This window comes from Eubalaena glacialis, chromosome 7 (assembly GCF_028564815.1).
Source record: "Eubalaena glacialis isolate mEubGla1 chromosome 7, mEubGla1.1.hap2.+ XY, whole genome shotgun sequence".
NCBI lineage: Eukaryota > Metazoa > Chordata > Mammalia > Artiodactyla > Balaenidae > Eubalaena > Eubalaena glacialis.
In genome coordinates this window covers 58,836,132-59,124,489 of record NC_083722.1, presented here as the reverse complement: position 1 = coordinate 59,124,489, position 288,358 = coordinate 58,836,132, and the positions used below count along the sequence as shown (strand labels likewise).

Here is a 288,358-nt window from a genome sequence, read left to right as displayed (position 1 = left end):
CGGAGACTAGGTTGATTCTACCAAATAGAGGTGGTCCCTAGGGATAAAGATGGATAACTGGCTGCAGGTACATCTGTTCCAGGGTCCAAGGTTAGTCAGTTTGCTATAGTGCTGAGTGCCTGGGGAGATGCTAACTTCTCAGATCAGAGGGAAGTTTCTTATTACTGGATCCTGAAAAGAAATCATTTAGTTTGGAGATTTAGAGATATTTAGGGGGACTTCCCTGGCAGTCAAGCGGTTGAGACTTTGCCTTCCAAGGCAGGGGGTGCGGGTTCAATCCCTGGTCGGGGAGCTAAGATCCCACATGCCTCGTGGCCAAAAAACCAAAACATAAAACAGAAGCAATATTGTAACAAATTCAATAAAGACTTAAAAAAATGGTCCACATCAAAAAAAATAAAATAGAAATATTTAAACAAAGTCATTTTGGTTTTGAGATTCTCACACAGACTATGAATCAGAAATGCTCAAATTCAATATGCCAGAGTTCTTTGGTTATTAAATCTCACTTGGGGATATTTTCCAACATGTTCTGGGGAATGAGATGCGTGTCTCTCATTCATGGTAACAGGGAGAGTAGGAACCATGTCCAAAGAGATTCCATGTGTGTCCGGACAGCAGGCCTGCCTTAGTACCACATATGTTTTCCATGGATTGGAGGGTATCTTAGGTGTGGCTCCCTGGAAACAGAGACCAAGACAGGAATTTGGCTGCATGTTAGGGGTGCACTTTCAGGAGAGAAAGAGTGAAGTGAGGGAAGCAGGATAAAGAAGGAAAAGATGCTACGCAAGGATGTGGTCTCATCTGGAATCTGGCTTCTGCCTGATCCCACGGGGAGCTCTGGAGCATGGTGTCTACCCCTGAGTAGATCTCATCTTGAGGCAAGAGGACTGGCCTCTTGAACCCCCAAGTCAGCAAGTCAATGGCTGTGGGGTGTCCCCAGGTGGGAGGGGAAGGTATAATCTCTCACATGTGCTCCCTTCTGTCTGAGGGCACTTCTCCAGAGAAGGGGGCACCTCTGAGCCATTAGCAGCATCATTCCCAGCAGCTGGTTAGGGGATCTGAGAGAGACCCCAGCATAGTCTCCCACAGACAGTGTCTCATTTGAAGTCAGCTATGTACCTCTTCCTGCTGCTTTGACTGAGGATTTATTTGGAACAGGGGGGTTAACACCTCTAAAGAGGATGTTCATTCTCAAGCTTGACTAATACATGGATGCTCTCCTAAGAGGGGAACATTTTCTGAGCTTCCAACATTGACTTTAATTGCTTTTATTACAACTTTACTTAAATATATATAAACCTAATGGTTTCAGTGAGCTTCCTATGCTTACATTTCTTAAAAAGGCATGAAATAAGAAGAAATTACAAATTAATTTTTTAAAGTATATGACCATTAAAAATCAAGTTGACAATATAAATCCAATGAGATGGATGATGCTGTTTTGCTGAAACTAAATTGCTGTTTCAAGATAAATTTGTGACTGTGCAATGGCACAGATGGTCTCACGTTTCACACGGCCTCTGTTACAGGACACTGGGTGAAGGGCCCACTTTCCAACACTCTTTTGTAGCAGAATTTCTGCAAAACCTGCAGTTGCGGAGATGGTGAAGCTCTCTGACCTTTCCTTGGAGAGAAGGCATTATTCAGCATTGCCATGTAGTTGGTCTCTACTCTTGTCCTCAGCCCATGGTCATTAAAGGCATACATCTTGGCACAACTGTGATCACAAACCCAAAGGCAAACACAGGCATTTAAATGCCGTGGCCATCCTCAGTCAGTCAATCATCCACAACGTACTTACACAACTTTATCAAAATGAAAGTATAATATTTTAAAAGTCATTTAAAGAACTCTTTTAGAGCACTTAGGGCCCCCAGAGACTGTTTGCACATCATTTGATATGAAACAGCAGCTCTTTCCCATGACAAGGGAACACGTATATGGTGAGATCGCCCCTGTGATGCCACTTGGGATACCCAAGAAAGCACCATTCTGGCTCCTGCTGGTTGGGACAAGAGGATGGAGATGAGGAAGGTCAGCAGTGGAGAGTGAACCACTGACAGTCTGCAAGGCCACTGGATGTGCCCTGGGCCCCATATCTCATTAAAACATTGATGATGCCCCTTGTGCTACACAAACCACCGGAAGAACATAGTGAAAACCCAGAGAGCCATGAGCTCCTGCCCAGAGCGTCCAGCAAGCGGGTTGGGAGACTGGGGTTCCTGGTGCATCCTGGGCGATGATGAACATCTTCATGTTGCCTGCAGGCTGTTCCAAGTGGGAAAGCTCAGGGACCGGAGTGCTTGTGCCACTTGCCGAGGAAGATTCCTGACTTCCTCGTCTCACTGTGCTTCCTTACAACAAACTCTGTTCCCTGAGGCAATCTGAGCACCACCTGAGCTAGTAGATTAATGAAGACAGATAGAAAAGGTAGAAGTTCTCTGCTGTCATTGCTTGGGTGAAGTCTCCCAAATTCAGGAACAAGACCTGCATTGAGTTGGAGAGCCCAGTGTGAGCCACAGGGGTTAAGAAGAGCCTTGGGGTAGAGGGCAGGCATTAAAACACACTCTTTCACCACAGAGGTCAAAGCACAAAGGAAACCAGGTGGGCAGCTGCAGGTTCACCCTCTTCCAAAGCACAAAGGAAACCAGGTGGGCAGCTGCAGGTTCACCCTCTTCCAGATCATCCTCTAATTTAATACTGGAAAAAGAGGATTCAGAGAGGGTGACTTGTTCAAGGTCTCACACATTTACTGAATAAATATTTAGGGATCAGTGTCCACTAAAGTCTGGGGACTCTGCTGTGTACCAGATACACAACAGTCATGAGCCCTCAGGGAGCTCAGGGTTTAAGAGGTAGATAGAAGCCAGCAAACAGATGGTGATGATGCAGTGACATCAGTGTCCTGGGAGGAGGGGCACACGGGAGGGTCTCCTTACATAGCCGGGCAGTCAGAGGGAGCTCCCTAGAGGACGGGCTGGCAAATTCCGCAGTGAATGCAGGGGTCTTGTTCTGTTTCTGTGCTGGCCTCACTGCTCAAAGCTTGGGAGGAAGTTTGGGGCCAGGGGCTCACTGCTCCGTAGCAGTGAATGAGCAGCAAGAGAACCAAGGAGAAACTCCACGTTCTTTCAGAGGCATTGATTGAAAACTAAAAGAATTGTGGGCTCACTCACATGACAGCTTCTTTTTGAAAGGGCTATTTTATCTTGAAGATGATGAGTTTGGAGGAACTAAGGTGATTGGCAGTGGAAAGAATCAGAACATGTGAAATTCCTTAAAAATTTATTGACTTAAATAACTTTGTCTATGTTACACATAATTTAAAAAAAACCCTTAAAAAAAAGAAAGACGGAAGCTGCTGGAAACATTCTCAGCCAGTTTCTTCTAATATTTCAATTCCACACCATGACCAGAAGGCTTCCTAACTCTCCCTTCACAAGAATCTGTAACTCTCAGTTTTCTTCCATATAAATCCAACCCTCTGCTGACTTTTAAGGCCAAGGTCATCCCAGCTCTGTCACCTCTCAGCTCCCAGCAGGCCCCTTCCATTCATTCACATCGTAGGTGTTAAAACGATCCTACCTGGTACCTATCTCTAACATTCATCTGGAGATGACTGAATCCATGAGGTGGGATGTGAAGTTCATGAAAAGAGGCTTCTATTTAAAGTGTGGTCCCTGGACCAGTAGCATCAGTATCACCAGGGAGTTTGTTAAAAATTGCAAAATCCTAGTCCCCAGCCCAGACCTACTGAATGAGACTTGAAGTCCAACAAGATCCTCAGGTGATTCTTGTGCAAATTAAACTTTTAAAAATGTTCTAAAGAGATAGTGTAAGTAGAATTAAATTCTAAATGTCATACAGGTAGTTTATATTAGATTTGTTTGTAAGATAGCATCACATTGCTCAGTTTTCTTATGTTAAATTTAAAAAACCCGGGGCTTCCCTGGTGGCGCAGTGGTCGAGAATCTGCCTGCCAATGCAGGGGACGTGGGTTCAAGCCCTGGTCTGGGAAGATCCCACATGCCACGGAGCAGCTGGGCCCGTGAGCCACAACTACTGAGCCTGCGAGTCTGGAGCCTGTGCTCCGCAACAAGAGAGGCCGCGATAGTGAGAGGCCCGCGCACCGCGATGAAGAGTGGCCCCCGCTCGCCGCAACTAGAGAAAGCCCTCGCACAGAAACGAAGACCCAACACAGCCAAGAATAAATAAATAAATAAGTTTAAAAAAACCCCAAAATTTAAAAAACCCCAAAACTTGTACTAATAAAGTTTTTTGGTTTTTTCTGACTGACAATTACAGCATTTTGGTAGTTCATTTGAGTAATGCTGGCATTATTACTACCTTTTTAAAGCATGCTCAGGATTCATAAAATAAATTTTAAAACCAGCAACTAAATAGAAATACATTTCCAACACAAAAACATTTAAACCCATTATAAAATGTTTAGAAAATTATAAATATATTGAAAATATAAATGCTAAATACACATTAACAGATTAAAATTAATAAACACAGTATTATCCATAGCACATTACATGAGAAAGAAGAAATGATAATTAATCACGAAAAATTTGAAAATGTAATTTGCCCTTTGTAAACAAATTAAAGAGCTAAATCTGAAAATAAAACAAAATAAAGGCCATGTGTGTTGATACCATGATTGGGGAATTGTGAGCACATCTTTGAACAAATTTTTCTAGCTGCTGAAATGGCTCCTGTGTGTTCTTATCAGGGAATGTGAGAAAGAAGACTCTTCATCTTCAAATAACTTTATAATTGTATCTCCTGTTTGAGGGACACTCTTTGGACAACTTTCAGGAACCAAAGTCATATAAATATATATATGTATAAATAAATACATCTATTTATTTATTTATACATATATTTATTTATATTAAAATATATAAATATATATATAGAGAGAGAGAAGAGGGAGAGAGAGAGCTGTATGTTTTGTCTCAAAGAGAGCATTTCAGGTTTATCTATGTCTTCTATGGTTTTATCTTGTACTCCTGATACTCTAAGCAGAGTTACCTGTTCCAATTTCAGAACTGTCAGATTTATACACCACTAGTTGGAAAAGCCTTTGAACTAGATAAGAATTATTCTTGTGGATGAGGCTTTACTTTATCAATTGTCATTTTCTTCCTCTTCTTGAGGATGCTGGGGATTTAGAAAAATGCGTTCTAAACAAGAAAGCTTTGTTCAACACAAAATTTGAATGCAACAGAGAACTCTTTAAATATGCAATCAATATGCAAATCATTTTCAGATTTATTTAAATTTTAAAACAATGGTGTTACATTAGTAATAAATGCATGATTTTTTAGTAGCATATATCAGAACACCCAAATACCAAAACCAGTAATGACTGTAATGATTAGCAATATTGACATCAGGCAGAGGTCATTGTCAACAGACTTACTGAAATAGAAGAGCAAGAGATCATGGGAAAAAAATGACATTGTGGGAACTTTTTCCCCAGCTTTTACTGTGCAAAAATTTTCCATTCATTCACACCGAATGAGAATAAATTTTTTGAGACAAGTAACTCTAATTTTGAATTCAAGGCTAAGATGCCTAGAGCAGTGACATATGCCTGTGCTCGCCACCGGGAAATCTGCTAGGAAAAGTCATTTATCTTCAATCCAAACTTCACTGATTCATATTTTTAGCCAACTTCAACAAGACTAGTACCTGCAGGAACCAAACTTACGTTAAATGTTTTTTAACATAAGAAATGTTTACAAAAGCTTCCATTTGTGTTCCTTTCCTGTATTCTTCTGATTATCTTGGTATTTTTATGGAGTGTAATGGTTTTCCAGAAATGAAACCTTATCGCATTTACCTGTAGGAAATAGGAGTTTAAATTATAATGGTATGACTTGTAGCCTTGTTCCAAGATCAAATTTGGCTGCAAATTGAAAGTCAGGTGAAGGTCGCCTGCGTAATGGGTGCTGATATACACCTTTACTGTTCTCTTCATAAAGTTACGATGAAAACCCTTGGGGTGACTAGGAAAAGTCTGTGCCTTCTGGGTTACCTTTCTTCCAGGCTCTGTTGGTCTCTCTGGTCCCATGTGGGGACCACTGGAGGCTAAAGCCATCAATCCGGTGACCACATTGCCTGGTTCTGAATCCATATCTGCCAGTCATGCTCTGCTTGGCTTTGTAAACCCTCTGAGCCTCTGGTTGCTCATCTGTCAAATGAGAAGGCTGACCACTGCATCTCCCCCCAGGGGTGGGTATGGATTAAATGATAACAGTGCAAACCATATGCTAAGTGCTCTGTGTTTGTTACTATTATAAAAGCCAGGAGATGGTGACTAGGCCCGTCTGTTCCCTTCCGTCTGCCCCCAGGAAGAACTGAGGGAAAAAAGCAACATTTTTCATCCATATCTTTAGAAGCAACATGGTGTGGCTGAAAAGACACCAGTGTTGGAATTACACAGACCGAGGCTGTGTGATTATTAGCTGTTAATCAAGAGTGTATCATTTATGCCCTCTCAACTTCAGTCTCCTCGTTTGGAGGGAATGATAGTATCTACCTCAGAAGGACTTGAGGGATATTACATTTGTTAATAAAGTAATTAGTAAAGTATATAGCACTTATCTGGCTAGTTGGTCGAAATGGTCAACAAAGGTCACTTTTCCTCCTTTTCTGTCCTCACAGTCACATTCTATGATTCGTCTTGGTTTTCTTCTGCGGATAACCTTTCATCACTCTTCAGTTTCCTTTTCCTCTGTAAACTTACTCATCCTTCATCCAGCTCTTTGAATTCCTGCCCTTTTCTGGGCCAGCATCTGTATCAATTCAACCGGGGCATTAGCTAGTCTAGAAGTTAGAACTTCCAGCAGCGATCCCTTAATCCCTCCAAGAGAGCGGGAGAGAGAGGAGGAAACTCTGTGGGGGGTGTGTGTGTGTGTGTGCATGTGTGTAATGTGTGTGTGCGCATGTGTGTGGTGTGTGTGTTTCATCTATCTATGCATTCAACCGAAACTCACCGGGGTCTCACCATTACACTGAAACTGTGCTAGTTTCTGGGAACTAAAACCAAAACCTAGGCCTGGTCCCTAGCTTGGCAAAATTCATAAATTCTAATGGGGGAAAGAGACACATGAACAGGTACTTGGAAGGTAATACGGTGAGTATGAAGGGTGTGCAGGCGGCATTAGGGAGGGACTGCTCATCCATCTGTCAGAGCAGCTGGTCAAATCTTTAGAGGAAGTGGGGCTTCCTGAGACTTGCAGGATATGCTAGAGTTAGCCCAGTGGGGGAGGGGAGAAAGAACAAGGTAAGGTGGAGAGTTGGGGCAGAGGGGTTAGCAGGAGCAAAGCACTGAGGAGAGACACAGCTTCGTGGCAGCATGGTGACCACGGGCTGGAGGTGAGAGAAGAAGACCTGAGCCTGTAGAGAGATCAAGGGACAGGAGCTAAAACTGTACCTATGAAGCCACAATATAGGATTTTTAATCAGAAAGATCTCACCAGATTTGAATTGTAGAATTCTCAGAGGCTCCCTTGATATTAGACTCGATGGGAGGCAAGACTGAAAACCCAGAGACAAGTCAGACAAGCTGGAAGGGTAGGAGAACAGGTGAGTCAAGAGATGATGAACGCATTGATCAGGGCAGGGGTGGGAAGGACAGAGAAGAGGGTGTATTATCAGGGTTCTCCAGGAAACAGAACCAATAGTGTATATGTATATCACATATATACATGAGGAGATTGATTATAGGAATTGGCTCACAGTTCATGCTAACAAAAATGGAATTAGGCAGCCATTGAGGATCTGGTCTCAGACAGGTCTCTGCCCCACTGAGAACCTGAACTTTCTTTGAGCTGTACCAGACCCAAGGACACCACCAGCTGTATTCAGAACAGCACCTGCCAGCTGCAACCTTATGGTCTCAAAGTCTCCTCTTGTAACTATGCAACCATTTCAGACCCCAAATAAGCTTAACTTAATAATCACCCGTACTTCTGGCCAGCTCCAATTTCAATCCTTGATAAACAATTCATGTAAATATAACCTTCAGTTTTTGCCTTTATAACTCCATTTTGTAGTTGGGTGGAACAAAATTCACGTGCTTCTTGAATCTGTGTCTCCCAGGCAGCAGTCCTATCAAACCCCAAATATTTCATTTCAGTCAGGTCTCCATTTATGTAATTTTGGTTAAGAGCACTGTGGGCAGGACATGCAGTACCCATTCGATGTTGTTCTTGGGTAGTCTCTCCTATTTCCTCCTGCTCCATCCCCCCCAGGCAGCTTACATTGACAGTTACCACTCTGCATGGGGAAGGTAAACTTACTGGTTCCCAGTTGGGGTTTCCCCTCAGCACTGGTTTGCCCACCGTCACCGGGAGGTGGATTCACTGATAGAGACTTGTAGCATCTGACCTTGTAAGTTGTCAGTGACCAGTGTGTTCTCTGGTATTGGAGAGATAAAAACCTTGTATTCTTGGGAGGGAGAGTGCCCAATTTACCGTGTCAAGGTGACTTTCCTTGACAGAACCTTCTGTAACCGTTTGCCATCAGTAACCATCGATGGTGCTGAGGGGGGCAGGAAACCCCCTGAGGGTGACCACGTATTAGAGTACGTTCAGCGCTAGTATCCACCAGAGCTGTTACCTTTTGTTTATTTCTGGGGACCAGTGAATAGTGAGCCCAACACAAGGCCTTGGATCACCTCCAGCGGCCTGCATCCCACCTAGAACAGGACTGTATCCCTGAGGCCTCTGCTGGACCCTTTCACTGGACCCTTTACAGGCTTGGGATAGCCTTCTGGCTTTGCCAGCTTCCTCTCTATCTTGGCTCTTTCCCACAGCCTGTACCCATTCCCAGGATTTGTCAGTCTCCCCCAGCTCAGCAACGGACAGTGGACCACCCAACATCATAAATGTCCTGTCCCACGACTGGGCTGAGCGTGGATGTCAGGCCCCATACCAGGTGCTGGGGGCAGACCGATTGCCTTGGCTTATATTCCTGCAGTGAATGTGGCCCAGTCAGGGCCTTCAAAGACAGGGGGTAGATGGCCTGTCTCATTCCCCACTCCCTATGGATTTGTGGCACCTCCTCTGTAGATTCCCAAGGCCCCACATGTCCAGGGAGACCCCTTCATTGGGCCAAGCCTCCCTGCAGCTAGAATAATCCAATTAACAAGGGAGTGAGGCCCTAGAACCCCCGAGCACCACGCAGGTGCTGCCGGAAGGTAGGGTGTGTGCTGATGGGGCTCATTTCCTCTGCCTCCTGCCCGTGAGAGAAATGCCACCCTCCACCCCGTATCCCATATCCCCACTCACCACACCTGGGTACCTTCCCTGGCCTTTTGCTGGAACTTAGCAGCTATATGAGTAAACTTAGCAGGTATGTATTCTCTCGTCACGAGTGTTTCCTGAATTGGAGGCTGCCCCATGGGCTGGGATGCTGTCACTGTGCCTTTGCTTTCTTTCCTCTGCATTAGGGCGTTCTGTCCATTTCACAGTCATTACACAACATCCCTCTCTTCCCCTCCTCACTTTCCCAGGATCCCACCTCTTAGCGTCCCCATCAGGCTTTGCTATGAGGGCTCAGACCTTAATGCACGGTACCCTGCACCTGCCTCACTTTGCAAAACAGGGACTTAACCACCCTGCTCTTCCGCCTTGTCTGCACGTCCTCTAACCTCCGCTCTTCTTCCCACTCTCTGAACTCGAGCTTCAACCTCTAGCTGGACGTCAGTGTCCAGCCACCCTGCCCACCCTAGAGGTCAGCCCACCACAGCAGCCCTCCATCCTCTTCTGTTAGCCAAGAATTCTAAGAACGGAGACCTGGTTGAGGTAAAAAAAAAAAAAAAAAAGAAAAACGATTATTTGGGGTTTGTTAGGACTGCAGCCCAAGAGACACAGATCCAAGAAGCACCTGAATTGTGTTCCACTGGACACAAAAATGGGGGAGGCTTATAAAGGCAAAACCCACAAGGTTACATAAATTGTTTATCAAGAATTAGGACTGGAGCTGGCAAGAAGTAAGGGCTCTTGCTAAGAAAGGATTGGTTGGGGTTTGAAATGATTACATAGTTGCAAAGGGGGAGGATCTTTGAAACTAGTGGATATTGTTTTGAAAACGGCTGATGGTATCTTTTGAGTTTGACACCATTTAGAAGATTCAGGTTCTTAGGGATGCAAGATCCTGTCTGAAACCACTTCCACCAGGGCCACCCATCCATTTTGATTTTTAAATGATCTCAAAGTATGCCATCACTTCTTTTCCTCAGTGTACTCTGTGCAGTTCCTCAAACAAACGCATTAGACCCCCTGACTTCAGAGGCATCCCTGTACTCACACAGTGGTCCAAGAGTATCTACCATATGGGTCACCCCTCCCCACATAGAGGTTGATGACCAACCTGGGACTCCCCACTGGCAGATGGCTCTTTCCCAAGACCCATTTCTTTGGTCTCCTGCCTGGTTTGCCAATTGTTGGTTCCCAAACTGACCCCTGTACACGGAGGGCAAGGAGAGACTGAAGAAAGTGGCAGAACACTCCAGATGGGTAAGAGGCAGGTGTAACATAGGAGGCTTGTCTCGGACGTCGCAAGTGGAGGTGGATGTAGGTGGATCCCTACATCCACCGCCAGAATCTTAAAAGTTTACACAGAGGCTTTAAGTGGGTTTAGTCACATATACTGTCTATCCCGATGGTCTCAACAGCACTATCCTATCTCAAGGCTGCGTCCTTGGGGCAGCTTCCAGTGTGAGCAGGGCAGGTGGAATGTACATTCCAAGGATGCAGGAGGGGCTGCTGATTGCCCAGGTCCAGCTCAGAGTCAACCAGTGGTCATGTCCTCTCGATGGCCTCCCCCAACAGAAGGAAATGATAAATGGGTTGAGAGGTGGAGGAAAGCGAAGATGAAGCCTTGTTTCTGGTTTGGATGCCTAGGTTAGTGATGGGGAAACAGGGTTTCTTAAGGGGATTTTGGACAGAGTTGTTGAAAGGGGGGATAAGCTCATTGCTGACAACCCAATGGGGGCTGTTTACATTATCTTCATTCAGAATAATCCTGGTGCTTGAATTTTGTCCTTAAATGAGTTCACAAACTCAGGTAATAAGCTCAGATATACAAGAAAAGCCAATTATAGAACCTCACAACTGTCTTTTTCATTTTGATCCACCCGTTCTTTCTGCTCAGTCTATTTGGAGCTTCCCTTCCCCTCCCCTAGGGTTTGAAGCTCCGTAACCAGTTGTGATCCCATGGGAGGTTGCTTAGTGGGGTGGGTGGGGCCATGCAGCTGCATCTTGGGCATCAGGCCACACAGGCGTGCTGGGATGTCCTTCTTCCTGACGCCGTTGGCCTCTCGGGTCTGGAGGTCTTTGCTGCACGTGGCCTCAGACGAGGAGCATGGGATTCCCAGGGAAGCCTGGAATCACCTGCCTGGCACCGAGCTCTGCCCAGGAAACAGGTGCAGAGTCTCAGTTTCTTGGGATCCCATCTCACACCTCCCTTTCTTAACTCTCTCAAGATGATCCCTCTCTCTTCTATATTTTCCCTCAGACTCTTTCTCTTGATATATGATCAGCACAGTTTTTAATTGGGTTAGAATTTTGTAAACCAAAGCCTGAAAGCCCATTTTCACCCTTTAAGGGGTTTTCACCCTTGAGGCATTAGACCCCTCCTTTGAGGCAATTCTAGAAAACCCCCTCCCCTTGAACAGGAAGGGAAAGAAGGCACAATACTAAAGGAAAAAAGATCAGTTAATACCTTAAAAAATAAAACTAAAAGAAAACACCATCAAAAATAAAATAAGCAATAGAACAAGAATTTTCATTTCCTATTTTGGGAAAGCCATTGGCCAAAAAAGGAACAGCAAAGGCATAGAAAACAAAACATATTTGGAGTGAATAATTGTAAATATTAATTAAAATTGTAACCTTTGACTTTAATAATTCGTATGTCAGTCTGTTTGAGAGAGGGTAAGTTTTTTGTTTTTGTTTTTATCCAGTCCATGGTTTTATAGTTTCAGGCATGTATCTTGCAATCTTTCTAAAGGTATCTGATGAGTGGGCTCATAGAATTGGGAGAAAATGAGATAATAAAATTAGAGTGAATCAGAGAGTCAACTAAGGTTACGTAAGAGATGTCAAGTGATGCTGCACTTTCTCAAAAAGAAATGAAGGCTGTTTATACTGTTTGAGATATGAAAATAGAGACATTTCTGGCAAGTGATGGGATGTCATGTCACCAAATGTGTGTTTACTGTTTAAGTGTCTGTTTTATATTTTCACTCAACATTGACATTTTGCCAATTAAGACCTTGGGTAAGTGTTAACTTCATTTATGTGGTCTGTTGACCCAAACGCCAGTAGATCAAACATTTGATTCCATCTTGTAAACACTTTGGGCAAATAGAATTCCAAGGCTGAGATTCATGTTTTCTAACTGCAGAGCTTAACACTCGGAGAGTGTCTGTGTCTATGGTCTGATAAGATGAGAAGGTTGGGATTCAGCTCACATGAGGGTGTATATTCACTCTGAGCATCATTGTGAGGTCACACTGCTGTTCCTACTTGAACTGTACCCAAGAGACCCAGGTTGAGGTTTCATATCCACCTCAAATCCCTTCACTTCTCTGGCTTCAATTCCTTCATTTATACAATGATAAGGTTGGCTTGGGTCAGGGGTCAGAAATACAAATACCTACATGGGCAGGACAAGTGACAGAACCGTAAACATGTACATTACTGTGTATCACAACATTGCCACTTGTTTTCTTCACACTCACAAAAACAACTGTGTTGAAATTCCAGTCTCTTTCACAGATCGTTAATCTTTTCATTGGCATCCTTTCCACACACCAGTCATGGCTCTTCTCATGGTCTGTTTTCCTAATGGAAGATTAAGTTGTATTCTTTTGCTGCAGACACACTTTGTTGACGTATTAAACCCAGAAATCTTTATGTTCTAGAAAAGTCTGTCTGGCTCACATTTTTTTTTTTGTTTTTGGAAACACGTAGCTCGTTGTTTCTTTTTTCCATTTTTGTAAATGACATGGATGTGATGGTACATTTTTCTTTTTTTTTTTTATTCTATAATAAAAGCAGTGATGTCACTGGGGTAATACCTGTCAGTTGACCCTCAGCCTCAGGAAGGGGAGTAATGGGGGTGTGTGGGAACTGTGGCCGAAGGAGAGCATGTCCTCTGGGACCTTCCTTACCTCTGTGCAGCAGGCAACTGCCCCTCAGCACCATTCGATTGTCGGCCTCTGAGAATATGAGTCCAGTATGGATTTGTGTGTGTGAAAAGTTTTTCAAGAAGAGCTGTAAATCCTGATTATTTTACATGGAATTCTCCTGAGTTTTAGATGTTGACAACAAAATTTAAATTTAAATAAACATCAGTGGTAGCAATACTTAATAGTCAATGGCTCAGTCCAAGCATGAGAAAACTATGAATCTGATGCCCACAAAGCTTTGAGGCTTTTGGGCCATGTGACCTTTAAGTTCTTTTTCCCCTAGAACTTTTTTTTGAAACAAATATTTATATACCCCTTGCTACACTCTGGGCACACTTAAAGTACTTTACATATCCTAAGTCATTTAATCTCAAAACAACTTTATGAAGTTGGTGCTATTATCTTCATTTTGCAGATGAGGAACTGAGGCACAGAGCAGTTGAGTGACTTGCCTAATGTCACAGAGCAAATAAGTTGTAGAGCCGGAATTCCAACAATGGTCCTCTGCACCAGAGCCCAGAAATCTCTTCCTTTATTCAGGTAAACTTCTATTTTCTATTTTTAAAAATGTCTCCTTAACAAACATTAGTTTATAAAATTTGTTGTGGACAATGAGCATATTTATTTGGATTTGTATGAAGTTAGAAGTTTAGAATATTTTTATTTTGTATGTGATAAAAAGATACATTAGTGTGGGTCAGTTCAATACTCTGCTTACATTAGTAGGATTGATGAGAATGAGATGCTGGTTAGGATCTTCCAATCAGATCTCATATGTAAATAAGTGGCTGCCCTTTGATTGGCTACTGATGATCCTCAGAGGAACTGATTAATGCTTTGCTTTTCTGGCTGCCTGGGTACCTGGAGAATGTTAATACAAATGGAAATTTGACCATATGTTTAAGCAATCTGTCACAGCAAAGAGATTTCCAGCGTTTTTTGGTTAAAGAGGTTTCTGAATGTATGTATGAGCGATATGTGGGCTGACTTTTTATTTCAGCAAATATAAAGATGTATTATCCCTTGAGCTTTGTTATTAACCTCAGCTTCACCTCCGTTAGTATTTACTCCGCAGGTCAATAAATCTTGATATTCACTTCAACAGAAGCCAGTATCTTCAGATTATGAGTTACTAATCTTGGCCAAACTGAAAAATTGTGTGAATATTCTTCTTTTGCTAGAGAAAATGAGGACTTTTTTGGTCTCCTTTTTCTTCAGGCTCTCTTAAATGGGAAAGTTCATTTTTATCTGAATCTTCAAATGCCTTTTCAGATTTAGTGGTTGGAGTTGAGGGTATGAGTCTTAATATGAGAAGACCTTTCGGAAAGGTCTCTTTCCCATTGAAAGCACTGTAAGAAAGCAAGGGTTAAATCTTATTTTAAACCCTCCTGTGAAATACCTTGATTTTAGGGGGAACTAAGAGAGCACTGTAGCCAAATTACTGCTGTCCATCTTTGTGTTATTTACAGACATTGCTTGATTTGGGTCATAACAGTGTAATGCATTTCTAGATCCTGCCAGCAAAATGCTGTGTAGACAGAACAACTGCATGTGGCCCATCTCAGGATACAAAACAGCAAGTGTGAAAAGACATAGGTGAGTGGATTTGCTTTCCAACAGCATAAATGCTGGGCTTGAAGTATGCAATAGAAGCAATTAGTTTGCTGTTTCAAGAGAGTATTTCTAGTCCTATAATCTGCAGAATCATGCCTAAGTGACAGAGAAATTCAAGACAAAAGGAGATGAAAAATCATGGAAGAAGTTAGAGGTCATCTTAGCTGGTGGCTGGTGGTTGCTGCTTAGGGGGATGGGAAAATGTAGCATTTGGAAATATCTGTGTAGAGGGGAAAGGGTCTTTGCAAAGGCTGATTTAATGGAAAAAAATTCCAAGATTTTCCAAGGTGTTTGATTGGGGGATGGGAGGGTAGGGGAACCAGGAAGTAAGGGTGGGGATTTGTTAAATGTGGTGGGAGACTCTGGTTAGGCAAAGCCCCTAGAACCCTGTTTCTCAAAGTATGGTCCTGGGACCAGCAGCAACAGCATCACCCAGGAACTGATTAGAAATGCAAATTATCAGCCCCATCCCAGAGCTATTGAAACTCTGGGGGTGGGGCCCAGGAAAACGTGGTTGGACAGGCTTTCCAGCTGATTGTGAAACACACTCAAGTTTGAGATCTATTGCACTAGGCCCCAGACTTTTCAACCTTATCTGTACACTGCAATTCCTTGAGGAGTTTCCAGAATAATGATGCCTGGGTTTTACCCCAGAGGTTGGATTTAATTGGCCTGGGGTACGGCCTGGACATCAGGATGTTTTACAGCTTTCCAGATGATTTTAATGGGCAGCCAGGAGAATTACTCTAGGGCAAATTCCAATCCTAAATTACTTTTTCAGATTTAATTCTCTCTTTTTCACATCAAATATTTTATAATGCTTCCTTTACTATCCTGAAATGAAATTTATATGAGTATTATTACTTATGCACATATTTTTAACTGAATATAAAGGAGAAATAACAGAAAAGTAATTTGTTATAATATGAATTTCAAACATTTTAATTTGTGAGTCTGACTACACTTACAGTGAAGCAAGCAGATGCTCGCATTGAGTTATTATCAGTGTGACAGTTGCAAATGCAGATTGATCCAGAAGTGTTGAACTGGCAACTCAAAACCAAACCGTGGGTGACATTACTGCTGGGTGTGGGGGGGGCATGGGTTTCTGAACAGAACAGATCTTGATAAAGTTTCTAACAAAGTAACCATCCGTTTTCTATTGCTCTGAGCCCTTGTTCAAAGCTTGTACTTAAAAGGAGCAGTGATTTATGGTATCGGATGCCGTGGTACCTTGCTAGGATGCTCCTCCAGGACTGAAGCACCTATTTCCTCAGCTGTTGGCAGTGCTGTTGGCTGATGGCCTTCAGCTGATGGTCCTCTTTGGGTCTTGCCCTCAGCTGTAGGGGCTGCTTTGCCCAAGATCTCTCCAAGATCATGCCTCCTACTCAGGCATAGACGTCATTTGATGTCTGGTCAATGCTGGGCTGTAAGTGTGGCAGCCCTCCTGCCTTCATTCAGGACACTTCCGAAGGGCCATCTAGGCTACAGTCTCCCCATTGGATTGGCCGAGACCTTTGCTTCAACTGCATCGCCGCTCAGCTTCTCTCCTGCCCAGCCCTGCTCCCCTCAGTTCCCCAGGAGTGTTGATTCTGAGAATAGTCTGCAATAAACTTCCTGCTACAGATCCATCTCAGAGCCTACTCCCATGGGAACTGACAAGTAATACTGTCCTTAGGGAAAACCTGAGTCCTTTACTAGTCACCTGGGTTACAGTTATCTCAAAAGATTCTTGTTTAGTATTTTATCCCATGAGAGCAGCTTCACTGAGACAGACGGGGACAAAACTGGAATTGCCTTTGGCAGAGGGACTGTTGGGAGGACCTAAGCAGGCAGGTAGAGGAAGGCTGAGGTAGTGAGAATAGAATGGACACTGGAGCTGTAAGTGCTCAGAACAAATTCCTGGGAATTGATCTGGTAGAGACACTGCTAAATTCAGAGGCAGGGTAGCCTCTGGCAAAGATGTAAGTGAGGCAACATTTGTTTTACTTTTCTCCAGTGCTTTTTTTCTCTCCTTGGAGTCTGAAGCTCTCAGAACCTACTCCCTGGAAAAGATCTGATAAGCTATTTATCCCCTAGAGTGAATCTAAGTCAACAGTTTTGTTTTTTCTCTTCCAGAGATATTTGCATTTTAAGTATTTTTATAGAATAACAATTGTGGTCCTTGGTTAAAAGGAATTTTAAGAAACTGCCTACATCGAAGGATTGGGGATAGGGAAGAGGGAGTCTTTCCTCTTCTCACCCACTCAAAATCTGTTCTCATTGTAGAGTTTTTTAAGGTCACACAAGAGTGAGAATGGGGTACCCTAGCAGGAATGTCTGTGAACTCTTTGGGACTGAGTCATTCATGAATTTTATTTCCCTATCCCCTTGGAAATTGATGTATAATTACAAAGAAAAGCCCTATAGTTTTGGTTTTAATGATAGAGTAAATCTGAAAATCTTCAGTAGTCTGGACGTATTGTTAGAATCATGAGTGTGGGTTTTTTTTTTTAATATTTATTTATTTATTTGGCTGCACCAGGTCTTAGCATGCGGGAACTTCATTGCCACGTGTGGGATCTTTGTTGCGGCATACGGGATCTTAGTTGTGGCATGTGGGATCTAGTTCCCTGACCAGGGATCTAACCTGGGCCCTCTGCACTGGGAGTGTGTAGTCTTAACCACTGGACCACCAGGGAAGTCCCATGAGTGTGGGTTTTGAAAAACTACTATAAAAATGTGAGAAAACATCTGTAAATTGTATTTATTTGTAAAGTCTTTACCAAAATGTGTGCGGTCTTGGCCCAATAATTTTGTATCTCTGGCCTTTAATTGCTTTGCCATGAAACAGATCATTATTCAGATTCCTTTCATGAGATTATTTCTCATCCTCCTCTTCAATCATCTTAATGAAATACAAGGAGAAATGAAAAAGTGAAAACAATGAGAACAACTTTAAGAAGTCTCTGTAAAGGACTCCGTCCTCCTTAGCAGCCCTGTCATTCATTTGTTCATTCATTCATTCATTCATTCCACAACAGTGACTGTCCACACTGAGCTAGGTCTAGGCCTTGGTCCAGAAGGAGAACAAATAAAGAGGCCCTAGTTTATGACCTTGAGTAATTCCAGTGTAGTGACATCTTTCTTGATCTGCTGACACTCGGGGCACGACTTTATTTACTGCTCACATTAGTTGTGTCCTTGGCCATGAATTAGCTATGACTTTGGGTCTTAAGTGTGGTGTGTGTGAAAAGCCCCCACATGCTGTTGGCCAGGGCGTTGTTTGCATAATGTGTTGACTGTGCGTGTTTAAACAACACGTTGGCGGATCATTAATGCCAGGTACAGTTACTAAAATGAAACCCTCGAGAGTTTCTTCCCTTAGTAATCTGAAGTCTTGCCAACTTTCATGCCTTTCCTGAAAGCAAATAGCTGGTTTTCTTTTTACCTCTCTTTTTCAACCACTCGACTAGTTAGAAGGTATTTGGTTAAGCTTTCTGAGCCATAAACGCAATGTTTTCTAATGAAATGATACAAAATCTGAGGAAAAAATCCCAACAATACGATGCCATGATTTTCTGAGAATGTTCTTTATCCATAAAACAATTTAATATTGTTGTTATTAAATGTAATAGTTCTTTGATAAGTGCAAAGTGACATGGTTAGTAGGTGTAACTTGCAGTTGTACAGAGCAGAGTTCCCTCCTGTGTGCCTATCACTGTTCTGGGCTGGGCTCCTATGTGCCCATCACTGTTCTAGGCTGGGGCCTGCAAGCAATGAACAAGACAGACATGGATCCCTGCCCACGAGGAGATGGCATTCTGAGTGGAGAGAGAGAATTAACACTGCCAAATAAGTAAAGGTATTGAACAATGTGGGAGAAGAAAAAGAAAAAGTAGAGTAGAATCAAGGAGAATCTAGCATGCTGAGGTGGAGAGTAGCTGAGGTATTAAGTAGGGATGAAGGTCAGCTTCACAGAGGAGCAAAGACATAAAGGAGGTGAGGGCTGGAGCCAGGGGATGACTGGCCGAAAGGGCGCTTTAGGCAGGGGACTGACGAGAGCAACGTCCCTCAGGTGGAAATGCCTGTCATGTCCCAGGAGCTTCAGCCAAGTGAGCAGGGAGAGAGGAGTAGGCAGGAAGGTCACAGGGCTTTGGAGACCCCTGTGGCCATTACTATGAGGCACATGCAGGCCTTTGAGCAGAGGAAGAGCATGATCTGAGTCATGTTTTAAAAACATCACCCTGGCTGCTTTGTTGAGTGTTGACTGTAGGGGTACAGGCAGAATGGGGGGATACTGCAATAGCCCAGGAAAAGGAAGATGGTGGCCAGTACTATGATAGCAGAGGTGGACGTGGTGAGAAGTCGTCAGATTATGATGGAACCAAAAGGATCTTCTGACGGATTGGATGTGGTTATGAGAACATGGGAAGCGTCCCAAATTGTTGTCCTGTGGAAGGATTGGATAACTGGAAGGGTTAGGTTTCCAACAACTGAGATAATTAGGCTATGCAGGGTGTAAATATTTTAAGGGTTCAGTTTGGACATTCTGGGATTGCCGTGTCTATTAGACTTCCAGGTGGAGACAATGATATATACAAACCAGCTAGAAGTCTGAACTAGAAATGTAAATTTTGGGTTTACGTTAAAAGGTTTTTTTCTCTCATTCCTCATGATTATTACCGTCATTGTTATTCTACTTAATAATAGGAGCAGAGAGAAGTAGAGGAACAATCTTGGTGTTTTTGACCTCAATTTCCTAAAATTGGCAGTTTGATTTGAAAAGTAACACTATTTTGACAAGAGTTGCTCTGTTATAAAAGAACTGTCTTGTTGGATCATGGAAAGGAAGTTAAAATTATTGGGCGGCCACAGTTTATGTGACAGATGCATTACTGAGAGAATCTGATAATTAAAAACTCATGTCTTTCAAGACTCATCCTGGCCAAGGATGACAGGTATTTTGATATACCAGCTAAATTGGTGGCTCCATATGGCAATAGTGTCAGCATAGTTTACGACCCACATTGTCCCCATCTGTATGGAAGGAACTCTCCTATGTTTCTCCCTTACACACACACTGCTGCCACACTCACACTTCTGACACCAGCTATGTAGGTTTTTCCCCACACCAAGCAGTCCTCTGCAACACCAGCTGGGCATCCTGCAATTCAGTTCAATTCTGACACTAATTGGAGTTAGTGTTGACCCCATAGGTTAAGGGCTCAGTCTCACAGGACTGCTCTCTCACCTCAGATGCCGGTTGTGTGTCCCAGGTTGTAACTTGGGCTTCTGACTGACTAGCTATAAATTGCAGGTTCCCACGACTCCTTCCACAGGTTCTGTCGTTTGCTAGAACAGCTCACAGAATTCTGGGAAACACATACTTATTTTTACTGGTTTACTATATAATAAAGGATGTGATGAAGTATACAGATGATCAGCCAGATGAAGAGATACATGGGGCGAGGTCTGGAGGGGTCCTGAGCACAGGAGCTTTTGTCCCCATGGAGTTGGGGTGCATCAGCCTCCCGGCACATGGATGTGTTCTGCCAACCTGGAAGCGTGCCAAAGTTCATTCTTTTGGGATTTTTATGGGGGCTTCATCAGGTAGTCATGATCATTGACTCAATCTCCAATCCCTCTCCCCTTCCCGGAGGATGGGGGGTGGGGCTGAAAGTTCCAAGCTTCTAATCATGGCTTGGTCTTTCTGGTGATCAGCCCCCATCCCAAAGCCATCCAGGAGTCCCCCAAGAGTCTCCTCCTTTGGACAAAAGACTCCTATCACCCAGGAAATTCCAAGGGATTTAGGAGCTGGGGTCAAAGACCAAATAGTAGAACAAAAGATGCTCCTACTGCCCTTATCACTTAGAAAATTACAAGGTTTTCGGGAGCTCCATGTTAGGAACCAGGCACAAAGACCAATACATATATTTTCTATGATTTCACACCATCCTTTGAAATATTGTTTCCTTGCATTTTATATGAAGGAATTAGCATTTTTAAAAATTCACATACATTGAGATTTTAATGATATTTTAAAATTCAAACCTATATAAAAGGAACTTGGTTCCTAAGCATTCACCTGAAGACATTAAGAAGAAATTTAGTCCAGCTTTTAGAGCAGATCTTGCTATCCTCTGATCCCTATTCTCCCCTTTTCTCTCAAAGTATAATATTAGAAGGCCTTGTTTTTTAGCTTGACATTTGATTGCTGAAAATAAAGGCAATATTTCCCAGCCTGCCTTGCAGCTAGAGGTGGCTTAGGACTAAGTTTTGGCCAATGGGATGTGCACAATTTTCAGATAGGGACCATCATTCTCCCTTCTTCCATCCTGTTGTTTGGATCATGGCCATGGAATTCAGCTATTTTGATCCATTCAGGAAAAGGAAATATCATGGGGATGGTGGAGCAGGAAGATGGGGGCAGCCTGGGTCCCATGATGATGCCTGGAGTACCTACCTCAATCTGTTACAGAAAAGAGAAATAGCTACAATTGTTTTGTTTAAACCACTACTATTTGGGGTCTCTAGAACATGCAGCCTATGTTCTCACTAATGAAATATTCACTTCCTCAAAGAGTGAAAAGATACAAAGGGCACGGGCCTGAGGCAGTATGGCTCAGCAAAAAGAAAGAGCATGGACTTTGACATCAGGCAACCTGGATTTGAATTCCAGCCTCTCCATCTACCAGCTGTATGACCTTGACAATGTCATTTAAATGCTTTGATACTCAACATTTGTATATAAACAGCATAAAACAAAACAGAAGTAAAATATCTAACACGTAGGTTTCTGTGGAATTAAATGAGGTAATGAATATAAGGTCCGGCAACCATGTAGTTACACAAAAAATATCAGGTCTTTCCCCTCTCTCTTCATATATTCACCTGCCTGCTCTAGTCCTATACTTGGAAGTCTAGTGGTTATTTCAAACCCAACACGTCCAAACTGAGCTTCCCTCTCCCTACAAATTCACTCCACTCCTGGGTTTCTTCATCTTACTTTATCATGACTCCATCTTTCATTTGCTCAAAGTGAAAAACCCTGAGTCATTCTCTATGCTTCTCTCTCTCTCTCTCATAACCCACATCAATTTGTCAGAAAATCCTTCAAATAGATCCAGAATTTAACCTCCTCAACAACATTCACTGCTACCACCCTGGTCTGAGTCACCTAGACAGCCTAACTACTAAGAATTTCAGAGATATAGTCCTGGTAACATGGCCAATAGAGATGCTTACCAATTAGATATTAAGGGATTTTTTGCATTAAGAATGGTTTCAGTTCAATTGTCCAGATATATGTATATATCTGAGTATCTGAGAATTATGCACCATAGTTGTGCCTTATAATTTAATTTACAGCACTTTGCAAGTGCTCTGTTTTGCTGAAACACGAGTGGACACTAAATGGGCAGGATTTTTATTGCACTCTTAGCATACCCTACACTTTGTAAATTAATTAGTCTGTTTTTCAGTTTTATTTTTAAGAAGTCGCTGTTTGTGGCTGTCTTCTGCAGCACTTAACTCCCTTCTGGAGGCTTCACTGTGATGCTTTTAAAAACGAAACTGGCTGGGGAGAGGGCAGATTCTGTATTCTGCCATTTATCCAACCTAAAGAGATTCCTAAAACAATCGCTAGGCATTCTTTTGTGATCAGAAGGGAACTTTAGTTACCTCCCTCTCCTTTTATTCATTTCTTTTTACTCCAGAAAGAGGAGCAACTCTGGCTGGGTCATATCACCTCTGGAGCCTTAGCCATGGATCAAGAGAATTTAAACAATCTCTTAAATAAATCACCAAGGTTCTACTTACTTTCTTTGGCAACAGTCAAATCCTAGTGCATTTGGAATATCCTACATAATTCATCTAAGGCTCCCAGCAGTTTGAATCATCACTTTCCAGTTTTGTTCATTTTTGTCTTCTGCTCATCATTGATCAGTTGTTTTCTCACTTAGCTTCCCACTGGGAAGGACAAATGTTTCTGTATCATTGTTGAAGTTAATGTCAAGGATGGAACTTCTCTAAGCATCAGGGCACATAATTATCCAGAAGAGTGAAAGATGATGGAAGAAAGAGAGCAATGCTAAAGTCGATTCTGGGGCACCCTCCAGGGAGGCTAGACCACCACCATCTACTCCAGGCTTCTGAGAGATGAGAGCTTCAACTGCCTTTCCTGATCATGTTCTGTATACAGCTCCAAATAATCCTTTGTTTCCTCTTAAAATAAAAGAAATACCTCTTAAAAGAATGAAATTACCACAATCTGATGCTGTCAAAAGAGCAGGGACCCTGGAGTCAAGTAGATCTGCATGCGTGTCTAGGTCTTGAGCAAGGTTATTTCGCCTTTCTGAGCCTCAGTTGTCTAATCTTTAATTTAGAGCCATGATAACTATTAAAGTGCTACTCTGAGTATAAAGATGATGATATATATAATGTAGCTACAGGACAGTAGGTTTTCAGCAAACATTAATGACCTCCATAGATAGCATTTTTAGGTAGAAGTATTATATTCCAGAAATATTGCAAGAGTAAACCTCAGAATGGTTCAAATTAGGAAACATATCATATCATCCTAGAAGAGTATGTGAATCACACATGTACAGTTTAGAGAACAATGGCAAAATGAATAAATGCAGTATGTACTCTTGTGTCTGGCTTCTTTCACCCAACATTTTTTTTTTTAAAGATTTTTTTTGATGTGGACCATTTTTAAAGTCTTTATTGAATTTGTTACAATATTGCTTCTGTTTTATGTTTTGGTTTTTTTGGCCGCAAGGCATGTGGGATCTTAGCTCCCTGACCAGAGATTGAACCTGCACCCCCTGCATTGGAAGGCGAAGTCTTAACCACTAATCACCAGGGAAGTCCCAACATGACGTTTTCTTATATTGACCCATATTATTGCATGTATTGAGTGGGTCACTCAATTCAGCAATTGAGTGTTTCTTGATGAAATATTTCAGATATTTACATTGATTTAGCTTTATAATTGGTAGAGCTGATTGAATGCATTTTTACTGACTTATGTCTCTCAGTTAATACTTTTTATATTTGTGACGATGAGGAAAGGGCATAGGGACACTCTTGTCTCCTGTGCCTTTTTCTACTCCTATGACACTAAGTTTATTCTTCTTGGCAGAACTTTCATGACGTTAAACGTAGATAATGTCCTCCTCAGTCTTCACCTTCTAACACAGAGGACCTTATTACTAGTCTTGCTTTTTAGAATAATGGGAGGGCCAGCGTCTTGACAGAAGGCGGTCACTTTAGGGTGAAGCAGCTTTACTGCTGGGTTAATACAAATCTCTTCTTGGGTATTTTCCTGCTTTGACACAGCTTTTCTGAGCAGGGAGGACAGAAATGCATGTGGGGGTCTGAGCAGAAGAATGAAGAGCTGTGCTCAAACAGTTTGATATTTCTTTTTTTTCTCCTTTTTTTCCAAATCTTTTCAAGTGCTGCCCAGAAATTGTCATTATAGAACCAGTTTGTTTTGTTTGCTTCTGCATAGATGATTAATTTCTTTCATCATAACAATAGGTGTCATAGTTCTAAAAGTCAAGTGGTGCTTCCATAATGTTTATCATGAAAAACAGCAGTAACTTATGTTACCGCTCTCCAGCCAGGAGTCCCACTCCCCAAAGGCAACTGGTCTTAATTCTTTTTTTACTCTTTCTTCTCCTATTTACCACTAGTTTCCTAAATCATATGCTTAAACTGCTATGTTTAACTTCATTAATTTTATATTCCACATATACTTCCTAAACTTCCCTCCCCCATCTTTCTAATATGGTTACATCATAATTTCTGCTTATATTAACATTTTGCATTATTATAGCTTTGTAAATATTGTTCATAAATGAGCTATGAATTATCCTATATTATATATCCCTTTGATACAAATTTTCAGTTTTTTAATTTTTTTTTTTAATTTTTATTTTTAAAAAATATTTATTTATTTATTTATTTATTTATTGGGCTGCACTGTGTCTTAGTTGCGGCATGTGGGATCTTTAGTTGCGGCATGCGGGATTTAGTTCCCTGACCAGGGATTGAACCTAGGGCCCCTGCATTGGGAACATGGAGTCTTAGCCACTGGACCACCAGGGAAGTCCCTCAGTTTTTTTTTTTTTAAAGGAGATAATAGCCTGTTACAGTTTTGTTACTTGTAAAGCATTATGGATGTGAACCAATTTTCTCTGCTAGAAACATAAAGGCTCTCTCAGGATGGTCATATTCATCAGTTCTAATGCCTTTGCTTACTTCCACCTGTCCTGGACCAGTCTATCCACCTCCTACAATCTTGACTGGTTGTTCCCCAGGCCTGTTGCAAAGCTGACGTCCAGAGAACTTCCTTGTTGTTATCCTGAGAACTTCCTTTACTTACCTTCTGTGTTGGATCTTGTGTTTCTTGGGTCTCACATCTTCCCTTTTCTTTGTTTACTGCATCATTTCAACAGGGAAAATCTTCTAATGGTTTTCCAAGAAAGAATGCATGGGAAATAAACATTTTGAGTCACTTCATGTTTGAAAATGGCTATTCTAACCTCACATTTGATTGATAGTTTGGCTGGGTATAGGATTCTATATTGAATATAATTACCCCTCAGATTGTATAAGACACTTTTCCTTTGAGTTCTATCTTCCATCTTTTATTGTTGCTTTGGGAATCTTTTTTTTTTTTTCTTTCTGGAAATTTTGTCTTGTCTTTCTGGTGTTCTTATATTTCATAATAATGTACCTTTTGTGAATTTTTCTCCTTTATTTTACAGGATATTCAGTGAGCACTTTCAAATGGGAACATATCCTTCAAAAGAGAGAGGACTAATTATTTTTTTAACCTCCTTCAATTTTCTCTAAAATCTCTTTCTCAAACATTATTAGGATATTAAGCTTTCTGGACTAATTTTCTAGTTTCCTGGTCTTTTCTACTGTTCTATCTCTTAGTCTTTTTGCTTTTATTTTATGTGAGATTTCTTCAACTGTATCTTTCAATTCACTCTCCTTTTTTGGTGGCTACCATATTTTAAATTTCAAACAGCTCCTATTTTTTGTTCATTTCTTTTAAATAGAAATATGTTTTTTATTCATGGGGTGAAACATCTTCTAACTTTCTGAAAATATTTTTTGAGGTTTTCTTCTGTTCCCGGCATATCAACCATGTTTCTTTCCAATTGCTTTATTCAGTGTGTGTGTATGTGTGCATGCGCATGTGTGTGTTTATGTGTCTGAGATTGCTGAGTCTATCAGAAATCTATCCCCTCCTTTTTCCTTAAAACAATTTTATTCAGGACAGATATGTACCCTGCTGAAAGACTGCATTTACCAGCCTCCATGGTAGCTAGATAAGGAGGGTGTTCTGGCCAGTGAAATGTAAGTAGAAGTGTTTGGAGGGCTACTAGGGAAGCTGCCTAGAGAGAGATGACTCAACTGGAGGGTTTGCTTTTTTGTCTTTCTGCTCTTTTCCTCCCTACTGTTTGGAATTGGACACGATGGCTGGAGCTCTAATGGCCATCTTGGACCGTGAGGTTAGTTGAGGTCAGAAGCTAGATGCTAGCTTGATGAAACAGCTTTCTGTTATCTTCAAAGAAGCAGCCTGTGTCCCTAATGACTCCGTACCACCATACACATCATGGAATGCCTACTTTCAGGCTTCTTTTACACAAATATGATATTAATTCCTCTTATATTTAAAACATTATTATTTTGGGCCAACTGTTAGATGCAGCCAATCCAGTTTCAGTCTTTGATGGTGAGAGCTTTCACACATATCAGGTGATCCTTGGAGATCTAATCATATTCTATATGAAGTATTAAAAAACTGGTGAAAGCTCTGTATATATGAGTAAGGCTTGTCAAATCTTTGTGTTTCACTAAAGCAAAATCAGGGAGTAAGCTGGCCTTTTCAATGGGGAAATCTTTCTCTTAGGCTTGTTTATTTTTGCAGGAAATATTTCCAGTCACCTGCCTAGTGTTTAGTAAGCAAGTAGAGGAAAGAGGATAGGGACCTGCCTGTTACTTATGTAGCTATTTCCTTAACTGTCTTTGTAACATAGTGCTTCACCATACAGGAAGTGGAGCCACCCTTGTTCAATTTTTTTAGAAAAAAAAATTTTCCATCTCTTTGTTGGGTAGGAGAATAATTGTCATTTAGTGGCTGAGGGTGTAGGAGAGGGGATCTGGGTGTCTAACTACTCCTTATACAGACTTTATACCAACCCTTCTGCTTTCTGCCCCACCCTTCCCCTGATAGCTTCGATTTCTGAGCGTTTCTGGGTTCTGCAGTCTGAATCCCTTTGCATATTACTGGCACCCTCCTCTGTAGGCCTTTAGCATTCTTGTTTCTCTTTTTTACTGAGTCACTTCCCACTTGTCTATCATTTTCCATCTTCTTCTAACATCATCTTTCCTATTTTTTTGTCTTTGTGGGTATACCCCTCTTTCTAATCACCTAAAGTTACTGGCCATACAGACACTACTGATGTTGTTTCATGGAAGAACGCCATTTTCTTGGAACATTTTATCAGACATTTGTCAACACTGAATCTCACCTGCCACCTTTTAGCCATCAGTCTTGTGGGATCTTTCTTGAACTGCCTTGTATGTATTACTCAAAAGACCTTAGTGTTATCACCGGATGCAAAGATTTCCTTGTGCAATACTCGCTCGCCGGACAGTGTCAAATAAGACGGGGACTCGGGAATTTAATGGCTAACACTCTTCAGTCCAGAAAAGATCCCATTTCTTTGCTTAAGCCGTGTTCTCATTGCTTAGCCCGAGCATCTGGTCCTGAGGTCCACATCTCTGTGCACCCCTTTTCCAATCCCCCTGGTCTCTTCTGCTCTTCTTTCTCACTCAGTGCTCCTTTGTGCTGAAGTGCAAGGATTCCCTGGGATGGGGTGCAGAGTCACTTCCTGTTTTACCACCCATCACTGAAGTGGATGGGTTTATGAAGCTCATTTACCTTGATAAATCCCTCAGCCACTGTGAATCTACCATTAAGGGAGTCATACTAGATGCTTGGATTCCCTGTGAGAGTTGTAGACTCTGATTTAAACAAAGGGAAAAAAAACCCCAAATAAATTAATCTTATTTAGGCTTTCTCCTCATCTTTCTTTTTTGGATTCAGCTGGGCCCTTAAATATCTCTTGCATCTAGGTTTTAGTCATCTCCCCTCATATTTTTCCTCCTTCTGTCTATTATCTTGTCTTCTAATGTTTTATCCTATTTAAGCAACTCTGTTCTCTAATATATGTTTCATGGTGTAAAGGCTATATTCTTAGTCTTCCAGGCAGTTACTCCTTAGACACCACAAATGCTTTCCTGTCTCTATAAACTTGACTCTTGCAGATAGGAAGAACTGTTCTGCACTGGATGTGTACATATCCATTCAGCACATGGACTAATCTCTTTATTTTATTTATTTATTTTTTTAATCTCTTTATTCTTGTTGGTGACTTTCTTCATCTCTAAGGGCAGTGCTGAGAGAGAGAGCCATCCCCCTTGACAGTGGGAGAAGGTGATGGGTAAATAATGCTTGACATGGTATGTCAGTTAGCTGTGATACAACTGCAGCACCATACAGCGATAATCACTTCCTCAGCCCAGAAATACACCTATGGGCTAAGAGTTGGCTCTCTAGGTTGAGCTTGGCTGGGGGTGGCTCTCCTCCAGGTGCTTATTCTCCTTCTCCTGAGACCAGGTGCTAATATAAGCATGTTCTTCTCATGGCTGTGATAGAACTATACGGCAAGCCCAATAATGCAAGTGCTTTTCAAGTTATTCTGTGCATCACTTTCCACCAGCAAAGGCATGTTACATGGTCAAGTGCAGAAACAACGTGCAGGAAAGTACAACCTACCTACTGAAATGAGGAGGGAGAGGCAGAGTCTAATTTGAACTTAAGTCTAATTACCGCCAGAACCTGTGCCCTTGCCACTATACCACTCAGGGCAATTCACTTTGAGATTTTAGAAGCAAAATAATGTGAAAGAAAAGACAGCTTAATATACCTCAGCAAAAATTTAACAGCCTTGTCTGAAATCCCTAAACTCATTACTAGTGGCTTAAGTGCTAAGAAAGTTAAAAAGTGACAGGAGAAAAAAAAAGTTCCCACTCTTCCAGCTCCCACCCCAAGTACAAAACAATCTGCAAAGATAGCACTTGCTAAAGTTTCATTTAATTATCCAGGAGTTTGATGGGAGAGAATGTTTCATAATTTATAAGTCAATTCTTGTTTAGCCAAATTAGGTCTTTAATTCTTGCATATTATAGCAACTATAAAATACAATTACATGTTATATAGGAAACAAACCCATAAAGCAAAATGAACCAATCAATATAGCTCATTCCCCACAGAATTCTGTTTGGTATTTTAACGAGCCAAACTCCAAAACTAAGAATCAATATCCATTATGATCCTTTTAGAAAGGAATGGTGGTCACATCTTATCACAATGAGTATTATCAACAGAAAGTTTCCTTTAGTCTGTTTCTCTAAGGCCCAGGCAGCAGCCCATGGCAATAGTGTTTGGCTGATCTCATTACAGCGACATTTGCTACTACAGATAATTTAGTAGGTGCACATTTATCTATGTCAAAGTCTTTCACTTTGATAGAGAGAAAGGACAGAGTTGGTGGAAAGACAGTCTTAGCTCTCTGACTCACAAAGTCTGGGCCTCCCAGAGGTGGTATGAGAGCACTGCGAGCCCTTGGGCACATGCAACAGTGATCCTGGAACAATGAACCCGGATAGCAGAGTATTTTACTAGGAAAACACAACAGCAAAGGTTCAGGTATCAAATTATGATAAAGGACCAGGAAACTCTCTGGTGATACTTCTATTTGGGAGAAAGACAGAGAGGCAGGGAGAAAGGAAAAGAAAGAAGGAAAGGAAAGGAGGGAAGGAAGAGGGAGAAGGAAGGAAGGAGAGAGAAGGAGGGAGAGAGGAAGGAGGGAGGGAGGAAAGGAGGGAAGGAAGGAAGGGAGGGAGGGAGGGAGGGAGGTGGGAGGGAAGTGGAAACAGATAAAGAGAAGAGAGGGCAAAGAGTGACTGAGAACGTACAATTTGTATTTGTCCCCTAGAGGGAGATCTGACTGAAGAGTTAAGGATCTAATCAACCAACCTGACCTATTTTTGGGCCTTGGGAAAATAAAACCTAGCCCTTATTCAGCACTTGCTGGCTGCCAATGGAAATGGCTCTTCTATACTATCCAATATGGTGGCCACCCATCATACATGGCTATTAAGCTCTTGAAATGTGACTAGTGCAACCAAGGAACTGAATTTTAATTTTATTTTTAATTAATTTTAGTGGAAATATCCACATGTGGCCGGTGGCTACCCTATGAGACAGCACAACTCTATATTAAGCCTATATGTGCCTTCATTCCTTTAATCCTCACAACGACTATTATCACCTCCATTTTGTAGATAGGGAAGTAGGCACAAAGAAGTTAGCACCTTGCTTGAGGTCATAGAGCTGGTAAACATCAGAGCCAGGAATCATAGTCCTTATGCTTCATATTGATCTTCAGTCCTAAATGAAGCAGATTCTACAGGAAGAGACAAAATCTTGCTTTATGATGACAAAAGTGGAGCCAACAGATATGTACAAGCTCTTTGGAATTTGAATGGGAAGGACCTTGGAGATCCTAGGGTACCATCCACAGAAGACATCTCAGAGGCCCCACCTGCCACTGGCTTCTTTATGATCAGAACTGGCCATTCTGAATGGATTGGGCACAGCTTTTCCCCAGTGTGTTTCTTGGAATATCAGTCTTGCAAGAATAAAAAGAGGGTGACGGAGGAATGGGGAATAAGTGGTCAAAAGCATTAGAGAAGAACTAACATGTTATATTCCTCTCTTTGAGGCTCATATACATGCAATCATCTTAAAGGTTCTGGTTCCATGTTTTCCCTTTATCTAGTGTTTCTCTCATTTATTTGACCACTAAAACTTATTGGGAGTGGGTGGGTAATATATTGATTGGTTGAACTGATATTGGAAAAGGCTGAATTATAGCAATTCTGAATTTTGCCCTGGACCTGAGGGTAGGCAGATGTTCAGGAATATATATTTTTAGGCCTTAGTACTTGGCCTGGAACTTCTGGACCACTGGCTCTCCTGGGTCTCCAGCTTGCTGACTACAGATCTTGGGATGTCTCAGCCTCTGTAATCATATGAGCCACGGGCTTTATTGTAAAGAATTGGGTCACATGATTATGGAGACTGAGACTCCCAAGATCTGTAGTTAGCAAGCTGAAGACCCAGGAGAACCAGTGGTATAGGTGTAGGTCCAGGTCAAGTCCAAAGACCTGAGAACCGGGAAAACTGATGGTGTAAGTTCCAGTCTCAGGGCAGGAGAAGATTGATGTCACAGCTCAAGCAGTCAGACAGGAGGAGTTCCTGCTTACTGAGCCTTTTTGTTCTATTCAGGTCTTCACCTGATTAAATGAGGCCCACCCACACTGGGAAGGGCAGTCTGCTTTACTCAGTCTGTAGATTCAAATGTTAATCTCATCCAGAAACACCCTCACAGACACACCAAGAATAGCATTTGACCAAATGTCTGGGTGCCACGTAGCCCAGTCAAGTTGACACATAAAATTAACCATCACACACAAGGTAAACTTATTTTTAAGCGGTATGTAAGTTACATTTTCTTCAACCTCCAGATATGTTTACAGATAAAATTCCTGTAAATTTAATGAAATGGGCCAACATGTTAATATGAAAAAGATGTAATGAATAGGTTATTTTCTTTGTGTTTCCGGACTTTCTGGATGCTCTGTAGTACATTCATAATTAGACCCATTCTTTTAAATGCAGGGACACTTTACCTGAAAAGGTGTCTAGAGGTTGAAGGAGAATATATCAATTATATTATTTGACAGTGACGCTAACATATTCTTTAAAGGTAAGTTTATTTTTTTTGTATCCTGACATTTCAGACACCCTTTGGGCTTTTTCTTTTCTCAACTGCCTCAAGGCCTTGATGTAATCACATTCTCTGCCCACTAGTTTTCTGGTTCTCCTTTCTCCTCAATTGTCAACACCTGCTCCTGGGACAATAATCTGATAACTGCATTAATTTGATCATTTGGACTATCAGCAAACACCCATTGGGATTTCACTCAGTGCCTGGTCCTGTGTCCCAGAGAAGAGTCAGACCTCATTAGCCCTAGTGGCCTAGTGGGGACACAACCTATGTAGTCATGGAGAAGGGGTCTCAGGCAAGGCTACCCCGATGGCACAGAGGATGATACATGGAAAAGAGACAATGTTCTCAGTGGAGCGTAGATCAAAACAGCCCAAAGGTTTCTAACAGGTTTCCAGGGAATGGCAGCGTGGGCATCCCTGTGTGAATGCCTTAGGTCAGCTGCAGTCCTGCCTGCCACCGCTGGCCTGGAGCTGCAGGTCTGGGAGGCCAGGGTTGGAGGAGGGGGAGAGTGAGACTCAGGACACTGGACGTACCGGGGCAGACCCAGCCCTGCCCAGCTCACTGGAAAGCTCAAGAGAGCTGCCCGATGGGGAGAGAGCCCTGGTGCTCTCTTGGGAGAAACCCAACCCAATTCTTCCCCTAGCACAAGGCCACCAGATAATTTATCATCCAAACCAGAACTCTTTTGAGAATCAAAGGAGGAACTCTTAGAAATTGTAATGTGAACATAAACAGTGTCCATAAACCACAACTGTCCTGGGGAAATTGGGTATATGGTTAGTCTGCCCTGGGGTGAGTTAGATTTTTATGCCAGTGGCCTTTCACCACCTACTTGGAAAGGAAGCAGGGTATAAAAAGAAGGGGGTTCAAATCTAGAAATAATAAATGCTGGAGAGGGTGTGGAGAAAAGGGAACCCTCTTGCACTGTTGGTGGGAATGTAAATTGATATAGCCACTATGGAGAACAGTATGGAGGTTCCTTAAAAAACTAAAAACAGAATTACCATACGACCCAGCAGTCCCACTACTGGGCATATACCCTGAGAAAACCATAATTCAAAAAGAGTCATGTACCAAAATGTTCATTGCAGCTCTATTTACAATAGCCAGGACATGGAAGCAACCTAAGTGTCCATCAACAGATGAATGGATAAAGAAGATGTGGCACATATATACAATGGAATATCACTCAGCCATAAAAGGAAACGAAATGGAGTTATTTGTAGTGAGGTGGATGGACCTAGAGTATGTCATACAGAGTGAAGTAAGTCAGAAAGAGAAAAACAAATACCGTATGCTAACACATATATATGGAATCTAAGAAAAAAAAAAGGTCATGAAGAACCTAGGGGTAAGATGGGAATAAAGACACAGACCTACTAGAGAATGGACTTGAGGATATGGGGAGGGGGAAGGGTAAGCTGTGACAAAGTGAGAGAGTGGCATGGACATATATACACTACCAAACGTAAAATAGATAGCTAGTGGGAAGCAGCCGCATAGCACAGGGAGATCAGCTCGGTGGTTTGTGACCACCTAGAGGGGTGGGATAGGGAGGGTGGGAGGGAGGGAGATGCAAGAGGGAAGAGATATGGGAACATATGTATATGTATAACTGATTCACTTTGTTATGAAGCAGAAACTAACACACCATTGTAAAGCAATTATACTCCAATAAAGATGTTAAAAATAAAAAATAAAAAAAAAAATAAAACACTGACCAACATTTCAGAGAAAAAAAAAAAAGGGGGGGGGAGTTCAATTCGTTTTTGAATAAAACATGCCCAATTCCCAGGGAAGCTAATAAAATAGAGAGTCTTAATCCCCAACACCAGAGATCTAGATTCAATATGTCTGGGATGCTACCTAGAATATGCATTTTAACAGACTTCCCACGTGGTGGTCTGAGGTTCACTCCTTGAGAAAGGCTGGGCCTCAGGGTCAGGGTTGGGTGTGGACGTGAGCCTTTTCATTCCTGGCTGTGAAACTTTGTGAACGTGCCTTTTCTTGTCCTTAACTTCCTCAACTACAAAATTGACTTAATATTTATCTTATAGAGTGTTCTGCGGATTAGAATAACCATAGTTAAAAGTACTTAACACAAAGCTTGGTGCATTGTGCAGTTGAAATATATGAAATGGCCATTTTTGTAGTTCAAAACCATTGAGTACCAGTGATTTCCTATGGTTCAACCTAATAATTAAGAAGGAAATATTCTGAAGGCTTCTTGAAGTTTGTTTCACTGGGAATTTATCCTTAAGTGTTTAAGAAGGCAGTGCAAATGGCGGGTTTTTTGATAGAGGCAGAGGGAACTATAAACTGCAAAGTGGGTGGCACTTCTCCTAACCATCTCAGCCTGCTGGACTGATCTGTGACAGCACTTCCCTAACTTCAGCTCACACACAAATCACCTGGAGCTCTTGTTAAAATGCAGATTCAAACTCTGGGGTTGGGCTTGAAATTCTGCAAGTCTAACGAGCACCCAGATAATACTGATGCGGCTGCTGCTGGTCCAGAGACCTCGCTTTGAGAAGCAAGGATAAAGGAAGCTTAAAGGGAGATCAATTTTTAAAGCTGTCCCCAGAGGTCTTGATTCTCCAGTGAATAAAAATGAAGTGCTCCTCTTCCTACATTGAATGATATGAATGGACATCTCTGGGGCATCAGGGTGCCCTTAAATTAATTGCTTTTTTTAAAAAGTATTTTTAGCAAAATTACTGTGCATTTATCTTAGCACAAATCCAGGAATTTGAATATATCCACATTCTGATAGATGAAGCCTTCCCTTTTCAAGAGGACTTACTTTTTTTCTTACTACTATGCAGAGAAGCATGGAAGTTTAGAGCTTAAGTGCATTTATTCATTCATCAAACATTTCTTTAGCATCAACCATGTGCTCTGAACTCTGATAGGTTTGGGGATAAAGAAAGAAAATCAGAAAGGGACCTGAGAGAACGTTCCAGAGCTAGTTAAGATGCTGGTGGGACCAGATCACAGAATTCCTGACCCACAGTGTTTCTTCCTTCCCACCAGGTCATGCCCCAGGGGTGGCAAGTGATACAGCAATTATTCTATGGCAGGGTTTCTAAAATAAAATTCTGTAAGCCCAAATTCTGTTTTTCCCATTCTTTTTCACTGTGTGCATTGGCTAAATGCTCTATCAGAAAGAAATGGCCAGGAGATATGTACATTTTCCTTTATGGAATCAGTTTTTCCAACTATAAGATGAGAAATTCGTTTAGATAATTTCTAAGGCCTCTTCCAACTTCAAAATTTTATAATTCAAAGTAGGCATGGGAGTTTTGGTCTCGATCTACATCTCCTCTTTGAATCTTTGGGCCACTTTTCAACTTGGGACTCTGTTCAGTTTTGCACACCCACCTGTATCATGGGAAGGTGAACATCAAGGGGTGAAGGATAACAGATTCCAGTCTAGCTACGTTGCTCCAGAGAGGTTTTAAACTAAAGTCATGAATCATACTCCCCACCGACTGAGCTGTGTCTCAATATGGATTTAAATTCATCTATCTGCTCCTAGATTGATGTACTCTGTAACTGAGAGGTCTGGCTCACTGGCCACTTTATGAACAATGGGGAAGGACCAGCACCTTATGGTTTATGGTGGACGTCCCAGGCGTGATGATTTAGTGCGGCCCATCTCTTTGAGTACGATATGGAACTGCTGGCTTATTAGCCAAACTGGGTCATTCTGGGTCTCTGGAAGATCACTACCGTTCCATCTGTTCCACCCATTTTTTCATCCTCACGTGAGGCCAGTGACTCACTTGACTCATTGACTTACCACAAAAGCCAGCCAATGCCCTTGTCCTTTTGGTGATCCAGGATGAAATTTCCTTTATTGATTCAGACGTGTATTTGCCCATCACTCGTTTTATCTCAACTTCTTGTCTGTATTATTTTATCTTAAGGTACTTAGCTTTCCCAGTAGCCTGTATAGATTGATAGATAGATAGATAGATAGATAGATAGATAGATAGATAGATAGGTAGGTAGGTAGATAAATGTAATACATTGTGATTTCTCTTCTGTGTATCAAACCCAGTTTTACAAAGATCTTTACCAGGACTGCAAGAGACTTGCTATGGCTCCTTGGTGCTGGGTTGTTCATCAGACATGGATTTTAATTATGAAATTAACCTTCTCAAAACCATGCAGTGAGCTGATGTGTAAGGCCATGAAGCTGTGATTCCCTGCCTGAGTGTCATCACAGCCTGAAGCTGGCATGCAGGGATTGTTGTTCATTAGAACTTACCAGAGGGCAGAAAAATCCTTACTCTGTCAAGACTCATATAGCACCCGGAGGAGCATGGTAGCAGTTTTGATTTATAAATGCCTAGAGACTGACCATCATTTACCACCTGATTCTTGACATGAGAATGAACAGTCTTAGCTTCAGAAGGCACCTCATTGTTCACACTAATTCAAGTCCTCCACTTGATGCTTAAGTGTTCCTGGCTACATAGTGTTCAAGGCCAGGCTGACCTCTTTCCAGCATCCCTCCTCCCCCTGCAGCACGCCCGGTACCCCAGCTGGCATGTGAAACACCCTCTCATCACTCCAGGGAGGGAAGAGGCTCAGGCCTCTTCTGCCATCCTTCACCCACTTTCCAAATCTTTAGATCCAGCTCCATGTTGTTTATACTTATTTGCTCTTCTCTGGCTTCAAACTCTTGTTTCCACCCCCCAACTTGAATGTCCCACCACTGGCAGCCTGGGTCTCATGCTCTTTATGTTTTTAAAAAGTTTAAAATGTTAGCTTTGCCCACTACTCTGGCCTTTCTGGTTCTCGTGAAGACTTCTTGCTATAGATACTGGCCCTTAAATTGGTCCCCTTAGCAGATGTCTGGATACACTCAGCCAGAGGGAGCAGGTACCTTACTCTGTCAATCCGTAGAAGGGCTCTGACAGTCCATGCTTAATCCTTCAGTGGCAGAAAATTCATTCCACCTTAAAAGAAACCATCACCTTTAAAACATCTTCCTTTATTGAAGGAAAATCTGTCTCCATTTTACTTTTCTTCCATAACCTGGCCTAAGTTCACTCCTTATAGAACAATTCTAGCCCCTCACCTTCACCCCAAATATTCTTGGGTGGAAGTGGCGGATTTTACAAAAATGGCTGCAACAACATGTCTGGTCCAAGAAGCTCTTCCAGAATCTCTCCCCTGGCTTTTCAAGAGGTGGATTCTGTGTACCCTCCCCTTGAAACTGGGCAGGCCTTTGTGGTGGACTTGATAGTAAGGATGCAGCAGAAGTCACGCCGTGTGGTTTGCTGGCAGTACAGCTACCACTGGACTCTCTTCTCACTCGGGACTTGAATCTTTGAAACACTGAGCCACCTTATAAGGAGGCCAACTACTCAGAAGCAGCCATGCTGGAGAAACCACATGAGAAACCACGTAGAGAGAGGAAGATGCTGAGGAGCCCAGCTCATTGTCTTCCCAACTCAGGCCCCAGACAAGGGAGCAAAGAAGCTTCAGAGATGATGCCAGCCTCTGCCACCACATGACTGCAACCACCTGAGAAGCCCTGAGTGAGAATCCCTCAGCTAAGCCCAGCCGGCTCCCAGAACCATGAGAGAGAACAGTAGTAAATGACTCTTATTGTTCTAAGCCAGTGTTTTGGGACGGTTTGTTATACAGCATTAGACACCAAACAGCAGACAGCATGAAACTTCTTTCCAGCTAAAGTCAGCCGTTCAGCAAACATTCACTAAGCACCTACTGTGACGGGAGAAATCACCTGTTGCTCTAATTGGACCTCTTAGGATCTGCTGGTCCTCTCACTGGCCTGACCAAAAACACCAGGTTTTAGACACAGGCGAAGTTGTGCCAGTGCTCTCCTAAAGTGTGGCAACTAGAACTCAATCCCATACTCAGCACTTTGTTGGACCATCCCAGACAGTTTGTGTTCCTAAGCCACACCCACACAGCGGGGTTTCCTTTGCATCCCAGCTCTGATCCTCGCCAGCTGTGTGACTCCAGCCAAGTCACTGAAGCACTCTGGACCCCAGTTTCCCCATCTAGGAGGTGAGATTATTAGCGCTCACATAGAAAGGGTAGTATGGCTATTAGATAAGATAACGTACGTACAGTACCTGGCATGATGCCTCACATAGTAAACACTTACTAAATGGTAGACGCGGTTACTATTTTCATCCCCAATTCTGGAAAATAATTGTTTTAATGTACATTAAAATCAAATTAGCAGATCAAATTAGCTTTGGCGGCTACTTAGATTGTTGACTCCTGTGGAATTTACGGTAAGAGAAAATCTTTAAGTCAGTGTTTCTCCAGCCAGGAGAGGAGGATGACAACATTGGGAAGGAAGCGTCCCTTCATCTGTATCTTACAAGAGCCCTAAGTGCACCTGGTCCACGGTCAGGCTTTCACTCACATACTTTTGCATCAGCCACAGGCTTTGGGCTTTTCCTCACCTTGACTTTCCCGGTTGGTTGTTTGATAATAAACACTATTACATTTCAGCCTGCTAACGTAGCTTCTGTTGTAGCATGTTGAGATGTCTTTAGATAATAATTCTGTCATCAAACGTATTCAGAGGTAGTCCTTTGGACTTTATGTCCCCTGTCACTTTGACCAACACAGCTTGTATATCTTCATCTGTCATCGACAAAGAACAAGAGCATGTTGAACAGGAGTCCTTCAGCCTCTGCTGAAGAGCTGCCCCCAGCCTCCCGAGGGCTCCTCCTGGGGATGGATGTTCAGCCAGTCATCAATCCACTTCGCCGAGCTCTCACCTGAGCCGTGATCTCTGCCTTCTTTACAAAGATCGCGAGAGACTTTGCCAAATGCTCTGCTGGATCCAGAGGCCTTATGTCTACGGGATCTCTGACAGGCCTGTCAAGAAGCCATAATATAAAGGGAAGGGTCTTCAGCAACCCGCCCTTAGTGGGGCCTGGTGATCTCAGCTTTCTTTTTCTTTTTGTTCTTCTTCTTTTTTTTTTTTCAAATTTAACTTTCACCATTTCAATAATATGTCCTAGACCCTTATTGGTATTGAAATTGGAATCACAAGTTCACCAAATCTACTTATTTTGAAGAGTAATTGAGTGTGAGGTGGCCCTCTCTGAGCATTCCTCTCTCTCCTCCCCTACATCTCCCCCCTCATCCTTTCTTCCTTTTTTTCTCTCTCTTCCTCCCTCCCTCCTCTTGCTCACTTCTTCTCTCTCTCTCTTTCTTTCCTTGCTTATTTATTTACTTACAACCTTGAATTTGGAAATCTTTAAACAAATAGAAAAACAGAGAAACTAGTATAACATCCCCCAACCTTCCCATCACCGGCTTCAAGGCTTAGTTCTCTGCCAACCTGTTTTTTCTGTGCCCTGGTACAATCCTCCCCCAGCCGCCACTGGATTCCTCTGAATAATATCAGATTGTTTCATTGTAAATAATTCAGGATGTGCCCCAAAACAGGTTTTAAAAAAAATTTTTGGAGCTAAAAAAATAATTCCTCTAGATCGTCTTTTAAACTTTTTTTTTACACTTTGTTTGAATCAGTTCTAACAAGGTTCTTACATTACACTGGGCCCATGTGTCTCTTAAGAGACTTCTAAGTCTCTATTCTTGTTTTTATTTTGCATAAATTTTGTTGAAGATATAAGTCCATTTGTTCTGTAAAATTTCACATATTCTGGATTTTTTGGTACCTCATGGGTGTTTAACATGTTCCTCTGTTCCCCCGTATTTCCTCTAAACTGGTAGTTAGAGTAAGGTCTGCTCTAATTCAATGATTTTTGGCGAGAATATTCCATAGACAGTGTTGGGTACTTCCTACTGTGTCACATCACATGGCACATAAAACCTGGCTGTCTTTCTTCATGTAATGTTAGCGATCTCTGAGTGTATTTTCTCCTTTTTGAAAAACTGAACTGTATTTTATATGTGCATATTTGTGTTAATATTTATATGAATATATCTCATGTGCCTAGATCTCTGAATGACCACTGACCAAAATTTAGGGTTTTACTTTCAGGCTGTCTCAGGTCCCTGAGTAGAATTTGTCTGCATCAGGACCTTAGATTGTATTTGAAGAACCCAGCTAAGGGCTGTGTTTCCTTGCTACTCAAAGTGTGGTCCACAAGTGGGCAGCACTGGCATCACCTAGGAGTTTGTTAGAACTGCAGACTCTCCAGCCCTGCCCTGCACTTATTAATCAGAATCTGCATTTTAATCAGATCCCCAGGTGATTTGTAGCGTTTGAGAAGCTCTGTACTAGTCCATCAGACCCCTCCACACACATGCTAAATGAAAACTTGAGTCCTGAAGGCTTCTGGAATCCCCAGTAGATTTCAGTCTGTAAGTGGGACCCATGGTCCATTGTGACATAACTTGGTTATCTAAGGACTGGAGGTTTTGTCACTTGTCTCCTTCATGTTTCCTTTCTCTTCCCTAATACTCATCCTGTTAGTTGTTACTGCTTCTTGGGTTTGAGATTCAGAGTTCAAGATGTCTCAAAATTCTGAACCCTTTCAGAAATAAAGATGCCTGTAAAATAGCTTTTCACATCCTCAGTGTGGTATCAAAGAGAAAATACCAAACTATATGTCAGGAGATGTGTATTCTGGTCCAGCCTCTGCTGGCTCATTAATGGTGGGATTTTGAGATAGTCATGTAAGTCTTGGGCTCATGTGTTTACATCTATAGAAAGAGGGGTTGACCTAAGCACTTTTTAAAGCCTCTGTGTTCATTGTGATGACTTTAGGACCGGCAGCATGAGGAGATGCCAGGAGCAGACTCGAGAGCCAGGGTCCTGGTTCTGCTGCTTGCTGGCTGCATGTCTTTGGGCTGCATGCCTCTGCTTTTCATGGGGGAGATACGGATAAAGTACATGCTACCTCATATGGCTGTTAAGAGAATTAAGTGGATTATTATTTATTAAGTGATTAGAACCCTACCAACCCATAGGAAGGGCTATATAAATACTTCTTAATTTGTTTTAAAGTAGTGGGTTCTCTGATCATTTGGGCATGTTCCCTCTGGGAAGAAAGCCCCATGTTTCCTGTCTACTCAGCCACAGATGCAAAGAGGCAAGTCCCAAGTATGGGCTGTCAGGTCACTTATTCACTCTACAAACATTGATTGAACAGCTCCTGGGTGTGAGGTCCTGGTGAGCATACTGAATAAGGGCTTCTGTGCTTGGGGAGCACACCCAGCACACGACACAACTGCCGAGGAGTTTGCCCCCCTTGTCTTCCACCTTCTGCCTGTTTCCCACTCATGACCCCTGCGTGCCCTCAGGAATATTCACTGGTATCTGGTGTTTAGATACCATGCTTATGACTTACGTTTTGCACCTGCATGTGATCTGGTTTATAGAGCATTCTGAGCTCTGTCCTGTAGAAGCTCCAAGTTTTGCTCCAAAGCACTGATTTTGAGCCCAGGGTCACTCAACTGTCACACAGCCTGGACTCCCCCAGCTCTCAGTGTTGGGCAGGGACAGTTATGAGGCTTCCTACCAATAACAGAATTAATTCTGAGATGGTACGTTAGTTACCTATTGTGCATTAAAAAAAACAAACGAACTTAGAGGCTTGACACAACAATCATTTGTTTAACTCATGATTCTAATGGGTGGACAATTTAGCTGAGGCTCAGCTGGGTAGTTCTGGTCTTGGCAGGGCTCCTTCAGCCCCTGTGATGAATGGCGGCCAGGTGGATGGCTTGCTGATGTTGGTTGGGACAACTGGGCTCATGTGGCTCTGGTCCATGTGGTCTCTGATGCTCCAGCAGGTCAGCTTGGGCGTGTTCACATGGTGGAGTCAGGGGCCATGGAAGTGAGTGGAAGTGTGCAAGTTTCTTGAGGCCCAGACTCAAACCGGCAGAGTATCACTTCTGCCACATTTTATTGGTCAAAGCCAGACACAAAACTCAACAGGAAGTGAAATAAACTATCTTTTGATGGGAGGAGCTGCAAAGCCACAAGCCAAGAAACAATAGAGGGTCGTGGCCACTTTGGCAAACAATGTACCACAAATGGTTTATGTGGATTCCTATCTGAGGACCAGGGGCTGGGAGTAAACTCTTCTTATGATGTCCTACTGCCTTCTGCCTGCATCTAAGTAAATAACCTGTCAACCAACAAGTGACCAATCATTCTGAGAATGAATCACTTGAGAGTGGAAACTAGTCTGAAATTTAGTATATGCAGAACCAAGCTAGCGAGTTTCTGAAGTTGAGGGTTCAAAGCTGAAAATTCTCATCCTTGCCTTTCCAAGAGACCAGATGAGGTTTAGGGGAGAGATGCAAGACCCATCTCTTTGTATTGATCTTTGAATAATTTTAAGCAAGTCACAGGGACTCCATAGGATAGGTCCCCAGGCAGCCCGCCTCCCTTTGTGTGTTATTTCCTCCTAACATAACATGCTTGTCAAAGCAGTGCAGTATTACAGAGGAATGGCTGTGAGAATGCATGCAAAAGAGCATTTTATATTTTGATGTGTCAGGAGTCAAAGTGAACATCATACAAGCCATTTAATTTTGAAACCAACTCTTATGAAGCTTGTTTCATCACTGTGAAAAATTGTCACCCTCCTTTTGAAAGTGTCTTCTGCAGCTAATGTTTTTCCCCACCGAGTGCATGGGGAACTCTCAACATGTGCTATGACCTGAGACAGAATCTTATCAGGCTGTTGGGGAATTGATTCTGCCCAAGAGCCTCACTACTGCAATATTTTCTTTATGATAGTCTATTTGATGCCTCCATTCCTGATTGAGCGCAACGATTGTTTTATTATTTTTTATTTCAGTTTGCTGGGAAATTGTACAAATGATGCTATTCACTTCTTCCTTCTTTCCTGTTACCCTCCCACCCCCACTCAAATAAGCAGGCAGATGCCATTCTGGGGGCGACATTTACTTTGCTTCCATAAGAAAATGTCATCACATGTTGACTCATTTTGTGGATTTTTAAATGCCTTTTATTGATCAAAGTTGATAGGTGTCTCTCTTTAGGATCCAGGCTGCTGTCCTGTGTGCCTTCTGGGCATGAGAATGTACAGACTTTCCTTAGAGACAAAGCCTGTTTTGATAGTTAGGAGTTTGGCTGTTTAAAGGCCTAATTTAGAATCCCTGCCCTGCTATTTACAAGCTGTGTGACCTTGGCAAGGCCCTTCACATCTCTAGGCTTCAGTTTCCTTATATAGGAACGGGGATAGTATCTACTCATTGGCTGACTGTGGTGATGAATAAGATAATGCACAGAAGATGCTCAGCATGGGGCCTGGTGCATTGTTTGATGTCATTTCTGTTGTGGTGGTACTGATGGTGGTGTAGTTATTCCTTCTGTCTTTGAGTGAGGTCACTGGCTGGAACTGAGGCTCAGCCAGGGCCCACCTAAAACAGTGTTTTTAGAGATATCCTAAATATCAGATGATTAACTTTGTTTAATTCAGATGAGAAAATGCCATACAAATGATCAAAAGAGAAACAGAGAATACATTTCTTTCCTCCTTCCATCCCTTCCTTTTCTCTCTTCCCTCTCACTCTCCCTCCCCAAATATTTATTAAGTGCCTACCATATAGCACAGTGCTGGGCCCTGGGGTATATACTAGTTCAACAAGTCCCTGCACTCCAGATACTCCTGATTCCTGTTGGAAAGAATCAGCCACTACAACCCAGTGCTACAGGGTGGCCCATGTTCTTGAGCTGGACAGGGAGGGGTTGTCAGGAAGAATTAATGCTAAAGTGGAAGGTGCAAGGTGAGTAACATCTATCCAGGCAGCTGGTGTGAAGGGTGGCTTTATGTGCAAGAGCAGAAGACACAAGAAAGGAAAAGAAGGGCATTCAGGAAAGACATACAACATGCCCTGTTTAAGGCAATAGGAGGAGGCCAGAGGAGCTGCCTCTGTGAAAGTGTTGCCTGCTCATGACCCCAGGCAGATCAGAACAGCCCCCAAATCTGAGTCCTGGTGAAACAGACTTTCCCCACATAGAGAAAGTGCATGCCACTGCTTGACTGGGGAGGCAAGCCCAGGAGAGGTGGTGACGGGTCATGGAATGTGGACTCTGGGAGAGCCTAGAGATTGGTCTTAGATGCAAAGATGGAGAAGGGGAAGAGGTGAAGGTCAGAGGAGGGATAAGCAGCCGCCAGATAGGTCAACAGCCAACAGAATAGGCTGAGACTGAATTCTGAGGCATAGGGACCCAAAAGGGGGCAGAAAAACTAGGCAAGTCAAATAGAGAGTGTTGCCAAGCAGGAGGTACCCACAGCAACTTTGGAAAAGTGCCACAAGCTTGGATGGGAATTAAGATCCTGTAAAAGGGTCAAGGTACAATGAATGGTCAAGATCACGTAGTTGAGAAAAATGCTTAAAATGAAAACTCCTTCAGGGCAAGGGCTCTGGGTCTTTTAATTTTAACCTAGCATGAGGTATAGTACCTGAAACATAGCAGGTACCCAACTAATGTTGGGGAAAGAATGAAGGAACTAATTAACAAAAATCTGGAAAGTTTTACTCTATGCCTATAGAAGATGCCATGGAAAATAGGGAAAAGGCTTTGGATCCACACATATAGGTTTAAATCTCAGCTAGACCACATATTAGGCGGGTGACACCAGGAAAATAATTTCACACCTCTTAACCTCAGTTTCCTTATCTCTAAGACAAAGATGATGCTGATCTGCAGAGCTCTTCTGAGAATTGTGTCGTGCTTGTTTGTAGAGTGCCGAGCACTATGGAGATAGTCCAAGAGTGACAGCCCGGATTTCTGTATATAGTCATACGGCCATATAGCCATATCGTTAATATAAAAATCAGAGCTCTCACTCTTGGGGGCAGCAACTTCTTTTGCCTCAAATTGAAAACCATTTGCAGACTTCAAGAACAACTTTAGAAAAAGAGATTTAAAGGGCACGACCTATTTAAATATCTTTAGGAAAAATCTTCAAAGAACTCACACATTTAGAGAATTTTCCATTTTTAAGATTTAGGTACTTTGTATTCCTTAGTCTCTCTATTAGCTAGGGTCCTATCAGAAGACAGACAAGGAAAGTTTAATACGAAAAATTATTAATAAAGAAATGGCTAAGAGGAGGGGAATAAAAGAGCTATTAAGGGTACCCTAGGTCTGAGGGAAGGTACCCAAGGAAGGAACAAAATTCTTGGGAGGGGGGTGTTCTTTCCAAGGCTGGGACTCAGACCTCGCTGGCAAGGATGTGGTTGAAGCCCACTGAATGGTGGAGAAGTTCAGTATATTGTCATGTCCAGAGTCAGTGGGCTGAGGCTGGGGCTGAGGCTGGCAGGCAGAGAACCACTGGGGATTCCAAGGAAACTCACCAGGAAGCTTCCAAGGAGGGTGAGGGGTGGGTATCATTGACTTTCTGGAAAGCCAGACAGTGGATTCACTAGAAAAGTTTTGAGAAGCTTCTCAAATTGTGGTGGGATGCTGTTTACTCCTTGGGAAGAAGCTGTCATTGGGAAATGACTGGGAAATGAGCTGGGTGCCCAGGGAACTTATTAGCTGCCCTTGGGAACACTGCTAAACACCCCATGAGCAGGTGACTCTTGCTGCCAGCTATGGGGACATGACCACAGAAAGCCACCCACTTTGCAGGAGCACAACCAGAACAACAAGAGGGGCCCACCAGAATGTGGAAGCAAACACCCCTTCCTTCTCCAGTGTTCTCTCAGTGCACTCTGCTAACTCAGCACCATCCCGGCTAACAGAGTATCCACCAGGTCCACCTCCCTACCACGGAGCAGGAAAAAAGGGTGACCTTGGAGCTAGTTACCTACTGATAACTCGCCCATCCACATGGGTGGGAGAAGAGATAATAGGAGAATTCAGCACCATTAGTTTTCTTCTTCAAAAAAGAAAGGATGAGTCTATACAAAGATAATATATCTGTATCTTCCTATATCTCCAAAAAGATTTCTCAGACACTGCTTATAAAATTTCTATAACTTCAATGAATAATTCTTATGAAACAATAAAATTAAGAATGCTAGAACAGAGTGCAATTCAAACTGTGTAGGCAATATTGTATTAGAATTATTTATATGATTTTACCTATGATTTGTGGATAATATTAGATAAGCTGTGCATTTAAACAAATAATTGCAATTGGATATTTTAGACTTTATGAACTGTAGCAAAATATTACTTTGCAGAAGCAACAGTCTAATTTTTAGAGAGGTGATATGAAAACCTCAAAAGTTATCTTAATGCAGCTACATATCTTGAAAAGCTTGTTTGGTTTCATTCCATTCCAACAGATATTTATTACCTGATTGTCTTAACATTGATTCCCCAGACGTGTGCAAGTGATTTATTGAGGAAGGGCTCTCAGTGAAGACCAGTAAGGGAGTGGGGAAGGAAGAGGGGGAAGAGGAGGCAGCCAAGCAGAGGTGTGAGTTCAGGGGAGTCCAGCAGAGGGTAGCTTTAGCTCTGGGCCATTAGTCACACCTCAAAGTTGTCACTTTCTCAGGCAAGGGAGCCGGGGCTCTTATACCCCTGCACCCATAGGGGGAGGCGAGTTCTTCATTCTTCTGGGACTTCTAGCTCTGTTCACACAGGCAAAGTGGGTTCCAGTGGGTTGAGAGGAGTCCTCAGAAACAAAACTATTGGAGACAAAAGCACATCAATGTCCCAGGGTGGTGGGGGGGTGGTATGTGCACACACATACAAAATACACACATACCTTGGCGGTAGTGCTGGTTTGGTTCCAGACCACTGCAATAAGTTGAATATTGCAATAAAGCGAGACACGAATTTTTTAGTTTCCTAGCGTGTATAGAATTATGTTTACATTATACTGTAGTCTATTAAGTGTGCAGTAAATAGCATTATGTCTAAAAAAATGTACATACCTTAATTAAAAATTATTGCTGAAAAATGCTAACCATCATCTGACAATACAGGGTTGCCACAAACCTTCAATTTGTAAAAAACACAATATCTGTGAAGTGCAACGAAGCTTAGTGCAATAAAGCAAGGTCTGCCTGTAAATAAGTAAATGCTAAAGGGGTATTTGAGGGGATTGGGCAGACTGTGACATACTCTCCACCATTTTATCTTTGCTCTCCATGCCTTCCTAACTAGTTTAGCATAAGACTGTTGACCTTGAAAAGCTGAAGGCTTTGATAAGGACTTTTAATTCAATTCAATATAGGGAAATGGGTACAAATGTGGTAAGTAAAATAGGGGGAGTTGATGAGAAATCAGGGAAGTCAGTAAGAAATGGACTGAAAATTGTCTATTGCGTATCAGAGGTAGGTGGTAATTGTTAACTTAGGAGAGAGATTTTCCATACAGTGGTTAAAGCAGACAATAGCAGTTGAGAAATTATAACTGGTTATATAGACTTTCACAGCAGAGATGGCTGTTTATCTACCCAATATCCCATCTTCCTTTTTATAAGACAACCCCAATATTTTTAGAGGAAACAGAAAGCCCAGATTAAAAAAAATTTTTTTTAGTCTTTGAAGTTAAGTGTGGTCTAAATTCTGGCCAATAAGATGTAAGAAGGGGCTGTTGGATAGTGCTTCTGAAAAAGTTCCTTGATGAAAGGCCTGACTCAGCTGACAGGGACCTTCTGTCTCTTGCCCATCCATTGCCACCTTCCGTCCTCAAACCTGGAGGTGATACTGGAGGAGATTCAGCCATTTGAAGATGATGAGGTGCTTAGGAGATGTGAAGGATGTCTGAGTGGGAAGACAGAAGGACCCTGAGTTCCTCAGGATGTCCTGGGGCTGCTGTATCAGCCCAGGAATTCATAGCTTCAAATTTATTGTTCCATGAGAAAAAGATAACCCTGAATTTGTTTAAGCCATTTTGGGTTCTCTGTACTAGTAGTAAAATGCAATTTCTTCAGGATATGATTATTTTTCAAGAACCTTAGCAGTGAAGGAGTGAAAGGGTATGTGGTCACTAGGTGTAAGCAGAGGGTCAAAGGAGGGTGTCTTGATTTGGGTTTTCCTAGAAACTGACTTTGAAACATAGATTCAAGTGCAAGTAGTTTATTCGGGAGGGAGTCCCAGGAAATAGAGCAGTACATGAGACAGACAGGGAAAGAAGGAAGCATTAAAAAAGAATGTATTTTTAAGCAAGTTACTTTGGGGCAACTGGCACTTAATCCTATCAGGGGACTCTTGGTGAAAATATAGAACATATGCCTTGGAGTCTATCCCACCTGATGAGTTAGGGAGCTGGGATATTTATGCACCAGTTACCATTAATCCCAAGTGGAAGGCTGCTCTGGAGGTAGGGGGCAGTTCATTAATTCCATGGAACTTTTCAGCTTGCTGAATGAAAGGAGAATGGGCTCTGGTGGCCAAAGTAGCCCTCGGACAAGTAGAGGCAGGTGTCAGCAGTTTGAAGTCAGGCTGGTATTCCCTGAAATGGAAGGAATTAAGGATGTATGGGCCTTGTTCTCACAGTATCTGTTACACAAGGGTGTGTTCTGTTTTGGTTTGAGCATGAGAGACCTGACCATGTTTATAAGTCCAGGGGAAGAGGTCCACAGAGAGGGAGAGGTTTAGGATTTAGAAAAGAGAGGAACTAATTCATGTGGCAGAGTGTCAGAGGAGGGGTGCTTTCTTGAACTTCAACGGGAGGATGGAACAGCTGTAGAACAGATGGCCCATGTTTAGAGGGGGGAAGGAAGGAGAGAAGGATGGATGTGGATACAGACAATTCTTTAGGTTGAGGGTGGAGAGACTGAGGTCTACTTTATGTCATGATTTTGAACTATTAATGCACCATGAAGTCATCTTTTTTAATGAGTGAGGGAATTTGAGGCTAGTTCTGAAGGCTTGAAATGACCAGTGAGGGGAACGAGAAGGGATGCTGACCAACAGCACCACTGTGTTGTACAGCCCTGGACACCATTCACAGGTGCTGTGCAGTACAACAATCTGCTGACCAATGAGGAGGAAATGGTTTGAAAAGGACACAGATGGGCCCGTTGATGTTGAACATCCAAAATTTTTAGTGGCACTAAGATTTATATGTGGAGACATTTACTGCAGTGGGGTTTCAGTTTAAAATCAGGCTGGTTAGATTAATTCACAGTAAGACATGTTCAAACAAAGTTTAGTAAAAAGACAAAGGAGGAAAATAGTTTAGCATCTTAGAAGAATAATTGAATTAATGGATTGTGGAGTCAGACAGACTGGTAAGAAAGCAGTCAAGGAATTGAGGATGTTTCTGAGGTGAAAGAACAAAGGTGGGGGATGGAAACTGAGGAAGGTGGAGGAAGAGGAGGTTATAGACACAAATGAAAAAACAGGGGATGTTAGGGATGGTTCAATCCTGAGAAATATGGTCCAGGAAGTGACCATGAGATTAAGTTGATGGGATTGGGTGCCAGTAAAGACTGTGGTCCAAGTGGAGAATAGGGAGCCAGGGCTGGCATGCTGTGCATGTTAACACTCCCTTCTCCTCACCCATGGCAGACATTTCCAACCCATCACAGGCACTGATAGCTTCATGACCCTTCTGAAACACCTCTGTACTTAGTGTGTCATCAGCCCAGAACTTGGGTATTTCATACAGAAGGTGATAAACACTGATTTGGACTCCATGTTGCTGTTTGTACAAAGTGTGTTATAATGAAAGTGCCTGGACTAGGCATCTGGAGGTTTGGGTCCTTCCTGAGTCTATTTATGGCTAAGTGACCCTGCGTAGGCGACTTAACTGATTTGTACACTGATTTGTAAGCGGGGGTAATTACACCTACTGTGTTTACCCCACTGGGAAGTTGTGAAAAGACTGCTCTTAGAAAAAGTCGATTATTATAAGGGTACATTCTATGTTATTTTTTTCTATCATTATCGTTATAACGTTATAATGTCATATCGTTATATCGTTATAATGTTATAATGATATTATTATCATTATAACATTCTATGTTATTTTTTTCTAATCTCTTCTTCCTGGGTATTTTTCAGATCAAACTAAAGCATTCATTCAAAGTGACTGTTTAAAAGTGATTAAAAGAAAAACAAAACAGAAGCTCAATTATTTAAAGAACTGTTTAAAAGAAAGTTGAAGGTTAGAGGGATTACACAATATTGCCCCATCATGCAGAACTGGATCACTCTGATATTTCCTGCTTTTTATTTTTTTCTGTAAGTTTCCTGTCTGCCACAGAGACCCAGGAACTCCTGTCCCATTGCTCATGTGCTCATGGTCAAGTGTAAATCAGACTTGTTGAAGCTTATGGTTTGGCCCTACTTGACCATTCCCACGTCAACTTGACCACTCTCTACTACATTTTTCCAAGAAGAAAGTGAAATGTTGTTATTCATAATATTATTCATTATTATGTCTCTCCTGCCAAAACTCACACATTAGCAGAACTTCTTTCCTGTACACTGTGAAAGGACTCAAATGCCATGCCGATTTTTTCCCCATGGTCAAAACAGAAACTTGTTTGTTTTTTCTCAAATTTATTTGGAAAGGATATTGTTACAGCAATGCTCTTTGAATTATTATAGCTAACCTTCTCCAGTGTACATGTCCAGAGGCATAACCGAATTCCCAAAATTAGCTCCATCGACAACAGCTACAGAAGGATGCTTCAGCTTGTTTATTCTTAAAATTAATGCCGCTTTCTGCTTTCATTCTCTGTCTCTCTCTCTCTCCCCACTAAGTAAGTAAGATTTAGTGAGTGGCATATTCTTTAGTTATTTGCAGAACATAATAACTCAAAGAGTAGAGATGTAGTAACCAAACTGACCCCGGGACCTGCCTCTCTTTCCCCTTCTGCTTTCCCACCGCCTTTACTGGGATAATGTGTTTAATCGGGCAGAAGAGTCCCTGTATTTTTCATTGTACTAGCAATCTCTTGTGACCGCTCAGGTAAAATTTAGTACCATCAAGCTCTAGTAGCCACTTTCGCTCCTGGAGTATCATTATTCTTACAAAGTTTATATCATTATACTTTTATGAGAGGGCCATTATATATTGTAAATAGCACAAGCCCAGCAGCGGTGGCCCCGCGGCCACAATGAGGGCACTGCCAGCTGCGTGCACGGGAGGTTTAAGAAAAAACGAGCTCTTCTCCCTGAAGCACCCACACTTGGCCGCTGAAGGACAGGTGCGGGTCACGTGGGAGGCTGAGTACGGGGTGGAGAAAGCACCGGTTTGGAAGGCAGGCAGGTGTAATTTGGGTCCCAGCATATTCTTGACTTTTTCTGCACTTCAATTTCTTAAGATTTAAAAGGGAGATAATATTCTTGCCTCATGGGGATACGATGTGTTAGAGTTGTTTTGGAAACCAATCTGGAAACATTTATTGAAATAAAAAATATGAGTATCCTTCAAACCAGAAACCCCACTTCTGGAATTTATCCCATAGAAATAAAAGATGTGTGTACTCATATGTTTTTACAGCATTATTTCCAGTGGCCACAAAACTATCAGGGGAACAGATGAATGAGTCGGAACATCTACACCCTGGTATTTTGTGTAGCCTCAGGATGAGTGAGTGAGAGTTTTTCATGGAGATACTGTCATGAGGTTTGCTTGAAGAAGGAAAATAAAATACAGAAAGGGGTGACTAATACATGTCATTTTGTACATTTTAAAAGCCCTCCCAATATGTATGTATGCATGTGTATTAATATGTGTGTGTGTTTATACTTGACATAAGTGTGGAAACACACATGGGAATGGAAATACACATGCATGGACTACCTTGGGAGAGGAAGAGCTCTGTGAGGATGTGGTAAGGAAAAAACAGAGTAGGGAATTAACAAAAAGGGAGAAAGAAAAGACCATACTGAAAAGTGCTTAGATCTGCTGTGTATTTTGTTACATATTCCTGTGAGGTTTTTTTTTCTCTAGGTAGTCTGTTTTTGCTTTAAAATTTTCTTTTTTTCTTTTTGGTATTTAGAAAGGGTTTGTATTTTTGTTGTAGTATTACCTAAGTATTAATACCTTTCCTTGTTATTTTCCATTTTTCTTACTTAGCTTTCTACTATTTGATTTGTCATCTTTAAATGATATCCTTTGTACCTCACCTGTTACCTAAGTGACAATCGATGTGCTTATTCTTTCTTTTTTTCCCTTCTCTAATTTTTTAGTTGTGCTGTTTCAACTTTATCAGAACAAAACATTTACAAACTATCTCCCATCTTTACAACTACCTTTGTTTTTGTCTCAGATCTACAAATATATATGTAATATATGTCTATGTGTGCTTATAGATATAACACACACATATTTACATACGTACATTCAAAATTGTGACATTTTTCCAATCTTCTCTTGGCCATCCTCTAGTAGATTTTTCAAGAATTTAGGAATACAGTATTCCTTAAGTTCCTACGTGTTTAAATTTGTTTTTCAATGGCTTTGATTCTAGAAATTTGCCTGAATTAAAAAAAAAAATCCTTGGTTCACAATTTCTTACTTTCAGTTTTAAGAAAATGTTGGTCCAATTTCTTTGGCTTTTCACGTTGCTGATGCAAACCTGAATTTTTATCCTTTACCAGTGACTCCATCATTTTACTGAGGGGCTCATGTCATTTTTTCTTTATCTCTTAAAGTCTAAACTTTTTCTAAGTTGTGGTTTGGAGTTGACAGCCCTGAGCATGTGGTGGTCCTTTTCAATATGTGCATTCCAGAATGTTTTTCTCCTAGAGTATTTTCTTGGATTAGACTCTTAAACATTAGTTAGATCCCACTGTTCTGTTTCCCTCCTTCATGGATTTCAGTTATCCTTATTCCAAGAATACTTATAGTTTTTCTCAGATCTGTTGTTTCACTTTCTTTATGTTAACTTTTAATTCATTTCCTCAATGTTTCTTAATTTATTTTTAATCGAGTTGATTTTCCCTTGGCGACTTTGCAATTTAGTCTATTTCTGATATAGTTTTTCTTTTTATTCAAATTATTTCCTGAGTTTGGGTGTCTATTTCACATATTCCTATTTTCTGCCCATTCTCTACTGGATTTCTTATTTGAGGTGTCCTCCTGTATCTGCAAATGGTTGTTAATGGCATACGATTTGTGTTGAAATGTTGTGTACAGTTTTATTCTGCTTTTCCTTTCCTTAGAGTATTTATATCAATTATTTCCCATCTTTAGTGTTCTTATATAATAACTTCATATGGATCTTGCCTGTGTTCTGTTTTTAAATGTCTTAGATTTAACTGGATGATCATTAGAAAATGTAGCAGACAGGTTTGGATGGTTCAATAGCTTTCTTAGTTTAAGAGCGCCCTCTACTGTCAGGGCAGGGGGAAGTGCATTTTCTTTAATAGGTGGCATCTCTAGGGGAGGAGGACTGAGGTGTGTCCCGATTCTCTTATACTTATTTTTTTTTCTGTTCATGACTTGCTTTTCTAAGTAGTGAAGGTGCAGGATGCTAGTTGCCACTCTGCTCCCATCCTTGTCATCTTTTTCTAATTATCTTCCCCAAATAGGGAAATAGGGATGCACAGAGAAGATATCAAGTTCACCGCATAACTAAAAGTTAAACCTAGGAAGAAGCTATTGGCCAACCCTACCTAAGGCCAAGTTTTCTTTTTGATGTCATCTTGTTAGTTTATTTACCTACTTATTTGGCTCCTCCCTCACTAGAATATAAGCTTCCTGTCTCATTCTCCTTTCTATCCTCAGCACCTAGGACATTCATTGCCCAGCATGTATTAAGTGGTCAATAGATAGTTGTTAATTGAACGAACCTGCAAAAGAGACTGAACACAGCTAAATAGATGGGGGGAGACACAGAGTTGGGGTGTCTCGTAAGAGGAAACAAGTTTCAATAGCAGATAACAGTCAACACTGTCAACTGTTGTTGAGAGATGAAGTAAAACAAGCACTTAAAAGTAGCCGTTGGGTTTGGTGACAAGGAGGTTGGAAAAGCAATGTTCAGTGAGGTGTTAGGAGGCCGAGGAGTGAATGATAAGTGGGAGAAGTGGTGAGTGTGGACAAGTGTCAAGTTCACTAGTGAAAGGAGAGTGAGAAAGGGTGGCAGCTGGAAAAGGCCCTGAGAGTCTTTACATTCTAATGGGGAATGTAAACAGGGTGGGACAGTTGGAAGATGTAGACAGGATCGGGGGGAGCCAATATAAAAGTTATGAGCAGGTAGAAAAGGCTCTAACCTAGAATACAAGTAGAGAGATTAGCCAGAGCCAGGACCCACATCTCTTCTCCTATAACAGGTGGGAAGGGAGAAGGCTGGGTGGGAAAAGATTTAGGCAAGCTTGGAGGCTGACAGCTGGAAAGTGAGGAGGTTCTGCCTGGTGAGTTAATTTTTCTCTCTTATTTTTTAGCTTAGAGGCTAGTGGGGAGATAGGCCTTAATCAAAGGGTCACATCCCAAACTAAAAATACAACAGCACTGTGATTGCAAAGAGCTGCATTGCTCTGCATGGTTTTGTGATTTTGTGTGATTGTAGACTTAGCAATCAGGGAGAAGCACAGAGAAAAGTCGGGGGGCAGTGCAACAGGAAGATACCTGGGTATGTGCAAAAGACTTTCATAGCTTGGGGAACAGGGGAGAGCTCCTCCTGGTGCATGCGTTTGCCCAACTGGAGCTGAGCCCGAGACAGGCACCGCTCTGATGATACCTGTGGGGCATGTCTAACCCAGCAGGTGAGTGCAGCTCGTGACCTTTCCCACAGCCCTCCATCGCCACCACTATCCTGCCCACAGGAACTGGCTCTAATGCCTAATTACTCTGGGGATATGCTCTTACCTGATGGAGAACCTGATTCTACTAATTTGTATTTATAAGGTACTTGATAACAGCAAAAATTAAAATGGAACTCCAAACTCTATAGCCAAGGATGAGCCTTATTGGGTTTCTAGAGCTTTGTGGTTCTGTAGGTGGAGGCCTGTTCCTGGCGCTTTGTCTGTCTTAATCTGTTAGAGAAAAAAATGTAATCAAGAGTTCAAAGATCTGGATGCTAATTTGTGTGCTGACTCGAATTAACTACGTGACTTTGTCACTTCACCTCCCTAATCTTCAGTTTCCCTTTTACTGGATTAGATATGCTTTCACTTGTATGATCCTACCTGCTCATTTTAAGAGGAATTTACAAAATGTACAACTCGATTTTTAAAAAATTCTGAATATTAGGCACCTTCTATACGTCACAACAATTAGGTAGGTTGACTAAGTGTTGATTTAATTATTAAGCTGTTTCTCAACCATAATTTTCAGAATCTTCCACCCTCCTGTTTGGTTTCTCTCCCCTTGACATGTTTAGTTTCTTAGCATATTATTTGCACTTGCCTCCCCTGCATTTCTGCCTCTTCATTTAATACCATGATGGTTCTTGTCCTTCAGTTAACAATTTTACAGGTTGAAAGCTCCAGCTGACTTTTCTGAAGCAGAGCCATCTATTTATAAAATTAGTTGCCTCAGTACCTGAAAACAGGAGGACTTGGTTCCTTTCACCTAAAGACCTTTGAACAACTTAGTGTCATAGATTACGAAATGTTAGGGTTACAAGAGGCATTCAGCCAGGTGATAAGCTCCTTGGTAATTAACCACCTGGATTAAGCTTAAGCCCTTCTATAAAGTAGTCTTCAAGAGTTTGCAACTTCCCACAGGGCACACCACACGATGAGAATATTGGATGGGAGGACCTTGTTTTACAGTTTTCTCAAGTGGACATTGACCAAACTATAAAAGGAGGTGTCCTGCACAGCGGGACTGAAGTAGTGACTAGTCTGCAGGGAAACCAAGTAGATGTTGCCTGACGTAGTTACCTTTCTAGAAAGAGTGAGAGAGAAGTTGGTCTCTCCCTGTTCTGATCCCTGCCTCACCCTCCCCTCCCTCAACACATGCCCGCACTTACATCACACATTAGAACTGGAAACCATTGGCTTGTGGAGGGCAGAGTAGACAGAAGGTTGGCCTCACCCCCATTGAAGAGGATGATGGAGCTTGGAGAACCAAGTGGTCTATTCACCTGATGGCCTTCTAAATACAAACCACCCTTCTGGGTGGATACCATCCACAGCGAGTATTTCCTTGCCAACTAAAAAGGAGGCAAGACTTTAATTTTTGACAATCGAAAGCCTGTCTACCAACCTTAATCAGAGGGGTAGGTAATAATCAGTCCCCAGAGCAGGAACCTATCACCAAGCTTCAACATTGTAATTTTCTGATATATGTATTTCATTTATCCACATCCCATCTTTTTTTTTTTTTTTAAATGTACTTATTTATTTATTTATTTTTGGCTGTGTTGGGTCTTCGTTTCTGTGCGAGGGCTTTCTCTAGTTGTGGCAAGCGGGGACCACTCTTCATCGCGGTGCGCGGGCCTCTCACTATCGCGGCCTCTCTTGTTGCAGAGCACAAGCTCCAGACACGCAGGCTCAGTAGTTGTGGCTCACGGGCCTAGTTGCTCCGCGGCATGTGGGATCTTCCCAGACCAGGGCTCAAACCCGTGTCCCCTGCATTAGCAGGCAGATTCTCAACCACTGCGCCACCAGGAAAGCCCCCACATCCCATCTTTTTTTCCCGAACTATTTTAAAGTAAATCCCACAGTTATATGATTTTACCTGTAAACATTCATGTATTGTTCAAATTTAAAAACTCTTTCTAAAAGTAACCAGAAAGTCATTATCATACCTAAAAGAAAAAACTGATAATATTTTGTTAATATTACTTAATACTGAGTCCATATTCAGTTTTTCCAAATTGTCTCAAATATTTTTTTCAAAATTGGTTTATTTAGCTCATGATCCAAACAAGGCTCTCATATTGCATTTGGTTGATGTGTCAAAAATTTTAACCAAAATGTAGGAGTTTTATCTCAGATTTCATTATTTAAAGTATATCAAGGTTCCTTTAAGCCTGGATTTCATTGTCAAAATTATTAGCTATTGCTTTTGTTACTGAAACATTGTGAAATCATATATCTTCATCCAAGTTATTGATTGAAAAGTAAATGAAAGGAAAAGGACCAAATATGAATCTGCCTAGGCTGATTCTAATACCTGAATTGTCCAATCACAATAGATCTACCTAATTATACTATTAACCTATCCTTCATCTTGGCTACTAGGATATTTTGGAAATCTTTGTAGAATTTATCACCAGAAGCAAGTAGCCATTTGGAGTCATGCTTCCAATTTCTGTACCTGAAATTTTAGCAGAAAATAATCATGAACACGTCTTAAGAACCATGATGGGTTTTGGTGAGTCCCACTTTCTTTTCTAGGGATGTGTTCAATCATCTGTTTAGATATGAACACATAGACACACACTGAAAATCCAGAAATAGATCTATTTTGGAAATTAACATATAATTCCCCTTTCTCCTTGGGGTAAATGTAAAGCTAGCAAATAATACTTTTCATTCTGTACCCCTGCTACCTCTGAATAAATTATGCCTTTGCTTTACTTCCCACAGTTCCTCACCCATCCCTACTGCCCAGCTGCCCTGAGCCATGTGAGTCTTCTCTCTGTGATCTAAATCCGTTTATCTGTGGCTTTCTCTGTATACATTGCAGTTCTGTATTTCCTCTACCCCCAACCCACCTCCTCCCACCTGGTCAAATCCCACTCATCCTTCAAGACCTTCTCTCTTCTCTTTAGCATTCTTTCACAGGGGATATAGTGCTTGTTTACTTTTCTGTCTCCCAGGCTAAACAGGGACAAACATTCCTTGTTATGTTGGCTGTTTAGCACAGAATGACCCTCAATACATATGTCTTGATTAAAATAAATGAATGAGAATCAGTGAGTGGAAGAATCCTTCCTAAAACCTAGGAAGGATTTCAAGCTCATAGTGTGAAATTTCTGAACTTGAAACCATGTCCCCTCCCCACCACCACCACCACCACACACACAAACACACACACACACACACACACACACTTTGGTATATCAGCTTTATGAAGGGTCATCATTGATTTCCTGGAAATTTGTTGTTCCATGTGGTTTCCCCTACATATATTTTCTTTTTGTGTGTGTGTGTGTTTTCTTAAATTTATTTTTTAATTGAAATATAGTTGATTTATAATGTATTAATTTCTGCTGTACAGCAAAGTGACTCAGTTACACACATATATACATTCTTTTTCATATTCTTTTCCATTATGGTTTATCCCAGGATATTGAATATAGTTCACTGCGCTATACAGTAGAACCTTGTTGTTTATCCATTCTATATATCAATATAATAGTTTGCATCTGCTAACCCCAAACTCCCAGTCCGTCCCTCCCCCAGCTCCCACCTTAGCAACCACAAGTCTGTTCTCTCTGTCTGTGAGCCGTTTCTGTTTCATAGATAGGTTCATTTGTGCCCTTTTTTTTTTTTTTAATTTACTTTTGGGTATATTGGGTCTTCGTTGCTGCGCACGGGCTTGCTCTAGTTGCAGTGAGAGGGGGCTACTCTTCTTTGTGGTGCGTGGGCTTCTCATTGCAGTGGCTTCTCTTGTTGTGGAGTGTGGGCTGTAGGCACATAGGCTTCAGTAGTTGTGGCTCGTGGGCTCTAGAGCACAGGCTCAGTAGTTGTGGCACACGGGCTTAGTTGCTCCACGGCATGTGGAATCTTCCCGGACCAGGGCTCGAACCTGTGTCCCCTGCATTGGCAGGTGGATTCTTAACCACTGCACCACCGGGAAGCCCTGTGCTGTATTTTAGATTCCACAAATAGGTGATATCATATGGTATTTGTCTTTCTCTTTCTGACTTACTTCACTTAGTATGATAATCTCTAGTTGCATCCATGTTGCTACAAATGGCATTATTTCGTTCTTTTTCATGGCTGAGTAGTATTCCATTGTATATATGTACCACATCTTCTTCATCCATTCATTTGTCGATGGACATTTAGGTTATTTCCATGTCTTGGCTATTGTGAATAGTACTGCTATGAATGTAGGGGTGCATGTGTCTTTTTGAATTAGAGTTTTGTGTGGATATATGCCCAGGAATGGGATTGCTGGATCATATGGCAACTCTATCTCTATTTTTAGTTTTCTAAGGAACCTCCATAATGTTTTCCATAGTGGCTGCACCAACTTACATTCCCACCAACATTGTAGGAGGGTTGCCTTTTCTCCACACCCTCTCCAACATTTGTTATTTGTAGACTTTTTTTTTTTTTTTTTTACAAGAGATAAATAAACTGACACCAAGCATTGTAAATTGTAGACTTTTTAATGATGGCCATTCTGACCTGTGTGAGGTGGTACCTCATTGTAGTTTTGAATTGCATTTCTCTGATAATTAGCAATGTTGAGCAAGTAGTGTGTTTTCTTCTGGCTGAAGTGAAGTCTTAAATTTCAAGGACGCCACTAGATTTCTTGGGGGCACATGGGTTTGTGAAGTCAGCAGTAGATTGGTTAAAGCTGATACCGGTGGGCCTGGAGCCCTGTCAGAATGAGGAGAGCACGAGTCTTAGAATCTTACCCTGGGTTTCTGTCTTACTTCTCCTGCTCACTAGTTGTTTAATAGGGGGCAGTTTTTTGTTTTTGTTTTTGTTTTAGTCTTTTTGAGCCTTAGTGTTTTCATTTATTTTTTTAATTCTTATTTTCTTAACATCTTTATTGGAGTATAATTGCTTTACAATGGTGTGTTAGTTTCTGCTTTATAACAAAGTGAATCAGTTATACATATACATATGTCCCCATATCTCTTCCCTCTTGCGTCTGCCTCCCTCCCACCCTCCCTATCCCACCCCTCTGGGTGGTCACAAAGCACTGAGCTGATCTCCCTGTGCTATGTGGCTGCTTCCCACTAGCTATCTATTTTATATTTGGTAGTGTATATATGTCCATGCCACTCTCTCACTTTGTCCCAGCTTACCCTTCCCCCTCCCTGTATTCTCAAGTCCATTCTCTAGTAGGTCTGCCTCTTTATTCCCGTCTTGCCCCTAGGTTCTTCATGACCATTTTTTTTTTTAATTTTGTATTTTAGATTCCATATATATGTGTTAGCATACGGTATTTGTTTTTCTGTTTCTGACTTACTTCACTCTGTATGACAGACTTAGGTCCATCCACCTCACTACAAATAACTCAATTTTGTTTCTTTTTATGGCTGAGTAATATTCCATTGTATATATGTGCCACATCTTCTTTATCCATTCATCTGTTGATGGACACTTAGGTTGCTTCCATGTCCTGGCTATTGTAAATAGAGCAGCAATGAACACTTTGGTACATGACTCTTTTTGAATTATGGTTTTCTCAGGGTATATGCCCAGTAGTGGGATTGCTGGGTCGTATGGTAGTTCTATTTTTAGTTTTTTAAGGAACATCCATATTGTTCTCCATAGTGGCTGTATGAATTTACATTCCCACCAACAGTGCAAGAGGGTTCCCTTTTCTCCACACCCTCTCCAGCATTTATTGTTTGTAGATTTTCTGATGATGGCCATTCTGACCGGTGTGAGGTGATATCTCATTGTAGTTTTGATTTGCATTTCTCTAATGATTAATGATGTTGAGCATTCTTTCATGTGTTTGTTAGCAATCTGTATATCTTCTTTGGAGAAATGTCTATTTAGTTCTTCTGCCCATTTTTGGATTGGGTTTGTTTTTTGTTTTTTTTTGATATTGAGCTGCATGAGCTGCTTGTATATTTTGGAGATTAATCCTTTGTCAGTTGCTTCATTTGCAAATATTTTCTCCCATTCTGAGGGTTGTCTTTTCATCTTGTTTGTGGTTTCCTTTGCTGTGCAAAAGCTTTTAAGATTCATTAGGTCCCATTTGTTTATTTTTGTTTTTATTTCCATTTCTCTAGGAGCTGGGTCAAAAAGGATCTTGCTGTGATTTATGTCATAGAGTGTTCTGCCTATGTTTTCCTCTAAGAGTTTGATGGTGTCTGGTCTTACATTTAGGTCTTTAGTCCATTTTGAGTTTATTTTTGTGTATGGTGTTAGGGTGTGTTCTAATTTCATTCTTTTACATGTAGCTGTCCAGTTTTCCCAGCACCACTTATTGAAGAGGCTGTCTTTTCTCCACTGTATATTCTTGCCTCCTTTATCAAAGATAAGGTGATGATATGTGCGTGGGTTTATCTCTGGGCTTTCTATCCTGTTCCATTGATCTATATTTCTGTTTTTGTGCCAGTACCATAGTGTCTTGATTACTGTAGCTTTGTAGTATAGTCTGAAGTCAGGGAGCCTGATTCCTCCAGCTCCGTTTTTCTTTCTCAAGATTGATTTGGCTGTTCAGGGTCTTTTGTGTTTCCATACAAATTGTGAAATTTTTTGTTCTAGTTCTGTGAAAAATGCCACTTGTAGTTTGATAAGGACTGCATTGACTCTGCAGATTGCTTTGGGTAGTAGAGTCATTTTCACAATGTTGATTCTTCCAATCCAAGAACATGGTATATTTCCCCATATGTTTGTATCATTTTAATTTCTTTCATCAGTGTCTTATAGTTTTCTGCATACAGGTCTTTTGTCTCCTTAGGTAGGTTTATTCCTAGATATTTTATTCTTTTTGTTGCAATGGTAAATGGGAGTGTCTTCTTAATTTCACTTTCAGATTTTTCATCATTAGTGTATAAGAATGCTAGAGATTTCTGTGCATTAATTTTGTATCCTACTACTTTACCAAATTCATTGATTAGCTCTAGTAGTTTTCTGGTAGCATCTTTAGGATTCTCTATGTATAGTATCATGTCATCTACAAACAGTGACAGCTTTACTTCTTCTTTTCCGATTTGGATTCCTTTTATTTCTTTTTCTTCTCTGATTGCTGTGGCTAAAACTTCCAAAACTATGTTGAATTATAGTGGTGAGAGTGGGCAACCTTGTCTTGTTCCTGATCTTAGTGGAAATGGTTTCAGTTTTTCACCATTGAAGGACAATGTTGGCTGTGGGTTTGTCATATATGGCCTTTATTATGTTGAGGAAAGGTCCCTCTATGCCTACTTTCTGCAGGGCTTTTATCGTAAGTGGGTGTTGAATTTTGTCAAAAGCTTTCTCTGCATCTATTGAAATGATCATATGGTTTTTATCCTGCAATTTGTTAATATGGTGTATCACATTGATTGATTTGCGTATATTGAAGAACCCTTGCATTCCTGGGATAAACCCCACTTGATCATGATGTGTGATCTTTTTAATGTGCTGTTGGATTCTGTTTGCTAGTATTTTGTTGAGGATTTTTGCTTCTATGTTCATCAGTGATATTGGCCTGTAGTTTTCTTTCTTTCTGACATCTTTGTCTGGTTTTGGTATCAGGGTGATGGTGGCCTTGTAGAATGAGTTTGGGAGTGTTCCTCCCTCTGCTATATTTTGGAAGAGTTTGAGAAGGATAGGTGTTAGCTCTTCTCTAAATGTTTGATAGAATTCGCTTGTGAAGCCATCTGGTCCTGGGCTTTTGTTTGTTGGAAGATTTTTAATCACAGTTTCAATTTCAGTGCTTGTGATTGGTCTGTTCATATTTTCTATTTCTTCCTGGTTCAGTCTCGGAAGGTTGTGCATTTCTAAGAATCTGTCCATTTCTTCCAGGTTGTCCATTTTATTGGCATATAGTTGCTTGTAGTAATCTCTCATGATTGTATTTCTGCAGTGTCAGTGGTTACTTCTCCTTTTTCATTTCTAATTCTTTTGATTTGAGTCTTCTCCCTTTTTTTCTTGATGAGTCTGGCTAATGGTTTATCAATTTTGTTTATCTTCTCAAAGAACCAGCTTTTAGTTTTATTGATCTTTGCTATTGTTTCCTTCAATTCTTTTTCATTTATTTCTGATCTGATCTTTATGATTTCTTTCCTTCTGCTAACTTTGGGGTTTTTTTGTTCTTCTTTCTCTAATTGCTTTAGGTGCAAGGTTAGGTTGTTTATTCAAGATATTTCCTGTTTCTTGAGGTAGGCTTGTATTGCTATAAACTTCCCTCGTAGAACTGCTTTTGCTGCATTCCATAGGTTTTGGGTTGTCGTGTCTCCATTGTCATTTGTTTCTAGGTATTTTGTGATTTCCCCTTTGATTTCTTCAGTGATCACTTCGTTATTAAATAGTGTATTGTGTAGCCTCCATGTGTTTGTATTTTTTACAAATCTTTTCCTGTAATTGATATCTAGTCTCATAGCATTGTGGTCGGAAAAGATACTTGATACGATTTCAATTTTCTTAAATTTACCAAGGCTTGATTTGTGACCCAAGATATGATCTATCCTGGAGCATGTTCCATGAGCACTTGAGAAAAATGTGTATTCTGTTGTTTTTGGGTGGAAAGTCCTATAAATATCAATTAAGTCCATCTTGTTTAATGTATCATTTAAAGCTTGTGTTTCCTTCTTTATTTTCATTTTGGATGACCTGTCAATTGGTGAAAGTGGGGTGTTAAAGTCCCCTACTATGATTGTGTTGCTGTCGATTTCCCCTTTTATGGCTGTTAGCATTTGCCTTATGTATTGAGGTGCTCCTATGTTGGGTGCATAAATATTTACAATTGTTATATCTTCTTCTTGAATTGATCCCTTGATCATTATATAGTGTCCTTCTTTGTCTCTTGTAATAGTCTTTATTTTAAAGTCTATTTTGTCTGATATGAGAATTGCTACTCCAGCTTTCTTTTGATTTCCATTTGCATGGAATATCTTTTTCCATCCCCTCACTTTCAGTCTGTATGTGTCCCTAGGTCTGAAGTGGGTCTCTTGTAGACAGCATATATATGGGTCTTGTTTTTGTATCCATTCAGCCAGTCTGTGTCTTTTGGTGGGAGCATTTAATCCATTTACATTTAAGGTAATTATCAATATGTATGTTCCTATTCCCATTTTCTTAAATGTTTTGGGTTTGTTATTGTAGGTGTTTTCCTTCTCTTGTGTTTCTTGCCTAGAGAAGTTCCTTTAGCATTTGTTGTAAAGCTGGTTTGGTGGTGCTGAACTCTCTCAGCTTTTGCTTGTCTGTAAAGGTTTTAATTTCTCCATCAAATCTGAATGAGATCCTTGCTGGGTAGAGTAATCTTGGTTGTAGGTTTTTCTCCTTCATCACTTTAAGTATATCCTGCCACTCCCTTCTGGCTTGCAGAGTTTCTGCTGAAAGATCAGCTGTTAACCTTATGGGGATTCCCTTGTGTGTTATTTGTTGTTTTTCCCTTGCTGCTTTTAATATTTTTTCTTTATATTTAATTTTTTATAGTTTGATTAGTATGTGTCTTGGCGTGTTTCTCCTTGTATTTATCCTGTATGGGACTCTCTGTGCTTCCAGGACTTGATTAACTATTTCCTTTCCCATATTAGGGAAGTTTTCAACTATAATTTCTTCAAATATTTTCTCAGTCCCTTTCTTTTTCTCTTTTTCTTCTGGTACCCCTATAATTCTAATGTTGCTGTGTTTAATGTTGTCCCAGAGGTCTCTGAGACTGTCCTCAGTTCTTTTCATTCTTTTTTCTTTATTCTGCTCTGCAGTAGTTATTTCCACTATTTTATCTTCCAGGTCACTTATCTGTTCTTCTGCCTCAGTTATTCTGCTATTGATCCCATCTAGAGTATTTTTAATTTCATTTATTTTGTTTTTCATTGTTGCTTGGTTCCTCTTTAGTTCTTCTAGGTCCTTGTTAAATGTTTCTTGCATTTTGTCTCTTCCATTTCCAAGATTTTGGATCATCTTTACTATCATTATTCTGAATTCTTTTTCAGGTAGACTGCCTATTTCCTCTTCATTTGTTAGGTCTGGTGTGTTTTTACCTTGCTCCTTCATCTGCTGTGTGTTTTTCTGTCTTCTCATTTTGCTTATCTTACTGTGTTTGGGGTCTACTTTTCATAGGCTGCAGGTTCGTAATTCCTGTTGTTTTGGTATCTGTCCCCAGTGGCTAAGGTTGGTTCAGTGGGTTGTGTAGGTTTCCTGATGGAGGGGACTAGTGCCTGTGTTCTGGTGGATGAGGCTGGATCTTGTCATTCTGGTGGGCACGCCCACATCTGGTGGTGTGTTTTGGGGTGTCTGTGGCCTTATTATGATTTTAGGCAGCCTCTCTGCTAATGGATGGGGCTGTGTTCCTGTCTTGCTAGCTGTTTGGCATAGGCTGTCTAGCACTATAGCTTGCTGGTCGTTGAGTGAAGCTGGGTCTTGGTGTTGAGATGGAGATCTCTGGGAGATTTTTGTCATTTGGTATTATGTGGAGCTGGGAGGTCTCTTGTGGACCAGTGTCCTGAAGTTGGCTCTCCCACCTCAGAGGCACAGCCCTGATGCCTGGCTGGAGCATCAAGAGCCTTTCATCCACACGGCTCAGAATAAAAGGGAGAAAAAATAGAAAGAAAAAAAGAAAGAGGATAAAATAAAATAAAGTAAGATAAAATAAAATAAAGTTATTAAAATAAAAAATAATTATTAAGAAAAAAGAGAAAAAATTTTTAAAGTAAAAAAAATAAAAAAAAACAAAAAAAAATGGACGGACAGAACACTAGGACAAATGGTGAAAGCACAGGTATACAGACAAAATCTTACACAGGAGCCTACACATACACACTCACAAAAAGAGGAAAAGGGGAAAAAATAAAATATCTTGCTCTCAAAGTCCACCTCCTCAATTTGGGATGATTCGTTGTCTATTCAGGTATTCCACAGATGCAGGTACATCAAGTTGTTTGTGGAACTTTAATCCTCTGCTTCTGAGGCTGCTGGGAGAAATTTCCCTTTCTCTTCTTTGTTCGCGCAGCTCCTGGTTTTCAGCTTTGGATTTGGACCCGCCTCTGCATGTAGGTCGCCTGAGGGCGTCTGTTCTTCACTCAGACAGGACGGGGTTAAAGGAGCAGCTGCTTCGGGGGCTCTGGATCACTCAGGCCGGGGGGAGGGAGGGGTACGGATGCGGGGCGAGCCTGCAGCGGCAGAGGCCAGCGTGACGTTGCAGCAGACTGAGGCGCGCCATGCGTTCTCCCGGGGAAGTTGTCCCTGGATCACGAGACCCTGGCTGTGGCGGGCTGCACAGGCTCCCGGGAGGGGCGGTGTGGATAGTGATCTGTGCTTGCACACAGGCTTCTTGGTGGTGGCAGCAGCAGCCTTAGCATCTCATGCCCGTCTCTGGGGTCCGCGCTGATAGCCGCGGCTGTCGCCCGTCTCAGGAGCTCATTTAACCGGCGCTGTTAATCTCCTCTCCTCGTGCACCAGGAAACAAAGAGGCAAGAAAAAGTCTCTTGTCTGTTCGGCAGCTGCAGAACTTTTCCTGGACTCCCTCCCGGCTAGCTGTGGCGCACTAGCCCCTTCAGGCTGTGTTCAGGCTGCCAACCCCAGTCCTCTCCCTGCGATCCGACCGAAGCCCGAGCCTCAGCTCCCAGCCCCCGCCCGCCCCGGCGGGTGAGCAGACAAGCATCTCGGGCTGGTGAGTGCTGGTCGGCACCGATCCTCTGTGCGGGAATCTCTCCGCTTTGCCCTCCGCACCCCTGTGGCTGCGCTCTCTTCCGTGGCTCCGAAGCTTCCCCCCTCTGCCACTCGCAGTCTCCGCCCGTGAAGGGGCTTCCTAGTGTGTGGAAACCTTTCCTCCTTCACGGCTCCCTCCCACTGGTGCAGGTCCCGTCCCTATTCTTTTGTCTCTGTTATTTCTTTTTTCTTTTGCCCTACCCAGGTACGTGGGGGGTTTCTTGCCTTTTGGGAGGTCTGACGTCTTCTGCCAGCGTTCAGTGGGTGTTCTGTAGGAGCAGTTCCACGTGTAGATGTATTTCTGATGTATCTGTGGGGAGGAAGGTGATCTCCGCGTCTTACTCTTCCGCAATCTTCTCCTCTCCCCCCCCATTACTTTTATTTAGGAAAATAAATAACCATCCCTTTACTGAGTACTCAAGCTGAAATTGTGGAACCACTACCCAATTGGAAGAAAATGTTTGGTTTGCTGTGCCCATTTACATTCTTACAGTTCTTGTTTTTTTATAATGTCAGGTTTGAAACCAACATACACAGGGACAGCCGTGCTGTAAATACACCAAAAAATGACCTCATGTCCCTGAAACTTTGTTCCTACATAATCACACATATCTCTTTTCAAAGTTTCTTTGCCCCCAAAGAAAACACCAGTAGCAATTAAGGTAGACAAATGACTAATTTGGGTGAAAGTAGTTTGAGAGTCAAGGGTTTTTAAGAGTGAAAGTTGTTTTTAGAATTGTCACAATTAGCTCTAATTGGCAGCCCTTTCTCTTCTCTTTGCGGACTCTTGTGAGGCCCCCTCAAGACCTTGTAGCCATCTTGACCCTCCCATGTGTGGGCAGAGCTGGGAACGAGGCACAGCCAGCCTGATGGCCAATCCTACAGAACAATGATTCTAGAAGTGTGGTCCTTGTGCCCACTTGCACCAGAGTCATCTGGGAAGAGGAGGGACTTGCTTAAAATGCAGATTTTCGGGACTTCCCTGGTGGTCCAGTGGGTAAGACTCCGTGCTCCCAATACAGGGGGCTCGAGTTTGATCCCTGGTCGGGGAACTAGATCCCACCTGCTGCAACTAAAGAGTTCGCATGCTGCAACTAAGAAGCCCGCACGCCGCAACAAAGATCCCGCGTGCTGCAACTAAGACCCAGCACAGCCAAAGTAAAAAAATAAATATTGAAAAAGTAAAAAAACAAAATGAAGAATTTCAAGCTCTGACCTTAGACCAAGACCAACTCCATCATACTCTCTGGAGTCTCAGTAGTGGAATTTGGCATTTTAACAAGCTACCCCAGGTGATTTGTGGGCAAACTGTAAGCAGAATTATTATGACAGAGGGTGTGGAAAAAACAATAAATGTTCACATTCTTGTGCATGTGGACCAAGAATGTCGCCTGCCATATCAGTAAACAGAGGATGTTGGGGCCATCAAGCCAGCAGCCTCTGCAGCTGCCCCGGACTGTGCATCCTGAGGGGACTCAGGGTGGAGAAAAGCAGGATACTGGCCCTGGATAGCTAAGGTGCATATCAGAGGAATGATTTCAGTGAGCCCATATTCTTGCATCTTCCCACACATAGAAAAGCGTTAAATTCCTTAACTTGAGATGTCTGGTTTTCTTTAATTAACAGTAAACTTTTGATGTTCCAACTACCTGGTTTTTGTTGCAAAACCCCTTGTGTATCCTGGCTCCTCCCTTACCTCTTTGGAGCTGTCCCTCAGAGCTGTCTGAGAGGCTGCATCCCGGGATTAAGTCCTCAGCAAGTCCACCAAATGAAATATGTCTCAGCTTTTAGGTTGTGCTTTTTTTTTCAGTCCACATGCATTTCTTATATGTTAGACACGACTGTAAATGTGTTCCATAGGCCAACTCACTCACTCCCCAGCAGTCCTCCTGTGGAGTAGGCGCTATCATTCTCACTAACCAGAAGGGGCGCAGAGACCCTTCATAAGTTTCCCAAGATCACACAGCTGGTTAGAGGCAGAGATGAGAGCTGGATACAGGCATTTTGGTTCAGAGGCCACTCTTTCCACTGTCACTCCATGGCCTTTCTCACACAGTGGCCCCAGGGTGCTGGTTTTAAATGCAGGTTATGGGCCTGTCTCCCAGATATTCTGATTTGGTGGGTCCTGGGGGAGTGCCACCCACCTGCTGGGGCATAACAAGTCTCAGGGGGATGTGAGGTTTTCCAGAGACATTCCCTCAAGTCACCTTCCCTCCCATGACACCTGTGAAACCAGACGGCCTGTGGTTCCTCCCTCAGTCCCAGATGGTAGCCTCACTGGAGCACGATCCAGAGGCCCCTCCCCTGCACTGTCAGCGAGACTCTTTTCACCAGGTCCTTCCCACTCCCTGAAAATATGCTCAAGTCCTGCCCCCCGACTCGACCCCCCACCCTGAAGTCTGAAAAGCAAGACAAAGCTGAAACACCACCACCACAGGCCACATCATGCCTCTGACTCTCTCCTCATCTTTAACATCAAGCTTTTTGAATTAATAGTTCACCTTGGCCATCTCTACTTCCACAAACCCTCGGGTTGTGCCTCAGCCCACTGCATTCTGGCTCTGGCCACCACCACCCCTTGAAGTGGCTCTGAGTGGTGGCCTCTGCATCACTCTGTCCCATGTGCATCTCTTCTGGCCTGGCCTCTGCAAGCACGTCAGGGTGACCATCCCAACACCCCCCTTCATCTTGCTTCTGTTGTCTAGACTTTACTTTCCTGCTTCTCCAACTGTCTTTTCTCTCTCCTGTTGCTGCATCCTCTCCTCTGTTTGCTTCTTACATTTGGGGCTCCCTGAGGTTCTTTCCTGGCCTTTCTATTCTCCTCTTTCTGGCGATGTCAGCCTTGCACGTGGATTCATCCACCATCCATGAACTCTCTGTCCTAGTATCTCCTTCTCATTCTCTTGGACTTGGAAACTCTAGTGCCCTATTTTTTTTTTTTTTAACTTTTGGGTTTATTTATTTATTTATTTATTTATTTATTTATTTTATGGCTGCGTTGGGTCTTCGTTTCTGTGCGAGGGCTTTCTCTAGTTGCGGCAAGCGGGGGCCACTCTTCATCGTGGTGCGCGGGCCTCTCACTATTGCGGCCTCTCTTGCTGTGGAGCACAGGCTCCAGACGCGCAGGCTCAGTAGTTGTGGCTCACGGGCCTAGTTGCTCCGCGGCATGTGGGATCTTCCCAGACCAGGGCTTGAACCTATGTCCCCTGCATTGGCAGGCAGATTCTCAACCACTGCGCCACCAGGGAAACCCTCTAGTGCCCTATTTTAAAGCATCATTTGGAGGCCCCACAGTTGTTTCAAATTTATCCCAAACAATTCATTATTGATGCATCATTCCCAAACACGATTTTAGTTCTTTATTAGTTTTTTACTTTCTGTTGATAGGTTCATCATCCACCCAGTCTCCCAAGTCAGAAAGCTGAGGCAGTTCTCTCTCTCCCACCCCCACTTTTTTTTTTTTAAACATCTTTATTGGAGTGTAACTGTTTTACAATGGTGTGTTAGTTTCTGCTTTATAACAAAGTGAATCAGCTATACATATACATATATCCCCATATCTCATCTCTCTTGCGTCTCCCTCCCACCCTCCCTATCCCACGCCTCTAGGTGGTCACAAAGCACCCAGTTGATCTCCCTGTGCTGTGCGGCTGCTTCCCACTAGCTATCTATTTTACATTTCGTAGTGTATGTATGTTCATGCCACTCTCTCACTTCATCCCAGCTTACCCTTCCCCCTCCCCATGTCCTCAAGTCCATTCTCTACATCTGCATCATTATTCCTGTCCTGCCCCTAGGTTCTTCATAACCTTTTTTTTTTTTTTTTTAGATTCCATATATATGTGTTAGCATACGGTATTTGATTTTCTCTTTCTGACTTACGTTGCTCTGTATGACAGACTCTGGGTCCATCCACCTCACTACAAATAACTCAATTTCGTTTCCTTTCATGGCTGAGTAATATTCCATTGTATATATGTGCCACATCTTCTTTATCCATTCAGCTGTCGATGGACATTTAGGTTGATTCCATGTCATGGCTGCTGTAAATAGAGCTGCAATGAACATTGTGGTACATGAGTCTTTTTGAATTATGGTTTTCTCAGGGTATATGCCCAGTAGTGGGATTGCTGGGTCATATGGTAATTCTATTTTTAGTTTTTTAAGGACCCTCCATACTGTTCTCCATAGTGGCTGTATCAATTTACATTCCCACCAACAGTGCAAGAGGGTTCCCTTTTCTCCACACCCTCTCCAGCATTTATTGTTTGTAGATTTTCTGATGATGGCCATTCTGACCGGTGTGAGGTGATATCTCATTGTAGTTTTGATTTGCATTTCTCTAATGATTAATGATGTTGAGCATTCTTTCATGTGTTTGTTGGCAATCTGTATATCTTCTTTGGAGAAATGTCTATTTAGTTCTTCTGCCCATTTTTGGATTGGGTTGTTTGTTTTTTGATATTGAGCTGCATGAGCTACTTGTAAATTTTGGAGATTAATCCTTTGTCAGTTGCTTCATTTCCAAATATTTTCTCCCATTCTGAGGGTTGTGTTTTCATCTTGCTTATGGTTTCCTTTGTGTGCAAAAGCTTTTAAGTTTCATTAGGCCCCATTTGTTTATTTTTGTTTTTGTTTCCATTTTTCTAGAAGGTGGGTCAAAAAGGATCTTGCTGTGATTTATGTCATAGAGTGTTCTGCCTGTGTTTTCCTCTAAGAGTTTTATAGTGTCTGGCATTACATTTAGGTCTTTAATCCATTTTGAGTTTATTTTTGTGTATGGTGTTAGGAAGTGTTCTAATTTCATACTTCTACATGTTGCTGTCCAGTCTTCCCAGCACCACTTATTGAAAAGGCCGTCTTTTCTCCATTGTATATTCTTGCCTCCTTTGTCAAAAATAAGGTGACCATATGTGTGTGGGTTTATCTCTCGGTTTTCTATCCTGTTCCATTTATCTATATTTCTGTTTTTGTGCCAGTACCATACTGTCTTGATTACTATAGCTTTGTAGTATAGTCTGAAGTCCGGGAGCCTGATTCCTCCAGCTCCATTTTTCTTTCTCAAGATTGCTTTGGCTATTCGGGGTCTTTTGTGTTTCCATACAAATTGTGAAATTTTTTGTTCTAGTTCTGTGAAAAATGCCATTGGTAGTTTGATAGGGATTGCATTGAATCTGTAGTTTGCTTTGGGGAGTATAGTCATTTTCACAATGTTGATTCTTCCAATCCAAGAACATGGTATATCTCTCCATCTGTTTGTATCATATTTAATTTATTCCCTCAGTGTCTTATAGTTTTCTGCATACAGGTCTTTTGTCTCCTTAGGTAGGTTTATTCCTAGATATTTTATTCTTTTTGTTGCAATGGTAAATGGGAGTGTTTCCTTAATTTCTCTTTCAGTTTTTTCATCATTGGTGTATAGGAATGAAAGAGATTTCTGTGCATTAACTTTGTATCCTGCTACTTTACCAAATTCATTGATTAGCTCTAGTAGTTTTCTGGTAACATATTTAGTATTCTCTATGTATAGTATCATGTCATCTGCAAACAGTGACAGTTTTACTTCTTCTTTTCCAATTTGGATTCCTTTTATTTCTTTTTCTTCTCTGATTGCTGTGGCTAAAACTACCAAAACTATGTTGAATAATAGTGGTGAGAGTGGGCAGCCTTGTCTTGTTCCTGATCTTAGTGGAAATGGTTTCAGTTTTTCACCATTGAGAACGATGTTGGCTGTGGGTTTGTCATATATGGCCTTTATTATGTTGAGGTAAGTTCCCTCTATGCCTACTTTCTGGAGGGTTTTTATCATAAATGGGTGTTGAATTTTGTCTAACGCCTTTTCTGCATCTATTGAGACGATCATATGGTTTTTATCCTTCAGTTTGTTAATATGGTGTATCACATTGATTGATTTGTGTATATTGAAGAATCCTTGCATCCCAGGGGTAAATCCCACTTGATCATGGTGTATCATCTTTTTAATGTGTTGTTGGATTCTGTTTGCTAGTATTTTGTTGAGGATTTTTGCATCTATATTCATCAGTGATATTGGTCTGTAATTTTCTTTTTTTGTAGTATCTTTGTCTGTTTTTGGTATGAGGGTGATGGTGACCTCACAGAATGAGCTTGGGAGTGTTCCTTCCTCTGCAAATTTTTGGAAGAGTTTGAAAAGGATGGGTGTTAGCTCTTCTCTAAATGTTTAATAGAATTCACCTGTGAAGCCATCTGGTCCTGGGCTTTTTTTGTTAGAAGATTTTTAATCACAGTTTCAATTTCAGTGCTTGTGACTGGTCTGATTATATTTTCTATTTCTTCCTGGTTCAGTCTCGGAAGGTTGTGCTTTTTTAAGAATGTGTCCGTTTTTTCCAGGTTGTCCAGTTTATTGGCATATAGTTGCTTGTAGTAACCTCTCATGATCCTCTGTATTTCTGCAGTGTCAGTTGTTACTTCTCCTTTTTCATTTCTAATTCTATTGAATTGAGTCTTCTCCCTTTTTTTCTTGATGAGTCTGGCTAATGGTGTATCAATTTTGTTTATTTTCTCAAAGAAGCAGCTTTTAGTTTTATTGATCTTTGCTATTGTTTCCTTCATTTCTTTTTCATTTATTTCTGATCTGATCTTTATGATTTCTTTCTTTCTGCTAACTTTGGGGTTTTTTTGTTCTTCTTTCTCTAATTGCTTTAGGTATATGGTTAGGTTGTTTAGTTGAGGTGTTTCTTTTTTCTCGAGGTAGGATTGTATTGCTATAAACTTCCCTCTTAGAACTGCTTTTGCTGCATCCCATAGGTTTTGGGTCATCATGTTTTCATTGTCATTTTTCTAGGTATTTTTTGATTTCCTCTTTGATTTCTTCAGTGATTTCTTGATTATTAAGTAGTGTATTGTGTAGCCTCCACGTATTTGTATTTTTTACAGATTTTTTTCCTGCAATTGATATCTAGTCTCATAGCGTTGTGATATCTAGTCTCATAGCGTTTTTTTACAGATTTTTTCCTGCAATTGATATCTAGTCTCATAGCGTTGTGATTGGAAAGGATACTTGATATGATTTCAGTTTTCTTAAATTTACCAAGGCTTGATTTGTGACCCAAGATATGATCTATCCTGGAGAATGTTCCATGAGCACTTGAGAAGAAAGTGTATTCTGTTGTTTTGGATGGAATGTCCTATAAATACTAATTAAGTCCATCTTGTTTAATGTGTCATTTAAAGCTTCTGTTTCCTTATTTTTTTTCATTTTGGATGATCTGTCCATTGGTGAAAGTGGGGTGTTAAAATCCCCTACTATGGTTGTGTTACAGCTGATTTCCCCTTTTATGGCTGTTAGCATTTGCCTTATGTATTGAGGTGCTCCTATGTTAGGTGCATAAATGTTTACAATTGTTGTGTCTTCTTCTTGGATTGATCCCTTGATCATTATGTAGTGTCCTTCTTTGTCTCTTGTAATAGTCTTTATTTTAAAGTCTATTTTGTCTGATATGAGAATTGCTACTCCAGCTTTCTTTTGATTCCCATTTGCATGGAATATCATTTTCCATCCCCTTACTTTCAGTCTGTATGTGTCCCTAGGTCTGAAGTGGGTCTCTTGTAGATAGCATATATATGGGTCTTGTTTTTGTATCCATTCAACCAGTCTGTGTCTTTTGGTGGGAGCATTTAATCCATTTACATTTAAGGTAATTATTGATATGTATGTTCCTATTCCCATTTTCTTAATTGTTTTGGGTTTGTTATTGTACATCCTTTTCTTCTCTTGTGTTTCCCACTTAGAGAAGTTCCTTTAGCATTTGTTGTAAAGCTGGTTTGCTGGTGCTGCATTCTCTTAGCTTTTGCTTGTCTGTAAAGGTTTTAATTTCTCTGTCGAATCTGAATGAGATCCTTGCTGGGTAGAGTAATCTTGATGTAGGTTCTTCCCTTTCATCACTTTAAATATGTCCTGCCACTACCTTCTGGCTTGCAGAGTTTCTGCTGAAAGATCAGCTGCTAACCTTATGGGGATTTTGTTATATGTTATTTGTTGTTTTTTCCCTGTTGCTTTTAATATTTTTTCTGTGTATTTAATTTTTGATAGTTTGAGTAATATGTGTCTTGGTGTGTTTCTCCTTGGATTTATCCTGTATGGGACTCTCTGTGGTTCCTGGACTTGATTGACTATGTCCTTTCCCCTATTAGGGAAGTTTTCAACTATAATCTCTTCAAATATTTTCTCAGTCCCTTTCTTTTATTTATTTATTTTTTTAAAAAGAGATTGGAGTTTATTTATTTATTTAGTTTTGGCTGTGTTGGGTCTTCATTTCTGTGTGAGGGCTTTCTCTAGTTGCGGCAGGCGGGGGCCACTCTTCATCGCAGTGCGCGGGCCTCTCACTATTGCGGCCTCTCTTGTTGTGGAGCACAGACTCCAGACGCGCAGGCTCAGTAGTTGTGGCTCACGGGCCTAGTTGCTCCGCGGCATGTGGGATCTTCCCAGACCAGGGCTCGAACCCATGTCCCCTGCATTGGCAGGCAGTTTCTCAACCACTGCACCACCAGGGAAGCCCTCCCTTTCTTTTTCTCTTCTTCTTCTGGGACCCCTATAGTTTGAATGTTGGTGCATTTAATGTTGTCCCAGAGGTCTCTGAGACTGTCTTCAATTCTTTTCATTCTTTTTTCTTCATTCTGCGCTGCGATAGTTATTTCCACTATTCCACTATTTTATCTTCCAGGTCACTTATCTGTTCTTCTGCCTCAGTTATTCTGCTATTGATTCTTTGTAGAGAATTTTTAATTTCATTTCTTGTGTTGTTCATCATTGTTTGCTTGCTCTTTAGTTCTTCTAGGTCCTTGTTAAACATTTTGTGTATTTTGTCCATTCTTTTTCTAAGGTGTTGGATCATTCTTACTATCATTATTCTGAATTCTTTTTCCGGTGGACTGCCTGTTTCCTCTTCATTTGTTTGGTCTGGTGCGTTTTTACCTTGCTCCTTCATCTGCTGTGTGTTTGTCTGTCTTCTCATTTTGCTTAACTTACTGTGTTTGAGGTCTCCATTTTGCAGGCTGCAGGTTCGTAGTTCCCTTTGTTTTTGGTGTCTGCCCCCAGTGGCTAAGGTTGGTTCAGTGGGTTGTGTAGGCTTCCTGGTGGAGGGGACTGGTGCCTGTGTTCTGGTGGATGAGGCTGGATCTTGTCTTCTGGTGTGCAGGACCGCATCCGGTGGTATGTTTGGAGTGTCTGTGACCTTATTATGATTTTAGGCAGCCTCTCTGCTAATGGGGGGGGGCTGTGTTCCCGTCTTGCTAGTTGTTTTGCATAGGGTATCCTGCAGTGTAGCTTGCTGGTTGTTCAGTGGAGCTGGGTCTTAGTGTTGGGATGGAGATCTCTGGGAGAGCTTTTGCCGTTTGATATTACATGGAGCCCGGAGGTCTCTGGTGGACCAATGTCCTGAACTCGGCTCTCCCACCTCGGAGGCACAGGCCTGACACCCGCGCAGAGCACCAAGACCCTGTCAGCCACATGGCTCAGAAGAAAAGGGAGTAAAAAAGAAAGAAAGAAAAAAGTAAAATAAAATAAAGTTCTTAAAATAAAAAATAATATTTAAAAATAAAAAGAATTAAAAGTAATTAAAAAAAGATAGAACAGAGCAGCGAAACTAAAAAACAAATCCACCAATGGTAACAAGTGCTAAAAACTATACTAAAAAAAAACCCAGATGGACAGAGAGAACCCTAGGACAAATGACAAACGGTAAAAGCAAGGCTATACAGGCAAAATTACCCAAAGAAGCATACACATACACACTCACAGAAAGAGGAAAGGAAAAATATATATACTGTTGCTCCCAAAGTCCACCGCCTCAATCTTGGGATGACTCGTTGTCTACTCAGGTATTCCACAGATGCAGGGTACATCAAGTTGATCGTGGAGATTTAATCCGCTGCTCTTGAGGCTTCTGGGAGAAATTTCCCTTTCTCTTCTTTGTTCGCAGAGCTCCTGGGGTTCAACTTTGGATTTGGCCCTGCCTCTGTGTGTAGGTCACCTGAGGGCAGCTGTTCTTCGCTCAGACAGGATGGGGTTAAAGTAGCAGCTGATTGGGGGCTCTGGCTCACTCAGGCCGGGGGGAGGGAGGGGTACAGAATGTGTGGTGAGCCTGTGGTGGCAGAGGGTGGCATGACGTTGCAACAGCCTGAGGCGCACCGTGTGTTCTCCCGGGGAAGTTGTCCCTGGATCATGGGACCCTGGCAGTGGCGGGCAGCACAGTCTCCCAGGAGGGGCGGTGTGGAGAGTGACCTGTGCTTCCACACAGGCTCCTTGGTGGCTGCAGCAGCAGCCTTAGTGTCTCATGCCTGTCTCTGGTGTCCGTGATGGTAACCGCGGCTCGTGCCCATCTCTGGAGCTCGTTTAGGCAGTGCTCTGAATCCCCTCTCCTCGCGCACCCCGAAACGGTGGTCTCTTGACTCTTAGGCAGGTCCAGGCTTTCCCCCAGACTCCCTTCCGTCTAGCTGTGGCGCACTAGCCCCCTTCAGGCTGTGTTCATGCAGCCAACCCCAGTCCTCTCCCTGGGATCTGATCTCCAAGGCCCGAGCCTCAGCTCCCAGTCCCCACCTGCCCTGGCGGGTGAGCAGACAAGTTTCTCAGGCTGGTGAGTGCTGGTCGGCACTGCTCCTCTGTGCGGGAATCTCTCTGCTTTGCTCTCTGCACCCCTGTTGCTGCGCTCTCCTCCGTGGCTCTGAAGCTTCCCCCCCGCTACCCCCATCTCTGCCAGTGAAGGGGCTTCCTAGTGTGTGGAAACTTTTCCTCCTTCACAGCTCCCTCCCACTGGTGCAGGTCCCATCCCTATTCTTTTGTCTCTGTTTTCTCTTTTTCCTTTTGCCCTACCCAGGTACATGGGGAGTTTCTTGCCTTTTGGGAGGTCTGAGGTCTTCTGCCAGCGTTCAGTAGGTGTTCTGTAGGAGTTGTTCCACATGTGGATGTATTTCCGATGTATTTGTGTAGAGGAAGGTGATCTCCATGTCTCCCTCCTCCGCCATCTTGAAGGTCTCCTCACCTCCCCTTTTAATGCAAGTGTTGAGCTTTCTAGAAAATTCCTCCTTACCTCCTTATTCCTTAGTTCAGGTTTACAAATGGCCTCAGAATTGCTCTGTCCATCTCCAGCTCTTCTTGTCTAGTCTATCTTTAATGTGTCACCAGATTTGACTTCCAAAGAAACAAAGTTGATAATATACCCCATTGAGTTGACATTCAGTGTACAAGCTCAGGTCTGAACACCTTGACTTGAAGACACTACTTTACCCCAATCCCCTTCTCAGATCCCCACCACTTTGTTTACTCCCCCCCACCCCACCCCCTGTGCTTGCCACCGTGAACTGCTGCTCATTTCAGCAAACCTGCAAACCTCTGGCTTTGCACAAGCTGATTCCTGTGGCTAATGACTTCTTTTCTTTTCTTCATTTGGTAAACACTCCCTCATTTTCTAAGCCCAGCTGAATGCCATCTCCTCTGGGAAGCCCGTGTTTCTCCAAGCAGAGACCTGTTACTTATGCTCTGGCTGCTGCAGGATTTGATTCACCCAATGTGTCCTAATTATCTTTCTACACATCTGCCTCCACTCCTCAGCTGAGAGCCTCACAGGGCAAATACTACTGTTGGTCTGACCTGTCTTTGTAGCCTCAGAGCCCGTACACGGTAGATACTCACGAAGTATTTCTCTAACAGATGGCAATTGCTCTCTGGCACCCAGAGTGCAATCAATGTCACAGTTACTTATTTTCCTAAGGTCCATTAAGTTTGGCTCAAGCACTCACTTGCTGGGTTGCTTAGGCATTCTCTAGCAGGGGAGTCTTGAGTCTTACAATACCAAGTAATTGGTGATGTGAGAGGGGCCTGCACACCAGCTGGTGGGGGTCATCACCTACCAGGCGGACCAGAATCGTGGCTCAAATTCCAAAGGAACAGTCAGGAAGATCAGGCTGACACCATCTGCCTCCCCCTACAGAGGTGCCTGTATCACCAGCCCCTTCTGAAGCCTGCCTACCTCCAGCCCCCAGGGTCCAGGCCAAGACCTGGGTAACTTACTGCAATTGTTTGAACCTCTGACCTGCCTCCCCCAGGCTTGGGGGTGTTGCCGGCCCCATTTCCTTCCACACCAAAGGTCAAATTCTCTGCCATCTTGGTTTCTCCAAATTTCCAGTTAGTTGTTCTGGAGGCCTAGCCCAGGCTCTGCCAACTCACATGCCCACATGCACCAGGAGGTGGGCTTGTCAGGGGACAGCAGAAGAGCACTAAGGACAGTGGCTGCTTTTCAGTTTCTGCTGACTGACACTATGAGGGAAGCCAAGCCCACTGTGGCCAAAAGGTTCTGATTTTTCAAGAGATGCTGAGAATGAGATTTTCATGAGAAATAGTTTGGCAATTGATTTTTTTAAAAACTCAAGGTAGAAGCCAAAAACAACCTGTTTGTAGGTCAAATTCAGCTGGTGGCTGGGTAGTTTGTGACCTCTGACCTAGGCCTTTCTGTCAGAAGAATTTTAGGGTCTGTCTCTGTCTTGGCCTATACCCTCCCCAGCAAATTTTCGTCTGTCCTGGGAAAGACAAGAGAACTGCTTACTCTCACCAGAAGATGCTTCTTTTTCTGTAGCAGTGGAGGGCTGGAGACTTTCCATGGTGGCTACAGGAGCAAAACCATAAAACATAAAGGCTAGTTAATTTCTTCATAAGTCACCTTGTAACGTTTGGTTATTACGGCAGAGAGACGAAGGATAATCCAGGTGTACCCTTTCCTCTAAGGACCACTTCTGTATTTTAACAGTTACCTTTTGTTTCAGTGTGTTCTAAACTATCTGTGGGAAGGACCATGTTTTTAATCTGCCTTAAATTAATAGTAAAATATGATAATAACAAATTACTAGAAAATGAAATAAAAAGATATACATAATGCAAGTCCCAATTTGATTTTTATATTATTTAATACATCAGACATAAAATTAGTCTGTCAAATTGCTATAAAGCAGTGGCTCTCAACCAGGAACATTTTGTCCCATGGGGACATTTGTTAATGTCTAGAGACGTTGTTGGTTGTCCTCATTGAGAGGAAGGTGCTACTGGCATCTAGTGGGTAGATGCCAGAGATGCTGCCACACAGCCTAGAATGCACAGAGCAGCCCCACAACCACCTCCAGGTCCAAGATGTCGATGGTGCTGAGGTTGTTTCTATTACAGTTTCTAAATGACTCCCTCATTTTCTGTCTGAACTTATTCATGGGCCAGTTATGAGCACTTCCCAGACTGGCACTGTTCTGCAGATCACACTCCAAGAAGGAACATTCTAGAGGTATTGCCATTGCCTTTCTGATCAAACCCAAAGCATGAGCCAATGGGGTGGCAGGATTTCTAGAAAACTTAGTATATTAGCCAGGGGTCCTAATAGTGGGTGGAAGCCACACTGCTTACAACAAAGACATTTATTTTTTAAATGACATAACTAACCATAATGTAACTCCTCTAGAATATAAACATGAGTTCCCAGGACACAAGAAGGAATGCAAAGTCCTACAACACCTAATGGTACCTCACTGACATGCACAGCTCCCTTGTTCTTCTCGGCTAATAATATTTTAATCAGTTTAGCAGGGTTTCTCATGTTGATCATTAGTTTCTCACCTCTAATCAATAGAGCTTGTTAAAAATATAGATTTCAGGTTCCCATCCAAGACATAGGAATGGGAGCGGAGGTGAGTCTAATTGGAAAGCTCTGGAATCTGGAAAACACTGAGAGAAGGGAGACCAGAATCTAGTCAGAGCACAAGTCCTGCCGATGTGTTCACTTAACAGCTCCTTACTCAGGGCCTGGTTCATGCCTGATGATGTGCTGGGTTTGGGGCTTCAGTAGTGAAGGCAGACAGAGGCCCCCACCACATACAGCTTGTACACATTTCTTACTCTTTCCTTCCTGTCTCTCCTCCCCGTTCCTACTGTCCCTCCCTGCTGGCAGCACTTTGCCTTCTCTCACCTGGATTATTAGAATGACTGGTCTCCTCACCTCTGGTTTCACCCTCCATCCATCTTCCTTAATGCCACTGCCTCTCTCCATCTGCCCCAGATTAAAACTCTTCACTGGGTCTCCGTTGCCTCCAGGAGAAAGTCTAAGCTTCTAAACATGGACTACAGGTTCTTTAGGACCTTATCTCCGGGCACCCCCATCTCCCCACTTTAGCCTTTCTGAGAAACACCAACCCAATTATTGATGCCAACACTTTGCCTATGTTGGTCCCTCTGCCTGGAAAACTGGCATTCCACCTCATTTCCTAATATGATAAACTTGTGTTCATTTCTCAAAAGCCAGCTCTTTACACCAACAATTGCTAACATTTATGAAGTACTTACTATGTACTATAATATCCAAGTATTATAGGCACTGTGCTAAATGTTTGTTTTATTTACTCTTTATAGTAACTGTTGAGGGAAAGGAAGATTAGCTAATTTTTGTGACCTTCCGATGGTTATGAAGCAAGTGGTAGATGTGAAATTCAAACCAGGCTGATTCCGGAGTCTATCTTGCTCCCAGTCACTTCTTATTTCTCCTCTCTGGGGAAGCTTTTCCCATTGCTACCCTCTCCCAGGTGGCTATATCCTTGTTTACAAACATTTACTGTCCCTCTCGGAGGGAAGACTGTTATTTTCCTGTACTATTGATGTCAGGCTTGGCCATGTGACTTTCTTTGCCTAATTAACCGTCACCAGAAATAATGGCTGTTGTTCCTGTAACAGAGACAGAGCATGATTTGCCTGTTAATGGTCCAGAGGAAGCAATGGCCCAGCATCCTGTGTCCTGGCTGGGTGATGAAGAAAGCTGCACCAGATGCATGATGGACATTTAGCAGGAATGAGAAATAAATCTTAGTTGTCATCAACCACAGGGATTTGAGGGCTTATTTGTTACCAAGCAAAACCAGGTCATTCTGACACAGTTAGTTGCTGCCTGCTCACCACTACTTTTGTACATACTTTTGTACCTACTTTTATTGTTACATCTAACACAACACATTTTGATTTAACTGTTCACACATCTATTTCCCCTACCAGACAGTGTTCTCTGAGGAACCATGTCTTACTTGTGTACCACATTTAACTCAGTGCCTGTCACATCATCAAAGCTCAAAAAGAGTTATTTACTGATCAGTGGACAAATAACTGTTGTGTCTTCGTCGTCTGTTAGCTGCAAGAATTGTGTTCAATGTCAGGTGACTTTTAATATCCCAATGTCAGCTTCCAAATCCCTTGACCCTAGCCCCAGTGAGGCAGATGTTGTCTTATGATGCCAAATCCAGATAAAACAAAGGATGGAAGTATGTCACAGATTAGAAAAAGGAAGAACTCTTAAAATCCATGAGTTTGAATCCCAGCTCTATTGCTTACTAAGTATGTAGCCTTAGACAAAGGCCTAATAAAATTTATGAAATGGAAGTCATAATAATTATGTTGAGGAGGAAGAAAACTTTACCCTTGTAGGTTCTTCTAGCTGTTCTAAGAATTAAATTGACATGAGACACATGAACAGAAGAATGTCAATTTTAATTTCAAATGTACAGGAACCCTACATACATGAGAATTTCAGAGACAGAAAGGTAAAATGAGGTATATATGCCATTCTGATCTAAGGAGTGGAATAGGGGCCTGGGGCTTCCAAGGACAGGAGGGCAATTCACAGGATGATCAGAAGAAGAACAGATATTTGGTATTTAGATGTTTGTCCTGGCATATAGATGGGGCCACTTAGATAACGTTTATCTTCAGTAGTAACTCTTTTCTGGGAAAAATTCCCAATTTAAGTTCTCCTAAGTAGTTAAGGGAGGGGCAGTAATTTCTCTTGAACCCACAGACTCTTGATTGCCTTTAGCTCAAAACAATCCCCTTGCAAAAGTGGCACATTTGGGGAAGGCTCGCTCTGAACCCCTACAATTGCTTCTCAGGATTCTTGTGAAGATCACATGCCAAGTGCTCACAACGCAGCTTGGCTCACTGGGATATTGTAGTGACATTTGTCTTTTTTGGCTGTCCTGCATCTATCCTTCCTTCCTATGTGTGTGTGGGTCCTCTATATGAGTATGGTAATAGTGGGGGCACTTCAGCACCTGGGGAAGAGATCCAAAGGGAAGAGATCCATCCTGTATCCACCATTGGATCCAGGCTGGCCAATCCGGTGTACTCATCTGATTGATTTGATCAAGTGATCCCAAGATAAGAAGTTGCATTCTTTCTGGGTACTTGAGGTAGGGTCTGAGGGTGGCAATGGGGCTTTCAGGGTTGGGGGGCATCCTTGGCTAGACCTGTCCCTGCAAAAAGATGCCTGCTGTGCCGCCTCCTTACTGAACTTTCAGACCTAGCTTGGTTCTTGCTTGACTTCTAAGTCTGATTTTCTAACCTCCAGTCAAGTCTGATGCCCTTGATATCCTCCTAATAAAGTGCTTGTTAAAAAAATTTTCTTAAGGTAGCCAGATGTCACTTAGGTTGTTTCAAAACAGTAAACGGTAGATAACTTTCTCATTCTTTCTCTCCACTTTTGTTTCTATGAATTTGCTGTAGTCTTTCTTCCTCTTGTCCTGAGTTCTTTGATTTCTCTAAGTTGTGTTCCTTAGGTTTTTAGCACCGAAGTGTGCTGATTATAATCTAAATGATGTTTCCTGGCAGTTTTGAACTCTGCTTGAAGCTGATAAAATGAATGAATGTTCTTTCATGAAAAATACCCATCTGACCCAAACTCCCTGCTGCCCTGCCCAACATGCACACACATTCAGACCAGTCCTGTTATCATCTGTTTGTTTGGGGAACTTCTTGATTCCCTAACACAGCTACTGTCTCTCTTTGTCTCTTTCTGCCTCTGTCTATCTCTCTTTAAACTTATTTTGTGCCAGGCACTGTGTCAAATGGTTTTCCAACTATGGCACAGATTGCTGGCTGCCTTTCCCTGGGTAACAGAATCTGTAAAATGCCCAGGTTAACACACACACACACACACACACACACACACACACTCACTCACACACTTCCGAGCTTCTCTTGCAGAGGAAATATATATTGAATTTTACATAGAAGTTGTTGGATAAGGCTTCCAAGAAAGTTATTTTAAGGGACCCGACTCAGCTGTCAGGTGTTATTTTTGCCCTTTCCCCCTTCCTTCTCCTTGTTTGGACATGAGTCAGTCTGGAGTTCTGGCAGCCATTTTGTGACCATGAGGAAGTCCTGAGGCTGAAGCTTGTATTAAGGATGCTGGAGCAGAAAGTGACAATGCTTCTAGGTCCTTGATGAAGGCATGGAACTTCAGTACCAAGTACAGACCATCTAACTCTACTACCTTCATGTTAAGGGAGAAAAATAATCTAATTTATTTAAATCACTGCTAATTTGGGTCTCTACTACTAGCAACTGAAAATACATCTTTACCAATACAAAGATTATCATGCAAAAATCCTATAGGGTTTATACTATTAATCCCATTTTACAAAATGGAGCCTTAGGCTAGTTGTAAAACTTGCCCAAGTTACTACTCATTCACTGGACAGTATTGGATCGACCATACTGGATCATCATTGACCCAGGATCTGACAGGTCAGCATCTGAATGTAGTGTTTGTCTGACACAAAGGCTGGATTCCTAATCATTACATTTTACTGCCCCTGAGCTGAACATGCCTCCAGAATTTTAGACCAATACAACTTGTGGGCCTCCTTGAGCAGGTGTGACTAAGTTGGAAGTTTTCTCATTGGAATAGATGCTCAGGATCTTCTTTCTTCTCTCTCACTTCCTGTCCAGCAAAAGGGATGTTTTTCAACCTCCAGTAAATTGGCCCAATGGCCAACCAACTCTGAGTCTAAAGATACTTTTTTTTTCCTTTCTCTCAATGTAAATTCCTAATTCCTTGGAGCACTCCTAGGGGGATCTATTGTTGAGATGAAATCAGCTTCCAGCAAAGTGTGTGTAGTAGAGTAAGTGCTCAACAAATGATGAATGGATTTATGAATGAATGAATGGTGTTCTCACAGCAGTGCTGCCTGGGACAACAATTCCCAAGTTCTTTCTTAAGACCAATTTTTGGGTCCCACCCTGTTATGAAATGTGTGCTACTCTGTGAGGGAGCCAAGACTGCCAGGGCGCAGTCCAGTTTCCTGCAACGCCAGCCGGCCTGTCTGTGTACCTTCCAAGGACCCATTTTTCTGAAAGGTTTTGGTGAAAAGCTCTTATCATAGACTGTGGAAAGTATCTTTGCTAATCAATGCAACCCAGTGTAGACACTGGGCACAGGCTTTGTAATTACAGAAAGCTGCCTTCTAATCATGGTTCTGAAGTGCTTCCCCTCTGTGTTTCTGGGCAAATTACTAAAGCTGAGCCTCTGTTTGTCCATCTGTAAAAAGGGGGTAATAATAATTCCCATTCATATAAGGATTATAGAAGGGAATGTATGAAAAGCATTTAGCAGAGTGCCTAGCTCACAGTACATGTTTAAAAATAATAGCTACTATCATTAGTGAAAATGGTCAGTACTGGTTAGAAACATTTCTTAATCCTTCAAGTAGAATTAGCCATCCCCTCAGCTGTGGCTCCTCAGTGCCCCATATCTTTCATAGACCATGAAACAGATGATGAAAAAGTAGCTGGTTCTAAGCCTGTCTCTCTCAACTACACTACAGCATTCTGAGGGCAGGATTTTTCTTGAAATCCCTAGTAACTGGCACAGAGGAAGTGCCATGTAATTGAAGAATGAAAGCAAGAAGGAATGTAACACAATGCCTTTGTCATAGTAAATAGGAGAGCTGAGATAATCCACTAAGAGTTGAGCTTTTAGAGCAGTTTCTGGCTTTCAATCTAAGAAATTTTAAATGGCATATTCCCTGGTTGGCGCAGGAGGGGAGAGGGAACAGGTCTGTAAATTGACATATCTAGAGTCCACTGTGGCCCAGTTGGTCCTGGTTTGCCTCACACAGAGAGGTATTTAATTTAGCAGAGGCTGACACTGGTCACTGTTCTGAGCTGGGGTAGAGAGGGTCCACTTACTACAAAGCTAAAAAAATTAAACGAAAAACTTGCCAGAGTGTATACTCCTTTAAATTTTTTTTAATAGAGTCACCAAAGGTTAACTCCTGAAGTTCTTATTTATGCTTCCATCACTAGATCTCAGTCCTTTATCTGGTGAAACTGCCTACAAAAGAGTAGATGGAGGGAGGGTGGTCTCAGAAACTTAATAAAATTTGTCTGCAGGGTCTTAACTTTAATATTTTTAATAACTCTAGTCTTATGTGTATTAGGAATAATCAATTCTTATTTGAGAAAAAAGAGCTGCACTGTCTTCACTGATATGGACTTTAATTATGCAGCCAGAGGAAATAGTTCACCTGCTAAGAAAGTAAACGAGGATTTTTTTTTTTTTAGCCCCTTGAAGAATGTGGATTACAAATGCAGTTCTATAAGGTAGTTGTCATCAGTGTGCTTTGAAATGGTATTAACCGATTGCTCCTATCATCTCAACAGCCTCAGTTAAAAGCTCGTAGGGAATTTAAACATAAAACTTGTTGGAGGGATGACAAAAAAGCAGCCCTCGCTGACTAAATTTAAATTTATAATAGGAACATGGCTGAAGCCCAACTTGCAGGGGCTTGCTGGAGCAATTACAGTGTTGTGAACATTTGAGTCTAAAGACCAAACAGATAGAGGCACTTTCGAATTCACCGCCTCTTTTTGCTCTTTACCACCGGACAACAAGGTGCCAACCGCCTTCCCTTCTCCAAACTTGTAATGTTGCAGAGGCAAAAGGGTGAAATGGGATCTGGGGCAAGACATTCGCTTGTGGAACTCTTAAATGTCAAGGCAGGCCTGAATGAATGGGTAGCGGATCCTATTCACTGCGGCTGCCCTAAAATAGGTTCCCTGCGCTGGTGGCCTGGAGCGGGCATCAGATTTAGCTTAGGGCTCCTCTGGCCAGATCAGACCCAGCGAGGTGGTGACTACAAAAAACTGGACGCTGGGAAGGTCACAGGCCAAGGCTCATTCACCCAACCTCGTGTCCAGTCTCTACCCTGAAGGGCTGCTGGGGGTGCGCCCTGCCCGTTCCCACCTGGGCAAATGCCCCGCGCCCCCGCACACTGTGCCCCAGCCCTTCGCAGCTCTGGCAGAGGGATCCTGGCCCCGGGTCAAGCGGGCGGCAGGCCGCCAGCAGCTCGCCAAGTATTAATAGAGAGGCGCGGGCCGCAGGAGGCTGGCGCCGGGGCCTCGGGCTGCGGAGCGCAGGCAGCGCGAGCGCGTCCCTATCCGTCCCCACGCGGTAGCGAGCGCCCAGCGGCTGCCGCGCGCACCTGCGGGTCCCCACGGCAGGCGCTGCCTCGGCAACTGCAGCCGCCGCCTGAACTGCGGGAGCCGCGCCCGGGCCGCCCGGAGCCGGAGCAGAGATGAGCTGCCACCCAGACCGCGAGCGCCCGCTGGACGGTAACGACTCGCAGGCGCCGCGGCCTCTTAGTGCTTAACCGGCCCCACGCGGGGTATAACTTCCCGGTGCCGGTGATCTGGGGGACCAGAAGGAGGGTTATTTATTTCCCCGTTAGGCGGCTGGTGGGTAGGAAGTCCTCGTCTTCCTGCAGTTTTGCTCCTTTTCTGCTTTTTTTGGGGTTCTTTTTGAAATGAAACAAGTTAACTTTTCTAAAGCGCAGAGAACCGCTCTTGGAACGCAGTGCCACGCTCTGCGGGTTTGTCAAATCAAATGCAGAGCTGATTTCACTGACCAGTGCGCTGCCGTGGGTTTCTCTAGACACGGTGGGAATTCCTTCCCTTTAAAGAATGATTTTGCTTCTACTTTGGGATGTACCCAGCAACACCCCTCCACCCCCGCCTCCACAAACAGGCATTAAAAGAGGCTACTTCATTTACAGAGTGAGTGATGCCCTCATGTTCTTCGGATTGGAGCCTGGCGGGTGGGGGACCCGGGAGGTTACTCGTTTAAAGAAGGCATCGTGCAGCAGAATTCCCCAAACTGACTTCAGAACTCGGGTGTCATTTAGTTCTACTGGGAAATAATGGTTGTACGATTCTGCGAGGGAAGTGTCTCAGGTTGCTTTGAACGGGTGATGAAATATTCTGAACGTTTTTTTCCCATCAAAATTCACCTATTCACCTATTTGCATGTTTGCTAAAGATTTCAAACTTGACCCCTTAACTGCCTCCGGTTACCTGTGGTTCAAAAGCCCTGCCCTGAAAGGTCATCATTATTGCTATTAGCTACTTAGTTGTTGACCTTTTAGGAGGCTCGCTCCTCCAGGAATAAACTCGTCTTTGCATCAATAACCCTTTCGGATTGTACTGAACACGACTTAATGAAGTTGCTTTTTAAGTTGAAACTCTGGGGGCTTGTGAGGCAGGTGCACAGGCCAGGGTTCCCTGCGGACCAGGAATTTCGCACAGTAATTGGTAAGGCAGGAATCACTGTGCTGCAAAAAACATTTCATTCCTTCCTTTCATAGTCCCAAGCAGAGTTCTCAGCATCACTGCCCTGGATCCTCTTTTGAAAATATTTTTTTAAGTTGCATTGTTATTGTTTTCAATAACATAATAAACTGGCACTTTGCTGGAACTTTTTGTAAAATGATCACTTTTGTGTTTCTAAGGTCAGCACACAGTGTAATAATCTAAGACAAATGGTTATTTGAAAACTGATTGATACATAAGACTAATTTTTTAAAAATTCCTGATAATATGGCAGGCTTCTTTATGTGAGGCAAGGATGGTCAGGATAATTGTATCTGACTATCTTAGCCCTGCACTCTTTTGTTTGGTTTGTTTTGTTTGGAATCTTAATTCCTGTTTTAAAGCCACAAACCCTTCAGAACTCTGATAGAAAGCTTTTTAAAAAAAAGTATCTAGTCTTCGTAAATTAAGCATATGTCCTTGTAACCAGGCATGTCTGTAACTTGTGAGGGCTTCAGTAATTACTATATGTGAATAGCAAAGTGCAGAGTTTAACCTTAAATCTGAATTTCAGAGGATACCAAAAGGCTTAGGCTGCTGTCAGTCTGGTTATCCTTGAGCAGGTGACAAGGTGATAACATGTCCAATAACACCTAATTGTGCCAAATGTTTGCTATGACATCTTAAAAGAGGACTGGATATGTATCTGTCAGACTTAGTAAATTTCCAAGTATGTTTGACAAGATTGTGAAAGTGACATGTGGTGAGTATGTTAAATGACACGCCTGTGTTGAACAAGCTCTCTGGTTGAGTATCTGTTACAGACTATACATTATGGAAGAACGTCATAGGGAATCCTGTTGCAGATAAAGAATTCTTATTCTACTCCTCATGTTTTGATCCAGTTTATAATCTGCCCATAGTACATCCCAGAGAAATTTAGGCAATTAATTATACCAGATTCAAATTTTAATACCGTTAGAAATAAAGAATTATTTGGACTCAAATCATATTTTTCCTTTTGGTTTGAAATCATAACACAAACCTTCCGTATAATTTTGGCCTGCAAAGTCATCGTTTTTATTTTATGCAGCTTTGATTCTTGTTGAAACACTTTTAAAATGGAAGAAAATTTTAAGTTTTAATAACGGGACAGAAACTTTTTCTGTTGAAAATCTGACTTTTATAGCCTGTTGTAAGTCTGGTATGTTGGAATAAAATTGAAACCATGATATTCAGGAACAAAATTTCTGTGTAATTTTTTTGGCCTCCTCTATATTGCTTCGTTTTCTTTCTGTCTGTAAACTTTTCACTTTTTATTTACTCCTTTTGATCATAATTTAAATGAAATCCACTGCAGGTAAAATTTGTCACCCAGTGGCTGATCCCTCATTTAGAATAAGAAGTGCTCACATTTATTGAACACTTACTTACCTGCTGTGCTGAGCTACAAGCACCAGCTTCTCTAACCCTCACTAGCTAGGAGAACTATTACTATCTGCTTTTATTATTATTATTATTAATATTTTTTTTATAAAACCGAGGCTCTGAGAGGGTGACTGTCAGCTTTGAGTGTTCACATGCCCCAAACACCTAACCCAGGGCCTGTGCTGCCTTCTGCTGGACCACAATGTTGAATGTCCACAGGTGGCCCACAGCATCCTCCGCCACCCTATTCAGGGACCACAGGTAGAATGCTGGAGAGGCCCCTGGAAGGTGGCTCTAAGCTCATTGAAGTGAGAGCAGCATTCTTCCCGCTTCCTTTGGGTGGGAAAATGGGAGGAAAGACCATCAGTATTCAAAGGGCTGGAAGTGGAAGCTCCTTCTGCCCCTCTGGCCAGGGTAGGGACCTGTGCTTTGCCCCTGGGGCAGGAACCCTCTGGTTGCTAGGAATAAAGGACAGCTTGGCCTTTCTGAGGGAGAAAGCAGTGCCCCATGGGACACTCTCTAAAGCCCTTCTCTGGAGCAGGTGGACCAGGGGTCCGTTCTTTCTCAGGCTGCAGCAGATGGGTCCACATTAGAAGGCAGTGCCCTGAACTCTGCTCAATATTATTTAACAACCTAAATGGGAAAAGAATTTGAAAAAGAATGGATACATGTATATGGATAACAGAACCACTTTGCTGTACACCTGAAACTAACACAACATTGTCAATCAACTATACCCCAATATAAAATAAAATAAAAAAAGAAGGCTGGGAGCAGGCTGACCCACAGTGGAGCAGAGCTGTTCTCCGTGGCGAACTGTGGGAACAGAAGGAGAAGGATGCACAGCGAATACTCTGGCTTCATCCTGCTCTGATGCGTATCTCTCGATACATGGTTAAAACTCTGTGAGTCTCAGTTTCTTCATCTGTAAAATAGGGATTAAAAAATCCACTATTTAGAATTATTGTGAACATTAGCACTAATATACAGAGTGTCTGGCAAGTAGCAGGCTCCCCATAAACTTATTATATCCAGAAAATTGGATGTAGAGTTTAATGAGGTCATTGGAATGTGTTAGCAACACACAGCTCCCCAGAAAGATAGGGCTAACGTGACGTCCATTCAACTATATGACACTACCGGGCACAATCTACCTACTGATGCAGGAAGCCTGCCAGATGTGTGATCAGCCACAGATGGCTGTGTGCGTGTGTATGTGCTTTGGCTGCTGTGTCTGCAACTGGGGCTTTCATTTTGGGGAAAGACTGAGGAGAAGTTAATTTATATATTAAAACACAAATATGCGTTAGGAGTCCAGGTGAATTGTGGGAGAGTGATTTTCAGAAAGCAGTTTGGTCCATGGCACCGTGGAGTTACCCTCACAATCGACTTTCAAGACTTTGATTCTTGCTCACTGATATTTCTAGTGTAATTTGGTAAACCTCGTTTTGTCCGTATCTTAACACTTTTCAAAGTGTTTTCTAATTGTTTGTTTATATCTCTGTTTCTTACATAAAATCCATAGGGCATGGGCCACACCTTTCTATTTACTGGATCCCCAGCACGTAGCTAAGTGCCTGGCACAGCGTAGGTACATATATTCAACATACACTTGTTGAATAAAGAAATGCATGAATGAATAAGAAAGTGATGGGAGGTAACAATGTGTGATTCCTGAAATACTTTAGTCCTTGTTGTTTTCTGCATTAAGTTTTGAATTCGTATTCACTTTTTCCTTCTACAAGTTGTTTATAATAGTGAAAATTTATAAGTATTTACATGCCAAACAATAGGGTGTTATTTAAAACATATAAATATCCTTTTCTGGATGGCTTAAATAAATTGTGGAAGGCTATCAAATGCTATGTGAAGGCATTCTGCTTTTGGAAAATGATTATATGTTGCAAGAGGATCTAGATGGAGAGATAACAAAGGATTAATAGGTGTTGCCTCTGGGTAGATGGGATGATGGATTTTTTTTTTTTTGCTTGTTTATGTTTCTGATTCTTATGTAATAAACTTGCTTTCTTGTTTAAGGAAGAAACACAATACAAGAACTATGTACTATAAAACAATATCATAGATCACTTACACTGCATCACCTAATCCCCTGTCACTGGACACTTAAGTTGTCTTCTCAACTGATTTTCCAAATTTGTCTGCCTAACTGTTTTGAACATTTAGATAAGTTTCAGCATCTCAGGGTTACAAAGTAGCATAATTGATTTTAAAGAGATGAGCAATTGAAAAAGAAACCCAAAGTAGGAAAAAGAATACCAATGACTCAATGCCAAGGACAAAAGATACTAATTTTCCAACATGTCTTCTTGTTGAATACATTGCTTTGCTGCAAATCATAGTTAACTTTTCATCTCCCCTCTGCCCTAGGCTTTCCTTCCTTTGTTGTATAAAGATGTTAGGACAGTTCATGAATAACTAGTTAGTAAGTGTTCCCTAATTGTTTTGTGTATGTACTTGAGGTGCTTTCATGGTGGCTACCAGTTGTATACTTTCTTTGTTTGCAGAGTTAGTTCCAGGAACAGGAACTTTGTAAAGCAGGGTGGTCTCTTCCCTTTTTTTTTTTTTTTTTTTAAAGTCACCATTCTTTGGGAATAGAGTTGTGAATGAGTAAGTTTTTTTTTTTTTTTTATATATTTATTTATTTATTTATTTTTGGCTGCATTGGGTCTTCGTTGCTGCACGCGGGCTTTCTCTAGTTGCTGCGAGCGGGGGCTACTCTTTGTTGCGGTGCACGAGCTCTAGGCATGTGGGCTTCATTAGTTGTGGCACACAGGCTCAGTAGTTGTGGCTCGCGGGCTCTAGAGCGCAGGCTCAGTAGTTGTGGCGCACGGGCTTAACTGCTCCGCGGCATGTGGGATCTTCCCGGACCGGGGCTCGAACCCGTGTCCCCTGCATTGGCAGGTGGATTCTCAACCACTGTGCCACCAGGGAAGCCCTGAATGAGTAAGTTTTAACCTTACATATTTTTAAATTTTTAAATTGAGATATAGTTGCTGTACAATACTACATAAGTTTCAGGTGTACAAAATAGTGATACACAATTTTTAAAGGTTATATTCCATTTATAGTTATTATAAAACATTGGCTGTACTCCCCATGTTGTACAGTATATCGTTTTAGCTTATTTATTTTATATATAGTAGGTTGTATCTCTTAATCCCCTACCCCCATGTATATATACCCATATATATACGCACATATATCCATATATATATATTACATCTCCTTTATCCATTCATCTGTTGATGGACACTTAGGTTGCTTCCATAATTGGCACTTGTAAATAATGCTGCTATGAACATTGGGGTGCATGTATCTTTCCAAATTAGTGTTTTCATTATTTTTTAATATATACCCAGGAGTGGAATTGCTGGGTCATGTGGTAGTTCTATTTTTAGTTTTTTGAGAAACCTCCATTCTGTTTTCCACAGTGGCTCCACCAATTTACATTCCCACCAACAGTGTAAAAGGGTTCTCTCTTTTTTTTCTTTAATTTCATTTTTTTAATACAGCAGGTTCTTATTAGTTACCTATTTTATACATATTAGTGTATACATGTCAATCCCAATCTCCCAATTCATCCCACCACCACCACCACCACCACCACTCCCTGCTTTCTTGCCTTGGTGCCCATACGTTTGTTCTCTACATCTGTGTCTCTATTTCTGCCTTGCAAACCGGTTCATCTATACCATTTTTCCAGATTCCACATATATGTGTTAATAAACGATATTTGTTTTCCTCTTTCTGACTTACTTCACTCTGTATGACAGTCTCTAGGTCCATCCACGTCTCTACAAATGACCCAATTTCGTTCCTTTTTATGGCTGAGTAATATTCCATTGCATATATGTACCACATCTTCTTTATCCATTTGTCTGTTGATGGACATTTAGGTTGCTTCCATGACCTGGCTATTGTAAATAGTGCTGCAGTGAACATTGGGGTGCATGTGTCTTTTTGAATTATGGTTTTCTCTGAGTATATGCCCAGTAGTGAGATTGCTGGGTCATATGGTAATTCTATTTTTAGTTTTTTAAGGAACCTGCATACTGTTCTCCATTGTGGCTGTCTCAATTCACATTCCCACCAACAGTGTAAGAAGGTTCCCTTTTCTCCACACCCTCTCCAGCATTTGTTGTTTGTAGATTTTCTGATGATGGCCATTCTGACCAGTGTGAGGTGATACCTCATTGTAGTTTTGATTTGAATTTCTCTAATAATTAGTGATGTTGAGCAGCTTTTCATGTGCTTCTTGGCCATCTGTATGTCTTCTTTGGAGAAATGTCTATATAGGTCTTCTGCCCATTTTTTGATTGGGTTGTTTTTTTTTTAATATTGAGCTGTTTATATATTTTGGAGAATAATCCTTTGTCTGTTGATTCACTTGCAAATATTTTCTCCCGTTCTAAGGGTTGTCTTTTCATCTTGTTTATAGTTTCCTTTGCTCTGCAAAAGCTTTTAAGTTTCATTAGGTCCCATTTGTTTATTTTTGTTTTTATTTCCATTACTCTAGGAGGTGGGTTAAAAAAGATCTTGCTGTGATTTATGTCAAAGAGTGTTCTTCTTATGTTTACCTCTAAGAGCTTTATAGTGTCCAGTATTACATTTAGGTCTTTAATCCATTTTGAGTTTACTTCTGTGTATGGTGTTAGGGAGTGTTCTAATTTCATTCTTTTACATGTAGCTGTCCAGTTTTCCTAGCACCTACTGAAGAGACTGTCTTTTCTCCATTGTATATCCTTTCCTCCTTTTTCATAGATTAGTTGACCATAGGTGCGTGGGTTTATTTCTGGGCTTTCTATTCTGTTCCATTGATCTGTATTTCTGTTTTTGTGCCAGTACCATATTGTCTTGATTACTGGAGCTTTGTAGTATAGTCTGAAGTCAGGAAGTCTGATTCCTCCAGCTCTGTTTTTTTCCCTCAAGATTGCTTTGGCTATTCAGGGTCTTTTGTGTCTCCATACAGATTTTAAGATTTTTTTTCTGGTTCTGTAAAAATGGCATTGGTAATTTGATAGGGGTGGCATTGAATCTGTAGATTGCCTTGGGTAGTATAGTCATTTTCACAATATTGATTTTTCCAATCCAAGAACATGGTATATCTCTCCATCTGTTTGTCATCTTTGATTTCTTTCATCAGTGTCTTATAGTTTTCTGAGTACAGGTCTTTTACCTCCTTAGGTAGGTTTATTCCTAGGTATTTTACTCTTTTGTTGCAATGGTGAGTGGGATTGTTTCCTTAATCTCTCTTGCAAATTTTTCATCATTAGTGTATAGGAATGCAAGAGATTTCTGTGCATTAACTTTGTATCCTGCAGCTTTACCAAATTCATTGATTAGCTCTAGTAGTTTTCTGGTGGCATTTTTAGGATTCTCTATGTATAGTATCATGTCATTTGCAAACAGTGACAGTTTTACTTCTTCTTTTCCAATTTGTATTCCTTTTATTTCTTTTTCTTCTCTGATTGCTGTGGCTAGGACTTCCAGAACTATGTTGAATAATAGTGGTGAGAGTGGACATCCTTGTCTTGTTCCTGATCTTAGACGAAATGCTTTCAGTTTTTCACCCTTGAGAATGATATTTGCTTTGGGTTTGTCATATATGGCCTTTATTATGTTGTGGTAGGTTCCCTCTATGCCCACTTCCTGGAGAGTTTTTATCATAAATGGGTGTTGGATTTTGTCAAAAGCTTTTTCTTCATCTATTGAGATGATCATATAGTTTTTATTCTTCAATTTGTTAATATGATGTATCACATTGATTGATTTGCTTATATTGAAGAATCCTTGCATCCCTGGGGTAAATCCCACTTGATCATGGTGTATCATCTTTTTAATGTGTTGTTGGATTCTGTTTGCTAGTATTTTGTTGAGGATTTTTGCATCTATATTCATCAGTGATATTGGTCTGTAATTTTCTTTTGTTGAAGTAACTTTGTCTGGTTTTGGTATCAGGGTGATGGTGGCCTCGTAGAATGAGTTTGGAAGTGTTCCTTCCTCTGCAATTTTTTGGAAGAGTTTGAGAAGGATGGGTGTTAGTTCTTCTCTAAATGTTAAGGTTCTCTTTTCTGCACATCCTTACCAACATTTGTTATTTGTGTTCTTTTTGATGATAGCCATTTTGACAGGTGTGAGGTGATATCTCATTTTGGTTTTAATTTGCATTTCTCTGATGATTAACAAGGTTAAGCATCTTCTCATGTGCCTGTTGGCCATCTGTATGTCTTCTTTGGAAAAAAATGTCTATTCAGGTGCTCTGCCCATTTTTTAATTGGGTTGTTTGGTTTTTTGATGTTGAGTTGTATGAGTTATTTATATATTTTGGATATTAACCTCTTATCATTCATATCATTTGCAAACAATTTTTCCACTCTGTAGATTGTCTTTTCATTTTGTCAATAGTTTCCTTTGCTGTGCAAAAGCTTTTAAGTTTAATTAGGTCCCATTTGTTTATTTTTGCTTTTATTCCTTTGCTTTAGGAGGCAGATCCAAAAAAAATTCCTGTGATTTATGTCAAAGAGTGTTCCTCCCATTTTTTTAAAGTTTTATGGTTTCCAGTCTTACATTTAAGTCTTTAATTCATTTTGAGCTTATTTTTATATATGGTGTTAGAGAATGTTCTAATTTCATTTTTTTACCTGTAGGTGTCCAGTTTTCTCAGCACCACTTATTGAAGAGACTGTCTTTTCCCCATTGGATATTCTTGCCTCCTTTGTCATAGATTAGTTGACCATAGGTGCATGGGTTTATTTCTGGGCTTTCTATTCTGTTTCATTGATCTGTGTCTGTTTTTGTGCCAGGACCATACTCTTTTGATTACTGTAGCTTTTTAGTATAGTCTGAAGTCAGGGAGTGTGGTTCCTTCAGTTCTCAAGATTGTTTTGACTATTCAGAGTCTTTTGTGTTTCTATTTTAAAATTATTTAAAATTATTTGTTCTATTTCTGTGAAAAATGCCTTTGATATTTTGGTAGGGATTGCATTGAATCTGTAGACTACCTTGGGTAGTACTGTCATTTTCACATAGTATTGGAAGTTCTAACCACAGCAAGCAGACATGAAAAAGAAATAAAAGGAATCCAGATTAAAAAGGAAGAGATAAAACTATCACTGTTTGTAGATGACACGACACTATACATAAAAATCCTAAAGATGCCACTAGAAAACTACTAGATCTCATCAGTGAATTCAGTAAAGATGCAGAACACAAAATCAATATGTAGAAATCTGTTACATTTCTATACACTAATAATGAACCATCAGAAAGAGAAATTAAGGAAACAATCCCATTTACAATCACATTAAAATGGATAAAATACCTAGGAATATACCTACCTAAGGAGACAAAACACCTGTACTTGGGAAACTATAAGATGTTGATGAAAGAAATTGAAGATGACACAAACAGATGGAAAGATACACCATGTTCATGGATTGGAAGAATTAGTATTCTTAACCTTTCATGTTTATCAATATGTACTTCACAGAAATCACAATGCCGCTTCTACAGCATCCCTGGTGACATCATGATATTGTTTCCTTTCTAATTCTCATTGCTTCTTCAGGCTTCTGACTGAGAGGTAGGTCCTGGGCCTCCTTTTCCAGGTTCTGTCAGCAGCATCTCTTTTCTCTTCCATGTGGAGAACTCTTTCAGTCTTGAAGGAAATCCCTACCTAATTTTTGAGGTTTTCCCTCCCAAACACTCTTATAACCTTGCTGAGTATGGGGGACCTCATCCCTTCCCTGTTATCCAGCTCTGCTACACTCCTTCTCTAGAGGTCCTGACCTCTTCATTTGAAGATGGTACCCCTATTTCACCCCATTGTGGTAGAAAGGATATGGAAAGGGAAAAACACCTGAAAGGAAATAATGTCTCAGACACAGAATCCCTCCCATTAAATTTGCTCCAACACTCATGGATCCATCTCAGTCCTTCTGGCCCCTCCCACTTTCTTTTCACCTTGAGCTTCTGATGGTCCCTGAGAGACTGGAACTCCACGATGATTGTTCTCCAGACTGTGTTCATTAGACTTCCTTTTGGATTATGAGGGACTGATTATATAGAACACCTAGCTGTCATTTTGTACACTTGGAACCACCACCCAGATGAAGAAGTATAATTTTACCAGTGTCCTGAGGTCACACATACTAAGACATAGCCCTTTCCCTCCCCTGTAAGGAACCGTTACCCTGATTTTTACATTTTTCATAGTTTAACCAACCAAATATGCATTTCTAGACCTAACAATTTAGTCCTACCCATTTAAAAAATTGTGATAGATCTTTTAATTTATAGATGTACTGTCCTTTTCTATTCAAATAATTTATCTGTTGAAGAACGTGGGCCATTTGGTCTATAGAATCCCCCACAATCTGGATTTTGCTGCTTTTGTGCTTATGGTTTAACATTTTCCTTGAAGATTGCCTTCTTTGGAACTCTGGTTTATACCACCCTAGCCCTTCCTCTTTCTCAGTCCTTTTGGCTAAATTACATTTATTAGTCTGATCCTTAAATTCTAGAAACAACCATGAAATCATTTTATCTCTTAGGCTTTTTATTATTAGGCAATAAAACATTTTATTAAGTTTCTCCTATTCAACTCCTGCATTCTTGTGTTAACTTCATTAGGCATTATAATGAATTGGTTGAAAGTTGATGCTCTCATTTACTAATTATTTCAAATATTAGTAATTTGGGAGCATTATGGGGCAGTTTTTTATAAACTCTTGTACACTGTTGGTTGGATTGTAAAATGGTGTAACTGCTGTGAAAAACAGTAGGGAGGTTTCTCAAAAAATGAAAAATGAAACTACCAGTAATTCCACTTCTGGATAAATATCCCAAATAATTGAAAACAAGGTCTTAAAGAGATGCCCATGTTTATAGCAGCACTATTCACAATAGCCAACAGGTGGAAGCAACCCAAATATCCATCAGTGGATGAATGGATATACAAAATATGCTATATACATTCAAGAGAATATTATTTAGCCTTAAAAATGATAGAAATCGTGTCACATGCTCCAACATGTATGAACCTTAAGGACATTATGCTAAGTGAAAGAAGCCAGGCACGAACAGACAAATACTGTATAATTCCACTTATATGAAATGGAAAGTAGAATGGTGGTTACCAATGGCTGGGGGAATAGAGGGAATGGGAAGTATTTAATGGGCATAGAGTTTCAGTTTTTCAAGATGAAAAATTCTGGAGATCTGTTTCACAAGAATGTAAATATACTTAACATAGTGAGCTGTATAATTAAAAATGATTAGGATGGTAAATTTTATGCTATGTGTTTTGTTACCACAACAAAAAAGGAATACCCAATTTAAAAACAAACAAACAAAAATACTTTTAAGGATAGAAAAATTTATAAAATAATTTAAGAACTCACTTGCCTCCCTGAACAATTTAACCTTCTTTGTGTATTTTGGCATTGCCATTGTGAGCACTGAATAACATTATAACATTCTCAGGAGCTGAGATGTGTCCACCTGTTTCTTTGTCCCTTCATTGAACGATGTCAGATTGCTGTTCTTGAATTCTAGCATCTTCTTTTGTCCTGCTGCTGTCTCCCTCATCACGGTTTCCCATGAGTGTCAGCTATATTTTCTTTCTCCTAATAAATCTTAGTAGCATTTTTAATCACCATTTGCTGCACTTACTCCAGTTTATTGTTTTTAACAAGTTTGGCAATTATTTCATCTTGGATTTTTTAGCTTACAAAAGGTTGGAATTGTCCATGATAGAAAGCAGATTGCCTCTGAATGAGGTGTGAAGAGGTCTATGAGAAGAGTTTATAAGTACCTGTCACGTTGACATTGTTCTATTTATTTATTTTGCATTTCTTGTATTCTTGTGTAGTTCTGGATGTTCGATGTTGCCAGATAAGAAGCTTCCATATAGAGTGTTTGTAGATGAAAACATATTTTTATGTAAACATATGCATGAATAATTACAGTTCATGCTTACAATTTGAAGAAACAGATAACATTTTATTGCTCAAGAGATACACATGTAAACATAGTTGGTAAGTCCCAGTTTAAGGGAAAATTATAGCTTTCTACTCACTGAACTGCACTGGGAGTATGACTGGTCTCTAACCCTTACGAAAAGGTCAATTCCTGCATGTTCTTGCCTTACTTGCTTTATTTACACTACTCCCATCAGCTGCCCTACTGATGCTGAAAACTTGGCCTCTGTGCACTGGTGCTGAATTGAATCTCAGAGACAGAGTTTTGGGTGAAGTAGAAAAGAATAACTTTATTGCTTTGCCAGGCAAAAGGGGACACAGTGGGCAAAGTTTTACCCTTGAAAACTGTGTGTCCCAACCTGGGAGGATTTGGTGAGGAGTTTTATAGCAGTAGTTCAAGGGTATGGGGTTGCTGATAAGATTAGGGTGTGTGCAGTGCCTGCACTCCTTTAATCTGGCCTCAGGTGATCTCTTGATGAGGTTCTCTGGTTCCTTTAATCTGGCCTTAGGTGGTCTTCTCTGGAATGAAGAATGCTACCATCTTCCATTTGTTGGGGGTTTTTGTTCTATAAAGAGCACAAAGATACTGTTCTGTGTACCCCTTGAGGTGGAACCAGGACCCTACCCCAAGGCTGCACTATTGTTTCTTGGCTGTTCCTCTCTTATCTCTCCATCCCCTTCCTTCCCTGATTGACAGCTATTCGAATCTGCCCTTTGGAACTCAGGGAAGGTCAAGGAGGATGGAGTCTCTTCCCTATAAACAAGGAACGGGGGACACAGAAAGGCTTCCATGCCCAGGAGCACCACAGGGTCCTGCTTGGTTTCACTACTAAGAGGTCTGTAGTACAGCTTACAGGAGGCTGGGCAACTGTGCTTCACTCCTCTTTACAATGCACATGATTTTTTAAGAGCTTTATTGAGGTATGATTTACATAGGTCTTTAGGTCTTTACATATATAATTCACCTGTTTGTGCAATTCAATTTTTAGTAAATGTACAGAGTTGTTCAGCCTTCACCAAAATCCAATTTTAGGGCATTTCCATGTGTATGATATTTCAAAAATATATTACTGTGCTTTTCTTCTGCTGTTTCTGAGTACCTGCTCTTCTCTGCAAGTTGATGTCTGCCTGAGAGAGATTGTGACCTTTGCAGGTAGAATGCAAAGAGAAAGATAATTACTATTTAGATTACTATGGTCAAAATAAGAGTTTCAAAGCAAAACAATAGTTTTGCAAGACAGACTATTGCCTTCAGATAGGACTTTCTAAGTTCTTTTAATTTTTTTTGGCCACGCTGCACAGCATGTGGATCTTAGTTCCCCAACCAGGGATGGAAATTGTGCCCCCTGCAGTGGAAGCACGGAGTCTTAACCCCTGGACCGCCAGGGAAGTCCCCTCTAAATTCTTTTATTTCCCCTTGAACATGATCTACTAAACCTAAGAGGCAAAAATCATGGAGTTTTGTCCATAGTACAGAGAAGATCCCCTTGTGCACCTTTAAAGGTTATCCATAAAGCTAGGGTCAAAAAAGAGAATTTTTAATGTAAAAATCTTCGATGAAAAAGTCTCCACTTAAGACCTGAAGAGTTAATGGGTACAGAAAAAGAGATTGAAGCAAGATAGGTCAGTGCTGAAAGACTTGTCTCTATTTCATGTTACTTGAGATCAAAGCCAAGGGACAGTGAGGGGCAGTAGATCATTTACATGGTAATTTAATGGAAACACTGAACAACAGAGATCTTTACCAACTTCTCTTGGAGGAGACCGCCTTGCAACCTCTTCAGAGCAAAAAGTGATGGCTCACTGAGGTGGATAGAGAGAGAGAGGCTGGACTTAGCTCTTCAGGAGGTGGAGGAGGTGGCTCAGAAAGACCCTCTTTTCCTCAGAGGAAGGTAGCTGGATAGAGTACCCTTGATCCTCCCAAGGGTCTCTCTCTGATGAGAATGAAGGTAGGAACAGTAGGATAAATCTGCTCTATCAGGGAGCTGATGAAGAATGTGGCATAAGCCCAGAGGGGTCTGTATCATTACCAACAGCCAAGGTGAGTCTGTCTTAGGCAGGGAGCACTCCCAGTATCTCACCCCCCACGATGAGAGAGAAGAGACCACAAGTATGCCTCAGCCATGACTGCCAGGTGGGAGAGAAGTAAAGATGTAGATAAGTGAGATTGCCAGAGACAAAGGTGCCTGGGGGCCTACACGGATCCAAGGACCCCACCACTCTTCCACCATCCTGAAGTTGAGTAACATAACGCTTTCCTCCCCATGTACCTAGAAGCCACCAGAAAGAATATATGGAGACAGGGGAGTGAAAATCTGAGAGATCAAGCATTTTTATTGAACATTGTAAAACAGCATTGCCTAAAGGGACTGTTTAATTTATCATAGCTGACCACATTTTAACCAGATTGGATTAAATAGAGGAAATTTTGTCAACTCCTTCCATCAATGGAGACTCATGGGGAAGATAAGATCAATTAGAGGACAAAATAAAGATACAAGAAGACCTTGTTTTATTATACTTTGCTTTATTGCACTTCCCACATACTGTGTTTTTTTACAAATTGAAGGTTTGTGGCAACCCTGTGTTGAGCAAGTCTACTGGCGTCATTTTTCCAACAGTATTTTCTCATGTCATGTCTCTATATCACATTTTGGTAACTCTCACAATATTTTAAAATTTTCTATTATTATTATTATATATTTTATGGTGATCTGTGATTAATGGGCCTTGAAGTTACTATTGTAATTGTTTTTCAGCACCAGGAACCATGCCCATATAAAATGGTAAATTTAGTTGATAAATGTGTGAGTTCTGACTGCTCCACTGACTACTCTTGCCCATCTCTCTCCCTCTCCTTGGGCCTCCCTATTCCCTGAGACACAGCAATGCTGAACTTCTGCCATTAATAACCCTGCAATGGCCTCTAAGTGTTAAAGTGAAAGGAAGAGTCCCAAGTCTTTCACTTTATTTTATTTTTTTTAACATCTTTATTGGAGTATAATTGCTTTACAATGGTGTGTCAGTTTCTGCTTTATAACAAAGCAAATCAGCTATACATATACATATATCCCCATATCCCCTCCCTCTTGTGTCTCCTTCCCACCCTCCCTATCCCACCCCTCTAGGTGGTCACAAAGCACCGAGCTGATCTCCCTGTGCTATGCGGCTGCTTCCCACTAGCTATTTATTTTACATTTGGTAGTATATATTAATCCATGCCATTCTCTCACTTCGTCCCAGCTTACCCTTCCCCTGCCCCGTGTCCTCAAGTCCATTCTCTCTGTCTGTGTCTTTATTCCTGTCCTGCCAGGAATAGGTTCTTCATAGGTTCCTAGGTTCTTCATAACCTTTTTTTTTTTTTAGATTCCATATATATGTGTTAGCATACGGTATTTGATTTTCTCTTTCTGACTTACTTCACTCTGTATGACAGACTCTAGGTCCATCCACCTCACTACAAATAACTCAATTTCATTTCTTTTTATGGCTGAGTAATATTCCATTGCATATATGTGCCACATCTTCTTTATCCATTCATCTGTCGATGGACACTTAGGTTGCTTCCATGTCCTGGCTATTGTAAATAGAGGTGCAATGAACATTGTGGTACATGACTCTTTTTGAATTATGGTTTTCTCAGGGTATATGCCCAGTAGTGGGATTGCTGGGTCATATGGTAGTTCTATTTTTAGTTTTTTAAGGACCCTCCATACTGTTCTCCATAGTGGCTGTATCAATTTACATTCCCACCAACAGTGCAAGAGGGTTCCCTTTTCTCCACACCCTCTCCAGCATTTATTGTTTGTAGATTTGTTGTAGAGCTGGTTTGGTGGCGCTGAATTCTCTTAGCTTTTGCTTGTCTGTAAAGCTTTTGATTTCTCCGTCGAATCTGAATGAGATCCTTGCTGGTTAGAGTAATCTTGGTTGTAGGTTCTTCCCTTTCATCACTTTAAGTATATCATGCCACTCCCTTCTGGCTTGTAGAGCTTCTGCTGAGAAATCAGCTGTTAACCATATGGGAGTTCCCTTTTATGTTATTTGTTGTTTTTCCCTTGCTGCTTTCAATAATTTTTCTTTGTCTTTAATTTTTGCCAATTTGATTACTATGTGTCTCAGCATGTTTCTCTTTGGGTTTATCCTGTATGGAACTCTCTGCACTTCCTGGACTTGGTTGGCTATTTCCTTTCCCATGTTAGGGAAATTTTCGACTATAATCTCTTCAAATATTTTCTCAGTCCCTTTCTTTTTCTCTTCTCCTTCTGGGACCCCTATAATTTGGATGTTGGTGTGTTTAATGTTGTCCCAGAGGTCTCTGAGACTGTGCTCAAATCTTTTCATTCTTTTTTCTTTATTCTGCTCTGCAGTAGTTATTTCCGCTATTTTATCTTCCAGGTCACTTATCTGTTCTTCTGCCTCAGTTATTCTGCTATTGACTCCTTCTGGAGTATATTTTAATTTCATTTATTGTGTTGTTCATCATTGTTTGCTTGCTCTTTCGTTCTTCTAGGTCTTTGTTAAACATTTCTTTTATTTTCTCCATTCTATTTCCAAGATGTTGGATCATCTTTACTATCATTACTCTGAATTCTTTTTCAGGTGGACTGCCTATTCTTCATTTGTTTGGTCTGGTGTGTTTTTACTTTGCTCCTTCATCTGCTGTGTGTTTGTCTGTCTTCTCATTTTGCTTAACTTACTGTGTTTGGGTCTCCTTTTTGCAGGCTGCAGGTTCGTAGTTCCCTTTGTTTTTGGTGTCTGCCCCCAGTGGCTAAGGTTGGTTCAGTGGGTTATGTAGGCTTCCTGGTGGAGGGGACTGGTCCCTGTGTTCTGGTGGATGAGGCTGGATCTTGTCTTTCTGGTGTGCAGGACCGCATCTGGTGGTGTGTTTGGAGTGTCTGTGACCTTATTATGATTTTAGGCAGCCTCTCTGCTAATGGGTGGGGTTGTGTTCCTGTCTTGGTAGCTGTTTTGCATAGGGTGTCCTGCAGTGTAGCTTGCTGGTCGTTCAGTGGAGCTGGATCTTAACGTTGAGATGGAGATCTTTGGGAGAGCTTTCGCCGTTTGATATTACGTGGAGCCAGGAGGTCTCTGGTGGACCAATGTCCTGAACTCGGCTCTCCCACCTCGGAGGCACAGGCCTGACACTTGCCCGGAGCACCAAGCACAGCTCAGAAGAAAAGGGAGAAAAAAAGAAAGAAAAAAGTAAAATAAAATAAAGTTCTTAAAATAAAAAATAAGAAATAATTTTTAAAAATAAAAAAAATTTAAAAGTAATAAAAAAAGAAAGAAGAGAGCAACCAAACCAAAAAACAAATCCACCAATAATAACAAGCACTAAAGCTGTGCTAAAAACAAAAAACAAAAAAGACAAGAAAAAAACAAAAACAAAAACAAAACAAAAAAATGGACAGACAGAACCCTAGGACAAATGGTAAAAGCAAAGCTATACAGAGAAAATCACACAAAGAAGCATACACATAAACACTCACAAAAAGAGAAAAAGGAAAAATATATATATTGTTGCTCCCAAAGTCTACCATCTCAATTTTAGGATGATTCATTGTCTACTCAGGTATTGCACAGATGCAGGGTACATCAAGTTGATTGTGGAGATTTAATCCACTGTTCCTGAGGCTGCTGGGAGAGATTTCCCTTTCTCTTCTTTTTTCGCACAGCTCCCGGGGTTCAGCTTTGGATTTGGCCCCGCTGCTGGGTGTAGGTTGCCTGAGGGCATCTGTTCTTTGCTCAGACATGACGGGGTTAAAGTAGCAGCTGATAAGGGGGCTCTGGCTCACTCAGGCCAGGGGGAGGGAGAGGTACGGAATACGGGGCGAGCCTGCGGCGGCAGAGGCCAACATGACATTGCAACAGCCTGAGGCGCACCGTGTGTTCTCCGGGGGAAGTTGTCCCTGGATCACGGGACCCTGGCAGTGGTGGGCTGCACAGGCTCCCGGGAGGGGAGGTGTGGATAGTGACCTGTGCTTGCACACAGGCTTCTTGGTGGCTGCAGCAGCAGCCTTAGCGTTTCATGCCCGTCTCTGGTGTCCGCGCTGATAGCCATGGCTCGCACCCATCTCTGGAGCTCATTTAGGTGGTGCTCTGAATCTCCTTTCCTCGTGCACTCCGAAACAATGGTCTCTTGCCTCTTAGGCAGGTCCAGACTTTTTCCGGCCCCCTCCTGGCTAGCTGTGGTGCACCAACCCCCTTCAGGCTGTGTTCATGCAGCCAACCCCAGTCCTCTCCCTGGGGTCTGACCTCTGAAGCCCAAGCCTCAGCTCCCAGTGCCCACCCGCCCCGGTGGGTGAGCAGACACGCCTCTCAGGCTGGTGAGTGCTGGTAGGCACCAATCCTCTGTGAGGGAATCTCTCTGCTTTGCCCTCTGCACCCCTGTTGCTGCAATCTCCTCCGTGGCTCCGAAGCTTCCCCTCCGCCACGCCCCGTCTCCGCCAGTGCAGGGGCTTCCTAGTGTGTGGAAACTTTTCCTCCTTCACAGCTCCCTCCCAGAGGTGCAGGTCCCGTCCCTATTCTTTTGTCTGTTTTTTCTCTTTTCTTTTGCCCTACCCAGGTACGTGAGGAGTTTCTTGCCTTTTGGGAAGTCTGAGGTCTTCTGCCAGCGTTCAGTAGGTGTTCTATAGGAGCTGTTCCACATGTATATGTATTTCTGATGTATTTGTGGGGAGGAAGTTGATCTCCAGGTCTTACTCTTCCACCATCTTGAAGGTCTCCCCCCAAGTCTTTCACTTTAAATCAAAAGATAGAAATGATTAACCTTAGGAAGGCATGTCAAAAGCCCAGACAGACTAAAAGCTAGGCCTCTTGTGCCAAACAGTTAGCCAAGTTCTGAATGCAAAGGAAAAGTTCTTGAAGGAAATTAAAAGTGCTACTCAGTGAATACATGGATGACCAGAAAGAGAAACAGCCTTTTTGCTGATATGAAGAAAGTGTTAGTGGACTGGATAGAAGATCAAGCCAGACACAACATTCCCTTAAGCCAAAGCCACATCCAGAGCCAGGCCCTAACTCTCCTTAACTCTAGGAAGGCTGAGAGAGGTAAGGAAGCTGCAGAAGAAAAGTTTGAAGCTAGCAGAGGTTGGTTCATGAGGTTTAAGGAAAGAAGTGTCTCCATAACATCAAAGTGCAAAGTGAAGCAACAAGTACTGATGTAGAAGCTGCAGCAAGTTCTCCTGAAAGTCTAGATAAGATAATTAATAAAAGTGGCTACACTAAATAACAGATTTTCAATGTAGATGAAGCAGCCTTCTATTGGAAGGACTTTTATAGCTAGAGACGAAAAGTCAATGCCTGACTTCTGAGCTGCAAAGGACAGGCTGACTCTCTTGTTTGGGGCTAATGCAGCTGGTGACTTTACATTGAAACCAATGCTCATTTACCATTTTGAAATTTACCATTTTGAAAAATGGCCCTTAGGAATTATGCTAAATCTACCCTGCCTGTGCTCTATGAATGGAACAGGAAAGCCTGGATGCAGCACATCTGTTGGCAACATGGTTTACTGAATGTTTTAAGCCCATGATTGAGACCTATTGCTCAGAAAAAAAGATTCCTTTCAAAATATTACTGCTCATTGACAAGGCACCTAGTTACCCAAGAGCTTTGATGGAGATGTACAAAGAGATTAATGATGTTTTCATGCCTGCTAACACGACATCCATTCTGCAGCCCATGGATCAAGGAGTCATTTCAACTTTCAAGTCTTATTATTTAAGAAATCCATTTAGTAAGGCTATAGATAGGAATTCCTCTGATGGATCTGGGCAAAGTCAATTAAAAACCTTATGGAAAGGATTCACCATTCTAGATTCCATGAAGAACATTCATGATTCATGGGAAGAGGTCAAAATATCAACATTAACAGTTTGAAAGAAGTTGATTCTGACCCTCATGTGTGACTTTGAGGGGTTCAAGACCTCAGTGGAGGAAGTCACTGCAGATGTGGTGGAAACAGCAAGAGAACTAGAATTAGAAGTGGAGCCTGAAGATGGAACTGAATTATTGCATCTCATGATAAAACCTGAACAGATGAGGAGTTGCTTCTTATGGTTGAACAAAGAAAGTGGTTTCTTGAGATGGAATCTACTCCTGGTGAAGATTCTTTGAAGCTTGCTGAAATGACAACAAAGGATTTAGAATAACTTTAGTTGAGGGTTTGAGAGGTTTGACTCCAATTTTGAAAGAAGTTCTACTGTGGGTCAAATGCTATCAAACAGCACTGCGTGCTATAGAGAAATCATTCATGAAAGGAAGAGTCAATTGATATGGCAAACTTCACTGCTGTCTTGTTTTAAGAAACTGCCGCAGCCTCCCCAACCTTCAGCAGCCACCGCCCTGATTAGTCAGCAGCATCAACATCCAGGCAAGACCCTCCACCAGCAAAAAGATTAGGACTCACTGAAGGCTCAGGTGATGGTTAGCATTTTTTTAGCAATAAAGTATTTTTAGTTAAGTGGGTTTTTGTTTGTTTGTTTTAGAGATAATGCTATTGCACACTTAACTGTAGCTGTAGCACTGACAGATCTTAAATTTTCACACTTCATTTGTTGCCTCAAATATATTGCTAAATCCTCCCTTTGTTTAGAGTATAGGGTAAACATGACTTTTATACACACTGGGAAACCAAAAAATTCGCATGACTCGCTTTATTTGATATTCGCTTCTTTATGGTTGTCTGGAACTGAACCAGCAATATCTCCGAGGTATGTCAGTACTATATTTTCTCAGTATGCCTGAGGGTCATACATGTAATCGTGCTACAAATAGCCTTGAAACAAATGAAATTGGCTGCTTTAGTCACTGCCCTTGACACTGGCACTGTCTTGGGGGAGTGCAGTTGCCAAAGACAAATGTGTGTAAAGCTGGATCTCAGGTCTGCTGATGAAGTGTCCCATGGCAAGAGGCTTAGTAGATAAGTTCTCCACTTTTTAAAGAAGGGAAAGTAATGGCTGCCAAAAGTCAATCAGTCATATTGTAATTTGAAGCCAAAGTGTTCCTTCATTCATTCATGCCTAGGAACTCTATTTAAGCAAAACAGTATAGAGAGGCTTTTGAGATAAAACAGACTCACCTGCTTATCATCTCCATCAGTTCCTCCCCTGAGCCACTACCATGGAGGTCCTGAAACATTATAGGAATTCACAGTTCTGCAGAACATTGATGAGGATTGCTTTTAGAAATGCTGGAATGTGATTTATGTTAATTACATGAATAGGAATTTAATTGAAAAAAGGGCTTTAGCCATAGAATCACTGACTGTTAGGGTGGCAAGTCATCTTGTAGAGCACCATTTAACTGAGAGCATCATTTAACCAGAGAGGTTAAAGTACTACTTGGCAGCCACAGAACTATATAGAGCCAGACTTGGGGCAAGAACCCCTACCCCATTCCAAATTCCAGAGTGTTCTTTCTGTGCATATTTTCAGAGCAGATAATTAAATGTAAGAAATCAACTCTGCAAAATACTGCTTAAATCAGAGTTGGATTTATATTTGTTTCCACCAGCATCTGCCATGTCTTCATGCAGTGCTAAGAATTTCAGCATCCAGGAGCTTCTCAGTGGGAAATATTGCAGAGCAACTATCTAAATTACTTGAGGTCAGCAAGCTGTTGTTAAATATTAAAATCTGTTTTGGTGATTTAGCTGTAGCATTGACAAATCTTAAATTCCCACACTCAAATTTTTGCCTCTTAAATGTATTGCTAAATCTTCCCTTTGTTTAAGTTTCCTAGCTGATAAGTCTATTCCCAATTCAGCACTCTGGATGCTGTGTTGTTTGATCTTCTAATACTTTGTATTGACTTAAAAAATCAATAGGGACTTAGTTGGTATTTTATGACATATCTGTTCTTTCAGATGCTATGTGGGCCAAAAAATACATCCAGGGAACATATTTTCCTCATATGCATTTTCCTTATGGTATATTCTGCTATGCTATCTGCTCAGTTTTATTTCAGTACCTAATTTGTATGAAGCAGTGATAGAGGAGAAAGAAAATCTATGAAAAATTGAATTTCCTAATATTTGTCCATGGCCTTATTTTTCAAGTTGATGGCACAACAAAAGAGAATTTTAGAAAGTAATTGTGGAACATACATATGATGACACTTTTGCCCAGAAGTGTTCAATACAATATGTCAGCTTAGCAGTTAATTGTTCTTTTATTGTTTCACCTGTGTTAGTCCAACCTCCCTGGCTAGAGTGGCTGCATGGTTTAGTGGAAAGAAAAGAGACATTTGCAATCAATCATAGTTTAAATATCAGCTCTGCTATTTGCCCTGCCAGCTATGTGACCTGCATAAAGTTAATTAAACTCTTGGATCCACATTTCCATATTTGTAGAATTGGGTGTAATACTTGCCTCATAAGGTGCTATGAAGATTCGTATAAAGACATGTAACATAAGTACCTAGTACAGTGTTTGTCTGGTCCACAGGCATTCAAAAAACAGTAGTCATTTGTTTTGATTTGGATTTTCCAGAAGCAGTCAAGGATTGGAGCATAAGTAGTACCTTTGGAAGGTGGTCCCAGGGAGGGCAACAGAGAATACCTTATAAAGCAAGTTATCACTGAGGGTAACTACAGCTTACTTCCACTGGGTAACTAGGAGTGTTAGTGAAGAATACACCTCTCAGAGTTATCCCATATGAAGGACAAGAGAGCTGGATGTTTACACATTAATTTGTATCGCTTGTTGATTGAGGGATGCTGATATGGGTATTAATTTTTCAGAGCTTCTGATTTGCTATGTGAGTGGGCAGAATAGAAAGGCCACAGGCAAAGAGATGAAAGTGCTAGCACTTGGAAATCAGGTAGCTTGCACATGGATGAGACACCCGAAGAACCACCTTACCCAACTTTTGTTAACTATGATTACATTTCCTTATTGAAGACCTTTTTTGTTTTCCTAGATCCCTATACCGTGGTGGGCAGAAGCCATTTCATACCAGCTCATGAGAGTGTCAGATATTCAGAAATGTTGTAAGCCAATTTGTAAACTATTGGTACCTTGAAATTAGCTTGATAGGAATACCATACCATTGAAATAGATCTATCAGGATCTATTTTTCTTCAGAAACAATTTTAGCAGCACACCACTGTTCCCATCCCTTTTCTCCCAGTAGGTGGAGAATAGGAATTACATGCATAGGCTTGGGAATCAGATAAATCTGAGGTCAAATCTGAGGTCTGACATATTTTAGCTGTGAAGTCATGGGAAAGTGTCCTAACTTCTCTGAGCCTCAGTGTCCTTCTCTGTAAAATGGGGATGTCTATAACTTGTACAGCTGTGATGAAGATTAAATGGAGTAACAGGTTGTATGTAAGGTGCATTGTGGAATAAAGACTTTATTATTGGAATTAAACCTTACACAAATGTAGGAGGAGCTGTGAAAGGAAAATTCCACAAGGGGAAGTTGGAAGTCACAGAAAAGTCACTAACCAGCCTTCCTGAAGCACCGTCAAGAATGGACAGGTTAGAGTTTGTGTGGGAATCCATGAATGCTGGCATACACAGTTGCCAAAGTGTAACTGTCAAAGGAGCTGGAGAAAGAAAGTTGTTTCTCTGAGTAGTTGCCATCTTGGGGGAACAAGAACCAAGCGTCCAGGTGAGAGAAGAAGAGAGTGAGGCCAAGCTCACTGCTGCGTGTCTGCAACTACCCATCATTGTATGCGACCTCAAAGAATATCAGAGAGGCTGGGATGTTTCTTCGCTTCTGCCAGAGTGCAGAGCCAAGAGCCACAAAGAATAATGGGTTAGGAAACCATCCCAGAGGGCAGAATCAGAGCACATTCAATATATGCAATATACGCCTTGCTAGATTTCAGAACTGCTATGGGTCAGTGCCTGGCCCTGGGCCTTTCATTCTTTCCTGGGTGTGTCTGTGGCAGTTATCCCGTTCTTCTCACTATTTGTGCGTGGTGTCTGATAACTTGTGTTTTAGTTTATGGGTCCCTGGATCAAGAGCAGCTGCAATTTAACAGCCTTGTCTGTCTGTAGACTTGGTACAACTCATGAGATCCTAGAATTGAAGTCTGTTTCTATAATGAGATAAGATTTGGGTTGGTCTGAGATGGAAATGAGCGTATTTTGTAGATGGGAGGAATATGAATAATTTGTGGTCAGAGGGTAGACTCTGATGGATTGCAAAGATGGCTTCAAATTCCTTTCTTCCTAGAATGCATACACTTGGCAATGTGATGTTGCCTTCTGTCACCAAGAGGTGAGCTTTTTCCTGTATCTTTGAGTACAATTTTCCTCGTGACTTGCTTTCACCAACAGAATGTGTCAAAAGTAACAAAAGAAAAAAAAAGTTGTGTGACATCCAATCTGAGATCTCAAGAAGCTTGTCAGCTTTTTCCTTCACTGTTTTCAGACCTGCCATCACCTTCTGAGGAAGACCCAACAAATCTCTTGGATAATGAAAGCCCACAAGGAGAGAGAGGTCCAGCTAGCTCAGTCTTCTCAGCTCTGAACTCGGCTCCAAGCCAACATACAAGTTGCTGCAGGTGTGTGAGTTAGCACAGGGAAGACCAGAAAAACTACCCAGACCCAGCCAAGCCACAGGATCACAGGAAATAATACATCCTTGTTGACTTAATCCACTAAGTTTTTGGGTCATTTGTTACACAACTATAGATAACTTACACACCCTCCCAATAAATTATTTTTCTGCTTAACTTAACCAGAGTGGGTTTTAGTTGTTTGTATATTCACAGGGTTGTTGTGTAGGATAAATGTGCTACTGTTTGTAAAGGACTTATCAAAACCTGGCACATAGAAGGGCTGAATAAATAGTAGCTATTATTATGTGAAATAAGTTCTAAATACTTATGAGAGGTGTAGTGTGGACAGCCCTTAGAGGATCCAATAGACTTACAGAAGGGGATATGTAAACATCAAACAGTCTGTGTGCCACTGAATCACAGTTCTCTCAAATTCAAAATGAGGACATTTCCCAAATTATCTGTAAGTGCTTTTCAAGCTCTAAGATCCCATGATCCTACACAAAATTGGCCAAAAACCCACCTTGGCACATATTCTAGATGGCTCTAAACTCATGCCTCATTGGGTCTCAGCTGTAGACTAGCCCAGGCCAATGCCTTTATGGTCTTTTATGCAGTGTTCTGTGAGTGCCTCACTTATCAACATAAGAGTAGCAATGAGATGTGTGGGCATCCCCCAGAGCTGCCACGTTTGCCATTTCAGGGGCACCATCTATAATGTAGTTTATGTGACTGTGTTGGCTCCCAGGTAGGTTAAAATTTTGGAATATTTGCTCTGATTTTATATGGAGGTGAGGCTGATTCTGTGTAGCATAAAGGATGAGGAGAAAGATGCTGGTGGTTGCCTCACCCTCTTCTCTACTGAGCAATTCATCTCTGAACCCAAATTTGCATACCCCATTTAGCAATGCATTTGCCCTGCAAGTAAGAGTCCTCCCTCCTTAGAAGGCAGTTTAGACCATCTATTTTCACTTAAAGATGCTTCTTGGAGAGGTCTTATTGCCATCCCAGGCAGCTTCTCAGTATATTCTTTCCAGTCTCATGTAATACACTCCATAAAGAGGTTTTGGTAAGTGATGTTCTCTGCATTTGAGGGTGGCCACGTGTGAATGTCATAGCATGTGTGTTGAAATACTGAGCTGAGAGTAATTGCCCACTACTGACCTAGAAGATGACCTTCCAAAAGCCTAGGCTAGGAGGCAGTACCCCGGTCACAAATGAGCATCACATCAGAGTTAATCAATGGATCATGCAAATGAGGTACCCATTTATAGCATGTATATAAATTTTCACTTAAATTGCAGGTTAAGTGGAATCATTTAAAATCCTGCAGTCAACACTTGAGCAAATTGGTTTTAAAACTATATGTTACATTGCAGCACATTGCAATTTAATACATAGTTCCCAGATAATTGCTTATTGCTTTAGGAGTATAAAATATGTGTCCAAATAGTTTAGAGTGGTTGATAAGACATGAGAAACAATATCTCTTTATTCACCTTTTTTTGGAAAAAGGTAGAATATAGTCATTACAAACATGATGTCCGAACTCAGGCTGCCTGGCTTTGAATTCTGGCTCTGTCACTTATAATTCTCTTCATCTCTCTGGCCTCAGTTTTCCTATCTGTAAAATTGAGTTAATGAAGATAATTATTATCAGAATTAAATGAAGTAACACATATAAGATACCTCAGTACCTGATCCATTGCAAGTATCCAATAAATGTTAGCTATTGTTATTTTCTAAATGCAATTATATTTTTGTTCCCTTTCTGCCATACTACTACTAGAAAAGCTACTAGAAAAGGTAAAATCACACAGGTGGCTGGAATTGTATTTCTTTTTGGCAGGGCTGTTCTAGACTCTTTTTTGCTAAGACAGTGCTCTACCCACTGGCCACAAACATCCTGACTTGTACATAAGTGGAATATTTTTAAAAAGAGAAAAAATGCAATATTTATTTTTTGACAGTAACTGGATGACCGCTAAGTTTTGGAGAACAATAAAAATAGGTGGGAAACTCTGAAGGTACAGAGAATATACTTATTAAGCTGTGTGTAGTTGGCTTTAACTTTCCTTAGTTGGGAATTTCTACAGAAGTCAAGTTATTCAGAATATTAGTTATGGTTCTCTGTTCTCACAGAACACAGAATGACTCTTGCTCACTAGAAGGGGGAGTTGACTGGAAGGACTTGGGAGAACTCACAGAATTGGAGAGAGAGCTAAATAATGAGGCCTTGGAAAAGACAGGAGCCAAGGCAACTCTGGAGATCTGGAATACTTGAGACTTGGAGATACCATGAAAGGGGAACACCTTAACTGACAGTGCTGCCGAGACTGTCCTGGGGGGAAGAGTGGTTCCAGTTGGGATGCCGATTAGGCCAAAAATTCCCCAAGCAAACAAGAAACTCAGAATGGACATTCTCCCTACTCAGCCTCAAATCTCAGAAAACACAGGAGTCACTGATAAAGCAACAAGTCAAATGTAATGTTTCACAACTATATGTAGGCAAGAAACTAGATGAAGAGTCAGAGAGGGTACAGAGCCAAGATGGCAGAGGGGGAAGTGCCAGCAGAAATGGTGACCCTGGGGGGCAGTGGCCAGTGAAGGAGGGGGCAGGCATGGTGAGAGCAACTCCTGGGGAGCACGGTGCTGATAAGCCAGATGAAAGGACATCATCCATAGCCATGTTCTCCAGCCCGGGCTGAAATTTAGTACATGCATATGCCAATCCGGTTTTCTCATAGAGCCTGGCTGCATTCAAGTCCCTGTAAGCTGAAGTAGTACCCATCAGTTCATAAGGTGTAGAGGGGGGATGATGGCTGGGGGTGGTTTCACGGGCTGGCCATCAATATGACAAGCTAAGACTTACAATACCAGCATGTAGGTCCTGTCAAGTAATGTTTACTCAAGCCATAGGAGTAGATGTCTCGGGGAATCCTACTCTCCTGAAAACATCAGAAGGTTACCCAATTTCTGGCCTGGTGCCCAGTGAAAGGAAAACATTTTTGAAATTAAAAATAAATAAATAGGGTATATGGTGACCATGCACTTATTGGCCATTGGCAGGGCACTGACAGCTACAATAAGGAGCTGTTTCAGAGATTCCCTTCTAAGAAGCTTGTCCTCTCAGAGAATGGATGGTGTTGATGGACCCAGCTCTTTTGTTAAAGGGCATGCCTTGGTGTTTCCACAGAATCGGAGTCCTTTGACTGACATCCCAGATGCTAACACAACAGGGTCTCGTAAAATAAAACCCAGGGTAATGGGAACATGTCACCGAAATGTTCTGTGTTCATCCATGCTTTGCAAGAGAGGAGCTGTTGTATGGATACACAAAATTACCTTTTCCTATCTTATTCTGTCACCTTTCATCCAAAGATCATTTTACAACATAGACTTACTGAGGATAGAAAACTATACTATCCATGTACAGTTGTAGGGTTCATTAGAAAGACACGGGATTCCTGACTTCCAAGTTTGCAGTAATAATATTGTAGGCGAAAAGTCAAAATAAATATAACCCCCCATCCTGTCTATTATCTAGTCCATGTCCTCCCTCTCCCTGGCCTGGATTATTGCCATCATGTCTCCCCAACTTGAACTCTTAATTTCCCACCTAAACTCGACACTGGTACCCACTTCATCTTTCTAAAGCACTCTTCTTATCCCATCAGAAGTTCTCAATGGCTCCCTATTGCCTACCAAGTAACATACACATTCCTCAGTCTCCAGTGAGGTTCCTGCAAGATCAGTGCCCATGTCATCTCTCAGCAGTCAGTCACTTCTCCCATTTACAGACCCTGCCCCTTGGACAAACAGAAGTACTTGAGGTTTCCTGGACACAGACACACACACACACACATTTTTTTGCCTAGTTCAGTTTCCTTTTTGGTTATGAATGTCCTTGCCATAATCTTTGTTTCTACCCCATCATAGCCAATTTCTACAAATCAGTCAAAAATCTTGATTCTCCATCCCCACCTTACCACACATTGACCCAACTGCCCTTTTCCAGTGGTCCCTGTATCAGCATAAGACCCTGTCATCTAAGAGTCTTTTGTTGTCTTGACTCCCTGCACCCACTTCATCAACAAGTCCTCTTGGCTTTACCACCAAAATTTCCCAGATTGCAACGCTTTTCCTACCTCTTCTGGATCAAGGCCACCATTCTCTGTTGCCCGGACTTCTATAGTAGCCTCCTAAGTAATCTCCCTGTTTCCACATCTGCCCTCAGACAGTCCATCCTCTACAAGGTACCAGAGAAATCTGTTAGAAATGTAAACCAGATCATGTTACTCCTTTGTTTAAAACCTTTAAGTGGCTTCCTGTTGCTTTTAATTAATTTATTTATTTATATTTATTTTTGGCTGTGTTGGGTCTTCGTTTCTGTGCGAGGGCTTTCTCCAGTTGTGGCAAGCGGGGGCCACTCTTCATCGCGGTGCGCGGGCCTCTCACTATCATGGCCTCTCTTGTTGCGGAGCACAGGCTCCAGACGCGCAGGCTCAGTAGTTGTGGCTCACGGGCCTAGTTGCTCCACGGCATGTGGGATCCTCCCAGACCAGGGCTCGAACCCGTGTCCCCTGCATTAGCAGGCAGACTCTCAACCACTGCGCCACCAGGGAAGCCCCTTCCTGTTGCTTTTAGAATAAAACACCTTACCTAACCTGCTCCCCGTCTGTCTTTCCAAAGCTCACTCTATTCCTACTTCCCCTTGTCCTCACACTGGGCTACACTGATGTCTTTCTATTCCTTTAAAAGGACAATTTATAGATTATTTGCATTTTTTGTTCCTTCTTTCTGGACTATTCTCTTTTCTTGTCTTTTTACATCTGGGACCTTCTCCTCATTTGCATCTCAATTCAAATGTTTCTTCTTCAGAAATACTTTCCCCTGATCAGATCTGAAATACCTCCTTATCTTCATCCTATCAAGTCATTCAGGTAATTTCCTTTAGAGCATTTATTAGAGTCTGCAGTTATTTTAATTATTTATCTGTTTGCCTTTTTATTAACTATCTCTCCCATCCATCCCAAGTAAATGTAAATTTGTGTTTTCTTGTTCATGGCTCGGCTTCCAATGCCTCACACAGTGTTCTGAACATAACAGTCACTAAGTAAGTATTTGCTGAATGGTTGAATGAAGGACCATCTTAAATATCATCTAAGAGGACTTTCTGCTTCTCACAGTCAGAAGCCCTCCTCTAGAATTTCAGTGTGTGCTTTGTCTGACCTCAGGTGTCATGCTTTATACCTTCTGGATGGGATTCTAGGTATTCATAAACATGTTTAATTTTCCTTATTGGACTTTGAGGTCACTATCTGTGTGTCTGATCCATCTTTGAGTCTCCCACGGTGCCTACCCCAGTGTCTTACGCATAACAGGTATTCAGTAAATATTTTGGGAAGTATAAATGAAAGAAATATTAACTCACTGTGTATTTCAACTAAAGAGAGTTTAACCCCAAAATTGAGACTGAGTGATTTAAATTTTCTTTTTTTTTTTTTGCCTTTGGGTGCCCATCTCTAGCTGACTAAAGTTGTGAGCATAGTTTTGTCATTTTCTCCTGTGACTTCATATTTGGGGGCTGTACTGTGGACATCGTTTGGTCTCTAAGTCAGGTCTATGATTCTACCAATCACAGAGCTAGATTCAGACACTCAGTCCCTGTACTTGTTGCTACTACCCACACCTTCAGAGCTTCTGTGGCCACTGCTTTGTATTATTATTTCTTAATATTTGTTTATTTCCTATAGTCTTCTTCCTTATAGACTGCTCGTAGTTACCCTGGTATTGGCATGTTATTTCTAAAAGACAACGAAAATGACTTAAAATGGATGTGAAATTCAAAAGGGATGCAAACAATGTATAAGTCTTACAGGACCAGGTACATTGACTAAATTAGGTGTCTACTTTTTTGAGCTTAGAAGAGACACCTGACTTGGAAAACTCCAGAACAGAGGAATGTCTCTTCAACTTTTGTTCAGCTCTATTTTTCTTCTCCCTGGCCCCCTGGATATTGTCTTTCAAGACTTTTAGCAACTTGAGAGCAGAGATTCTGTGTTTTTTAATTTCTGTATTCCCAGGCACCAGGCTGGTGCTTGGTACACAGTAGGCCCTTATTAATTTATTAATGAATACTATCCTCTTTTCCCAGGTTTTGCTTCTCATTCCTATCTTGGACTGGCCTACTGGGCTCTCCAGGTCCTGACCCTCAGCTCTCCCTGGGGCCCCAATATCTTTGGCACAAGTTTTCTGAAGAGTTCCTTGGCCTCCCCACCAGATGCCTGGATTCACTTTTGATCCATTGTTCCTCTTTCCATCCTTTGGAAGCAAGAGTTATTTTCCTAGTGCTGTTTTGCTCTTAACAATTAAAGAATCTCATATGGGAAGCTTGGCTCTTATTGGCAGACCTTCTGACAAAGACCTAAGGCTATTGATTCTAAACTTTACCTGGGCCAGGAGTGTAACGTGGGTGCTAGAAGAGAGTTCATGTAGACTTAGCCACAGTAAAGGTCCCCATTCACCGTGCCCTGTACTCTACTCCTGGCAGTTGGCTCTGCAGCTTGCACGTACAGCCACATTCAACCCTCCCAATGACTCAGTGCAATAGGCATGGCTATTTTCTCTGTTGGCCAGATAAGAAATCTGGATCACATGGAAGTTAAGTGACATGGGTAAGATCACAGCAACACAGTTAGAATTGGGGCCAGGATCTGCCTGGTTTCAAAGCTTAAGCTTTGGAATCAACTAGGATGCTAATAGAAGCCTTACTAATGGAATCATGACCAGAGAAGAGGAAATACCAATTCACTGTATTTTGAGTTGGTGAGACCACACCTGGGGTATGCCTCATTTTGTAAGATAGAAATAAACTGACCCAGACTAACAACCATGGTCTCTCAGATCCATGGAAGAAACTGGAACAGTTTTAACTGGCAAAATAAGAGATATAGATGAGAGTTGATAAAGGTCTTCACGTGTTTGGATTAGAGTCCCATGGAAGAGAAATTAGACTTGCTTTGTCTACCCATCTAGTGTAAAAGCCTGAAGAAATGACACAAATGCATATTGAGTCACTGTAGGAGAAGCTTTGTGACCACTCCCAGCTGTTTGTCCTGGACTTGCTACTTTAAGATGAGGTTTTAAAATTATAACTTTGTGATGAGGTTTTAAAATTATTATTATTATTTCTTACTGCAGATATTTAAAGAGAAGACAGGTCTTCCAATTCAGAATTCTTCTCTGATACCTCACCTTCTCCTATAACCCTAAGCCTTAACCCTAAATGTCTACATTGCTTACATTCAAAACATTTTATTGGTATCCTTCTCATGGCACTTGACACCCTTTATCTTCTATTGCATTATTCAAACTCTGAGGCTCTCAATTACCGAGGACAGGAACTGAGTCTAATTCATCTTGCTGTCATTACTAACTCCCTAACACTGCCTTGCAAACTGTAGATGCCCATAGGGCAGTATCTCATTGCTCCTTCGTAGAACTTCAATATATTATATTATTTACCCCAGTTTCACTACTTACCAGCTCTGTGACCCTGGGCAAGCCAATTAAACCCTCTGTGTCTCAGCTTCCTCAACTATAAAACTGAGTAACTAACTGGAAATTTTGTGACAATTAAATTTGCTAAATCTATAAAATGTTTAGAACAGAGCCTACCCCACATGTCTTTTATTCTTGTAAATTTTCAGCACCTAACTCCCCAAAGAGACTTTGAGATCCTCAAGGAGATGATCCAATTCCTGTCTTTAGCCCCCACCTGCTGTGTGGCACATGGTAGGTGAATAACACATGTTTGTTGAAATGAAAACATAATTATTAAAGGATAAGAGGGAAGCCAGGCAAACGAAGATGTTAAGATTCTGGAAGCATCTTAGAGGTCAACCAGAACAGTGGTCCCTAAACCCACCTGCAATGTTAGTATATTTCAGTACTGTTAGTGTAAGTGAGAGTGCAGCCAGCCCAGCACTTTCCTCGGGTTATCTCCTATTTTATAGACGAGGAAACTGAAGCACAGAGAGGATGTATTATTCCAGGATCAAAGAACCTGAGAGACTAGAACTCAGCTCTCCTGTTGTATCAGCCACTGGGTTGGGGAGGGGGTTTGGGGGACTGTATGAAAGGGTTAGATAAGATGACCTCCAAGATAACAATACATTCAGCCAGTCAGTCCTCAGAGAGTTGCTGAGTGCCTACGAATGCCAACGGCTGAACGGTTTTCTGGGATGTCCAGAAAATTGAGGCATGGATCCCTTCTGTTGGCGTTTACAATCTGGTGCAAGAAATAAAACCTCTACACAGATAACCATGGTGCAAGGTGGAAAGTGACAAGGTGGGAAGTCTGGACAGCTGCCCACCCCATGTGGGCTGAACTGCTTGGCTGTTGCCAGAAGTTCAACTCTCTTCATAAGGACAATCCCTTCCCACTGAGCCTTCGTCTTCCCATTCTTCCAGGGGGTAACTCACCAGCCACTTTAGAGTTCATTACCCTGGGCATCTGATTACTCTGAGATCTCGCTTTCTACTGTCATTGCTTACTGTCACATGTAATTTACTTCTGTTTGTTTATGTATTTAATAAATAGTCTTGACTGCCTATTACTATTAACTTACACTTACTGAGTTAGCTAATATTTCTAACATTTATTGAGTGCCCACTACACACCAGGCATTGTTTTAGGTCTTCGTCTGTATTAATTCATTTACTCCTATGTCAACGAAAGAGGCCACGACTGAATCTCTGAAACAATATTTGAAGCTGAATTTATTGTTTGTTCAGCAAGGCAGAGCTGTGCATCTCTTTAAACAAAACAGAAGTTGAGCTTATATAGATAGGGGTTTGGAAAGTATGGAGTTGAGGAATTGGTGGAAATTCAGAAGTCGGAGTGTTTCAGGATTGACTGGCTTCCACGTTTGGAATTGTGGTTCCTGGTATGAGATTTGTTATGGACTGACTTTCAGAAGTCAAATGACTACAAAAAAGGGAAGGAGGGAAAAGAGAGAGTGGCCTTGGTGAAAAGAACGGCTCAGGGAGGAAAGTGAGAGCCTCTCACCAACTGTTTCTTTTGATAACCCAGACTGCAAACTCAGTTTTGCCTTGTTGACCCTGTTCTCCAGGTCCTTCTTGTAGCCCCTGCTGCCCCTTCTCTAGCTCATGAATGGAGTTCCATGTCTGCCTTATTCCTACCAAAGGTGTTTCCTCCTCAGTTAGGGCTGGCAACCTGCGATGGCACCTCAGAGGAAGGGACATGATCACTGGATGGTGGAGGGAACCAGGGTCCCGGGCTTTTTTAATTTAATAGCCAACAAATGTTTATGGAACTCCTACAAACTGCCAGGCACATTCTGGGTGCTGTGGAACAGACACAAGCTCATGTTCCCATGGAGCGAAACCTCTGTTGCAGAGACAATATTTAAACAAGTAAATTAATAAGAATTGTATGTCACTGCTCTTGAGTCAAATAAAGCAGAGAAAGAAGGTGGGGGAGGGGAGTGGTGCAGTGTGAAATGGGGTCGTCAGGGACACCTCGCTGAGAAGCAGATGTTTAAGGAAAGAGTCGAGGAAGAGTGAAGTGGAGAAAGTGAGTGAAACGTGGTGAGCTTTGAGGGCAGGAATAAGAGGTGAGGTTTGAGGTCCAAGAGATAATGGGGGAGGAGTTCATTTAAAGCCTTAGAGGTCATTATTAGGACTTTGACTTTTAATTTGATGAGATAAGGGGTCATTGAATGGTTTGAATAGAGGAGTCATCATGTGATCTGCCATCTTTTCAAAGACACATAGGAGCTACTATGTTGAGAATTGTCTACACGGTACATAGGGCAGGGTGGAAGCTGGGGGTTAGTTGGAAGGCTAACCCAAGTGTTTGATGGTGATAAGGGAGGGGGCAATGAAGAGCAGACAGATTCTGGGTATATTCTTCATGGAACACTCCTCCCATTGAACAATTTCATTATTTATCGCTATCAACTCTAGCAGTTAGATGGGAGGTCCTGGGTGTGCATCCCCAGAAGATCACAGCTTGACTGACTGTTCAATCTCCAGAGGGTATTTTCCAGTTGGGCAAATGTAGTGGGGAAAGAGGGACATGATCACATCTGGTAATAGAAATAAAACATATCTATCAAGAAAAGACGCATACTCTATACCCAATTCTATTTAGTTTTTTTAAAGTAGTATTTTTTCCTATATAATTGTTTGAATTATGGGGGATTTCTGTAATTGATGGCTGTGGAGAAACAGACAATTTTAATTTCAATTTCTCTGCTATTCTGGTTTCAAGTGGGTGTTTGACATTTTTTAGTGTGTTTGTGTGTGTGTGTGAGAGAGAGAAAGAGAGAGAGAGAGAGAGAGAGAAACTCTGAGAGGCCTACAGAGTGGTTGCTATTCCCTGGGCAATAAAAACCTGAAATCCTACTAATGAGGTTAGAAAAAAATCGAACTTTTTCTGTGTGCTTAATAATAGCACTGCCCACTTACATAACCAGGGTTCCCTGAATAATTGCCCTCTTTTCCAATTTATTTTTAGGACCTAAAATTTGGGGGGAGGAAAGTGCCTTTAGGTGTAGAGCATTTCCATCCAAAAGCTCAACTCCAGGGCTTCACCATTTGTCCTAAACCATGTTAAATACATCTTTTCAAGTGAAAGATAAGTGAAAGTGAAGGATGGAACTGAAATTCATCGTGGGAGCTCTGGATGGTTTACCCTTGGGTGTGAGGATAAAAAATCGATCATTTGCTACAGATTCTATCTTTCTCAAATTGGGGAATCTTCTTGTGACATTTTTATCTGTCTTCGTGGACACCATTTGAGTTTGCCAGTCATAGAATTAAAGGGTTTAGAAAACCATGGAATTATCCCAAACATTTAACTGTGAGGAGAGGATGGACTCCAGGGCATAATAACTGTTTTTTTTTTTTAATCAGTCATCAATTTTATACACATCACTTTATACATGTCAATCCCAATCGCCCAATTCAGCACACCACCATCCCCACCCCACCGCAGTTTTCCCCCCTTGGTGTCCATACGTTTGTTCTCTACATCTGTGTCTCAACTTCTGCCCTGCAACCCGGTTCATCTGTACCATTTTTCTAGGTTCCACATACATGCGTTAATATATGATATTTGTTTTTCTCTTTCTGACTTACTTCACTCTGTATGACAGTCTCTAGATCCATCCACGTCTCAACAAATGACTCAATTTCGTTCCTTTTTATGGCTGAGTAATATTCCATTGTATATATGTACCACAACTTCTTTATCCATTCGTTTGTTGATGGGCATTTAGGATGCTTCCATGACCTGGCTATTGTAAATAGTGCTGCAATGAACATTGGGGTGCATGTGTCTTTTTGAATTACGGTTTTCTCTGGGTATATGCCCAGTAGTGGGATTGCTGGATCATATGGTAATTCTATTTTTAGTTTTTTAAGGAACCTGCATACTGTTCTCCATTGTGGCTGTATCAATTTACATTCCCACCAACAGTGCAAGAGGGTTCCCTTTTCTCCACACCCTCTCCAGCATTTGTTGTTTGTAGATTTTCTGATGATGCCCATTCTAACTGGTGTGAGGTGATACCTCATTGTAGTTTTGATTTGCATTTCTCTAATAATTAGTGATGTTGAGCATCTTTTCATGTGCTTTGTGGCCGTCTGTATGTCTTCTTTGGAGAAATGTCTATTTAGGTCTTCTGCCCATTTTTGGATTGGGGTGTTTGTTTCTTTAATCTTGAGCTGAATTAGCTGTTTATATATTTTGGAGATTAATCCTTTGTCCGTTGATTCGTTTGCAAATATTTTCTCCCATTCTGAGGGTTGTCTTTGCGTCTTGTTTATGGTTTCCTTTGCTGTGCAAAAGCTTTGAAGTTTCATTAGGTCCCATTTGTTTACTTTTGCTTTTATTTCCATTACTCTAGGAGGGGGATCAAAAAAGATCTTGCTGTGATTTATGTCAAAGAGTGTTCTTCCTATGTTTTCCTCTAAGAGTTTTATAGTGTCCAGTCTTACATTTAGGTCTCTAATCCATTTTGAGTTTATTTTTGTGTATGGTGTTAGGGAGTATTCTAATTTCATTCTTTTACATGTAGCTGTCCAGTTTTCCCAGCACCACTTATTGAAGAGACTGTCTTTTCTCCATTGTATATCTTTGCCTCCTTTGTCATAGATTAGTTGACCATAGGTGCGTGGGTTTATCTCTGGGCTTTCTATCTTGTTCCATTGATCTATGTTTCTGTTTTTGTGCCAATACCATATTGTCTTGATTACTGTAGCTTTGTAGTATAGTCTGAAGTCAGGGAGTCTGATTCCTCCAGCTCCGTTTTTTTCCCTCAAGACTGCTTTGACTATTCGAGGTCTTTTGTGTCTCCATACAAATTTTAAGATGATTTGTTCTAGTTCCGTAAAAAATGCCATTGGTAATTTGATAGGGATTGCATTGAATCTGTAGATTGCTTTGGGTAGTATAGTCATTTTCACAATGTTGATTCTTCCAATCCAAGAACGTGGTATATCTCTCCATCTGTTGGTATCATCTTTAATTTCTTTCATCAGTGTCTTATAGTTTTCTGCATACAGGTCTTTTGTCTCCCTAGGTAGGTTTATTCCTAGGTATTTTATTCTTTTTGTTGCAATGGTAAATGGGAGTGTTTCCATAATTTCTCTTTCAGATTTTTCATCATTAGTGTATAGGAATGCAAGAGATTTCTGTGCATTAATTTTGTATCCTGCAACTCTACCAAATTCATTAATTAGCTCTAGCAGTTTTCTGGTGGCATTTTTAGGATTCTCTATGTATAGTATCATGTCATCTGCAAACAGTGACAGTTTTACTTCTTCTTTTCCAATTTGTATTCCTTTTATTTCTTTTTCTTCTCTGATTGCCGTGGCTAGGACTTCCAGAACTATGTTGAATAATAGTGGTGAGAGTGGACATCCTTGTCTTGTTCCTGATCTTAGAGGAAATGCTTTCAGTTTTTCACCCTTGAGAATGATGTTTGCTGTGGGTTTGTCATATATGGCCTTTATTATGTTGAGGTAGGTTCCCTCTATGCCCACTTTCTGGAGAGTTTTTATCATAAATGGGTGTTGAATTTTGTCAAAAGCTTTTTCTGCATCTATTGAGATGATCATATGGTTTTTATTCTTCAATTTGTTAATATGATGTATCACATTGATTGATTTGCGTATATTGAAGAATCCTTGCATCCCTGGGATAAATCCTACTTGATCGTGGTGTATGATCCTTTTAATGTGTTGTTGGATTCTGTTTGCTAGTATTTTGCTGAGGATTTTTGCATCTATATTCATCAGTGATATTGGTCTGTAATTTTCTTTTTTTGTAGTGTCTTTGTCTGTTTTTGGTATCAGGGTAATGGTGGCCTCATAGAATGAGTTTGGGAGTGTTCCTTCCTCTGCAATTTTTTTGGAAGAGTTTGAGAAGGATGGGTGTTAGCTCTTCTCTAAATGTTTGATAGAATTCACCTGTGAAGCCATCTGGTCCTGGACTTCTGTTTGTTGGAAGATTTTTAATCAGAGTTTCAATTTCATTCCTTGTGATTGGTCTGTTCATATTTTCTGTTTCTTCCTGGTTCAGTCTTGGAAGGTTATACCTTTCTAAGAATTTGTCCATTTCTTCCAGGTTGTCCATTTTATTGGCATAAAGTTGCTTGTAGTAGTCTCTTAGGATGCTTTGTATTTCTGCGGTGTCTGTTGTAACTTCTCCTTTTTCATTTCTGATTTTATTGATTTGAGTCCTCTCCCTCTATTTCTTGATGAGTCTGGCTAATGGCTTATCAATTTTGTTTATCTTCTCAAAGAACCAGCTTTTAGTTTTATTGATCTTTGCTATTGTTTTCTTTGTTTCTATTTCATTTATTTCCACTCTGATCTTTATGATTTCTTTCCTTCTGCTAACTTTGGGTTTTGTTTGTTCTTCTTTCTCTAGTTTCTTTAGGTGTAAGGTTAGATTGTTTACTTAAGATTTTTCTTGTTTCTTTAGCTAGGCTTGTATAGCTATAAACTTCCCTCTTAGAACTGCTTTTGCTGCATCCTATAGGTTTTGGATTGTCGTGTTTTCATTGTCCTTTGTCTCTAGGTATTTTTTGATTTCCTCTTTGATTTCTTCAGTGATCTCTTGGTTATTTAGTAACGTATTGTTTAGCTGCCATGTGTTTGTGTTTTTTACATTTTTTTCCCTGTAACTGATTTCTAATCTCATAGCGTTGTGGTCAGAAAAGATGCTTGATATGATTTCAATTTTCTTAAATTTACTGAGGCTTGATTTGTGACCCAAGATGTGATCTATCCTGGAGAATGTTCCGTGCACACTTGAGAAGAATGTGTAATCTGCTGTTTTTGGATGGAATGTCCTATAAATATCAATTAAATCTATCTGGTCTATTGTGTCATTTAAAGCTTCTGTTTCCTTATTTATCTTCATTTTGGATGATCTGTCCATTGGTGTAAGTGAGATGTTAACGTCCCCCACTATTATTGTGTTACTGTCAATTTCCTCTTTTATAGCTGTTAGCAATTGCCTTATGTATTGAGGTGCTCCTATGTTGGGTGCATATATATTTATAATTGTTGTATCTTCTTGGATTGATCCCTTGATCATTATGTAGTGTCCTTCCTTGTCTCTTGTAACATTCTTTATTTTAAAGTCTATTTTATCTGATATGAGTATAGCTACTCCAGCTTTCTTTTGATTTCCATTCGCATGGAATATCTTTTTCCATCCCCTCACTTTCAGTGTGTATGTGTCCCTAGGTCTGAAGTGGGTCTCTTGTAGACAGCGTATATATGGGTCTTGTTTTTGTATCCATTCAGCAAGCCTGTGTCTTTTGGTTGGAGCATTTAATCCATTCACGTTTAAGGTAATTATCGATATGTATGTTCCTATGACCATTTTCTTAATTGTTTTGGGTTTGTTTTTGTAGGTCCTTTTCTTCTCTTGTGTTTCTCACTTAGAGAAGTTCCTTTAGCATTTGTTGTAGAGCTGGTTTGGTGGTGCTGAATTCTCTTAGCTTTTGCTTGTCTGTAAAGCTTTTGATTTCTCCATCGAATCTAAATGAGATCCTTGCTGGGTAGAGTAATCTTGGTTGTAGGTTCTTCCCTTTCATCACTTTAAGTATATCATGCCACTCCCTTCTGGCTTGTAGAGTTTCTGCTGAGAAATCAGCTGTTAACCTTATGGGAGTTCCCTTGTATGTTATTTGTCTAATACTGTTAGAACCCTCAGTAAGTATAAAAATGTTTGAAATACATACAGACCATCAGCATATTTAAGGTGTATTTACAAAGAATAAGTGAGGTGCTGTGCTAGCTGAGGCACTGAAAAATACTTTTAAAAATTGTTTCTGTAAATTTCCACAACTCAGTGAACATGTACATTATAAGGAGGAAAGAGATAGTGATTGAAAAAGAGAACACAATCGAGTCAGAGCTTGAGGCAGATATTGGTTGAATATCTGGATTAAGTTGCCAGAATTATTTTGGAGGAGGGCTATTTTGGGTAGGCAGTAACCTTTATTCTAAGATATAGATTTCCATGTTGACTTTTAACCTTTAGTCACTGAGTGGCAACTGTCCAGTCCTGAAAATGTCGTGCTCCATCCTTCTGCCTAAATTGCAAGTTTGAAAAGTTTAAAGGTGTTAAATACAGGTTTACAGGAATTGTGACACTGCTCACATTCTTTTCTCCTTCTCCCAGTAGGAAATGGCCGAGTGGGTTTAACGAGGGGTTTCATAGACAAGGCAGAGGGGCATTTAATCACAGGCTTAAAATGTAAAATTAAGAGAAAAGGCATGTTGACATTACTTCTTCTTCTTTTGGAATGACTTATGAAAAGGAAATGTATGGTCATCCTTAAATTGCAAGAGAGTGTGTGCCCATGAAATAGACATGGGCTTGTGTTTACAAAGATCTTTTTGTACATGTGTCTGAAAGATGTTTGTATGAGTGAGTAAAATGGGTTGAATTTATGTTGCTTGAGCTCCTCCACGCTCCCTGATGCTAAACAAGATGCTGCAGGAATGGAAAGTGGAACTTTCTTTCTTTAACTCTGTCATGCCATTGGGCACCATAAGAAGCTGTCAGCTTCAATGCCTCAAATGTATTAAAAGAAGGTATGCCCTTTGAAGGTAGGACGGTGAGCCATTTCCCCTGTGTTTTGTTCTGTGCTCGAATTAGATTATCTCTCAAACATGGTTTGATTGTGTGCTTCCAGGAGATATCGATCCACAAGAGATGGTTCCCAGCAGGAAGAACACTGTTTTCGTGGATGGAGTCATACTGAATGGCCCCACAACAGATGCAAGAGCAGGGGAAAAATTTGTCGAAGAGGCCTGTAGACTAATAATGGAAGAGGTGGTTTTGAAGGCTACAGACATCAATGAGAAGGTAAACATAAAAACCTATAAGGAACCCTAAGAATGGGAAAGATAGGTTTTAACCAAACCTGGATGGCTAGATGTAAGGGAAATGGGAATCATGCTTTCATTTCCTCTATACCTTTGTTTCAAGGGGATGCCCAGATACAAAAGTTTGTATCTACTCCCCACCCCATCCCCGCCTCCAGACCCCCACCCAGTCTCTGTTTTCCTGGGAGGGTTGACTTTTACTTTGCCACCCAGCATGTGTCAGGAAATTGGCTGAGACCCAGAGTTTAACCAGGTAAGGCTGTGAAGCACAGGATGAAGCTTTCTGCCCCAGATAACAATACAGATTATAAACCACCCAATGATCTGATTTCTACACTCTCCAAGGCACACTCTGCTTTCCATTTTCTTGTGCATATTCTTTATGTTACTAGGGAAAACCAAGCAGAATGTAGAAAAAGTGTGAAAAGTTTAAAAATTTATCTGAGGGTCTTTATCAGGACCTTGTCTGAGCTCAGACTAGAAATCTTGGGTTGTTAAGTCTGACTTCTGACTGGTATCAATGACTGGTTCTAGGTTTCAAATTCACACTCAAATTCAGATGCAAATTGATATTGGAATTACCACTAATAACATCTATTCTTAACAGTACTTACTACGTGCCAGGTGATATTCTAAGAACTATTCCATACGTATTTGTGTATTTAATCCATGTGTTTGTGTATTTAATCATTAAAGACCCCTAAGATGCAGGTACTATTTATTAACTCCATTTTAGAGATGGGGAAAATATGTGGCACAAGAGGTCAAGTACGTTGCCCCAAAGCACATGCTAGCAAGTCTCAGAGCGGGTACTAAACTCCAGGCAGGCTGGCTTCAGAGTTTGTGCTTTTAATGATTCCTCCATACGTCTCTTAAAATCTCAAAATTAACCTCTATCACATTTATCACCTTTCATACTGGAATCAGATTATCAGGAAATGGAGGGAGAGATTTTCATTTCAATTTTATCAGGAGAAATAAATGTCATTTAAAAAAATGATTTTGAATGTGAAGTGGTATTCTGAATTTTTGGTAACATGCATTTGGGAAAACTAATAGGAAAATAGATTGAAATGACCCATGATCTTGGAATGGTTAAATTCAAGGCAAAGTCACTGGAGGTGTTTCCTGATATGTACTTATAATTGCATATTTTCCTGTCTTCTTTGTACTTGGGGAATATTTTGGACCTGCTTTACTTTGGAGTAAACTACTCCCCTGGAACTTTTTTTATATCGGCCTTTATTCAGTCATTAAATATTAACTGACTGTTAGCTAAGGGTAAAGCATTACATTTGGGCCTGGGAGATATAAAGAAAAGTAAGATAAAGGTTCAGCTTTGAACAGAATTTTAATCTCATTGGGAGAACAAGTTTTTGTTGGGATAGAGAACAGGGGGTCCCAATAAGAATGTGATAAATGCTGCGTGATTTGGGCAGACTTTGGGGATTTCACTGAGGAATGGGCACCTTGAACTTTGATGCAGAGTCTGAAGGTGAAGTAAGGTTTTGATGGACAGAGAGAAGTCAGCACAGGTGTGTTGAAGAAAGCGGGAGGTAAATGATAGAGAGTGAGTTGTAATAGGATAAGGTATTTAATACACTAAGAGGACCCTTGGAGGTAGGATGAGAAGGGTATGCTTAAGGTCCTAAGTTGTCAATTAAGCAACCCCAAGCCCATTGCAATATAGTAGACGTGCATCCATATGAAGCTGGATTGAAAGTTATGTTGAGGTTGGGAGAGGGAGGTGAGGATTTTATGTTGCTGACTTAGCCTACTTGGTCAGAGATTCAACAAGTCCCCTTTCAATGGTGACCTGAGGATAGGATGGGTCCCCACACTTAGATGATTATTACTAGTGCCCTCTTTGATAGACACTTTTTCTCAGCCACTTTTTTTGTTTGTTTTTAATTGAGCTGTAATTTACATTCAGTCAAATGTATTCCTTTTGGTGTGCAGTTCTATGAGTTTTGACAAGTCATGTAACCATGAACAGAATTAAGATACAGATTAAGATCCATCACCCCCCATATTTCCCCGTGCCCCTCCATAGTCAACCTCTCCCCTCACCTCTAGCCCCTGGCAATCACTGATCTGTGGTTTGTTTGGGGTTTTTTTGTCCTTGTGGTTTTTGCCTTTTCCGAAGGTAAGGTAGATGGAATCATATCACAAGTAGCCTTTGGAGTCTTGCTATTTTCTCTCAGCGAAATGTGCTGGAGATTCATCCACGTTACATGAATCCATAGTCCTTCCTTTTGATGGGCTCAGCCCATTTGATTTACTTCTGCCCATTATGGTTCTAAGCTGAGAGTTTGATTTCATACCTCTCGCACGACTTGGTGTTTCCTCCTCCTTTCCACAGCCTCCCACATCCTGGTCTTTACTCCCTGGAGGCCCCCCTGTCTCTCTCCTCCCCTCCACAGCGAAACTTTTTAAAGATTGTCAACACTGCCCCCCTCCCTCTACTTCCTCACCTCCTACATCCTCACTTCACGCAATCTGGCCTCCACTCCCACCTCCCTCAGTCAAATGCTCTTGCCAAGAACACCTCCTTGTTCATAAATCCCAGGAGCACTTCTCAGGCTTTGTCTAAGTTGGCTTCTCAGCAGGATTTGACAGTGATGACCATCTTCTCCTTAAAACATTCTTTTTCCTTGTTTTAGTAGCAGCAGGATTTGACAGTGATGACCGTCTCCTCCTTCAAGCATCCTTCTTCCTTTGTTTAGTAGCACAAAACTCTTCTGAGATTCTCCCTGCCTCCCTGGCTTGTCCTCCACTTCACAACTGAGCTCCTCTCCCTTTGCCCATTTCTTACGTGTTGGTGCCGCCCAGGTGAGACCCTGTGCCTTCCCCTCTTACTGTAGGTTCCCCCTGAGCTGTGTCACCTGTGTCATATTATAATGGATGCCTGGAACTCTGTTCCTGATCTTTTACAAGAGCTTCAGACCAACTGCTACACCCCTTTTGGGTGTCCTGAAGGTGCCTTGGACTAAATATGCCCCAAAATCATCATCCCCACCCCACCCCATCCACCATCAACCCGTGTGCAAGCTGGAAACCTCAGGATGGCCTTTGGCTCATTGCTCTCCCTCATCCTTAATGTGCTACCGCTTTCCGAGTTCTATTGATGGTGCGTTTTCAAAATCTCCATATATGCTTCATTCCTAAAGCAGCTAGCCTCATCCAGACTACTACCTTCTCTTGCCTGGTTTATTAGAGTAACCTCTTATTTCCAATTTTATTTGGAATCTCCATATAGCAACCAAAGCTATTGTCTAAAACACAAATATGATCATATAATCCCCCTGTCCAAAACATAACAGTTTTTTTAGAGCCATGTTCAAACTCTGTAACATGCCACACAAAGCCTGTCACAATCTGAGCCTTGTTTATCTCTTCATTCATTCATTCATTCGTTCAACACATCTTTGTTGATAACCTCTTGTTATGGCAGGCTCTGTTAGTTACTTGGGATCGGTGAGCAAACTGACTGACATGTCTGCTCTCATGGAGATTGTGTAGGATATCATAAATGAATTACACAGCACGCTGGAAGGTGACAGGTGCTATGGAAAAAGGAAGAGAAGAAACAGTTGGGGGGAATTGCTAGACATGGGGTAATGTGCAGCCTGGGATTTTAAATAAGGACTCAGGATTGCTGTCATTGAGAAAGTGACATTTGAGAAGGGTTTTGGATGAAGTGAGGAAGTTAGTGATGAGGATATTGGGAGGGGGGGCATTCCAGGCTGAGGGCAAAGACCCAAAGGTGGGAATGTGCCTGGTCTTTTAAGAAACAGAAAGGAGGCCAGGTTGCGGGGGCAGAGTCAGCTGGGAGGAAAGCAGTGCCACCAGGGAAGGAGGTTGTACAGGATCGTTTTAGGTCATTATAAGGACTTAGGCTTTTACTTTGAAAGAATGAGGAGCCATCAGAGGTGTTTGAGCAGAGGGGTGACCGTGGCTCATATACAAGAGGAGCATTCTGGATTCTGGCTGCCTGGCTGAGAGTAGATTGTACGGGGCCAGGGGACAAGCAGAGAGACAAGTTAGGAGTTATGCCGGGAGCTGAGCTTCACTTCTCCCTCCCTCCCCCAGGCTCTGTGTTCAAGCCACACCCAATGGACTTCACTCTTCAGAAGGGCTGTGGGTGCCCTTATATCTCAGCTTTGCTTGTGCTGTTCCTCCCACCTAGAAGGCCCCCTTGCATGACCCCATCCCTTAATCTTTGCTTGGTTCACCCTACTCTTATTTTATGTCACGACTTAGATGTCAGTTCCTCCAGGACATCTTCCCAAATGTAAGATGGGGTCCCTCCTTTGTTCCAGCAACATCTGCTTTACCATCATAGCTCTGGTCACAGGGAACTATGTTTGCAGGTTAAATCTCTCTCTCTCCCACTTGTCTGGAAGCTTCACAAGGGTAGGAGCCACACTTCTGACATCCTCTCCATACCTGGCTCTAGCGGGTGCCCAGTTAACCGTGCCTTTGCCGCATCTCCAGGTCTGTGAGTGGCGGCCCCCTGAACAGCTGAAACAGCTTCTCGACTTGGAGCTAAGGGACACAGGAGAGCCACACCAGCGGCTGTTGGAACTCTGCCAGGACGTCATACGCTACAGCGTCAAGACCAGTAAGAACTTCACTGACTCCCTTGATCCGTGCCTCTAACACGTTCTTCCATTTTCTTAAGCCTGTATTTACCTCATAGTAAAGGCGACTAGGGCGCTGTTTATGGGATGAGAAAGCTGGATCAAAAATAGTGGTTCTGATGTTTTGACAATGGTCCATCTAATCCGTAAAATAGATTTGTCAAGGCCAAAGATAGGTTGATAGAAAAACTGATGGTATTAGTGGTCATATGTAAATATTATCTGCTCTTCAGCAATCCTCATCCTCCTGATAAGTAGCAGTATCATGATGCCACTTATCATTTCTTTTGTTGGTCCAAACTGATAAACAGTATTTTGATTTTAGAAGTTGTTAAGGGATTTTAAATCTTGATCGCCCAGAATATGGCCCCCCAAAATGTTCAAGAGGGTGTCTTTACTATAAACAGGGATAGATTTATTTGTAAAGTACTCTTGGCAGTTGGCAAGTACCAAAGTTTTTGATCAAATCTAGCAGGATCAAAAGATAAAAACCTTTCGGAAGGTATAAGAAAATGAATGCATGGTGAGTTTTTGCTCTGATAGTTTCACAATAATGCTGAACCACTGTGATCTTTTGTAAATGCAGTAACATGATCTTTGTCTTGTGCTTAAGTCCTATTCCAATTGACTGTTAATATCCTATATACCCAGTGAATAAGTTTCAGAAGTAGAAGAATAACTTTCCAAAATATGCATTTCTCAGTGTGATATAAAGGTAATCTAGTGCTTAAGACCATACAGGCATTATGCTTTGTGAGTTCTGACACTGAACTAAATTTAGTGGAAAGAACATAATAAAATCCTGGCTAAAAATAATTGGTTTATATTCCCTTGGGAAAGTCTGGTATATGTATCAAAAAACCAGTTAGCATTTCAAAAGCAGAGATACATATCTCATTATTATAGTGCATGTCGGAAGTGTAGAATGACATTTAATGCAGTAGATTTTTCAGTTTACTGGATACTTTCCATAAAGTTACCATGGAAATCAATCATAAATTAACGCAGAACTAAAAAAAAATCTTATTAAAATTACTTGTAGCAATGTCTGGTTTCCTTTGCCAGATTAGAGGAAGTTTACCATGTTTTATACGAAAAGACATTTTCTTCTGAGACTTTTGTTTTTCATTGAACTGGTTTAAAGAGAAAAAAACCCCAAAACCAAATGCTGTGAGTTGCAATGAGAGGTCACTAACTAAAATGATTCCCAAATACCCAAATTTAGAAATAGGCCTCCTGCCTCTTTATTCTTTGTCACACTGGGCTTCCTATGATTGAGAATGTCAAGCCAGCCGTTAGCCTGGGGTTTGGTGTGAATATTCACACTGTGTAAAGCCAAGAACCTTTATGAGACCTTTTATAGGAGGGAAAAAAATAGAAAGTTGGAACTGAAGTTTTTCGAGCCTTAAAGGCAACTGCCTTTGAAGTGCATTGAATCAGAAAATTTATGTAAGCTGCATGATGAGTCACATCTTACTCCATCAACACGATGCCAGTTGCGCTATAAAAAATGGTCCAGTCTGAAAAATTAAAAGGCCACTCACTGCCAGGAGCCTGAAGTGAACCCTGTTGGTGAGTGAAATGTGTTTAAATTAGGGAAATTAACATGGATATTTTTAGAAGGTAAAGGTAGCAGCAGGCTTTGATATGTGGACAAACTGCTCAAATAATCCATTTCTCAAGGTTCTGGTTTGGGTCTGGGTTGTATTTAAAAAGAAACAGGTAAAGCAAAGCTCTCAAAAGAGTGCTCAAGTTTTGCTTAGAAACGTATTGTTCAGTAGACAGGGCTATGAAATGGGTCTTCAACATTTGTTTCCCTTGTGCATGACAATATTTTAAATGCTTTTTTTAAATTGAGGTATAATTTACATTCAGGAAAGTGGAAAACCTCAGGTGCTCAGCTCAGTGAATTTGTACATATCTGCATGTAAGTGACCATCACCCAGAGCAAGATATAGACCATTCCTGGGACTCCAGAGGCTCCCTCAAGCCCCTTTCTAATCAGTATCTCCTTGCCAAAGGTACCCGGAATTCTAATCTCTGACTCCACAAATCAGCTTTGCCCCATATTGAACGTCATATAAGTGGAATCATGCATTGTATAGTCCTTGTATCCAGCTGCTTACATTGTCTGAAGGATTCACTTATGTTATTCTGTGTCAATAGTTTTCTTTCTTTTTTACTGCTGTGTAGATTAATATTCTGTTTCAATTTACAGACCATCCAAGATTTTTCAACCAGTTATATGCTGGACTTGATTATTACTCCTTGGTGGCCAGATTTATGACAGAAGCATTAAACCCAAGTGTGTGAGTACCTTTAAATGGAATTTTACAAGGACTATGGATTAGAGATTTTGTTAAGTAGGTGAAGTTTTATTTAATGAACTTCTATTTAATGGTTTAATTTGTGCAGTGTCATCATAAATAATGGAATAGTCTTATGACACTTTGCAGTATTCAAAGAACAGTTTGATCTGATAGTGGTACTGTGAGATGGGTAAGGCAGGAATTATCTCCACTTAACAGATGAGAAAATTGATTAAGAACTCATTCCTGCATGAAAAGCCATGTCTGTGCTAAGGTGCTAGAGAGATATTTTGTGTAAAAACAAACCTCCACTTTGCCTCCATGAAGCAAATAATCTAGTGATATAGAGATGCATGCAAATTAATCAAAATGATCTACACAAATTAATGTATTATTTTCAAATGAAGGAGAGGTGCATGATGCTATAAATATAAATGGGACAAGTTTTCCTTGTTGGGCACTGAGGGAAGTCTTCTCTGAGGAAGAGACGGCTAAGTGCTGAAGAACGAATGAAAGTTAACTAGATGAAAAGAGGAAGGATGGGTTCCAGAGGGAACAGCATGTTCAAAGACTCTATGACAAGAGACAGCATGACATGTGCTATGAACCGAAAAGTCAGGGTGGGTGTAGCTGAGAAAGTTATGGGGGGTGTCATGGAGGACAAGATTGGAGCCAGACATGCAGGGCCCAGTGGGCCACATTTATGAGTTATTCTAAGTACAATGAAAAGCCATTGAAGGTTTCCACATCACTCGGTGACATTTGCTTAGTAAAAAGATCACTGGAAATATGGAGAGTGGATTGGAGGGGACCCATTAGGATGGTATTACCTTGGTCAGGTAAGAGATGATAGTTGCTTGGATTTAGACAGAAGTGGTAGGAATAGAGGGGGGAAAATGTGTTTGGAAGATAAAACAGAAAGGACTGGATAATATACTGGATCTTGGAAATGGGAACAAGAGGGAGGTTTATAAGATGATGCCTGGGTTTCTGGCTTTAATAGCTGGGTTGATGGTCATGTCACTCACTGAGATAAGAAGCACTGGAAGAGGGGCCAATTTTCAAGTCTATGGTGAAAAAGGCAAGAGCAGTAATTCAGTTTTCCATTGTGAACATTTGCATTTGCAGTAACTTTGAAATATTTAAGCGTATACTCTTGGTGAGTTGAGATATATACGGGCCTGAAATTCTGATATTTATATGGAAGTTATAAATGTAGGTGTCACTGGCGAAGGATGGTAATTTCAGTAGTGGGCATGGATGAGATTCCTAAAGTCAGGGATTCTCAACTCTTTCTGCTGTTTAGAATCAACCTAGGAACTTGGTTAATATTAAGACCTGGGTCCCAACCCAGACCAATTAAATCTAAGTTTCTCTCTATGTGTCCCAGGCACTGATATATTTTCATAGCCCAACAAGTGATTTTAATGAGCAGGATGGAGACATTTTAAATAAAAACAAACCAGGAGATGGAGAAGCACTGCCTGCAGGACAGCACAGAGTGAGGAGAGAAGATGGCTCGGGCCTGGGCCTTGAGGGCATCTGATATTTCATGGCTGGGAGGAGGAGAATAAGCCTACAGTGGAGAGAGAAGAAGGAGAAAATCCACTGGGAAGGCCTGGGAGCCATGGAGGAGAGTGTGTCCAGAGTCATATATTGTTGAGTGGAGTGTTTAACTAAGACAAAGACTAAAAATGTCCCCTGGATTAACAACACAGATGTCATTGGTGACTTCAGTTACAGGATTTTTTGTGGAATAATTCAAGACAATACTAGATACCAGGTTACAATGGGTAGAAGAGTTAAGTGGTAAAAAAGATAGTGAAATTACACAATTCTGTGAACCTCTCCTTGTAAGTCCTGGGATCTTTCTAACTCCTCATCTGGGTTCTTTTACTGAAATATTTAGAGGCTTTTGAAGTATTAAATTGCTGCTAAGCTGAGTAGTCCACTCAAAATCTCACGAAGCCACGAGCGCATTCTGTATTGTCCTCTCCTCCACCTCCAGGCCAATTTCCAGGTTTACGGTTGAGCTAGTTTGCAAAGACAAGTTTAATAGTATTTTTTTCTTACTAAAAAGTGAATGATTATTTCACTTTTATTTGTAGGTACACATACACATATATACTTTTTTTTCACACTTTTGATATGTGTAAAGTGGTTTCCTAGCATGGTTGAAAATAGAAGCTAAATTGTTTGAAAAATGATGTAACTTCTGTAGAGTGCTTGGCAGGTAGGGAGGTGATAACACAATAGGTGTTCTTTTTTCCTTTTTTTTTTTTTTTTGCCTCTTTACCAAAGTTTTTTTCCTTCTGATGTTAACATAATTGCATTAAATTCCATGACTATGAATTTAAATGTGTCCGCTTAGCTTACATATTTAGAGTACATATTTATTCAGATTCAATTTAATGTAATCACCTAATTGTTCGAGAAGGAGATTATTAGTCACCCTCCAGTTATCTGGAGAAAGAAAGAAACGTTATAAAATTACATGGTAACTGTTTCAGGCTGGATTCCTGGGCAGCTGCCCTAGATGGAGCTTAGTGAGTAGGATGTTTATTAAGGGAAACCCTTGGGGTCAACATGGATGAGGGAGGGGAAGGAAGCAGGAGTGGGCAGAGATAGGAGTCAAGCCACTGTGTAGGCTCTAAGACCACCTTGGCTGACCCCACAGACGTCTCTGGAAGCTACCCTGGCCCTTCAGTGTGGTCTGGAGCTGGACCCCCAAGGCCAGGCCCAGTTGTACCTCCAGCTGGACCAGTCATCAGGTGTGGACCACCACAGGACATTCCTAAAGGGGCTAACTTAGCAATGCTCTCTAATGACAACATTCCAGCCCAGAGCCTCAAACCTTCATGACAGGGATCCGGGTAGTGATGTGTAGTAAAATCATCACATCATAAGAGATGTCCACAGCGCTCTTGCCATTTGTACAAACCCAGGAGTGTGGTGGAGGAATCCCAAGTTCTAGAGCTGACTGCTAGGGTACTTCATGGTAGTAACCTAATAAACCTGGCTACCATGACAATGGTTTTTCTTTAACCAGCATCCAAAGCAGCATCCAAAGAGCTAAACGTCTGCTGTTCATGGCTAATACAAAGAATCCAGGTGCACTGCTTTGATCTCTCTCAATGGAATTGAAGGTTTCCTCTAAATTAAGACTGCGAAGTAGCTAGTATCCCTAAAGCCACCAGCTGCTGACATTTATCTAACCATGACCAGTGCTGTCATCGACTGTGTATTTCTCTGTTTCCGATGGATTCATTTCCAAAGACTCTACCCACACTTCAACAGCCACTTGGTTTAATAAAACTCTATGTGCATTTCTTGGGACTCCAAAGGGATGGTTTGACTCTAGCCATAGAAGTGAAGTGTTTTTTATATCTATCTAGTTATACGTATGAGGTGTCCCCAGTGTTTCTGTTAGTGGAAGAAGCAGTTCTGAAGAAAATGATTGAATTTATTGGCTGGAAAGAAGGGGATGGAATATTTAACCCAGGTAAGTACAATTAGTTATTGCCTCCATTAAAGCATCTACAATTTTATTCATGCCTTATTTGAGGAACAACTCCCCACAGACTTCTACATTACAAAAACTTGGATATTAATCATGCCACTTGGGGAGAATAGAGCTTGTGCCTTTCTCCAGAGTGATGATATTTTGCATAAATGCTACAGAAATGACATATGTGCTAACAAATGAGATGTCTACAATTTTGGATTTATATCCAACACAAATGAATTTATCTGCTGCTGGGAGTTAGGAAGGGCTATCATACGTTTTTCAAGTTTATCAATTAATTTTACTTGAGAAGTTTCCTGAATCATATTTTGTTTCTCCTACAGTCCTTCTTTGGAACCAGGGAGGAGCATGTATTGTCCTTTTATTGATTAGAGACAGACAGAAAGAATATTATTAACTATGGAGACTTGGGTACTGGCCCTAAGTCCATAGATGGAAACTCTTAGTTTAGAAACGCTCTGGAATGAGAGAATAGACCAAAACTTCTGGAACTGGAGATGAGGAAGTGTGTAAGAGTAATGGGATTGGGGGGGTGCTCCCTTGATTTTGACAGTAATTTGTCATTAGGCTGGTGCACCCGCAGCCATCCATGCCTCCCACCGTAGCTGGCACTTGGGGAACAATGACGTCATGCTATACATATTTCTGTTTTTGTTTTTGCAGGTGGTTCAGTGTCCAATATGTATGCCATGAATTTAGCCAGATACAAGTACTGTCCTGATATTAAAGAAAAGGGGCTGTCTGGCTTGCCAAGATTAATCCTTTTCACATCGGCAGAGGTAAAAAACAAATTATTTTTGATATGAGATATAGATTTTCTGAGAATGAATACATCATGAAGAGAGAGGGCTTGTTTGTTTGGGTGCTCCCGATGTGCTTTTATCCCATCCATGTGTGAGTCATGTGCCTACGTACAATGTTGTATTTCATTCCAAAAGAAATTCTGACGGGTTTGATATTGTAAGCCCTGGCCACCCAATTTTGTACATCACCTTTATTTAAAATTTATAGTCTGTAACATTTTCTTAAGAAAAGAGAACACTTAATTTGAAAGTGCCATCTCTTTCTATGAATCTCTGAGTGTCTTATTTATGAGAACTTAGATGATTGCTACTGATATCAGGTATGTCTTCTACTCCCATTTCCTTGTGAAATTGATTGCTTTGAATGGCTAACACAAGGGATCTTCAAGAGGAAAGGGAGATATTCAGTAACAATGAACATCATGTGCACACGCGCGCACACACACACGCACAGTTGGATGTTGCCACAATCCCCTATCTCACTGTGCTCCCCACTGACGTAGGAGGTCCAATTGTGGATGAGCGCATTGGCTTTCAGCTAGGCTGCCTAGATTCAATTCCTGTCTCCACTACTTACTATCTGAGTGACCTTGGGTAAGTTGACTAACTCCTCTTTGCCTCAGTTTCCTAATTTATAAAAATGAATGTATCAGTTAGCTCTAATATCTAACAAATTACTCCAAAACCCAGTGGCATAGAACTATAGCCAGATATTATCACCCTCGAGTTTGGAGATAGCTGGGCAGTGCTGCTATTCTTGGCTAGGCTTGGCTGGCGAGTGGCTGATCTGGGAGTGGCTGATCTGGGAGTGGCTGGGCTGGGATGACCCCAGTGATGCTCCACGTGTCTCTCATCCTCCAGCAGGCTAGTCCAGGTGTGTTGTCATGACAGTGGTGCAGGTAAAAAACAACATGGACACACACTGGGCCTCTTGAGTCCTGGGCTCAGAACTGGCACATTGTCATTTCTCCCTCATTTTCTTGGTAAAATAAGTTCTTTATAGGAACCTAGATCCAAGAAGTGGGAAAATAGACTTCACCTCTTAAGGAGACTCTGCAAAGCCACCAGGCAAAGGGATTGGATGCAGGGAGCAGTGAACAGTCTGGGGCCATTAAAGCAGCCCAGCGGCGACATGAGCTTAGTAGGCACTGATTGATTAGTGGGTTATTGCAAAGATTGAATGAGTTAGAGCATGTAAAGTAGCGTCTGGCACATGCTAGATAGACAAAAACGTTAGCTATTAGTAGTAATAGGAGGAGGAGAATGACCCAGCAATAATAATGCGGAGCACAGCTCATGTGCAGTCTTACTTAGAAGGGATGCATTTTTTGTTTTTCTCTTTGTGATTCCAGTGGGGGCCTCTGGGGGTCCATCCCACCACTGCTTCTTCCCCATGTCCCCTCCTGTACCTTCTGCAATAATCCTAGGTCTCCTGTCAAACACGTGAGGTGGGCAAAATCTGAAAATTCTCTGTTAATTCCAGCTGGACTTTCCTGTATCTGTTACTTTCTTTCAAGAGCAAGTTACTTTATTATGGCAAAAGTATAAATGGTGCAGGAACCTGACCACCCCCGCGTGTTCCCCCTACCCTGCCTGAGTTCTGGTTAGTTCAGCGCTAAGGGCAAAGTGGGCATTGAGTTGGGGGCAGCTGGGAGGAGTCATCTAGTCTGAGATTCTGACCTCAGCTCGCCAGGCCCTTCCTCATGAGATGTTCATTCTGTAGCAAGAGAAGAATGCTTGGGAGTGTGGACACCTGGGGAAAATGCTTGGTTATTTGGAATGATTATGGAGTAGAATTTCCCTGCCCTGGGAAACTTTGGTTCCAACCCTCGGGTTCCAATCCTTGGTATTTCAGTTGGAGGAACCCTAGTGTATCAGAAATGCAGAGCCCCTTCTGCATTAGAATTGCTATTTCCACGCCTTGGAAAGCTGATTAAACAGGGGCCCTGCTATCAGTGCAGTGCTTTTACTTTTGCCTTTTTCGTTCTTCATTTGGTTTAAAATGTACCAGAGTTCTTTTCTGGGATAATTGCTCCAGAAAGAGGGAAGAATTTCTATGGAAGCCTAAAATAAAGATTATGCCTGGGAAAGATCAGTAACAGGTGTAGCTGGCAAGTTGGGAATGAAAAGAAATTGAAAAGTTGTGAACCCAGAACTAAGGATTTTTTAAAATCTCCGGTGGAGATATAGGTGCAAAAAGAGGTAAAATATATGCCTTGGCTAACAGACCAGCAGAGGATGGAGCCAGAAAACCAAGCTAGATGTGTGTCTTAGTTTGCTCAGACTGCTCTAGCAAAATATAGAGTGGGTGGCCTAAACAACAGACGTCAATTTCTCACAGTTCTGGAGGCTGGGATGTCCACGATCAAGGTGCTGGTAGGTCTGGTGTCTGGAGAGAACCTGCTTCCTGGCGAGTGAGCCTCTGTGCTCACATGGCCTTGCCTCTGTCCAGGCTCGTGGTCAGAGTGAGGCCTGCCTTCCTCTTCTTACAAGGGCACTCATCCCATCAGAGTCTCGCCCTGGAGACCATCACATTGGGGGCCAGGGATTAAACACACATGAATTTTGAGGGGACTCAAACATTCAGTGCATAACAAAGTGAACTCCACAGAAAAATTCCATAACTTGAACACACTGTAGCCTTGAATATATAAATTTTACCCCATCCACCATACTCTTCTTTGTAGCTCCTTCTTTTCCCTGCTCTGCCAAAGAGACCCAAGTCATAGCATTGGCATTACTTTAATTCATATTTTAGGGACCTCTGTACCACTATTTACAACAAATCAATTCATTACTTAGTTAAAAAAAAAAGAATTAAAGAAAGCTGTGTTTCCTAAAAGATCCTAAGCCCTACGCTAATCTTTTTGTGTAGCCCCCTTGTTTTTTTTCAGGCATTGGCCCATGGCCCCCAGGTTATTTTCCCAGATTGTTTTATCAGGTGGCCTTACTTTTCCAGTTTTTATGCAGCCCCAGATGAACCAGGGTAAGTTACTCCGTCTCTGCCTTGCACCATCAAATGCAGAATGTGTGCACTCACCACTAAAGGGGTTTTTGCATACACTTCAGGTGTCCATGGTAATTCAGCTGTTGGTGGAGACCAGGAAGATCACAGCAGAGACCCCTAGACTGTCAGCATATCTAAGGTAGCCTCTCCAGGCCAAGCGGGAACCAAAGAGAAGGGGACTTTTGGAGAAAAGTAATAAAAGGAACAGATTTGTGGCCTGATTAGCAGTTAGATATGAATTCCTTACATTTATAGAAATCTTAGGGTTGTCATTCAAATCATTTTGGGAATTAGCATGAAGTAGTGATTATTGTCTGCCGCTAAAAAGTGAGGGAGAAAAGAAACCCTTTTCACTCCCAGGCCAGCGATCAGTTGTCCTAGTTCCTTACTAGCAGGATCGCGGCTGGGATGAGGCAAGTGAGACATTTAGAGTCCAGGTCTCAAGGTCACACCTCCTTAAATTTTGCACCTGAGGTGCCTGACTCCCTCCATCGTGGCCCTGCTCTCTAGGTGAGGCTGCCCTGAGTTTGGATGGCATTGCAGGCATTCACAGGCCAGCAGGTGCTTTTCAGGATGTTGTGCAGAGTGTAAGGTAGTCCATCTGGATTCCGGCTCTGCCTCTTTAGGAATTGAACCAGCTGCGTGCTCTTGGAAAAGTCCCTGTACATTCCTTTTCTTTATTTCCTAAGGCATAACATTCATAACCCTGCTCTCCCCACCACCTGAAGCTAATTTGAACTTCAAACTAGTCAGCATCTTAGGACTCCAAGTGTCCAGAACACAATCCACAGGAGGGGAAAGCAGCGGTTCACTGAGAAACCCAAGGTCACAGATGAAATCCTTGCTGGAACCAGGAAGGAATACTTCAGTGCAATTCTGTCTTTCCTGTGGGCACTGGCCGTCTTACTTTTATAGAAATGAATACCCACTGAGATCTGTGTGTCTTCTGTGGACGAGTGAAACTCAGGGGGAGACTGGGTCTTAGAAGGACTAACTTCTCTTCTGCCAGTGAAGGGAGTAGGCACCTCTTGTTTCTAAATGCAGCTGTTACTTCTGAACTCCGGCCTTCTAGGTTTTTCCTTCTCTTGAAACTACTCAGTATGTCTGAGGCATTGCTCTCTCTTTTTTTCCCCTTCCAGGGCTCTTTTCCTCCTCTGATGCTTTCAGATGTTTAGACTTCAGTTTTTCAGACTTGTAAAAATCTATCTCTATCCATCTGAGATTGACATTGGACTCTACTTTGCCCTGAGATACCCAAAAATAGCTCCACCGAAGCTATTCTTATTCTGATGACAGGTTTTTTATTCAGCAGATCCATTGGTTGGGGGTATTTTGCTATTCCTCAGGGCAAAGCAATGTGATTTTCCTTATTGGCAGATGTCAGTGGGGGTAGGCTACTATTTATCATTATGAAATCAATAGCTGTTTGGTGCCAGAGCCCCAATCTCTGGTAAGAAATAATTCACCTTAGCTGTGTCACCTTAGCTATGGTGGGCTGATGTAGCAAGTGGGGAATTAACTATATTTTCATGTACTTTATTACTCTTCACTCTGCACATGTTCTTGTAACAACCCGAAATGAATGCATCCTACGGGCATTTTGAATGTGTCCTATTTGATATTTGGAAATTAATTATTTAGGATGGTTTCATTTTTCCTGATGGTGTTACTTCTGCATTTATTTTTATAGAGTTAAAAAAGAGCTCCCCATAAAACTGTCTTGACAAAAGAGGGAAAAAATTACCACGTTTGAGGGAAATATATCAAGTTAAGTGTGAAGGCTTGACTACTCTTTTAATGTATTCATACCTACAAATTACATTACTAAGGTTTTTTGGTACAATAATGTCCTTTAGCACCTTCATTTTTTCTGGCATGAAAAAGAATTAATTGACCACCTGTCCACAATAATGTGTAAAGAGCGACATCTCCAATGTTTGAATGCTAATTATTTTATAGGATTTACGTAGGGCAAAAAGGCCCAACAATCCAAAGTATATACCACTATTTGCCAATAAGAGATAGACAAGACCTAATTCCAAAGCCAGCTCTTAGCCTCATTCATGCCAGGGCTGCATCGGTAATGTGTCTATAAATTATTATTACTTTTGTTGTTATGATTTAGCCACATTCCCGTGTGTCTAATTTCAGTCTTATATTCAATATTAAACAAGATTGGTCAAGTGTCTGATCAGCATTTATAACCCACTGTTTGCTCTTGAAAATAGATTCTTCTGTGGTCTGTGACTACAGTTTTTGAGACAGTCTTGCTCACTCCTTAGAGGGTTTTTGAGTCAGCAGTGGACTAGATTCTGTTTCCATTAATACTGAGTTTTATTAGTAGCATCAAGAGAAACTTTTCTCAATGTTACGTAAAACAACAGCCTCCAGCGACCAAGTTTTTTCCATATGCCAGGCTCTGTGCTAGCTCTTTACATACATTAACCCATTTAACTCCATGACAAGCAGATGGAGGAGGCATCCACATGGCCCGGTTTATAGATTAGCAAATGGAGGCTTGGAGAGTATGTGTTCTTTGCTCAAGGGTCTATAGCTGTAACTGGGAAAACTTGGAATTACATCCTGGTTTCTCTGACCCCAACCAAAATCAGTGTTTTCAACCACTATACTAAAGAGCTCAGTTAAATGACTTTCTTTTTTTTTATGGCAATACTATTCCAAAGGTTGGGCTTAGCCGTATGATGTACACCCATTTAGATAATAAACAGTACTTTTTTCATGCTATGTATTTGTGTCTCTCTCTCTCCCTTGCCTTTTTGAATGTAGTGTCATTACTCTATGAAGAAGGCGGCCTCCTTTCTTGGGATTGGCACTGAGAATGCTTGCTTTGTGGAAACAGATGGAAGGTAATGGGGACAGGATCCGGAAGCCTGGTGGGTGGAGGGGGAAACTGATACTATTTAAAAAGCAGTACCAAGGTCTGTTCACTGCTGAACATAACAGTGTCTCAAACCTGTGTCTCTTAGAGGTAAGATGATACCTGAGGAGCTGGAGAGGCAAGTGTGGCAAGCCAAGAAAGAGGTGAGAGGGGGAAGGAGAGGGAGGGAGAGAAAACGTGTGTGTGTCTGGGCATTAGGGGGAGCATGCAGGGCCAGCAGCCAGGCCCAGGTCTGTATGTGTGGGAGAGAGAAGAGGGCCCCTTAGAATTAAAGGAGGAAGCTCATTTACAGATGTGCTATTTCCAGGTGCTTGCTCTACACATTCTGAGGAGTTTCTCAGATGTTCTCATTCCCAGGTGGCTGGAGCTTATTAAAACACTGACATCACTGGATTCCGGATTCTTGCCTAGAATTAGCCTCAAAAGATGAGCCCAGCCTCTCTAGCAGGGTCCCAGCATCCACACTCCTACGCAGCTCTTGACTCTGAAGATGCTACAGGCTAAACCAGTTGTCTCTGGGCTGCATTCAGGATGATTTCTGATTTCTTGATCAAACTGTCCTCCTGGGTTGCTTTCACCCAAAGCCCATCCATAACCATCACCCCCTGTTGGGTGTGGATCTAGTATTTCAGCTCTGGCAGACTATCCTCTCTTCCTTAGCTGCCAGGATGTATTAAAGCTGGCATATCCATTGCTGGGGAAGGCAAGGCATGGCCCTGGTCACCTGCTGTACTCCAGCTAAGCCTGGTATCTGCTTTTTGGGTGTGGCATTGTCTTGGTGCCAGCCATCTTGCTTCTTGGACCAAAAACCTACTGGATTAGGTGCAGCCACTTCACTGCTTCCCTCCCATCTTCCCGCAGCCCCCATGCCAGTGGAGCTTCAGACTGTTCTCCCACCACTTTCCAATAGACGGCAACAACGTCGGGTGTGACTGCTGAAAAATTAAAAGCCCAGCTTTTGAGCTGGGATATAAGTTTATCTCTCCTCAGAGGGCTTCACACTTTAGGAAAGATGGGTTCTTTTATTTTTATTTTTTAAGATTTAATATTATATTTCTTTTCTTTCACTCTTCATATTTTTTTAAATTTTTCATGAAATTCAACTTATTTGGAGCATGCTAGATCACTATATTTGGTGTGAAATTCTGTACTTAAAAGTTCTCCCTTTATTGCAGATGTATTGGCTTCTGGTGTGTGTCCTTAGCACTACATTTTTAAAAACATTCCATTGACAAGTGGATTTGATAGTTGTCTGGTGGTACAGGTTATCAGATTTCTTTATCTCTTGGGTAAAATTCTATATTGCAACCTGTTTATTCTGCTGTGAACTACAGATATCACCTTCTAGTTTTATCTATTTTTTAAAACCTAGTTTTATCTTTTTCTACAGAAGTTCCTATCAAAAAGAACTTTATGTTATTAATGCTTGTTGGTGGGGAATATTGACTCTGCTTTTTGTATGGTTCATATGATTCCTTTTTTCCTTCCTTCCTTCCTCCCTTCCTCCTTCCTTCCTTCCCGTCCTCTCTTTCTCTTTCCTTCCTCCCTCCCTCCCTCCTTTCTTTCTTTCTTTCCTTCTTTCTTTCTTTCTTTCTTTTTCTTTCTATTTTAAACTTTTCATTATGGAAAATTGTAAATATATGTAAAACTAACATAATGAGATTCCATATACCAGTCATGCAACTTTCACAATCATTAGCTTATGCTCGCATCCCCTCCCAGTACCTCTAGATCAGTTTGAAGTGTATCCTACACATTATGTCATTTGATCTATAAATAGTTCAGTATATCTGTAAAAGATATGTACTCTCTCTTTAAAAAAAAACCCATAATGCAATTATAAGAAAGAATAAGTTCTTAATATTATCCAGTATTCACTCTGATTAAATTTTCTCCCATTGCCTTTTTAAAAAAATAGCTGGTGGTCTGAATAAGGAGTCATACAAAGTCCATGTGTGGCATTTGGTTGATTTATCACATAAATCTTTTCTAACCTACAGTCTCCCCTCCTTTTTTCCCCTGCAAATGATCTGTTGGAGAAACCAAGTCCTTTGTCCTGTAGTTTTCACATTATGGATTTTGTTGATTCCATCAAGAATTTGAGACTCTAAGCGCTCCCCTCCCCTGTACCTCCCCATCTGTTTTCTATATTTCCTGTAATTTGGCTGTTAGATACTGAGACTTGGGGAGATTTAGGTTGGAATTTTTACCAGGAAGACTTCATGGGTGGCATTTTGCCCTTCAATCAGGAGACGTCTTGGGCCTCCTTTTGTTATCGGTCCATCTATCACAGAACTCTGCATCAGCCTCTCACCTCATGGATTTTGCTGCCATTTGTCATCATTGTCTAGATCCGTTATTTCATTAGTGATGTTCTAATTCATTCTCTCATTCCTTCTTCATTTAGTGGCAGGCCTACTACCCTAAACATTTTTGTTTCTTCATCCATATTTGGTTTCCCTAAGGAAACAGTTTGGACAAGCAAGACAGAATCAATATTTTATTCTTTTCCCTTATTTACCAATTTTCAGAATAGTGAGTGAGTTGCCAAGCATCCTGAAGGATAGCCAAACCTTTTTTTCTTTTTAAAGTATCATGAAGAACTCATCTTCTAACATATTGGATGGATTTTACTCCACGGCAGTCATTATTATTTTCATTGTTCAAATTTCTGTTTGTTTTGACAATGAAAGTCCATGAAAGTGACATATCCTGAAGTTGAGAACTTGAAAGGGAAGTTTTTAAAAAGTAAAAATTGCTTTAGGCACATTTGAAAGTAGGGCAACAGGGTTAGAGTTGGCATGCCTCCTCAGTTTTCTCTCAAGTCAGTTAAAACTTGAGCTTGGATTCACTAAGGACAAATCTTGCATCCATTCTGAGATTTTAATACCTGATGACTAGTTTCTTTTTCTCAGTAGCTTCAGACCTACTTTTTGTTGTTGTTTGTTTGTTTCAAGCTTTTAACTCATATTGTTACAGATGTAGGAAATAGTTATCAACTTTTTTTTTTGCTGCTGGGATTCAATTCCCTGGCCAACCACGATCCATTAAAAATCTGTTGAGCAGTGACCTTTACCTTGATGCCATTACAAAGATGGTAAAAACCACAGAAGCATCAGAAGTTCTAAAGTGCTTATAAAAAGATAAAACTAGTATAAACACTGAATAATTGGAAGTATTTTTGTGTATGAGTATTTGAAATGACAAACTTTCTTAGAGAATACAACTCATTGGCAACACACAATCAATACTGTTTCCACTGACTTTTCTCATTAATAGTGTGAGATATGAGAAAGGGAAAAAAAAACCTGGAAGGTTAAATCCAGATTATGAAAGTTGAATTTCTGGGACTTATATTTATAGCTAGATTAAAAAGGTGAGGAAAACTCATTAATGGTCTGTAATAGCTAGCATAGATATTTTCCTCACAATTGTCAGGATGTCATAGACTTTATAAGGAAAGCCCAACCATTAAAGACACCTTCAGTGGTTTTAGTAAATTACTTTTTCTATTGCTTTTACTGATTGATGTAAATCTGGTCACATTTCATTTAGGTCATGGGCATGATAAAGACATAATCTGTTGGTAGTTGATTACAGGGAAGAAGTCCCAAAGCCTATGGTCCCAGGGGCTCTGTTACCTACTGGCCCTGCTCTAGGAGGCTTGGTGGACTGTATTCCATGTGTCACAGCCGTCTCCCCACATGGCAGATGGATCCATTGTGTACCATCACTTTGATTCCTATGCAGCTCAGCCTAGAGATGTGGACCAAGCGTCCTTGCTCTGCCCCGCTTTCCATCGAGAAAAAACTTCTTTCTGTCAAAAGTCAGCTAAATTGGAATGAATCTGGTTCAAGCCGAACACCCCTGACATTAAATGGGACATAAAAATATGTTACAAGAACAAGTGTATTTCACGATAAAACTGAGGGAAAAATGACTCCATCCTAAAATGACTTTGACTCTTTCTCTGCAAGTAAGTATTCTTGTCACTGACTTCTTGTGCTCTAGAATCAGGATTCTACTTGCTCTCCTGACCCCCACCTTTGTCTGCAAATTTTCCCCTCATGGCGCTTCCAAAGAGAGCAACACACCTCTGCCAACACGTTGGGAGGATGGATCTATCTGGAAACAACCTCGTGTACTCTCTTCTACATGGCTGCCATAAAATCCCTCATGAGACCAGGGTGCCTGGTTCGCTCGGCTGGAATTACCATTCATCTCTGCACTTGTTCCCACATTCTCCCTTTCCTCCCATTTCTCATGGGTACCTGCTCTCTCTGCAAGATGCAGCCATGGACTGGATGAGGAGGGAAAATTATGGCAGAAAGACGCAGGTTCTCTTTTCCAGCACATTCTAATGACTTTCTCTGTGGCAGCACCCGTTTGGGGGAGTGTATCCCAATGAGGTTACCGTATCCCCTCTGACACCAAATTTGTACCTGATTACATCCCTTGCCTTGTAGCTGCACTTACTTCACCAGGTGACAAGCAGACAGGCCTGCATGGCCTGCCCCTGGAGCTGGCTGTTTGTCTTCCAGTCCTGTTCCTTCTTATTTTGGAGGTGCTAGGGAGGCCCCGATGAGTCTCCCTGGGAAGGAGTTAGGAGTCACACAGGATGCCAGTTTGCTGGGGAGGTTGAGTTTATTCACTTCTATCTGGAAAAGCTAGAGAACAGAAAAGACTAATAAAGAAAATGAGAGTAAAGAGAATAAGGATGCATGTGGAGTTGGGACAAAGGATACTATTGTCATGGCATTTTCTGTTTCTTTAACCTATTTATAGTGACTAGAGGCCATGTGATGGAGAAGTGTAAACAACACTCACTCAATGAATGTTTATCTCCAAAGAAACCAGATAAATGTCTGGGTGTATAACCCTTGTGTTTACCAACCTACTGTAGCACAGATTTAATGGTGACGATGATGATTCTTATAATTCTCACGTGTGGGTCCTTCTCACAGGGTGCAGCTCCATTCCTTGTCTGTGCCACATCTGGTACCACGGTATTGGGGGCCTTCGATCCTCTGGATGAGATAGCGGACATCTGCGAGAGGCATGGCCTCTGGCTCCACGTGGATGTAAGTTCATCTGGGTGTGCATATCTGTTAAACTTTCTAGCCTTTTTGCAGCTTTGGTGGGAAGTTTTTCGTATTCTCAGTAACTAAATGTGAGGTCCCCAGCTAGTTGTATTTAAATGTATATTTCTAATTAGGGGAAATAAATGTGTTGTTTCCTGTTAGGTAATAAAGAAGAAGATCCCACATTGATGCGCATTTTGTCTTAGTTTTCCAGATTTCCTCTTCTGTCCTGAATCATTTCTTTGGTCCCTTGGATCTACTGTCACTGAGGCAACACGGTGTGGGGGACACATTTCCTACTGTGCAGTCAAGAGGCTGGTTTTGGATTCGAATCTGCCTCCTCTTCATTGTGACCCCAGCTGTTTGGGTTTTGGTTTCATTTGTAAAGAGGGAAATGACTGACGTGGTCAATAAAGGATCTTCTAGCTCTAACATTCTGTGCTTCCAATCAGCTGGAAAATGCAAAAGGCTGCATGACTTCATTGCATGCCATAATTAAAACAGGTTTTATCTGGATCTATCATAGATAACTATTGGAGAGGGATTGGGATAACTTATATTCTTCACAATTTTCTAACTTAAAGGGCTAATTTTCTAACTTAAAGGGTTGGCCTTTTTTTTTTTTTCTAATTAGTTTTGTAGGTCCTGGGGTTGTTCATAATAATTGTTGTCCTAAATTAACAGTAACTCTTAAAATTCTACTTATTTAGGGTTAAAAAGTTGAATTCAGCCGGTTATGAATGCTTGTTGAGCGTTTTGGTTTTCTTTGTGTGTCTGTGAAAACAGCAGTTAATTAGTTTGATTCAAGCCAGTAGAAAGAACTGTTGAACCTGCAGTTGAGAGGAACTTTCCTCCAGTAAGTGAGTGGTTCCTGTCCTCCTTATCAGAAAAACAAAGGACAATATTTTTGACTCACTGAACATTAGGTAACTGAGCATTTATTTGGGGGATATGCCTGCACATAATTTTATAGTTTGGATGATTTTATGCTTTCAAGGTAAAGTTTCTATGATATAATATCGAAAGAATTTTTCAGCAACTCAAAGCTTTCAGTAAAAGTATGCTAATATTTGGTAAAAGCAGAAGTAGTAATATAAAGCTCACTAGAGTGATAGGCTTGATTAGTAAGCCAATGGCAATACATCAGGTAGATTATTTGTGACTTCTTTAAATGGGATTATAGTATCTGTATCTGTTCACATTTCAACTTATATCTTATTGATTTTTATAGACTTAGAAGCATAATAATACAGTATGTCCTGAAAGATAATATGAAGTGAGTACTTTTGTGACTGTGGAAATAGGGGCAAAATCAAATATATGAGCAGTTATACTTAAAAATTCTACTCTCATAAAAGAAACATCAAATATGGATTATGTGGTTTATGTAAAACGGAGTAACTACAGCAGTTTCCAAATTGGGAATGATATTAAGAGATTTATGGGGCTTAGAAAGAATTGTGATTTATAAGATGTGAATGAAAACCGCTCTAGATTTTCTAAAAATCAAAGGTTGAATTTTTGAAGAAAACACTTTTATAAGGGAATATTTAAGCCACGCAAATGGTTCTGTTTGCATATAATAAGCTTCAAGTTGAATGTCTGTAGTATTAGATTAAATCTGACAACTGTTTATATGACTTATTAAAGAAATTAGCTCTAACATTGAGACAGTACTCACTCATCCTCTAATATTGCAGACATCATTCTGTTGATAAAATTTTATGCAGGAGCATATAACTTCTCTTGAAGAAACTTCATATACCAAGGGTAGTTTATTAATTTTACAGATAAAAAGTTAGTAAAATTACAGTGATTACTTTGGCCTGTTTGAATTTTTTTTTTTTTTTTTGGCTGCATTGGGTCTTCATTGCTGCACACCGGCTTTCTCTAGTTGCGGTGGGCAGGGGCTACTCTTCCTTGTGGTGCATGGGCTTCTCGTTGCGGTGGCTTCTCTTGTCACAGAGCACGGGCTCTAGGCGCATGGGCTTCAGTAGTTGTGGCACGCAGCCTTAGTAGTTGTGGCACGGGGGCTCTAGAGTGCAGGCTCAGTAGTTGTGGAGCACGGGCTTAGTTGCTCTGCGGCATGTGGGATCTTCCTGGACCAGGGCTCGAACCCTTCTCCCCTACATTGGCAGGCGGATTCTTAACCACTGCGACACCAGGGAAGTCCTGAAATTTTCTAAAGGGTATTTTAAAGATCCTTTAAAATATTAAAAACTGGCATTTACTTGCTTTCTTTTTAAAAATGTAATTAGAATTGCTTGGTCTTCTGCGTTTTCCATAAAACCAGGTTGCCTGGCATATATACCATATCTTATTATTTCTAAGATACACATACTTTGTTTACATTTTTAATATACCTAATTGGTATGTTGATGTCATTTTTCTTTTTCTTAGCAATCCACAAAAAAATGGTACTCTTACATCTGATAGTGCCTGCAATTTGGTTAATTACAATGTATTTTTAAACAACAGAATAAGAAAAACTTCAGTTGTGTTAGAATATTTTGCCTCCAGGACTATTCTGTATCTGCGAGAGTCAATGTTATCCCAGCCTCTGCCTGAGACCAGGATTTCAGGGCTGGTCCAGCTCTTCTCTGAAGCAGAGGCTGCGGCCACTGCAAAACCTCACCCTCCCAGCAACACTTCCTACGGTGTCTTACCCACACTCCATCCCAAGTCCCGGGGGAGGTGACAAACGCTGTATTTAAAATCATGGGCTTTAGGGGCTGCCATCTCTACATTCCACCCTGCTTCCACTTCCCTTTCAAGATTGGCTGTACAATTAAATTATTAACTAATTACTTGAAGAGAAAAACGTAGTAAAATGGTACTCATGGTGTCTGGCTCATAGCTCAATAATGACATCTGTTGGTTCGATGTTGTTGCGAGCTCTGGAGTGAGGGGGTTGTGGAGTGAAGCCAGTACAAGTAGGGCACTGGCATCAGGTGCATCGTTTTTCACCTTTCAGCTCTTTTGAGGAATACATTTATGAACGAGCTGCTTCTAACGCTGCCTACCACCCTGTAAACCAGTGAACTAATGCCTTGAAAGAGTTCATGTGATTTTAAAACTTCAGTCCAGCTCACTAAGATTGGCAGAATATTGTCTGCTTTTTGAGGAGGAAGAAGAGGCAGAGGCCAGTGCAGAAGGCACCAGGGAGGGCAGGTGTGTGAGTGGGCAGGTGGAAAGGGTGAGAGTGAATGGGCGTGGCTGAGCTTTACTGATTAATCCTTCCCCTAGTTGCCACTGGTAGGTTCTCAATGCGGTTGGGGGTTAAAAAGATTGAGAAAAGCAGGCAACTTAGAGTTTAGGGATGTAAGAGAAATAAAAGAACCTAATATGTAAGTCATCTTCATGTTCCTGAGGGTCAAATTCTCAAACCCCAGGTCTAGGGAGCCTCAGTTGGCAGGTTCAGATCACGTTTTCCCAGAGGCTGAGGGCAGCTGCCTCCATAGCTCAGCTTTGGTCACACATGGTCCATCATGAACTCCGGTGGGACAGAGAGGGCAGCAGCAAGGGCACTTGACTGACAATCCTGATCATCAGTCCTTTATCTGGGCATCTTTGGAACTCGCCTGCACACCACCTTCGGCCCACAAACCTTTGGGAACCCTATGGGGTCACTGGAGAGTCTAGTCCCAGGAAACAGGGCTGGAACTAAGGTGAGGCAAGTGAGGTTCCTAGGTTTCATTGGACAGGTAAGTATTATGAGCAAAGGAGAGGAGAGCTGAGAATAAGGAGAGGAAAGGAAATCCCATTGTCAGTAAGTCTGGAGGGGAGGGAGGAAGAATCAATGTAAGAAATAAGAAAGTCAGTTTGGTATTTGAAAATTTAAGGAGGCATTCACTCCCAAGGCCATGCAAGAGCCCAACTCTGCGAGTGAGCTTAAGGGTGCACCCTGGGTGACTCGCTCACTTGCCCCTGGGCCCAGCCCTGAAGTGGAGAGCTGTTCTTAAGGCCACTCTTTATTGTCACCATTGGGCTCAGCTTTTTAATACTCTGAGGATCGTGGAGACCTCTCACTTACTTCCTCCTTCACATCCATGGTGCACACAATCTTGCCATTTCTTTCTGCATGATATTGGGCTCTTCCTTACCTTTTTTTTTGGAGTTATTATTTCAGTGTTTTATTTACTGTTGTGTTTCTAGCACTTATATCAGTGTCAGTCTATTTAGATATGTAATAAATATTTCTTGAATTAAATTATTATACTCACTATAGTCATATTAGAATGCTCAAGGTCAAAGTTTGGGGCCTAAAGTTTTTAGAAAGATCTTTTTTTAAATTGCAATGTAGTTGATTTACAGTGTTGTGTTAGTTTCAGGTGTACAGCAAAGTGATTCAGTTATACATACATATTATATATATATTCTTTTCAGATTCTTTTCCATTATAAGTTATTACAAAATATTGAGTAGAGTTTCCTGTGCTATACAATAGGTCCTTGTCGCTTACCTGTTTTATATATAGTAGTGTGTATCTACTAATCTCAACATCCTAATTTATCCTTCCCCTCCTTTCTCCTTTGGTAACAATAAGTTTGTCTTCTATGTCTGTGAGTCTATTTCTGTTTTGTTATGTAAGTTCATTTGTATCATTTTTTTTTGGATTCCACATATTAAGTGGTATCATATGATATTTGTCTTTCTCTGTCTGACTTACTTCACTTAGTATGATCATCTCTAGGTCCATCCCTGTTGCTGCAAATGGCGTTATTTCATTCTTTTTTATGGCTAATATTCCATTGTATTGTGTTGGCCAAAAAGTTCGAATGTTTTGGCCAACCCAATATATATGAACCACATCTTCTTTATCCATTAATCTGTCGATGGATATTTAGGTTTCTTCCATGTCTTGGCTATTGTAAATAGCGCTGCAATGAACGTTGGGGTACATGTTCATTGGGGTTGCCTTTTAAAATTCTGCTAGGCAACTCCCCTCCTACCTCAATTCTCCATGCTGAGTTCTACCATCGAGCCAGTTGGTCACCTTCCCTAAGATATGATGTTAGTGTAAAGAATGGGCTTTTGTCTCTCAGACCTGATTTTTATTACCTATGAGACCTTGGAAAATTTATAACCTCCAAACCTTAGTTTTTCTATTAAAAAATTGACATGATGATAACTCTGTTCTCAGTGCAACGTTGTGCAATTTAAATAAGCGTGGAAAGCTTTCAACATCTCCCATGCTGGTCCCCTCATATTCCCTCACAACAAGTCTGCTCGATTTCAAGCACCAAACTGACTTTCTTATTCCTCACATTGATTCTTCCTCCCTCTCCTCCAGACTTATTGACTATGGGATTTCCTTTCCTGAACCCATGTCTCATGATCAGCACTTGTACATCGTGTATGGTAGAATGTCAACACTGAAGGGCTATTGTCTATTTTAGATTCTAAGATTTGAGAGAATATGGACTGTGTCTTTTACACTTCTGTTTGTCCACAGGCAACTCAATGAGTACTATACCAATTTCTTTATAGTGTGGGAATTTAACTCCTAAGCGTCAGTGGGGGACCATCTATTGTGATGAGGTTCTGATCACCTGAGTAGAGCCAGTGATCAAAATTTCCTAGAGTCCACATTGGTTAACATCGACTTAAAGCATCAAATGACAACTGGCTGGTAAACAAGTACCATTGAAATAACATCATTTTGGTTATATAAATATCTCTACAGGCTTCCTGGGGTGGCTCAGCCTTGATGTCAAGGAAGCACCGCAAGCTTCTGCACGGCATCCACAGGTAAATGTAGTTTCCCCAGTCACAGTGCCTTTTATTTAGGCAAGGGGCTCTCTTTGGCCTTTGCCCAATTAAGTGACATTTTGAAAACAGGCAAAAAACTAAGAAATTGTTTTGGTTTAAAAAAATCCCAAACTCCTTAAACCGCTCACACAAGGAATCCTTTGGAGCACTAACTTGGACGTGAATACTGAATGTACCAGCATTCTTCCCACCAGTAGAAACTAATTGAGTCTCCCCTCCCTACCCTGTTTTTTTCTTTGTTTAACGTAACAGGGCTGATTCTGTGGCATGGAATCCACACAAGATGCTGATGGCTGGGATTCAGTGCTGTGCTTTCCTTGTAAAAGACAAATCTGTGAGTTTTCCTCTTATGGCCTTCATCAGGCATGGAGGGGGGTAGATTACCATATTTGCAGAGGACCCCTTTTTGCTTGTATTTTATACCTTGGGCCAGAGGTAGATGACGGTCTTTGGTAAATGTTGGTGGAATCAAAAGGAAAGTTGAATAGACCCAGATAAAAGAAACAAGTGCTTCTCCTCAGGTAATGTTGTGTATTTGATTTAGGTATTATATAATCTCATTACTTACAGCAAAATGGTCTCTCTCGCCCTCATTTGGATTATATTTTTAAACTCAGTTTTAAACATTGCCAAGATATTTTTTCCCCTTGATTAAGTCCGGGGTTTAAGTTATCTTGAAACTTCTCCTCCCTGAGAAAGGAGAGCAGATGTGTGTCATACATTAAATTGAATGCTTAATATGCTTAGCTGGGGCTTAACAGCCCCTTTATATGGGAAGATGTTGGTTCAGGGCTGATCATCAAACCCTGATTTATTAGGGGATTGCCTGTCTCAAGTGGTTGGTACTTTGCTTCTGTTGGAGCACTGAGGAGAGCTGGAAACTAGTCTGGATTGCTGTGAGGCAAGCAGGCTGAAGTTCCTCTTGGTTAGAGGTAGAAACTCTATGCTTTCTCTGGGTTAAATAAGGATCCTTGTGGGACGTGGCCCAGGCTGGGAAGTGCCACTTCATTCTTAGAAATGCCTCCTCAAGATCTGTGTGCAGCATGTGGGTGATCTTTCTCAGCCATCTGTTTACATTTTTTTCTTAGGGGACTCCCTTTGCCAATGCTAAAGTCATTTTCTCTTTTTAAGGAATTTTATTTCAAATGACAACCATATTTAAAACCTGGAATCTAGTCTCGTATGTGTGGATGGTTACAACTTTCTTTAAAAAAATTTTGTGATATTTGCATGTTGGTGCCCTTTGTGTTTTGAGATGACCAAACAGGATGTCTGTCAGAAACTATGAACAGATTCTGCATCTGTAGATAGAGAGACTCTTGGGACTATGAATCTATTCCTTCATGTTTTATTAGGTTGGCTACTATGGACTGCATTCAATGCCATTTAACTTTTATTCATTTAAGTTTTCAATAGTAGAGTGACTTCATGTTATAACTGAAAGGTGGTTAAAGATTACTATATCATTTATGAACCAAAGAACATATTCAGCTTGTCCACAGTTACATATATAGGACATGAAAGAGTTAGGAGTAAACCCAGGTTTTCCTGTGGTCTAGATATAAGAACAAAAACATGCCAAGCATCCTTTATGTGCCAGGCATTTTACATCTACTTTCTCCCTAATCGGATAATCTGAATGACATCCTTATCTGTTAGTGTGATGCTCTCAGGAGTGGAAAATTTAGACCCCAAATTTTATGACTATTCTTTTAAATAACTTTCTAGCTTTTATAAATTTTTCTTGTTGAATGATATTTGGAGTGATTTTGCTAAGAATTGATTTACATTCATGTCCTTGAGGCAATTTAAAATTTTCTGGATCATCTAACGCTATATAACAGTGGTTAAAATAATTTTTTTGAAGAATTCATTCCTGGATCTCAATGCAAACTATAGCACCCATGTCTACTCACATGGCAGGAATTAACAGATTAGGAAAATTGCATTCATGGTGCAAAGAATGGAGCACTTTCAAAAGTTGCCTTTTTTTGATGAAAGACTATTTTCAAATTACCTGGAATGCAGAATTGAACCATGAGGTATGAGATATGACCATCGGCTTAAGTTCTGTGTCGGCAGTTTTCTGTCCCTTTTGTACCTATTTTCTGCCTCTGTTGTTTTCTTTCGTACTTTCATTCATTCTACCACTGCCAACTGACTCCTACATAGGCTGGGCGCAGTACTGATGCTGGGCTTAGAAACAGACACGTTCCCCATAGTCAAAGAGCTTATAATCTCACAGAGGAGACAGTGAACAAAGTGTGCATATTGAATTGTTTGATTACTATTTTGGTAAGTGCTTCGAAGACCGTGTTGGACACTGTTGATTATATATTCACCAGCTGTCCCGACCTCCTTCCTTCTCTCTCCTGATGCTCATCTAACGAGCCCCCCCTTGCAGCTAAGAGTCACCATATGACACAGATATGGCCACTATGATGAGGGAGAAATGTGAAATAAAGGTTTTAGTTTCTGGTAGAGGTGCTATACCCAAGAGGAGAGCTTTCTGCCCCCTTTTCTACCATGAATGCAGAAACATTGTTGTGTCAGACTATGATATAGGGAGCTCTGACAGCCACTTTGTAGCCATAAGGCAATGACCCTAAATTAAAAAGTGAACATGAACAGAATGGCAGAGCATAGTCTTGGATAACAGTTTTGAAATATTGCACTCAGTATGGAAGTGCCCACTTCCAGAATTTTTGTGATACGTATGGTAAGTGTCTTTATTGCTAAAACTACTTCTACTGGGTAATCTGTTACTTGAAGCCAAATGCACTCTTATCTGAGACAGAGAACAGTGTGTTACTCAGACTACAAAGCAGGGACACCTGAGAAGTTCCAGATGGAAGGAGGAGCATGTGCAAAGTCTTTAAGAAAGGAGGGTCCTTTTTTAAATTTTAGGAACTGAAAGAGGTTCATTGTTCTGAAGCACAGAGAGTAATGCTAAGACCAGCATGAGATGAGACTAAAAGATTAGGCAGTGGATGGATCATGCAGGGTCTTAGAAACCAATTTTAATGATTTTAGATTCGATGTTCAGAACAATGGAAGAATTTTAAAAGCAAGGAGTAATCAGAAAAGATTTTCATTTAAGACAATGAATTGAAAGGGGGCAAAACTGGGTACAAGATGAGAAAAGACTTGCAGTATCCAAACAAGATAATGGTAGGGTATGGAAAAAGTGTGATAAAATTCAAGGTATATTTTAGCTATCAACTAGACCGGGCTGAATTCCCAGTTATATATGGGACGTGAGGAGGAAGCAGGCATCATGGTTGACTCCCTGAGTAGTGATACAGCAACTGAGTGAATGATCCTATGTAGGGAGATGGAGATTGCTGAAGGAAGAGAAGATTCCACAGGGAAATATGTTGATTTAGCATGGGCTATGTTAAATTTGAGACTCCTGTGCGCTATGCAAGTGAAGGTGTCACGTAGGCAGTTGACATATGGATCCAAAGCTAGGAAAAGGGCTCTGGGCTGGAAAAATATATTAGGGGATTGTTGAGTGCAGATGATGCTTGAGGTCATAGAGTGGAATGGCTTGCCTTGGGAGGAACCTTGTAGTGAGAAGAGGATGGAGATCTTAGGCCTGAAAAACTTCAGAGTCTGAGTTTAGAAGAGGAGGAACCAGCAGTGAGAGAGAAAGCTGAGTTGGAATGGCCAGGGAGACAGTAGGAGGACCAGGAAAGGGTGATGCTAATGAAATAGAGAGAAACATATTAGGAGGAGTGTGACTCTGTCTTAGTGTCAAAGCTTGAGTATCACTTCCTTAAGGAAGAGTTTCCTGACTCACCCAAGTAACTGTCATCTCTCCATTATTCCTTCTCAGAGCCCGTTCCCTTCCTCTAAAGTGCTCATCACAATTTGTAATTATGATTTCTCATGTATTAATGTTCCCTCCCTTAGAATGTAAGCTGTATATATAGATAGGGACCATGTCATTATATTCACCACTGTATCCTGCATGCCTAGCAAGTAGTCACTGAACGAGGAAAAAATAAAAATCCACTGAAAAAATGAATGATTCAGTAAATTTAAAATCCTCAGAAATATCTGCCTTCATATCAGCAATAACTAGGAGTTTCCACTTTCTCCCCTACCCCAAATTATTCCTTCTGAGAGCTCTGAGGTAACAATGATTAAAATGATAGTTGATGAGCTTTATTGCCTTGGTCCTAACACAAGGCTTGAGTGTGCCTCCAGCAGGCAATTGATGAATAGTGATTTTTATTTGGACTTACTTCTCCAGTTAATGGAAGGGAGTAACTCTAGTTAAAAGAAAGCATATTACTTAGTGAACATACTTCTGTTAAGGGAAAAACTAATTCCCTAATTGTACCTTCAAAGTCCCAGCATTCACAATGCTGTTTTCCTGTTTGACTAGCTGGTGGTGTTTGTTCACATTTTTAATTTCCTGTATCCATAAAGAAGACTGCTTCCAAAACAAAGAGCTGTTGCTCTCCAAGTCATACTATCACTAACACTCTGCATGATAGGGATAAAAACAAAATCAGGGATTTAAAAAAAATCTGTGATTATAAATAGGTTGACTTCAGATGTAAATGCTGGGTCTACATGGTTGCTTTGGATGGAAGACAATTTTGATGCTTTGATCTAAAATAAAAGACAATACAGTCTAAGAATCAGATGCATAGATGGAGAAAAATCTCAGTATTGGCTTTTTGACTTTTAGTGTTTATTGGAAGAACTATTTAGTTAAAAAAAAAAAATCTAACAGATATATGAGAACATGAAAAATGCTAATCAGATGACTTTTTGAGAATAAATAATTCCTCTCTATTTCTATTTATCATCATCATCCGATATTAACTCACAAGGACTTCCTGTTTAACCTAGCAGCTATAGATAATTAAAGGGACTTTTTTTTCTTAGAAAAATTATGTAGCTACTAAGGACTTTTTTTATTATGTCCATTTTTATATGTTTATTTCAGAAGTAATTCACCTACATCATAGACCAGAATCAGAAAATTCAGATAGGGAGAAGGATGAAGAAAAAAGATGCCCTTTACAAATATCTGAAGACGCATATTTTCTTAGGCATATTTATATATTTAAATGTACACATATGTATTTATCTAACATAAAAACATATTTTGATTTTAGCATGCTTTTTCTGTTTCACAAAATTGTGAACATTGCTCCATGTCAATATGCATTGTATACATTTTCCATAGCTGCATGGTGTTCTATCATTTTGATATTTGATAATTAACTAGGCTACCTCCTTACCACTGACCAACTAGATTGTTTTGATTTTGGGCTAATATAGATGTGGCTGCCACCTTTGAGGCTAAATCTTTGGGCATATCCTTTATTTTTCCCTTAGAATAAATTCTTAGAAGTCGAAGAGCCATGATAATCTTTCATGATGCTTTTTTATACTTGTTTCCTAATTTTCCTTCTAAAAAATTGCTTGCCTTCTCACTAGCAGAGTATGCGAGTGTGTGTGTGTGTGTGTGTGTGTGTTAGCTTTTGACATAGCAAGGGTTTTTAGCTTAGTTGATTTGACAGGCAAGACATTTGTACCCCCATACTTACAGACACATAACCATTTTCCTTCTCATTTTATCCAGTGATGTACTGTATCTCCTCCTACTCAGGGATCTTCTTTACCTGGAGGTACTGACATGCAATTCTGGGCTACCTAGGTTTCAAATGTGAGGCTTTGGAGATAGACTTGCAATTCTTTCCCTTTCATCTTCAGTCTAGAGGAGGCTCAGGATGGTCCCAGTTTTTCTTTAGAAGAAGTAGCAGGAAGAAGAGGAGCAAGGAGTTCATTCAGTATACACTCATTGAAGGTATACGGTAGGCCTGGCACTGCTATGCATGGAGAAAAAATGGAAAAGGAGACTCATACCATCTCCCAGTGTGGTTCCCCAAGAGAAGGCAGGAATTTTTCACTGAGATACCACACCTGAGAAATGTGTTCTCTCTCAGACCCACTTAAATTTTTATCCTGAATGATCATTGATATTGCAAAGGACAACTATTATATGCCATTAAAAAATGTGCAAGAAAATAAAAAAGGGAGAGAACATGGCTTATCAGAGAAACTAGGACAAACTGTGTCTGCTTTGGTGAGGATTTCTTTTTCAGCTCTCATTTTTCTTCATGGAGTTCCTATGGAAGTGCCGTTAGATGGTTTGAAAATACTGAACAATCTGATCATCAAAAACTTCTTTTCTCCCATTCCAGAGAACATTCACATTTCCCCTACACACGTACATTATACATTTCTTTGGAATGACAGCCTCCTAGCTAATGGAACAGAAAAGGGGGAAGGTCAGTGTTTAAAACTTATTAGAAAAAAAGAAGCATTTGACTTGAAGGAGAGACATCAGTCTCCTGGGCTTGAGGCTGCCGAAATTATTCTCCAGATCTTGGAGACTCTTGCCTGAGCTCAGAAAATTCTTCAGCTTTTCAGCGAGGTTGAGAATTTCATAACACTGGCAGAGCTCAACAAATTCGTGGTTGGTAAATAGCCCATTTTCCTTTTAATTGCTGTTTTTTTAAAATTATAATGAAAAAAGTTAATTTTTTCATGAGGCTTTTAGAAATTTGTGCATATATATATATATATATATATATGCATCACATTAAAAAAACTTCACATGGTATAGTGTCTGCTTTCCTTCCCCATGAGGTAAAGAGAGATAATAATTAATGTTAGAATTGCTTGTGTTCAAAACCCAGCATATCTTTCTCCACTGAACAAACCAATAAATTGGGTTTTAGGATTTACTGGGTTCATATTGCAATTGTCATTAATTTTAACAAGGGGATTTGTACTTTGTTTTAGAACCATGCATCATATAGCCTAGTATATTAATTCCTTGGTGAACTGCAGCTCTGAGGGATGTGTTATTGCATGATCATGATTGTACTATCTGATTCCAGTCGATAGTTGCCATCATGTCATAAATGGGCACAAGTCCCAACAGAGAACCTATCCCTTGGTTCTTGGAATCATCTATATGGTAGACTGTGAGTTACTGGAGAGCAGAAGGGGTCTATTCATTGCTGTACTCCCACTACTTAGTACAAAGCCTGACACTCGATTCATGCTCAATAAAAAGATTTCCTGGAGTGAAATTACTTTGTATCTTTTTCCAATACTATCAAATGGTAATATTTTAAATTTGTTACTGGCAGTAGATCCTTTATCATCGCAACCTGATCTCTTTCAAGTCTCAGAGCATCCCTTCTTGCTAGTACATAGAGGTTTTTTTTTTGAGGGAGTGTAAAAATTGCTTGTCTTATCCATATGGTTTGGGATGTCCATTATCTCCTTACATCCCATTTCATGTTGGTGATTAGAAAAAGTCTACCCTAAACTGTGCCAACATTTGGCCTTTTATCTACATGCCTCAGAGACCAATAATAAATCAGTGACTCATGCTTTCCTTTTTGCAGAAACCATATTGTCTTTCCCCTAGAAAGTTATTTTTGTTTCAGTGTCTAATGATGCTGTGCTTTATTGGATACTGGACAAGCGGAAGAGAGGCTTGCTTTTCCAGGGCTCCCGGGTCCTCTCTTGACCCCTTCTAATGAACAGAATGACATTCACAATCTGACAGGGTGACGGTGGTGGCTGTTTGTAATGCTAGATCAAGCATCTTGGCCAACAGTTTTCCAATTTCATCCTTGAGTTCCTTCAAACCTTTGGGTGGCTGCCACCTGGTCCTACTGATTGAGCTACATTTATTTCATCAGTTTGACTTGAATGAGTTGGGGTGCTGCCCATGGTTGCATTTAATATCATCTGCCTGTCAATTTCTGGAGAACCCGAAGAATATGGGAATTTCTCTGATATCCTTCCAGGTAAAGAATTCGTTCTTCATAACAGCCATCCCATGTCTATGGGACTGCAACATTTGCTTCTCTGCCATTCATCACAGAAAACTTCAGATTTGCTAAGAAATGACCAAGAGGGAAGAAATAGGAAATTCTACCTTTGTGTCCTTTTGTCATCTCTGATTCCACAAAAACTAGCAGTTGAAGAATATCCCAAAAAGAGGATTCTACTTACAGATTGAATTTTCTCTATCTTACCTTGTAACAAAACTGATTAGGGTCCCATAATACAGGAAGATTACATAAGTTAAAATCTAAAAAAAAACAAGAAACATAAGGATTAGGGCATAAAAGAAAACCTGGAAAGAAGCTAATGGAAAAATGCATGCCATAAGTAGCAAGCTACACCTGCCTCAGTGGGTAGGCTAAAATTTGATTTTAGCATTTTTAAAATATTCTAAGCATCTGCCTTTTGCCTTTATTTTATTTTTTACTATTAACTCACTACACCAAGGCTTTCTCTTCTATTTGTACTCTCTGGTGTGACGCTTGAGCCCCTTTTGACTTCTTGGCATAAATCGTTCCATTTGTTTTCCTTTGCACATTTCTAGCTGTCATATTTGTTGTTTTCCAAGGAAGATATCTAAAAACATATCTGACACTCCTAATTAGGCTTTCTAGCTTTGTTGTTTCAAGGCCATATAATTTCAGGGAGTCCATTTTTTTGTAGGTTTTTCTTCCATGGCAATTCAAAATGCAGATACAAGTGCATGTGAATAAGAGAAGTATTTTAATTTTATAGATAACTCAGAGGTGGTAAATATAGATTTATATAGATTTTTAGCTGTTGTACTTAAACACTAATTTGTACAGAAATTGTTACTGGCATATAATAAAGGAATTAATTGTGGACTGAGTAGAAAAACAGAAACTCTGTAAAATCATTGCCATATTTTATATATTGAAGTTACATACAACGCGTGCATGCAAGCACACGTGCATTTACTCAGCAAACATACTTGCCTTTAGGTCACTATGATGCTGATGGAAAATCATAATTTAGGAAGTTTTGTTAATTGCAAAAGGAATTAGAATCTTCTCTGGTAGTTCATTCTAAGGGCTATTTGGGAGTTTAGAAGATACTGGTATTTTTTCAATTAATTATTATGAAATATAAGGAAAATATAAAATATGCATGAAATGCATTTATTTCATTTATTTTTTTAAAAAGAATAATCAGGTGATTCCCACACAGATTAAAACAAAGAACAGAAACCCAGAAATCCCCTATGTGCTCCTTGCTGTTACTGACTTTTTAACTTTTCTCTTTAGTTTTGCTTTGTAGTTATGCATTCTCAAATAATATAGTTTACTTTTGCCTTTTTGAAATTTATGTAAATGGAATCATGCAGTATGTATTTTTTGGTTTGGCTTTGTTACTGTTGTTACTCAAACTTACCTTACGTCTGTAAGATTCATTCACGAGTTGCACAATCACAGGGTTATTCATTTTCTGCTTTATACTATTCCACGTGAGCAAATCACCATTTGATTATCCATTTTGCTGTTGATGAACATTTGAGTTATTCTAATTCGGGGATTTTACAAAATTTTGCTACAAACATTTTTGTGTACATGTCTTCATTGCTTGCTATGTCCCAGAGGTGCCATCTGGTATAATTTTCCTTTTTCTTGAAGATCATATTTAGGAATTTCTTAATGAATCAAAAGGTGGCATACTCTATTACACTTTGCTTCTTTGAAAATGTCTTTATTTCATTTTTTTCTGGGGATAGAATTCTGTCAGGAATTTTCCTTTAGAACTTTAATGATTTTTTTTTTTTTGTCTTTTGGCATTGTGTATTAGAAAGTTAACTACTTAACTGTCATTCCTTTGGTGGCAAAATAACTTCTTTCTCTGGCTTCCTTTAAGATTTTCTAGCTTTCTTTAATTTTCTGCCATTTATCTATAATGTTATTAATATATATTTTGTTTGTTTTTTCTTGCTTAGACTCCATTGTGCTTCTTGAATCTGAAGATTGACATGTTTCATAAGTTTTAAAAATTCTCCATTTAATTATCGACCTTGTCTCCTTTCTTTTCTGGCACTCCAATTAAATGCATATTAAACCTTCTTACTGTTTCTTCTCGTACTCTAGTTTGTAAGTTTCATAACTTTGTCTTTCCTTGTCTCCTTGTGGATAATTTTTAGGGCCTATTTGAAATTCACTAATTCTCTCTTCAGCTTTGTCTAATCTGCTATTAACACTAACCCTTGGGTTCTTACTTTATTATTGTCTTTCTGGTTTCGTAGCATCAGATTGAATCTTTCTTACGTATAGAAGGTCTCTAGGTTCTTGCTGACATTTTTAAGATCAGCTTTTATCTCCATGAACATTCTGAACATAGATTCACAGTCTGCCTCTGCTAACTCTAGTTTCTGGATTCCCACAAGTGCTATGCCTATTGTTTCTTAAGTCTGTGAGTCCTGGCTCTCATATTGTCTAGAGAGGTACCTTACAATCCTTGATGGTTTACTGAATATTTTATTTAAAAATTTACCTTCAGGAATAATTTGAAACTAGAAGTGAAGCTCTCTTTCTTTACAGAGGATTTTATTTTCATTCTCTGGGCATCTGGGGGGGATTAGCAGTCCAGGGCCAATGCTTAAAGATTCTCTGGATCTTCAGAGTATAATCTTGACCTCTCTTTCCAGTGGAGACCTTTGGGTCCTAAACAAGAGAAAGGATTGCTTTAGTGCTCTTGTTACATTGACCACCTTTGAACTCTGTTTCCTGAAGCCCATGAAGTGCCTGCTAGGAGGAAAAGTGATGGTGATGCTCCAGGTCCCCACACGTGGAGGCCACACTCCCCCTTCCCTCACCTCTCCCCACTCTAGCTCTTGTTGCAGTTGCCCTTCTGAGTCTGAACATGCCCCTGGGGTGGAAGCATCTCTGGCTCACCTCTGAGCTCCACTCCTCTCCTGTACCTCCCAGAAGTTTACTTCTGCCTTGTGTAGGTCTGCTACACTTTTTATTAGATGCAGTTTTTATGTTTTTTTCCAGCCTTTCTTGTTATTTTCAGTAGGAGCATTTCAAGTTCATCTAGTCTTTTATTACCAGAATTGATATATGTCAGGCTTTGGCCTTTTAATAATCAGCTGCTGTTAAGTGCTGCCAGTGGGGATGAGCATTCGTTAATTTACTCACCCTTTCATTCCACCTGCAAATGTGTGCAGCCTCTTATGTGTTGGTTGAGTAAGACATGCTCCCTATCATAAGTGAACTCAAGGGATAGTAAGAAACAAATTTTAAGCAAATAATTAAAATATAATACCTGTATTTATGTAATAGAGTAAAAAGCAGGTGTTTTGGAAATGTAGATCAAGTGAAAGAACAACTCTGCTGAAGAAGCTGGTCTAGAAAACTTAATTGAAACAGAGGTGACCTTTAAAATATCAGTTATTGGTATTTTCTTTCCATTTTTAAAGCAATGTAGGATCAAAATAGCATGGTGTCAGGCATAATGAGGAATATAAAAATTACTCATACCCACCAATCAAAGTTAAATCATTTAAAATTTTCTTGATAGATGAATATTAATATGTTACTGTTATCTGTGTCGATACAGATTCGTGTATTTTGCTTCTATAACTAGCATCTCCTTTCTTTACCCATTCCTACCCCCTCTCATTATCTAAAAAACAGAGGCACTTGGGCTTATAAAATCTTCATTTAAAATTATTCATTTGTTTAACTATGACCACCATTATCTTACCAGATTTCATATTAGTTCTGAGGGATTTCAAGTTATTCTCTTGCATTTTATAAATATATAATAATATTAGTATATAACTGTAATTTTGTTTGCTATCTAATATTCTAATATATTTTGTTTGCTTCATATCAGTTGCAATTATAATGCACTGATAAAATTTCCAAAAATATGTTCAGTAATAATAGTAAATATAAGGCATTTTTATCTTCTTTGTGATTTTATTAAAGTTGCCTTAAGATACACATTCTGTATAAATCCTCTTGAGAAATGATCTAGGAATGAGTATTGAATTTTACCATATCCCTTTTTAATATCTGATAAAGTAGTTCTATCATTTTACTCCTGAACAAAGTTAGATGTGTGTTCATTGATTTTCTACATTACTGATTAACCTCATTTAGTTGCAGTAAATTGCTTTAATGTATTAATGGATTTGTATACTTAGATTTTGGCCTCTATATACATACAATTAATCTACTCTGTGTGTGTGTATGCACGTGAGTGTGTGTGCATGTTATCTTGGTTGGATTGTATTTTGACTGTCAGCTTTCAACTGTCTTATTTGTTTTAGAATAATTATGAGAGCATAGAGATCATCAGCTTTTAGAAATGGTGAGAAAAGTCAATCATAAAACTCTTGTTCAGAAATTTGGAGGGAGATAATTCTTTATTTTCCCATTTTTATTCAACTGTTAAGAATTTCATGCTCTGCTTGATCAATTTCAAGAACATTTTCTCAAATATTTAATACATTTTATTGAGATTTTCAAGTATATTAGTAGAATCTATATCATTTCATCATTTTCATCTAATTTTTACCTTATCTCCTTGCCTGAAGTCTTAATTTTTAAAATATTTTTTCTTAGTTTGCTTACCTTATCTTCTCTCCATAAGAATCACTTCTTGCATTTATTTTTTCACGTCACATCTTTATTGTTTATTTAATTGTTACTCATTTACTCCTGCTTCTTTATGTTTTTGTTCTGCAAAAATGTTATTTTACATTTGAGGGCAGTTTTGGCTCAGCTCCTTGAATTTTGTTTTGGAGTATTCTCATTTAAATTATTTCCCAATTAATCTATAATCACAGTGTTGATTTACTCTTCGAGCCAACGGTGATTTATAAAAGTAATTTTAACTTCCCAAGTGCTTAAGATGTGTTATGAAATTCTGGTTTGTTTTATTGTAGTCAGATAATCAAAATGAAAGCAGAGATCAAGAGTGATGAAATTTTACCTTTTAAACTCAAAAGTTGAAAGGACATCTTATCATCCACTTTTAGTTTGCATTTTCTTTCCCAAGCAGATAAACAGTCCTCAAGTTTGGGGAGGGGAGAAGAGTGTTTGAAGAAGAACCAAGTATTAAATATGAATAAGCAAACCCAGGGGGTTCAAGAAAAACCAGAACTTCCCTGTAAATAGAATATGTGTGTTCTTTCCTTTCTTGGCCCAAGTTCTAGGTGAGGCTCAGAGATTTGGGAAGGCTCCCTTCTCCCCCACCTCTCATGTCAATCTGGAAAGCAGAAATTAAATAGAGATGGGAAGTGGGTATATCCAAGTCATGAGAGTGCCTGAGATACCCCCAGTTCTCCTGTAGGCTTCACAGTGGCTGGTCGGAAGAGCAACCGAAAGTGACTGAAAATGAACCGGGGGCACAAGGGAGCCTGGAAATAGGGTCAAGAAGCAAGGAGCATGACTCATGTGATCTGACAACCACAGCCCAAGGCAGGTTTTTAGACGTAAGCAGGAAAGAGCATCTGGAAAGAGCTAGAAATGGTCAGGTGGTCAGCACAAGGACAGCGGTGACCACACTGCAGAAACAGATGTCCCCTCCTCAGCTTCAGTCGGCAGATTTAGCAATTGAAAACATAGGATGCTCAGTGAAATTTGAATTTCAGATAAATGCCATGTAATATTTTATTATAAGTATATCCTAAATATTGCATGGCATAATACTTTTACTAAAAATTTTGGGTTTTAGGAATTTATATGAAATTTGTATATAATTCAAATTTAATAGGTGGTTTTGTATTTTATCTGATAACCCTCCTTAGCAGCATTTGTGAATGTCCCAACGATGTTAAACAAAAAGTAAGAGGAAGAAAACTCTCAGAGGAAAAATCTCGATTGCCCATGTTTTATGTCTACATGGTCTGAGAAATCACTCAGTTTGAGCTTTGAGTTTTTCTGGAAGTGACCCAATTAAATAGTTTGCATTGGAAATAAACATAGCTCCAAATCAGAAATGTTTTCAGTGAAAGAAAAGTGAAGTGTCAGTTTTGCATATCCAAAGTGATATCATTTTGAAATTCATAACAATTTTATTTGTTTTTAAGTTCATGTGACAGGTAAAAGTTGACACTTCACAGTATGATGTTTACATCTTTACCCAAAAGACGAACACAAGCTAAATTAGAATCTCGCAGTGTTCATTCCAAATCCCTTGTCTTCTCCACCTCTGGTCCAGTAAGCTGGGACCAGGGGGATGCGGCAGGGGAAAGGTATGATGTGACCATCTCTGTGGGAGAGAAGGGAAGTAAGGGGTCCCTGGGAACCAGGCAGAGAGCCTAAATTGTGTACTATAAATGTCTTCCATCTCTTGCTGTGACAACTTACTAATGGATTGCTGAGTTTTAAACCTGGTCCAGAAACTGAAATGGAACAAGGTAGATGGATTGCATCTTGCCCGTTTCTAGCTCACAGCAGTTGTCAGAAAGAAGTTCACGGCTTCTTTTTTATAAGGCTACTCTCTCCCCAGTACATTTCATTATGCCCTTGTCACGGAGTAGCACATGTCACTATTATATGTCCTTTGGATCTTATCTTGGCATATTATTCCTCTGTTTTATTACCAGTTTTAGACAGCACCATAGTGCGGATTAAACCCTCAACACCCAGTCACAGAAATACCAATGCATTCATTTAGAGTATTGTCAGCGTCTTTGTGCCATTTCAATATCCAACTTGCCAGAGATGTAGTGAAATTCAATGAAATACATAGCTTTTTTCATAACTACTGAGAACCAGGAATTTATACATAATAAGAAAAAGATTGTTTTCTACCAGTGAGGTAGCAACAGCAAGTGTTAGAAGGTTAGTCACTTTAACAGATTTTATTTTCCCATTATGAGAGTTATAGGATGCCTTTCACTTAAAAGGTTCAGTTGAAATCCAAGAGGAAAACCTCCAGGGGAGTGAAGTTCTTTATATGTCTCTTTAATTTAAAAAGATTGTGCTTTGGGATTGACTCACTCTTGATGGGTGATGAGGTTAACTTCATGGAGCCAGCAATTTTCAGTGTACTGTAGAGTCTGATATTGGCTGTAGAGTTTAACAATGAAGTGATGGGAACCCGTGGGGGTTAACTTTCCCTACATGGGGATGTCCCCCAAAGCCGCCATTGCTTTAGGCATCCTTGAGACAGGACATCACTTACATTCAGGGCATTTATCCTAATTATTTAGGACCAAAAATGTCATTCATCGGTGCCAGGCTACATGAAATCATAGAGAAGATATGCTGTCCCTCATCACTGTACCAATTTCATGGATTTGGGGAGGCCGGGAGAAGAAAGATAGCTGTGGTTCATTTGCAGTTCCTGTGCCTCTGGGCACTGGACCTGTCAGCGCACAGGGCCTTCCTAGAGGTTCTGAGCAGAGGTGTGCTCGAGGGCTTGAGGATACGGGGTAAGAGTCGGGGTGAAGCCTTCACCCCAGTTACTGCCTGATTTCTGACCTGTTCTAAACAGTCCGAAATGGAGAATGTGTGATCTGCTCATTTAAGGATCCCATATGGCTACTTTCATGCTATAATCCCAGAGCTGAATAGCCGTGACAGTGATCACATGGCTTATAAAGCTGAAAATATTTACTCTCTGGCTGTTTACAGAACTCGTTAGCCCATCCCTGATTTAGAACCTCCAGAGGAGAGGACTTTGTCTTCCCCACGCTCTGGGACCACGGTTTGACTAGGAAATTCTGGGCTTAAATACGATTTCTCAGTGCATACCTCCCTCCACCTAGGGCCCTTGATGCCCAGCAAGACTTGTGTTCAAATTCTGCCTCTGCTTCTGCCCTGTGTGACTTTGACAAGTTGCATAATTTCTCTGAAATTCCATTATTTTATCTGTAAAATGGAGACACTTCCCATTTTGAAGAAGTGATATGACCATGAGTGAGAGAATGTCCAAAAGTGCACAGTATGCTGCCAGCCATGTGCTGGGCACCCTGTGCATGCCATTTCTTGTTTCCTTGTTCTCTCCAGATTGAGGACACATGTGAATGCACAGATTCTTCTGTGTGGACAAATGTCCATGTGTACAGTGGGAAAAGCACATTTCTGTATTTTATCATGAGTCTTTGGGAAAAGAATGCTTTTGTTCACTACATCCTAGGTTCTATTCAGAGGTTTTTACCAAGTGCTTCCTAGTTCATTTCAAACTATTATTTAAGCCAGTGTTCTGTGGGATTGCCCATGGTTATGGTAATATCAACAATTTCCAACAACCCTTTCATGGGATTTTTACAAAAATCAGGGAACAGTGTTTCAGAAATGGCCCCCCTGGGTAGCATTTCCCTGTGCAAAATCAATCTCTTACCTGTGCTCCAGGCCTCAGAGGCCAGGCCTCTCAAGGATGCTAAAACTCCCAGAAATGTAGGCTGGCAGCCTTGGTGCTGAACGTGCCCCTGTGAACAGCATTGCAATAAGCTGGAGACATAGATTGATTTTGTTAATATTGTGCTCCTGCTGTAGAATCGCTCTCATAGCCCCCATCCAAAGCAGCACACTTGCTCGGTGTCCGTTTTGTCCAATTTGAAAGACCTCATTTACATCTATGTCTGTCCACCTATTTTGGAGAGAGGCAACTAAGCCATCTAGACTGAAGAAATATGTCTTGGGTTAATAAATGTTTTCTTCCAGACATTCACTTAAACATTGTGCCATGAATATCCATCCCTGGGAGGTGGGATGCAACACAATGTCATTATCCTCAAATTACAGATGAATGATGAGTGAGGCGATGGGGCAGCATGACGTACTTGACAGTTCACAGTCAAGTCTCAGCGCTCAGAAGCAGCAAGTGACGCCTGGACGCTTTTGCTGTGCCTGTGGGACCGGGTGTGCTGAGACCTTGGCAAATATCTGTCCCCTTTCATTCTCCTGGCGTGCCTTTTGTGCACAGATGTCACTCCACATTTCATCGTGTTTCCACATCACCTTTTCTGTCGGAATGGACCCCGTGTCCTCCCCTCCTCCTCCTCCTCTCCCTCCTCCCCACCTCCTTCATCCTCCTACCTTCCCTGCTCTCTTGCCTCCCCTTCCTCCTTTTCTCTTCTAATCCCACCATATCGTATTTTTGTAAGCTGCCTTAACTCCCTTTTGCAACAAGAAGTGTGACAATACATATATATCAGGTAGAATTGTAGAAACTCAGAGATGGGAGTAATGCAAGATCTCAGTTGAGTGAGCGAGGTTTACTCGTATCCATGTTGATATGATTAAGCTTCCAAAAACAAGTGAATCTTTGTCCCCCATCACAAACACCTAGCTAATCGAAAAGTGTAATAGATTAAGGTTGTGGGGTTTTTTTGCACATCACATCCACACCAAATCCTTGGACATATGTTTCATAGCTCGGAGCATTTTCCCCCCTGATGAAGACTCCAGCATTATTCATATCAAACCTGTATGCTCTTTATTTAGTTGCATGGACTAAAGTCATTCTTCACTTGTATTCACACACAAATAAAACTTTGATGATTGGCACTCACAGCACAAAAATAAGGCAGATAATCACCCTGGTTTATATGCTTTGGTGAAAACTCGACACTTGAGAGTTTTCTAGATTCAATGTGAATGTAATGCCGACCAAAACTTCTAGATCAGGATTTTTCAACATAAGGTCAAGACCCATCAGAGCAGTGCTTTGCAGTCATGGCTGCACAATGGGGTCACCTGGGAAGCTTTTTAAATAAATAGCATTGCCCTTACCCCACATCAAAGATTCTGATTTTTTGATCTGGAGTAAGGACGCTGCATTGCTATTTTTCAAAAAACTCTTCAGATAATTCTAATATTAACTTGGGTTAAGAACCACCATACTAGTTGGTCTTGAGTTATATAGTCAACTGTAAGTCACATCAGGCTTTTATTTTCCCTTTTAATGAACAGTGAGAATAAAATGGAATAGAAAATATCAGTATGCATTTCATGTGGAAATGATGGATACTCTATCAAGAAACTTTTGTTTCAGTTTCATGTATTTTAGAGTGGATGCTGTCACTATTGAAAAATAATTTCTTACTGTGGGTTGTAGTCAAAGACTGAAAAACACTGTTTTAGATAATCTTTAACAGAGAAGGTATGTTCATAGTTGCCTGGGGAAGATCAGAAAATCTCCATCTGTCCTAAGAGAGAAGCCTGATAGAACTATTTTTAAATGCGTTTAGGGCACGCAGAGGTATTGCCAAGTGTTCTCTGTGCTATCAAATGTTTCTTGCCTATTTATAGAAGCCCTTACACATTCTTTGAGACACTGAGCCTGACTTTACCCTCTCCTGTAGGTACCATCACTGCTTAAAAGTATTAAGTTGCATTTCTTAAAAATGTCTTTTAGTTCAGCCTCCTCATTTCCGAATCCACTCATTCTAACCCGTAGTTTGGGCGAATTTAAGGAAGATTGACATTTCAGAAGAAAATACGGGAGTAGTGTGTGCTAATGCCTCTAATGCCTCTAAGTTAGTGAAAGATGACCTTCCTTCTTGCTCCTTAGACCTTGCTCTTTCCCCTGATCTTGCTCTGTACTGTAACTGACTGTTTTTCCGTTCCCATTTCCACCTTAAAGTTCTTAAGAATAGTGACGTTCTCATTTACCACTACAGCCCCAGTGCCTAGCACAGCTTTCGGCATATATTCAGGCTCTCAAAATGTTTCCTCAGTAAATAAATAAAGACAACATCAGAAGCTATAATCATGTTAAAAATTCACTTTTGTATTCTAGATTGCAACCAAGCCTTCCTGCTATTCACAGTCTAAATTTAGTTTTGCACATTCGATCAACATGTATGAGCCTAGATGTGTTGTACCTCCATGGGGTTATATATCTAAGCTCCTGGCATCATAGTGCTTGTTATAAAAGTCCTCAATACCTAATTTTGGAATGACTTAATTAGTACAAAGATGATTAATATACCCATTTCCTAAGGCATTTAGGCAATTTCTTGCATGTAAATAATGGTGATATGGGACAGATTATGTGAAAAGCCATACGGGAAGAGTTTTTAGGAGATTTTGTTAAGCTGAAAAACATGATTGCAAGAAGTGAGGGCTGTGAGTAGTCACTGACTCCTTGGAAAAAGCCTGCAGAATCTGGTCTGGCCTGTAGATATCAAAGATGGCTTAGCTAATTTTGACAATGAAAATACGTAACCTCATAATCCAGGATGTGTTTTTGGTGATAAATTAAGTATCACCAGTCACAGGTATTTAGAAAAAATCTCAAAATGCTTTACAGAGAAGATATTACACTAGTAAGACTAGAAGTCGTATTTACAGGAACAAAATAAGAATCTGAAACAGGATGTGAGTTGCTTTGACCTCTGTTGTGGTATATTCTCTGCTGCCATGTTCAAGAACTCTTCATGAGCTTTTACAGGTCCCTCTCCTCCACAAATATTTAAGCTCCAGTGCAGAGAGAGTAGAGTATAATGGGTAAAGAGTTCACGCCCTGAATCCTAGCAGCCTCGGTTTGAAACCCAGCTCTGCCACTCAGTAGCTACATGATCTTATGTCATTAACTGAACTTCGCCAGGTTGCAGTTTCCACACATGTGCAATGGCATTGAAAAATAATAGAACTGCCTCGTTGGGTTGTTACGAGATTTATGAGTTCATCCACGCACAGTGCCTGACACACAGTAAGGACTCCATAAATGTTAGCTCTGGTCATGACTGTTACATGCTAGGTGAAAAGGAGTGTTGTGGCTTCTGCACTCATGTAGTGTGCTTGTCATTTGTCATTTCTCTTTACTGTATAATTCATTCTCCAGTTTTCCTCAGCTTTGCTCTGCAAGGGACCTGACTGCTGGGAACCACATTTCCTGGGCTCCCTTGCCCACTGGCTTCAGAAGAGATTGAGGCTGGGAGGCCAGTGGTCTCTTGGCTTGGGTAGCGTCACCAGCCGAGGCTACCTCTTTTACGTTTCTCATCACTCTCTAAACAGAGCCTCCCCCTGGGCTCACAGGTCCTACTGGAAGACACTGTTCCAAGGCTTCCTCCCAGCTTTTTGCTTTAGGAGTGAGGCCAATACAGAAGAAAACAGAACAAGAGGAAAAAGACAGATTGCAGATTTAATCCTGGATCCAACTGTGCCTGAAGGTTATATATGACTGGATTGTTAAATATATGCGCCTATAAAAGTTCTCCCTTTTGCTTAAGTTACTTTGATTGCATTTCTTTCACTTGTCGCTGTGTGTATCCTAACCCAATGTCTCCTAATTCCTGAGAACTGTTTGAGACGCTATCACAATATGGAGCAATTGGCATTCTCATTGAATACTTCTTTCTAGAATTCGGATAACTAGTATTTACTGTCCTGCTAGGATCAAGAATATAAAGATGAGCAAGATGAACATGGTCCTTCTCTTTGACAGCACAGCAGTGACTAATTAAATGTTTTCAAAAATGTTAACTTTTACCATACTTATTCTAAAATGTTTTCTCTGGAGATCTGAACATCTTCTCTTAGTTGATGTCTGTCTTAAAACTAAAGACAGTTCATCCATTTTAATACAAAGATAGAAACTAAAATGCAAAGCAAGGACTTTGGGAGGAAAGTTTTCATTTATTTTGATAAAGTAAATATCGAAATATTTTTAGTTGTTCTTTATGAAACCTTCACAAGACAGGAGGATTTTTCAGTGCAGCGAGATCAACAGTGTCGTGACTACAGGGTAATCACTCATTCTGCGTGCGATATGCTTTCTGGGCTCTTCGCTTCTCCATTTGTCTGTGATGATGCCATTTGTCTTCCTCTAATGGATGGGCTTCCTCTCCCTTTCAGTCACTAGCAGAAGGCACTGAAACTTGCCCAAGACATGTCCAAAGTTCATCTGCTTTGGGAATTTTTTTAATCTTCCATGGTTGATGAAAGTAAATTTATAATCATGATGCAAGTACAAGTGTGTGGTATGTGTGTGTGTGTGTGTGCGCGCACGTGCACACGCATGCTTTGTCCTTAAACTGCAGTGATCTTTTAATGTTATAATATATGGTCAGGCTGTAGTTGCTATGGAAGCAGTAACCAAATTTCCTGACCTTTGAGGGTAGGGAGATGCAGTGGTGGCAGCTGTGATCAGAGTTGAGAGATTGATGATAGAATTATAGTAAAGATTAAAGAATAAGGGCTTTTTCTACCTTAATGATCAGGTCGGGGCAATCTCCTCTTCCCCTGTGTCTACCAATATTACCCATCAGAGCCAGGCTGAAGGCTTACTAGTATTCCTTTATTATTTTAAAATCAGTTTACTTTTGGATACTGGATGAGCCAGATTTTGGAGTTCTTGACTATAGTTGGTGTATCATTTTTTACATAGTATAGAATCATACTTTCTGGTATTGGAGCATATAATACCCAGATTAGTGTCCACGCAAGACAGTATTGTTATTAAGACAACAAATATGTGCTTTTGTTTGGAATGTGATACCTTGAGATTTTGTCCTTATTCTTTAAGTACATGTTGATCACTCAAATGAGGCATGTAATATATTCTTTCTTCAGGAGGGATCATTTTCTAGGACTTCCGTGACTTGTGGGGAGTTTCTCCGTAGCTTCCTGTACAGCACTGATGGTTCTGCATTGTTAAAGTTTGGAAGATGCACCAAATGAGAAGTTCTTGTATCTGTGTTTATTTTGTTCATACTAAATGTCAGGGGGATGTGGGAGAAGTACAGAATATGGGAGGTGGTGTCCTCACCCTAACTGCTTAGTGAGGGTCTTTGTGCCCAGTGGTGTTAAGTTCTGTGGATGTGGACATGGACAGGAAATGATTCCTGCCCTCAAGAAGCTGCTTGGCCTCACGAGGAGAAAATATGTGGGGCTGCTCACTTAGTAGGGGCAGCACAGGAACAAAGGCAACAAATGCAGTCAAATGTGAAAAGAAGAAGGGAGTCCAACGGGATGGGCAGATAAAGAAGCTGGAGGGGAAGCAGAACTTGAGATGGGACCCAAAGGAAAGGCAGACCTAGAGAAAGAGAGGCGACTGTGTTCAGCGTTAGTAAACTTCACAACTTATAAATATGCTGCATTTATTCTTTCAAGTGTGTCAAATACATTAAAACAGAGACAAAGAGAAGCAAATTGTGTGAACAGAGATACAAATGGGGCATGATCTAGTGATTAAGGGGCGTTGAGCAGTTTGGTTATGCTAGGGAAGCAGAAGGTTCTAATGGGTATTCTCTAGGAGTGAAGATGCTCAGGGGATTGTGGGGCTGTGAAGGATTGGCTAGGATACCTGGGATTTCTTAGATCCCACATGACATTGAAGGAAATAGGGCTTAAACTCTAATAATTTGAGGTCAAAGTAAAGACTCTAGAATGGTAATAAACAGGGTAAATTGTCACCCAGGGTAAATCATAGAGAGAAGTAACCAGTCAGTAAATGCAAATTGAATTTGGTTGCAAATAAAACCAGTGTGAGACCAACCCCCACCCCCAATTCTATGGAATTGTAGGTGCTGTTTAGTGGTGGTTAAAACATGTTGGTTCTTGTTTGACTCTTCCATAAGCTCTTTCCTCAGGTTTTTTTTTTTTAATCTCTGGGTTACTGTCAATTCTGGCCTTTTCAATATGGATATGAATTGAAAAAAGGATTTGGATTTAAAAGCCTAGTTTTTTGCCTGTGAAATTGTATAAAGTATGTACCATATGTTGGGTATTTTTTTTTCTAATACAAAGCCTTGAGTGAGTTATAGACAAATTTTTTTTTTCATCTTGAGAAATTGGCCCATCTTGATGTCATATGTCATACAGATGATGATATGATCATTTCAAAGCTTCTTAATACTCATCAATACAACTGTGAAGATGGACTTAGCATTCTCAACTCTGAGGGGTTTTTGGTTTTTTTGAAAACACAATGGGTCATCTGTGTCTCAAAGTTAATACACACCTAATGTTCCTGACGTAGGGCAGTCACAGAGCGAGACCAAATACTTTGGGCACAAAGTGGTAGAATATTATACAGGTTTTGTTGGTGGGCATGTGTTTTTGAAATCAACTGCATTCTAAAATGGACAGTCTTACAGTTTGTCTTTCTTCCTTTTTTTTTTTCCCGAAAGGACCTTCTTAAGAAATGCTACTCTGCCAAGGCATCTTACCTCTTCCAACAGGATAAATTCTATGATGTCAGCTATGACACGGGAGACAAGTCTATCCAATGTAGCAGAAGACCAGACGCATTCAAGTTCTGGATGACCTGGAAGGCCCTGGGCACATTAGGCCTTGAAGAAAAAGTTAATCGCGCTCTTGCTTTATCTAGGTACTTGCTCTGTGTGTGTGTGTGTGTGTGTGTGTGTGTGTGTGTGTGTCCATGGGTGTCTAATAGAAAGATGTTCTTCCATATATGTATTCCTTCTTTCATCTAATAACCATTTTCTCAGTACCTAGTATGTGTTAGGAATTGCCAACAAAGCAGTTCTACCCTCTGCCCTCCAGCATCCCAACCTAGTGAGAGATACATCCAAGTGACAAAGCAGATAAAATACAGGTGCACCTCGTTTTGGGTAAAGGGAGGTACACGGTGCTCCAGAAGCACTCGGGAGGGTTCCCTAGTATGTTCTTGAGGGATGTTGGCAGAGGTTTCCTGGAGGAAGTGACATTCAACTAAGACCCAATGAAGAAATGGGAGAAGATTGATTCAGGAGGAGGGAGCACCAGGCCCAAATCTCTGGGTGTGGGAGAGATCCTGGTGACTTCAGGGACCCGAAAAGACAGTCTGTGAGAATGTGGGGCTGGTGGAAAGACATACAGGTAAAGATGATGTGGAAGCACCGTCATTGCTGCCTTCTTGTAACGTAAGGACAAAGCTTTTGAAACCACTTTCAACGACACTAGAAAAGCTCTTGAGATACAGGTGCTGGGTGCTTGCCACCAGAGCAGGACTCTGCTGCTAAGCTTGGACCAGTGTGTGTGGATGGCAGGCCATGGCCAAATGTAGTTTTAAATGTGATTTGTTGGGCCTGAGCTCCATTGGGTTAACCTGGATTGTGTTTTAAAATATCAAACATTTAAACATTCCAAATATTTTTAAATAGGGAGACTGTCTAAAATCTAGATTCGTGGTTTCTCTCAAAAGATCAGAGTGCTCTGAGTCCCACCTGGTGACAAGGCACTGAACATGGTGATGCCTGACTCCGGAGACCCACAGTGCCCTCCACGCCCCCTGGTTTTTGTTGAGCCTATTTTACTGTGGCACAGAATGCTAATAGCCGGGACTCAAAACTTAGCTCCACCATTTACAAGCTTTGTGACTTGGGCAAGTTGCTAAAACTTGCTTTACCTCCATTGCATCCCAGTAAGATGGAAGTAACAACAGCTTCGAACTCAAACAACTGTTAGTAGAATTAAATGAATTGATATTTGTAAAACACCGAGGATGGTGCCTGGCATATGCCACATGCTGTATGGGTTTTATTAGTTATTATTTTCTTACTTGCTTGGCCACTAGATGCATCAGAGTTTGTGATCTCTGGTTTGGATAATCTCTCCTTCTTTACTCCCTGTTCATATTTCAATTGCAAAAACCTGCAGTGTCTCCTGAGAGATTTAAACAATTTCCTCTCTCTATAGGGAAGTGGTATGGGTGCTCTGTGCGCCTCTCTGTGTGACAGTGATGCTGTGAGCATCACTGAGGACTGTCTAAAAACCCAGTATCTTAAAGCAGCAATCGTTTATTCTAAGAGGTCTGCAAGTTGGCTGGAGTGGCTTCATCTCATCCTGCGGCAGCTGTGGGGGTAGGAGGAGGGTCTGGGTCTCCCGCCTGCAATGTCTTGCATCTTCCTTGGACCAACAGGCCAGCCAGAGCCTGGTTTTGTGATGGTGGTAACAGAAGCCCAAGAAGGCAAGCATACTTTAAGCTTCTGATTGCATCATGTCTATTAGCATTCCAGTGACCAAAGGAGATCAGATGGCCTAACTCAATGTCAGATGGCCAAACTCAATGTCAAGAGGCAGAAAGAACTGCAAGGTTACATGGCGAAGGGCTTAGATATAAGGACAGGGAAAAAGACGGCTTTGGCACTTTCAGAAGACTATTAGAAGTCAGCAATTCTGGTGATTTTGGTTTAAAAAGTAGTTTGAAAAATCTGTAAATACTGTGTCTGTTGGTAAGCAACAGAAACCTTCATTAAAGGCATTATAAACAAAGAAAGGTAATTTATTTGCTCATGTTACTGATAAGCCAGTGTAATGATGACTATGGAATGGCTTATTCTAGGGGCTTAAACAAGATCACCAGGCCTTAATCTCTGTCCATCAATCAGGTCTGCTCTCCTCCATGTTCAGTTTATTCCTCTGTAGGAAGGTAGCTGCCAGGAGGGTCAGATCTATAGCCTCCCAGGTTCAACTTCAAGGTCAAAAGGAAAGAGTGCTCCTTTCTCAACAATCCCAAGGAAAGTTTTAATTCCTTTTGAATGAGGCAAATGTCCATATCTGAATCAATCACTGTTGCCAGGGAAATGTGATATTGAGTCACATGCTCTCCCTTGGCACTGGGAAGACTGTCGACTCCTTCTACGTATATAGAATATACTGACACTGGGTGAGGGGTGTACCTCTGTTAGAAGCAGGGATAAAGTGCCTTCGTCAGAAGTAGGGAGATAACTACACAGTGGTGAAAACATGAAACTGTCTACTGTAAATATTCACAGTTGCCCATTAAACTAAAAGTTCAGAAAGCTCTGTTCCCTTGTTTGTATTTTTCTCATACTGTTTAAGTACGGTAGACTCTGCATTATTTTATCAAAGCTGCTAAGTAATTCGATGACAGGTGTCTTGAAATAAGGCTAGATGTAAATATTTGATGATCGTGTTTATTACAAAGTTAGCATTCATCTCAGGGTGGAATTTAATTTATAGTCTAAGGTTACTTCCTAATTTTGCAGAGATATATCACAGGAGGATAAATGTAAACATTTCAATTCAGTTCAACAGCACATTGTTTGTAAATGTTTGTCAAGTTGAATTGAATTGAATTAACATTTCAGTGAGCATCACTGCAGACTCTGTGACCTATATTTAAAATAATCCCTTTTCTGTCATGCCGTTAGTCATAATGGTTTTCTTGCCTTAACTTTCCACATTCTTGATCTCTGACAGTCCATTCCTGGGGTGGGCAAAAGCCATCCTCTTCCCCCATCCCCAGTAACAGGTGCCAAGGAAGAGTCCTTTTAGGCATGTCACTTGCCTAAATGAATGTGAAATTATAAACTTGGAGAACGTTTCTCTGGGATTAAGAATTATTTCACATTAGCAACACAAGTGCTTTATTTTCATTATTTTATGTCTTTTCAAATTGAATGTGGTTCTGCTTTTTACGAAAGAGGAAACATTTTCTGAATTCTGAGGTCTGTTCTATTAGTTGGAGCCTACGTGCAGTTGTGCACTGGTAAACTGTTTCTCAGGAGGGGAAAAAGGCCCCAATTTGTAATGTCTGCCAATTTCCATGGTGTAAATATTCCCACTGTGGAAAATTGCAAGCTACCAACAGTCGCGGCTGGTAAATTTCTGATTATTTAAAAATTGGCTCTCACTAGCCAGTACAAACTAACTCTATACTACCATTGATTATATGAGCCAGCATAATCGGTTCAAACCACTGGCTGGTGAGAGTTAAAACACCATTTCTCATCAAGCCTACTGACCTGCAGCCACTTGTTTTAGAGTTTACCTAATAAAAATGATTCTCATCCACTGTCAAAAGACTCTATTTGGCTTAATTTCTACATCAGACCAACACTGTTTTGTTTCCAAGAAGTATGATTTTCTCCAGTAGATAACAACTCTAGCAAATTAAAGCTGCAGATGACAATTGTGTTACTATTTGTGGTACACATCTGTCATCAGCCGCCTGAGGTAGATAAGATGTCCATTCCCACAGGCCCTACCTAGGTCAGGTCTCTTAAACACAGAGAAGGCTGTGCAAGTCTTTTCCCCTGGCATATTGCAGTAAGGATTGCACTGATTCCATAGAAACAACATCTCCATGTTCCTGAATCTGAATGGAACTTAGTTTTAAAATTTGTATATTGACCTTAAGATTTAAGGACCAGATTTTGATGGACCAATGGACAGCCATCGCCCTGATCAGATGTTCCCTCTTCCCTTGGGAAAGCAAGAGCAGACCTTTTCAAGAGGACAATGATTCCTATTTTATGAGTTGTCAGAAATCCAGCAAGAAGGGACTAATTAGTTCCTAGAAGATCTCTAAGGCTTTCCCTAATTTCCATTTGACCCTTGTCATTCCAATGGATGAGAGAACATTTCTCTCAAGAAATATTAATGACAAAAAACTTGCTTTCTCCTTTGGTTGTTGGAAAACCAGTGACATTGGGAACCTAAAGCAGCATATGATTATTAAGCATAATTGAAACCCAGAAGGCTGAGGTTTAAAACCACCATTTCGGGCACAAGGTGATTGTGATCTCTGATATCTAGTTAGAAAAGTTGAAAATGTGTTACAATACCCAGGGCTACTGGTTGCTGAGGGCACCTTGTAGGCCTTTGTTACAACACTCAAGTTAAATGGATATTCACTAAGGGGTAAGTTTTAAAGCAAATCTAGAAGAGTCATGTACGTAAGTCTTTTCAAGAACAACAAACAGGTCAGGAACTCCCATTCTGCTATGTTGCTAGGTCTCCAGTGTATCATTTATCTATTCCTCTGACACACAATCTCTGTAATCTCTCAGATGGAATTCATTTCACTGACTTGCATGAATACTGAGGGATTTATTGGTACTAGTATGGAAAAGGTAAGCAGAAACACAAGGCAAGTTTTTGCTAGTGTATTTCTCTAGGTGAGGAGAGGGAGAGAGTCTAGAAGACTATAGAAGGGCCAACGTTTTCATTGTTTTCTTTATATTTGTAATTTTGAAAACATCACAATGCTGTAAAATGTAGCATGTAGGTATCTGTGATGAATCACACATGCCATGCAATGTGTTCTCATATATGCAGAGCATACAGAAAGCATATGGAAAAAAATCCCAGGAGTTCTGGGAGGTTCCATTGCATCAGAAGAAATTTCACATGAGATGAGACTGGGAGAGGCACTTGGTCCAGAGCGCTCCAGGGAGACTCCAAGTGGCTGGTGAATTGAGAAAGGGATTGGAAAGGCTATTTCTGGAAAGGAATGTATGTCCTGCAAAAGGGCAAGTGAAATGCACAACTGTTAAATGGACTCATGGAACTAAGGAGGGAAATGTTTCAGAGCAAGATTTCATTAATGTACATTTCAAAACTAAGCCAGGATCTTAATAAAATGAGTTTTTCACCCAGTAGGATTGGTGAAAACTTACTAATGTGTATTTTGTTCTCTCTTCTCTCTTTTTGCTAAGCTTAGTGGGAAGGACTGTGAATTTTATGACACTATTGTTGCTTTTTGAACCCATTTACCTGGATGCCTTTTGGTAGAAGTGTTTTATGGTTCCTGAGTTTTATCAAAAAACTCAATGTATATCTTTTTTTTTCTGGCTTGTATCAGATAAGAATAGAGTTTTTTTTTTAATGTATTTTATCTTTAGGCTGTTTCCATATACTGAAAAGTTGCAAGGAATAAATCATCCTATGAATGTAGGCAGAAGTGACTTAAACCTTATTTGGATCCCCTCCCCCAAAACTCTTTTCATTTAAGCATTTATTTAAGAAGAGGGTAGGTACCCTATAGAAGAGACACTTTATGCTAGCATTTCTGAACCTACGCTCCGTGGGATAATAGACTTCCAGAAGATCTTAATAGATGCTCTTCCAAAAAATGTTTCCACAGTCAAATATGTTTGGACAATGCTAACCAATACATTGGTCCCGTCTTGGAGGTTCAAAGTGTTCATTAGCACATTAAAGGCTCTGAGGGTCTTGTAATATAGAAACATTTTAAACTTTAGCCAGTAGACAGACATTGTTGACTGTTCATCCAAAAACCATTCTTCCTTTTTCCTTGCCAGCAGAACCTCAATTTTATATAGATAGCAATATTCCAGCTGGGAACATTGGCCTAAGCCTATCCCCTTTGCCAATCATTAGCTTAGGAATGGATATATGACTTAGGTTCAGTCAATAAGATACAGGAAGAATTCTATGAAGGCTTCTGAGGAAAATGTTCTTACCTAAATAGAAATTAAGAGAAAATGCATTTTGCTCCAGCTTCCTCTCTTTCTTCCTGGGACACTGTCACATATGGATGTGATGTGTGGAGCTGTGGCTGCCATCTTGTGAACACAAGTGAATTCACTAACACTCTGAACATGGCAGGCTGAAATAATAGAAAATACCTGGTTCTTGGTGACATTACTGAACTTTCCAACCAGCTCAATAAATGTTCTCATGAATTAAGCCAAGTACACTTCTAATTTTAAGCAAAAGCAATCTAACAGATATGCCTAGCATTGCTCAAATTTATTTGAATGGAACCCTTTCATGTGGGAAACCTATTAACACGGTATACCAAGGAACATAGTTTGGGAACTCTGGTGTAAACCTTTTATTATTGTTATAACTCTTTATCCAAATCACCTCCACCCTCAGTTCAGTTGAAGTGTTTGTTACACTGGGCTTTACAGGTTCTGAGAGTGACTGCATGGGGGCATTGATCAGACACAAAACCCAGATCCACGTGGTTAGCAAAGAGCAGAGTTTTAACTGAAATGATTCAGCTCTGCCTTAGGATGCCTTTCTCCCAGGAGCAGTGTTAGCCAGTTTGACAGATATTTTAAACTGAGACTTACAGGCAGTGTGTCTAAGTTTCATCTTAACAGTCTTAATCTGTTGGGGAAGGATTTTACAAATCTAGTTCCACATCTCCATTACGTGCATGAGGAAACTGAGGAGGGCTCAGGGAGTCTGAGGAGTTTGCCTAGAATCACAAAGTTGATCAACTGCAGAACTAGAATCTTCTAGAGTCATTCCCTGGATTTCATAGCCTGGGGGTATCCAGGATTAGTGCAGGCCCCCTCTGAATGGAATCATGGCACTGAGTTAGCAGATTGCCGTTATATTTGTGCCTGAAAAGGTAAGAAAAAATAGGGTTCATGAAGCTTTCCTTGTATAGATAAAGATTGTATATGTCTATTTATTTTGCTTTATGATTTGTATTTTTTTCTTTTATTAATTTCCTTTTCAAAAATTATGAGTAACCACACCTATGAAGCTTTGCAGAGATATAAAAAGAGAGTAAATAGTCCCTACCTCCCCATTGCGTCCTGTTTCTCGCTTCCTCAGGTAGACATCAAGGATGTCTTTAGGATGTGGTCTTCCATACTTCATTCCATGCTCATATATACATGTGGAGAGGGATCACTTATGCTTTTTCTTTTTTTTACATTTTCTTAAAAAGCAGAATCATATTATCTACATTCCTCAGTCCCTTGCTTTCATCTCTTACTAATACATCATGATCATCCCTGTGGTTTAATTGAAGTGGATATAATCCATTCTCTTTAATAGCTGCATCGTAGTACATGTGTTGCTATAATACATTTTATTTTACCCTTTGCCAATTTCTGGATATTAATCTTGTTTCTAATTATTCCGTATGGAATACACACACATACGCATGCACATGTAGGTTTAGATGCAGCAACATTTGTGTATGCTTCTATCTCTCTCTCTCTCTCTCTCTCTCTATCTCTCTATCTATCTGTCTTAGTGTTGATGAGGTTTTCCTGGTAGACCAGCATCTCATAAGTGGTTTGCTGGATCAGAAGCCGCGAGTATTAGTAATTTTGAAAGGTTTATAGCAGCTGTCTATCACATTCACTAGCACTGGATGTTGTCCCTCTTTAAATTTGTTTCCAGTGTCCTGTGGGCAACAGGTTTAGTATTGTTATTTTAATTTGCACTTCTTTGATTACCAGTGATCTTGAGCATCTTTTCTAATGTTTATTGACCATTGGAATTGCTTTTACCGAAAGTTAGGCAGTATGCTAATGGTGTAAAAACTTTACAGCTACATGACATCTCCTGAAAAAACGTTCAGGGAAAGGAGTATGTAGAAAGAACATCAAATACTCAGTGAATCTGTGTGTGTGTGTGTGCGCGCGCACATGCACGTGTGTGGTGTCACAACATTATTGCTCAAAATAAAAGATTAATATTATCCAGTTAATACCGATAGGATTTTTTAAGATATTTTATTATTTAAAGATGATATAATCTGTATGCTAAGCACCAATACTTAACCTTATGCAAAAAGCTAAAAAAATTGTTTGGGAAAAAAGAACTTCATCCCATTAACTGGTGTATTCCATATCCACATTCTAGAATGTCCTTTAGTAAATAAACATAGTAATAATAATCCCCCATTTCCACAGTTTATATTCTATACAATTTTTTACATATGATTTAATTTATTTTTTTTACAACGTCCTTTTGAGATTGGAAAATCAGAATGTGTTATTCCAGTTTTACAGGTAAGGGAACTGAGGTCCAAAGAGGAGCATTTCTTTGTTGCCCTTAAATATTAATTGAATATATGTAATTTAGTTACACAATCAATTCCATATGATGGTACCATAATTCCATATGACCAGACAGGATTTTCAAAGCCAGTGCTTGCTTGCTTGCCTGCTTTCTTCCTTCCTTCCTTTCTTTTTGGCTATAACATATAAAATTACAAAATACCCTGGAAAGTACATTTTTGTCAGCACCTCCGATCATTTCCTTACATTTGACCGCCAAATTTGAAATACTAGGTCAAGTGTTATGAACTTTTCAAAGCTCATGAACAAATCACTAGTTTTCAAGGCCAATTGTTCAGAAGGTTTATCTTTTTATTTAGACAATAACCAAGCCCAGTGGGGCAGAGTCAGTGCTAATTTACTCTACATTCTCAATGTCATTTTAGTCTTTTCTCCATCACATTCCATATCTCATATAGCTGTGCCCTTTGCTTATGGCATGATAATTCTTTTTTCCCTGACATTCAAGATAACTTCATAGACATTCTATCAATGGCTACAACCTACTTACTTTTAGCATGATACCAGTGATCAGTCTTTCTTCCCTCTGGCCTGGCCTTGGGAAGGATGGTGTTGCACTTCCTTGATCTTAAAAGAACACACAGGCAAGACTACACACCAAAAACTTTTACCCCCAAGCCAGCTAGATAATTTAAGTACCTAAGCTAAATCCCCATCTAGAATATGAATGAGATATATATCCAATCTACTTTGTGTGGCTTTCACACTTGGGTTGAAGTCTGATGCTAACATGTAAGATAGACATCATCTCATCAAAGAGATGTACCTTTTTACTCAGGCCCCAGTGGATTGCAGTAGGCTCAGGTGTATCTGTCTAAATACAAACCTGTGCCTGTACATGTACCCTTACTTATTTCTAAGCCTTGTCTCTACATCAGAAATTATAGTTTTATTGTATGTCAGCCATGTTCATGGAATTTTTAGATTGCAGATTGTAAATATTATTGTGACTTTTTTTTAGGTACCTAGTAGAAGAAATCAAGAAAAGAGAAGGATTCAAATTACTGATGGAAGTAAGTGATTACAGAATTGTGCTTGTGATTTTGTCAGTCAACAGTGATGAAGGTGGTAATTTTCTAATCTATTATATTTCATTGGTTTTTGTGTTGCAGACTTAGAAACAAGTCATTAGCTTAATTCGTAGAGTCCATTATGTTAATTTACTCTATTAGTGAGTATTTTTCCTTTGTTGGATTCAGAGAACACACTTGCCTTTAAGTATTGAAAATTACAGTGCTCAATAATAATTACCAGGGATAATACTGAATAAATTATGACCTCTCTCTTGATATATAAATTGCATAATGATTGTACTGCAAATATTCAACTGTGCTATAGTGGTGCTTCTGTGAAAAATCAATTAAGTGAATGTACAATAATGCATATAGTTTTCTCTTTTTATAAAATAATGAGAGCATATTAGCTTTGGAGCAATGGGAAAATAAGTCATTTTGTTGTTGGATTGTTTGCTATATATAAGAAATATGGTGGTTACAAAGATAGAGAATATTGGGGTTTTTTTCTAAAATATATGTTTAGAAAATATGAAGAATATTATTTAATTCTGATTTTTAAGAAATATAAAGTGTGAGGTTTGCTTAGCTCTTCTTATAGCATATACTTTATAGCAATTTTTAACATAATAAAAATCACTTAGAGACTGCAGCCTAGGAATCTATCCTGTATATAAGCAATCTGGCTAGTTTTTGGTATTCATTTATTTGGCAAGATTTACTGAGCAATTGCTACGTGCTGGAGATATAAGACAGGGAAGTTCCCCACTCTCATGGTGCTTACATTCAAAGGGAAAGTGACAGGCAATAAACAAGCAAATTATTACATGGGAAACATCAAGTTGGGGGAAGTCTTAAGAAAACAATAAAACAGATTTATGAAAGATAATAAGTAATTACAAATAACTCATTAGACAGTTCCAGATGTGGGAAGTACTATAATGGAAATAAATAGGGTAAAATGCTGAAATTGGGGTGTGAGTGGTGGTGGCCTGTTTGGTTGGGGTGCAGGTAGGGCCCTCTGGGGTTGCCTCTGCACTGAGACCTGCTGAATGATGGTAAGAAGCATGCCGCGCAGATGCTTGAGGGAAAGGCATTCTAGATAGAATCAACAAACAACTGCCAAGGCTTGAAGCTGAAAAGAGTTCTGTGTGTTTGAGGAGACAAAAGAAGGTGCATTAAGCAAGGGGGAGATATAGTAGGTGATAGTGTGGAGAGGTTGGCAGAGACCAGATCTGCTGGAGCCAGGCAGGTCATGGTAAAGACCTTTGGCTTTTATTCCAAGTGTAATCTTTGGAGAAGTTTTCAGCAGAGAGGAGTCTGACTTCCATTTTGAAAGATGGTGCTGGATGTCATGAGAAGAGAGGGAGGGGGTGGTGGTGAGGGGAGGACAAGAAAAGAATAAGCAAGACAAGGTGGGAGACTGTTGCAGTAACTTGGGTGAGATGTGATGATGGTCCTCAGATGACTTCGGGAAACACTGCTCCAGAGACTCCTGGCCGTGGATTCTCCCACTGTCTGCAAAGGGGGCATCTGATCAGAAGGTTCTAAGAATCCAGACTCCCTGAAAACTAGGGATTTAAAGGAACTTGCAAAAAGAGCAGAAGAATCCATATTTAAACGACTTTCTGGTAACACCACGAAAAAGCAAGAAGACCAGTTTAGAATGTGGAACATTCCACAGGACAGCTGACCTGGTTTCTTCAACAGGTCAACGGCATGAGGAAAAATAAAGGAGAGTGTGATGATGATCACTTCCGGGGTCAAAGAAACCTAAGAGGCAGAACAACCAAAGGCAACATATTGGAACCCTAGTTGGAACCCTGTTGGAACCCTAGTTTGAGGGAGCCAATTGTAAAAAGTAAATTTTGAAACAGTTGGGGAATTTCTAATATGAACTAGTAGGAGTTATCACTGATTTTGTTAGACATGTCAATGGCATTATAACTACAGAAGAAAATGTCTGTATTTTCTAGAGATGCATACTTAGATGTAAGGATGAAACAAGAGCTATCCGACTGGATTGAATATGAGTTTGAATCACCTTTTTTATTTTCTTGAGGTTGAATTACCTCTTTATTTTCTCAAGTTTGAATTGCCTTTTTTATTTCTCTGGCTGTGGGAGCTATAGGTCTTAAGAAAAGTGCTGTACACCTCAGAACTGCACAGTCTTTGATAGAGCTGAGAGAAAAAGTGACGAGAAAAATGATGAACTGATTTAAAAGTTATTTATATACTTTCCTAAAGGCTTAAAAATTGAGGGAGGAACCTCTTGCCATCATCTTTAGGGAAATGCCAACATTCACATCCTTGTAATGAAAGTTAAGGTGGATTTTAAGCATTAGGCAGCCTTCTGCCCTGGATATTTTATCTGTGGGAGCCAGATGGCCCCAAAGCAGGGAAGGTGGCTCCTTCAATGGTCCTCCAGAATTCCTACTTATAAGGGATTTTGTATGTGATCTCCATTTGCCTCTTTTCTCTGTATCCATTTAGAGAAATAAAGTAAATTTAGACCTTGAATTTCACATATAAGTGTCAAATTGATTAGCCTCTTTTTGTTAACAAATGCCTTCCTTGGACTGATTAAATATAACCCTAATGCATACTTAAGAGAAGAGATACACAGGTTTGATGAGAGCCCAGGTCTGTGAAACTGCAAGGTTTTCAATTTAGGAAAAAACAGAGTCTATAATGATATATACATATATTTTGCTGTGAAGCAGATGGCAGTGAGAGTGTCAAGTGGAACATTACAAACAGTAAATGAACACAACCACACAGAGTATCTAGTACTTGAATATCTTTCCCTGAAAAGAACAAAAGTAATGCATATCTTCTTGAAGATGATTGAAACTTATCATTTCAAAGGAATTCTGCATTATTCATAGGCCCCTGAAAATCCTATCTTTTTTTTTCCATGTTGGATCTAAGATCTAATAGATGTTTTCTTAGAGGTATATACTATCATTCACATGTTTTATTTTGATCTCTTGGGAGAGTCCTAATTATTCAACTTTTTGTTTTTCTCTTCCTGAGTTCTGCCTTAGAAAGAGTTATTTAGGTTTCATAGACTTTCTGAGTTACAAAGGATCTTCAAGGACATCTAGTCAACTTCCTGCTCAGTGCAGGAAACCTCTCTTGATAGTTCTTGTAACAGGAAGTCAACTTCTGCCAGGACACTTCCTGTGTAAGAGAATTCACAGTTTATTCCTCTTCCAGGGAGCTCTAAATATTCATATTCTAATACTTACTGAATCCTACTATTAGGATTCGATATGTATCAAGCACATTCCAACTTATAGTTTTTTAAATATAGTTTTTATATAGTTTTACTAGATCATAACAACCTTCTGTTTGCTAAATTCAATGCACATCCTTTAATCTTCTTGTTGGACTTCTGCAGCATTTTGCACCATTATCCACTTCTTTCCTGTCTTGGTTCCTTTAACTTTCTCTCCCAGTTTTTCTCCTTTCCATGTGACTTTTTCTTCTCAGTCTCTGTGTGAAGGTCTCTTCATCTGGGGACTGCTTAAATGTTCTCCATTCTTTTGTCTTGGCCCTTTCCTGTGTCCACATACTCTCCCTGAAATATTTTATCCATGTCTAGAGCTTTGTCATCAATAGTCTCAATAATGTCTCCATCCCTGACTTGTCTCCTCAGCTCCAGTCCTTTGTATATAGGTATGTCCTGGAATTTTCCAGACTCCCACAGTCACCTCAAATTCATCATTTCTAAAGCTGAAGTGTAGCCATTTTCTTTACCAAAATTTTGATAAATTGATTTTTCAGATGAATTTTTGGAACTCTTTTCCATTAGAACTATGATCCATCTTCTTCTTTTTCATTAGAACTATGATTTATCTAAACAAAAGTCTCGATGTTGTCTTCACTATTCCCCTTCTCTACTCCTAAAGCCACCACCTTAGTTCAGGCTCCCCTTACCACTCAGGTTGGTGCTGTCTCCCAACTCATCCCCTGCTTCCAGTCTTAGACCCCTTTATCCCATCTCCACACTGCAGCCAACCTGTGGGCTTTCTAATAAAATGAAATCTGTCCCCTAGACTGAAACTCTCCAGTTGCCTCTGGAATCAAGCCCAGACTCCCCAGCATGGCCAGTGAGGAAGCCCTTTGTGAAAGGATGCCCATCTCTGTTTCCAGCATCACCCCTCTTCAGCACACCCTGCCATCTGGTCATTCCAAGTACTTGCCATCACCCTGAATACACCAGCTTCTACCTGTGTACTCTTCGCTTTGCCAGGAATATTTCTTGGATTATGAGAAATTTCTTCTTTTAAAATGCCCATACCATTGCAGCTTGATTGCCTGTACCTAGCTTTATTACTGTTCTCTGAGTTCCTGGAGATAAGCATAAAATGTAAGTCATGTTTCTCATCCCAATGCCTGGTCCAATATCTAGAACATATACAAATGTTGAGTTATATTCTGTGTTTAAATCATATGAAATTGAACATTTCAGTTGCCCTTCTTTGGACATGCTATAACTTTTTTATGTTCCCCTTCTAATAGGTAGGCAGAAATTAACAGTGATGTGTCTCACCCAGTGAAGATTTTAATGGGATTGTTTATCCACTTGAAAAGCAGATTTCTTTCTACCAATATAGTTCCAAATAATAGTCACTACACTAGTAGAGTTCCTTCTGTGTGCCAGATATGGTGGTAAATGTTGGAAATAATCTCTTTACTCATCAAACCAGCTCTGTGGGGTAGACAATATAATCTCCATTTTATAGGTTAGGAAGCTGAAGCTTAGAGAGTTTGACACTTGTCCAAGCAAACACCTGGTGAAGTTGGGATTCAAACTGCATCCATGTGACTCCAAAACCCAGGCTTTTTGTGCTACTAAGTGCTGCCTTCAGAATTTTTCAGTAGTCTAATCAGTTACTTAAAACTTGTGAGCTTGAAGTCAGGTAAAATCCATCATGACCCCCTTCTCCATTCTATATTTGCATGATTGATCATTTCAGTCTATGTGCTAGATTCTACATTTATACTTATTAAAAAGCATACTGCTAGTTTTTATTATTATTATTATTATTAATCGTCATCATCATTGTGATCTAATGATATTTCAGCAGCAGAGATGAATTTCTTTTGACAAAACTCAGTTTTAGAGAATACAAGCTACTATATCTTGGTGACCACTGACTTTTTTTCCCCCAAGGGTCTCATATTATTTGCTCAATAATCCTTGCTGGAATTGACATCAAAGCACTAGCTTTATTTCTTGGAATATATCTCCTTTCTTTCTCTTTGAAAATCAGGATAGAATGAACCCATCTTTTCTTTAGTGACACTTCTCTACTCCTCCATGAATCTTTAAAGATGATGACAATGCTTTTACTGCTACAGGTTTTTTGTACCCTTCTCTGTCATCTGTCTGGTCTAGACACTTGGATTCCCTTTTATGCCTTCTCAATGTTGTGGTGTTAGACAATATGGACTAAATGTGGTCCTAAGACACCCAAGAGGTCAGACTTTTATATATGTAGGGAATTAAGTGGCATGTGAATGGTTCTACTCTGAAAATACACTTTACTGCTTTGAAGCTACTTGAAGAAAGTCTATATAAAATAAAAGCTACAGAGGCAAAGAGACAGGAAAACTCAAATATGTTCCCTGTGGATATTCAAGGGATGTTTTTTCCAAGTTTTAATAATTTGGGGAATGCCTATAGTAAAGGTATTCCACCAAATGGAGCATCAAATTTCCTCCAATGAAATGAAATGTCAAAAAGGCTTCACCAGTTTTCAAATATCATAGCACTGAAGCCACACCATTCTAAAAGAGACTGGGCAAAGATATCACAGGTTTGTCACTTCCAAAATATCTAAACCGAAACTTATTGAAGGAAGAAAATATAAAAGGTGGTTCAAAAGGACTAGGTCCTAACTTATATAGAGCAGATCTGGTAGCAGATAGAAACTATTACAAAATGATTCATAATGTTGCCATACAATTGAAAAAGAATGGCTTATTTAATGATGTATTAGGGTCCAATAAAAAGACAAAAACTGCACAGTAATCTGAAGTGGGAAAGTGCTATGTAAAGAATTATCGTGCTTGCTTTAGCAGCACATATATTAAAATTAGAATAATACGGAAAAGATTAGGATGGTCCCTGTGCAAGGATGACATGCAGATTTGTGAAGAGTTCTGTATTTTAAAAAAAGAATTATTAACAGGGGATTGGAGTCATGGGAGATTGCCTCGCAAGAGAGAAAGAGACCCTAAAAAATACAGAAATAGCAGATACTGTAAAGAAAAATACAGAAATAACAGATACTGTAAAGACATCACTCCCAGAACTGAGATGGAGCACTGAGCAAGAGGCCACCCCCACCCAGGGCTGAGATCCAGACTTGGTTGGAGAGGGTGCAGTGTGGCTCACAAGATGACAGGGAAGTCCCCCAAGGTGTCACACAGGTGGGGTCTCTAGGAGTCCACCTCCTGGAGTGCTGGAGGATGCTGATTTCAGGGCACTGCCATATTTTAGAACTCACTCAAGCCATCCAAGGCAAGGTGCCTCACTGGCAGCCCTCCCTATGAAATCCCCGGAGGAGAGTGTGCAAGGAAAAACCATTTATGGGCATCCTCCTGTGACCAGGCTGCTGTGAAGCCGCCACAGGGCGTGGTGCTGGGGGAAGCTGTCAGGGGCCACTTGCTGCTGGTCACCAAAACTGCTTAAAAGAGCCCCACCTACTGCAGGAGCCCCATGAGATGAGCGCACGTGACCAAGAGGAGACACCTCTTCCTTCTCCGTGTCCCTCCAGCACCCTCTGCTGATAAAGTCTCTGATTGGACCAGATGGCAAGGAGAAATATTTATAGAGTCCACCTCCATTATTGGGGAACATAAAGAAAGGGTGGATTTGGAGCTGAGAGGCAATAAATTGGTAACTGACATAAATGGCACCTGGAAAAAAATCTTCGTTGATATAAAGACACAAATTCCTAGAATCTAGTGACAGATAATAACTCTGTTTTTTTCTACTTTCTAATCAACCATAGTGACTTGATTTATTCACATTAGATGATTAAATAATTTGAAGGCCAGGACATTCTATCCTAGAGAAACCAAATTAATCATAAATTAGAAAACCAAGTATAAATTGCGTAGATCTGTAAAGACTATTGTAGTCTCATGATAAATGTTTATGGAAATTGACTTGAATTACAAAGTACTCCATTTTGTTTTTTTATTTTTTTAATCATTTCTTTATTTTTCCCATGTTCAATATTAGTTATCTATCTTATACACATCAGTGTATACATGTCAATCCCAATCTCCCAATTCATCACACCACCACCACCACACACCACCTTCCCCCCTTGGTGTCCATACGTTTGTTCTCTACATCTGTGTCACTATTTCTGGCTTGCAAACCAGTTCATTTGTACCGTTTTTCTAGGTTCCACATATATGTGTTAATATACGATATTTGTTTTTCTCCTTCTGACTTACTTCACTCTGTATGACAGTCTCTAGGTCCATCCACATCTCTACAAATGACCCAATTTCGTTCCTTTTTATGGCTGAATAATATTCCATTGTATGTTTGTACCACATCTTCTTTATCCATTTGTTTGTCAATGAGCATTTAGGCTGCTTCCATGACCTAGCTATTGTAAATAGTGCTGTAGTGAACATTGGGGTGCATGTGTCTTTTTGAATTATGGTTTTCTCAGGGTATATGCCCAGTAGTGGGATTGCTGGGTCATATGGTAGTTCTATTTTTAGTTTTTTAAGGAACCTCCATACTGTTCTCCATAGTGGCTGTTTTTTACACTCCCACCAACAGTGCAACAGGATTCCCTTTTCTCCACACCCTCTCCAGCATTTGTTGTTTGTAGATTTTCTGATGATGCCATTCTAACCAGTGTGAGGTGATACCTCATTGTAGTTTTGATTTACATTATCTAATAATTAGTGAGGTTGAGCAGCTTTTCATGTGCCTCTTGGCCAACTGTATGTCTTCTTTGGAGAGACGTCTATTTAGGTCTTCTGCCCATTTTTTGATTGGGTTGTTTGTTTTGTTACTATTGAGCTGCTTGAGCTGTTTATATATTTTGGAGATTAATCCTTTGTCAATTGATTCATTTGCAAATATTTTCTCCCATTCTGAGGGTTGTCTTTTCATCCTGTTTATGGTTTCCTTTGCTGTGCAAAAGCTTTGAAGTTTCATTAGGTCCCATTTGTTTATTTTTGTTTTTATTTCCATTTCTCTAGGAGGTGTGTCAAAAAGGATCTTGCTGTGATGTCAGAGAGTGTTCTTCCTATGTTTTCCTCTGAGAGTTTTATACTGTCCGGTCTTACATTTAGGTCTCGAATCCATTTTGAGTTTATTTTTGTGTATGGTGTTAGGGAGTGTTCTAATTTCATTCTTTTACATGTAGCTGTCCAATTTTCCCAGCACCACTTATTGAAGAGGCTGTCTTTTCTCCATTGTATATCCTTGCCTCCTTTGTCATAGATTAGTTGACCATAGGTGCATGGGATTATCTCTGGGCTTTCTATCTTGTTCCATTGATCTGTGTTTCTGTTTTTGTGCCAGTACCATATTGTCTTGATTACTGTAGCTTTGTAGTATAGTCTGAAGTCAGGGAGTCTGTTTCCTCCCACTCCATTTTTTTCCCTCAAGACTGCTTTGGCTATTTGGGGTCTTTTGTGTGTCCATACAAGTTTTAAGATTTTTTGTTCTAGTTCTGTAAATTGCCATTGGTAATTTGATAGGGATTGCATTGAATCTGTAGATTGCTTTGGGTAGTATAGTCATTTTCACAATGTTGATTCTTCCAATCCAAGAACATGGTATATCTCTCCATCTGTTGGTATCATCTTTAATTTCTTTCATCAGTGTCTTATAGTTTTCTGCATACAGTTGTTTTGTCTCCCTAGGAGGTTTATTCCTAGGTATTTTATTATTTTTCTTGCAATGGTAAATGGGAGTGTTTCCTTAATTTCTCTTTCAGATTTTTCATCATTAGTGTGTAGGAATGCAAGAGATTTCTGTGCATTAATTTTGTATCCTGCAACTTTACCAAATTCATTGATTAGCTCTAGTAGTTTTCTGGTGGCATTTTTAGGATTCTCTCTGTATAGTATGTCATCTGCAAACAGTGATAGTTTTACTTCTTCTTTTCCAATTTGTATTCCTTTTATTTCTTTTTCTTCTCTGATTGCCATGGCTAGGACTTCCAAAACTATGTTGAATAATAGTGGTGAGAGTGGACATCCTTGTCTTCTTCCTGATCTTAGAGGAGATGCTTTCAGTTTTTCACCATTGAGAATGATGTTTGCTGTGGGTTTGTCATATATGGCCTCTATTAGGTTGAGGTAGGTTCCCTCTATGCCCACTTATTGGAAAGTTTTTATCATAAATGGGTGTTGAATTTTGTCAAAAGCTTTTTCTGCATCTATTGAGATGATCATATGGTTTTTATTCTTCAATTTGTTAATATGGTGTATCAGATTGATTGATTTGCGTATACTGAAGAATCCTTACATCCCTGGGATAAATCCCAGTTAATCATGGTGTATGATCCTTTTAATGTGTTGTTGGATTCTGTTTGCTAGTATTTTGTTGAGGATTTTTGCATCTATATTCATCAGTGATATTGGTCTGTAATTTTCTTTTTTTGTAGTATCTTTGTCTGTTTTTGGTATGAGGGTGATGGTGACCTCACAGAATGAGTTTGGGAGTGTGCCTTCCTCTGCAATTTTTTGGAAGAGTTTGAAAAGGATGGGTGTTAGCTCTTCTCTAAATGTTTAATAGAATTCACCTGTGAAGCCATCTGTCCTGGACTTTTGTTTGTTGGAAGATTTTTAATCACAGTTTCAATTTCATTACTTGTGATTGGTCTGTTCATATTTTCTGTTTCTTCCTGGTTCAGTCTTGGAAGGTTATACCTTTCTATGAATTTGTCCATTTCTTCCAGATTGTCCATTTTATTGGCATAGAGTTGCTTGTAGTAGTCTCCTAGGATGCTTTGTGTTTCTGCGGTGTCTGTTGTAACTTATCCTTTTTCATTTCTAATTTTATTGAATTGAGTCCTCTCCCTCTTTTTCTTGATGAGTCTGGCTAATGGTTTATCAATTTTGTTTATCTTCTCAAAGAACCAGTTTTTAGTTTTATTGATCTTCACTATTGTTTTCTTTGTTTCTGTTTCATTTATTTCTGCTCTGATCTTGATGATTTCTTTCCTTCTGCTAATTTTGGGTTTTGTTTGTTCTTTCTCTAGTTCCTTTAGGTGTAAGATTAGATTGTTTATTTGAGATTTTTCTTGTTTCTTGAGGTAGGCTTGTATAGCTATAAACTTCCCTCTTAGAACTGCATTTGCTGCATCCCATGGATTGTGGATCATCATCATGTTTTCATTGTCATTTGTCTCTAAGTATTTTTTGATTTCCTCTTTGATTTCTTCAGTCATCTCTTGGTTATTTAGTAATGTATTGTTTAGCCTCCATGTGTTTGTGTTTTTTATGTTTTTTTCCCGGTAATTCATATCTAATCTCATAGCTATGTGGTCAGGAAAGATGCTTGATATGATTTCAATTTTGTTAAATTTACCGAGGCTTGATTTGTGACCCAAGATGTGATCTATCCTGGAGAATGCTCCATGTGCACTAGAGAAGAAAGTGTAATCTGCTGTTTTTGGTTGGAATGTCCTATAAATATCAATTAAATCTATCAGGTCTATTGTGTCATTTAAAATGGGAGTTCCCTTGTATGTTATTTGTCATTTTTCCCTTGCTGCTTTCAATAATTTTTCTTTGTCTTTAATTTTTGCCAATTTGATAACTATGTGTCTCGGCGTGTTTTTCCTTGGGTTTTCCTATATGGGACTCACTGCACTTCCTGCACTTGGTTGGCTCTTTCCTTTCCCATGTTAGGGAAGTTTTCAACTATAATCTCTTCAAATATTTTCTCGGTCCTTTCTCTCTCTCTTCTCCTTCTGGGACACCTATAATGCGAATGTTGTTGCATTTAATGTTGTCCCAGAGGTCTCTTAGGCTGTCTTCATTTCTTTTCATTCTCTTTTCTTTATTCTGTTCCGCAGCAGTGAATTCCACCATTCTGTCTTCCAGGTCACTTATCCGTTCTTCTGCCTCAGTTATTCTGCTATTGATTCCTTCTAGTGTATTTTTCATTTCAGTTATTGTATTGTTCATCTCTGTTTGTTTGTTCTTTAATTCTGCTAGATCTTTGTTAAACATTTTTTTCATCTTCTCGATCTTTGCCTCCATTCTTTTTCCGAGGTCCTGGATCATCTTCACTATCATTAATCTGAATTCTTTTTTGGAAGGTTGCCTATCTCCACTTCATTTAGTTGTTTTTCTGGGGTTTTTTCTTGTTCCTTCATCTGGTACATACCCCTCTGCCTTTTCATCTTGTCCATCTTTCTGTGAATGTGGTTTTTGTTCCACAGGCTGCAGGATTGTAGTTCTTCTTGCTTCTGCTGTCTGCCCTCTGGTGGACGAGGCTATCTAAGAGGCTTGTGTATGTTTCCTGATGGGAGGGACTGGTGGTGGTTAGAGCTGACTGTTGGTCTTGTGGGCAGAGCTCAGTAAAACTTTAATCTGCTTGACTGCTGATGCGTGGGGCTGGGTTCCCTCCCTGTTGTTTGTTTGGCCTGAGGCAACCCAACACTGGAGCCTACCTGGGCTCTTTGGTGGGGCTAATGACAGACTCTGGGAGGGCTCACTCCAAGGAATACTTCCCAGAACTTCTGCTGCCAGTGTCCTTGTCCCCACAGTGAGCCACAGCCCCCCCCCCCCGCCTCTGCAGGAGACCCTCCAACACTAGCAGGTAGGTCTGGTTCAGTCTCCCCTGGGGTCACTGCTCCTTCCCCTGGGTCCTGATGAGCACACTACTTTGTGTTTGCTCTCCAAGAGTGGAGTCTCTGTTTCCCCCAGTCCTGTCGAAGTCGTGCAGTCAAATCCCACTAGGCTTCAAAGTCTGATTCTATAGGAATTCCTCCTCCCGTTGCCGGACCCCCAGGTTGGGAAGCCTGACATGGGGCTCAGAACCTTCACTCCAGTGGGTAGACTTCTGTGGTATAAGTGTTCTCCAGTCTGTGAGTCACCCACCCGCAGTTATGGGATTTGATTTTACTGTGATTGTGTCCCTCCTACCATCTCATTGTGGCTTCTCCTTTGTCTTTGGATGTGGGGTATCTTTTTTGGTGAGGTCCAGTGTCTTACTGTCAATAATTGTCCAGCAGCTAGTTGTGATTCTGGTGTTCTCACAAGAGGGAGTGAGACCACATCCTTCTAGTCTGCCATCTTGGTTCCTCTTCTGTTTGTTTGTTCTTTCTGTAGCTCCTTTTTTGTTTTTTGGTTCAATGAGTTTTGCAAATGAAGTTTTGCAAACTTCAAAGGTGAAGGGATGATCAGATCAAGAGCTTACCTTGTTGAGCTGGAATGTTTCTGGGCTATCAGTTGTAATTTAAAATCCATTAAAATCAAAACTCTTTATAGTACCAGTTTTGATTTTAAGATGTGAGGTGATAGCTGTTTCTTCTCTCTGAAATACTTTGAAACTTTATACTGACAATGGAGCATAACTTGGTTATTGAGAACTATTATAACACCGGTTATTACCTACAAACTGTGTTTGTGGTGGGAAAATGGAAGTCATTTCAAAAACTGTCAGCATGAAAAATCAGATGAGGAAGGTGCTGAGTGGGTGGGCATGACCCAGCATGACCCAGTTCTTCAGCCATTTCTATGACGGACTTATTCAGCTCTGGGTGTTCTGAGCCCAGGTGCTGAGAGTCTTCATTTTGAGCAAGCCGTCTAGCAGACTCACACCCTTCCTGATACTGATACTTGAGAGCCAGTAGTCGAACTGATGGCCTTTTTTTTCCTTCTGATGCTGTATTGGCCAGGGTCACAGCAGGGCTGGTTAAGTGGAGCCCAAGTATATCATATGTTACCGACTCACAGGTAATTGGGGATTTTGCATTTGCCAAGTGTAGCAGGTAATAGAAGACAACTTTGGCCACCTTAAGTAGAGAAGAAATTATTTGAAGCATATGGTGGTATGAGATATAACTTAAGGATTAGGGTTGAAGAGGGATGAACCAGGGTATCTCTAGGTATATGTGTATCAGGTGCTAACTAATGGTTAGTTAGAGCTGGGTTGAGTTAGCTTCAAACTTCATTATGTTTATTTTTGATCTTGTGCACATCCCTTACCCAGAGGGGAGAGCACTCTCTCGGTGCACCCAACTGAGAAGAAAATTACTCAATAAGTTGTTATCAAAAGTAAGGTTGAATGGATGTCTAATCTATCAGATTCTGATGTTATCAATGTAAGACACACATGATGACTGAAAGAAACTAGCTAAGAGTTGAATTGCATTCTAAGATTAAGTAAAAACTTTCAAACTTTCTTCATCTTCAGCCTGAATATGCCAATGTTTGCTTTTGGTACATTCCACCGAGCCTCAGAGAGATGGAGGAAGGACCTGAATTCTGGGCAAAACTTCATTTGGTGAGTGATAAGGATATTGCATTTTTTCCTTTGGATGAAATAGATTCAATGCCCATTGTCTGTTGATCCTATAAATAATTTGGTACTTGCAAGAACTTCTTGAGGATCTAGAGAGGTTGTTCTTAGTATATTAAAAGTTAATGACATGCCAAACAGTTGTGAGCATTTGTTAAAACAAATCAACATACTTGACACACACAAATTCAAAATAATTGTGCTGTTTGCAAGAGAGTGGTAGAATTTGTCAGAAGTTCTAATTCACAGCGCACTTCAGAGCACGTGATCTGGTAATGGTTAATGTCGTATGATGAATGGCTTCTTCCTTCAACTCTGCTGGTGCATGTCTGTGACTGCTTGCATCACTTCACTAGCAGATAATGTTAAAGTCTAAATCTGGTACCCTTTGTGAGTGTGAGACTTTCTGTTCTTTCCACCAAGGGGCTTATGTGATAAAAAAGAAAGGAAATGTCAGCAATGAATTTCAACTGATCATTGAACTAAATGTGACTTGCAAACCCCTCCTTACCCTCAGTGTGGAAATCAATGATGGTTTTAACAGCTTTGATAGGTGATAGCCCTTCTCCTTGCTCTCTAGAAGAAAAGGAAAAACCTCCCAGTCATGCAAGGGACAGACATTCAGCGCTCACTATGCCGGGCACTAGAGATATGAACATCAAAGAGACTTGGTCCCTGCCCTGGGAAGCTCGTATTCTAGGAGACAAATGAGTAAAGAGATCATCACAAGGTAACTAGTAGGTGCCTAGATGAAGAGAAACCCTGTAAAGGCAGAGGGAAAGGATATCTACCCCGAAGTGTGACACTAGATTGGAGTCTTGGACAATAAGTAGGTGTGAGTCAGTGACAACTGTGAAGAAGTGGGTTCCAGGAAGAATCACAACATCATGGCCCAGAGGCTAAGAGGGGAGGGTGTGATCGAAGACCACAGTGGGGCAGGGGGCAGTGCTAGGAGTAGGACAAGAGCAGCAGGAAGGGGAGCACATGGAGGCCTCATCTTCCATGACAAGGTGCTTGGAATTTGTGCCTAGTTAGGGAGAGGTGGGAAGACCATGGCCTTTAAGTCATAGCCACCTGGATCCTCACCTGCAGCATCTTCTTTAGCCTCAGGCCACTTTCTGTTTCTTTGTGGCTCATTTAGCCTCCTGCAAGGTAGCACAGTACATACTCAATATATAAATATCTTACCTCTTGTTAAACCTGAGGTCAGGCAGCAGAGATAGGGAGAGATGGACAGAGTTACCTGTGCCTTTGCCTAGACAAGCCCTCCATTGGCCATTTCAGGCAGTTAGCATGGTCCTTGGATCTGGCTTGTCTTTTTGTCACACAATGTAAATGAGAAAGTGCTAAAGAATACATTTCAGATGGTAAGTGACTCAAAAAGAAACAATGTGAGAATTTAATGGTGGTGTTTCCAGGGACATTTTGCACTTTGATGGAATGCATCAGGCATTGTTTGGTGACATTGAGAAGGATATGGCTGCCATCCTTCTCACTTTCTGATTGTTAAGAAAAGCAACCGAGAAGGTGATATTCGTGTTTTATGGACTCAATACTGTTGCATGGACACGGATCAGGATAACTAAACAGTCTCTTTATGTTTGGGGATACTATGGACTCACTCTTCCATTGTTTAAAGAAATATTTACATTATCTAGTCTCAGAAAATTTAAAATTGAGGATGGCTATATAAGCTAAAATCAGATAAATCAGCATATAATACACTTTTAATCTTAACTGGAGATCAAATATGAATCAGGACAGTCTCTTCTCTCCCCAGTATTCTCCAGCATCGGTTCTCTCATGATTGACATACATGATTCTCCATCCCTTCATTTTGGAAACACTTTTCTGCCATTTAGAACCATGGGGCCCTTGCCCAGTCTAATATCATATTATTTTAATTGTTCTGGTTGCTTCTGATTCCTAAACATGTATGCTGCAGATGAATCATCATTGGTTCTGTCTTAGTTTCCTTTTATCCTCTCTCTTGGCATGGGTGTGTGTGCGTGAATTTGGCAAGGAAGGGAGGCATATATATCTGTTGTTGATCTATGTGGTTTCATGCTTACTGTAGTATGAGAATGCAAGTATATGATTTATAACCTGGAGTGTACTTAAAGCACACTTGAAATTTGTTTCAGGATTTATCTTGGATGGAGAATCCCAAACAAATAAATAAACCGAATAAGGCTTCGCCCTGCCAATTCAGACTCATGTCAGGCAGAGCTGTCAGATTTCCGAATCAGTGGTGTTGTAAGTCTTCCCTTTGGCAGCAGGAGGGGAGCGGGATTATTTCATAAAGAACCTGGAGTTTGGGTGTGTGTGTGTGTGCGTGTGTGCATGCGAGCACACACGTGAGACTGTTTCTGAGAACACAGTCACTCTGCTGTCTACTGATGCTGTGACAGCCCCTCTCTGACACTGTGTTCAACCACCGAGTTCCAGCAACTCCTCTTTTTAAAAGGTCCTCCATGAAAGTTCTTCTTTTTGGTTTTTTCAGGCATTGCAGCATTCTAGGTCTTCATTAGTTCCCTGCCCAGATTGTACTCGCTTCTTTTCTGGTCTCTGCCTCCTGTTTATTTTCCTTCCTCTCCGCACAGTCATACCTACATCCCTGTTTTATCTTGTCATTTTCCTGCTGGAAGCCTCTGAATGCTTTACACTCTTTACACTCGCAGCTTTCAACCCGATCGACCAATGACCACTGTTTATAATAAATGCTGTTAATGTTCTCTTTATTCTCCTAAGATGAAACCAATAGAAAATAGGACCCACCTACACGGAATTTTGTAAAAGGCAATAGAAGGCCTTACATGTCATATGAAGGAAAAATAATCTTTATAATAAAGATATGTATTTCATTACATAAACGTTTGGCATGACAATATTAGAAGACACGAGGAAGTGATAAGATGCTCACACATCCTCTTAGAATCACTGTGAATGTGAGCCATCTTCAAACGCAGACTCTTAGAAGTAGGTGATGTTGCTGATGCCAATAATAGGAATGGGGTGATGTTAGTGACATAATTTTCAAAAAAGGTGCACAATTCTTGGTAAAGTATTGAAGAAAACATTTTCCCCTTGATTTACATGGTAGTAGAAAGCTTAATGTTTATTTAAAATGGGCACAGAATAGTTTGCATTTGCATGTAAAGTTCTGGGCTTAAGTTCTGGGCTTGGATAATTGTAATCAGGCTCCTGGCCTCCTGCATTTCCAGCAGGACATTTCAAAGTTGTACAGGACATGGGGCAGCTCCTCCTGGCTCAGGACTGCTCTCCACGGTGCAAGGCAGCTGGCATCCCTGTTCCCCACCTTCTAAACACAAGGAACAACCCCCAAACATCATGAAAACCAAAAACATCTGCCCAAATTTTGAAGATATTCCCTGGAGGTGTAATACCATTTCCTTGAGAATGACTGGTCCACAGTATAAAATCTAGTTCATTCTGCTTCGCATCCAGAGGCCTCCATGTCTGTTCCTCAGGCATTAAAAAAGCAAGAAAATTTTAAAAACTTAAATATTCAACTATAGGGAATTGATTAAAATGTGGTACATAATTTATAAGCAAATTTGTAGTGTATACACAATTAAAATTTTCTTCCAAAATAACGTATTCATAATTTATTATTAATTGAAAAAATAAGTTATAGAACAGTCACTATATTGTATATACATAGAGATTTATATACATATACAATATTGTATATGTGGTTAAATAAGGGGCACCAAACTATTTTAGAAATAGAGTTACAGATGATTTTTCCTTTCTTTTGTATTCCTCTGCAATTTCTTAATTTTCTACAATTAATATATATTGCTTTTGTGAAAATAATAATAACAGCAGCAACAATAATAATAATAATAAACCAAAGTATAGAATAATTGACCCAACGAAGCCTTAGAGTTCCTTGAGTGTTTATCCAGGCAAAGGTTATCCAGGTTTTGACCACAATCTCCTAATAGTTAAAAAATGTTTTTTTAATTGAGTATTTACCCCAATATGTGTTTATTGTTTTAAATTATCTACATGTATTCATTTTTAAATATAGTATGTACATTTAAAAAATGCACAAAATAAGTTTTTTTAAGGATAGATTTAAAATATTTAATTATTCAGAGATACTCTAATCTTTTCTTCTTATACCAAAGGGATTGTCTTGTTTGGAGACCATGATTATACCATAGTCAAATCAATTAGTTTGCAAACTATTTTCTCTCATGACTTGCTCCCAGACATAGTATATAATTTGTCTTCCCTTCCTACTTCTATTTTTCTCTCTCCTTATCTCCTTACTGAAACACCTACACTATCTGCACTGATTTCAAGTTCAGAGACGTTGCCCCTGGGGTCCACAGTGAGAGCTTCAGCAGGCTTCCCAGGGCTTCCTGAAAGCTGCCTGCTCTGTGGTCGAGGTAGACTTCACTCGCTAAGGTGACTGCCCCAAATAAGATTATGTATGTTTGCTTCTTCTCACTTGGTGATCAGGTATGGAGGGCGAGGGAGCTGGGGAGAGAGGGCAAAGATAAAGCTGAAAGCATAAGACCCAGAGAATGTAATTGAAAATTTCATCAGTTTGTTTTATTTCATCATTACTCAACGTTCTGATGCAGAAGATTTCCTCTCTTGTCGACATTTCATAAACAGTCCTGCATTCCACCAACATAATTTACATTCTTAAAAGTAATTACCAAGGTGTCTTTTTGTACTTAAGCATGGTCATTTCAACTTTTTTTCATTCACTGACCTGCAGATTTGTGACTAATGTTAGACATTTATAATAGGCTCATTTCTCCTCAACAGTAGGCAAAGAATAAATCTTTTAGAAACTACTAGATGGGTTTGTTGTATTGCTTATTTGGTGATATAACTTGATACAGTATTCCAGATATCTTTGGAGAGAATCTAGTGTTCTCCCTGGCGGGTTTCTGATGAACGGCACTTGAAGATGAGACAGCGTAGACTGACTGGGTAGGGTTGTGTGCTTTCAAGGATGCCCACTTTCTGGGTTTGCATCAGGGAGGGCCTCAGGGCCCCTGGCTGTGCTTCACTTGTTTCCGCTGTGTGTGTGTATGTGTGTGTGCATGTGTGTTCACATGAGTGCATATGAGTCCATACACATTTTGAGGTCTTCTGTGTATTTTGAGGACTTTGATTCTGATTTTCTTTCCCTCATCATCTGTGACATTTGCTTATCAAGCACTCGTTTTTGGATTGTGAAAAAAAAACCCGTTTCTTTAAAGGTGTGACAGTGTTGTTTTTTTTTTTTAATTTTCAAAGATGAGTTTCTTTTTTAACCCTGTGATATAGAAATTATAACATCTTCAAAAATCCTGTTTGCTAGTGGATATCCCTCATTTTAAAGCTCTACTTTAAAAAAATTATATTTAAGGAGAATGTAATGTAGAAGTGTCTTAAAATAAAATATTTCTGAGTGTGACTTGAGACTCTCTCCTTCTGATGATGGCTGGGATGTCGATTTTGAAAATGCTTAATGTACTAAATACTTAATGTACTATTTCTTGCAGATACTATATTCTTTTTCCCCAAATTATTAAGACCTGAGATAAAATGCTGTTCTTTTAACTATTCTCTCAGGGAGAGATGTTATTTTCTACAATCTGTCAGATATTCTACTAGTTGCAATCAGTTTCTTCTGTGTAATTAAGGGTCAAGGAGCTACTTAGGTAAGTCCTGTGTGTATGGCCTTCTTCAGAAATCAGCTGGGGAAGCTGGGTGTCCCTTCTGTTGAAGGACATGGGATACTCTGTCTTATAGCTTTTATGCCCATCTCTCTTCCCCAGTTGTTTACTCCTGGTCCTTCTAAATAGCTCTACTCCATTGGATCAATAAAATTTCAAGCAGTAAAAGATTCCAACAGCATCCTTGTTGGATATGCGTGTACCATGGGGAAGTTCACATGAGTTGTCCTTTGTATTCAACAACACCTTTCAACATGTAGAATACATTTGCCAAATTGGTGTTGTTAATTTATTTATTTTATATGTTGCTTTTTAGTCTTTTAAACATTATTTTCAGACACATAGAGAGGAATTTCCATGGATAGTTACTTGAATCCCCAGGAAAGCCAGACAAGTCCAGATGTCCTCAACAAAGAATTATTTTTTCTTTCCTTTATTTTTCTCCCCTAAGTTTATTGACTGTGCAAGAAGTTCTAAACTTGGAATGATCTACTGAAAGTTAAAATTGAGCAAAATGAAGCTGGGTGTCTCTGCAGGCTGGGGCTGAACTGTCCTGGACCTGAGGTCAGGACAGGACTGGGTCTGAGAGGAATGTCCATGGGTGTGGCCTCCTGTAGCTCATTCACACCAGCGCACACTCCATGGGGGCACTCAAGGTAGCAGTAATGGGAAATGAGGCCAAAGAACATAGCTAAAGCTGCATTTCACAAGTATCTTTTTGTGCCTTGGGTTTACTCTTTAGCACACAAGCAACGAGTCTACTTGATGCCAGGAGTATGGCTGGCTTTGTCTGTAACATTTGCATATGAACCAAGTTAATCACTTAAATACAACAGTTTCTTCAGTCTCTGCTCAAATCTTCAGGCCCATCTGAAATAATTCTGAATTTCCAGATCTATCAGAGTGCGAATTGAAGAAATGCAGAAGCTTAATTAGTTTCATGGAACACTTACCCTGAGTATAATTTTATTTAGTTCACTCAGTCAGGAGTTACAGACTCAAAACCTATAGAAGCTAGGCCAGTAGCATACATGAGGGAAGTAGATGGGGCATAACACAATAGGGAGTGGTGGGGACTGTGGACAACTGGAAAGCAGTGGCCCCAGCTAAAGGGGGCAGCCTCTACTCAGCTCCTAATGATGGCTGCCATGTGGAAATGCAGGTCTGGGTTGCCAGGTCTTCTTATTTTTAAAGAGATACTAGATTTATAGAAACTTATGTAAACCATCCTTTGCTTTTAATGTTTTAAATGTTGGCAAGTGAAAAATTACTAAGATTGGCGGGTTCTGGCCTTCAGGCGTTTAGTTTGCAACTCTTACCTAAATCCATTAGTGCCCTATCACCTGTTTCTCTTTATGTGTCACCAGAAGCTCCTTGAGATGAGGGTGTGCCCGTCTCTGTCTTTGTTCCCCCAGGGCAGCTCATCTGATGGCCAGTCCCGGCCTGCCATCAACTTTGAGAGATGTCCGAGTTCTGTGTCATCTACCAGAAAAAGAAAACTCACTGTTGCATGCTGTCAGACTTGTAAACAGGGTTTTAAGAACTGTGGTCTTGTGGTCAATGTGGCAATACAATTAGGATATACGGGTGTTTGCTGTTCTTTTGATGTTCTTGTGTTTTCTCCTTTCCCTGTTCTGAGCACTGGACCTGGCCTCTGGGCTCCATGCTTCTCTTGAGGCTTCTGTAACCTTGAAGACATCTGTCTTCCTAGATTTTCTGAAAGCCTCAGCTGGCCAGAGATGAAACCCATAGAGGAAGGCGAGGAGTCTGGAGGCGGAGAGGCAGGCACAGGAGAGAGGAGCAGAAAGGGGCGTGCTGGAGACAAGAGCTCTAAAGATAAGGATGAATCCCAGCTTCCCTTCTCTGAGTGCCGTAAGGAGGTGTGTGTGTATGTGCGTGTGCATGCGTGTGTGTATGTGTGTGTGTGTGTGTGTTCCAGGTGATGGAATGTCTGCCCATTCCTAACAAGTCACAGCCTATCAAGGGATCATGTTGGTTCAGACCATAAGCATTGAACCATATTGAACCAATGACCTAAATGTTAGCCCTGGCTGAGACCCCCAAGAACCTCTGCAGGACGCAGTGAGGCTGTGGGAGCCATGATAATGACTGAAATTGACTTTTAACCTGACCTAGTAGGATAGCAGCTTGAGGTTGGATTTAATTTTATTTAAAGGATATAAAGTACTGTGACATTTCTTGCACACCTGAGCGAAATTCATATCCATTAAGGAATTGCTCTGGACTTGATGCAATATTTATTTTTGCAAAACAAAGAATGGATCCTGTGCTGAAAGAAAAAATATATGTATATTTTTGCATGTTGTCTTTGAAGTCCCTTTGCCAGTGCCAAACCTGCCCCCTGGTGGCACTTTTGCTTATTTTTCCTTTCCTTGCTGGGAAGTGACACTAAATGCTGACTGAATAAATGCTGTTATAAAATGTTACAGAATTACAGCATCACTGGGGTCGGGGCTTCTGGATTCTACCAAACCAAGAGCAGCTCACCTGAGTGAGGAATTCTCAAAGGATAAAATTGACCTGTGTGTCTTCACTTCAAACATGTTTCTTGTTGCTCTTTCTTCGTTTTCACTCCTCGTTTCCACAGCAAACTCTTCTGTGCTTACCTTTGAGTCTGCTGTCTGGACTTCATCCCACCTGCAATCTTACCACGCACTTCCCTCTCCTTCTCTGCCCTCCCACCCTCCCTTCTCCTTACTTCTCTCTCTCTCTCCTTCTCACATTTTCCTTCTTCTTTTTTCTCTAATATATTGCTCCCCTCCAATGATAAGCACATCCAGGCTCTGACAACCTTAAAGGAAATAATTTTATGATTTTTCTCTTAATACTGTTGCCCCCTCAAGATACATCCCTGTCTCTTTCTCCATCCCTTTGGACTAAACTTATGAAAATAATAGCTTAAAGTGTCTCACCCTGAATAATAGTCTGTGTCATAGTTTATAAAACCATTCCCATAATTTGGGGTGTTCAGGTTGTTTCCATCATTTCCCCTTTGTGAGCTGTAACGAATGACCATCTCCATCCTCAGTCCACTTTTGGTTTCATTATTTCCAGAAGATGAAGTGCTCGGTATGTAATTGCTGATTATAGAAATCACTGTGGTTTGGAGCCTGACTCTGGCTGTGTATTGTGATACTGATTTTTAAGAAGGTTGCATTCCACCAGTAAGCAACCAGTACAAAGCCTTCCGTCTAACTGCGGCAACACTGGGTGTTGCCTGCTTGGGGGGAAATGTTATTTAGAAAGGGGAAAAATACTATCTTAAGTTTGTTTTGCTTTTATTGTATTAATTGTTGGTGGTTTGAACCATTTTCTATTTTTTTCTGTACTGATGGTGCGTCTCTGTGTATCCATTGTTTTTTCCTATCTTACATGTTTGTATTTTGAGGTCTGATGGTTTCCTTATAAATTTGAATGAGGATATATATAGTTTGAGTTTTAAAGCCCTTTTTGTCAGATGGAATGCAAATAATGCCCTTAGTATAATGTCCTTTTTATTTTAGTCTTGCTGTTTTTTCATTGTACAGAAGTTTTAAATTTTTTATGTATTCAGATGTGTCAGTCCTTTCCTTCATGATTTATTCCACTGCTTCAAAGCTGAAGTTATTGTTCTTTCACAAATCTGATAAATATTCTATTCCATCTCCTGCTGGTTTTTCTGTCATTCAATCTTTTTTTTTTTTGTAATTAACTCAATTCATGTGGAGGCTATTTTTGTGTACAGTGTAAAATATGTATCTAACCCAATCAGTTCCCCAAATTATTATCTGGTTATTCCAATTTGATTTATTTAATAATTCTTCCTAACACTTTTTATTATGGGAAGCTTGTGTTATCGTGTTACATTTTTTAAAACACTTTAGTCTATTTCTGGATTTTCTAATCTGTTCTATTGATCTGTGTTTCTGTTTTTGTGTTAGGAACAAAAGGTTTTAAATGGTGTTGCTTTATAATGAGTTCTCAAGACTGCTAGAATATTACCCTTCTGGTTCTTTTTTAAAAGAGCATTCTTTAACATTACATTTAAAATTTTTTGTACGGATTGTAGAACTTTTTTTTAGTTAAAGACATCTTGTTAGGATTTTTATCGGAGTTTAACGTCATTGAATCTGGAGTTAAATAAATAATACCTTTGCTGCCACTGGCTGTGTAACCATGGACAAGTTACTTAAAGTCCCTTTACCTCCTCTTTTTCCTCAATAGCGTGGGGATAATAAAAAGCACCTATCTTAAAGGGATTTGATAGGGTTGAATGGCATAATCCAGGTACAGTGTCTGGCACAGAGTAAGTGTTCATTAAATATTATCTTGCATTATTATTAATCCTGTTTCCTCATTTTTGAAGGACTGTATGAGCCTTAAATGTCTTCTTCATGCCTTTTTGCTTATCCCCCTTCAAATTACCTTAAATACTATTACAACAGTAAACTTTCTAAAATACAACCCTGATCATGTCACTCCTTATGTTTCCCTTTGTCCCAAAGGAAAGAGCCCGCAAACATTCAGGGACTGCGGAGATATGATTTAACTCAGCCTCCGTGCCCTGTCTCCTGCTAACCCTCTTCATGTACAGTCTTCTCCTGGAGGCCCCAGAGATACGTACTTGTTTCCTCCTCTGAAGTAATATGGCTATGACCTAGTCTCCTCGAAGCCTCTTATAGCTTTCAACCTAATATAGTATAGGGAATCTGGGGGTCTGAGTTGACCTTCAATTAGGCTGGCAACACCTCAACTTGCCCAGAAGGCATTTCCTGACACTTGAGTATGAGTACCCTTTCCATATACTCCTGTGACATCTTTGCCACCCTGTCTTGGCTGTTACCGTAAGATAGCAGCATTTGGGGCGGGGAATGGAAAAGATGGTGGCAAGCCAGGGAGGAGGGGAGTAGGCAGTGAGAAGTCACCCATTGCAGGAAATAGCTGATGGATTTTAGCACAAGGAAGATACATTGATAACCCCCGTTATCAACAAAGATTCACTTATTTGTACTGATGACACTGTTGATGGAGGGGAGATGAAGAAATTGGGCAGCATGTCCCACTGGGGTTGGCCATATTTGAGCTTCAGTATCCCAAGCCAGGCTAGTATAGAGCCCTTGAAGCTCTATACTAGAGCAAAATGAAAATGCAGAGCCCTTTGTTCCAAAATTATCAGGAATTTCAAGATGGTGACAGCACGGGGCTCTTCCACACCCAGGGCCCTATGCAGCTACACTGGTTGCACACTTATGAGGCCAGCCTGGTTGTATACTCATGTGGTGTGAGTGTTTAATAAGGGGGAAGTTGCTAGTGTTACTATTTCTTTGCATTTTCTCACGCTGCTATCACACGGTAGATGCACAATAAATGTTTGCTAAATGAATGAATCAGTGAGTAAAGACATGGCCTGATGGATTACCCTTTGGGTGACTGACTCTCATGCTTGTAGTGGTTTCCTAGAGACATTAGTTGTTCTTACCTTTCTTGCCCATCAACTCACCCACAGAAGTCTTAAAAACTATGAGTGCTCCTTCTCAGAGTGTGATTGGGTTGGTCTGGAGTGAAGCGCTGGGATCATCTTTTTTATCTGGCTTCTGATATGCAGGAAGGACTGGGAACCATCACATCTTATGAATGATCTGTGTAAGGGATTCTCAGGATGAGGGCAGCTTAATAATGAAGATATTGTGAGGAGATAAATTGGAGGAGGCCACCTCCTCTGTCTCTATGTGAATCTAGCAGGGTTGGTGTTGTAGTTTGCTGTCTAGTTAGTTGTGTTCTGTTCACCAAATCATCATTAGTTCAGAATGCAAAACAAATTTTTTAGAAGGTCAAAATTTTTAAAGTCTGACTTCAGATAGCTCTCTCGATTTTAGTTCAGACTTTTCATACTACCTATCTTTGAATCATGCTCCGCTTCTTATGAAAATATCCCCCTATCTAGGAGGTCCTAGAAAGAATAGCACTCCACTGTTTTAGGGGGCAGGGATAATTCAAATGCTAGAACTACAGCGGCAGGGCTTGCTTTAGTTGATTGTAATGCCACCTGTCTGACTCAGAATTGAGACTGTCTTTCAGTCTACAACCTGGCGGGAGCTGCTTTTCCAGGTGGTACTACAATGGGCTAGAACAGCGGTCCCCAACCTTTTTGGCACCAGGAACCGGTTTTGTGGAAGACAATTTTTCCATGGACCGGAGGGCGGGGGTGTGGGGTATGGTTCAGGCGGTAATGTGAGCAATGGGGAGTGATGGGAAGCAACAGATGAAGCTTCACTTGCTTGCCGGCCGCTCACCTCCTGCTGTGCGGCCTGGTTCCTAACAGGCTGCAGAGCATTACCGGTCCGTGGCCCAGGGTTTGGGGACGCCTGGGTTAGAATCTTGTAGGTAATGAATTGGGTCTTAATCATGTCATTCATACGGCTTAACAATGCTTCAGGGTAAAAAGACAATCAGGGAGTCAGAATTCTCATTTGAATCTGCCTATTCATTCAAAAAATACATATCTAGCCCCTACCATGTACCAGACTCTTTTCTAGGTGCTTCCGGTACATCTCTTTTGTTGAGTAGTTTCTCTAATAAAATGTGATCAAAGCTTAGAAAAATTATAATTAGAGACTGAGGTTTTATGAAGGATAACAGGAAAGATTTAAAAAATTAAAACTGAATTACTCCTCAGTTTGTACAAATGAAGGTTCAGCTTGGTTTTTAGTTTATAATGCAGTGGTCCTGCTCTGTTGTTCTTACAGGCATACATTACATTGTAAGTGTAATCTAACATAAATGTTGCAAAACTGAGTTATGATTTCTGTTATACTCTGAGCACCAGAATCTATCAGGTCATGTCTTGGAAACTAGTTTCTACTGTGTATCTTCTTATAGTCTGAACAGAGAAAATGTCTTGGATCTAAAATCTTACACTCTTAACTCCACTGAGATTTTTTCCCCTTTCATATCCTCAGTTATTATTTAAGAGAACTAAATTTTGAAATTTCTTAAAGCAGTTTGTTTATTTTATTTTTTGGTATGAAGTTTAAATATAAAATAGCTTCAGTAATTACATTATTAAAGATAAATGTGAATATGTCAAATATAAATATATAAATATATATATTAAATATCAATTTACATTTTTGTAAAATACTTGTATTAAATTTTTCTATGCTATTATCATAAAATTAATACTGAATAAAGAATTTTATTGCCTGATAACCTCATTCAGAGGTTTAAAGTTAGTTAATAAGAACACCCTATGATATTTTGGTTCTTTTTGTTACAAAGAAAAAAAAATCAATGGAAAGAATAGTTTCTTTTGTATTATTGAACTTATTTATAAAGCCATATTTTCCAAATATAGACAGCCACATTCTACCTCATTTCAAAAACGATATTTTCTGATACTTGCACATTTCTTCATTTCATAGGTATATTAACTTTGTTATATAATTTTAAAATTTCCCCAAAAGCTGACTAAAGATTTTATATGTATGATACATATACATACACACACACACACACAGATATATATATATGTAATTACATATAACTTGAATGTGCGTATATATACATTTATTTATACACACACACTCAGAATTTTTTTCCACTTAGTGTATATTTATTATTTTCTAATGAAGAACATCCTTAAGCATGAAGATGACATAATATTTTGAACAAAATCAATTTTCTAAAGCCATTGAGATCTACAGTCCCCTAAGTATTAAGTTGTATTAAATACACTTAATCTTTACAAATGTTCATTTTTCCACAGAATTCAACAACTTTTTCAATAAAGCTGAAAAATCAGAATCACAAGGCAAATTCAGTTGTCAGAAATAATAAGAGCAATTTTATAGTGCTTTCTACATGCCAGGCCCTGTTCTAAGCACTTTACATTTAATCCTCAGTATAGCCTTAATGGGTGGGTACTATGATCTTCATTTTAGAAACGAGAAAACCGAGATTCAGAGAGGTGCACTCACTTCCCCAACATCACACGCTATTAGGGGATTAAAAAAAATAGTTGATCTTTAATTAGGCAACATATGAGGGTTATCTGAAATGTGAATTTGTGTACCCCAGCAATTCTCATCTGCACCCTAAGTGTCTTATTCACATTGAAAAGTGATCAAATGAAGCAATAATGCCAAGTAAGCCTGCTGGAATCTTCCTACAGAATGTCTGTCTCACACAGAAAAAGCTTGGACCCTTTTAAATTGTCTATGAATGCAAAACAAGAAACAAAGTTCTTTTATGTGATAAATTGCAACCAGATCAGATTTGTTGCTTATTTTGTTATTTAACCAACACTGACATCAGTTAGCTAAGTGCCAGGCATTGTCCGTGGACAGCAGTTCTCAAACTTTTTGGTCCTGAGACCAAAAATCACTTTACACTCTTAAAAATCACTGAGAACATTTAAGAGCTTTAGTTCATGTGGGTTATTTATCAATATTTATAGAATTAAAAATGATGACAGAATATTAACAAAATATTCATTCATTCAAGAATAACAATACTTAATCTATTGTATGTCAACATATGTCTCTCTTTACTCTCAGGTGCTTCTGTCTCAAGTGACTTTTTTTTTTTTTTAATAGATCTTTATTGGAGTATAATTGCTTCACAATACTGTGTTAGTTTCTGTTGTACACCAAAATGAATCAGCCGTATGCATACATATATCCCCACATCCCCTCCCTCTTGAGCCTCCCTCCCATCCTCCCTATGCCACCCCTCTAGGTCATCGCAAAGCACCGAGCTGATCTCCCTGTGCTATGCTGCTGCTTCCCACTAGCTATCTATTTTACATTCGGTAGTGTATATATGTCAATGCTACTCTCACTTCGCCCCATCTTCCCCCTCCCACCCCGTGTCCTCAAGTCCATTCTCTATGTCTACATCTTTATTCCTGCCCTGCAACTAGGTTCATCAGTACCATTTTTTTTTTTTTAGTTTCCATATATATGCATTAGAATACGGTATTTGTTTTTCTCTTTCTGACTTATTTCACTCTGTATGACAGACTCTAGGTCCATCCACCTCACTACAAATAACTCAGTCTTGTTTCTTGTTATAGCTGAGTAATATTCCATTGTATATATGTGCCACATCTTTATCCATTCATCTGTCGATGGACATTTAGGTTGCTTCCATGACCTGGCTATTGTAAATAGTGCTGCAATGAACATTGGGGTGCATGTGTCTTTTTGAATTATGGTTTTCTCAGGGTATATACCCAGTAGTGGGATTGCTGGGTCATATGGTAGTTCTATTTTTAGTTTTTTAAGGAAACTCCTTACTGTTTTCCATAGTGGTTGTATCAATTTACATTCCCACCAATAGTGCAGGAGGGTTCCCTTTCCACCACACCCTCTCCAGCATTTATTGTTTCTAGATTTTTTGATAATAGCCATCCTGACTGGCCACACACTTATATTTTTAATGGAAGTCAAAGGGTGGAAAGTATGTTGAATAAAAAACAGTTTACAAGCCAATAAAAATATTTTTTGTTAAATTTCTAATCTCTGATTTTGGAGGTCAGTTTGTTGTACTGGAGAACTCAGATATGTTTTGTGTATTTTTTCAAGTAATGGCAGTTCTGAAAAATCACATGGAAATTTTGACTATAGCCTTCCAAAGGGACATTATATTGAGGTACTGGGTGAACTGGAAGCTATTTTAAACCTATGTTGTCACTTTTGCTACGTAGATTATTGCCACAGATGTCTCCACCTGACCCACCTGCTTCCGGCACTGCCTCTGCTCCAAGCCCCTGTCCTCACACTGTCAGAGGGCCATGCATAAATGGCCATGAATCACTGTGTTCCACTGCTTAAAGACCTTCCCGCCACCTTCTCTAGAAAATGTGGGGTCCTGAGCAGGGCTGTCGAGGCATTTGGGGGTGTGGCTTTGCCTCCTCCTGCAGCCACACCTTCCACCTGTCCTGGCTGCACGAGTTCCTTTCAGATCCCAGAGCTCCAAGCTCAAGGTCTCATCTCTCCCTTCTGTACCTTAGTCCCAGATGCCCCCTTTTCTTAGAATCTCACTGCACCCATCATCCCATCTTCCTGAAATATCACATACGTATATACGTATGTGTATGTGTACACACATGTAAACATTTCTTATTATATATAAGGCCAAAGACAGCATACTGATGTGCTGTACTATTTCAACACTGTCTTAAAAATATTAACCTTACGTTTGGCCCCAGTTGGTGCATGTCTGCATGCTCAATTATGGGTATGGTGTAGAATAAGAGTTCCAGTATGATTTTTTGACTTAATGCTGGTCCAGTAAAGTCATTTTCTCTCTGTCTGTTCCTCTCTCCCCCTACACACCTCTGAAAATCTCATCCCAGTCCCCTTTTTGATCACTGCAGTCTGCTAAAAATTGATATTTTCAATGGGACAAAGTTTAATCTAGACTCAAAGACTTTTTTTGGGGTAAAGAACAAGGATCAACTACAGAGTCAGGGAAGGAAGCTTGCCCAATTTCCATCTGCACAAAAACACTTGGCCAGCACAGGAGCTAAAATATACCATGCAATAAAAATAAACATATAAAACCTCAAGTTCTGCAGTTAATGGGATGTGAAAATGTGTTTGCTACAGACACTGGGTGCCTGGGAGAAGACGTAGCCACTTGTTTTGTCAATAAGCCCCCCCACACACACCCACACTTAGTAAACAGTTGTCATTCGTTCCTGGAATCCACCAAACAAATTTTCTCTGAATCGGTTTTAACTCAGCAACGTGGTTAGGGGCTCTGACAGGCTCTCGTTGTCTCTTCCCTAGAGGCTGTGCCCAGAATTCTCATTACTGTCCCTGCCGGACAGATCTCAGTAACAGACAGTGTGGTAGAAAGCCAGCCAGACTGGAAGAAAAGCTGGAATTACACAAAATGAGTTAAAAAAAAAAGCATCCAACATGAGATTTACGCCCAGGGTCTCTTCAGAAGTCCTTCGTTAAATGCCTGTCTATAAGCTGAGAGTGTGTTATCCTTTTTGAATGGCAAAAAAAATCTAGTTGCAAAATTTTTATGGGCTGTGTTCTGCATGGTAAATTTTAATCCCTGTTTTGCCAGTCTGAATTAATATTGCTTACATTTTTGTTAGCCATTGATTTTTGAATAGGACAGTACAGGATATCAGCCTTTAATTTTGATAATTGAAGTGGGCGTGGCCGCAGTTTCCCTATGCCCTTTGTGTCCCACCAAAACCCTTACTGGTTCCCACAGTCTTTTTATACGTGAGGCTCCATATTCTGTCCCTCACCACCCTGCCCCTAATTCAAGGAAAATGTATACAGTAAAAATCCTGAAATTAGAGAACACGTTCAGGGCAAAGCCGCATTGCCAAAGTCCCTCTGCTTTACAAAATTATTCCAGAGGGTGCTCCTTTAACTTAAAAGCTCCATGAACCTAAATAACTCCCTCTTAGTGCTTTTGAAAGCCACATCAGTTCACCTACAAGGTAGTTGGCAGGTATTTGGTGACAGAAAGAGAACTATTTATTCCTGCAATTTTTGTGTATGGATGACCTGGGAGATGGTCAAAGGAAGAGGAGACAGAAGAGCAAATTAGAAGAAGTTGCTGGCTGTGGTCTGGGAGTTCCGTGTCAGAGATCCCGTGAGGAGTGCCAGCTGGAGACAGGCTCTTGGCAGCTGGAACTCAGTGGCTGTGACTTGAGGACAACTTAGGGACTGGGGCTAGAATTTGGGAGTTTTCCACAGAGAGTGATACAAGTCCTCAAAAATGATACTGAGAGGAGAGAAGAGGACTCAGTGAAGAGAAGCCAACATCTACTGAAAAGCACAAGGAGGGTGGGGTGGGAAGGGCAGAAAGTAGCTCCAACCCCACAAAGTGTGTTGGGTGGAAATGAAGGAGATGAGTCTCCAGGAGGAAGGGGGATGTGGAGGAAAGTATTAAACTTCATACAAGAGGCACCTTCTCTTTCTAATACATCCGATCTTCTTTGAAAGGGGGAATTTCCCTCTTTGCCTCTCCAGGAGCATGATTTATTGCTACAACAACACTGTGTCACAAACCTCAGTGATAGAAAACAGTAAGCATGTATTACTCATGCATCTGCAGATGAGAGGGGAAGGAGAGGTGGGGGTGCTAATTTAGGCTGGACTCTTGGAGGGGACGCTCTGCTCCATGGGTCCCTTATCCTCCTCCTTGAGCCAGTGGACTCTCTGGGGCATGTTGTTATGACAATGACAAGAGACCCATGAGCACAAACCTGCTGCATAAGAGCATTTCAAGAGTCTCTGTCATAGCATGTCTGCTAACAGATGATTGACCAAAGCAAATCACGTAACTGAACCCAACATGAAAAGATGGTGGAGATATACTCTACCCCAGTGTGAGGCCAAATCAAGCCATGTGACCAAAATCAATATAGTACTCCCTTGGAAGTGAGGCAGTGGGAAGAAATATTTCTGAAGAGCTACCTAGTCTACCGCAAATAAAGATGGCCACTTTGAAAACTTACATTTAGGCTTAATTTAACAAGAGATCAAGCATGGAATAATAAAACCTAGTGATATTTCAAAATCAGTCTTTTGCCAGCCACGGTGCTGCTGTGGGGAAGTCCCAGTTCCATTCAGCACATGCATTGTGCTGAGCGCTGCGGGGAAAATCAAAGATGAAAATGATGTCTTCTATCAAGCCGCCTTCAATTGGAAAAAGAGACAGTCATATATAAAAGTTACTATAATGAAAAGTCAAATGTCACAAGAATTATGGGCAGGAACAAAGGACTGTGGGTACAGAAAGGAGGTCAAGAAGAATTCCTCTTCTAAGTGACTGCTTAGAGATCAAGTACAGAAAATAGAACATACTCTGGTTAATTTAAGAAGAAAGGGATTTATAGAAAATTAAAGACTTACATAATCATTGAAGGGCTGAAAAGACACGTTTCAAAGTCCTACCCCAGAACTGGGCCACGCAGGGGGCTGCTGCTCCTTCCCGAGTCTGAAGTGGCCTGTTGAACTGTGAATCTGCCATAAGAGATGCCCGCACCAGAACCAGCTGCCCCACCATGACCTTCCTGGCAAAAATGATTCCTGCCATTATGCCCCTTCTCCCAGTCGATTCTGAAATGATGGCTTATACATGTTCCAATAGTTGGCTAACCTTCAATCACATCAGACACCCTAGCTGCAAAAGAGACTTTATTAGAAGGAGGTTGGATGATGCTGAATCAATCCCTAATGTCTTCTACAGGAAGTTCAGGGAAGACGTCATCAAGAGTGTGGCACTGGTACCACGTCTTGGAAAGTGCTGCCTCCTGTCAAGGGTGACATAAGATTCTGTTTATGGAAGTACTTTATAAATTGTAAAGCAGCAAACAAATATAAAGAAGACTTGCTTTATGAACTTCCAATGAAGTCCTCTTGAATGGGGTCACCATGGAGACCTTTTTCTCAGTAACAAGAATCTAGGAATAGTTTTGGCTTTCTCCTTCCACCAAATTTATATGTTCCTGGAAGGCGTATATTTATTTTTCCATAAAAATTTTTGAGCTTTTACTATATTACCTTACACTGCGCTAAGCCCAGTACATATATAATCTCATTTAGCCTTTTCTTATTTTGTTCATTTGGGTCCTCTCTCTTTTCTTCGTGGTGAGCCTGACCAGAGGTTTGTCAATTTTGTTTATCCTTTCAAAAAACCAGCTCTTGGTTTTATTGATTTTTTCTAATTTTTTTAAATCTCTATCTTATTTATTTTCTCTCTGATCTTTTTTATATCCTTCCTTCTGCTGACTTTAGGTTTTGTTTGTTCCTCTTTTTCTAATTCTTTTAGGTGGCAGGTTAGGTTGTTTATTTGAGATTTTTCTTGTTTTTTAAGGAAGACCTGTATTGCTGTGAACTTCCCTCTTAGGACTGCTTTTGCTGCATCCCCTAGATTTTGTATGGTTGTGTTTTCATTGTCATTTGTCTCAAATTATCTTTAAATTTCCTCTTTAATTTCATCGGTGACCCATTGGTGTTTTAGTGGCATGTTTTTTAGTCTCCATGTAATCATTTTTGTCTCATTTTTCTTTCCATGGTTAATTTCTAGTTTCATGCCATTATGGTCAGAAAAGATGCTTGAAATAACCTCTTAAATTTGTTGAGGCTAGTTTTCTGTCCTACCCATTTAGTCTTTTCTATGAAGTAGTTTCTATTATTACCCTCAGAGAAGGTAAGTTACTTGTCGAACATCTCATGTTAATTAATTAGTTAGTTAATGACAGAGCTAGTCTAACACTAAAGTTCTTAAGGCCAGTCACCGTGGCTCTTGGTAAAGGGAAGGGAGCAAAAAGGATGAAAAGCAAAGTGTAGAGAATGGAGCTCGGGCAAAAGACAGAGCTGGGAGAGGCTGCAAAAAGTGGCCCCAAGAAAAATTGTCAGCCAGGAGGGGCTCTGCAGGGAGCTGGACCAAGCTCTGCTAAGGAAAGGTATGCACTCAGGAAGGTGAAACATTTGGTTCAGGCAGCTGACAAAATGCTTGGTTTGTAACATGTTGAATAAGCATTATTTTCAAATGCAAAGAATTTTGGCTGGAGTCAAAGCTTGAAGTTCAAGTGGTTGTTGGGAGAGAAGTACTTTGGTCTCATCCAGACTTAGTTTTGCTCTCAGCTCTGCCAGTAAGTAGGTATGAGACTTTTGGGACAAGCCGCTGCATCTTGCCAATTCTCATCTGTAAATGGGCTTAACAATACCTGACTCATGGAATTGTTGAGAGACAAATTTGACGTAATGGATGAACACCATGGTGCTTAGTACATAGTAAAGTACTCAGTAAATGGTATCTGCAGTCATTGTTTATGGGTACTTGGCCTTCTGATCTTAAGCTCATATGCTTTTCTTAGTTTTTGCTGATTTGTTGGTTGTTTAAACAGCTTTGCTGCTGGTGTGTTTTGATAATAAAGGAGAAAGAGGGAAGGCTGGGTATCCAGAAGTTACAGTATAGAAAGAGAACCCTTTAAGCAAGGGTGGGGATATATTTGTAGGAGTTGTAGAATTCCTTCAAGTCCTCATAACTTTGTGAACCTGATCTATTAATCATGAAACATATTTGGATGATTGGAGTCCTGGTCCCTCATCCCATACTTATGCACACTCTGTGGGAGAGTTAAGCCCTAGGAAATAAACAAAACTCCCATCAACAAGGCAGAAATAGAGGGAAACATTAATCCATGGGCCTGTGATTATCCTCAGAATATTCACGAAGGGCATCACATTAGCCTTGGCTATGGTGGCCAAAGCTCTGTGAGCAAAGACATAGTTGGTCATAAAGAAGACTTTGATGGCTTTTACCCTTTCATTTCTTTTTAAATTACCTTTCCACTTGCCATGCAAATCATCCTGAACATTTATGGTTTTTATAGGCTTCTGATGATCTAGCCTCTGATCTAGTCCCTGTTCCACTTCTGCTGACTAATCCCTTCCTGCTTTCCTGTATCAGCTGATTTTTAAATGTCAGTCTGGGTAGGTTGATTTCAGAAGCTATATTTAAAAAGAGACCTGCCTGCATCTTTGGCTCTTTGCCGGGACAGCATACTTAAAGAGGGATGAGATCCAGGAGGCCATTTCTTATTTTCTTTTTAGATCGCATCTTGGAAGCAGAAGCACAGCTGTTCACATGGTATCCTGTGAACTCAGGGCAGGCTTTCTGCTGAGATCAGAAGCTCTCAGCCTTAGTCCTGAGGTCAGCCAGAAATTGTGGTTAAAACCACCCTGGAAATACTGAAGGAAGCTGAAGGGAAAAGCTGTACCATGCAGTTGTCGTTGACTTACACATTTTCCGACCACGTGAGCCCTCTTCTCTGGACATGTCCCCAAGGGCCCTGGTAGGCAGCTATGACGCCAGGTCAGTGAGCCATTGCCATGTAGCTCACCACCCCCAAACCCAGTGGTCTCAAACAATAAGCTGTCATCAGTCCTGATGAATTTACAGATGATCTGGGCGGTTCTGCTGGTCTTGGCTGGGCTCCCTTTACACCTACAGTCAGCTATGGGGCAGGCAGGCAGCTCTGCTCATCGTAGCTCTGTTTGCTGCTGGATGCTGCACTAGGATGACCTCGGCTGGGACAACCGAGCCGTCCTCCAAATGACTCTAATCCTCACCAGGCTATTCTGGGTGCGTTGTCCTGGCAGTGGTAGCGTTCCAAGAGAGAAAATGAAAGTTTGCAGGACTTCTTGGGCTCAGTACTCCCACACCATCACCTCTGCTGTTTTTTATAGATCAGAGCAAATTGCGAAGCCAGACAGATTGGAGAATAGGTTTGGTGGAGGAATAGACGCCACCACTGCTGATGGGGGGAACTTAAAATTCACACTGCAAAGCATGGCAGAGGGATAGAAATTAGCATTCTACCACACAGACCCTTTTCTTTATAACTTTGTATATTGCAGAGTGTTCTATGGCTTGACAAGTGTTTCCACATCCACAATCTCACTTGACTTGCCTAAGAATCCTGTAAGGTCAGTTTCATTCTTATGATCATTCCCATCTTACATATGAAGAAACTGAGGCCCAGATCAGTTCATTAGGTAGTTAATTAGGTAGAGTTGAGGTGGAGCCAAGACTTACATACAGTTCTTATTGTAACCATGCCCCAGGTGGTTTTCATGGCACATGAAAAGATGATTACATCAAAGGATGCAGGGAAAAGAAATGCTCTTGATGTAGCTAGATCGTGTGTGTCCAAAGAGTGGTGAGTCATTTTGTCTCTGCTGCTGCTGGCTCCATGCTGCTGAGGCATCTTGTGAAGCTCCCTCTGGCTGTGAGTGTCTCCTGAACTATGCTAGGTCTCTGCTGCCAGGCCTGGGCACGGTGCCTTTATGGATGGTCTGAATGGGGGGCTCTTCATATCACATAGGAGAAGGCTGCCGGAGGTCTGCCTGTGAGGCAGCATGGCTCTCCCAGAGGAACCAGCCCCTTAAGGCTGACTTGGGGTTACCTGTGTGAATGTTGGGTATACAGACGAGTGCCTCGCACTTTCTTTTAGTAGGCAAAGAGAGTGCTTTGGCACATGTTTAAATCATTTTCTATCATAACATATGTTTCTGGACATTCAGACTTTATCTTATTCACTCACTCATTTAATAAATATTTATTGAGTGTTTCCAATATGTCAGGCTCTGTTCTCGGAGGGTTCTCTGTCCTCAATGAGCTTAAGGTCTAATGGAGGATACAGACAAATGTATAAATATACTATATATACATATATATTTACATGTGTATATACATGTGTATATACATATATGTACATATGTGCATATATTATATGTGTATAAATATACAGATGAACAGACAAATAAATAACATTACATTAGTGTATATAAATATACACCATATATACATGTATGTGTGTATATATGCAATATAAACGTTAATACATATAAATATACAGATAAACATATAAATAACTATAACTTTACCGTCATTCAGAAAGTATATATTCTCTCCAAAGTCACACCCTAACAAAAGCCCCCTGACAATTTCCTGTCTTACCAGTATTGCAGAGGAGGTAACCCCACCCTAGGACAGGCTCAAGAAATGCCCAATGGAGAGGAAGAATCTTCACCTAGATTTTAACTTAATATATTTTTTAATGTGTGACTAATTATCTTTGAATTTACTCCAGTGTTGGCTTAGAGAAATTTTTGACTTATTAAAAGTTTCATTATGTAGAAAACTTTATTTATAGTGGTTCTCTTCTTCCAAGAGCTAGATTGGAGCTGTCCTCTTTTATTGTTGCTATTTAATAACAAGAAAAAACCACGCAGGTTCTTTAATAAATCAGGTTTATGGTTTCATAATGTAAACATCTCTGTATGTATACCTTCAAGTCAATAAATAATTATTATCTCCTATTATATACAAGACATCTAGTTGGGATGTAATTTACATTAAGAGACAGGTAAGTCCTTGATAGAAATGCAAATTCTCTGGATTTCTTGCTAACTTAAATAGTATTCTTCATCCAGGAAATCCTGTTCAGAGATGCTATAATGCTTTCTCAATGAAAGTCTCAGTTTTTCAATATTTAACCATCTTATTAGTTTCTAAAGAAAATTTAAAAAAATTTTCCCAAGCACCTGAGATGATTTTTCAGAAAGGAAGAAAAAAAGGAAAAGAAACCAGTGCTCCCATGGCCCAGAGTTAAGATCCATTGTTAGGCAAACATGCTGGGTAATTACATCTTTTACATGTGCTGGTTTATCTCTGTTAACCATAGTAAACATCTCACTGCTTAATTTGTTCTGTCAACCACAGCTTTTAAAAAACTGGGGCTCTCAGGGAGTTGAGGGTTTGTGTCTGCAGTAGAATTTCACAGGCAGTTTTTTTCCTTCTAATTTTGTATTCTTGGCTCATTTACAATCAAATATCTTCTACGCCATGAAGCTTAAATATTTACCCATTGAGGTAATATACTTTATCATCTGTCAGCTTAGCCGTAGAAGCTGGACTCCATACTCCTGATGCTCCCAGGCTCCTGTAGCTTCAAAAGTTTGTCATCAGCATCCCTGTGGAGCTCTCTCTTTCCCTATCCCTTTAGGATTTAGGCTTTATAATGTTTATCATCGTCACTGCATCATGACTCTCAAAATGCAGTCACAACATACTCCCTTTTTCTTTCCTGAAGGAATCCATAAGGTAATATTACTTGATAACTTTTATTTCATTAGTTGGATAAAATTATAGTTGGTGTCCCAAAAGGCTTGCGTGTAGGACCCTTTTTATGTATCTTGATAAAAATAAATCGTGGGCTTCCTGCCCCTTACACTACACTGGACTTGTAACCCCTGGAGAAAGTGAAAAGGGTTGAGTCACACTTCAAAGGCAAACTAATACACCTTCTTTTCTCTTTTTATTGAAAGGGGTTTTAATCATTTGGAAACCAAATATCAATCAGATACTTTTTTACAGGAGCCTGTGTCAGTAATTGAGTGTATCACTTGAAGGTCGAAGACAGAAAATGAAATTGGTAATGCAAATGGCCCTCATCGCCCCTGGGGAAATTGTGTGCATCGCCGTGACTTTCAGCGTGCTTCTAGCAGCTAGTGATGTCATTTAAGCAATTGCTTCCTCTTCTCTGATTAGTCAGGGTTCTAGTTACCTATTTTTGCAGAGGCCACTAAAACTAAGTACTGAGTCAGGAACCTCATAAGTCGGTTGAGGCATCAAAGAAACTTGCCTGTTTTCTTGCAGTTTATGAATTAGCTAAATCTTACCTAGAAACACATGCCTTCCAGGTTTAATAGTTAAGAAGCAAATGAGACTGTCATTGTTTATTTTTCGTGGTACTAAATTCACGTTGGTTTCTTCATATGATTACCCACATGTCAGCGGGACCTCCTGTAGGTCCCGACCCACAGGTAAACATGGGGTTAAGAGGGTGAGTTTAAGTATTGCTCAGGAGGAGGACTAACCAGTTATCCTTTAACGTCTGTGGTCTTTGGTTTTGTTGGATGAGCTCCGTGGTGGTGGGTGGGGAAAAGGGTTTCTCATTAATCACCTTCAGTAAGAAACCACCCTTCCTTAACAGAAGTAGTTTGCTTTCTTTTTTTTTTTTTAATTTTATTGAAGTAGAGTTGATTTTCAATGTTGTGTTTAATTTCTGTTGTTTAATTTCTTTTTAAATTGAAAAAAATGACTACTTGAGAGAGTATTATATTCTGTTTTCCCTAAATATTAAAATTAAGAAAATTTAAAAATTGACAATAAGCAAGAACCCCAATTAACCAAGATAAATAAGCAAAATGCATATTGTATGCGAATCTCTCCCTGGCATCTTTAAAGATGTATCTGGACCTAGGAAAGCTGCTTTTGAGGAAAGACTTCTGAATGGAAGGAATAACTGTCGGAGAAAAAATGCTGTTATGGACACAGCATGTAATGTCAACTGGAACCGTCCCCACGCACACAATCTGAAGTCAGGTCCCACTGTTTGCGTGCAATCATGGGTGGGGTCTCTGTAGTGTGGTTAATATTTCACAAGCCTATTTAGCAGATTGACATCACAGAGGCTGTGAATTGCTGCCTCATCAATAAGAGAAAACATTGCATTTTTTTTGGCAGTGACAGTGTTTTGTTTTAAAGAGAAGCTGGTTTACAAAGATGCCTATTATGACTCTCCTCTATGAATCTGAATATACTTGAAATATAATTTAAGACTTCGCCAGGGGAGGGATGGAGTGGGAGTTTGGAATTAGCAGACGCAAACTATTATATATAGGATGGACAAACGACAAGGTCCTACTGTATAACACAGGGGACAATATTCAATATCCTGTGATAAACCATAATGGAAAAGAATATAGAAAAGAATATATATATGTATAAATGAATCACTTTCCTGTACAGCAGAAATCAACACAACATTGTAAAACTATGCTTCAAAACGAAAAATTTTTTAAAAAGACAGACTTCATCTGCACTGATGATGGAGTGTCCTACACTGATTGAAGTTGATGAGGATGAGAGTCTACATTCTTAGCTGACTTCCAGGGACTTACCTGTTTGCTGTCATCCACTTGTACTGGCTTGACTTCCATCCACCTTTTTTAGTATTTATTTTTTGAGACTTTAAGAAATAATTATCCTATTAATTTAAATAAAACAAGCACTAGTCTCCCAATAGTTGGGTTGTTTTAACAGGTGATTGACATCTTTCAAATGTTAACAAACAAATCTTTTCTAGAAACCCACAAGTGAACTAGGAGATGGTGGAAGTTTCTTCTAGAACAATCTATGGTGCCCTTCTGCTCCTGCCATCCGCTCTGGAGTGTGTTCCAACCACCATTTTCTTGCAGCTATCAGATGTGTTAAGGGGGAGAGGTGAAGAGACAAGGAACAAGGAAAGAGTCATTTAGAGCTCCTTGAGACTGGGTCTCGGAGTGGTTCTGGTGATTTAAAGAAGCAAACAGAGTTCCATGTGATCCTCATCTCCAGGGCTATGGAGATGCACAGTAAATGCACAGTAACTATGGTAACTGTGAGATGCAGGGCATTAGCTAAAGCTGAGGTCAGCATGGCACAGACTCCACTGTTATTCCCATCATCTTGTACCATAAATTTCTTCACCTCCATGCACAGCACACCACTTACATGGATTTTATGCTTAAACTGTACCCTGTGACTGTCAGACAGGAAAGGCAGACCCTACAGTGTCTGAAACGAGAGAACGGTAGGCTTTGTCTCATGCCAGTCTGGGCTAGTGCTCAGTTTGTGATTCTGCGTCCCTTGGAAATGACCCTGAAATTACCTGAGGAAGCCCGGGGAGCAGGACGACAGCTCAGGTGTGTCAGTGAAGGTCCCTTTGTGTGTGTGTACTGAGAACCCACGCCAGCACTTGGAACTCGGATGAAAGAGGTTTCAGCCGTCAGGTCAGGCAGCCTTTGGAAAATTCTGCCTGCTGGGTTTAATTTCAGAACCTTGGCCTGTTTTATTCAGACGGACAGCCATCACACATCTTTCTTTCTTTTTTTTTTTTTGTTCTTTTCATCCTTGGCCTCATTACCCTTTGCCATTCACTTGTTGGAAAGAGAGGGGAATGAAATTGGTGGGGGGCGAAAAGGGAAGCTGAATTAAATCCTGCATGTGACAAAAACCTGTGAAAAATTTTCCAAAGGGCTTTCCTCTGAAACTGTGAGATGGTGAGACCAGTGTGGGGCGTCAGTGCAGCAGAAATCTAATTGAGTTTCTCAGTCCCTCTATTGATGTCTCTGGGACACAGCTGTAGTACAAATAGACTGGGGGAGGGGAAGATCATCCTTCAAATCATTTGTCTTTGAAATTGTGTATTAGCCTATTTTCCCCAGATACTGCCATTCAAAACCTGGAGGGCTTTCTTCTGCTCTGCTTGGTATATTCAGTTTGCCTAAGAAATACCTCTTTACTTCTTTCTCTACCAAATATGCCCTTTCACATTTGCTACAAAAGTTGGCCTTGGGATGCAGATGAGGTCCTGTGTCTTCCAAAACTATGTAAAATATATCATGTTCTATTTAATATATGCTCTACCAGGGCCTGATTTTCATTGTAAATAAAAAATAAGCTAAGTCAGGCAAATGAATTAGCACTTTTATTTTTAATTTGATTTTATTTATTTTTTTATATAGCAGGTTCTTATTAGTCATCCATTTTATATACATCAGTGTATACATGTCAATCCCAATCTCCCAATTCATCACACCACCACCCCTACCCCCCGCTGCTTTCCCCCCTTGATGTCCATACGTTTGTTCTCTACATCTGTGTCTCAGTTTCTGCTCTGCAAACCGGTTCATCTGTACCATTTTCTAGGGTCCGCATATATGGTTAATATACGATATTTGTTTTTCTCTTTCTGACTTACTTCACTCTGTATGACAGTCTCTAGATGCATCCACGTCTCTACAAATGACCCAATTTTGTCCCTTTTTGTGGCTGAGTAATATTCCATTGTATATACGTACCACATCTTCTTTATCCATTCGTCTGTCAATGGGCATTTAGGTTGCTTCCATGACCTGGCTATTGTAAACAGACCTGCAGTGAACATTGGGGTGCATGTGTCTTTTTGAATTATGGTTTTCTCTGGGTATATGCCCAGTAGTGGGATTGCTGGGTCATATGGTAATTCTATTTTTAGTTTTTTAAGGAACCTCCATACTGTTCTCCATAGTGGCTGTATCAATTTACATTTCCACCAACAGTGCAAGAGGGTTCCCTTTTCTCCACACCCTCTCCAGCATTTGTTGTTTGTAGATTTTCTGATGATGCCCATTCTAACCAGTGTGAGGTAATACCTCATTGTAGTTTTGATTTGCATTTCTCTAACAATTAGTGATGTTGAGCAGCTATTCATGTGCTTCGTGGCTATCTGTATGTCTTCTTTGGAGAAATGTCTATTTAGGTCTTCTGCCCATTTTTAGATTAGGTTGTTTGTTTTTTTAGTATTGAGCTGCATGAGCTGTTTATATATTTTGGAGATTAATCCTTTGTCTGTTGATTCGTTTGCAAATATTTTCTCCCATTCTGAGGGTTGTCTTTTGGTCTTCTGTATGGTTTCCTTTGCTGTGCAAAAGCTTTGAAGTTTCATTAGGTCCCATTTGTTTATCTTTGTTTTTATTTCCATTATTCTAGGCGATGGATCAGAAAAGATCTTGCTGTGATTTATGTCAAGGAGTGTTCTTCCTATGTTTTCCTCTAAGAGTTTTATAGTGCCTGGTCTTACATTTAGGTCTGTAATCCATTTTGAGTTTATTTTTGTGTATGGTGTTAGGGAGTGTTCTACTTTCATTCTTGTACATGTAGCTGTCCAGTTTTCCCACCACCACTTATTGAAGAGACTGTCTTTTCTCCATTGTACATCCTTGCCTCCTTTGTCATAGATTAGTTGACCATAGGTGTGTGAGTTTATCTCTGGGCTTTCTATACTGTTCCATTGATCTATATTTCTGCTTTTGTACCAGTACCACATTGTCTTGCTTACTGTAGCTTTGTAGTATACTCTGAAGTCAGGTAGCCTGATTCCTCCAGCTCCGTTTTTTTTGCCTTAAGACTGCTGTGGCAATTCGGGGTCTTTTGTATCTCCATACAAATTTTAAGATTTTCTGTTCTAGTTCTGTAAAAAATGCCATTGGTAATTTGATAGGGATTGCATTGAATCTGTAGATTGCTTTGGGTAGTATAGTCATTTTCACAATATTGATTCTTCCAATCCAAGAACATGGTATATCTCTCCATCTGTTGATATCATATTTAATTTCTTCCATCAGTGTCTTATAGTTTTCTGCATACAGGTCTTTTGTCTCCTTAGGTAGGTTTATTCCTAGGTATTTTATTCTTTTAGTTGCAGTGGTAAATGGGAGTGTTTCCTTAATTTCTCTTCCATATTTTTCATCATTGGTGTATAGGAATGCAAGAGATTTCTGTGCATTAACTTTGTATCCTGCTACTTTACCAAATTCATTGATTAGCTCTAGTAGTTTTCTGGTAGCGTCTTTAGGATTCTCTATGTATAGTATCGTGTCATCTACAAACAGTGACAGCTTTACTTCTTCTTTTCCAATTTGGATTCCTTTTATTTCTTTTTCTTCTCTGATTGCCATGGCTAGGACTTCCAAAACTATGTTGAATAATAGTGGTGAGAGTGGACATCCTTGTCTTGTTCCTTATCTTAGACGAAATGCTTTCAGTTTTTCACCATTGAGAATGATGTTTGCTGTGGGTATGTCATATATGGCCTTTATTATGTTGAGATAGGTTCCCTCTATGCCCACTTTCTGGAGAGTTTTTATCATAAATGGGTGTTGAATTTTGTGAAAAGCTTTTTCAGCATCTATTGAGATCATCATATGGTTTTTATTCTTCAATTTGTTAATATGGTGTATCACATTCACTGATTTGCATATATTGAAGAATCCTTGCATCCCTGGGATAAATCCCACTTGATCATGGTGTATGATCCTTTTAATGTGTTGTTGGATTCTGTTTGCTAGTATTTTGTTGAGGATTTTTGCATCTATATTCATCGGTGATATTGGTCTGTAATTTTCTTTTTTTGTAGTATCTTTGTCTGGTTTTGGTATCAGGGTTATGATGGGGCCTCATAGAATGAGTTTGGGAGTGTTCCTTCCTCTGCAATTTTTTGGAAGAGTTTGAGAAGGATGGGTGTTAGCTCTTCTCTAAATGTTTGATAGAATTCACCTGTGAAGCCATCTGGTCCTGGACTTTTGTTTGTTAGAAGATTTTTAATCACAGTTTCAATATCATTACTTGTGATTGGTCTGTTCATATTTTCTGTTTCTTCCTCGTTCAGTCTTGCAAGGTTATACCTTTCTAAGGATTTGTCCATTTCTTCCAGGTTGTTGATTTTATTGGCATAGAGTTGCTTGTAGCAGTCTCTCAGGATGCTTTGTATTTCTGTGGTGTCTCTTGTAACATCTCCTTTTTCATTTCTAATTTTATTGACTTGAGTCCTCCCTCTTTTCCTGATGAGTCTGGCTAATGGTTTATCAATTTTGTTTATCTTCTCAAAGAACCAGCTTTTAGTTTTATTGATCCTTGCTATTTTTATTTTGTTTCTATTTCATTTATTTCTGCTCTGATCTTGATGATTTCTTTCCTTCTGCTAACTTTGGGTTTTGTTTGTTCTTCTTTCTCTAGTTCCTTTAGGTGTAATGTTAGATTGTTTATTTGAGATTTTTCTTGTTTCTTGAGGTAGGCTTGTATAGCTGTAAACTTCCCTCTTAGAACTGCTTTTGCTGCATCCCATAGGTTTTGGATTGTCGTGTTTTCATTGTCCTTTGTCTCTAAGTATTTTTTGATTTCCTCTTTGATTTCTTCAGTGATCTCTTGGTTATTTAGTAACATATTGTTTAGCCGCCATGTGTTTGTGTTTTTTACGTTTTTTTCCCTGTAATTCATATCTAATCTCATAGCGTTGTGCTCAGGAAACATGCTTGATATGATTTCAGTTTTCTTAAATTTACTGAGGTTTGGTTTGTGACCCAAGATTTGATCTACCCTGGAGAATGTTCCGTGTGCACTTGAGAAGAAAGTGTAATCCGCTCTTTTGGGATGGAATGTTCTATAAATATCAATTAAATCTATCTGGTCTATTGTGTCATTTAAAGCTTCTGTTTCCTTATTAATTTTCTGTTTGGATGACTTGTCCATTGGTGTAAGTGAGATGTTAAAGTCCCCCACTATTATTGTGTTACTGTCGATTTCCTCTTTTAGAGCTGTTAAAGTTGCCTTATGTATTGAGGTGCTCCTATGTTGGGTGCATATATATTTATAATTGTTATATCTTCTTCTTGGATTCATCCCTTGATCATTATGTAGTGTCCTTCCTTGTCTCTTGTAACATTCTTTATTTTAAAGTCTATTTTATCTGATATGAGTATTGTTACTCCAGCTTTCTTTTGATTTCCATTTGCATGGAATATCTTTTTCCATCCCCTCACTTTCAGTGTGTATGTGTCCCTAGGTCTGAAGTGGGTCTCTTGTAGACAGCATATATATGCGTCTTGTTTTTGTATCCATTCAGCAAGCCTGTGTCTTTTGGTTGGAGCATTTAATTCATTCACGTTTAAGGTAATTATCGGTATGTATGTTCCTATGACCATTTTCTTAATTGTTTTGGGTTTGTTTTTGTAGGTCCTTTTCTTCTCTTGTGTTTCCCACTTAGAGAAGTTCCTTTAGCATTTGTTGTAGAGCTGGTTTGGTGGTGCTGAATTCTCTTAGCTTTTGCTTGTCTGTAAAGCTTTTGATTTCTCCATCAAATCTGAATGAGATCCTTGCCAGGTAGAGTTATCTTGGTTTTAGGTTCTTCCCTTTCATCACTTTAAGTATATCATGCCACTCCCTTGTGGCTTGTAGAGTTTCTGCTGAGAAATCAGCTGTTAACCTTATGGGAGTTCCCTTGTATGTTGTCATTTTTCCCTTGCTGCTTTCAATAATTTTTCTTTGTATTTAATTTTTGCCAATTTGATTACTATGTGTCTTGGTGTGTTTCTCCTTGGGTTTATCCTGTATGGGACTCTCTGCACTTCCTGGACTTGGGTGGCTATTTCCTTTCCCATGTTATGGAAGTTTTCGACTATAATCTCTTCAAATATTTTCTCAGGTCCTTTCTCTCTCTCTTCTCCTTCTGGGACCCCTATAACGTGAATGTTGTTGCGTTTAATGTTGTCCCAGAGGTCTCTTAGGCTGTCTTCATTTCTTTTCATTCTTTTTTATTTATTCTGTTCCACAGCAGTGAATTCCACCATTCTGTCTTCCAGGTCACTTACCCGTTTTTCTGCCTCAGTTATTCTGCTATTGATTCCTTCTAGTGTATTTTTCATTTCAGTTGTTATATTGTTCATCTCTGTTTGTTTGTTCTTTAATTCTGCTAGATCTTTGTTAAACATTTCTTTCATCTTCTCGATCTTTGCCTCCATTCTTTTTCCGAGGTCCTGGATCATCTTCACTATCATTATTCTGAATTCTCTTTCTGGAACATTGCCTATCTCCATTTCATTTAGTTGTTTTTCTGGGGTTTTATCTTGTTCCTTCATCTGGTACGTAAACCTCTGCCTTTTCATCTTGTCTATCTTTCTGTGAATGTGGTTTTTGTTCCACAGGCTGCTAGTGTTGGAGGGTCTCCTGCAGAGGCGGGTGGTGGCTGTGGCTCACCGTGGGGACAAGGACACTGGCAGCAGAAGTTCCAGGAAGTACTCCTTGGCGTGAGCCCTCCCAGAGTCCGCCATTAGCCCCACCAAAGACAATTAGCACTTGTCTAATTAGCATTAGCATTTTGAGTTGAGCTGAAAATAAATTAGTTTGACAAAGATACTTATTTAAATCAAGCAGTATGAAACCACAGAACAAATTACATATACAGGTGTGTGTGAGAGAGAGAGAGAGACTGTGTGTATGGGGTATGTGTGTGTGTGTTGCTAATACTGGCAATTAGTTGTAGCAATTATGGCTAAAGGTTGGCATCCGGGGAAGGAAGGGAGAGATAGGAACTTGTATCCAGTGCACTTTCAAACATATGAAAGCATAAAATGGTACCCTCTCAATGGACTATGACATTTCTTACAGCCTCACCTTTGGAATGTTGTTTGGATGTCTTGGGAGACCTGGCATTTTGGAAACCTTAGCAGAGGGAGACCAACAGGCTCCTGGGGCAGTGTGTGCTGCTAATGCATCCCGCCCACTTGGGCAGCTGCATCCACTTACATAGCATCCATAAGATAGACTGTCAGTGTGTCTGGTGACCAGAGAATGTATTGCTTAACTCAGGACACTTCTGAAAGTGAAGTGGATCTCAGAGCAAACCAGCATCCTAGTTATAGGCTCTTTTTTTTTAGTTCACAGTTCTTTCTCTGATGAGGTCCAAAAGCAGAAAGCATATTTTTATTCAATTTTGATATATGTGTTTGATGAAACCAGCATCATCTTAGAAGAGACCTTTGTTTTAGTTAAAATGATACACACTCATTGTAAAAACAAATTGGAAAACCCAACAATACAGAAAGTGCAAGACAAGTGAAAATCCATTGTGGTGTCAGAACCAGGAGATAACTAGTGTTAACAGTTTGGTAAACATTCTTCTGGTCTTCTCTACATATAGGCATATGTACACAGATACACGAATATACTTTTACACAAATGGGATCAAATTATATATAATGTTCTACAATTTGCTTTTCTTCAGTAAACACTTAGACATCTTTCCATGGAGTCCGATATAGGTCTGCACCATTTTCAATGGCTACACACACAAGAGAATGCATGTATTATGCCATTGTTTTACATAATTCAGTCTTGCATTATTGACATTTGGTTTCTACATTTTTTGTAGTTTAATTTTTATTTTATATTGTAGTATAGATGATTTACAATGTTGCATTAGTTTCAGGTATATACATATACCTATTCTTTTTCAGATTCTTTTCCCATATTGGTTATTACAGATTATTTAATAGAGTTCCCTGTGCTATACAGTAGGTCCTTGTTTATCATCTATTTTATATATTGTTGTGTGTATATGTTAATCCCAACCTCCTAATTTATCCCTCCCCTCTATATTTTTAACATTATAAATAACAGAGGTGAATGCTCTGGTATACACTTTTTTGATTGTAATTTTAACCCCTTCTCTCTCTTTCATGAAAGCATGTCAGAGGAGTGAGAGATGTGTTATATTGGGATAATCTGAAATGCTTTTAACTTACTTTGAAGAAGGAAGAGGAAGAGGAAGAGTTACTTGCAAATTCCTATGCTGTAACCTGATTAATAATAAGTTGCCTACACAATGCACACCTGATTGAGCACCAGCAGTATTTCTGGACCCTTGTCTAAAGTATAAACTCTCCTGCCCTAAGTATTCTTTTCCGTCACCCCTGATCTCTGCCTATAGAACACTGTGTCTTAAATCTCCATCACATTTCATTCTTCAGTTCTGATATTTAATCCATTTCATTTCATGCAATAGTCATTTTCATGTTTTCTCACCCCTCCCCGAGACATGATGTGTTTTTCCTACTTATTCCTTGTTAGCAGCCTCGGTGGCTCATTTGTGTGAGGTGCTGAACTAGGGCAAGTGACACAAGCAGTGGGGCTCAAACCACTAACAGCAGCATCTGACCACTTTGCCTGCCTACAGGTGCTCTTCACGGAGTGTCTAGCAGACTGAGAATGTTTTGCCAGGTAACAACCCTCCCTCCTTATTAGTTAAAGGACCACCGATAAATATAAGGAAAGCGTAGTTGAAATGTTTGAAAACTGCTATATTCTCCAAGTTCAAAGTAAGTCCAATTGGTTTAAAGTGTTGACTTCTTGAAGAAATGTCCCGAGAGTCACTTGTTCCTAAAAAATAAGTGTGGGTTAGTCAGCGCAGGGCTGGATTAAGATAATGATCAGTAATATGCCATTTGTCAGTGGAAGAGTTCAAGGAAGAAGTAAAAGAGCCACCCACCATTCTGACTGGCCTTCTTTCCTTCTAATTAGAGAGAGACCAAGGGCCTGATGGAAGGCCACCATCTCCCCAGGGACCTCTGATCGAGGCTGGGAGGCCTGATGGAGGCTTTTTTTCTTCACCTAAAAAGGAAAACTCAGCAACATTAGAAACACAAATACAGCATTTGCTTTCATTTAGAGTAGCTAGAATCAGTTACCCCTAGGAACTGTGATGCTCCAAATGGCAAACGGAGGGTGTAACTTCTGAGCAACAGCTAGAAATGACAAAGCAAGCTTCTGATCAAGAATGTGAAGTGAGGTTTTTTGAAAGTCAGAATAAGATGAATGAAGATTTGTTAGAAACTACTGATAGTTAATTATGGTCAAAGTACCACAAGATTGAGCTTGGGGGGTGGGGGGTTGTTGTTGTTTGCGTTATTTCTTCCCCCTGAAGTTCAGAGGCAGTCACATGACATTTATTCAACGCCAAGAGCACGTAGATCAATGTATGGAGGAGTGTGACATTGAAATGTGGAGCTGTTATAGATGAATGAATGAGTAAGTAAATAAATAAAGGACACAGCTTTATATAGAAGAATTCAAAATGTAATGGTTGAGTTGTATTCAGCTTTCCTCCCCAGTTAAAAATTCTCTCTCCCACCTCTAGTTATTGAACAATCTTATATTTATTGAGTGCTTTTGTTGTGCAGGCCACTGTGAAATAAATAATGTTGGTACTCATTTTCTGGCGATAAAAGCTATTGAGTTCTAGAAATTTAAAAAAAATTTTTCATAGCTAAGGCCTCTGACACATATACTGTTTAACTGAAAAACATGGCAGTTTGTAGATGCGTGTTTGAAAATCTGGTGCCCTCGCATCGTACTTCCCAAGCCCTTTGTTGTCATTCCCAGAAGCGACTTGCTGGCAGTTTCGGCTGACTCGTGTGTTGCTTCCATTCCTACTATAGTCCACGAGAAAGTGCTAGGGGAGCAGTGCCCATTCTATCCTAAGAAGCAGGTGGGATAACTAGCTGAATCTGGTCTTTGCTGGAATGCACACGGGTCATCCTGTTTTGCTTTTGCCCTAAATTAAAAAAAAAAAAAATCATACCGTCATCATTTCAGAACCATTTAAAATAGTCTGAAAGAGTTGAATCAGAATTGGGCTTGGGATTTTCTTTTTCTGTTCATGCACTTCCTCAAATCCTTCGCTAGATGGTGTTCCAAATCAATCCGTGATCTCTACATGGTTGCTTTGGTCCAGGAAAATGGGGGAAACACACAGCCATCCCTCTGTGACTGACTGTGGTCCCTCCCTCTGCCTTCAAGAATGGCTGGACTTTTCCCCGCTACTCAGTGAGTAGTTCTGCGTATTGTTGAGCTGTGTTGCAGGCCATATGTGTCAGTATCTGGGAGTGGTTCTGACAGGAGACATTTCTATGTGATTGGCAGGAAGCTTTGCTAGACTCATCATCAGCGGCCCCCATGACTCTCGCTGGTGCTGGGAATCACAACCAAATTCGTTTTAACCCCCTGGTGAAGATGGTCAATTCAAACCACAAGCCCGATGGGAACTGAAACCTGGGTGTGGCCCCTGAGTGGGACCAACAGATGAGTAATGAATAGAAATATTTACAGAAGGTGATAGACCCGGGAAATGTACAAATCTGTGCCCGCATGTGTAAATCTTGGATCTGTGTTTGTTAGACAGGGCTGTGTCTAGGGTCTTCATTTCAAAGGAAATGATGAATTAATGTTGCTTTTCTCAAATACTGAAAAATTCATTTGATTCACAAAAGATATTGGAGACTATCTTTCAAAAACAAACTGGATTTGAGGATGCTATAAAAATGACGGTCCAAGTATGGTACTGGCACAAAAACAGAACTATAGATCAATGGTACAGGATAGAAAGCCCAGAGACAAACCCATGCACATATGGTCACCTTACCTTTGACAAAGGAGGCAAGAATATACAATGGAGAAAAGACAATCTCTTCAGTAAGTGGTGCTGGGAAAACTGGACAGCTACATGTGAAAGAATGAAATTAGAACACTTCCTAACACCATACACAAAAATAAACTCAAAATGGATTAAAGACCTAAATATAAGGCCAGACACTATAAAACTCTTAGAGGAAAACATAGGAAGAACACTCTATGACATAATCACAGCAAGATCCTTTTTGACCCACCTCCTAGAGTAATGGAAATAAAAACAAAAATAAACAAATGGGACCTAATTAAACTTAAACGGTTTTGCACAGCAAAGGAAACCATAAACAAGACAAAAAGACAACCTTCTGAATAAAAGAAAATATTTGCAAATGAAGCAACTGACGAAGGATTAATCTCCAAAATATACAAGCAGCTCATGGAGCTCAATATCAAAAAAACAAACAACCCGAACTATATGTAATAACCTGTGATAAACCACAATGGAAAAGAATATAAAAAAGAATGTGTATGTGTGTATAACTGAGTCACTTTGCTGTACAGCAGAGATTGGCACAACATTGTAAATCAACTGCACTTCAATAAAAAAAAATTTAAAAAACAAACAAACAACCCAATCCAAAAATGGGTGGAATACCTAAATAGACATTTCTCCAAAGTAGCCATACAGATTGCCAACAAACACATGAAAAGATGCTCAACATCACGAATCATTAGAGAAATGCAAATCAAAACCACAATGAGGTATCACCTCACACCCATCAGAATGGCCATCATCAAAAAATCTACAAACAATAAATGCTGGAGAGGGTGTGGAGAAGAGGGAACCCTCCTGCACTGTTGGTGGGAATGTAAACTGATACAGCCACTATGGAGAGCAGTATGGAGGTTCCTTAAAGAACTGAAAATAGAACTACCATATGACCCAGCAATCCCACTACTGGGCATATACCCTGAGAAAACCATAATTCAAAAAGATACATGTACCACAATGCTCATTGCAACACTATTTACAATAGCCAGGATGTGGAAGCAACCTAAATGTCCATCGACAAATGAATGGATAAAGAAGATGTGGCACATATATACAATGGAATATTACTCAGCCATAAAAAGGAACAGAATTGAGTTCTTTGTAATGAGGTGGATGGACCTAGAGTCTGTCATACAGAGTGAAGTAAGTCAGAAAGAGAAAAACAAATACCGTATGCTAACGCACATATATGGAATCTAAAAAAACAGTACTGATGAACTTAGTGGCAGGGCAGGAATAAAGACGCAGACATAGAGAACGGACTTGAGGACACAGCAGGGGAAGAGGAAGCTGGGATGAAGTGAGAGAGTAGCACTGACATATATACACTACCAAATGTAAAACAGATGGCTAGTGGGAAGCTGCTGCATAGCACTGGTAGATCAGCTTGATGCTCTGTGACAACCTAGAGGGGTGGGTTAAGGAGGAGGGTGGGAGGGAGGCTCAAGAAGGAGGAGATATAGGGATATATGTGTATGTATAGCTGATTCACTTTGTTGTGCAGCAGAAACTAACACAACATTGTAAAGCAATTATACTCCAATAAAGATATTTTAAAAATGATGGTCCAATGAGATGTATGAATAGATATGAACTTATCCTACTTAGTTCCACAGTTCCTCAGGCTCTCCTCCCCCGGCTGTGCTCCATTATTCAGATAGCTAAACACACCATCACTTTGACAGCTGTATATGCAGTTGATTCCTTATTGTCAGTAGCCAAGGAAACTGAAATTTTTCATGACATGTTTGTGTCTGGAGGCAGCTCCATGGGAAAAAAGAACTTTTAGACAACCCAGTGGGCTGGGTCTAAAATCCCTGGGAGGGTACAATGGCCTGGTTCCACTTGTGATGATTCTGCTGTTACCATAAACAGAGCAGAGCCCAGTTCTAATGGATTGGTCTGAGGATATGCTTCATGTGCAAGGCTTAGTCCGGGCCTGTGATGATGAAAATCATCTGAGTGGCAAAGAGAAAAGTGCAGGACCCTGAAAGGTGCTATGTTGTAGAGACATCCCTATATAACTGCTGTGATTTTACAGGGTACCCAAAAGGGCCTGTGAAGATGAAGGATGGACGTTCCTGGCCTCGATTGCATTCTTTCATGGAGGGATCTTTCAGTGGCCTTCTGCCCTTTAATGCTCAAACTCACACTAGTTCATTTTCACTCTCCTCCATGGCCGGCCCTCAAGAACGCTTAAAGACAACACTGAATTCATAGAAAATTATTTTTGTACATGTGATCGATCTGGTTCATTTTTTCAAACATTTAAGTGGCATTTTTTATTGACAATTATTTTAATAATTTTTTTCTTGAGTCCCCAAATTATACTTCATTTTTATTCGTTGATGTTCCTGAGAGTGTGAGATGCCTGATGGCCTAGAGAAAAGTACAAAGTAGAAAGAGAAAGAAGCTTCTCACAGAAATGTTAGCCCACCTGTCACCCTGCTGCCCAGTGGGACGGGCCCCGGTGCCATTTTTCATGCTGATGTGAAAACACTCATGGTGATGTCTGTTTGCCTCTCTCATGATCTTCATAAGGAGGTTTCTGTACTTGACTTAACATTGGAATCACAGGGAAATTTTGGTAAAAATCATATTTCCAGGCTCAACTTCTTAGAGAATGAAGGTTCTGTAGGTCTGCAGTGAGTGGTACCCTAAAATCTGTATTTTTAACAAGCATCTCCAGATGATTCCAAGGCAATGTGTCCACATTCTGGAAACACTAGACAGGGTGCTTCAGGGCTCGTGTAAATGATACTGTCTCCACTCACCACTATGCTTGAAGTATGTTAACATCAGGATTAAATGAATATTAACTCATCTCCCTTTCCTGTACTCCCTTCTCCATATGTTTATTTAAACACACAACCATACCATCACCTCAGAGCAATTTCACTTACCTTAAAAATCTCCTCTACCCTGTGAAAAAGTTTCCTTAAGTATATAACCAGTTTTACAGGAGAATATTTCTCCCTTCCTTTGTACACTATTCCAGGAGGAAGGTGTTCATACCTGCCTTGGTGTCCTGCAAGGCAACAGTGATAGATAAGATGCATGTCAGATCATCCATCTCCTAGATAGAAAAGACACTGTGTGGTTGTTAATGATGTTGGTCATTATTTTGGCAGTAAAAGAAATGGAAAGAATGGAGGAGAGGGGATTTTAAAATTCGGGGACACGGTGAGTCCAAGAGGAGGACTGGAAGATAAATTTAAGATGCTAAATCAGACCAAAAAAATGTACTGAAAAAATAAATATACTTTTCTCTGGTGGCATGTACATATACAGGAAGAAAAAAGTTGGTTCAGTTATCTCAACAATTGTCTCTATGGCCCATGCACCAAAGATGCTGGATATCGGCCATGGGGTCCTAAGCACATCTGACCCTAATGATTTATGTCAGAAGACATTTAACACAACATAGAGCAACGCAGTATTGAGATTCATTGTCTTTTAAAAGAAAACTTGAGTTCAGTAAGTCACAAAATTGACTTCTGTGTAATTGAGCAGATAGCACTAAGATCTTATTTTCTATTCCTTGTCCATGCAGAACAAGCTCTAATGCAAGGCTTTGGGAATTTCATGACTTTGCTATAGAACACAGAGTTATTATCTATCATTCAAAATACACCCCTGAATTGAAAATAAGGCACTTCCATGTCAGGTCAATATAATTAAGAATCTAATTAATGGTCATGTAAATCATGACAGATATTAATATTTATTCTTAGTTATCCTGTTTGTCATATCAAACCAATTGCTCAGCAAATGTTGACTTAAAGGATTCTCTGCTTCGCCTCATTACTGTTTGACCTCATGCTTTAACTCAGCATGCATTAAATAGGTCTAAAGTGAGAATCCACTCTGAGTCTGTAGAGCAGAATGAAGAAGGATGCAAGGAGCTGAAATTCATTGAGTGCTTACTCATTGGCACTTTATATTTCATCTTAATTAATTCCTCCAAAAGCCTTATGAAGTGGCTTTTATTATCTCTGTGGCAAAACCGAGGAATTATGCATGTCCTTCCGTGGCTGCTGGGTGGGGCTTTTAATGTTAAAACAATAGAAACGTGGTTGTAAAACATTAGGCTGGTTTTGAGATTTTTTTTTTGTTTCTTTGTGTGTTTTTTAAGTTTTCTTACGCTATAGCAGGGTCAGCCCCCAGACCAAATCCAGCCCATTGTTCGTTTTTGTAAATAAATTATATTGGAACACAGCCACAGTCTTGTGTTCTGTATTATCTACAGTTGCTTTCACTTACAACCTGAGTAGTTGCAACAGAAATTGTATGGCCTTCAAAGCCTAAAGTTTTTACTACCTGGCCCTTTATAAAAAAAGTTTACCAACCCCTGTGCTACAGATTGATGCTCTCTCTATATGACTAAACCTCTTTCATGATGGCATATATTCATCGAATAATAGCTTAGAATCACCAGATTGTTGCCTTGACATTGTGGAAATCTAAGTGTGTGGTGTCATCAGGGCTTGAGGGCTTTAGTCTCCCTTGCCTAATGTGGAAAGAATTAGTTAGATCCAAACTTTCAAATAAGCAGGAGTTACCTAGTTTCCTCTAAAGTGGGACTCAGCCTAGATCTAACCTTCTATACCTTAGTTTGAGTCACATTCATTAGGGTTCACTTAGTTATACTACAGAACAAGTGAGCTCCCCCTCCCCAATCTCAGGTTTATTTCTTGATCGCATTTCATGTCTGCTGCGGGTCAGTGGCTGCTCTCCTCTGACACAGGGCCCTCATCCTCACATCCAGGCTGAAGGAGGACCCCTGTCTGCGACATGCCATCCTCACAACAAAGGGAAAGGAGAAAAGGGCTGACGGAAATACACAAGGGCTCTTAGAGTTTCAGCAGGTACTTGGTCACATGCTGATGGAAGGATGATACATACTCCTGCTGTAAGGAGGCCCCACAGGCTGCGAGGCAAGGGCAAGGATGCACGCTCTTACAGTGAGCAGGACATGTGGATAATTGAGGACAGTAATAAAACCTGCAGGCCAGAGCAATCAGTCCCCCATCTGCCAACTAGAGAACGTCCATCCTCCTAACCATCCCTTAAGTAACCAGGGTGTGTTGTGAAATCTCAGAGTTACTGCTTCCTGTAAACACTTCACGATCTCCCTCCTCTTCCAGGTGGGTTATTGTTCTGTGTTTTGTTCTAACCACCCAGCCTTACCTCACCTTCCATGCACATGTTTCTATTTTTCTTTCTGGGGCAAGTGCCCATGACTTGATAAACAATCAATGGTGAGGTAAAGCAGGTCCACTCAACAGCTTTCAACTTACTTCCATCAGCAGGTGGGCACCATTCTGAGGCATTTCAGTTATTCCAGATCTCTGTCTTCTGTTTGTCAGGGTTACAACAAAGAAAGTCAAATCGCCTGAGAAGATACCCTATGGTTTAAGTTTCCATTTCCTTTTTAAAGAAAGCTGACCCTTTTGTGAGCCTGAAGATGAAAGTTGTCTGTTAAATGCAGATTTTCTGGCTATTCTGCCTCAAAGTCAGTGAAGTAGAAGAAGATATTAAAGATACTTCTCCAAACTGGGTCAGAACTGTGGTAGAAGATGAGAGGATTATTTCAGGAAGCCACACAATAATCCACTCAGGACTGACAAACTTAATTTATATAGTGTTTTTGGATTCCCCAAAACTGAGGAGATGGATTAGTCAGCCACGTGCCCAAGGTTCCATTTTCTGTGCTCCATCCTGCCAAACTCCATTATTTCCAATGCTCAGCCAAAGCAGGTTTGAAAAAGCAATTTCATCATTTTATACCTATTGCTGAACAAGTAAATCAAGAAAGTAGTCCAGAAGTATTTCTCCCACTTAAAATGAAGCAAGAAAGACAAAATCCTTAGAAATTGAAAAAAAATACACATGTTGAATGACCTTCAAAATTAATATTAAGGGACTTCCCTGGTAGCACAGTGGTTAAGAATCTGCCTGCTAATGCAAGGGACACGGGTTCGATCTCTGGTCGGGGAAGATCCCACATGCCGCAGAGCAACTAAGCCCGTGCGCCACAACTACTGAGCCTGCTCTCTAGAACCCATGAGCCACAACTACTGAGCCCGCGCACCACAACTACTGAAGCCCATGAGCCCTAGAGCCCGCATGCCACAACTACTGAGCCCGTGTGCTGCAACTACTGAAGCCCATGCACCTAGGACCCATGCTCTGCAACAAGAGAAGCCACCGTAATGAGAAACCCGCCCACCACAGTGAAGAGTAGCCCCCGTGCACCACAACTAGAGAAAGCCCATGCACAGCAATGAAGACCCAAAGCAGTCAAAAAAAAAAAGAAAAAAATTAATGTTAAGAGAGATAAATTAGGAGTTTGGGATTAACATATACACACTACTATATATAAAATAGGTAAACAACAAGGACCTACTGTATAGCACAGGGAACAATACTCAATATCTTGTAACAACCTATAATGGAAAAGAATCTGAAAATGTATGTATATGTACATGTATAATTGAATCACTTTGCTGTACACTTGAAACTAACACAACATTGTAAATTAACTATACTTCAATTAAAAAAAATAATGTTAAGGTTTAGAGGTTATCTCATGGTTATATCATTTTGTTTGCTTATATGATGTCTTAGATTAAATTATATTAAACGCAAAAAGCCTTCCCATAAAACTCAGGAACAAATTACAAGCATCTGCCCTCCCCACTGTGCATTAATGTTATTCAAAGAGTGCTACCAGCTTAATAGGCAGAAGAAGACATGGGCTTTAAAATATTTAAAAGGAGAAGATCCAAATACATTCATTTTAGATTATATGATTGTATATCTAGAAGACCCAAGGGCATCAAATAAAAAACTTAGAAATTTTCCATAGTAGATGTACAAAGTTGAATACCTGAAAAAGTTTTTTCTTACATACCGAAGGAGAAACTAGGAGCTTGAAAATTGAAATTTATATCAGAAGGCAGATTTTTAGTCAGAATAATTTCATCACCACAATAGCAAAAAATACTTGAAGTAACTGAGTTAAATGAAGTATAGTACCTTCAGAAGAAAACTATAAAATTTTAAGGACCAAAAAAATACCCTTAATGTTCCAGGAACAGTTTCTGTTTTATAAATTATTTGAAGTATAGCAGCTTTAAACAGCCATTTTATTATACACCCAGATTTTGTGGGTTAGGCATTTGGACAGCACAGAGGGAATGGGATGTGTGGAGCCATATCTGGGAGACTGATGTAGCTGAGGGTGACGCAGTGGCTGGGGCTGGAATATGCTGGAAGCATCTTCAGTCTCATGTCTGATGGTTGGTGCTGGCCCTGGGCAGGAAACTCACTGGGGACTGTCAACCAGAGCACCTGCTGGAGGCCTCTACAGGTGGCCTGGGATTCAGCAGAGCTGGGGGGCTCAGGATAGTTGGACCTCAAAAGGTGAGTGTCCCTGAGAACTAGCTGGACTCTGACCTACTGCTTCTCCTGACCTCATCTCGGGGGCCACACAGTGTCCATTGCTTTCTGCTGGTAACTAACCTGCCACAAATCGTCTCCAATTCAGGAAATTTCCGAGAGCAGTGCCAAAGAAATTGCAGCCATAATTTAAAAAACACTTCATTAAGAAACTGGAAAACAGAACAAAAACCACATTCACAGAGAGATGGGCAAGATGAAAAGGCAGAGGGCTATGTACCAGATGAAGGAACAAGATAAAACCCCAGAAAAACAACTAAATTAAGTGGAGATACGCAACCTTCCAGAAAGAGAATTCAGAATAATGATAGTGAAGTTGATCCAGGACCTTGGAAAAAGAATGGAGGCAAAGATCGAGAAGATGAAAGAAATGTTTAACAAAGATCTAGCAGAATTAAGGAACAAACAAACAGAGATACACAATACCATAACTGAAAGAAAAATACACTAGAAGGAATCAATAGCAGAATAACTGAGGCAGAAGAACAGATAAGTGACCTGGAAGACAGAATGGTGGAATTCGCTGCTGCGGAACAGAATAAAGAAAAGAGAATGAAAAGAAATGAAGACAGCCTAAGAGACCTCTGGGACAACATTGAATGCAGCAACATTCGCATTATAGGGATCCCAGAAGGAGGAGAGAGAGAAAAAGGACCTGAGAAAATATTTGAAGAGATTATAGTAGAAAATTTACCTAACATGGGAAAGTAAATAGCCACCCAAGTCCAGGAAGCGGAGAGAGTCCCATACAGGACAAACCCAAAGAGAAACACACCAAGACACATAGTACTCAAATTAGCAAAACTTAAAGACAAAGAAAAATTATTCAAAGCAGCAAGGGAAAAAGGACAAATAACATACAAGGGAACTCCCATAAGGTTAACAGCTGATTTCTCAGCAGAAACTCTACAAGCCAGAAGGGAGTGGCATGGTAAACTTAAAGTGATGAAAGGGAAGAACCTACAACCAAGATAACTCTATCCGGCAAGGATCTCGTTCAGATTTGATGGAGAAATCAAAAGCTTTACAGACAAGCAAAAGCTAAGAGAATTCAGCACCACCAAACCAGCTCTACAACAAATGCTAGAGGAACATCTCTAAGTGGGAAACACAAGATAAGAAAAGGACCTACAAAAACAAACCCAAAACAATTAAGAAAATGGTCATAGGAACATACATATCGATAATTACCTTAAACGTGAATGGATTAAATGCTCCAACCAAAAGACACAGGCTTGCTGAATGGATACAAAACCAAGATGCATATATATGCTGTCTACAAGAGACCCACCTCAGACCTAGGGACACATACACACTGAAAGTGAGGGGATGGAAAAAGATATTCCATGCAAATGGAAATCAAAAGAAAGCTGGAGTAACAATACTCATATCAGATAAAATAGACTTTAAAATAAAGAATGTTACAAGAGACAAGGAAGGACACTACATAATGATCAAGGGATCAATCCAAGAAGAAGACATAACAATTATAAATATATATGCACCCAACATAGAAGCACCTCAATACATAAGGCAACTTTAAGAGCTCTGAAAGAGGAAATCGACATTAACACAATAATAGTGGGGGACTTTAACACCTCACTTACACCAATGGACAGATCATCCAAAGAGAAAATTAATAAGGAAACAGAAGCTTTAAATGACACAGTAGACCAGATAGATTTAATTGACATTCATAGGACATTCCATCCAAAAACAGCAGATTACACTTTCTTCTCAAGTGCACATGGAACATTCTCCAGGATAGATCACATCTTGGGTCACAAACCAAGCCTCAGTAAATTTAAGAAAATTGAACTCATATCAAGTATCTTTTCTGACCACAATGCTATGAGATTAGAAATCAATGACAGGGGAAAAACGTAAAAAACACAAACACATGGAGGCTAAACAATACATTACTAAATAACCAAGAGATCACTGGAGAAATCAAAGAGGAAATCAAAAAATACTTAGAGACAAATGACAATGAAAACACCACGATCCACAACCTATGGGATGCATCAAAAGCAGTTCTAAGAGGGAAGTTTATAGCTATACAAGCCTACCTCAAGAAACAAGAAAAATCTCAAATAAACAATCTAACTTTACACCTAAAGGAACTAGAGAAAAAAGAACAAACAAAACCCAAAGTTAGCAGAAGGAAAGAAATCATACAGATCAGAGCAGAAATAAATGAAATAGAAACAAGGAAAACAATAGCAAAGATCAGTCAAACTAAAAGCTGGTTCTTTGAGAAGATAAACAAAATTGATAAACCATTAGCCAGACTCATGAAGAAAAAGAGGGAGAGGACTCAAATCAATAAAATTAGAAGTGAAAAAGAAGTTACAACAGACACCGCAGAAACACAAAGCCTCCTAGGAGACTACTACAAGGAACTCTATGCCAATAAAATGGACAACCTGGAAGAAATGGACAAATTCTTAGCAAGGTATAACCTTCCAAGACTGAAGCAGGAAGAAATAGAAAATATGAACAGACAATCACAAGTAATGAAATTGAAACTGTGATTAAAAATCTTCCAACAAACAAAAGTCCAGGACCAGATGGCTTCACAGGTGAATTCTATCAAACATTTAGAGAAGAGCTAACACCCATCCTTCTCAAACTCTTCCAAAAAATTGCAGAGGAAGGAACACTCCCAAACTCATTCTATGAGGCCACCATCACCCTGATACCAAAACCAGACAAAGATACTACAAAAAAACAAAATTACAGACCAATATCACTGATGAACATAGATGCAAAAATCCTCAGCAAAATACTAGCAAACAGAATCCAACAACACATTAAAAGGATCATACACCATGATCAAGTGGGGTTTTTCCCAGAGATGCAAGGATTCTTCAATATATGCAAATCAATCAATGTGATACACCATATTAACAAATTGAAGAATAAAACCCATATGATCATCTCAATAGATGCAGAAAAAGCTTTTGACAAAATTCAACACCCGTTTATGATAAAAACTCTCCAGAGAGTGGGCATAGAGGGAACCTACCTCAACATAATAAAGGCCATATACGACAACCACAGCAAGCATCATTCTCAATGGTGAAAAACTGAAAGCATTTCGTCTAAGATCAGGAACAAGACAAGGATATCCACTCTCACCACTATTATTCAACATAGTTTTGGAAGTCCTAGCCATTGCAATCAGAGAAGAAAAAGAAATAAAAGGAATACAAATTGGAAAAGAAGAAGTAAAACTGTCATTGTTTGCAGATGACATGATACTATACAGAGAGAATCCTAAAGATGCTACCAGAAAACTACTAGAGCTAATCAATGAATTTGGTAAAGTAGCAGGATACAAAATTAATGCACAGAAATCTTTAGCATTCCTATACACTAATGATGAAAAATCTGAAAGAGAAATTAAGGAAACACTCCCGTTTACCATTGCAACAAAAAGAATAAAATACCTATGAATAAACCTACCTAGGGAGACAAAAGACCTGTATGCAGAAAACTATAAGACACTGAAGAAGGAAATTAAAGATGATACCAATAAATGGAAAGATATATCGTGTTCTTGGATTGGAAGAATCAATATTGTGAAAATGACTATACTACAAAACAATCTACGGATTCAATGCAATCCCTATCAAATTACCAATGGCATTTTTTACAGAACTAGAACAAAAAAATCTTAAAATTTGTGTGGAGACACAAAAGACCCCAAATAGCCAAAGCAGTCTTGGGGAAAAAAACAGAGCTGGAGGAATCAGACTCCCTGACTTCAGACTATACTACAAAGCTACAGTAATCAAGACAATATGGTACTGGCACAGAAACACAAATATAGATCAATGGAACAAGGTAGAAAGCCCAGAGATAAACCCACGCACCTATGGTCAACTAATCTTTGACAAAGGAGGCAAGGATATACAATGGAGAAAAGACAGTCTCTTCAATAAGTGGTGCTGGGAAAACTGGACAGCTACATTTAAAAGAATGAAATTAGAACACTTCCTAACACCATAGACAAAAATAAACTCAAAATGGATTAGAGACCTAAATGTAAGACCGGACACTATAAAACTCTTAGAGGAAAACATAAGAAGAACACTCTTTGACATAAATCACAGCAAGATCTTTTTTGATCCACCTCCTAGAGTAATGAAAATAAAAACAAAGATAAACAAATGGGACCTAATGAAACTTCAAAGCTTTTGCACAGCAAAGGAAACCATACACAAGACGAAAAGACAACCCTCAGAATGGAAGAAAATATTTGCAAACAAATCAACGGACAAAGGCTTAATCTCCAAAATATATAAACAGCTCATGCAGCTCAATATTAAAAAAACAAACAACCCAATCCAAAAATGGGCAGAAGACCTAAATAGACATTTCTCCAAAGAAGACATGCAGATGGCCAAGAAGCACATGAAAAGCTGCTCAGCATCACTAATTATTAGAGAAATGCAAATCAAAACTACAATGAGGTATCACCTCACACCAGTTAGAATGGGCATCATCAGAAAATCTGCAAAAAACAAATGCTGGAGAGGGTGTAGAGAAAAGGGAACCCTCTTGCACTGTTGGTGTGAATGTAAATTGATACAGCCACTATGGAGAACAGTATGGAGGTTCCTTAAAAAACTAAAAATAGAATTACCATATGACCCAGCAATCCCACTACTGGGCATGTACCCAGAGAAAACCGCAATTCAGAAAGACACATGCACCCCAGTGTTCATTGCAGCACTATTTACAATAGCCAGGTCATGGAAGCAACCTAAATGCCCATCGACAGATGAATGGATAAAGAAGATGTGGTACATATATCCAGTGGAATATTACTCAGCCATAAAAAGGAATGGAATTGGGTCATTTGTAAAGATGTGGATGGATCTAGAGACTGTCATACAGAGTGAAGTAAGTCAGAAAGAGAAAAACAAATATCGTATATTAACACATATATTTGGAACCTAGAAAACGGTACAGATGAACCAGTTTGCCGGGCAGAAATTGAGACACAGATGTAGAGAACAAACGTACGGACACCAAGGGGGGAAAGCGGCGGGGGGTGGGGGTGGTGGTGTGATGAATTGGGAGATTGGGATTGACATGTATACACTGATGTGTATAAAATGGATCACTAATAAGAACCTGCTGTATAAAAAATTAAATAAAATAAAATTCAAAAAAAAATTTTAAGACTTATGAAGAATAATAAAGTGAAGAAAGAAGAGAACGGGATCCAGAATAACCCTTGTATACCCTGCTTATGGACATCTGAGAATTAAGAATTTTCTTGTGAAATAGAGATGGATATTATCACTGGCTCATAATATTTTGGATAATCTTTATTTTCTAATTTATAATATTTTTAATGGTGGTGATGGTGATTTGTATATGTATGTGTACATGCACATGTATCTGTTTTATACTGAGTATGTATAATATTCATAATAAGATGAAGCAAATAAACCATTTGTATAATAAGAAAAAAGAAACTGGAAAACACCATAATTCTAGATGAGAAGATTAATTTTCCCTCATTAATATATAGGCCTAATATAATTCTAATCATATCAGTAGAAGTTTTTTTTTTCTTCTTTGTATCCCTTCTTTTTTTTTTATTGAAGTATAGTTGATTTACAATATCATATTAGTTTCAGGTGTACAGCAAAGTGATTCAGATATATGTATATGTGTGTGTGTGTATGTATATATATATATATATATATATATATATATATATATATATATATATATATATATATATATATACCTTTTTCAGATTCTCTTCTATTTTGGCTATTACCAGATATTGAATATAATTCCCTGTGCTATAATAGGTCTTTGTTGTTTACCTATTTTATAAATAGTGTATATCTGTTACTCCTAAACTCCTAATTTATCTGTCACTCCCTTTCCCCCATCACTCCCTTTCCTCTTTGGCAACCATAAGTTTGTTTTTTATGTTTGTGAGTTTGTTTCTGTTTTGTCAATAAGATGATTTGTATCATTTTTAGATTCCACATATAAGTGGTATCATGTGATACTTGTCTTTCTCTGTCTGACTTACTTCACTTAGTATGATCCTTGCTAGGTCCATCAGAAACGGAGCAGGACCCTATGGTCCTTGCCCCCCCCACGTCCTCAGCCTGCCTTTTGTCTGGGGGAAAACTTTAGCCGAAGAATAAGTTTAATCAGAGAAGTGAGAAAATGCAGAAACAAAGGAAAACAGTCCAGCAAGACTAAATAATAATAGTTTAGTCATTAAGCAAAGTCAAGGACCTTTAGTTCCTACTCAAGGGCTATAGATAATATCCTGAGCCGTGTCCTGTGAGCTGTCTTATAGATACTGAAACCCCCACCAGGTGGAAGAGGTTAATACATGATGACCAGACTGTAGCCATGACATAAGCTGCCACAATTCTGACAACTGGCCTCAGAGAAATGGGAACAAACCAACCCTGGAACTGAAGATTAACTGTACTTAAAACAATCAAGATGATGGTGGTCAGACCATTGGTGGATGACCAATTTCAAGATGACTGTCAGAGCTGACTGTACTGTTTCTGCACGTAGCCCCCTCTCTCTGTCTATAAAAGCTCTTGCCCACTGATTGTCAGTGGGAGGAGTCGGCCTTTGGACAGGAGCCTGCCCCGCAACCTGGTTGCCGGCCTCCAAAATAAAGGAAGCTTTCCTTTCCACCAGCCTTGCCTCTTTATTGGCTTTTGAGCGGCGAGCAGCTGGACCCACTTTAGGTAAGTATTTGGTTCCCAGCGTGAGGCTGGGCTCTCGCGATATCTGGCTCCCAAGTTTTCCTGAGCAGGGCCGCCGCCATGAAGACGCGCTGGGTTGGCTGCGAGGAGCCCTCTGCTTGTGGCTCACTGGCCCTGAGAGGGGGATCTGGGGGGACGTTCCTAGCAGCTGCCCAAACCATTTGTTTCGGGGCTCCTCTCTGTTTCTCCCCTGCTCAGCACTGGCTACCAATGTATGCTTTCCCTTGGTAGAATGGAAAGATGCCTCTGAACGAGCTGACGAGTTCCAAGACCCAGTAAGTCCACCGGTGTGCACCCGGCAAACTTCTCTTTTGCGCACGAAACATCGTTTGGGTGTTTTGCTAGTTGGTTCTGATGTGTGTCTGACGTCGAGGCCTGTTTGTGTTGGGAAGTGTTTGGGACTTTATCAGTCATCTCGGAGGATTTGTGACAGTTCTGTTTTCTGGTGTATGAGTGTATATTCCATTTGTGTGATTGCTATCTTTGTTGTCTTTTGTAAAATGGGAAATTCAGGTTCAATTCATTAGAAAAACCTTAGCTATGATATTATGACTAAAGAAAAAGAAAGAAGATTTTTTTAACAATATATGACAATGGTATTCTTTAGACTCTGGAAAAAAAATGGTTAAGATGAAACTCTTTTGAAACTCCAGAACTGTTTCTGTTTGCATATGCAGTTAGAGTAAGCTAGCTTGATAAAATACTGTTTTCAGAATTCTGACCCTGAGAGAACAAAAATATACTTCGGAGAAAACTTGAAGTTAGCTCTCATCATGTCCTTGAAATACAAACACAGCCCACTTTGCCTGAGACTTCAGCCTTTGGTTAATTAGTAGAACTTCAGAAGATGTTTGGGTCTATTAAACACGCATCTTGTACCACATTAAGGAGAAATTATGCTACAAGAAAAATGTAAGTTTTTAGAGGTTATGGAATATGTTCTTAAGTTTGCCAATCAGTAAATGCTGGAGTAACAGTTCAATTACTTGTTTCTTGGTTTTGTTAAGGATTTTAAGGGTTAAAAATTGTAATATGTAATTAAAGCTACTAAAAACCAAGTTAAAAGCAGATAAATCACTTGCAACATGTAAAGCCATCAGATAATGTTCTTACCAACAAAGAGTTCTTCTAAATCAGTAAGAAAAAGATGATTACCCAAAATGGGCAAAGAACATGAACAAGCAGTTCTTAAAAAGAGGACATTCAAGTGGCCAGCGGATGAGTTGAAACCCTGGGGCACTTACAGGAGAGTGAGAGCATGGGAATGGAATGATGATTACCTGCCAGAGGCAACAGAGCCCCTGGAACGTGATACGACTTTGTTACATAGCTGCGCTTGGGACATACTTAAGTTCAATTATGTGAAATGGTCATTTATTATTGTTGGTTATTTATTATTACTCTACTTGAACGTAACTTGACAACGTATGGCTTATCCTAACTTTTTTTTTTAATTAATTCATTAATTTATTTTTGGCTGCATTTGGTCTTCATTGCTGCATGCCGGCTTTCTGTAGTTGCGGTGCGCAGGCTTCTCATTGCAGTGGCTTCTCTTGTTGCAGAGCACAGGCTCTAGGCTCATGGGCTTCAGTAGTTGTGGCACGTGGGCTCAGTAGTTGTGGCTCGTGGGCTCTAGAGCACAGGCTCAGTAGTTGTGGCACATGGGCTTAGTTGCTTCGCGGCATGTGGGATCTTCCCGGACCAGGGCTCGAACCTGTGTCCCCTGCATTGGCAGGCGGATTCTTAACCACTGAGCCACCAGGGAAGCCCCTTATCCTTAACTCTTAAATAAAAGAAGCTTAGTTTTAGCAAGGAGACATATTTCCCTGTGAATTTTCTTAGCTTCTCCAACCCAGTCAGGAATGTCAGACCCCAGGGTCCACTCTCTGCCCTTAGACTCAGCATCTAGGGAGCATTCCCTTGGCCAACATCTAGAGGGCTATTCTGCAGATATTCCAAAATGATAGCTCTTGAATAAATAATAATACATACATTGCCAATCAAATTCAAAGTTGGTCTTTTTAAGTGGCAGATCCCTTTTTGTCACACAAATTCTTACATAGAACTCCAACATGTAAGACAGGTAAAGAGGAGCTTGGTTGAGGCCAAGAAGGGCCCTGTCTGCTTTGCCTCCTTTTTGCCTCTTGTGGCAGCCCCTCTCTCCAGGGGCAGCACCCTGCAGCCAACACTTTTTCCATGACTTTAAGGAAAAAGTGTTGCTGACATTCGGCCTGTGTACACCAGCACCGGATTAAATCTTGGAGACAGAGTTTTGGGTGAAGTAGAAAAGAATAGCTTTATTGCTTTGCCAGGCAAAGGGGGCCACAGCGGGCTAATGCCCTCAAAACTGTGTACCCCTGGAGGGGGTAGTGAGGAGTTTTATAGTAATGGTTCAAAGAGGACGTGATCAGCTGATGGACATTCTTCTGATTGGCTGGTGGTGAGGTAATTGGGAGTCAGCATCATCAACCTTCTGGTTTCAACCAGTCTAGGGTCTATGTGCTTGTGGTCAGCAGTTTTCACCTGGAGGGGGTCTGCTTCCTGTACAAACAACTCAGGAGTGTGTCAGGCCTTTATCTGTATCTTTCAGGGAACTGGGAGTTAGGTGATTCTGCTATGTGATGGATTTATAGTCTAAATTGTCATCATTTCCCCAGCCCAACAGCTGTTCTCTGTTTCTACATCTTCACAATTCCCAATCATAACTCTTAAGTCAGCATTTTACTTCAAAAGTCAGGGACACAGGGGCTTGTATGTGGCTTCAAAAGCAACTTCTAATTTTAAGTACTGGGTTCAACAGTGTTGAGCGAGCTCCATAAGGAAGAATGTATAATCACTTTTGTTAATTTGCTCAATATGTGCAAACCTAAAGCATTTTGTTACTTAAGTGTATATCAAAACATCACATTGGACACTATAAATATATACCATTCTTATTTCTCAAATAGACCTCATAAAGCTAGAAAAAAATGAAATTAAAATGAAACATTAAAAAAAGAATCTAAGGGAAACAACAAAATACTATTTTTTGCCCTCAAGGGTCCCATTTACTTTGCTGACCCATCAGTTGAGTCATCTGTTCTGACTCAAAGCAAGGTCAATAACTTGTGGGAGAAACTGAAAGGACCCAGAAGTGTCAAGACAAAGTGTAGAAGGTATTCCTGGAGCCCATAGGGCTCCTGATCAGCGTTTCTCAGCAGGGGCCTCACTGGCATTTGGGGCAACATCATTCTTCCTTGGGCAAGTTGTGTCTAACCATTATGAAGCATTTGTCACTCTTGACCTCACACATCAAGTGCAAGAAACGCGCAGCTGTCATTGCAATAACCCAAAATGCCTGGACTCCTTTCCAAACGCCCCTGAGAGGTGGTGCCAGCCTTGGCTGAGCATTACCGAATAACTTGCCAATTTAAGGAACAATATAGGGATCTCGCAGCGTGGGCTAACGTTTGGGGGTTGGCCCACAACAGTTACTGAGGAGCTGTGAGCTCATGTGACACCACTGAGTATTAAGGTTTTACTTTATAGAGTGTGTAAAACATTTATTGTGTCCATTCTCCAGCTAAAGCTTTCAGTTCAGTTTGGTTTCTTTTTATGACTGTTCATTCTGGCTGCCTTGAATATATGACGGACATTAGGTTTACTGGAATTGCCGTCATTGTCATTTCTACGTTACAAAAACCGCATGTGAAGCTGTGTTCTTCATTCTTCCTGGAGGTCTGACCTCTTTGTTTCTGTGGCTTTGCTCATCTGTACTGGGAAGCGTATAGACAGGGCAGTGCTTTTAAAGTGACGCACTTTTTAATGTTTTGCTGATTTTGAGATATACTCCAGAGGAAAATAAGGGCAAAAATCCGTATTTGAAAAAAGGTATGCCCCGAGTGTGGCCTGTTTCTCCATGTCTGCCAAGCTGAAATGATCTCTTAGATGCAAATGATTTCATGGGCTCTGGACCACCAATTTTACATAATGTAAGCTTGGGAGGCACACCAGGGCAGCTCACCTCTAAATTGTAGAGGGGAGACATCAGGGGAAAAGAGTGAGGGCAAAGGAGTAGGAGAAGAATTGAGCAGGTAAGGAATGGCAGGAAATATATCGAGACAGGAAAATTGATTCTTTAAGCATTCAATACGAAGAGTTTCATTGTTTCCTGGGCCATAATTAAGTGTTTTGAATACTTTTTCATGTTTTATGATTAACAGAAAAGTTGGCTAACAGCTTCTTTGAAGGTCACTCGTTTATTATGAAATCAACATAAACAATTCAGGAAGGGAAGATTCCCAATCTCACCTCCTTCCTCTCTCAAAATTTTTTCCTGTCCAACACCTCTCACCTCCTACCGCACCATATGTCTGCAACATCCTAGTTAAAGGACTTCCATTGCCCAGGTTCCCAAACTTGCATCATGATAGCAAGAACTTGAGTGCCTGGTCAGTAAACATACAGACCAATGAATGACCTGTCCCATCGAAATTCAAATTCAGCTGCTGTGGATTGGGGTCTGGATCCAGGTGCCGTGTATCGTCAGGCACATTTGGGAAGCACCTAACCCAACTCTTTGATCTTCCTTTGATAAAAATGTACATGGCAGGACAACACAGAGACTATAAAGTTTTGGATACAAGCTCACGAATATGGGGACAAATGACCTTTTCAGTATATGTGAACTTTTCACATGTCCAAAGAAGAAGTAACTTCATTACTTAGAAAATATTTCTGTATGCTGCAAAATTACACAACACGTAGAAATTTCTAGAATACAATAGAAACTCATCCCTGCCCGCATTACCTTTCAATGGAAACTTCTCTCCCCACCATCAAACGGCCAAGATAATCAACAACTGTTTTACTTTTTAAAGAAAAAAAAAAGTTTGCTTTGTTAATTTTTGTCTGATTTGGAAAAAACCTAGAACATAAATAGAAGATTAATATAGAAGCAGCATACATGAGGTGTAAGATTTAATTTCTAAAACTGCTAACTCACAACCTCTCAGAATTATTTAATACAGTTTAGATGCTTTGGGGAGACAGAATAAATTACAAGTCATGTTTTCACAACACTTTCAAATGCTCGTGTCTCAAGAGATAAAGAAATAGAGTAATAAAAGACCAGGTGTGAATGTAAATTGATTAAAAGCAAATTCATTTTAAGAAATTAATAATACTAGTTCATATTATTGAGTGGCTAGCAGATGCCAACTCTATGCTTGTTATTTTTTTTTTAATAAATTTATTTAGGGCTTCCCTGGTGGCGCAGTGGTTGAGAGTCTGCCTGCCAGTGCAGGGGACACGGGTTCGAGCCCTGGTCTGGGAAGATCCCACGTGCCACGGAGCAACTAGGCCCATGAGCCACAACTACTGAGCCTGCGCGTCTGGAGCCTGTGCTCTGCAACAAGAGAGGCCGCGACAGAGAGAGGCCCGCGCACCGCAATGAGGAGTGGCCCCCGCTCGCCGCAACTGGAGGGAGCCCTCGCACAGAAACGAAGACCCAACACAGCCAAAAATAAATATAAATAAATTAATTAATTAAAGAAACGTTTAAAAAAAAAAACCACTTGAACATATTACAGTAAAATTTTAAAAAAATAATAATAAATTTATTTATTTAATTTAGTTATTTTTGGCTGCATTGGGTCTTCGTTGCTGCGCGCGGGCTTTCTCTAGTTGCGGCGAGCAGGGGCTACTCTTCATTGCACCGTGCGGACTTCTCATTGCGGTGGCTTCTCGTTGCAGAGCATGGGCTCTAGGTGTGCAGGCTTCAGTAGTTGTGGCACGCGGGCTTAGTAGTTGTGGCTCGTGGGCTCTAGAGCCACAACTTGCGGGCTTACTTTCTCTGCAGCATGTGGGATCTTCCTGGACCAGGGCTCGAACCCATGTCCCCTTCATTGGCAGGCAGATTCTTAACCACTGTGCCACCAGGGAAGCCCCTGTGCTTGGTGTTTTTATCTATATTATTTCATTTAGTCCACATGACAATCCTACAAAGGATTATCAGTTTTTCATAAGAGAGGACTATGAGTCCCACAGGAGTCATAGTCTTAAGTCCAAAGTTCTTGTCCAGAGTCACACAGAATTTCAGGAATTGGGTCCCTAGTCAGTAAACTAGTCTCTTGGTCTATTTATGGTTAGTCTAAACCATATAGCTTAGCCTCTAAATTGGGACACTTATAACAGTGAAAAGGAGTGCTGTGATAATTACAGGTATAAGTTGAGTCTGTCCTGAGGACAGTGGATATTTGGCCACTCATATGTGCATAGAGCTAGTTTATTTAGTCATCAGGCAAAATAAGCATGGGGTGGGGTATAAGAATTGAATTGGGGCATATAAAAATACTTGCTAACTTTTAAAGATGGCTCCAAAATACAAAAGAAAAACTGCAAAATCACAGATAATGAACATTATGTTAACTTAGTCAATCACAACTCAACTGAAATCTTCTATAATTATGTGTGAATTCTATTTAATAAGTACGGTGATATTGTTACTGAATGCAAGTTCGTGTGCCCAACACACAGTGAGGCCAAACAACCAAAACATCGGAGTTTGGAGCAGAGAAAAGGTTTATTGCAGAGCCATGCGAGGCGATGGGTGGGTCGTGCCCAAAAAACCCCAAACTCCCCAAAGGGGTTCAGCAAAGCACTTTTAAAGGCAAACTGGAGGGAGGGGGTGCATGGTTAGTTACAAACTTCTTGGTGCCAGAATCCTTCATTCTTGCAGCTGTCCACATAGGTCATGATGCTCCTGTAAACCTCCAACAAAACACATGTTATTCTCTGTTCTGCAACTTTTTACCTTTATATGAATGGACTCTTAAAGGTCAGAGACTTGAGAATGGGCTATCCTGTATATTTCAGGCTATACGCAACATTCTTTTACAAAAGGTGCAGAGCCAGCATGACTAAGCACAGGTAACAGAGCACAAAGGTTAAAGCAAAAGGAACAGATTTAATATAAAGTCAGATTTGTTTTTCCCTACTACAGTATATATGATCTTTTTTTAAAACATAAGTTTATTTATTTATTTATTTTTGGCTGCATTGGGTCTTCGCTGCCGCGCACAGGCTTTCTCTAGTTGTGGTGAGTGGGGGCTACTCTTAATTGCGGTGCCCAGGCTTCTCATTGCAGTGGCTTCTCTTGTTGCGGAGCACGGGCTCTAGGCACGTGGGCTTCAGTAGTTGTGGCACGTGGGATTCAGTAGTTGTGGCTCGCAGGCTGTAGAGCTCAGGCTCAGTAGTTGTGGTGCACGGTCTTAGTTGCTCTGCAACATGTGGGATCTTCCTGGACCAGGGATCGAACCCGTGTCCCTGCATTGGCAGGCGGATTCTTAACACTGTGCCACCAGGGAAGCCCCAGTATATTTGATCTTATGTGCTTCGGAGCCTCCAAAAAACCTCAGACCATACAGTTTCCATTAGTCTCCACTGCCCACCATGAAGAAAAGCTTCAAGTGCCACCATGTCCAAAATACCTTTATCCTTTGCATCTAAGAGTGGTCAACATGACCCTTGTCATTTTCAGACCTACAGAGAACTCAAGTGATTTGCTAAAGGACATGCAATGAGTGGTAGAACTAGAAGGAAACATCCCAATTCATGCTCCATTTCCTTTCCAGATTTTGTTCTCTAGACTCTTTTTTTTCAGTTTTAATATTTTTTATTGAAGTATAGTTGATTTACAATGCTGTGTTAATTTCTGCTGTACAGCAAAGTGATTCAGTTATACATATGTATACATATATATATATACACATTATTTTTTTATACTTTTCCATTATGGTTTATCATAAAAGCTTACATCTGCTAACCCTAACCTCCCACTCCATCCCTCCTCCAACCCTCTCCCCATTGGCAACGACCAGTCTGTTCGCCATGTCCATGATTCTGTTTCTGTTTCATAGATAGGTTCATTTGTGTCATATTTTAGATTCCACATATAAGTGATATCATATGATATTTGTCTTTCTCTGACTTACTTCACTTAGTATGATAATCTCTAGTTGCATCCATTGTTGCTGCAAATGGCATTATTTTGTTCTTTTTTTATGTCTGAGTAGTATTCCATTGTATATATATACCACATCTTCTTTATCCATTCACCTGTCGATGGACATTTAGGTTGCTTCCATGTCTTGGCTATTGTGAATAGTGCTGCTATGAACATAGGGGTGCATGTATCTTTTTGAATTACAGTTTTATCTGGATATATGCCCAGGAGTGGGATTGCTGGATCAAATGGTAGCTCTATTTTTCGTTTTTTAAGGAACCTCCATACTGTTCTCCATAATGGCTGTACCAATTTATATTCCCACCAACTGTGTAGGAGGGTTCCCTTTTCTCCACACCGTCTCCAGCATTTGTTATTTGTAGACTTTTTGATGATGGCCATTCTGACTGGTGTGAGGTGGTACCTCATTGTAGTTTTGATTTGTATTTCTAGATTCTTCTTGAGTAAGAATATTAATTTCCATCATGGACTGTCTGTTCACAGCATTACACACTTCACCCACAATATCACATTCCATATTTTATCAATCTTAGGAAGAGATCTGTACCATTATTACTATCTCTTGCCTAGAGATAAGGAAACTGGGGCACTAGGAGCTGAAGATACTTGCATGATCTCACATATCTACATGGCCCTCTCAGAATCTCTGTTGTTTTTTAAGTTAATTAATTTATTCACTTCTTAATTTACACACACGTAAAGTTTACCTTTTAAGGTGCACAGTTCTATGAGTTTTGACAAGTGCATAGCATTATCTCCTAGCAAGGCTTTACCTTAGGTTCTGAGGGATATAAAGAAAAATAAGGTGAAGACCTAGCTTTGAACAGAGTTTATAGTCCAATGGTCATGTATCCACACTATAGTAGCAGTTTTCCTTCTTTGAGTCAGAAATGCTCTTAGAAATGTGGAAGTGCTTTAATGTTGTTCTGGCAGATAATGGTTTCTTCCTTGATGGGGGGTGGAAACTGCCTGTGTGATCAGCCATAAGCAAAATTTCTGCTGTTTAGGGCTGTTACCTCAGAACAATTTTAGACAAAAGCAAACTGTGTTAGGAGGGCAAATGCCTATTCTATATAGAATGTCATGTTTGGGGCAAATTACTCTAAAGTGTTTGGAAATACAAAGGAATGGTTTCTGTATTGTGAGGTAGCAACTGTTTCTTTTGTATCGGGTGAGAGATTCCATTTACTACATTTTAAGGATGTAAAGGTAACCATTACCACAAAGAACTTTTTTTATAAGACTAAAAAATCACTTTCTCCTTTGGACTATATCATGTTTAGACCATAGGGAAATGTTTTCTTTCAATAGCTGTTCATTTAGCAACAACCTCCCTGTGTAACACAGAGGTTACAAATGGGAGGATATATATTTAGCTGAATTCAAAACCCATTTCTATGTGTTCTGAATTGCATGTGTAAAGGAAAAGCCAATTCTTTTTTTTTCTTTGATAGGAAGTTTCACTGTTATAATAGTGTTCATTTTTCCTTAATTTATAATTTCACATATATCCAAACAGCAGAAATATGTTAAACCCGTGAAAATGAAAATATCTTTTTTTTAAAAATTTTATTGGAGTATAGTCGATTTACAATGTTGTGTTAGTTTTCAGGTGTACAGCAAATTGATTCAGTTATACATACACACACACACACACACACACACACACACACATATATATTCTTTTTCAGATTCTTTACCCATATAGGTTATTACAGAATATTGAGTAGAGTTCTACAGTAGTAGTCACAGTTGATTATCTATTTTATATATAGTAGTGTGTGTATGTTAATCCCAAGCTCCTAATTTATCCCTCCCCTCCATACATTTGTTTCCCCTTTGGTAACCATAAATTTGTTTTCGAAATTTGTGAGTCTGTTTCTGTTTTGTAAATAAGTTCATTTGTATCATTTTTTTTAGATTCCACATAGAAGTGATATCATATGATATTTGTCTTTCTCTGTCTGACTTCAGTTAGTAAGATAATATCTAGGTCCATCCATGTTGCTACAAGTGACATTATTTCATTCTTTTTTTTGGCTGAGTAATATTCCGTTGTATATATGTACCACATCTTCTTTATCCATTCCTCTGTTGATGGTCATTTAGGTTGCTTCCATGTTTTGACTATTGTAAATAGTGCTGTTATGAACATAGGGATGCATGTATCTTTTTGAATTGGAGTTTTCTCCAGATAAATGCCCAGGAGTGGGATTACTGGATCATATGGTAGTTCTATTTTTAGGTTTTTAAGGAATCTCCATACTGTTCTCCATATTTAGACTCTCACCAACAGTGTAGGAGGGTTCTCTTTTTCTCCACAACCTCTCCAGCATTTATTGTTAGTAGACTTTTGATGATGGCCATTCTGACTAGTGTGAGGTGATACCTCATTGTAGTTTTGATTTTCATTTCTCTGATAATTATTGATGTTGAGCATCTTTTCATATGCTTTTTGGACATCTGTATGTCTTCTTTGGAGAAATGTCTATTTAGATCTTCTGCCCATTTTTTGATTGGTGGTTTGTTTTCTTGACATGGAACTGCATGAGGTGTTTTTATATTTTGGAAATTAATCCCTTGTAGGTCGCTTCATTTGCAAATATTTTCTTCCATTCTGTAGGATGTCTCTTCTCTTGGTTTATGGTTTCCTTTGCTGTGCAAAAGTTTTTAAGTTTAATTAGGTCCCATTTGTTTGTTTTTATTTTCATTACTCTAGGAAGTGGATCAAAAAAGATATTGTTGCGATTTATGTCAAAGAGTGTTCTGCCTATGTTTTCCTCTAAGAGTTTTATAATGTCCAGCCTTACATTTAGGTCTTTGATCCATTTTGAGTTTATTTTTGTGTATCGTATTAGAGAATGTTCTAATTTCATTCTTTTACATGTAGCTGTCCAGTTTTCCCAGTACCACTTATTGAAGAGACTGTTTTTTCTCCATTGTGTATTCTTGCCTTTTTTGTCATAAATTAATTGATCATAGGTCTGTGGGTTTATTTCTGGTCTTTCTATCCTGTCCATTGAGCTATATTTCTGTTTTTGCACTAGTACCTTGCTGTTTTGATTACTGTAGCTTTGTAGGATAGTCTGAAGTCAGGGAGCCTGGTTCCTCCAGCTCTGTTTTTCTTTCTCAGGATTGCTTTGGCTATTTGGGGTCTTTTGTGTTTCCATACAAATTTTAAAATTTGGAAAAGCCAGTTCTTACGTACAGTCAGAAGAAATCAAGGTATCTGGTTCTTATGTACAGTTAGAAGAAATCAAGATAAAAATGTTCATTTAAGTTTTGGGAAGTTCTTATATGTTTGAGCTCTTTCGTGATCAGAAATTGATGGAATGCACTTATCCACTGGAGAGTATATCTTTTTTTAATCGAAGCTAAAAGGAAAATAGGAGATGCAAATCTATGTTTAGACTGTGATCCAGTATCAGTGTTATGATGGCCTTCCATTCACTGGCTCATGCAAGGACCATCATGATGCTTTAGTTTTGGAGATAAATACCAGAGATAGTAATGAACAAATAAAGGATTTACAGGCTTTCTCACATCTTATTTTCTATAACTGCAAAACTGGGCATTCAGGAATGCCTGGGGAATCTCTCCAGGGTAGCTTTTCTCTGATGATTGATTGGCCTTCAGCTTATATGCACTGGGAAAGCCCCGTTTGCTTCCTAGATTGTCACTGTGCTGGTCTGCACTTTTCTTAGAAGAAGGAAGGCCCCTGGAAAGCCCATTTAAGTTCTCTGACTGGTTTAGTCTTGCTAATTCTTCTCTTGGACTGGAATTCTTCCATTTAAATTCTGGCCGTTGCTGCTATTCATGTCCTGAATTCTGGCCCTCACCTTGATCAGCATTGCATCTCTATCTGGGCTCAGAAAATCTGAGATGTCCCCAAACTATACCAAAAAAATGACTTAAATGGGGAAAGGAGTTACATACCTTGTTATAAGTCTTGGAAAGAGTTTTGTGTTGGGTGCCAGGTACCAAGTGTGGACATTTCCTGCCAACTCTTTTCATGAGCTAGATTTTAATATCCTACTCAGAAGAACCCACCTCAAATTAACATGGAAGATGGGGCTTATTTGGAACCCAGATTATTTGGGAAGACAATATAAAGCAAGCTACTTGTTGTGCTGGTTCAAGAATAATTGTTCTGGAAGAAATCCACTGTGGCAACCCTGCCCACCCATCTGTGGCTCTGGTTTCATGCTCTCCTGGAGAAGAAGAGACAGGAAGAACTTTTTCATTTCCTGGCTCAATTCAGAGTTTCTGAAAGAAGCCCAGCGAACCTAATATTCATGCACTTTTTCCTTCTAAGGGGTAGATTTTATACATCGTAATGTATCTTTTTCCATTTTGACCAGGGAGTTAGTAAATTATGTCCAAAGCCAAATCTAGCTTATCACCTATTTGTGTACAGCCTAGGAGCTACAAATGTGCTTAATATTTTTAAGAGGTTGAAGAATAATGAAAAGCAGTTAATATTTTGTGACATGTGAAAATCATATGATATTGAATATTAAATTTCATTGTCCCTAAATAAAGTCCCTAAATAGCCATGCTCATTTGTTTATATATTGTCTAGGGCTGCTTTCATGCTACAGTGGCATAGTTGAGTATTTGCAGCAGAGCTTGTATGACTTACAAAGCCTAAAATATTTACTGTCTGGCATTTTACAGAAAAAAAAAGCTTACCAAACTAGAGCTAGAGCAACTAACATTCAACATAGCAGCTGAATCAGCCCCCACTATATTGCTTTTTCAGTGTTTATTTGCTTAACCATGTATTGCAATGAGTAGCTTTGGTATGGCTATAAACTCTGTTCTGGGAAATACAGAAGGTGCCAAAGATGTATGAAGTTTAGTGTAAATATAAGGAAATTAAAAACTCTTTCAAGTGACTTTTATAGAGAGAAAAAATATTGTAGATAATTTTCTGCATTTGATACAACTAACTCTCCTTTAGGCAAAATAATCTTAGAAAAAGTTTTATTAATTACAATAAAACTCTAATAATTTATTCTTCAGTTTATTAGTCTGCCTGCCCACTCCATGCTCTACCCACAAGATGTGCAAATTATTACGAGTTTAGCCTCCTACTCCTTAAAAAATCTTTGCTTCCTTAAAGATTACAGAATGAAGATTTAATTAAATTGAAATTGAGAAAACAGCTCTAAAATCTGGAGTTTGAAGAACATCAATTTAGGGGAGAATTTAGCAAAACACAAATCTTGCTGGGTTTATTAGAAGCTCCAAATGATTCTGCTGTCTAGAGTCACAGTAGAAGTGTATGTAGTCTTTGTCCCTCATATTTGCTTAAAAGGATCACTTCCTTTAATTACAGGCCTATCTTCTCAGTCATGCTGGGTGTTGTGCTGCCCCATATTTTGCAGGTGAAAATGTGACTATTTCACCCTTATAGCATCTGATAGGAAAAGTTGTATAAAGATCCTAATGTCTAGGAGATTTTGAGACATTTATAATCTCTGAACTAGACTTCGAAGAACTGATTTAGAGTTTTCATGATTGGGTTCATGGTTTCACTGAAGTGCCATTGGAAGCAGTTCCAAGACTTAACAAGTGGGACATGTTTAGGTAAACTATGGCACAGTGGTTTAGTGAAAAACAAAAACACGATTCAAAATGGTATGGAGATTATGCCAATATGCAGAAGTAAGTATGAAAAATAACACCAACATTCATAACTAAAATTATATACACCCCCAAGGAGACAAGGGAGCTAGAACAGAGCAGCAATCCTCAAAATGTGGTCTCCAGCACCCTGCAGATCCATGAACTGGGTGTCTGCCATAAGAAAAACATGGGAACCCAGAGTTACTGTTTAGAAACTTTTATAACAACAGTAAGTTTACTGTTGATTTTTTTTTTAAAAAACACTAATTTAGCTTGTACTTATTATGTCTTCTTTTTACCTTCTTTCTTTCTGTGTCTTTTTAAAAATTTTTTAAAATTAATTTTATTGATGTATAGTTGATTTACAATGTTTTTTAAATTTCTGCTGTACAGCAAAGTGACTCAGTTATATACACACACATATATATTCTTTTCCATTATGGTTTATCACAGGATATTGAATATAGTTCCTGTGCCATACAGTAGGATCTTGTTTTTATGTCTTTTTTATTTCATTTTTATTTAGTAATTAATTTTCATTTAGTTATTCACTTTTATTGTATTTCACAAAAGTATGTAATGGACTGGAAAAAATAAACTTCCTTACAGAGAGTTTGAGAAACACTTTGTATATTGAAAAAAAATGTGTTGTTTAACATTAAATAAGTTACACATTTTTGAGAAGAAATGTCATTTTACAGACCTGGCGATTTTATTTTAATAAAAGGCTCTGGTGACACCTGGTTAGTTATCTGTTACCAAATTACTGTACTTGGCCTGAATGAGAGAGTTGTTTTTTTCTTTTCCTTGAGTTTAAGCAACTTTTAAATACCAAATGCTGTTGATGCAGCAGGGGTGTGGCAACAAAATTCTGTTTAAATGGCTAAATCATTGCTGAAACATAATTTAAGGGGAGGAAACAGCAACCCTACAGAAATGTGTCGATTAAGTTCCTGTGCAACCAAATAGAAATGTCAGGATCTTCCTCCACTTAAGATGCAGGGACCAGAGCACTGAGGCAGGAGAAAAGAATTTGATTTACAATTTGGGGGAAAAACCAGCAGTAAAATAATTGAGAGCTGGAAAGCAATCTCACTCCTGCTAAATTGCTTTCCTCCTTGCGTGCTCCATTTAGGGGCGATATTCGGATACTTACATTTAGTTTGCGCATATTTTCTTTCCCTTGTGAATATTCCATCTTGTCGGATTAGGACTGTTTCTCTGCTGTGATCAGCAAAAGAGAATATCCTAGTTGCCAAGAATTGGATTATGCCTGAAGCTTTATAAATAGGAAGTGGTTGATTTTTTTTTTTTTTTTTTAAATGTACAAAGGTGACAAGCTGGCTAGTCACGAGAACATTCTGGTCCCTAAATTGCAAAAATGTGGATTCTTTTCAAATAAGCTTTAATTTGGGTTCATGAGAATCAGAGACATGAAAAGCACATTGCAAATTTTAAAGAGTTGGTAAAATATTAACAATAACAACAACCGCTACTACTACAATTATAATTTGTGGCAGATTTAATGAATGATGTTGGTGTTGCTTACAGCTTGCTTTCCCCATGAAGTATTTAAACAAAGGAGGTTTTCCCCTCTTGGCCAGGAGTAATTACCTCTAGGAATTAAGCTTATATTCATGGGTACGAAAATAAGATGTGTGTTGTACTGCCAAACCCTTACTTAGCTGGTTCTCTGAATCACACAGATATTTAGTCATTTCTTTATAATGTTTGAAAGTCAGTGACAAAATTTGGCTTAGAAGTTTGGTTCTGATGCCAAGTGTTCTGCCCATGGAAACAAATTTTTATGCCTTACAAAGAGCAAGAATTTAAGGATCAAAAATATCTTTATATTAACACATCTGAGTGGCTCTTAGTTTTATCTTTCTTGCTCACATTAGGAGATGTTTTTGGTTTGCTAACAAGAAATGCAAACCTGACATTCATTTTGATAAGCACCTCCTGTGAGCCACATTAGGAGCTGGAATCAAAATTCTACTGCTCTCCGAAGGTAAGGCATAAATTATCATTTGGGAAAGAAAAATAGAGGAAAAATAAATAGGAATAGATAATGCAAATTAGGTTTGAGCCAAGAACATGCCTGTTTTAAATTTAAAATTTGCTCTAAGCCAGAGCGGATTATATCCTGGGTACCACCTAGAGGAGGATGGAGATAAATAGGAAGGGAATTTTTATTTTAAAAAAGTCTACAGAACCACAAGCTGTAAGCCCTAAAATTGGTAGTCTGTGACTCTCCTGGGCAGACATTTGCCCCACATGGACCAGATCTTCCTGGCATTGATTAGCACGGGCACTGTGGGCCATGCCTTCTCATACCTACTCTCACACCTACAGGTTACATGCAAGAGCCCACTCGCTCTTGGAATTAAAAATAAATGTACCTTTGTCATGAGCCTAAGTCAGCCCACAGTTCTGCATTGCCCTGTGACTAGGAGGATTTTTAGAGCAGTAAATGACAAATGGGGGGGTTAGAAGTTTAAATTACATGTGATTGTGCACACACATGCACACATACACCCACACATGCACATACATACACACCACACAAACACACATATGCACATACATACACATCCACACATGCTTGCATACACATATACACACATGCACAAACACACGCATTCATACCCACATATGCACTAGAAGCCCACCTACCTAAGGGGACGAGGATTGGTCAAGTTAAAGCAAATAATCCTAGAAAAATATGTGATGCATACGTAACTTAAATATTTTAACTTAAAACACATCTATGTGCATTTTAATTTCCCCATCTTTCGATGGAAAGGTTTTTTTTTTTTTCCATCAAGTGAGGGTCTCCAAGAGCAAATGAGGCTTTTCTTGAGCAGAGTTCTGATGCTCTGAGGGTGTCTATGGTTCTTACATAAACTATACTCTTCAGGAATCATCTGTCCTTTCCAGCTCAGGTTTCTTTAAATGGAAAGCGTGCTCAGCACCTAGGCAGCCACCTGTGGGCAGATTTGGTCTGGACTCTCAAGACTTTGTTTTAAAGCTTTTACAGCTCTCCCATCACACCTAACTTGATGGCAGTAAATTCTGGCAGCCCCCTGCCTCCTTTATCTGGTCTTTCCAAAGGATTCAACTTAGTTTTTATGGAAAACACTCTCCTTTTCACTTTTCCTTTGCTTAGTATTATTTCACTAGATTTTATAATTCTAATAAGAAATGGTACTTGCATAGACAGCTTTGGAAGAAAACTGATGCTAAGAGCATACAAATTGAAGGGTTTCAAATGGACATGCGTAAGCATACACAGAGTTACCTACCAGCTTCCAGCTTCAGTATCCACTGGACTTTGTCACTAAGTTTTGCAAAGAGAATGGAGGTGGTGTTGGTTTAACCCTGTTTTCCTAATCTAAAAAGCTCAGAATAAAATTTGTGACACATTCCCAGATATTTATAGAACCTGATGGTCTGTATTTTTTCAGTAACTTGACCTCTAACTTCGTCTTCTTTTTCTACATTTATTTTTCGTTAAAGCTTTTATATTTTCTTTTTATGTTCCTTTTACTGTGAGAGACGTCCAATCCTTCGCTAGAGTGACAGTGTGACTGTGCTTAGTAAGTCTTCATTTTTGCTGTTGTAAGCACAGTAATAGTTCATGTTTTACAAGATTTAAGTTCTAAAATGAGCACATGATGAAAAAAGTATTTAGCTAAAATGACCCTTGGACATCGCTTAAGAAGGCTTTGGTTGAGTCCAACATATATCTCCAGAGGTCTGAAGCATTGATTCTCCCATAAGCTTGGATCATTTTGTTGAGAGCTGGATGAAGTACTTTGGCTTGTGTTTAAGGAAGTATCTGACAAATCATAGATGTGTTTCAAACCAGAGTGGTGTGGGGTGGTCACACTCTGAGAAGGGCTCCCGGGAACTGAGATTTATGCCCCTCATCTAAGGCATCTTATGCCACGTTGCGCCTGGTTTTATTTAAGTATGCGTTTCTCCCTTCTGGACTAGCTAAGTCTCCTCTTCCTGACAGGAGAGGACAGATGCTCATTCTATTCTCTTTGCCCATATTCACTGAGGACATGCTCAGCAACTGTGAAAGAGTTAAAATGAAAATGGAAGTGGAAAATTAGAAAAATGTGTGCACTTGGACTCTCAGGGCCCATTCTTCCCGTGTTCACCAGAAATCCTTAAAATATGGACTTACTAATTTTATTACCAACTGTACACCTCTTAATAAGTGACACAGTGGTTATATTTCCTGTTAACAAACAATTATGTTCTATTAATAAACTAATAAACTGGTAGTCTTCAAAATATAACCTCACATAGTACCTGTTTTAGTGTTTTCTTTGGTAGACTGTCAAGGCATGGCTGTTATTTTGTGTGCTTTTTATCCATTTCTGACTAATCTTCTTTATTCGAGTTGCCCGAACTGGAGTATTTTTTAGTTGCAGCAAATTTGGGAACGTAACATTTGACACTTTTGAGACTGTGGCCCCTGAGAACACCTGGTTTGATTTTAATGCGGCATCATTGCATCATGATTTAAGTTTCTGAGCGTGGGCTTAGGTGAGACTGGCTGCTTTTAAATCTCAGCTCTCCCACTTACCAAATGCAGGACCTCAGGCTATTTATCTAATCTCTGTGCACCTCAATTTCCTCATCTGGAAAGGGTATATTAATAATATCTCCCTTGTGGAGTTATTGTGAAGATTAAGTGAATTCATCTATCTAAGGCGCTTGAATCAGTACTCATATGCCATAAGTTCTCAGCAGGTGATTATTATTAATGTCAACTTTGTGTGTGTGAGAATGGCACCCACACCAGTGGCTGCCCTGTGAGTAGCCAATGACTGGGTACAATGCAATCATGATGCCTCGGTGTTCTGGTCTTTCACCGCCTCCCTCCTCTCCCATGCAGGTGGCCCCGGCCATTAAGGAGCGGATGATGAAGAAGGGGAGCCTCATGCTGGGCTACCAGCCCCACCGGGGGAAGGTCAACTTCTTCCGGCAGGTGCTGATCAGCCCTCAAGTCAGACGGGAGGACATGGACTTCCTCCTGGATGAGATAGACCTTCTGGGTAGGGACATGTAGCTGTGGTTTTTGATCCCCCAGAGGCACAGGTCCTGCCCTGGAGGGTTACAGATCCAGGGCATCTGGGGATACATAGGAGATTGCAGCCCTTCTGGTGAGAAATAGGAAACATGCCCCATCCTTGCCCAGCAAAACCAAAATGCTAAGCAAGTAGTGTTAAGGACTCTTTAGCTGCCTGGGTGCTACTGCTGCAATAAAGGATTTTCTCACGGATGATCCCTGGGGCAGAGCCTGGGAGAGAGTTTAGTGAGTACTATGTGGGCTCTGGGTTCTAAGCTTTCATTTCTCTTGAAAGAACATCGAAATTAGTGGGTTAAAGCAGTGGTTCTCACAGTATGATCCCTACACCAGCAGCACCTGGAAACATGTTAGAAATGCAGGTTCTCAGCCCCGCTCCAGACCTACTGAATCAGAAACTCTAGGGGTGGGCTGGGTATTCTGAATTTTAAGGAGCCTTCCACGTGATTCTGAGGCAAGGTAAAATCTGAGAACCAGTAGTTTAGCACAACTTTGAATTGACTGAATAAGCACTCTGATGTGTTGCCAGCAAAAGGATATCTAATATTTCAGTGGTTCCTGAGTCGGTCTCTGAAAATGCAGCTGTGGCATCTGTAGCACAAATGTTTAGGGTCATCAGAAGTATATCAACGCTGTTTTTTAAAAGAGAAACTATATAAGATGGTTACTTTATAAAGAGTATCTTTTATGCAGACTAAATGTTTATTCTCAAAAGTTAAAATTAGCCATTATCTACTATAAATTATTTAAATTAGAGATAAGGATGAAAGACAAACACTTTGTAGTGTAGTCCTTTTAATCAAAGCAATAGTCCTAATTCACTTCCCCAAATCATTCATGTCATTAGTTGGGCATAGACGTTAGGTATATATGTCTCTAATAAGGTACCTCTTTAAGCTTGAGGGGCCCTTTTTTTATCTTGTTCTCTGCTTGTAGGAAATAACCAGAATGAAGGCCAGGGTTATACAACATTCCCTTTCTCAAGCTTTGAAATGTCAGTGTAGACTGTTAAGTGATTTATATTGGGCAGAGAATCTGGGAATTAGAGGTCTTTCAGGGCAAACACCTCCTCCATTTCTCCTGAGAATGGATAATTGTAATTCTATCTAATCCTGGTCCTAGATTTCTAGCAGAATTTCTTTGACTAAGAAATAAACAGAATTCAGAGGTGTGGGTGCAGAGGTCAACAAAGTATGAATCTAATTAGAGCTGTGATTTGGAAGGCACATTATTGAAGATTGTTCAAGTATTAGACGTAGCAGATTCAATAACCATTTTGTATGCCTTCCCTAACTTATTTAAATTGTGAAGACTTAAATGTGTACTATTTGCTTTTGTTCCATATTCTCATTTTAGAGTGTGTCATTTCTCAATATCTCCATCAGTCAAAGAATAATCTTTCTCTGAATTACTTCAGTCTCTGGTGATAGATATTTGTGTGTGTGTATTGCATTTCTTGTTGCCTTTTTGTTTTAACGTCTTCCTAAAATGTTCTGAAATTGATGTTTGCAGTAATTTGGGTTTAATGAAATAAAAAGCAATGTGAGCACACCATGTTTGGCATTTCTTTTCCTGTCACCCCCTCTTTACTGGATTGTACCAATACATTTTATTTATTTATTTATTTTGTAAGTAACACATAGTCATTTTATTTTATTTTTTATATTTTTAAGTGTTAAAATCTTTTTTTAAAGTTTTATTTTATATTGGAGTATAGTTGATTTACAATGTTGTGTTTGTTGTCAGTGTACAGCAGCTTGATTCAGTTATACATATACATATATCTTTTCTTTTTCGTATTCTTTTCCCATATAGGTTATTACAGTGTTGAGTAGAGTTCCTGTGCTGTACAGCAGGTCCTTGTTGATTATCTATTTTATATATATTAATGTGTACATGTTAATCTCAACCTCCTAATTTATCCCTTCTACTACATTTCCCCTTTGTTAACCTTAAGTTTGTTTTCTAAGTCTGTGAGTCTGTTTCTGTGTTGTAAATTAGTTCATTTGGTACCAATACATTTTAGAAGTAATTTGGGCTCCGTTGGCATTTTAGTTAAATAATTGAGAGAGTAGGTTGGAAGTGGTCTGTTTTTTAGTTAACACCTTGAATAAAGTGAAAAAAACGGTTATAGCCAAGTATGGATTTGCCTCTTGTTCAGTCTTCCTTCATCTACAAGGCAGGCCATGGGAGACTCAATAGCCCGAGCTCAGCTCCTGTTGGGCCTTTTTTTTGAAAGATGACAGTTCCTTGCTCAATGGCAAAAAAAAAACAACTGCTACCAGTACTTTGAACATCCCACTCCTTTCTCCTTAAAATGTTCAGATATACCACCCCCAATCAGGTATTTGACTGAATGGTCAAGAAAAATTTTTTGATAAAAGGTTAATTGTAATTCATTCACCCTTTAAATATATTGCTAATGGGCCTACTGTGTTCCAGACTCTTATCTAGGTGCAGGGAATACCCAGTGACTGAAATAGACAAAATCTCTGCTCCTGTGAAGCTTTCTATATCCTTGGGGCTGACAAGTCACTATGCAACAAGTCAGGTGGCAATGTGTATTTTGAAGAAAAAGAGAGTAAAGGGATGGAGTATGGTAGCAGTGAGGATGGACTTGGCTGTCGGAGAGAAGTTGGTTAGGCAGGGCCTCTCTGACAGGGGAACCTCTGCATGGAGATCAAGGAAGTGGAGAGAGAGCCCTGTGGGTATCTGGGGAAAGGGTGTTCCAGGAGGAGGGCTTGGTAAGCTAAAGGCTGAGGAGCTGCACTTGTGATCCATCCAAGGACCAACGTGGAGGTAAGTTTGGCTGGAGTGGAGGGAATGATTGGGGTGAGTGGTAGTCAGGATAGGGTGATGGAATCAGGGACGTATCTGGGAGTCAGGACACTGGACCATGTAGATGGAGACTTAGATGGAAACACACTGGAGCATCTGAACAGGGTATTGACATGATTCAGCTTATATTTTTGGAGGATCACTCTGATTACTGTTTGGAGAATAGGGCGTGCATGGGCAAGGGTGGAGATCAAATGGGGGCAATTGCAATAGTGCAAACAAGAAACCATGGTGGTTTATGCTAGAGATGTAGTGAAGGAAGCGGTGAAAACGGGTCTGATCCCAGAGGCACTGAAAGGTGGAATCTAGGCTAATGGAGTAGAGTATTTAAAAAGAAATGAGAAATGAAGGATAGTTTCATTTACCTTTGGCTTGGGCAACCATAAGAAAGGAATTGCCATTACTGGGATGAGGGCTGCAAGAAGAGTAGCTTTACCTGGTTTTGGTCATGTAAAATGTGAGCTGTAAGTCAGCCAACCAGATATGATACAAGAAATTACTTACGAGTCTCAACTTCTGGGGGGCCATTAGGCTGAACCAATGAAGCATTGGACACCCAGACCATTAAAGTAAATGCCCCTGGGGCAGGGGGAGTATGTGGAGTGCTATAGCCAAAAGGAGAAAGATAATATAGGTTTCCTGTTTTCTTTAACCTGTTAGTCCTGCAGGTGTGGTGTTTCTCATGGCAAATTCCACAAGTTTGAGCCTCCTCTAATGCAGAAAACCAAGGATGATGGTGACACAATACGACATGCCAAGGACTGTGCCAGCTAGTACATTTACATGGTCTTACACACACCTCACAAAACTCGGTCAAGGTGGGAGTTTTATTATCCTCATTTTACAATCAAGGAACCTGGTACACAAATAGTGTAAGAAAATTCTCCAAGATTATCAGACTACTGAGTGGTATACCCCAGGGTCAAATCTAAATCCATCTCACCCCAGAGCCCAGGTTCTAAACTTCTTCACTTTGCTATTGTAGATGTATGGAGAGAAAAGGGTCATCTTGAACTAATCCTAGCAATCTGACTGTGTCTGACATCTCACAGTTACTTGGCAAACAGAAACATCAAGAACTAGGTTGGTCTAAGAGGACAATAATTATATCATACTGTCATGGCTCCTTTCTCAAACCAGAAGATAGGAATTTTCCTGTCTGCTTTTTGCCATTGAAGTTGGAGGGCAATAGCCTAGAGGGCATTTTGATTTGAAATAGTAAGAATTTTTTTTTTTTTTATACTGCAGGTTCTTGTTAGTCATCAATTTTATACACATCAGTGTATACATGTCAATCCCAATCGCCCAATTCAGCACACCACCATCCCCACCCCACTGCAGTTTTCCCCCCTTGGTGTCCATATGTCTGTTCTCTACATCTGTGTCTCAACTTCTGCCCTGCAAACCAGCTCATCTGTACCATTTTTCTAGGTTCCACATACATGCGTTAATATACGATATTTGTTTTTCTCTTTCTGAGTTACTTCACTCTGTATGACAGTCTCTAGATCTATCCACGTCTCAGCAAATGACTCAATTTCGTTCCTTTTTATGGCTGAGTAATATTCCATTGTATATATGTACCACAACTTCTTTAACCATTCGTCTGTCGATGGGCATTTAGGTTGCTTCCATGACTTGTCTATTGTAAATAGTGCTGCAATGAACATTGGGGTGCATGTGTCTTTTTGAATTATGGTTTTCTCTGGGTATACGCCCAGTAGTGGGATTGCTGGATCATGTGGTAAATCTATTTTTAGTTTTTTAAGGAACCTCCATACTGTTCTCCATAGTGGCTGTATCAATTTACATTCCCACCAGCAGTGCAAGAGGGTTCCCTTTTCTCCACACCCTCTCCAGCATTTGTTGTTTGTAGATTTTCTGATGATGCCCATTCTAACTGGTGTGAGGTGATACCTCATTGTAGTTTTGATTTGCATTTCTCTAATAATTAGTGATGTTGAGCATCTTTTCATGTGCTTCTTGGCCATCTGTATGTCTTCTTTGGAGAAATGTCTATTTAGGTCTTCTGCCCATTTTTGGATTGGGTTGTTTGTTTCTTTAATATTGAGCTGAATGAGCTGTTTATATATTTTGGAGATTAATCCTTTGTCCGTTGATTCGTTTGCAAATATTTTCTCCCATTCTGAGGGTTGTCTTTTCGTCTTGTTTATGGTTTCCTTTGCTGTGCAAAAGCTTTTAAGTTTCATTAGGTCCCATTTGTTTATTTTTGTTTTTATTTCCATTACTCTAGGAGGTGGATCAAAAAAGATCTTGCTGTGATTGATGTCAAAGAGTGTTCTTCCTATATTTTCCACTAAGAGTTTTATAGTGTCCGGTCTTACATTTAGAATATTTATAGATATGTGTATATACCTGATTGCACAAGCCTCTTAGATAGCCTTATCCACCAGAGGGCAGACAGCAGAAGCAAGAAGAACTACAATCCTGCAGCCTGTGGAATGAAAACCACATTCACAGTAAGATAAACAAAATGAAAAGGCAGAGGACTATGAACCAGATGAAGGAACAAGATAAAACCCCAGAAAAACAATTAAATGAAGTGGAGATAGGCAACCTTCCAGAAAAAGAATTCAGAAAATGATAGTGAAGATGATCTAGGACCTCGGAATAAGAATGGAGGCAAAGATCGAGAAGATGCAAGAAATGTTTAACAAAGACCTAGAAGAATTAAAGAACAAACAAACAGAGATGAACAATACAATAACTGAAATGAAAACTACACTAGAAGGAATCAATAGCAGAATAACTGAGGCAGAAGAACGGATCAGTGACCTGGAAGACAGAATGGTGGAATTCACTGCTGCGGAACAGACTAAAGAAAAAAGAATGAAAAGAAATGAAGACAGCCTAAGAGACCTCTGGGACAACATTAAACGCAACAACATTCGCATTATAGGGGTCCCAGAAGGAGAAGAGAGAGAGAAAGGACCAGAGAAAATATTTGAAGAGATTATAGTCGAAAACTTCCCTAACATGGGAAAGGAAATAGCCACCCAAGTCCAGGAAGCACAGCGAGTCCCATACAGGATAAACCCAAGGAGAAACACGCCGAGTCACATAGTAATCAAATTGGGAAAAATTAAAGACAAAGAAAAATTATTGAAAGCAGCAAGGGAAAAACGACAAATAACATACAAGGGAACTCCCATAAGGTTAACAGCTGATTTCTCAGCAGAAACTCTACAAGCCAGAAGGGAGTGGCATGATATACTTAAAGTGATGAAAGGGAAGAACCTACAACCAAGATAACTCTACCTGGCAAGGATCTCAGTCAGATTTGATGGAGAAATCAAAAGCTTTACAGACAAGCAAAAGCTAAGAGAATTCAGCACCACCAAACCAGCTCTACAACAAATGCTAAAGGAACTTCTCTAAGTGAGAAACACAAGAGAAGAAAAGGACCTACAAAAACAAACACAAAACAATTAAGAAAATGGTCATAGGAACATACGTATTGATAATTACCTTAAACATGAATGGATTAAATGCTCCAACCAAAAGACACAGGCTTGCTGAATGGATACAAAACCAAGATGCATATATATGCTGTCTACAAGAGACCCACTTCAGACCTAGGGACACATACAGACTGAAAGTGAGGGGATGGAAAAAGATATTCCATGCAAATGGAAATCAAAAGAAAGCTGGAGTAGCTATACTCATATCAGATAAAATAGACTTTAAAATAAAGAATGTTACAAGAGACAAGGAAGGACACTACATAATGATCAAGGGATCAATCCAAGAAGAAGATATAACAATTATAAATATATATGCACCCAACATAGGAGCACCTCAATACATAAGGCAACTGCTAACAGCTATAAAAGAGGAAATCGACAGTAACACAATAATAGTGGGGGACTTTAACACCTCACTTACACCAATGGACAGATCATCCAAAATGAAAATAAATATGGAAACAGAAGCTTTAAATGACACAATAAACCAGATAGATTTAATTGATATTTATAGGACATTCCATCCAAAAACAGCAGACTACACTTTCTTCTCAAGTAAGAAATTTTAATAGGGACCCCAGTGGAGGTGAGAATAAATATTTTCTTAGTATTTGGCCATTGCTTTCTCAGACATTTGTGAGCTCACAAAGGTCTGAGAGCATGAGCCCACATGGGCAAACGCTTACTTGACAACTCCACTCAGGTCCTACTCAAACTCAGCGTGCCCAAAACTGACTCAGGATTTTCTACACCCCTATTCAAACAAGTTCCTTCGTCCATGCTTCCATCTCAGCGAATGACATAATTTTCTATCTAGTTCAGCAAACCAGAATTTATAATTGATGCTTAATATCTCTGTCTCCATCTCTCCCGCACTGTCCAGCCTACGAGCAGACCTTATTGGATTTACCTGCAAAACATGTCTCCAATCCATCCATTTATCCCAGCTCCATTGTCATGTCCAAATTCCAAACTCCTTTCACCTCTCCTCTGGACTACAGCCTTCTTACTGCATCCACACATTGATTCTGGGCTTTGTCCCATCTGCTCACCAAACTGCAACCATATTAAAACACAAACTGGGGCTTCCCTGGTGGCGCAGTGGTTGAGAATCTGCCTGCCAATGCAGGGGACACGGGTTCGAGCCCTGGTCTGGGAAGATCCCACATGCCGCGGAGCAACTAGGCCCGTGAGCCACAACTACTGAGCCTGTGCGTCTGGAGCTTGTGCTCCGCAACAAGAGAGGCCACGACAGTGAGAGGCCCGTGCACCGCAATGAAGAGTGGCCCCCACTCGCTGCAACTACAGAAAGCCCTCGCACAGAAACGAAGACCCAACACAGCCAAAAATAAATAAATAATAAAACACAAACTGATCCTATCTCTCACTTTCTGTTTTACAAACTCTGCAGAAGATCTTCAGAAAAGCTGTTGGTCAAGCAAAGCTAATTAAAACTTTATTAACCCTACTGAGTATGGAGCAATACTGCCTTGAAAGAGTTTCAGTGGGGTCTCAGAAGGGGGAGTTGAAGAAGCCTATTTACAGGCTTCAGGTGTGTGCTCAAGTGGCTTAAGGTGGGTCTTTTAAGGCAAACTGGTTGGGACACAGTCCACCATGTAATGGTGTAGGGTTGGTGGGCACAGCAAGGGGAGTGTCTTGGCACAAGTCTCCATAAATAAATTGTGTGATAAGTGAGCTGTTTCTACAGCTGAGCCCTCTTTTGTCCTGATGGGAGAGATGAGTCAAGTGTTTCTCTGGATAAGCTGGTTGGCAGGAATTTCCTAAAGCAAACAGTAAAGTTACTCACTGATTTACAACATGAACTTTCTGAGCGAAAATCTCCTGGAACAAAATTAAATCATGTTGGCGTAGGTGATCGCGGTCCTGATAGTTAAGCTGTACGAAAGCAGGTGATTTTAATTCCCAGGATAAAGATCAAATTCTGGAAGTGGCTGCCAAGGCACTGTGTCCTTCCAGCCCCATACAGGTTGTGTTGTGCTGTCACCCACCTGATAGGAGCCGGAAGTTGGGCTTTTTTCAGATCCCACCCCTCCTTTTTACCCCAGCTGTCAAAAGCTTTGGATGTAGTCCTGCCTCTTCCTACAATGCTGTTTCCCCCTCCACCTAGCTAAACTTCTGCTTACACTTCTGATCTCAGCTTGATTCTTTGTTTCTTAGGGATGTTCTCTACCTGCCTTCCAGCCACCCAAAAGGGAATCCACCCCAATATAAGCTCTCTATAATTTTCTTAAAATATTTGTATCACTATTTGTAATTATATATCTCTGCATTTAAAAATTAGACTATAATATCCATAGGGGGCTTAGCACATAGTAATTAATAAATAATCGTGGGCTTCCCTGGTGGCGCAGTGGTTGAGAGTCTGCCTGCCAATGCAGGGGACATGGGTTCAAGCCCTGGTCTGGGAAGATCCCACATGCCGCGGAGCAAATGGGCCTGTGAGCCACAACTACTGAGCCTGTGCATCTGGAGCCTGTGCTCCGCAACAAGAGAGGTTGCGATAGTGAGAGGCCCGCGCACCGCGATGAAGAGTGGCCCCCGCTTGCCGCAACTAGAGAAAGCCCTCACACAGAAACGAAGACCCAACACAGCCAAAAATAAATAAATAAATAAATAAAATAAATTTAAAAAATAATAATAAATAAATAATCGTGGCTGTGAGGAAGGTTGGCAGGTAGGTGCATTTTGTTTGCCTTTGGAGATGATAACTTCTTTATTTAGGGAACACCTGGATACATAAATGTAAAATAACTCATGTCTTAGAAAAAGCTCTTAAATCACCTTTAATCTTTTTTTTTTAATTTTTAAATTTAATTTTATTTATTTTTTAATACAGCAGGTTCTTATTAGTCATCAATTTTATACACATCAGTGTGTACATGTCAGTCCCAATCGCCCAATTCATCACACCACCACCACCCCCCCGCCGCTTTCCCCCCTTGGTGTCCATACGTTTGTTCTCTACATCTGTGTCTCAGTTTCTGCCCTGCAAACCGGTTCATCTGTACCATTTTTCTAGGTTCCACATACATGCATTAATATACGATATTTGTTTTTCTCTTTCTGACTTACTTCACTCTGTATGACAGTCTCTGGATCCATCCACGTCTCTACAAATGACCCAATTTCATTCCTTTTTATGGCTGAGTAATATTCCATTGTATATATGTACCACATCTTCTTTATCCATTCATCTGTTGATGGGCATTTAGGTTGCTTCCATGACCTGGCTATTGTAAATAGTGCTGCAATGAACATTGGGGCATGCGTCTTTTTGAATTATGGTTTTCTCTGGGTATATGCCCAGTAGTGGGATTGCTGGATCGTATGGTAATTCTATTTTAGTTTTTTAAGTAACCTCCATACTGGCTGTATCAGTTTACATTCCCACCAACAGAAGTCACCTTTAATCTTAAAACACATGCTACAAACTGAAATGTCAAGTGTCTGGTTAGTATATGCATCCCTGCAGGAAAAGAGAAAAGTTTCCCCTTAAAAATGAATTTAGATCAACTTATCCGAGAAAACATTTCTTCTTGGGAGAAGCATGATTTTGATTTCTAAATATTTTCTCACAAGAGAATGTCAGGCTAAAGCCACATTCATTTTAAGAATCACAAGTTACAGGTCGGTTAACATTTTATGAACACTGCCTAGGACCCACTCATATTTGACATATTTTGCAATTCTGACTGATAGCTGATAACACTGTAGAATACAAATAGCCACAAAATGTAACCCAGGTGAATAGAGAGTCCTAAACAATTTTTTCCTGTTATTTGAAGGCTCTTCTATGGGCAGGTCATGTTCTGCTGCAGACCAAGGGATGAGAAGGTTGTGACACCATAATGGAAACACAGTTGTTCTCTCTGCAGGGGGAGGCCTTTCTGTGGTGGGCTGGGTGGGGCAGGGGGTGAGCATCGATGCTGGAGGGACTTCATTACCTCCTCACCTCCCTGCCCTTGGAAGAGGACCCTACTGTCACATTGGAGAACCTGTGCTAAACCTAAAAATATGTCTTCCAATCCTACTTAAGTCAACACGTGAGTTGAATTTTTAGTTGAATGATTATTAGGTTGTGTTCTAAAACCCAAGTGCCATGTTTTTCTAAGGCCTCTCACATTTGGGTCTCCAGAGAGGACTTTTCTAGAGGATAAATTTTGGTATTTCTCACATCCTTGGGGCAGAACCACACACCTCAATCTGCATGGCTTCTGGGGAGGTCTTATATTCATATTAGAGGGATTTGCTGGTCTGCCAGGCAGGAGCACACACATTACTTCGAATCTGGTGTGCAAATGATAAGGATCTGTTTGAGATTCTCCACTTCCTGCAAGCGCTGGATGTGCGTTATAGTTGCAGCCACATAATCAAGTCTAGGTGGGAATTTCTGCATCAATTCTCCTAATGTGAACAATCCAGGGTGAAGTGCCAATCCTGGAGATTACTCTTAAGCAGATTATGTGACATTTGGGCCTGTTCCATCCCTCCTGGGGCTAAAGCTAAACCACTGGAAAAACACTCATGTGCCTAATCCTGTGTGATTTCCTTCTGTCTTTACCATCTCTTTAGCATATTACCTGGGCTGCACATAACCTCTGGTTTAATGCTTAGTCAACAATAAAACTGTCACCTTTGTGGCTAGGTTTTATTCATTAGCAGAAGATTTTATTTATAATATTAGACTTCCCCATCAATTATTAAAAATCAGTTGCCTATATTTGCAGAGTCTATTTCTGGGCTCTTTATATTTTATTTTATTTTATTTTATTTTATTTTATTTTATTGAAGTATAGTTGATTTACAATGTTGTATTCTATACAGCAAAGTGACTATATATATAGTTATATATATATGTATATATATACTTTTATATATATATTAAAAATATATACTTTTTTATGTTCTTTTCCATTACGGTTTCTAACAGGATATTGAATATAGTTCCCTGTGTTATACAGTAGGAGCTCGTCGTTCATCCATTCTATATATAATAGTTTGCATCTGCTAATCCCAAACTCCCATTCCTTCCCTTCCCTACCCCTCCTCCCCTTGGCAACCATAAGTCTTTTCTCTATGTCTGTGAGTCTATTTCTGTTTTGTAGATAGGTTCATTTGTGTCATATTTTAGATTCCACATATAAGTTATATCATATGGTATTTGTCTTTCTCTTTCTGACTTACTTCGCTTAGTATGATCATCTCTAGGTCCATGCATGTTGCTGCAAATGACATTATTTCATTCTTTTTGATGGCTCAGTAATATTCTATTGTATATATGTACCACATCTTCTTTATCCATTCATCTATTGATGGACATTTAAGTTGCTTCCATGTCTTGCCTATTTTAAATAGTTCCGCTATGAACATAGGGATGCATGTATCTTTCTGAATTATAGTTTTCTCTGGATATATGCCCAGCAGTGCGACTGCTGGATCATATGGCAACTCTTATTTTTAGTTTTTTGAGGAAACTCCATACTGTTTTCCACAGTGGCTGCACCAATTTACATTCCCATCAACAGTGTAAGAGGGTTCCCCTTTCTCCACACCTCTCTAACGTTTGTTGTTTGTAGAGATTTTAATGATGGGCATTCTGACTGGTGTGAGGTGGTACCTCACTGTAGTTTTAATTTGCATTTCTCTAATAATTAGCGATGTTGAGCATCATTTCATGTGCCTATTGGCTAACTGTCTCCTTTGGAGAAATGTCTGTTTAGGTCTTCTGCCCATTTTTCGATTGGGTTGTTTGTTTTTTTGTTGTTGAGTTGTATGAGCTGTTTGTATATTTTGGAAATTACGCCCTTGTCGGTTGCATCGTTTGCAAATATTTTCTCCCATTCCGTAGGTTGTCTTTTCATTTTGTTTATGGTTTCCTTTGCTGTGCAAAAGATTGTAAGTTTGATTAGGTCCAATCTGTTTATTTTTGTTTTTATTTCTATTGCCTTGGGAGACTGACCTAAGAAAACATTGGTACAATTGATGTCAGATAATGTTTTGCCTGTGATCTCTTCTAGGAGTTTTATGGTGTCATATCTTATGTTTAGGTCTTTAAGCCATTTTGAGTTTATTTTTGTACATGGTGTGAGCGTGTGTTCTAACTTAATTGATTTATATGCAGCTGTCCAACTTTCCCAGCACTACTTGCTGAAGAGACTTTTTCCCATTGTTTATTCTTGCCTCCTTTGTTGAAAATTAATTGACCGTAGGTGTGTGGGTTTTTTTCTGGACTCTCTATTCTGGTCCATTGATCTGTATGTGTGTTTTTGTGCCAGTACCACCCTGTTTTGATTACTGTAGCTTTGTAGTATTGTCTGAAGTCTGGGAGGGTTATGCCTCCTGGTTTGTTTTTTTTCCTCAGGATTGCTTTGGCACTTCTGGGTCTTTTATGGTTCCATATAAATTTTAGGATTATTTTTTCTAGTTCTGTGGAAAATGGCATGGGTAATTTGATAGGGATTGCATTAAATCTGCAGATTGCTTTAGGTAGTATTGCCATTTTAACAATATTAATTCTTCCAATTCAAGAGCATGGGTTATCTTTCCGTTTTTTTGAATCATCTTTAACTTCCTTTATTAATGTTTTGTAGTTCTCAGCATATAAGTCTCTCACCTCCTTGGTGAGGTTTATTTCTAAGTATTTTTTGATGCGATTTTTAAGGGATTATTTGTTTACATTCCCTTTCTGATATTTCATTGTTCGTGTAAAGAAATGCAACCGGCTTCTGTAGTTAATCTTGTATCCTGTTATCTTGCTGCATTTGTTTATCAGTTCTAGTAGTTCTTGTGTGGAATCCTCAGGGTTTTCTATATATAATATCATGTCATTTGTGTATAATAACACTTTTACTTCTTCCCTTCCAATCTGGATACATTTTCTTTCTTTCTCTTGTCTGACTGCTGTGGCTAGGACTTCCAATACTATGTTGAAGAGAAGTGGTGAGAGTGGGCATCCTTGTCTTGTTCCAGATTTTAGGGGGAAGGCTTTCAGTTTTTCACCATTGAGTATTATATTGGCTGTAGGTTTGTCATAAATAGCTTTTATTATGTTGAGATATGTTCCCACTATACTCATTTTCATAAGGGTTTTTATCATGAATCGATGTTGAATTTAATCAAATGTTTTTTCTGCATCTATTGAGTTGATCATGTGGTTTTTGTCCTTTCTTTATTTGATGTGGTGTATCACATTGATTGATTTGTGTATGTTGAACCATCCTTGTGACCCTAGGATGAATCCAACTTGGTCATGGTGTATGACCTTTTTTATGTGTTGTTGGATTGTTGCTAGTATTTTGTTGAGAATTTTTGCGTCTATATTCATCAAAGATATTGGCCTGTAATTGTCTTTTTTTGGTAGTGTCTTTGTCTGGTTTTGGTATCAGAGTGATGGTGGCTTCATAGAATGTCTTTGAGAGTGTTCCTTCCTCTTCAGTCTTTTGGAAGAGTTTGAGAAGGATTGGTATAAGTTCTTCTTTGTATTTTTGGTAGAATTCCCCAGTGAGGCCATCTGGTCCTGGACTTTTGTCTGTAGGGAGGTTTTTTTTGGGTTTTTTTGTTTTTTTTTATTACAGATTCTATTTCATTTCTAGTGATTGGTCGTTCAAGTTATCTATTTCTTCTAGATTCAGTTTTGGTGGGCTTGTATGTTTCTAGAAAGCTGTCCATTTCTTCTAGGTTGTCAAATATGTTGGCATATAATTGTTCATAGTATTCTCTTATGTTTTTTTAATTTCTCTGATAACAGTTGTGATTTCTTCTCTTTCATTTCTGATTTTGTTTATTTGTGTCTTCTCTCTTTTCTTCTTGGTGAGCCTGGACAGAGGTTTGTCAATTTTGTTTACCCTTTCAAAGAACCAGCTCTTGGTTTTATTGATTTTTAAAATTTTTTTTATCTGTATGTTATTTATTTCCTCTCTGATCTTTATTATCTCCTTCCTTCTGCTGACTTTAGGTTTTGTTCTCCTTTTTCTAATTCTTTTAGGTGGTAGGTTAGGTTATTTATTTGAGATTTTTCTTGTTTCTTAAAGAAGGCCTGTATCACTATGAACTTCCCTCTAAGAACTGCTTTTGCTGCATCCCATAGATTTTGAATGGTTGCATCTTTATTGTCATTTGCCTCAAGATATTTTTAAATTTCTTCTTTGATTTCATTGTTGACCCATTGGTTTTTTAGTAGCATGTAGTTTAGTCTCCATGTAATTGTTTTTTTCTCGTTTCTTTTTCTGTGGTTGATTTCTCATTTCATGCCATTGTGGTCATAAAAAATGCTTGAAATAATTTCTGTACTCTTAAATTTGTTGAGGCAAATTTGTTGAGGCTTGTTTTTGTGCCCTAGTACATGGTCAGTCCTAGAGAATGTTCCATGTGCACTTGAAAGGAATGTATATTCTGCATTTTTTGGATGTAATGTCCTGAAGATATCAATTAAGTCTAACTATTCTGTTGTATCATTTAGGATCTCTGTTGCCTTATTGATTTTCTGTCTCGAATCTAAGCTGTTTATTCTGATGACTGTAGCTGTAAACAGAAACCTCAATTAAAATAAAGTCAGGATACCAGAAGGGGAAGCTCTCACATCTTATGACCATAGCAGAGCCCAAAAGGAAGAAGAAAGACGTTCTCTTTATGTCTGGCAAGGGCTCAACCAATGAGAGGCTGTCACGACTCAGCCAATGAAAAGCCACTATTCTTCAAAATCTTAATTCCTCCAGTCGACTCTTTGTTTACTATAGCCCTTTTAACTTCTTTTCTCCCTCTTTATTTATTTTTTAATTTTTAAAAAAGTTTTATACACTTTTTAAAGGTTACTTTCCATTTACAGTTATTACAAAATGTTGGCAGTATCCCCCATGTTGTATAATACATCACTGAGCCTATCTTTCACTCCACAGATTGTACCTCCCACTCCTCCTTCACCTCTCTTTAAAAGAGTTCTCCTCTCCTTGCTGTGCAGGGGACTTGCATGTGACTTGCCATGGTTGCAGACTCCAAATTGCAATCTCTTGAGGATCCAAAATAAACCCATTTTTGCTGGAGAAATAAATGGCAGTCTATTTGTTTTAGGTCAACATAGTTTTATAGTGTGTCTTCAAAGTAGATAGAACTTAGTTCGATTTCAGAATTGTTTGTGCTATCCTAGTTTCTTTGCACTTCTACATAAATTTTCTTGCTGATATCTACCAAAAAAAAAGTGCTAGGGTTTAGATTTAATTGTCTTGACTCTACAGATCAAATTGGAGAGAATCGATGTCTTAACAATATTGAGTCTTCCAATTCATGATCACAGAATAACACTCCATTTATTTTGGTCTTTTATATTCCTTTTATCAGTTTACTGTAGTTTTCAGCATACAGATCCTGCATACAATTTGTTAGCATTTAAACTGGTAGAGCTTTTCTCACTTTGGGTGGGGAGGTGTCACAATTATGCTGTCTTCTGCTCCTTATCCTGTTTTTTCACTAATCAGGCTCAATCTGTATATTTTTCAATGAATTTTATAATCTAAATCATCTTACTTCTTTTAATTAATTTTGATATCATTTCCTTTTTCTAATAAAATAGATCCGTACTGTCTACTCAACACTTTGTAATTATAAAAAAAAATTGGAAAAAACCCAGTGTCTTTGAGTAAGGTGAATGAATAAATTGTGGTATATTCATGTATATTAAAAGGTAAACTGAAACATATTAAAAAACTAAAAGTAGTTAGGAGTGCTCCACAGACCAGAGCTAGGGGCAAGGTTTTTATATAGAAGACATGGCTCATCTTCCTCAAGAGTCCATTTTACCCAATGATTTGTGGAACATTATGTCTTTTTTAAAAATTTTATTGGAGTATAGTTGATTTACAATGTTGTGTTAGTTTCAGGTGTACAGCAAAGTGATTGTTATACATATACGTACATTCATTCTTTTTCAGATTCTTTTCCATATAGGTTATTACAGAATACTGAGTAGAGTTCCCTGTGCTATATGGTAGGTCCTTGTTGATTATCTATTTTATACATAGTAGTGTGTGTATGTTAATCCCAAGATCCTAATTTATCCCCCTTGCCACGTTTCCCCTTTGGTAACCATAGGTTTGTTTTTGAAATCTGTGAATCTGTTTGTTTTATAATAAGTTCATTTATATC

At 40.2% G+C, this 288,358-nt stretch overlaps 1 protein-coding gene and 1 non-coding gene across 2 annotated transcripts; both read left to right on the top strand.

Annotated features, from left to right (window-relative positions):
• Positions 1 to 127,640: 127,640 nt before the first annotated feature.
• Positions 127,641 to 271,886, top strand: GADL1 (glutamate decarboxylase like 1). Its single transcript, XM_061196452.1, has 14 exons — positions 127,641 to 127,808; positions 132,326 to 132,452; positions 134,690 to 134,780; positions 138,176 to 138,282; positions 138,970 to 139,085; positions 144,904 to 144,983; positions 145,104 to 145,158; positions 149,980 to 150,096; positions 155,783 to 155,847; positions 156,121 to 156,202; positions 178,808 to 179,007; positions 188,184 to 188,235; positions 201,662 to 201,751; positions 271,686 to 271,886. The coding sequence occupies exons 1-14, from the start codon at positions 127,656 to 127,658 to the stop codon at positions 271,857 to 271,859; spliced, it is 1,509 nt and encodes a 502-aa protein (XP_061052435.1). The 5' UTR covers positions 127,641 to 127,655; the 3' UTR covers positions 271,860 to 271,886.
• Positions 194,313 to 194,419, top strand: LOC133095786 (U6 spliceosomal RNA). Its single transcript, XR_009701650.1, has one exon. It is a non-coding gene; the product is annotated as a U6 spliceosomal RNA (small nuclear RNA).
• Positions 271,887 to 288,358: the final 16,472 nt, after the last annotated feature.

Excerpts from the sequence above, each read along its gene's own strand:
- GADL1 (XM_061196452.1), top strand. The coding sequence starts at position 127,656 with ATGGTTCCCAGCAGGAAGAACACTGTTTTCGTGGATGGAGTCATACTG. Across the intron at positions 132,453-134,689 it reads ACGCTACAGCGTCAAGACCA|ACCATCCAAGATTTTTCAAC; the intron begins GTAAGAACTTCA and ends TTCAATTTACAG. Across the intron at positions 201,752-271,685 it reads TCTGGGCAAAACTTCATTTG|GTGGCCCCGGCCATTAAGGA; the intron begins GTGAGTGATAAG and ends TCTCCCATGCAG.